At 37.0% G+C, this 288,358-nt stretch overlaps 2 protein-coding genes and 1 long non-coding RNA gene across 7 annotated transcripts; all 3 read left to right on the top strand.

The window, feature by feature from the left end:
- Nucleotides 1–36,507: 36,507 nt before the first annotated feature.
- TEDDM1 (transmembrane epididymal protein 1) lies at nucleotides 36,508–37,404 on the top strand. Its single transcript, XM_074220886.1, has one exon. The coding sequence runs from the start codon at nucleotides 36,508–36,510 to the stop codon at nucleotides 37,402–37,404; it is 897 nt and encodes a 298-aa protein (XP_074076987.1).
- An 11,874-nt stretch (nucleotides 37,405–49,278) lies between these two features.
- GLUL (glutamate-ammonia ligase) lies at nucleotides 49,279–57,639 on the top strand. 3 transcript variants are annotated; one of them, XM_074222186.1, is made up of 7 exons: nucleotides 49,279–49,381; nucleotides 50,648–50,826; nucleotides 51,251–51,412; nucleotides 53,714–53,860; nucleotides 54,218–54,345; nucleotides 54,472–54,671; nucleotides 55,463–57,639. In XM_074222186.1, the coding sequence occupies exons 2-7, from the start codon at nucleotides 50,661–50,663 to the stop codon at nucleotides 55,779–55,781; spliced, it is 1,122 nt and encodes a 373-aa protein (XP_074078287.1). In that variant the 5' UTR covers nucleotides 49,279–49,381; nucleotides 50,648–50,660; the 3' UTR covers nucleotides 55,782–57,639. The 3 variants fall into 3 exon arrangements, with proteins under 3 accessions (XP_074078287.1, XP_074078288.1, XP_074078289.1); XM_074222187.1 differs by lacking the exon at nucleotides 49,279–49,381 and adding an exon at nucleotides 49,768–49,839; XM_074222188.1 differs by lacking the exon at nucleotides 49,279–49,381 and adding an exon at nucleotides 49,915–50,087.
- An 18,363-nt stretch (nucleotides 57,640–76,002) lies between these two features.
- LOC141512865 (uncharacterized) lies at nucleotides 76,003–173,598 on the top strand. Of its 3 annotated transcripts, XR_012475623.1 has the most exons (6): nucleotides 76,003–76,105; nucleotides 113,103–113,133; nucleotides 140,764–140,888; nucleotides 146,365–146,405; nucleotides 148,461–148,562; nucleotides 172,324–173,598. It is a non-coding gene; the product is annotated as an uncharacterized LOC141512865 (long non-coding RNA). The 3 variants fall into 3 exon arrangements; XR_012475622.1 differs by lacking the exon at nucleotides 140,764–140,888; XR_012475624.1 differs by lacking the exons at nucleotides 76,003–76,105; nucleotides 113,103–113,133 and adding an exon at nucleotides 139,123–139,268.
- Nucleotides 173,599–288,358: the final 114,760 nt, after the last annotated feature.

The raw sequence follows: 288,358 nt of genomic DNA, 5'->3' as shown, positions 1-288,358 counted from the left end.
TGGAGGAAAAGTGTAGAGTGCAAACAAGGCTGAACAGGAGAAGGGCACCATGTTGTGGAGGACTTTAAATGACAGTGAACAAGTCTGAACTTGACTAGGCAGTCAATGGGACGATGATAATTTCTGAGTAAAAGAGAAATGTCTCTAGAAACAACCAACAAGCATTAATTGAATGCCTACTTTGCTTCTATCACTGCTCTCAGTGCTCACATTTAGTTTGGGAAAGAAAACATGCAGGTTGCCCAAATTCCAGGAGGATTTTCTTTTCCCAATAGTCCTGAGTCCACCATCTCCCAGGTGAACCTTTCAAGAGGTTCCTTTAAAGAGAGAAAGAAGTCATCACAAGATTTTTGTTACAACGGAAGACCCTGACCAAGTTTTATGATCTCCCTTGCCACCAGGCCCCCATCTCTGGGTCTCATCATATGCTCTGCTCCTGTGCCCAGCAGACCAGCCAGACCTCCTCCCAGTTATGGCCATATCATTGTTACACCCTAAGTAATCCTGAGACTTGCCATCAGCCCTACAGCTGCATCTACCTAGCCTACAATTGAATCCTTTTGTCTAGGTCGCATCCCAGAAAGGAAGCTCTTGGAAAGGAGGATCTAATCTGCATTCAGAGAAAAAACAAAACCAGGAAGTCTGAATGCAGAGCAAAGCATACTCTGTTCACTTTTAAAAACTCCTTTTGTTTTTTCCTTATTTTTTTTATCTCTTTAGTTTTTATTCTTCTTTTACAACTTGACTAATAGGGAAATATGTTTAAAAAAAGATTGTACAAGTATATTTTTTGCTGGATGCCATGGGGAAGGGGGAGGAAAGGGAAGGGGGTAGGAAATGTGTGAAACTTAAAAACTTACAAAAGATGAATGTTGAAAACAACCTATGCCTGTAATTGGAAAAATAAAATAAAATAACATAAGCAGAATGCTTGGAAAATAGTGCCTTATAAATATTTCTCTTTGTGACTTTTTTTTTTTACTGTAGTGAACTCTCTGTGAGGGGATTCCCTCTACCAATGCTGATTAATGATTGTTCTGCAACCAACAGACCCAGATTTGCCTGGGGGAATAGAAAAGTGGTAACTTTCCTAGGGTCATTTAGCTAGCACAAACAACACACACATGTCAAGAGATGAATTTGAACCAGTGTCTCCTCATTCCTAGGCCAGTTCTCTTATGATGCACACTGACTCTATCAAATAAGACAACATAAAGTCACCAAAATTCCATCTCTCCTGCTCCATCTTTTTGGGGATTTTGAAGGGGGAAGGAAGGAGAGGCACAAAAGGCAAACTGAACAAAAGTCGATATCTATGGATATGTGAAACCTGGAAACCTGGAAATACAGAGGTAAGTAAGACAGTCCCTATGCTCCAGAAGCCCATGTTCTAATAGGGGAAATTAAATCTCACAGAACAGGAATACAGCTCAGAACAAGTCAGACTTTTAAGTAAGATCAAAAGGTCTCATTGACCTTGGGGTGCAAAAGCAAAGCTGTTGAGAATGTCCATCCTTTTATCTTTTCCAGAAATAAAAGCAATAGCAGTTTCTGATACTGAACTAGTTTCAGACACTTTCTTTTTTGATTTGTCAGTATCTACAGCTGCAGACACCCCCACCCATACCCCATGCAGTGGTCAAACTGAATTTGCCCATCTGTGAGATGGGGATAATGAGAATATCTACTTCACACTTGCTTCACTTTTGTCAACAAGAAATGAGATCAAGTTCATAAAGTGTTTCAAAAACCTAGAATTCAAGCTAATAAATACAATAACATGATAACTAATTTGGCTTTTCCTTCTTCTGGTTAAATAAGGCAGTGGGCATGAGCCTTCAATATGTATACCAGTGGGGAAAAACATTTTACATTTTACAGTCCAGGAGACTGTGTTTGGGGGAATAAAGGGGAGATGGGGTGGATATCTTAAGGTTCCACTTTTTGGAAAGGGAAGCCCCTGACTTGAACTGCTTTCCCCTCCCACATAATCCTTTGAATGTCCCTGCCTCTTCCATACTCATGACCAGTCACAGGGAAAGTTTTACCTGGCGCTGTGTCCAGCCAGCTGAAAGGGATTTTGATTTTTTCCTCTTCTAGGGACAAAAAGGGTCAACATAGAAGAGTGAATCTTAAAAAAAGCCAAAAGAATTTAGAGGGATTGGCAAAGTACTAGAAGCCTGTGCAATTAGGAGATCAGCCCCCTTTGTGGTTAACAACTAAGTTCATCCCTGAAATATCCCACTAAACTCCTTAATTTGTATTAATGCTCATAATCCTATTACTGAAGGGACCTGTCCACTTTCATTATCATCATCTCCATGATGAGATCTTCACTCTCAGAACTCGATGAACAGAAGAGGCGGCTGACTTCCCAGAAGGGTGCCAATGGATGCCAATGAGCTTAGTGACCTCAGGATCTGTCCCATCTAAACTGATCCAGTGACGCTCAGGACCATGAGCCAGCTAAGGGATATCAGAATAGCCCCTTAGGCATCACAATTTAAATCATTCCTGGGTTCCAGGCACAGATTCAAAGGCACATGTTCTTACCAAAGTGTAACTTGCTCAATTTCTGTGTCAAAGGAAACAAATAGAATGTATCTGGTTGTTCCAGTATGGCTTCTGTAATTCTAAAGTTGTCTTTTCAGGAAACTCATATATTTCTATGTTGTTGGATCCATAATCTTCCTTATTTGTATACTTCTTCCAATTCAGATCAAAACCCATTCATACTGTTCATCTTCTGTGATTCTTGTTATTCTAAAAATTTGAATGGGGAAGCCACCCAATGTGCTGGGGGTCTCCTTCTTTAGTTCTTGTCATTGTTGGATACCAATGGACCATATACCTTGTCAACTGATCAGCCTTTGTCTTCACTACATGACTGGTCCACCATGATTTCCCATCATACTCCATAGTCTACGATATCTTTTATGCTTCTTTTCCTGGGCAAGTTTTCCCTTTGATAATGGCAACCTATTCATGCCCACTCTGTGCTTCTTCAATGCCTATTAGGGGAATTACAACTTTAATTTCTTGGGATCTATGATATTACATGACTCACAGCATCATCAGAAGAATTATATGATAAAAATTGAACCTCTGTTTTAGAAAGGAATTTGAGGTGATTAAAAGAACTATACAGTTTTTCAAAGAAAATGTAGCACATTCTCATAATTTAACTCTGGTCCCACTTTTTGACCATCTACAATATTTCAAGAAAGATGTGCTAGTGAACTAGTCATTTATTTAATAAGAATTTATTAAGCATCCATTATTATGTGTTCTGGACTATGCTAAACCCTGGGGATGTGAGATCACTGTTATTGCTTCTATTCTTTATCCCCAATGATTTTTCCACTGTAGAAAAACTCTTTGAAATGACTTAAAGCCTCATCTAGGTAAGTCTGCATTCTTTTGGGATTTGACATAAACAGCACAATGTCCTTTATACACAGCAGCACCTGGAGAACTCAATCAACCATAAAGATGCCTGCTGCTATTTTTTTTATTCTCTATAGGATTTTCTCCATGGTGATGGCAAACAACCCTGCTAATCTTGTTTGTCCCTGGTTTAGGCTTCACTTGATAATAATAATAATTAGAAAGCTATTGAAAAAAGTTATCTCTGGTGTTAACATTTGTCATTTCTTATATTAATGTACATATCCAAGATAACTTTTTGGAGGACAGCCTTTAAAGTTCTATTTTGTTCTACCAAAACAATTTTTCTAATAGTCAAAAAAATAAGTACAGCAGGATCTGTATTCTACACCTTCCAGTCAATTTCATAGCAATAAGTATTCTGGAATATTTTTTGGGAAAATTTGTCTGTTCCATTCCTCACAGCTTCATGAAGGATGTACTTAATAATAATGATAATAATAATGTGTACATAATTCTCATTAAAATTCTGCAGAGAAGACAGGTGAGTAAGTACATAGATTGGGTGCTACTGACATTTTTTGATCATCTTTTTGGCAATTTAAAAATTTGATAGGTTCTCCTCAGGAGAAACTACTGTTGTGAAAATACTGGCCAGTACACCAGTAGCTGGTGTCAAATTCATGTAGAGCAGTAGTGTCAAATTCAAGTAGAAACAGTCATTAATCATAAAGACCCCACAGGCTTCCCATTGATTTAACTTTAAATATAACATAATTTATTTTTATTTATTTTGTTAAATTTTTCCCCAGCTATAATTTAGTTTGGACCCCACTCACTGCCTGTGGGCCACATGTTTGACACCTCTGGCCTGGAGCATGAACTACTCTTTCTGGTTGCTGTTGTTGCTTTCCTTTCCTTTGTCTCTTGAAGAGGACCGTGACATCAGGAAGATGATACCATGACTTGCAAATGAATTGAAGTGAGAGAGGGCTGTGCAAAGTCGCCAGTCTCATTTTCTCCTCAAAGTCATCTGGATCCAGTGGCCAGATATGAATCAAGAGGACTGGGGGTGGCCTTGGATGTCATGGAAGATCTTGGTATTTTAAAGCAAGGATCTTTCCCAAGTCTCAATATGAGTGTGGCTATACCTATTCAGTGATTAAGGCTAGGTTGGAGATGAGGCAAAGAATGACTTATTTTACCAACTCAAATAAAGACTTGGTGAGCTTGTTTCTGGAAAAACATCATCAATTGGAAAGGTCCTTATCATCAGTTCAGATGCCCTCTTAAGTCTTTGACAAAAGAGGGAATTAATTGGCTGGTGGATACAAAAGGCTTGTTCAGAAGAATCCTTTCTCTCCCTTCTATTGTGAGAGTCTAGAATTGGTGAAGAGATCTCAGGCCCCCTTCCTCATCCACTCACCACATAATGGAATACATATTCTTTCTTCACCTTAGGTGAGTAAGCATCAGAGATGGGATGGAGTGTGCTACAATCTCATCTTAAAATCAGTGAGGATCAGCCCTGAAACATGACTTACTTGACTCAGGCTACCAATGGAGAAAATTAACAACCAAGACACTAGATCCTGAAAGCAAGGGCTTGAGTCATCCATCAGCTAATCCACAACCCAAAGTTTATGGGGAGAATGCTTTGTAGTAGCCATTTTAAATTTGAGGTTACTCACTCTCAAGGACTGGGTGAGTATTTATTAAGGAAGAGAATGTGCCCCAGTTTGGGGGAAGATGTGTATATTATGTCCTTGGGATGCCTTCTCAGGAAATTTTTCTCTAAAACTTGTTGTTTTTATTGCATCATTTGAGTGGTCTGACTTTTCTTGAAACTTTAGATCTTGTAGAATTCTAGGGATAATCTTGAAGGGTTAGATAGATACTATTGTCCAAGAGCCTCCAATCAGTTTTTCTCTCCTAACATCAATGGATTCATTATTATCCACTCAATATATTTGATTTTTTAAATCTCTGCTCAATATCAGCTAACCTATTAGCATCAGTAGTACAGTGGTTAGAGTAGCAGGCTTGAAGTCAGGAAGACTCATTTTCTTTGTGTTTAAATTCAAACTCAGGCATTTATTAGCTGTATGATCCTAGGTAAATCACTTAATCCTGTTTGCCCTCAGTTTCCTCATCTTTAAAATGATCTGGAGAAGGAAATGGCAAATCACTGTAGTATCTTTGCTGAGAAAACCCCAAATGGAGTCACGAAGAGTCAGACCAACTCAAATGACTCAATAACAACAACAATAAAGGTTTTAGAGGAATATTTCTCGAGAAAGCATCCCAAGGACATAATAAAAAAAAAAGATGAAAAGTGGGGACCTCACCTTCTAATGAGAGTGAGAGTCAGGATTGTGAGCCTAGTATTTATGAATTTATACCAGTGTTATCTTTAGCTACCAAATATTTTTGGCAAGAGTTTACTGGCTGAAGTTTATGAAGATTTTGGTTTTTTTTGCTTTCATCACTATTTACACTATTTAAGCTACCTAGAGAAATAAATATTATCTGTATTATTCTTGTATTTATTTTCCACATTTTGGTATCAACAGCTTGTTTAAATAAACCAGATCAGAATTGTTTCAAATGCCTACCAAGATCCTTTTTCTTTCCAATTGGGGTCTTTCTTCCAATTTGATGTTGATTTTTATCTTTGTTCATTCATATCATCTATTTTGATAAAAAAATTGAAACACATCACTTGTAATTGGAAAAAGTAAAATTACAAAAAAAACAACAAAAGTTTTTTTAAAATTTCAATGTGAGCCCAATATGGGAGAGGGAACTGTTAAAGAAAACGGTTTCCTATCTTCTTTACAGAAATGGGAATCATCTGGGCTAACAAATTTTGCTGTGAGATTTGACTTATTGACAGGCCTTACTTGTAGAGCAGCTCATACCCATTAGCAGGGAATGAAGGATTTTCCAGGTATGAGTTTTCTAAGCATCTGAAGCTTACTTCTACCAAAATTCCTTTTATATTTTAACCAGGTTAGAAATATATATGCATATACATATATGCATATGCATATACATGTGAATATTTATATATACATATATATAAAAATGTGTATTTTCTTGAATTATTAAACAAAATAAAATGAATATATTTAATCTTTTCTAGGTGGATTAGGATCATTATTATGTACATCTCTGTTTTGTGTTGAAATATAGTGAGACACTCAGGATCTATTAAAGTTTCTATCCCTTTTACTAAATAGGACCAGACAGCTTTACTTTTTGATATTTTTAGATTTGCCAGTCATGGTTTTTCTATATTTTCTCATGCTGTCAGATCATTAACCTTAATTTCTACATAATATCAATCTATTGTGTTATAATATAATGGTATGTAGTCTTATGAACAAAAATAAAAATGATTATCAAATTGGAAGAAAGAACCGAATTGGAAATCTAGAAAGGTACATATACTGAAACAATTGAAATAGTCTTACAACAAAGAATAACTGCAAAATTGAATATCATCCTCCAGGGTAAAAGAGACTTTTAATGAAATAGAGGATATCTATTTCTCTCCAGAGCTCCAGAGCTCTGAATACTCCAGGGTTGAGTATACAAAGAAGAATCCAAAGATACCAGAAAGTAAATATCTTTGAAAAATTGCAAGGAATACTATGATAATATTGTAAATTCCAATATTCCTCTGCCCCCTCCCCTTTTTGGTTTTGGTAAGAAGGGAGAAAGACTATTTTTTTATCTTGCCTGGGTTGGAAGTGCAGAGGCTATTCATGAACTTGCTCCCATGAAGGATGTTTTGACCTATTCTGATTGTGATCTTGACTGATTCATCCCTCCTTAGGCAATCTGTTGTCCCCCTTATCTCTAGAAATTATCATGGCAGGCTTAGTTCAGACATCCAATTGACTTAATATATCAAAGCTCAGTTCTCCTCAGGAGCAATTGACCTCCATCTCTCCAGTCATGGAGATCCCAGGTATGTGCCATCATGTCCCTAGGTATGTGCCACCATGTCCCTTATGTTAATTGGCTCTAATTTATCCTTGACATAGCATACTTATAGAAAATTGTTTGCATAACATGTCTCCCCTCCCCCATTAGACTATGAGCTCTTTGAGGGCAGGAAGGGACTGTCCTTTGCCTTTGTTTGTATTCCCATAACTTAGCCCTGGCACATGGTGCTGATAAATATCTATTGCCTGATTGACTCATAGCCTACCTATCCTTCAAGTCCAACTACAAATGTAACTTTGTCCATAGATATTGCTCTGATACCCTCAGTCAAAAGTCAATTCTTCCTCCCAGAAATATCACCTCTTGCTCATTACTATCTTATGACCTCATCATAATCCATTTGTGGTATGGTGAGCTAGGCATAGTAGTAGAAAGATCACTGGACCTGGAGACAGGAAAGATGTCAAAGGAAATTCTGCCCCTAACACATATCAAGTGTCTCAATTTTTCTCATTTTAAAAATGATGATTATATCTGTGGTACCTACCTCATAGGATTGGAGTGATATCAAAAGAAATGGCAAAGTAACCCAAAAATCTTAACATAATTTTAAGCTATTAAAACTAAAAACAGAGCTAAGACTTTGAGACACTTTAGATTGGAAGTGATTTGATTATCTAATAATATCATTATATAATCATATAATTCAAATCTTATCCCTCTCATCAGATTGGAACCTCCTTAAGGAACCCCAACCTCTTGCTCCCCTCATAGAAAGGGTCCAATTCTCCCTTGGAGAAGGGTGAAGAGAGGAGACTCTAGAGATACCCATTTGTTCCTCCCTTCCAGCCTTAAACAGACTCAAAACAATATCTGTGCTATCTACTTCACAGAATTGTAGTGGTATTAAAAAGAATGTCCCCAAAGTCTTAGGGTAGCTTTATGCTATTAAAGCTAAAAACTGGAGACTCATACCTTACATGAGTCATACATAAACATACACACATCCTTTACATGAAATGTAATTTAATTCAGTAGACTAAAGTATAGCCTTAAAAGTCATCTTCTAACAGTCTGGAAAAATACCTCCAAGTTATTGCTCAATCAAAGGTCTTGCACCATCTTAGGCACTTAAATATTCTGTCCTCAGACACTTTCCAGATGTTTGATCCTGGGCAAGTCTCCAAACCTCTATTTGCCTCAGTCTCCTCATCTCTAAAATGGTATTAATAAAAGTATCTCCCGCTAAGGGTTATTCTGAGAATCAAATGCAATACTATGTATAAAGTACTTTGCAAACCTTCAGGTGTTATTTAAATGAACTTACTATAAGCTAGTCTGTTGATTCAATGAATGATAGAATGGATGAGCAAATTGCTAGTATCTACTTAGCCAGTTTTGCAAGTGCAAATAAAGAAATAGTTCCTATTCTTGGGACCTGTTTCCTCAGCTCTAAAGTAGTAACAATAACCATACTTCACTGTAAAATATATAAGTGTAAACAAATGCTATTACATAACTGTAATTATAATTATAGTTTTATGCATTTCAATCCCCCAGATCCAAAGAGCCTAATCCAGGCAGTCACATAGACCTGTAGTGAGGAATCATTAAGGCACCTATATGTGTGTATGTATGTATGTATGTATGTATGTATATATATATATATATATATATATATATATATATATTAATGGAGTTAAGTGACTTGCTTAAGGCCACCCAGCTAGGCAATTATTAGGTGTCTGAGGTCAAATTTGAGTCAGGTACTCCTGACTCCAGGGCCAGTGCTCTATCCACTGTGCCACCTAACTGCCCTAGCACATATTTTTTAAAGCAAACAAAACACCTGATGAATACCAGACAAGAAAATGGTACCACTTTTGGCAGAAATAGCTGGCATTGAGATTCAACATCCAAGTCTTTCACCCCAGCTTCTCCCATCTTCCTTCCTCAGGTTCAGTAAAGGCTTGAAACCACATGGAAACAGGTAGAAGAATCAATTGAAATTGAAAGGTGAAAGGGAAAGTTTTCAGATTCAAAAGAGACTTATCCCTAACCTTAGAAAGGGCAGGAGGTGTAAATACTTTATTGTACATAAAGAGGCTTATAAGAAGAGGATGTGCCCGTAGAGCTTAAATTTCACTCACACCTTTGCCTTTACCCATTGGTCCATTAAGATTTGCCAAGAAGTGGGGCGGCTAGGTGTCGCAGTGGATAGAGCACCGGCCCTGGAGTCAGGGGTACCTGGGTTCAAATCCAGTCTCAGACACTTAATAATGACCTAGCTGTGTGGCCTTGGGCAAGCCACTTAACCCCATTTGCCTTGCAAAAAAAAACACGAAAAGTTTTGCAAAGAAGTTTGAAAGGAAAATGATTGAACTGAAACAATCATCCTATGGTTTAAGGAGGAAAGGGACTTCTGAGCTAGGAAGAATTTTTTTTAATTTGAATATTTAATTTTTTCCTAATTACATGTAAAAACAATTTTTAACATTCATTTTTATGAATTTTGAGTTACAAATTATCTTCTTCCCCATCCCTTCCTCCTACTCCCTGAGACTGTAAGCACTTTCATATAGGTTATACATATACAAATATGCAAAGTATTTCCTTATTTATTTTGTTGTGAAAGATCCAAAAAACATGCAAAAAAGTGAGAAATAGTATGCTTCAATATGCAGTCAGACTCCAACATTCTTTCTCTGGGGTGGATAGCATTTTTCATTGTAAGACCTTTAGAATTTTCTTAGATCAGGAGTGGGAAACATTTTTTCTGTCAAGGGCCATTTGGATATTTATTATAACATTTTTAGGCTACATTTGGTTAAACATTTAACTAATTCATCCCTAAAAAGCTGTGAGATTTATTGAATTTCAAGTCCCACCTGCCGTTGCCTTATCACTGCCAGACCAATATGGCCCACAGGTGGATTGTTGTTTTGCTGAGAATAGTGAAGTCATTCACAATTGATCATCATACTATATTGCAGTTACTATATACAATGTTCTCCTGGTTCGGCTCACTTAACTCTGCATCAGTTCATGTAAGTCTTTCTAGATTTTGTTTTTGAGAAAGTTCTGCTCATCATTTCTTTTAGCACAATAATATTTCATTACAATCATACATTGCAACTTGTTCAGTAATTTCCCAATTAACAGATATATATATGTGTGTGTGTGTGTGTGTGTGTGTGTGTGTGTGTGTGTGTGTTACCTCAATTTTTAATTCTTTGAACCGCTGCTATAAATATTTTTTGTACAAGTTAGTCCTTTTCCTCTTTTTTAAATTTCTTTGGGATACAGACCTAATAGTAGTATTGCTGGATCAAAGAATTTGAACAGTTTTTCAGTCTTTTGGGCATAGTTCCAAATTGCTCTCCAGAATGGTTAAATTATTCACAATTCTACCAATAATGCACAAATCTTCCAATTTTCCTACAACTCCTCCAACACTTTTCATTTTCTTTTCTGTTATATTAGTCAATCTTATGGGTGCTCAGAGTTTTTAAATTTATATTTTTCTAATCATTAGTGATTTTAGGGCATTATTATATGACTATAGATAGCATTGGTTTTTTCCTTTTGAAAACTGTTTCTATTCTTTGCTTGATTTATCAATTGGGGAATGACTTGTATTCTTTTAAATTTATATAGTAAACATATGTAAATGAGGCCTTTTTCAGAGAAATTTGCTTTAGGAAATTTAATCCAGCTTTCTTCTTTTCTTCTAATCTTGGTTGCATTGATTTTGTTTGCATAAAACCTTATTAATTTAATATAATCAAAGTTATCTATTTTTACATCTCATAATGCTATTTATCTCTTATTTGGTCATAAATTCTTCTCCATATATCTGACAAATAACTGTTGCTTCCTCTCCTAATTGGTTTATGGTTTCGTTCTTTATGTCTATATCACACATCCATTTTGACTTTCTCTTGGTATATGGTATAAGATGTTTTTTTTACTTAGTTTCTGCCATTCTGTTTTCCAGTTTTCCCAGCAATTTTTTGTAAAACACTAAGTTCTTATTCCAAAAGTTTGTGTCTTTGGGCTTATCAAACACTAAATTGCAATGGTCATTCACATTGTGATTGTGTGTATTATGTTTAATTTTCACTAATCTACCTAGCCAGTACCAGATTATTTTGGTGATTGTTATTTTATAATACAGTTTGAAATATGGCTAGGCTAGATAGACCATTTTGCTTCACATTTTTTTCATTAATTGCTTTAATATTCTTGATTAACTTTTCATTTACCTCCATCCCCCTTCCCCCATTTATCCTTCACACTCTCTTTTTGCCTTGTCTTTTCTCACAAATAGTTTGTTTCTGACTGCAGCCTCCTCCATCTGCTTTCCCTTTTATCACTTCCTCACCCTCTCTTTTCTCCTTCTCCTTATTTCCCATAGGGTAAGATAGATTTCTATACTCAACTGAATATATATTATTCCCTCTTTGAGCCAATTTCTATAAGATAAAGGTTCCTATTTTTTTCCTACCTCTCTTAATTTATTTTTAAATCCTTTTTGAGCCCTTCCAGGAGTTCCTTTGGGCCTAAGATTTTTGACTATATCATAGATCAGCTAGATGGTGCAGTAGATAGAATGTCAGACCACAGTCAGAGACACTCATCTTCCTGAATTCAAATCTAACCTTAGACATTTACTGTGTGACCTTGAGCAAAGCACTAAACTCTATGTACTTCAGTTTCCTCATTTGCAAAATGAGCTGGAGAAGGGAAGGGCAAACCATTTCAATATTTTTGCCCAGAAAATTTCAAATGGGGTCATGAGGAGTCAGACATAATTGAATAAAAACGACAATAACAAGTCTTATCTTCTACTGCAGGTGACAACCTCAGAGGTGATTCAAAGGGTAAAAGGTTCTGGTAGTTATTGCCCCAGCTGACAAAATTTGCTAACACTGCAAATGAAGAAAGCATTGCCACCCTTGCCCTATTGGTAGCTTAAATATGAAAAAAAGAGTATAGCTGACCATAAAAAAGCCAATATGAGGACCCAGTGATACACTTGTGCAACAGAGATACCATGCTGGTATAAGAGCCCAACAACCAGGCAAACTACAGAACTGTGTGATCCCTACAAATCAGTTGACTTCTGTCTGCCTCAGTTTCTTAAATTATAGAAAGGAGATGATAATACTAACTGCTTCTCAGGTTGTTGAGAAATCAAACAGAAATAATATTTATAAATGTTTTAGCACAATGCCTAACAAAATGGCTAATTTCCCTCCTTTCCACTTGCCCCTCTTTCTCTTTTCTGGGCAGTCACACCAAAGATCATTTAAGTTTGACCCTAATACTAGACAGGGCTAGATTTCAGCACTATATAGGACACTAAAGATATATAGACAGAAGCAAACCAGGCCCTGACACCTCAAGGAGCTGACATACTATTGGAGAGGATGATATGCACATATTATAAGCAAATAAAAAAAATCATTTGAAGGGAAAAACAATAGTTGCTGCCAAGAACAAGAAGTTATCATGCAGATAGAGGCATATATATGTATGTATATATGTATTTCTAAAATATATTTGTATATATGTCTGAGTTTATTTATTGATATTTGATCTGACTGGTAATAGGGAGCCTCTGGAATTTACTGAGTAGAGGAGTGACATTTTCAGACCTTCACTCAAGGAAAATCACTTTGGCAGCTGAGTGAGAATAGATTGGAGTGGGTAGAGACCTGAGGAAAGGATATCAATTAGAAAGCAATTGCAATATTCTAGGTTGGATGTGAGGAGGACTTGAATTAAGATTGTGGATGAATGAGTATAATGAAGCAGTTGTTGATTCTCTTCTATGAAAAAGATGTTAGGGGCTAAAAATGAGAAGATTAGTCATAATCTAGAAATATGCCATACGAGAATGAGGAGCCAAGGATGATGGCATAGTTGCTAGTACTCAGAAAAGGGATTAGTTTGAGAGGAAAGATGAGTTCTGCCTTAAACTTAATGAATTTTACATTATCTATGAAACAATCAGTCCAAAATGTCCAGTAAACAGTATAGTACTGGAATTAAGGAGAGATTTGGATTGGATTACATAATTTATCTGGCTATATGATTGTCTATATATAACCATGATAATGGATGGGGAGGGGGCCACTACCAATGTGAGAGAGTATGCAGAGTAAAGAGAAAGTCCTGAATAGAAATGTAAATAATCATAGCTTGAAGGCTATGAGAAGGCAGTTAGTAGAGCTGTGAATGGGGGAAGCTAGGTAGATAGAGCAGATAGAGCCCTGGGCTTCTTTAAGTCAGGAAGACCTATGCAATCCTGAGCAAATTACTTAACTCTGACTCAGTTTCCTCATTTGTAAAATGATCTAGAGGAGAAAATGGCAAACCACTCCAGTATCTTTGCCAAGAAAACCTCACATGGGGTCACAAAGGGTCAGACATGACTAAAAAAATGACTGAACAACCACAGAGCTATGAATGATTTCAGCCATATTGGAAATAATTTAGAATTATGACTCAGGAAAGTTACTAAGTGGTCCATTACATCCTTTAATCCATCGATCTCACATTGGGTCATATACCTTCAAAAAAAGGTTAAAAACAGAACAATCATAAAATATTCCTAAAAGACCTCTTACAATAGCAAATCCCAGAAAACAAATAGAGACTTAGCAAATAAATGATAAGTAGGGAGACAGGGATGGCATCTTTGGTGTAGGGAAATACCCAGGGCATAAACTTCCTTTTCCAGCACATTGCAGCTACCTAATTCTAACTTATCATCTTAATTATCTCTGAATCATCATGAATGAAATGGAATGCTATATCATCATAAGAAACAATGACTATGAGGAAGTGAGAGAAACATGGGAAGATCTGTTTGAACTCATACAAAGTACAATTAGATGAATAGGAGAAATAGTCATCATAGTTACCACAAATTTGAAAAGTCCATTAACTCTGATTAATTGTAAATGACCCATCTCAGAGAACAGTCTCAGAGAACATATATTGAACTATTTTTCTATCTCAGAAATAAAAAGTGGGGGCCACAGATAAGACTGTCAGATATGGTTTCTAGTCAGCATAATTTGTTTGTTTTTTTGTAATAAAGAAGGGTTTAGTGAATGGGAGTGAGAATTTAAGGGGAAATGATAAGACAACAAACAACAAAAAACAAAATTAGGGAAGAATGACCCACTGCAAGACTATGTAAGAATAAAAAAATAAAGTCAACTAAATGAATACTAAAAGAAGCACTACATAAAACAGGAATCAGACACAATTTAAAATTATGTAAAATGTTATTTTGATTAAAAACTTTAATTATATCACTTAGTTTACCTTTTAGATTACAGCTGTTCAGTTGTTTCTGAACTCTTTGTGACCCCATATGGGATTTTCTTGGCAAAGATACCAAAGCAGTTTGCCATTTCCTTCTCCAGGTCATGTTATAGATGGGAAAACTGAGACAGTAAGATTTCATCCCATAGTGCTGCTATCCTCTGAAAATGAAAGTAGAACACCTCTTCTCAGAATGTTTTTATCTGCATAAAATAAAGTGCTTAGCATTATAAATAGATCAATTAACTATAGATAATTACCATTTTTTAAAGTTCATAGACTTCACTATATGAACCCCTAATATACAAACCTCTTCATGCAAATGAAGAGACTGGAATAATCAAAGAAGAGCAAATAGGCAAGTTATCTGACTCTCAATATTTAAAGAGGAAATTAATTACATTGAAACACAGATATCCTCCTTGTATACATTAACAGTTATATTGTGAGATGTTCAACTGTAATGGACATAGCACCAGCAGTTCAGTGATCAAGGGCAATTCTGAAAGATTTGTGATGGAAAATGCCATCCAGAGAAAAACCTATTGAATCTGAATGTAGACCAAAGTATACTATTTTCACTTTTTAAGATTTGTTTTATATTTTTCTCTTTTTCTTGTGTTTTTTCCCTTTACTTCTGATTCTTCTTTCACCACATGACTAATATGGAAATGTTAAAAATGATTGTATATGGATAACCTATATTAGAGTACTAGGGTAAAAAAATGTGGAACGCAGAAACAAACGTACAAAAATATGAATGTTGAAAACTTATCTGCATGTCATTGAAAAAATGAAATAAAATAACATTCAAAAAAAGAAATAGTTATCCAAATATGTAAAAAACAAGCCAGTTATTTGTGAGCCCCTGGTTAAGAGTCTCTGTTTTTAGGACATAGTTTCATAGCATACTTTCAAACGTTGAACTCCTTAAAATAATTCTTTTTGAATCAAAATATGGTTTTCACATCCTGATTCTGACACTAACTAGTTGTGAGTTATTGATAAAAAATGTTACAGAACAATGGGCCCAGCACCCTCCACCCCAGGACCTTCTACTTCTGTCCTGCTTTCAAACTGACATGAAACCATAAATATCTTTTCTGTGAGTCCAGCCTTTCAATTATTTCCAAATCTAGCTTACTTAGCCTATCTCTCTCCATCTTCCCACAAGATTATGTCGAGAAGATTTAAATGTCTTGGAAAGATTCAGAAAAATCCCAAGTATTTCCCTAATATAGTAACCCAGTCAAAAGGGGATATGAGGTTAATCTAGAACTACCTGTTCTTGAAGTCAGTGAAGTCAAATCTAAACATTCATTAAGAACCTACAGTGTGCCAGATACTGTTCAGTCAAAATGACTCTTTGGGATTCTATATTTACCTATAATGTGTGCAGAATAACTAGCTAGCATTTCTAGCAGATTAACTAGTAGCAATTAAGATAAAAAAAATAGCTACTGTAGAGGCTATTTTCACCATTTCACAGATGAGGGATTTAAAACTGAGAGAGCTTAAGTGTTTTCCTATGGATCACACAGCTAGTAAGTGGTTGAGACTAAATATGACCTAAGATCTTCCTGACGCATCCTACACTCTATCCTCTGAGCCATCTAGATGCCTATTCACATCAATGTGAAATATTTTTCAAATGAACGTTTATGAATGCATGAGAAAAAAACACCATTATCACTTTCTACCATATCTAGGATATCTGTAGTACTAAATATTGTTGGGATAGATAATATAATAAATATATCTGAAAAGTTAAATTATTTTTTCAGCTTAAATCAAGGCAAGAGGAATTTTTTAAAGCATTTACATAGTCCAAATGCTAGGAATATATCAATACAAGTAGAGAGAAAAACAATCCGTGCCCTTAAGTATCTTACATTCTACTGGTGGATATAAAATGAGAAAAAAAATATACATATAAGATCTATACAGTGACTTAAGTTTATTCATTTCTAAAATGAAGGAGTTGGATTTGATGATCTCTAACAGCCCTTTTCATCCCAACTCTCCGATTCCACCTCTCATCCCTTCCACTTGACAGAGAAAGTGTGGAGAAAGAATCTTGGGAAAAGCTTTTTGATGAAGACTATATAGAATCTTTTAGTCCTACTCCGTACTTGCTTCCACTTCTAAATCCCCTATCCTCTATGGTTTGATAATCATCAGTAACATGAATACAAAGTGACCAAAGGACATTGAACTCAAAGGAGTCTTTTGTTTAAGCTGATAAGAGAGGGAAGGGTAAAAATGCACTTGATAAATTGGGTTTTTGGGTTTTTTTTTTTTTTTTGGCAAGGCAAATGGGGTTAAGTGGCTTGCCCAAGGCCACACAGCTAGGTAATCATTAGGTCGGATTTGAACTCAGGTACTCCTGACTCTAGGGCTAGTGCTCTATCCACTGCACCACCTAGCTGTCCCTCGATAAGCTATTTGTGAACTCAAGTTTGATTGCTGTTTCTAGACTCTTTTCCCCACACACCCAATTGGTTGAGCAAGTTTTATGTACAGGCTTTGAGATTTAGGGAAAAGAAGACTCTGCTCTCTTTCCAGAGAGCATCTGTCTCCTCTTGGCTAATGCTTCAAAGCTCTGAGCCCCCTTTTGCAGACCTCCTGATTTTTCAATGTTTGATCATTTATGTTGGGACATAAAAAGGGGCAGGACTGAAAACTTCCATGATGTCAGAGACTTCTTTTTGCTCAAAACAAATAGCAGAAAAGAACAACAGGTATGTTAATGTCCAGACCAGGATTTGTTATTGGGTGACTTTATATCTTTAAGTTTGAGCTTATTTATCTGTAAAATTAGGATAATAATTCCCCCCCCATATATCCTCCCCAGGATCCATCTGGGAATTGTGTGAGAGACTGAAGATTTAGTCCCTGTGAAGAGTAAATGTAGAGAGTACTTATAAATGATAAAATACATACAAATATGAGGTTTCATAATGTCTACCTTTAAAACATCTCTCTCTCTCACAGCTATCCCATTTTGATACAATGGAAAGAAAACTTGCTTTGAAGTCAGTAGACTTGGGTTCAAATCCACTCTCTGCTAGGTGATCTTGAGCAATTAATTTAACTGTCCTGTGCCTCAGTTTCCATATCTATAAAATGATGAGGTGGTTGTAATGAATGACCTCTTGAAATTCTTTCTGAATCTAAACTTTTCATCTATTTGTATCACTTTGATCAAAACACAAAACTGACACGAGTTGGTGATAAATTTATGACCTTCAAGATTTAAAAACTTTTTTCAACAATCTTGTAAAGCAAACAATGCATATATTATTTTTCTCACTTCACAGATGAGAAACAGAGATTCCTAGAGATAAGCTGGTTGGTCACATAGCCAGAGGTAGAGGCAGAATTCAAATCCAGGTCTTTCTAGTCTCCAAGTCCACTGTTAGCATGCTTTCCTGACTTTCACAGAAGCAAGTTACAGAAGCAATGGGGGAATGATAGCCATTTGAATATTTCCTGGAAGTCTCTTTTTGCTTCAAAGGTAATTGCTAAAAAGTTCTTGCCCAGCTCCATTATGAATGTCAGATTTCAGAAAAAAAAGAGGAAGCAAGGAATAGAAACTCATAATCTGGATTTACAACCACCAACAAATATTTGATTGATGATTTGGAAGCGAGTGATAAGAATGTTAAGAGAAAAATTTCATATTACCTTGAAAAATCCAATGAAAGAAGGAAAAGTTGGCCATGGTCAGATATAGTTATAAGACATATGCAAAAGAAAAAATCAGAGAGCAAAAAAAGGCATAATTCCATGGACTAATACTTGAAAAGAGATGGCTAGCTCTAAGGCACATCATCCTAATGTTTCTTCTATTTTTTTTCTTTTTGGCTAAACAATGGGGTCAAGTGACTTGCCCAAGACTTCGAAGCTAATGAGTTTGAAGTGTCTGAGACTGGATTTGAACCCAGATCCTCCTGACTCCAAGGCCAGTGCTCTATCCACTGTGTCACATAGCTGCTCCTATCCTAATGTTTCAATCACAGATAATCCCAACAAGAAATAAAAGAAGAAAAAAAAAAGAAAGGAAGGAAGAAAGTATCCTGGTCTCTTCAATTAAGTTTGTGTCTCCACATACCAAGAACCTGAAAGAACTAGAAGATATGGTTGAATCTCTGAGAAATTATGGAGAATAGGAAAAGAGTCAAAACATAGGATCTGGGCAATGTCATTTCCATTTTTGTATGGGAGAAAAAAAAACATTGATTCTAAAAACTACAGACTAGAGAGTATGTTGCATCAACTCAAGGAAAAATTCCAGAACGGATAATTAAATGAATTATGCAAATTCCTTGAGGGCAGAGACTCTGTCATATCTATTCTTGTATTTATTCTCATTAGCCTAGCACACTGTACTGTACACAATAGACATTTAACAAAGGAATGTTGAATGTATGATTAAGTGTTTTTCTTAGTAAGATTACATCAAACTAAGCTCATTTCCTTGCTTTGACTAGATTCCAAAATTATGATGAGAGGAAGGCTATAGGAATTTTTGTCCAAATCACTCCTTCCACTGATACAGCTACATACCTCATCCATAATTTACTATCTTAAATAATTGCATGGGGCAATCTTATAAACTTAAAGAACCTGTCCATGGACAAAGGTTGGACTTGAACCCATTTTTTTTCCTCATTCCAAGGTTGGTCTTTTATCTACTAAACTCTTATCATCTCTTGGCATATATGTAGTATTTTATCATTTTAACCATATCCTTCACAATATTTCTTTTTCTTATGGGGGGAATAATAATAACTAATATTCATATAACACTTTAACTTTTGAAAAGCACTTTGCATATACTCTGTTGCATGAAAGAACAGTTGGTTGGCTCTATAGTGGATGAAAGGAATATGCCAGGTTCCTTTAAAAAGTGTCTTACAGCATTAAATATTTCATTTATGGCATCATCATCTATACTTTACTTCTGTTATTAATATGTACACAAAACTTAGAATCATTCATTCATTCATCTTTTCATCCTTACATCCATCCATCCATCCATCCATCCATCCATCCATCCATCCATTCACTCATTCGTTATTCATCCATAAGTAAAGACCTTGAAGGGACTATCTAGTCCAGTCGCTCATTTTGTAGATGTGAAACCCAGGAAAGTTAAAACATTGGGTAACAAATATGTATTAAGTACCTACTGTGCTAAGCACCAAGGATACAAAAAGAATCAAAAGTTCTTCCCTCAAGTAGCTTACGATTTAATGGAGAGACAATATTTATATAACTATATATACATACAAGATATAAAAAAGAATGATGGCAAGCCAAGTACAGAACTCATTAAGGAAGAAAGAAGGTCTTATGGGTTAAATGACCTGCCAAGGAAGGTCACCTGGATAGTAAGCTTCAGGGATGTAGATCCACAGACTCCAGAGATCTTTTCACTAAATCACACACTTTGCTCCCCAAAGATTACATACTGGAGGCCAAAAAAAATGAAAAAACAATTGCCATGGCACACAAATTTTGATGAATGTGGGGATTGGAGTCAATGGGGAGAGTAGACTTTTTTCTTCTCTGCTCACATAGAAGTCTTCTACCACATGAAAAAGATCTGAAAAATCCTGATCTAAGCAAGATCCACTTCCCGCCAATGACCACTTCTCTTGTCCCTTGTCTCTAGGGGATCCAATGCAATGAGCCTCCTTCTTAGTGACATGGTCAAATCAATCAAGCAATAAGTACATATCTAGATCCTACCAAGTTCTGGGCACTGTGGTAGGCCTAAGAAATTAAGAAGAAAGTGTTAAAAAATCCCTACTTACATGGACCACATGTAGAAAGAAGCAAAAGTATGTTCCCTAAATAAAGGGAGCAACTCAGTGACACTTAGTATTTCTATTGTCACTGTCCAAGGACAGACAGAGAGGGCTATATAACACAAAAGGAAGTCAGGGATAGCTCAAGGATTTGAACAGGTACAGCATTTAGTGACCTAGTGCTGAAACCTTCTGTCCTGTTTTTATTCTTTTTTTTTCTCCCTCAAAGTTGCTGCATCCAGAAATCCTTGGCTTAATGAAATCATTACTTTTGGTCCTTTTAATGTCCTAAATTAACTTTAATGAGCAAATACAGAAAGATCAAGAGGGTTGGCAACAGACTCAGGGGTACTTTGAAGCAGTAGCCAGGATAGGATAGATGCCCTCTGGAAGGAAGCCAGGGTCTGGAAAGGGGCCAGAGTTTGCTTTTAGTAATAGAGCTGACCCTCAGATTTCATTTATCCCAACTGCAAACAAGAAAGGTTGGGACTACTAGTACCTGAAGAGAGGCACATTTCATCTGGCTCCAGGTCCCTCTATCTGGGTCTTTCTTTCATGTCTCTTTGGTGTCTGCCTCCTGTCTGTTTCTATCAAGGTCAATGTGCTTTCCTGGGTCCTATCTCATTGTTTCTGCCTCTTTGGACTGAAAGTCTACTCCTCTTCCTGCATTTCTTTCTCCTATCAATATCAAACATTTAGTAAGTCTCTACTATGCAAAGAGTGCAATATTGGGTGCTTTAGATAAAAAATAGTAATTACCACATGAAACATATCCTAGGAGGGTAATATGATTCTTTTTCTAAATTTTCTTTTGTTTTTTTTTTTCAATTCTGCCCATACCTATAATTTCATCCATGTTGGAAACTCCTCATTTTAATCTTTGATTCTGGTATGTACATTTCCTTGATCAATGCAGATTTGTATTATATTTATATAAATTATGGCCTAAAATGTTACTTGGCAACACTTAGGAGATTAAAGGACTGTGAAAATATTTTTCATGATTTCACATGTATAACATGTACCATATTTCTTGGGAAGAAGTAAAGGGAAAGAGAAAATTTGAAACTGATTAAAAGTAAAAAAAAAAATTTAAATTGTAATGGTAACTAATTGTATCATTTCACTTTTTTATTTATTTGTTTTTCCAACTACATGCATTGGTAGTTTTTAACCAGTCATTTTTTTGGTAAGGTTTTGAGTTTTGCATTTTTCTCCTCCCCTCCCTATCCTTCCCTTTCCTCTGACAGAAAGCAATCTGATATCTGTTCTATATTTATAACCATGTTAAACATAGATCCATATTGATCTGATCATGTTGTGAGAGAAGAATCAGATTCAAACAGAAGAAAGATAACATAAGAGAAAAAAGTATAATACATAAGATAACTTTTAAAAATTGAAGGTAATAATAAGCTTTGGTCTTCATTTAAACTTCACAGTTCCTTCTCTGGCTATGGATGGTATTTTCTATCACAAGGTTTTAAAAATTGTCTTTGAATATTGAACTGTTGAAATGAGCATGTCCATCATAGTTGATCATCATCGCATGTTGTTGATAATGTGTACAATGTTCTTCTGGTTTTGCTCATTTCACTCTGCATCAATTCATGCAAGTCTTTTTGGCTTTTTTGAAATCCCTTCCCTCAGGTTTTTTTTTTTAGAACAATAGTGTTCCATCACATACATTTGCCACAATTTGTTCAACCATTCCCCAAGTTATGGACATCCCCTTAATTTCAAATTCTTTGCCACTACAGAGAAAACTGCTATGAATATTTTTGTACATATAAAGATCATTTTTTTTTAAAAAAGAGGTAAAGGGGTGGCTATGTGGCACAGTGGATAGAGCACCGGTCCTGTAGTCAGGAGTACCTGAGTTCAAATCTGGCCTCAGACACTTAATAATTACCTAGCTGTGTGGCCTTGGGTGAGCCACTTAACCCCACTGCATTGAAAAAACTAAAAACTAAAAATAAAGAGGTAAAGGAGTTTGCCCAAGGACACACATTATTCTGTGTCAGAGACAGTTCTTGAACCTAGGTCTACCTGACTCTAAGCCTGGATCTCTTTCCATCACATTGCTCTTCCTCTCCATGTATTCAGATAGCTATCATACCTACAACATGATCACACAAAAGAATTATAAATGAAAAGAACCCATGATGCATGATTAGATGCTAGCAAAATCCATGGTTCAAAGGTTTAGTATTACCTATATTATTATTCTATTACCTATAGAATATAAAATACCCAAATTGATAGCATACCATAGATATAGGATAGAAATGTCCTCAGATGTCTCTATTTCAATGCTCCATTGTATAGGTAAAGAAACTGAGAATCACAGAGAACAAGTGATGTACCTATGGTTATATAGGTACAAAGTATCATAGGCAGGATTTGAACACATGATTCTGCACTTCAAAAATAGTAATTTTCTCATAGTGATAGAGATCTTAAACAATCCAATCCCCAAAGATAAAACTGAATAATTTATAAAGAACTTACCAAATTGGGGTGGAGTGGAGGGGGGTGGTGGCATTTGAAAGCATGGTGGTAGGATCAAGGTGAGTTAGAACCCAGTTCCAGAAAATTAAGAACATCTGGTGAATTCCATTGAATCTTTAAAGAGCAAATAATAACTTCTACACAAATAATTTTTAATAATTGAGAAATCATGCGTAATGCCAAAATCCTTATATGAGTCAAATATGGTCCTAATACTTAAACCAAGAAAGGTTAAAGTAGAGAAAGAGAATTATAGATCAGTATTACTAATGGATATTAATCCAAAATTTTAAAACAAAGTCCCTGTGAAAAGACAAAAGAAACACAATGGCATTTGATAAATGTATTCAGTGTAAAATAAAATATTATATGTTTCTCTATGGAAAATGTCATTAACAACAAGGTGGTGGTGATAATAATAGTTAAATTAGCACCTATGCTGTGTTAATACTTTATAATTATCATCTAATTTGATTTTACAAAGGTGCTGAGAGGTAGCTGCTATTTTCATCCCTATATTCAGGGAGGAAACTGAGGTAAAAAGCAGTTGAGTAAGTATTATACAGTTAGTAACTGTCTGAGGTCAAATTTGAATTCAAGTCTTCTTAGCTCCAGGCTTGGAGCTACTGAACTACCCCAAAGAGACAGTTTGGCAAAGTGGAAAGACACCTAGATCTATCTTTCTTTTTTTTTTTTTTTTGAGGTGGGGGGAATGTACAAGCAATGAGGTTAAATGAATGTACAAGCAATGAGGTTAAAATGACTGACCCAAAGCCACACAGCTAGGTAAATATTAAGTGCCTGAGGTCAGATTCGAACTCCAGGATCAGTGCTCTATCAACTGAGCCATCTAGCAGCCCCAGACCTAAATTTCCAGGCAAAAGACCTGCTTCAAATTCTATTTCTGATCTTTGTGACTTTGGGCAAATCACTTAGATTTCCTGAGCCTCAGTTTTCTTATTTGTAAAATGAAGGGGATTGGACAAAATAGTCTCTGTAATCCCTTTTCTTTCTATATTGATGATCATGTGACTTGTAAGCCTATGATCTCATGGAAGGTGGTAATGTTAGGTTGTATTTTAAAGTCTGAATAGGAATTTAATGGATAAAAATGGTGAGAGGCATAAGAACACAGGCATAAAAAAAGAATGTAATTCAGGGAACATACAGGTTGTGTTTGATAGATGAAGGATAGTCTAGTTTGACTATCACATAAAATGCCTAGAGTAGAATAACATGTGATAAGCTTGATGCCAGTTTACGAAGGTCCTTGGTTACTGTATGACCTTTATTCAAGAGACATAAGAGAGTCAAAAAATCCAAAGATTTTTTAAGCTGACAAGTTAGTAGAGCAAAAGTATATTTTCATGCTTTGCCATCTTTGAGTGGACTTTGGGGTCCACTCAAACAGATTGTACCTCAAGGCCCCTAAGATTTTGTGAGTTTTAATTAAGTGGTCTGAAGTCTAAAGTGTTATAAGTATTAGGAGGTAGTAGTATTCCATGATCTAGTGATTTCCTTGAAAAAGAAAATCTGAAGAATTAAATAATATATTTTATTTTTTCAGAAAGAATCCTCCTATCATTGTCTTAAATGAGATTTGAAAACCTCAAAAAATGTAGCTCATCCTTCTTTTAAAATTCAATTCAGCAAGTATTCATTAATGGCCTATTTTATTCTAGTTGTTTAGGCACTGTGGGACATAAAGATGTGATATGTCCTGTCTTTACCAAGGGAAAAGAATAAGTCTTTATTCAGTGCCTACTATGTATCAGGTGCCTTCTCAGAAATATTATAGCATTTTATTTTCCCAACAACCATGTGGAGGAAGTTATTGTTATTGTCCTCATTTTACAGTTGAGAAAATTGAGGTAAACAGAAGTGAAAAGATTTGCTCAGGGTCATAAGCTAGGAAGTGTCTGAAGCTGAATTTGAATTCAGTTCTTGCTGGCTCCAGGGTCAGTGTTGCTTGATACCAAAGCTTAACGCCTCTCATATTGTTGTTGTTGTTTATCCTTCATTTTCAAAGAGGACCATGACATCATTGAGTGAAGTCTCTACTCACAAGTGAATTGGATTTAAGTGAGGCAGTGTTGCACAGTCATCAGCCTCACTCTTTCTCAGAGCATCAAAGTCCATTGGTAAGACAAAAGTCAGGACCAGATGGAGTTGACCTGGGATGTAGTGGATGACCTTGGCATCTTCAGTGTCTGACCAAGCTCTAAGTGCTTTACATCACCTGCTTTAGTTGCTTTCATGGCCCTCAGAACATATTTTTCTCCTCTATGCATTCCACTCAGGTAAGTGTTCACATGCTCAGAGTAGCTACCTTTCTAGTTCCCTGATGGTTTTTAGGCCCTTTGGTTACCCTCAAAAGCCTCACCTCTTTTGAAATTTGATTGGATTCCATAAGTTTTTTTCCTCCTGGAGAATTTTGAAATGCTCACCCCAAATTGCCCACCATGTTCTAATACTTCAGAAGAACAATAATTTACTCTGCTTAGAATATTTCCTCTTGAAATGAATCCTGAAATCAATAGTTGATGGTCTTCAAGAGTTGCCAGAGGAGGCATCACCTTAGTGGTCAGTCTAGTGGTGACAAGCCTCTTGGAATGTTACTAATCTAGGCCTATTCTAGGGGCACAGTGGAACCTTACATAGCTCTTTGATTAGTATTGATATTGTAGCCACAGAGAATTCAGGGTTACCTTCATTCCAGGAACACATATTGGAGAAGAATTTTATTAAAAGTCCTAACTGCCACATGTGGCACCAGATGCTTCCTATGATGAATAACAAGGGCCTTCTTTTTCCAAGGTTGAAGTTTCCTTTTGGTTGAAGGTCTTTCTTTCAAGTTTTCTGATAATTTTAAAAGAATTACCAAGGATTATAATGACTAAGTACCAAAAAGCTTGTGGGTCTGAAAGGTCATTTCCATTAAAAATAAGTTAAGGAAGAGCTTCCAGACAAAGTGGCTGCCCTGACACAGACTGATTACTCAACTCCCATATACAAATTCCATTGAAAATCTGAAATTCACACCAGACTGAGCAACAATAAGTAAGAAATTATTGCAAGTGATTTCTTTCATCCCAGAACTCCACAAAATATCAGTCATCAGTCCATAAGCAACAGGAAAGGGAAACCAGAAGTCAATGAATAGCAATAAGCTAGAGACATGTATATCCTATAGGGTTCTACATCCACCAGTAGCAAATACTGAGGGTCCTCCGCAATAGACCCAAAGGAGGTCAGACAGATCCATAAAGAGCTTAGAAAGATTCATAGGTAGGGTCCTTGGAGCACTGGGTAAATGGGAAAATGGAATAGCCATGTTCAGTCTCCAAGGATCCTGGCTTTCTATTCTGAGATCTAACATTCTGCAAACATGGTGGAAGAGGTAGAGATTATAAGCATCAGAGTGCCTATAGTGCAAGAACACAAGACAGGATCAACCAGGACCAAATACTCTCCTTCTTAACCAATTTCACCAGAACCAAACTAGAGGGCAGAGCCTGGTCAATGGACAAAGCTCCAATTCATGAAGAGATGAATAAACCAAAAATAATTATTCTAATCTTAAAAAATTATAGATCTTTAGATGTTTCACAAGTAGAGAATAACATCATAACAATACAAGCAATAATGCAAGGAAAAATGGTTTTATACAAGGAACACATGAACACCTAGAAGAAATAATGCAAAAGATTAAAAAAAATGAAATGCAAGCACCTGAGGGGGCGAAAAATGGAATAAGGCTAAATACCTTAGCACAAAAAGAGGTTAACCTGACCCAAGAACAGATGCTCTGAAAACTGAAATGGAAGAAACAGAAATCAATGACTCCATAAGACAGCAAGAACTATTAAAACAAAATCTAGGTATTGAAAAGTAAGTAGAAGAAAATATAAGCTATTTGATATAAAAATCAACCGACTTGAAAAGTAGATCAAAGAAATATAATTTACAAATTATCAGAAGAGGAAAACATGCCTGAACACTATATTTTAAAGATTGCAAATGGAAACTTCTCAACATCCATTGGAATGAGAGCACAAAGTAAACTAGAATCCATTGATTGTCTGCTGTAAAACAAAAAACCCCGAAGGAAAAAGTCCTAAAAATTTCCTAGTCAAAAAATAGTGTTTCCACATCAAAGTAAAAAATAGTCAGTTGTGCTATACCATAAAATGAGAATTTGTTCCTACTTATTGATATTATGTATTAGGGCATATTCTGAGCATAATTTTTGCATTTTGAACTTATGATTTTTTTCCCTTAGGAAACAGCAAGAAGACAGAAAACTGAATTACTTCACTTATAAAAATAATGGCTAATGTTTACATAGTTTTTAACTATGACCTAGACACTGTGGTAAGTACTTTACAATTATTTTCTTATTTGTTCCAACTCTATTATAATTTCCATTTTACAGAAGAAGAAAGTGAGGTAAGAAGTGGTTAAATCAAGTCCAAGATCATATACAGCATAAGTATCTGGTGTTAGATTTGAACTCAGGTCTTCTTGACTCCAGGTCCAGCCCTCAATCTATTGTGAAATTTAACTTCTTTCACAAACTACAGCCCTTCTGACACCCACTTCTATAAGGCAACTTCAAATCTTTATCCAAGCAAAGTTCTTTATTTCTTCTATATCATCTGGTATAATAGGAAATGTGAGTTTAAAAGGTCCTTACCTCCTTCACCCTGACTCTTTGCCATACCCAGATCTGTCATCATCTCTCATCTGAGACTCAGAGTTGACTTGACTTCTATTTTTCATAGTATTTATATATTTCTTAATTATGTAACACAAATAAAATTGTGCTACCATTTCAAATAAGGTTCCTATCTTTGTGTATGTATGTGTGTCAGTGAGGAAGTTTTTGAGTATTGTGTTCTCAACCTCATTTTCCTTATGGGTTCTGTTTTTCATTGCACAATTTTTACATAGTGTAATGCTTTGAGGAACAGGTCAAATTATAGCAGAACAGCATGTATTACATACATTTAGAAAGAAAAAGTTCTAGTACCAAGGATCATATAAGATATGACATCTTCTACTTTGAATGAAAAGAGATCTTGGGATACAATACTCCCAAAAGACAAAAGAGTCAGGTTTTACAACAGTAATCATACTAGGGAAAATCAACTTTTAAAGAAAGTGGAGGACTTTAAAGCATTTCCATTGAAAAGACCATAATTGATGTGAACTCATCCAACCTTTCTGGAGAGAAATTTGGAATTAAGCCCAAAGGGCAACAAAAATGTGCAAACCCTTTGACCCAGCAATACCACTACTGGGTCTATACCCTGAAGAGATGATGAAAAAGGGTAAAAACATCACTTGTACAAAAATATTCATAGTGGCCCTGTTTGTGGTGGCAAAGAATTGGAAACTGGGTAAATGTCTTTCAATTGGGGAATGGCTTAACAAACTGTGGTATATGTATATCATGGAACACTATTGTTGTATTAGAAACCAGAAGGGATAGGAATTCAGGGAAGCCTGGAAGGATTTGCATGAACTGATGCTGAGCAAGATGAGCAAAACTGGAAAGGCATTGTACATCCTAACAGCAATATGGGAATGATGACCAACCTTGATGAACTTGCTCATTCCATCAGTGCAACAATTAGGGACAATTTTGGGGTATCTGCAGTGGAGAATACCATCTGTATCCAGAGAAAGAACCATGGAGTTTGAACAAAGACCAAAAACTATTACCTTTAATTTTGAAAAAAAAAAGCCCCGATACCCATTATCTTATTATGTAATTCTGCTATGTCTTATACTATATTTTTCTTCCTTAAGGATATGATTTCTCTCTCATCACATTCAACTTAGATTAGTGTATACCATGGAAACATTGTAAAGACTAACAGACTGCCTTCTGTTGGGGGTGGGGAGGGAAGGAAGATTGGGGGAGAAATGGTAAAACTCAAAATAAATAAAATCTTTAAAAAAAAATGAAAAGACCATAGCTGAGTAGGAACTTTGAAATGCAAGCACAAGAATAAAGAGAAACCCAGAAAGTAAATTTATTTGAACAATTGGGAGGGATGTTATGATGATGCAGTACTATCAATCTAATGAAGGAGAAAGACTTAAGTGTCTTTTCAGAGCCTCAGTGTCTTTAAAGGACATTGAGGTAGTTCAATTAGAAGAAAATTACTGAGGACATGGCAGTGGATTGGTTCTATTCTCAAGATTTTAGAAAGGGAAAGAGAATGGGGGGTAAAACGAACAAGTTAATATGGAAAGGTTGAAGAAGGAGATAGAACATGTTATGTCTCAAAACTGAAGTCTATGAGAAATAGATTATGCAAACATGGTAGAAGAGGTAGAGATTATTGGCATCAGATAAACCTCAATCATCTGAAATGGATAAAAAAAGACATTGAACACACAGACATAGAGTTTAGTGTAGAAATACATCAAACTCATCAGGTAAAGAAACAGTGATAAGGAAGGAGTTAGGAAAGAGGGAAGATAATGATAGGGAGGGAATAGTCACAATCTAAACAAACTTTGATCTTAAAGAGTGAAGTAAAAAGAAAAAAAATGAAAAGCAAAGAACTAGGATCTAAGAGGGTGATGCCTATCAACTGAGAAATATATGACCAAATAATGGTATATTAATTTAATTGAATATTATTGTATTGTAAGAAATGACAAAAATTATTTTTAAAAAATCCTGAGTAGTATGAACCAATGAAGATTAACATCAATAGAATCAGGAGAATAATTTATGGTAATAGTAGAAAAAGAGTATATGACAAAAGTATAAAAAATATTCTGACTAATGCAATGATAAATGATGTTTCCAGAGGACCTATGATTAAGCATATGGACTCTAGGCACAGAAAGAGAAATAAAATTATTGGCATGACCAATATTGATAGGAAAAGGAAGGAAAATTAACAATAGTAATGCAAAAAAGGACCATTGAAACATTTTGAATACGTAACATAGAACAATTAGTGTAAAAATTAAACAATATATAATTAATTATAAATAATAATATTAAACTATAAGAAATGACAAAAATTATTTCGGAAAATCACAATGCACAAAAGCACAATGTAAAAACATTGCAGAATGCACAAAAAAGAACAGAAGGATATTCAGAAGGAAGCACAGACAAGAAGAACAGTTTTGAAAGTAATGTGGAATTTAACACTTTTTAAAGTGAATAATACAAAATGGAAATTCAATTTCATATATGATCCTTTTTTCTGAATTTTGCTGTGTATATGGAAATGCTCTTTCTTTGGTGTTTAAGTTCAGAATAAAAATAAGTTTTAAAAAGATAAGTAAAACAAAATTGCATAATCCTTGTGATGTGTGTTTTCCCATTGACTGAACTCCACATTACAAATATTATTAGCAAAGTGGGTTTTAACTTTTGTCATTCTTGTCAATATTGAATGAGTTCATAAAGTTGTATTATGGGAGATAGAAAGATCCTTCTAGCACCTTGGGGCTCTCTTTAGAAGCACCCTCATTTAATATATGTAAAGTTCAATTTTGGTAAAGAATGAAAGGAAAATTTGAGATATTTTTTTTTGTTGATACTGATGAAATATGCTCACAGATTTCAAGACAGCAGTGAATTCTTAAGTGCTTTCAAGCTGGGAGTGAATTCTTAAGTCGTGTTGATGATTCTAGGCTGCTTTCTGTAGGTGACTATGGCCAAACCGTTTCAGGTTTCCTACAGAAAGTTTTTCCTAATGAATAGAACTCAGAGAAATCCTGTCCCTTTTCTGAATGCCCATGTCTATGATATGCCCATGTCTATGATGTGAACAGTATTCTATCATTCTCAAGTCTTTACTGTATGTAAGCCCCTTTCTAGGTCCTGGATAACAAGATAAAAATAAAATAATCCCTGTCCTTACAAGGAAATTACATTCTTCAGGGGATACCCATCCTGGCAACAGACAAATTAACACAAAAAACAAAGAAATTTAAAATAATTTTGAGAAGAGAGGACCAACAAACAGGAACATTAGAAGCTGTTTTGAAGGAAGCTTGAGATTTTAAAGGAAGGACAGACTAAGAAGGAATGCATTCCAAAGCTTCAGAGGCATCTTGTGTTATTCTTTATTTTTATTAGTGAATTTTTATCTAGCCAACTAAACTGGATATTTCCTAAGTTTAAAGACTGTACCATCTTCACAGTTCATATTCATTATTGCATCTACAAAAATACTAAGAATATCATAGGTGCCCAATAACAATTTGTTGCATTCAATTGGCTGGTGCATCTTTTTTTTTCCTGCCTTTCAGATCAGACCTTCCTTTTCTGAAGGTTGTTCAGTTCACTTTGGCAAAAGTGTGGCATCAGCCTTGAGACCCCCCTAACAATGAGTGGGAACTTATCAAATGACTTTTGGAAGGCAAAGGGGAGGTTGACATCACATGGAGCAACCTCCCAGTTCTGCTAGATTTCACCGCTTTGAAGCTGCCTGTGTTGGTAATCATTCACCCTATCTTGGCTTTCCTCACTGCTACTGCTGGGGAGCTAATGGTTGAGATGGGTGATCTCTATCTTCAAAGCAATAGGGTCAGGATAAGTATGCCATATGGGAACAATATGCTTCCTTGAGGCTTTGTCAGGGAAGAAGGACAAATCTCCTCCATGGAGACCTTTCATAGGGCATGCTTGAATTTTATTCTACCTCTGCAGCCCTAGTTTGGATGTCTATCACCATTTCTGGTCCTTTCCTTCCCTCACTGTTGTCATCCTAGTCACATTAGCCACAAGCAACTAGGCTAGCAGAAATGTGTGCTGGCTCTAGAAGAACGTATGCTCCTAAGAATTAAAAAGATTTCTATAAAGTGATGAAGAATGAGGAACATATACAATAATAACAACAGAATATATACAATAACATTATAAAGAAAACAATTTTGAAAGACTTGAGAAGTTTGAATAATCATATTACCAGAGAAGCAACAATGAAGTCTGATGTCCACCTCCTGCCAGAGAAGTGATGAACTCAAGATGTCATTGATATCTCAAACTCAATATGTTCAAAATAAGATCTGATGTATTTACCTAAAATAACCATTTTCTCCTTTGTATTAATCATTTCTCCTTAGGATATCATCATCTTTCTAGTCATTTAGACCTCAGAATCCCATAACCCTCCTGGCCCTCAACACAGGACCTCTTCCCTGAGTAATGCAGGGATAGCTTTGCTTGGTTATGCATATATAAGGATTTTCCTTTTTTTCTTTTTCTTTTTTTTCACTTTTGTTCTGCCCTCAATTGTTTGATCTCCCACCTACCTTCCCAGACATATTTCAATTCCTGCCCTTCAAACAGTTGATATTCCAGTCAAACAGGACACAATTTATAAGCCAGTTCCCACTTTAGTGCCCTGGCACAGATAACCCTCCATGTCTGAAAAGGACTTCCTACTCTTTATTTCCTTCAAAGCTCAGCTTGGGGGCTTCTTCCTAGAAAATCAATGTTTCCTAATTGAAAAATAATTCATTAAAAAAATAAATATATTTACCCATTCCTTCCACCATTAATTTAAAAAAAATGTGAACCCATTCTTTCTACCATATGTCTCCCCAAGCTGTCAGAAGCAATATTTAGAGAGACCAAAACACATCTCTCTAGACCACCTTCTTGCCTATTTCAAGCCTGTGAATACTCAGACTCTTGTTCTAGCACTGTCCTAGCTGGGAGAAGGATGATTTTGCTGCTCTGTACTAACTCCTTCCAAAATCACCATCATCATTATCATTTTTTTTTCATTCTCATGATATATCTTTCAAGAATGTAAACACCTTAAAGGCAAGGACTATACCACCATTTTGCCCAGTCTAGCACAGTACCTAGAATCTATTAGGCATTGAATAAATACTTGGTGATTGATTGATTATCCTAGGATATTTTGAAAAGACAGGTGGATTTGGAGTCAGAAGTACATCTGTGACTTTAGACAATCCACTTAACTCTCTGGGACTCAGTTCCATTAATCATAAAATAAGAGAACTATACCAGAGGAATCCTAAGATCCTTTCCACCTTTCTATTTATGATCCTACCATCCTATCTTTAGTAATAATCATGATTATTATTATTATTATAACAATATTATCTAACATTTCAAACTCCCATCTCCTGACTCCAAGGACAGTGCTCTATTCTTTGTACTATCTATAGCCTCCCTAATGTCATGGTCTTCCTCAAGAACAAAAGACAAACATCATCATCCTTATCATCATCATCATCATCATCATCATCATCATCATCACCATTAACTAGCATTTAAATAAGTACTTCAAAATTTGCAAAATGCTTTACAAACAGGAACTCATTTTATCCTCACAACAGTCTTGGGAAGTAGATGCCATTGTTAGTCCTATTTTTAGACAAGTACATGAAGGTAGGGAAACTAGGGTCACAGCTAGTCAGGAATCTGAGGCAGGATCTGAACTCAAATCTTCCTGATCCAAATCCAGTGCTCTGTCTACCTTGCCTTATAGCTTATAGTCTAGCAAATGGATAAGGTGAACACAGACATGTAAAAGTATTTATGTTCCTAACCTGCATGAGGAGATAACTTAAGTCCAAGGTTCTTTTTATCCTAGAAAAATGGACTTAATAAGAGTCAAAGATCTCCAGTTTAAAAACCTAATTCTTCATCTTTCTAACTTTGTGAGCTTAAGCAAACCAATGTCCATTCAGCCGATATGGATTAAGTGTCTGCTATGTGCTAAAGTGCCTACTATGTGTAAAATTAAATAAACAAAATTTAAAAACCTATCACTATCCCTTATAAAACTTCCATTTCACTAGGAGATGAGTAAATACAAAGCAATTTCAAGAGGTTTGGAAGCATCAGAAAGAAGGGTGGATGGGGGGAATCAGGAGTTTGACATAGAAGGCAACCCCCAAGCTGAACTTTGAAGGAAACTGGAGACTTTAGGTAATAGTAAGAAGGAAGTCCATTCCGGACACGGGGGGTTATCTGTGCCAGGGCACTAATGTGGAAGCTGGCACATAAATTTTGGCTGGTTTGACTGGAATATCAACTGTGTGAAGGGCAGGAATATGAAATATGTCTGAAAGATAGATGGGAGACTAACAATTGAGGATGGACCAAAATGCAAAGTTTGTGGAGAGACAATCGGTATTGGGAGCTAAATTGGGAAGAGACACAACCAGACCAGCATTTAAGAATATTATTTGGCACTTGTATAAAGGATAGTCTGGAGATGGGAGACATTAGAAGTAGGAAGAATTTCTGTAAAAGTCCAGGTAGAGAAAATGATGAATGTTAAAAACTACATTTGCAGGTAATTGGAAAAAATAAAATAAAATTAAAAAGTCTAAGCAGGAGGTGATGAGGTCCTGAATGAGGGTTATGATTCTGAAGTCTAAATGACTAGAAAGATGATGATACCCTAAGAAGAAATTATAAGCACAAAGGAGAGGATGGTTGTTTTAGGGAAATACACCAGATTCTATTTTGGACATAGTGAATTTGAGATGCCAATGATAGTTGCAGGTGGAGAGGTGCAACAGAACATGTGGGGCTAAGACCTTACAGAAAAGGAAACTGTGACTGAAGGAGTTTCAATGAATTAATAATAATTGGGGGTACACAGTTAGTACCTATTGGATATGAGTTTAGAACATAGGTCTTCCTAATTCCAAGGGTAAAATAGAGAACCCATTCACATGTTTATTTTCCACTTGGGTCTCTTGGAAACATGTAGATGAAGGACAGACTGGGCAGGGTACAATTATAACCATGAAACATGCTGTTGGGACTGAATCTTCGAGTATAGCATCATTTTAAGATAATGTACTGTTCCACACTGACATTTTGTATTAAGGAAGACTTGGAAAGATCCAAATATGGTCAATGAACTTAAAGTACTAAAACTATCAGTAGCTGTGACCTCAAAGCTGTGAATTCTGTCCTCTTTGGCTCAGAATTATTTGGGGCAGGGGACTCTTTCTCCGCCCCTTATCACCTGCTGTCTTTATCCTTTCTCTCTGCTCCTGCAAGGCAAATAATCTAAATTTACATTGTTTCTTCCTAAGATATGAAAAGGACGTTGCAGAGATCATCTTGATCATTCCCCTGTCTTCAAGTGGAATTTAGCCAGAGAAAACAGGACCCTAACCTCCAGACTCTTTTGTAGCCTGCTAAAAAGGAAAGATTCTGACTTCTTTGTCTGTGACCTTGTAGGATTCACCTAATTTTCTGATGTCTGAAGAACTTGAGTTTCCTTGATCTAGAAAATGGAATAGTTGGACTTAATTGCCTTCAAGGTTCTTTCTATCTTTGGAAGGAACGAAAAGCATTTACTAATATTTGCTTTACAAAATTTGTCTCACTTAATCCTTACAACAGCCCTGGGAGGTGGGTACTATTATTGTCTTCATTTTTATAGTTGAGGAAACCGAGGCAGAAAATGGTTAAGTGACTTGCCCAGGTACATTCCATCTCACAAAACTTTCTGATGTAAGACCTGAATTTAACTCTTCTGACTTCAGGTTTTCCACTATTCCATAACTGTCTCCTAAAAATAACTAGCCTCTAAGGTCTTTTCCAGTTCTGTTATCTATGAGGTCCCTTTTAGTGCCACATCTCTAATCCTTTCATCCATGACTTTCTCCTCTGTGTGAAGGTGACAACATTCAAAGTTTTCTACCATTTAACCTTGTTCCCTCCTAAAGTTTCTCCTCAAAAACCAAATCTAAATTAATCCATATGCCATGACCAGCTCCTGCTTAAGGACTACAACCATAGAAACTGATAGCAGCAAAGGACCATAATAATCATCCAGTCAAATCACCTCATTTTATCCCTAATCCCTTAAATATAAAATAAAGTTCCTAAAGGCATGAATTTCTAATGGAAAAATTTCTGGTACCTCTACAGAGGGAAATTTGGAGGGGGGTAGATTAGGACATGGATTGAGAGCAAGCAACTTGTCCAACTTCTTCATTTGAGAGCTAAGGAAACTGAGACTGAGAAATAGTGGCATTCCTTCCAACTCTGAGACTCTATGGTGCTGTTTTCTGGCATCTGTACAAAGCTGAAATTTGTCTGTGCTTAGAGAGTATGGTTGCCCCCTCCTCACCTTCCCTAAATACCTTATTCACCTCTTTTCCTCTGTTCTATGGGGGAATGAAGAACTGTGAAAGAAAAATGAATTGGATCAGCATGAATCCCCAAGAAAAGGCACTAAAGGAGGCCTTAGGATGGGTTACAAAGGTAAGGGAGGCATTTTTTTTTCAGCTGAACTCAATGTTCTAGAACACATCTAACAGAGCCCTAGGCTAACCCCCTAAGGAGTCATCTGCCATGTATAATAAGTAGTAGGGGGTAAAGGAGGGCGTAGCCTAGAAAAATAGCCAGCCAGTTCTTCCTTGACTCAGCCTCAGATCCTCTCAGTCCTCTGAGTGAGTGGCCACACCTGAGTTCAGCTCTTCAGTCTTAGAAGAAGCCTCCCTGACCATGGGTGACTTTGGTGGTCATGTGATCCTGGGCCTCGCCATCTTCATCTTTGGGATCTACCAAGGGGTGCTGACATCACTGGCATTGCTTAGGGACCAGTTTTCCATAGACCCTCCCAGGAGCCATGGGAGATGGGGCTGGCTACAACAGCTGCCCCTTGGTGGGCTGCTGAAGGTGCTCTTTGGTGTGGCCTCATTCCTCTATGAGATCTCCAGTTTTCATGCCACTATGATTCTGATAAACTACAATAATCAGGAATTTGGCATCATATTCCCCACAATGTGGCAGCATTTCACCATGTTCAGTGTCTTCATCTTGAGTGGATTTGTGGATCTAGTGAGCCAGACCTTCCTAGTCAAGAGACAGCGGGGTCTGGAGGTGGGGGCCCAGGTCTTGGCAATACTCATGCTCATCCTGCTGATGTCTGGCCATCTCTGTCATATGGAAGGACTGGAGAAACAAAGTCATATACTCCTCCTGTTTTCTATCTCCCTGATCGCCTTGGCAATGACTATAGAGCTCTGGGTTCCCAACCAACCCCAGCTTTGGCTAATCAAGACCTGGCTCTCCCTGGTGACTGGTACATGGTTGATGCATACTGCCTTCATGCTCTTCTATCCACTCGCTACCCATGAATGGCAGTATTATGCCACTGAAAGCATCATGTTCCTCACCACCTTCTTCTGCTGGCACCTAGTAGCAGATGCCTTGGTTCTGGGGGTCATCTATACCTTCTCCATCCTCTGGTACCAGTACTGTGGCCTGCCCTCAGACTCAGGTGGGAATAACAGAAGAATGTGTCACCTGTGCTTTCCTCAACCTTCAGATGAGGAGCTACAAGCAGCAGAGATAGAAGCTTACAGCCAGAGCACTCTGATTTTGCAGAGCCCACCTTAAGACTCAGAAACTTCAGGGCCAAATAGTGACTTGGATTCCCTCATACTTCCTCCCTTTTTTCCTGGCTTCTCTTCACTCTATGGGTTTCTCTCTCTCTCTCTCCTACTGATTCCTCAGTGAAGGTAGCAAACCTTTCTATCTATTATCTGACACCAGCCTGGGGGTGATAGTGGTGGTGATGGCAGCAGCAGCAGTGGTGGTGGTAATAGTGAGGTAGGAGGAGGGAGGAATGTAGGGAAGAAGGCAAATTGGAAGAAGAGAAGTAGGATAAAGGGAAGTAAAGGAAAATTTTACATTGACATTTATGCTCTTCTCTCAAAAAGCGTTTCCTTATGTGTCTCCATTTTTATCCCCTGATGATCCCCTAGGTTTGCATGTCCACACCACATTCAAATTCCTAGATCCTCCCCTGAACTTTTCATATAATACCCTATTTTCCATTTCTTCCCTCTATCAATCCAAATGCATCATGCTCTTCAGGCAAAAATCATTTCCTCTAGGAATTCTTTTCTGATGAGCTTCACCAATAAGGTAATAGGCTCAAGGGAAGGAATTGTCTTTGTTTACCAACAGCACCTTGTAGAGCTTTTAATCCATAGAGTTCAACAATGCTTGTCAGCATTTCCCCATTCTCAGTTTTTCCTGTAGCACTCCCCTCCCAGGGCTGTTGATGGGTAACACCATCCCATGCCTTCACTCTACCCAGGTCTATCAACACCTCAAAGCCTGAGCTTGAGTTCAAATGCAGCCTCAGATATTTTACACTTAACTGTGACTTTGGGCAAGTCACTTAACCCTGATTGCCTCATATCCAGAACCATCTCCAATTGTCTTGATTCCTATCTGGCCAATTCCCAAAGAGAAGGCAAAATTTATCTAAGTGATCATTGTCAATCTTTGTTTTTGGAGGGTCATAAACCCCTTTGTTCCAACTGTGTCCACACTATCACTGATGAATGAAAAAATGAGAATAAAAAAAATGGGACTGATCTAGGTCATGAATCTATAGCACAATAACATTATCCTAGATCATTGCAAACAATGTCTTTGTGCTATCTCCTCAAATATCTGAACTTGGACTCACAAGAAGTCTATGAATAGGACACTCCCTATTTCTCCTAGTTATTTATGCTTTTCTGGCCATCCTGTCTTCATTTTCTCATCTATAAAAGGAAATGAATGATTCTTTTCAGATTTTCCTTAGCATCATAGTGAAAATACAATAAAGTACTGAATGCAAAAGCAATTAAACTATTAATTCAATCTTTTTTATATCTACTTTCTCTATTTTAGTTCTCTTCCTCCATTTGTTACTCCTCATGTTTCTAAGGTGATCAGTAATTTTGCTAAATACCCTAGAATCCCTCATATCAAGACCCCAGTTGGATTTGTCTTTCTCAGAGACACCATGTTTTAAATTTTTCTCACAGCCTCCACTCTATCAAAATTCACTTCTCAGTAGTGAAAGAATGCTGGATGAGGAGTCTGAGGACTGGAGTTTGACTCCTACCTCTTCTATTCCCTACTTTGGGAAAGTGGCTTCATCTCTCTGGGCCTCGGTATCCTCATTTGTAAATTTAAGGAGTTAGACAAGATGAATTTTAAGGTCTCTTCCAACTCTTCTATGCTCCTATCAGTCAGTCATTAAACATTTATGTTCTACTATGTGTTCCAAACTGGGCCAAGCATTAAAGACATAAAAAAAGGCAAAAGGCAGTCCCTGCCCTCAAGGAGCTTCCATTCTAAACAAGGAGACAACTTGCAAACAACTATAGACAAATAAGATATATAGGGGTAGCTAGGTGATGAAATGGGCAGAGCACCATCCCTGGAAGTCAGGAAGACCTGAGTTCAAAGCCGACCCCAAACACTTAATACTTACTTAATTGTTTGACCTTGGGCAAGTCACTTAACCCCATTGCCTTGAAAAAATAAAACAAAAACCAAAAAACCCTAAAACAATAAATATGTTACATATAGGAAAAAGAGGAAATAATTAATAGAGGTAGGGCACTAGGGTTAAGAAGAGTTAGGAAAAATTTCTTGAAAAAAAAAAGTGGGATTTTAGCTGAAATATGAAGAAAACCAAGAGGTGACAGCAAGAGAAAATGCCAAGGGGTCAGCTAGGTGGCACAGTGGATAGAGCACCGGCCCTGAAGTCAGGAGTACCTGAGTTCAAATCCGACCTCAGACATGTAATAATTACCTAGCTGTGTGGCTTTGGGCAAGCCACTTAACCCCCATTGCTTTGCAAAAACTAAAAAAAAAAAAAAACAACAAAAGAGAAAAATGCCAAAAGAAGAAATATTTTACTTAGGGAAACACCATTGTGACCAATGGGCAGCTAGGTGTCACAGTAGGTAGATTGCCTGCCCTAGAGTTAGGAGGACCTGAATTCAAATCCCAAATGAACTCTGTTTAGGACATGTTGAGTTTAAGATGTTTGTCCAGTTTGAGATATCTATTAGGTACCATTGGAGATTCTTGACTGGAGGTCAGCAGCAAAATTAGGGCTGAAAAACTGGATTTGAGAATGATCAAATTCTAGAACTGTGGAGCTAATAGTTTATACCAATAATTGCCTACTAATGGTTCTTGGTCTTTAAAGTATCCTCTAACAGTATCCCTCTCTATAGGATTATATGTTCCATGATTGGAAAGGACCTTCAAAAATCTTCAGGTTTGAACCTCTCCATTTTGTAGATTTGGAAAGTGAGGATCAGGGAGATTATTTATATATGTTTCCTGAGATCACTCAGAAAGTGATAGAAACAGAATAGGATCCCATTTTCTCTGACTTCCAATTTAATGTTCTTCCCACTTTAATACATAGGAGGACCTGAGTTCAAATCCAATCTTACTTAGCTGTGTGACCTTGGGTAAGTCACTTAACCTGGATTGCTTCACTTCCAAGGCTATCTCCAGTTGAACTGATTCATATCTGGACACTGGATTCAGTAGCTCTGGAGGAGAAAGTAAGGCTGGTGACTTAGCCTAGCCTCCCTCACTCAAATCCAAATCGTGTGCTTGTCATGGCACCAGCTCCCTAATGCTGTGGTCTTCAAGAATGAAGGACAAACAACAAAATTTCTTTAGCTAAGAGCATTCCGTGAGAGATTTCCTAGAGTCACAAAATCTTACCTCAAAGGAATGATCACATTAGATAGAAAGAAAAATGATGAGTATGTAGGGGAAGGGAAAGGAGTAAACATTTATTTTATGTAATGTTTATTATGGGTGAGACACTGTGCTAAGTACTTTTTATAAATGTTTCTCACAACAACCCTCACAATGTTTCTCACAACAAGTAGTTGGTGTCATCATCTCCACTTTACAGATGAGAAAACTGAGGTTAAGAGAGATGAAGTGATCAAACTAAAGTCACACTAGCTAAAGTGTCTAAAGTCAAATTTCAACTCAGGTCTTTCTAAGTGCAGACTCAGAGCATTGGATCACCAACTCACATAAAATCTCCTAAATCAGACAATGTTTGACCTTCTTTCTCCAAGAAGACCATGACTTCAGGGAGGTGATGTGATGACAAACAAGTTAATTGGATTTGATGTGAGCCAGGCTGTGCTAAATCACCAGCCTTACTTTCTCCTCTGGTCATCTGGGCCAGATATAAATCAGGATAATTGGAGAAGGTCCTTAACCTCAGGGTTAAGTGACTTGCCCAAGGTGATCCTGCTAGTAAGTGTCACAGAGCACCAGCCTTAGAGGTAGGAGGACCTGAGTTCAAATCCAGACTTAGAAACTTATTAGCTGTATGATTGACTTTAACCCCAAACATCTTTGTTTGTTTGTTTTAGGTTTTTGCAAGGCAATAGGGTTAAGTGGCTTGCCCAAGGTCACACAGCTAGGTAATTAAATCTGAGTTTAGATTTGAACTCAGGTACTCCTGACTATAGGGTGGGTGCTCTATCCACTGCACCGCCCCACAAATGTCTTTTAAGAAAGAAAAAATTAGCATTTCAAGGCCATGGTAATGAGTCTATAGCTTAGTAAATAAGTCTTGGGGAATTTCTTGAAGCTCAATGAAGCAGCAACTGTTAAGCACTTGCTGTATAACAGGTTATACAGTAGACATTTAATAAATGTCCATTGATTGAACAGAAACTGAAAAACAGACAAAAATACCCACCATGAGCCTAAGTGATTTTCCCAGGGGCAAAAAGTAAGTTAAGTCTCAAAGTTGGCATTTGAATGCAGATTGTCCTAACCTCAAATCAGTACAATTCACAACATTCCTGCATTTCTACTGCTTTTTCGGAATAATTGAATTTATTCAGTTGCAAAAAAGGAGCATTTCCACCCAATTCCGCCAGAGGGTGCTGTCTTCACATCAGCATGACCAGCCTTTCCAGTCTTCATAAACAAGTGGGGCCCAACCCAGAGAAATGGGGGAGGGGGAGATAGAGAGGGCCTTGGGCAGCCTTGTGGGAATATCCCGAAAACTTTGGATGGGGCTGTTTCCCATTAAACCTTGGACTGCTCATAGAGAATTCACAGAGATCCAAAACAGTGGAATTCTTAGAAACAGGGAGGGGAAAAATCCGTTCGGAATTTCCTTGGGGAAAAAAAGGAAAAGCAAAGAAATACATCCACAACCCCAGACTTGTTTTTGAATATCTCCAGATTTCTGGCTTTTCTAATGGGTCCTAATAATATTCAGGACAAGCCAGGAGATTCAAAGATATTTATATATCCACATAGCTAAAAAAAAAAAAGGGAAATTTTAATTGCCCATAAAAGCTAGAGGAAAAACACCTTTTTTAATGTCAATAAAATTCTCTTTGACAAGTACTGAGGAACCTTATACAAACCTTGCATGTGAAAATCCAGATAAGCAATGATAAATATATATTTGACATTTAGATGAGTCTTTGAATCTGGGTTTACAAAGAATTTCAAATATATTCCTAATGAATACAAGACCTGGCAATAATGAAATCTTACTAAATACTAGTGGACTCATTGATTACCTCTATTGATTACCTTTATAACCATCAATCAAGCAATGAATATTTATTAAGTACCTACTATTTGCTAAGCATTAAGTTAAATGCTGGAAAATTATCCCTGTTTTACAGATGAGGAAACTGAGGCAGAGATTAAGTGACTTACCCAGGGTCACACAAGCTAGCAAGTGTCTGTGGCAGGATTTATAAAACCAATGTCTTCTTGCCTTCAAATCTAGCACTGTCTATTTGTAGAATATTTAAAAGATGCAGCCTCTGTACTCAAGGAGTATTCATCACAATGTAGGAAGAACCAAAATGACATCTCTGAAGTTGATGAATTGTGTTCTAATTCTCTTAAATAATCTTGTCAAGGAGTCCCCACCCTTGAGGTTAAAGAACTGGAAATGTACTAGACAGAAGTGAGAAACAGAGTGCTGTCACCTCAGGTCTTCCACAAATTCATGCTGTTAATTTTGGACAATTTCTCTGAACCTCAAATTTTCTTAATTAGTTAAAAAAATTCAACTCAGTGGCTAAGTGTTCTGGGATTTTGGGAAAATCATTTAGTAGTAAAAATAACACAACTGCATCATGCTTCAAGGTTTAACTTCAAAGACCTCTAGTTTCCCATATAGGCAGTTAGTTGGCACAGTGGATAGAGGACTGGAAGGATGAACTGCATTGAAATTTATCCTACAACACTTAATAGTTTTTGAAAGCCTGGGAAAATCATTTAAACCTCTTGTTGCCTTAGTTTCCTCATTTGTAAAATAGGGATAATAATGCTTCCTTTCTACCCCCTTCCCCCTCACCCCTAGGGTTATAATTGTGAAAGCCTGGGAAAGTAACTTTAAAAAAAATTAAAAAAAGTTTGCCTCAGTTTCCTCATCAGTAAACTAGGAATAATGATGTCTTTCCTCCACCACTCACGTACTTCCTGAGGCTGTAGCTGTAAAAGCCTAGGAAATTCATTTTTAAAAAAACAAACCTGTTTCCACATATGTAAAAAGGAATAATGACATTCCCCTGCACACCCCCCCGCCAACTTGTACATAGACTTCCTAAAATTGTAGCTGTAAAAGTCTGGGAAAGTCACTTTAAAAAAAAAATCTCAGCTTGCCTCAGTTTCCTCACTTATAAAATAGGGATAATAAGGGTCTCTTCCACTTCTTGGGGTTGTAATGATTAAATGAGATAATATTCCTCATGACTTTAGCAGAGTTTTGGGCACATAAGTTTTATAGAAATGTTTATTCCTTTTCCTCCTTTCTCTAAGGTGTGAACAAAATTCACAAGTTGGATTCCCTAAGGAATATTTTTTTGTTTTTACTTTTGTACTCCCAACATTTAAGCACTTAAATTTGCAATCTGTTAGATTATTTTACCAGATTAGAGCCTTACAGTTGCAATCTCATTAGCTCCTCATAACCACCCTGGGAGTTCACTGCTATTATCTTCATTTTATAGCTGAGGAAACCAAGGCTAAGAAAAATTAAAGTGACTTAACCAGGACTAACTAGTAGGTTTTTGAAGCAGGATTCAAATTCAAGTCTTCCTGATTCCAAGTCCCACACACTCTGTTCATTGAAATACTTAGGGGTGGAAAGGATCTTAGATACTATGTTAGTTCAATCTTCTCATTTTATTGATGAGAAAACTGAGGCATGAGAAGGTTAATGACCTGCTCGAGTCATTGCTCAAGGCAAGATGGCAGAGGTGCTCAGAAGTTCCAACCTCAAAACCATACACTACACAGCTAGATAATCTGCCAGTCTCTATGTTTTTTATAGTATCTTTCCTTCTTTGTGTTTGAGATGAGACTGTTTCCTCTTTGTTTCTTCATGTATTTTGATTCTTGAAGAGGAATTTGGCATTCTCAGTCACCAGCCACCACCAGTATACCTTAACTTGTTGTTGTTTTTGTTTGTTCTGGAAGAGGACTAGGGAGGCAGAGAAGCAATGACATGACACACGAGTGAGTTGGATTTAAGTGAGGAACGGTTGTGCAAAATCACTAGTCTCACTTTTTCCCCTGGAGCCATCTGGTTCCAATGGCCTGACATTATGCTTCTTATGCAAAGAGTATTAGACCTCTATTGAATGCTGCTGTTCATTGTGTTCAAGGAAATATGCTCGAATGGATCACTGGAACTCTTGTATGAAAAATCATTCAATTTGGAGGAAACCCACTTCTCTAGAATAAAATGTATTGACCTTTGGGGAAGAGAGCAGGGTTGGTTTCTAAAAATGAAAAGACCAGTTTTCCTTTGGGGGCAGCTAGGTGGGTGCAGTTGAGTGCAGTTGGATAGAGTGCTAGGCCTGAAGACTCATCCTTGTGAGTTCTAATCCTGTCCCAGACACCTACTAGTGGTATGACCCTAGGCAAGTCACTTAGCCCCATTTTCCTCAGTTTCTTCATCTGAAGCATGAGCTGGAGAAAGAAATAGAAAACCATTAATATTTTTGCTGAGAAAACCCCAATGGAATCCCAAAGAATCAAATATTACTGAATAAAATTACATTGATATTGCTGACACTTAGTCTTTTTCATGTTCTTCAGCCTTAAATTTAATTCTTTTTTTGGGGGGGGGGTTTAAATGGGTTTCATTGGGTGCCCATAAAAATCATTTGAATATTGAAATATGTTCTTGTTAGTGGAGTTTAAAGTAAAGGGACCAGTGTAGCAGTTTATAAGTCATCCTTTCCAACTCCTCACCCCTAGATCTCTCAAAAAACACGAAGAACAAATGACCAAATATTGCCTGAAATTTACCTGGGATAAACTAGGTTTCAGATAAAGACAGCACAGTGTTTGAAGTGAATGGACAACTAGTCTAGCTAGAGTCAGGAAGAGAGGGCTCAAGGTCCAGTTCTCCACATGCTGACTTATGACCCTACAGATATCTCAACCTTCTAGTACTACAGATGACTATGAAAGTGAGGGAGTTTTCTCAACAGAACTTTCTACAAGGATGAAAATCATGGGGGGGGGAGGGGGGGGGAAGGAGAGAGAGAGAGAGAGAGAGAGAGAGAGAGAGAGAGAGAGAGAGAGATACACAGACAGACAGGACAGACAGACAGAGACAGAGACAGAGAAAAAGAAGGAAGGGGCACAGGAAAGAGGGAGGGAAGGAAGGAAAAAAGGAAGGAAAAGGAAGGAAAGAAAAGGAGAGGAAGGAAAGAAGGAGGGAAGGGAGGAAGGAAGGAAGGAAGAAGGAAAGAAGGAAAGGAAGGAAAGAGGAAAAAAGGAAAGGAAGGGGAAAAGAAAAGGAAGGAAAGAAGGAGGGAAGGGAGGAAGGAAGAAGGAAGAAAGGAGGGAAAGGAGGAATGAAGGAAAGGGAAGGAAGAAAGGAAGGTCTGTGAACTCAGTTTTAGAAATATTTTGATAATTATTTCCTTTCTTCCTTGTTTTATCTTTGTTTCCTGTCTTCCTCTCTTCCTTCCTTCCTTCCTTCCTTCCTTCCTTCCTTCCTCCCTTCCTTCCTTCCTCAGGAAGACTTCCTTAGACTACTTGAGACAGAAGGGACCTTGAAGATGAGGTACTCCAACTCCCGCATTTTATAAATATTAAAGTTAGAACCCAGAAAGTTTGACTTGTCCAAGGCCATAATAGGTAAGTAACCATGAGTATCACACTGCTCCTTTTGACTAGTGTACATAGGCAAGAAATCACCAGTTCACAGTCTTTTATTCTTTTATAAATCTACTGTCTTGACAATCTTGACCTGTAACTGAGACATATCTGAACCTCAAGACTCATTCTACCTCTTCCCCTCCCTATTTGAGTTTATATTCTTACAAGCTATGTCCTTGCTAGAGTACAAAAGGGTCATACTCTTACATAATATATTTCCTGTTTATCCCTTTCTCCTCATATTGTAAAATCTTAGAACCAATAGGGTCATAAAAAAATGTTAGCATTTGGCAGTTGGTTGCACAATGGTTAGAGAATTGGGACTGGAATCAGGAAGACCTGTTTTCAAATTTGACTTTTTATAAGAAACTTATTAACTGTGTAACCCTGGGCAAGTCTTTTAACTTCTCTTTTTCCTTAGGTTTCCTCTACTATAAAATGGGAACAATTTATTAACAAAGTTGAATTATTTGTTTACAAAAAGAACCTGGCATTGCTAAGTACTATGTAAATCCTTATTTATGTCCCTGTTCCATCCCAACTTCCTTCATTTATCCAGACTTTCATCTTGTTGGGGAAATGGGCCCAAAATAGTAAAATGACTTGATACAGCATAGGTTTTTATTGAAATGGAAACTGGAACCTGATTTGGGCTCTCTTGTGGTTCCCCACTCTGCTCTAAAGGAAAAAACATGATTTCAAAGCTAGGGCTTTGAGTTACCCTTCTGTGAGGTCACTGGTCCCAGGAGATGCTGGGAAGAATTGAAGGAAACAAGTACCCTCAAGCCCTTTTCAGAGGGGAGAGACAAAGAGAGCAAAGGACATCAGGCCTGCTGTAGGTTAGAGCAGAACTGGGGGAAAATGCTGTCCAACTTTGAGTTTCTCTAATTGCCATGAGAGTTTTGAAGGACAAACCAGTTAAACTTTCTTTCTCCATACAGGAATATACTCTTTAGAATTGGCTTTCTTTAGGATGAGCTGGTTAGATTGTGATGCTCTGGAGGCAAAGGTTAGAGGTTCATTTCTTTTTTTTTTTTTTGCAAGGCAATGGGGTTAAGTGGCTTGCCCAAGGCCACACAGCTAGGTAATTATTAAGTGTCTGAGGCCTCATTTGAACTCAGGTCCTCCTGACTCCAGGGCACCACCTAACCGCCCCTCTAGAAGTTCATTTCTAATAGTATGTTTGCTTTACTCTCAGTTCACTCTATGGTTACAGAATCCAGCCTCAAAGTCTAGGACCCTCTATCATGAATCAAACTGTGGACATAAATGTTAAGTCCACCTTCACTTTCAGGAACCATCCCTCCCCCCAAATAGCAAAAATACCCCAAACCTTTAAGAATATACTAATGGACTGAGTGGGAAATAGTAGTTTTTGTGGTTTGTCCATTCTCAAAGAAGACTGTGACATCAAGGAGATGAGCCATGACATGAAGGTGAACTGTATTTGAGTGGGGAGGAGCTGTGCTAAGTCACCAGCCTCACTTTCTCCTCCAGAGCCATCTGGGTCCAGTGGCCAGATAGGAATCAGTTTGGCAGAAGAGGCAATCAGGGTTTAGTGACTTGCCCAAGGTCACACAGCCAGTAAGTGTGGCTTTGAGGCTGAATTTGAACTCAGGTCCTCTAGTGGTCTATCCAACCTAGGGGAAATATTAGTAGACATCCACTGTAGCATCAGTAGCCTTTCCTGTTCTTTAATCTTTACTGCCTTTTCTTTCCTGATCATGTCCAATTTATCATATATATATACATATATATATATGTATATATATATGATTACTTACCCATAACTTTTTTGTCAGATTAGACTGCTTGAGTTTGAGAACAGGGACTGTCTTTTGCCTTTCTTTGTATCTCTAATAGGTAGTAGTGTCTGTCATACAGCAGATCATAAATGCTTATGAATTAAAGAGCTGATTCTCCTAGTTCTTTTAGTCTCATGAACTATTTAAAACTACCTGATATAGAATAAGTGTTTAAAGAGGGGTAGTGATGATGCCACTGGCTAGATGATGAATTCTGGCATCTAAAAATTCACAATTACAGGCATTCCTGTAATGCTGACTCTGATTATGAGCTTACTTTTATATCAATAGTTTATAAAGTAAGAACCCTATGAATGTAAGCTTCTTAGGGCAGAAACCTTTTCTTTTGTCTTTGAATTTACCTACTAATGCTTAGTATACCAGCTCTGAAAATGGCTGTTGAATGAACAGATAAGAAATGAGAAAGAATGAACCAAAACAAAATAAACTCTTTGACCTCCTCTTTCAAGAACTGGACATTCAAACTTTTTTTCCCTTAGAGTAAAATAAGTGTCATTTTTTTTCTTTACTTTTTAAAAAAATCTCCCTCTTCACAGAAAAATAAAATGTCAGAAGGGAAAGGGTCATTTTAATCCAATCCCTTTATTTCACAGTTGAGGAAACTGGCCTAGAAGAGTTATACGTCTTTCTCAAGGTCACAAGAAGAAAAGAGCCCGGGAGAGACCTGGATGCAGGTCTCTGGACTTGGAGTAGAGACAGCAGCACTTTTCCCTACATCAAGGTCCTTCAAGAGCAACTAAAAATTCTCGGCTCTCGGTTCCGTGTTCCTTCCACCTCTGGTCCCTTGAATTTATTTGCTTTTTCGGAACGTCTCCAGTACGAACAATCCCCGTTTCCAATGTTCACCCACCCGAGGTCGGATGTTAGCCGCCTTTTAGGGAATGGGGACTCTGAGCAGCAGAAAGGTCAAGTATGGGGCCCCTGGAGGAGCTCCACGAAGCAGAACAATGTTTCCCCCTGTTTCCCCTTCGGAATTAAGCAGCCCCGGTATGCTCCTCAAGCTCCCCATGCAGAGGTGCGCAAATGTCTAAAGACTTCCCGGAGATGAAGCGCTCGGAGCGCGGCGTAGCTCGGGCTATTGTGCGGCTCGCCTCGCCCCTGCCTCCCGGTGCCTCTGCGCCCCTCGCCCCCCACAGGCTCCGCCTCCCGGGGCAGCGCGGGGGGCGTCAGCGCGGGCGCCCCGGCACCGCGGGCCCCGCCACGAGGAGGTGCCCCTTCCCCGGGGCCGGGCCGGGCCGGGGGGCGCCGGCCCCCTCCCCGCCCCCGCCCCCGCGGCCGGCGCCGCCCCCCGCCCAATGGCCGGGAAGGGCCCGCCCCGCCTGGGCCGGGCGCCGGGGCGCCGCGCCGCCCGAAGCCAATCAGAGCGGCCGGGGGCCGGGCCCGCGCCCGGGATAAATGCGGCCCGGCGGGCCGGCCGGGCGGGCCGCGCCGAGAATGGGAGCCCGAGCCCGGGCTGGAGCCTCCGCCGCCTGCGCCCCCGCCGCGGCCGCCATCTAGCGCCTCCAGCCCCGCGGCCCGCGCCCCGCCCGCGCCCCGCCCGCCTCCGGGCCCAGGTAAGGCGCCCGCGCCCGGGGAGCGGGGCCCGGCCCGGCCGGCTGCGGCCCGAGACGCGCCTGCGCGGCCCGGGGGGAGGGGAGCCCGCTGTTTTCCCGGCGGCGGTGCGCGCGCACGGGGCCGCGCCTCGGGGCCGCTCCCCCCGGCCCGGCCCGGCCCGGCCCCGCCGCTGACCCAACAATGGGCGCCCGGCCCCGCGGGCCGCCGTTCTGGCCGCGCCCCCTCGCGGCCCTCTGAGCGCGGAGGGGCGGCGGGCGGGGCGCAGGCGGGCGGGGAGGAGCCCCCCGAGACCCCGGCCCCGGCGCGGGATGAGGGCCGCGTCCCGCCGGGCGCTCGGCCGCCTCCCGGCCCCGGCCTGGGCCGCTCGGGCCCGCGGCGGCCAGGCCCAGGCCGGCCACGGCGAGGACGGGCCCGGCCCGAGGCCGGAGCGCGGCGCCTGGCGCGGCCACGGGCCGGGGTGAGCCGGGCCCAGCCCGGGGTCGGGGCGGAGGGGCGCTGGGGCCCGAGAAGCGCCCGAGGGCCGGGCCGGGTGGTTAAGGGGTGGCGTGGTGGCCCCCCCGAGCCCATGCCGCAAGGAGGACCAACCGCCCCGGCCGGCCCCGGTGCCCGGCTTACAGTCTGATCTCACTTCAAGGCCACCCCCATCTTAAAGCGGTGGCACGGCACCAGCACACTGGCCGCGCCAACGTGCGCCGCATTTCAGAGGTTTGGGGCCTTTCCTCGAAGCCTGCCGACCCTAACGGCTTTTTGTTTTCGCCCATCCCCTCCTTTCCGTCCTCACACCTTCAGGCAGTTTGTGACCTTGTTCTCTGCCGAGAAGGGGCACAACAAACTGGCATCAACAGGCATAGGCCGCTATGCAGGAAGCTGCCCTCTGTCCGAAGGCCTCCCTGATGCCCATCCTCGCAGCTGCCAGGAGATTCCTCTGATTCAACTTACCACATAGGTTCCGTTATTCTGTGAACAGGCTTTAGTCCCAGTTAAAAATAAGCAATAAAAAACTGGAGGAGGGACTGTTTTGGTTTTGTCTTTTACGTCCCTAGGACCTACTTTATACCTTCGTGCTTTACTTTGGTAACCTCTCATATATTTGTTAAATAAATAAACGTTAGTTGACCAAAAGCTTGGGAGTCAGTGCTTTGGGTAGGCTTCTCCCTGTCTGGATAAAATCTTTTCTGAGGGATCCTAGCAACGGATCAGACTGGGATCCGTGTTCTCATGGTGTTTTCTTTCTCTTTCTCTCTCCCTGCTTTATAACTGACTAGGACACCTTCAAACATGGCCACCTCAGCCAGTTCTCACTTGAACAAAAATATCAAGCAGATGTACTTAAACTTGCCTCAAGGGAACAAAGTCCTGGCCATGTACATTTGGATCGATGGCACTGGCGAGGGACTGCGCTGTAAGACCCGGACCCTAGACAGTGAACCGAAGAGCATAGACGGTAAGAGTGGAGATCCATCCCTTACAGCTACCCCTTCTTTCCATTTTAGTTTTGGACAGAGCATTTTCCTTGGACTGTTTTTGTATTATGTCAACCTCTACATACAGAGCCTGTGCAACCCTTGGCCTAATTCCTACCAAATTAGTTTTTACTGAATTCCAGTTGGAGACAAAGAATGGGGGCCTCTTTCTCAGTCAAAATCTTTAAGAGAAGAATTGACCCATTCCATTGGCTATTAGTACTAAATTAGAAATTATGTTCCTGGTGCATTGGTTTGATCTTCAGTTTGCTTTCTAGGTAATTCAAGTAATGATAGTTGGTATCTCACAGTGCTTAATAGTTGGGGAAGGTTGGAAATCTAGACTGGAAAACACATGTGCATTGATTGGCTCACTTCAATCTCTTTTCTTCCTATTCCTCCCAGATCTACCTGAATGGAATTTTGATGGCTCCAGCACTTTTCAGTCAGAAGGTTCCAACAGTGATATGTATCTTATTCCCGCTGCTCTGTTCCGAGACCCCTTCCGAAAGGACCCCAACAAACTGGTTCTCTGTGAAGTCTTCAAGTATAACCGAAAGCCTGCAGGTAGGGATAGGTAATTTTCTCTCCTGACAGGGAATGAGGGGAATCTCCTTGCCCTGCCCCCCACCCCCTTTCAAATTCAGATCCCCTCTGGATTGTAGCAAGGTTATGGTGGTTAATGAACTCTTGGCTCTTGGAGGAAGGGAAGAACCAATTAGGAAATTATTGAAGTTGTTCAGGCAAGGAGTCATGAGGTCCTGAAAGTGGGATTCTTGTATAAAAGGATAAATGGGAGGTTCTGCAGTAAGTTAGGAAAGAAAGGAATGGTAATTGGTTTAGCTTGAACTTGGGACAAATTGGAATGGCCTTGGAGGAGAGGATAAGGGAACTCAAAACTTTGTCATGAAGAAGGGTGGAAGAATCTAGAGATTTAGATTGCAATATAGAAGACTTAAGGAAGCATGGCAGTCTGCAAATATTTGAAAAAGGTCTTTATGTAGAAAAGTGATTCTATTTGGGACTAATGGCTCAAAAGTTATGGGAAGATTTTTGGGTCAAATATAAAAAATTGAATCACTGGCTTGAGAATAATGGAGACTCCATTTCCTGCTTTTTGTAAAGACTATCTCTCATTCTCTGGAAATGGTTCTCCCTTCCAAAGTCCAACATGATTTTTTAACATTCATTTTAAAAATTCCTGAATTAGAAATTTTCTCTCCCTCCAGTCCTTCTTCTATCCAATGACAGGGCAAAACATATATGGAGTCATATAAACATTTCCATGTTGGCTATGCTACATAAAAAAAAAAGACAAGAAAAAAAGTAAAAGTGTGCTACCTTTCTTTTAAAGACTCATCTCAAGTACTCTCTAGGAGGCCTTTGTAGGTCTCTCTAGCTACAAGTTAGTGCTTTTCTACTTAAAGATACTCTTTATTATATATCTACTAATCTTTAAAGGCAACTTTTTGTTGTCAGTGGAGGTCTTGAGCCAAGGCTAGCTATGTGATTCATACTTTTGTTTAATATGTAGTTGGGATTCATGATAAGAGTTCAGGGTTGACTAATGTCTATATACTCATTCTGAACAAACTTTTCCTCCTATCTTCTCAGGCCCCATCCACCTACCTTGTTTACTGAGTGACTATTAAGGGTTCACTTTAGACAGTAGGAAGTTTAATCTAGTTTGGCCTTTAACATCTTTTCTCTTTTGGAGGCAATTGGGGTTATGTGACTTACCCAGAATCATACAGCTAGCTAATGTCTGAGGCCCAATGTGGGCTCTGTCCCCCTGATTCCTGGGCTGGTGCTCTTATCTACTGCCCCATTAGCTACTTTGACAATTTCGAAATTGTATTTCAGCCTAATATCTTTTTCTCTGAGCCTTAGTTTACTTTAGGCACTATCTTGAGGAAAGAAGAATAACACAATTTGTATAATGACCTGGAGTTCAAATTTGACCTCAGATACTTCATTGCTCTGTGACCCTTGGGAAGTCACTTTACCCTATTTGCCTCAGTTTCCCTATCTGTAAAGTGTTTTGGAGAAAGAAACGGTAAAGCCAAATCCCCCCGGGGGACATGACATAAAGCCCCTGAATAACAAATGCCAGACAGTATGCTAAGGGGCCTGTCTCTCATAATCACACTGGGTCAATGTTGGTCTAATCAATGCATGAGACATTGGAGGATCTATATAGGGACAGTGTCATGTGGATTAAAGGTAATCAGTGTTCTCACCCAGTGTTGTTTTGGCAGCCAGTCTGGCATTTAGGAGGCAATCCAGTATAGAAGAGATAAAAAAATGTGTAAACTGCTTTCTTCTAAGTCCTTGACCTTCAACTTGAATTGTCATTTCTTTGACAGTTAAAATTTGGTTTGGTATATAGCCTTTTGGGGAAACCTTGTGCTGTCTTGTCTAGTTGTTTCTGTTGTTGGCCATAGATCCATCACATTGACTTCATTAACCATCAATTTAATAGGAAGTAAAAAAAAAAACAGTTAAGTGAAATTTTAAATCACTTGCCTGGAGTCAAATAGCTGGTAATTTAAGAGGGGGCTTAGAATCTAGGCCTCCTTAGTTCCAAAATCCAAAAAGTTTTCTTGTCACACTTCCCCTGGGAAAGAATAAAAACATAGTGCATGTGACAAATCCAAGGTCAGCTTTTCTTCTGTAATTAGAATGGACTTGTCTTTGGCCTTCAAATATGTATAGAACATGAGCTCTGGAACAGATTTGGGAGTTCAGAATGATGATTGGAGCTGGTTCACATAGCTTGTCAAGTTGACAAGTCACCCTTTTTATATTCCACTACCAAATCAGATCTGAGTATGTTCCTAATGATTTTATTTTTCTCTCCTATTCCAGAGACCAATTTGAGGCATACCTGTAAACGGATAATGGATATGGTGACTAACCAGAAACCCTGGTTTGGTATGGAACAAGAGTATACTCTCATGGGAACAGATGGACACCCTTTTGGTTGGCCTTCCAATGGGTTCCCTGGGCCCCAGGGTAAGATCTCCTAACTAGTTCCTTCCCTGAACAGCTAGAACTAATGCTATTGGTATCTCACGTTCATTGAGAATCCCTGACATTTTCCCTGGGGTCCATTCTCCTGGGTCCAGATCTGGTCAGATGCTTGCTACCAAAGATGTTACTTTATAACATGAAAGGAGGATTGATGGGACCTACAGAACCACCCAAGGATTTGGGGGAAGGTGGGGAAGGAAGAGGGATAATCCCTGAACTGGAGGAGTACTAGTCATTCAAGACCTTAAGATCCACACAGGGACTTGGCTTGGAAAGGGTTTGACTTCCCTCTGGGAATTCTGGTTTAAAGTGTTTGCCTCCTGTCTTCTTGTGCCTCAGGTCCATATTACTGTGGCGTGGGAGCTGACAAAGCCTATGGAAGAGATATAGCAGAAGCTCATTATCGTGCTTGTCTATATGCTGGAGTCAAAATTGGGGGGACAAATGCTGAAGTAATGCCAGCTCAGGTAAATACTCCCCTTTTGGACCTTCATTACCAGGGTTTAGGCTGGTCCAGACTGAGGGTTTCTGAGTTGGAGCAAAACAGTGGCAGCTTAATTTGAAAACCAAATGAATCCTGTTGTTCTTTTCAGTGGGAGTTCCAGATAGGACCTTGTGAAGGGATTGAAATGGGAGATCATCTCTGGATTGCCCGCTTCATCCTCCATCGAGTGTGTGAAGATTTTGGAATGATTGTAACATTTGATCCCAAGCCAATTCCCGGAAACTGGAATGGAGCTGGTTGCCATACTAACTTCAGTACCAAGGCCATGAGAGAAGAAAATGGTCTAAAGTAAGAAACTATTAATTTTGCTAATAATTAGTCTTGCCATGGAGGCAGAGGAAGGGCAAATGGAGGTGTGGGAGAAATGAGACTGGGGGGGCAGTTCAGGAAGTCGGGATAGATATGAGGTCTGTCTGTCTTGTCCGTCTGCTTTCCTAGGACACAATCCTGTCATGTTGATTCTTGTGACTGCAAAGAAAATACCCTTTTTGGTTATGGTGGGGATTCTCAGTTTGTGGCAAGGGTAATCAAAGAATGGCACATTTGAGAAAAGTATTCTTTACAAAGGGACAAATTCAGTGACTGGTAATTAAATCCTGGTCAAGGAGGATGTGTTATGCCAGGTGAGAGAGACTAGTGGGTAGTAAAATTGAGGAATAAATTAGTAACAGTATTAAATCCTAGTCAAAAGAAAATTAGTGAGCAACAATTGATATTTAAAGTTTTTATTACTCTTTTCAGTTGCCCCTCCAACTCCCATGTCTTCCCACCTCCCCACACAGAATATAGGGATTTACCTCATCAGCTAAAAGATCGATTATTTCCTTATCTTGAAATTAAATTTCAATGGTCAAATTTGTATTAATACAAACCGATATAAATCATATACTAATGGGAATTTATAGAACTGGTATATGACTAATGAGCACTTTAAGCTTTACAGAGTTTATTTCCAGGGTGGTGAGAAAGGATAGGTACTAGTCCCCTTGTGCAGATGAGACATGTTAGATGCTGGTTAATAAGTGGCTCAGTCCTGGGTCTTCCTCCTCTAACCTCACCATCACCTGTGCTTTCTCAAGGTTTATTGAAGAAGCCATTGAGAGACTAAGCAAACGGCACAAATATCATATCCGAGCCTACGACCCCAAAGGGGGTCTGGACAATGCCCGTCGCCTGACAGGTTTCAATGAAACATCCAACATCAACGAATTCTCCGCTGGTGTGGCCAACCGTGGTGCCAGCATCCGAATTCCCAGGATGGTTGGGCAGGACAAGAAGGGCTACTTTGAAGATCGCCGCCCCTCTGCCAACTGTGACCCTTATGCAGTGACAGAGGCACTTATCCGTACCTGTCTCCTCAACGAGACAGGGGAAGAACCCTTTCAGTATAAAAACTAAGTGGACTAGACTCACAGATACCTCTATCCCTGTCCCGTAACCCTTTTCTCATGGCCTCTTCCGCCTCACCTCTCCCCTCTTCCAAGTTTCCCTACTAGATGTAACCCAGGGCACAAAATACCATTTTTTTTTTTTGTGCCCACAGATAACTCCTTGCCTTTTTTTTGTGGGGGAAGGGGGTGTAGGGTTGGGATGTTTTTAATCTTTTTTCCATCATTGATTTTTTTGAAGACTGAGAAAATAGTATATTAGTGGGGAAAAGGGGTTGGGGAACATAACCACTGCTTCCATCTAATCAAGTTTGTACATCAACATAGACTTGTGGCTTCCAGGGGAAAAAAAAAAAAATAAAAAGAATGAGCATTTGAAACCTCCGGTTGGGGGGGGAGGTGAAAAGTGGGTAGGAGGAATTTAACTGAGTTTTGGGAGGGAGAAGAGTATTAAATTCCTGTGACTGTAATCTACTTTTCTTAAAAGATAAGTAAGGGGCGGTGGGACTCAGCTTACAGGAAAACAAAGCTGTATGGGCCTCTTTATATTTTTCCTGGCTCTAGGAGAATCCCTTGGCCAGAAAATAGTCTGTAGGCCATGTGAACCAACAGCCACTGCTCAGCTTTAGAAGAAGAAGGAACCTTGCCCACTCATCATCCCTTCACCCGAAACAGAGTAGTATTTTTATATTTAAATTTAAAAACAAAAAAACTTTTTAAGGGGCTGGGGGTGGAGAGGCAAAGTCTGTGGGAAGGGATGGTTTGAAAGCAGAGAGCCGCCTGCTAAGGACTGCTAGAAGGGAATCCCAGACAAATGCCCCTTTGGTGGCTGGCCATCTTTTCAGCTCACCCTCTGTGCTGGTCCATGTAGAAGTGGATACAGCTAAAAGGCTGCGGGAACCACCTGGCGGCTGTGATTTTAACACACATTGAGTGAAGCGCACATAAGTGGGAGAGGGTTTTGGGGGGGAGGGGGGAGATGATAAAAAGTGAGTTGACTGGTCAACTTAACCATGTTACTGACAAGATAAGGGGAGGGATTTGGGGTGGTTATTTTCTGGTGGGACTAGCATGTCAAGCAGGCCTTTTGATATATTAAAAAAAACCTTTATAAAAGGCAAAACAATTCTAGATTCTAATGTTTGTAGGGTTTCTATATTGTACAATTTTTCAGAGTTGCATGCATCTGTACCCTAGTTGGCTCAAACTCTTCATGGCATTACTCTTTAGTGTTGAGGTTGGAATTGACAATGCCGGATTTGGACATCTGTGATTTTTCTATCCTGGTCTCAGTACCAGATCTTTTGCCTTGTCAAAAGATTTCTGAAGTTTTCCTTTTATAATAAAAACGGAACAAAAATGCCCTTAATCCACAGCTCTCCCACTGGTTGGTCTCTGGTTTATACCATTACTGCCTTGGTTGGTTTGCATCCCATTGGATAGTGTTGTGTGGATTTCCCAACTGGGGTTCCTCCCGACCCCCCTCCTTAACCTTGCCATGAGGAATTCTCATATCCATGTACAGCATGTTTAGAAATTAATATTGCTGTATTTTAAACAAACTATTTGCTAGTTCAGCCTCAACCTGGTGTTGTAGATTTCTTTTCCATTGATATTCCCATCCAGTTTAGTGTATCTATACAATTCTAATATCTGCCCTTTAAAAAAGAAAAATTAGTCCACCTTGCCTTTTCTTCAAATTAAAAAATATTAAGTACCTTGATGCTGCTTGGGAGCTGTTTTTTGAAAACTAGAGAATTAAATGATTTATCTGAACAAACTGCTTAGGGATCCTATTGTCATTTCAGAGAAAGTCCCATGACCTGTTTTACAAGAAGTTGTATTATTAAATAGTAATTTACTTGAAATGTTCTTGCCTCTGTAATAGATATTTTTGTACTTAACCTCATATCCTGAAAGCTGTAGTTTGTAGAGATTTTGCCTTTCAAAAGCTTCCAAGTCTTGTATGGATGACAAGCTTTCTGATCATTGATGGTGTAACTTCCTTTACTCTTGAGAAACTATTCTCATTGAAATAGTGAATAGAATTCAACTCCCAGTCTCTCATCTAAGTGGGGTGGGGGAATTCAGGGTCAGGATTATATTTGCCTGGCAAGTTATTTCCCATTCCTGACTAATTGTGGGGGATTAGACTAGGCTACCTCAATAACTAAATCTCAGCCTTCAAGAACCCCAAATTTGAAGATCAATTCTTCCTTTCCAATCCCAGTATTTTTACTGCTTTAAAAAGTGTACCAGTTGCATTTACATATGGAGTTGAAAAAGTAACAGAAAACACGAACAAAGATAGTACTAAATTGAAGTTTCACAGGATGTGTTTTCATCCAGTTTGACTTAAGAAATTCTGTTCAATGTTATTGTCAGAAGATGTAGGCTCTGGGTCTAAACTTTAGGCCCAGGATTACTTTTATAGACAGCTTTTACTAAAGATGGATGGGAAGCTGACTAATCTTGCAACCTTAATCTTCTCAGTCAAAACTGATACCTTAAAATAGTGAGGTTAATGTTTGTTGTCCAATATTGTCATGTCTATTTGCTCACCCAATCACCTAGCCATCTCATCTTCTCCCCTCCCCTACTTAGCTTTTAAGTGGACCTTATGTTTATAGGTCATTTCAAAGGTTCTAATTTACCTTCTTGGGGAAAGGATACTAATGCAGTTAACTCCACCCTCACATGGTATTTGCCCTGAGCCTGGATTACCAAACAATTTCTTTGTGTTTCTAAGGTGTGTTTTGTGGTTTGTGGCTCATTTAGCAGACTTTTAAGTTAACTGATAACTTATTTGTGACAAATAGGCATCCAGACCTTCAGTCTCAGAGACAACTGATTGGATCTTCCAGCACAACAGTAATAGTAACTTAAGGAATTCTGCCCACTCCAGATAGCAGTAATGTGTTCCATTGAATTTTCTGGATAAAAGGTAGTTTATTTAACTAACCAAAAGTCTGAGGATGAAATGGTCTGGTAAAGCAGTGGTTGCAAAGAGTAACTTCCTTGGCAACCTGTCTCAGTTTCTAAATGAGTGAAGCTTTGAATGAATGGTTTCATCCCTTTTTATCAGTAGACACTTGGGCTAGTAAAGATCAAAGTCTGAAAAGAAACTTGGGAGTTCACTCACTATGCACCACTATCTTGTGCTAAGCAAGACTTTTGTTGCCAGCTGGCATTAAACTTGACTATTTTTAAGTGGTATCCCAGGACTTCAATTCTCCAGTTGGATTTAGCCAAACCAATTTGTTCCTAGCTTGACTGTTTATTCAAACAAACAAATAAATTAATGCTTACTCTCAAGACTACTAGGATATTGGACTTCCTTTCTGAGCTTGAGTTTATTACTCTGGTTTATAGAATTAACAATAATCAAGAAACTTTGATTAAGTGCCTACTATTTGGCAGATCTAGTGCTAAGAGCTGGAGATACAAATATTTTTTAAAAAGTCCTTGTTGGGGGAAGACACAAAGGAAAACTGAGGGATGGAGGTAGGGGGAGTTTGGAGGAGGAGTTGGGAAGGGATGGTGGAAGGCCTGGAAGAATCAAAGAAATAAAAAAATGAGGGCTGTGATGGAAAATAAGATTCTCTGCAGTCTTACCTTAATGGAAGGTTAAGGAGTGTCACCCTCTGATCAGAGAGTACTACTAAAGGGTTCTGGCTACCACGACTGACTGGATTAATTTCCAAAGATGAGTCAAAGATGTCCAATATGAAACATTGAGAGGAGGATGGGGGAGAAAGGGCCAGAATAATGGGGGAAAGGGGAGTATTTTCACTTTCTTGAACTGTGCTCTTCCTGATGTCATTTGGGGTTTTCTTGGCAAAGACACCAAAATTGATGAGGAAACTGAGGCAAGCAGGATTAAATGATTTGCCTAGCTTCACACAGCTACTAAATGTCTAAGGTCAGGTCTGAACTCAGAAGGATAAATCTTCCTGACTTAAGGCCCAGCTACTAAGTGTCTAAGGGTCGGTCACATTTGAAGTCAGTACTGAATTGTGTCTCCTGCACCCTGATTGTGAATACATACAACTATTTCCATATCCTTAAAGAAAAGGCTAACCTTGATAGAGAAATTGACATGGGATGAGAGTGCTCTTTTAGATAATAAGCATTCACATTTTTTGTTGGAGTTTATTGAACCAAATATGCATCAATCATGATAAGTTTAGGTTTTGTTGTCATATGGCCTAGTTTCAAATTTTAATTCCCTTGTTTTACTACGTGAGTAAAATTGAATAAGTCATGTAACAAGTCTCTGGGTTTCAGTTTCTTCATCTGTAAAATGATCTAGAGCTGGAAACCCCAAAAGACACCAAAGACCAATTTCCTGGGTGAGAATAAACTTGTTGGGGCTCACAAGCGATATATAGCAGTAGGAAAAAAAAACTCCCAGTTCCTGAGGGGTAAGTAATGGCAATTCTCTGTGAACCTAGGCTGTCAATGGAAATGGAAGTTAGGAAAGTAGTTCCAGAGTCTATATGTTATATGTATGTATGTGTATATCTATATATCTATATATCTATATCTATATCTATATCTATATATATATATTCTCATTAAAGGAAAAAACACACAAAAACTATGAGATAGATACTATTATCCCCATTTTGCAAATGAGAGAATTATCAGAGTTGAACTTTGAGTTTTCTTATCTGTGTCAGCAGAAATTAATTTGCTTTCTACTACATCAAATGACCACTTTAGATAATTGGAAATATTTCCTTCTCATCTTCCTAGTAGGGTCTTCAAGCCTCTGCAAATCTTATTGTAAGTCTATCCCAACCCTCACTAACTTTAACTTTTTCATTCAAGTGAAACAGAATTATCACAAAAAAAGGATTGATAAAACTTATTCAGAATCAATTCTGACTCATATAGCAACTTCTACAAAATCTTTATGAGAAGAATCTAATTCATGGGGAAGCCATTCTTGATGAAAGTGTGAGAAGGAAACTGTCTTCTTCAAACCCTAATTATAGAAGACCACAATTTTACCATCATTTATGGTTGAATAAAAGATGAAAGATTTTACTTTATTTAAGAAAAAGTAGACCCACCCAATAAAACAAAAAACACGTTAAGGACAACAATCTATGAACCATCCCAGGCAAATGTCAAAATCACATAATATTCTTTGAAAGATGATGCAACAACAGATAACTTTGCTTCAAAACACTCAATTATAAATATCAAGTGACACCAAACTGGGAGAGGTATAATGCCTCTGTCATTGAGTATGTTCAGCACATATTCCAATGGGAGAGAGATTTCCTATAATTCAATTGATCAACAATAATTTTTTAAGTCTCTATTATGGACCACATATCATCCACAAAGAAAAGAATGAAATCATAATATATATTCTGTTGATAGTAAGGTTCTTCAGAACACATTGTGTATATTTTGCTGATTATGTCAAAACCGAGGACATATCAGACTCCAAAAATGCAATATGTCATCAAGCAAATTAGTTTAGAACAACTAAACAAGTTTAGTATAAATTAAGTAGAGGGGTCAAATCTATTGACTTTTCTGTGATATGTAATTGAAAAGAAACTCTGTAATATGAGTATATCTATTTTGAATTTATGGTACTGATAGTCAGTTGGAATCAAACTCAACTAAGATGAAAGCAGGTTGGCTTGCTTTGGGGCAATTTCTCAGTGCTTTTGATGACACTAAAGGCCTATATTTCTCATCTCAAAAATCTTCCAGTGAGGTTCCATGACTAAAAGTATGCAAGATTGTCAAAGAGCTAAAGTTGAGGTCCCCCAGAGGGCAGTATTCTTGACTACAGTATATTACCAAGGAAGCACTGAGAAATAAGGGTGAAAGAACTCTTAAAGAAAGGTATGATGTAATGAGAAGTTAGTAGTGAGGATTGTGTTGTGAAAGTGAGTTCATATCCATCATCAGTACTCATACAAAGTGGAAGATAGCTCTTCAGTGTACTGAGGGGTCCCAGAGGAGGATTTATCAGAGGACAAAAATAGAAGTCTTGAATGAATGGCAAAAAACATTATTAATTATCATGAGAAGAAGGTAAACTCATGGGGATACCAATACAAAAGAAAGTCTCTGACCTCAAAGAGTTCATAGCCTTATGACTGGAGGTGAAGAATGAGCAAAGAGGGGATATATATCAGCAACTTGGGGTGTTTTGGTGTGGGAAATCAAATAAGATGATGGATGGAACTATAAGGAAACTGATTTTTCTTTCTGGTAACCAAGAAGTATTGATTTGATTACAGTTCAATAAATTAATTAACATATACAAACATTTATTAAGCACCTGCTGTATGAGTGGGTCAGATTAAATCATCTTCAAGGTCCCTTTCAGTCCTTCCATTATATCAATAACACCTTCCTTAATCCATTCCATCTGCATCCTCCTTGAATCTGACACTGGTTCCACTTTCCTCCTTGAGAAAAAGAGAAGGAAGGGAACATTAACTCAAGTATTTTAAAACCAAATCCTAATACTTCATCTGGGTGCTATTAGACCAGTCAATTCATCTCTATGTACATTTCTTAATATGTAAAATAAGAAGATTGAATGCATAGTCTATGAGATCCTTTTGACTTCTAGCATTCTCTGATTAATGACCTAATTCTCATCCATTAAGCCCTTTTTCTTGTGCCAAAGGACCACCGTGGGAAGGAGACAATCACCCAAAGTCCTAAAAATCCTTCCTTTTGGTCCTTGTTGGCTGCCAGAACAAGGACAGATTGTACCAAGGACTTTTGAAGTCTTTCAATAGCCAATGCTACCCTAGAACAATTACTTTCTCATCCTGAAAGCATTTGTTTGGGACTTTTTTATGCACAGCCTCAAAACCTCCAGTAAATATCACTAATCGACTTGTAGGAACTTGTCAAAGGAGCTGCTCTCTTACATGGGTCTCAGTATCAACATGAGAAAAATATGGAGATATCCTATCCCCTTATCTCCTTCTTTATTCATTCTGTTTCATTTTTACTGATTCTGTCTCCTCTTTTTGCCCCTCTCTCTCTTCCTGTCTCTTTTTTTCCTCTCTCTCCTGTCTTTGTCTTTTTCTTTCTTTCATTGTCTTTTTCCCCTGTTTCCTCTGTCCCTCTCTTTTCCTCTCTCATCTGATTCTTTCTGATTTCTTTCTGATTCTCCAAGCCTCTCTTTCTCTACTTCTTTCACTGTCAATGTATCTTTCTCTGATTTTTTTCTGTCATTAACTCTTTGTCTCTGTCTGCCTGTCTATATTTCTCTTTTGTCTATCTTCCTGTCTCCTTTCCTACCCTTCCTTCTCCTTCCTCTTTTCCTCCCTGCCCCACTCCCTCCCTCAGTCTTTGTTGTTTCAGGCCTAAGAACCCCAGTCCCAGTGGTGAGGTTAGATTGTGGAGGAGTTTGGATCCCTCAGATACACATCAGATTCTGGACATCCTTTCCTGCAGCAGCCTTTAGCCAAGTGGGTGTTGTTCTTTTCACTCCGGGCTTTACCCAGGCTGGCAAGCTTGGGGCAATTTTGTTTTCATAGGCCGCATTATGTAACTTATATCTTGAAGCGTGACATTCTGCCAGTTTGGAGGTCACTGCTAGAGGGAAGGAGATGGGAAGAAAAAGAAGAGAAGAAAGAAAAAAAAACATTTAGGGGGAGAGAAGGGTTTAAATCACAAGTTAGTGAAAAGATGGGTTCTTGTCCAGGTTCTCTTCACACTTCCCCATCTAAGGCATTATGCAAAATTCTAGCTAGCCCTAGCTGCAATCTTGTTTGGAAAATGACACAGTGCCTCTTCTTTTATTGTTTTCCTCCTTTTCCTCTTCCTCCTCCTCCCCTCTCCTCCCCGCTCCCTCTCCTAAGTCTTATGCTTCTCCCCCCTCCCCTTCCCTCCTCCTCCCTTTCTCCCCTTCCCTTTTCTAAGTCTCCTATTCCTTCTCTATTCCTTCTCTTCCCCGCCCCATCCTCCTCCTCCTTTTCTCCCTCTTTACCCCTCCCCCTTCCTCCCTCCAAAGCCTGCTCCTCCTCCTCTCCTCTCCTCCTCCTTTTCTCTCTCCCCCTCCTCCTCTTTCTCCTTTTCCTTCCCTTCCTCCCTTCCTCCTCCTCCTTCTTTCCTTTTCTGCCTCTTTACCCTCCCCCCTCCAGAGCCGCTTCCTCCTCTTCTTTCTCCTCCTCCCTCCTTCTCCTTCCTCCTCCTCCTCCTCTACCCAGGGAAGGGAGGGGCAGCCTCTGTGGAGAGCCAGGAGGCAGCAAACTGCCAACAGCCCTTGGGCTAGGCTCCTGTTTCCCCAGATTAAGGAGGCAGCAGCTCAGTAGGAGGAGAGAGGAGCAGCCAACGTGGCACACTATGTTCTCCGGGGAAAACAAACACACTTGACTTTGGTTCTTGGCGTCTATTGGTCTTCACACCTGCAAACTGATTTCACAGCCCAGAGACGTGACTGAGGGGAAAGGCAGTGAGGAGACTGGGGTCTGAAGAATGGAAAAAGTGCTTTTTATCTTCCTGTTTTCTAGGAAGCTGCATGTAGTAGTCCATTGATCTCTAGCACAGGAACCACTATAATTCCTACCTCCCTCTATGTAGTGAGATTACTGCTATCCTGGGTTTGGTTCTTTTTTAGTACTTTTTCTCAATGAATAAAATTCTACTTTCTCTCCCACTGTTTTTCAGTGTTGGTTTGTTTTTTTAATGTGATTCAGTTATAAAATTTGAAGGAACCCTTGAAGCTGAAGTCTTACACAATGCAGGAATCTCCCTTCTTCTCTTCCCTCCTCCCTCCCCCCTCCCCCAATATTCTAACTGATCATCTAGTCTTTCTTCAAACATTTCAAATTGAACTTGGGAAGAGAGAAAGGGGGGGAGATTCACAACATTATAAAGAAGGCATCACATTTTTGAACAGATATAGCAAAAAAGCAAGCTAGATTTGGAGTGAGAGAGTATGGGTTCAAATCCTGGCTTTGGTCCCTTTGCCAAATAACCCTTCTAGATCTCAGTTTTCTCATTTGTAAAAAGAAATAGAACTAGATGATCTCTAAGTTCCTTTCCAGTTTTAAATCTGTCATCTCATGACAATATTGAACCAAAGTCAGACTCACGCTAATTTTTATCCATTCAGCCCTCTGAAGAAACTTAACCCCACCCTATTTATTCTTTATTAATTTTAAAACACTCCTTTTGTGAAATCTTCAGTTTCAAACTCTCTCCTCTTCAACCCCTTTTCCAAAAGGAAACAAATATAGATATCAATTTTTATGTGAAATCATACAAAGGCAAGAAAAATAAGGAAAGTGAAAAAGTTATGCTTCAATCTTTTCTCTGTTCATAGGTAACACTTTTCATCACGTGTTCTTTGGAATTCTCTTGTGTCATTATCTTGTTCAGACTCATTAAGTCTTTTAGTTGATCATTGTTACAATATAGCTTTTACTGTATACAATGTTTTCCTGATTCCCTTCATTTCATTTTGTATCAGTTTATATCATCTTTGTTTTTTCTGAAATCTTCCTCTTCATTCTATCTAGTACTACAACTTGTGCAGGTACTCCCCCAATTGATGAGTGTCCCCTCAATTTCCAATTCTTTTTTGTTTTCTTTTTTTTTTGCAAGGCAGTGGGGTTAAATGACTAGCCCTAAGTCACACAGCTAGGTAATTATTAAGTGTCTGAGGTGGAATTTGAACTCAGATTCTCCTGACTCTGGGGTTGGTGCTCTATCCACCTAACTGCCCTTCAATTTCCAATCCTTAATAAAATTTTAATGTACATGATAACTCTTTTATCCTTTCCTTCCCAACTTAGCTTCACCACACACCAGTGACCTTGGAGATTCAAGTGGACTCTGGGACTCAAGTTTTTAGTTCAGTTGTGTCCAATTCTTTATTTTTTATTTTTTTAGATTTTTCAAGGCAATTGGGTTAAGTGGCTTGCCCAAGGCCACACGGTTAGGCAATTATTAAGTGTCTGAGGTTGGATTTGAACCCAGGTACTCCTGACTCCAAGGCCGGTGCTCTTGTGTCCAATTCTTTGTAACCCTTTTGGGTTTTTCTTTGCAGTAATACTTGCTCCTTCTCCAGTTCATTTTACAAATAAGGAAAGTGAAGTAAGCAGGGTAAAGTGACTTGCCCTGGGTCACATAGCTACATGTCTGGCCAGATTCCAACTCAGATCTTTCTGACTCCAGATTCAGCTTTCTATCTACTGTGCTACATATATAAGACCAATAGCTGTTTTTCAAATAGGATATAAATAGATAGTTCTCAAAAAAAAAAATAGAATCGCAAAATATTAAGAACCACATCAAAGAATGCCCCATATCTTCAAGAATAAGAAAAATGCAAGTCAAAACAATCTTAACATTATATCTCAAAAAATCTTTGCAAATTGGCAAAGATGACAAATGTAGGAAAGCTTCAGTGTTGAAGGGATTATGGATAGATAGACACTTTGGTACATTGTTGGTAGAGCTGAAAATCTGAACAAACACTTTAGAAAGTAAGTTGGAATTTTACTAATAAAATTATATAAATGTCTATGCCTTGGAACCAGAATGTCCATTAGTGGATTTATATCCTAAGGTAAGAATAAGAAAAGATCCCTTATATAAACCATAATATTTATAGCAGCACATTTTGTGATAGCAAAGAACTGGAAACAAAGTTGATGACCATCAACTGGGGAATAACTATAAATCATAGTCCATGAATGGAATGGAATATAATAACCGAAAGAAATGACAAATATGATGAATACTAAGAAGCATAGAATGATCTACCCGATTTGATTCGCAATGAAATAAGCAGATTCAAGAAAACAATATATATAAGGACTTGCTGTTCAGTCATGTCAGCCTCTTTGTGATCCTATAGACCATAGTATGCCAATGCTGTCCATGGAATTTTCTTGGCAAAGATATTAGAGTGGTTTGTCATTTCCTTCTCTATTGGTTAAATGATTTGCTCAGGGTCATAAAGGCATTAAGTATTTGAGGCTGGATTTGAACTCAGATCTTCCTGAATCCAGGTCCAGAGTTCTATCCACTGAGCCACCTAGCTGCCTCATAAACAAAAACTACAACGATATAAATGTAAGAACAATAATACACCAAAAAATTAAAACTGAATGTTGCAAAATTATAAATAATAAGTATGGCCCAAAAAGAGAGATATGAGAAGATACTCCCATCTCAACCCTTTCATAGATAGGAGGTCCATAATTGTTGTATATTGCACTTATTTTCAGTTCTTAGTGAACACGTCTGTTTCTCATTATATTTTATATCACTCTCCAATGTAGTTTACATTGCTGCCAAAATGAACTGTCCTTAGTCTCCTTTGGTTTTTGTTGTTGTATGTATTTCCTTCTCATAGAGGACCAATAACATCAGGAGAGTGATGTCTTGACTTTCAAGTGAATTGGATTTGAGTGAAGCAGAACTGTGATGTCATCAGTCTCATTCTGTCCTCCAGAATATAGGAGTCCAGTGGAGATGCAGTAGGTCAGAATGACTGACAATGGCCTAGGGTTCAGAGGGAGACGACATCCATTCGGTATATAAAGTAAGAATAGAGGCAAAAGATGGTCAATTTTACCTTCACAAAAGACTATTTGGGAGGGGAAGACCCAACAGAACAATTGCCTCAGTTTTCTTACATCTGTGATGGTTCATATAACATAAAAACATGATTTAGAGGTTGAACTAAATTGAGGAGAACCATAAATAATGGATTGGAACTCAACTGAGAACCATGAATACTGGATTGGAAAGGTTGTATTTTATCTTAGAAACAAAGGAAAATTTCTAAAACTTGGAGTATTTCAGTTGAAATGATCAGTTGAAAAAAAGCATTTATAGTGTTTGCTATGTCAATTAATTAAATGGGTGATTAAAAGTTAGTTTGACATTTTGCCCTTTATAACTGGACCCAAGTTTGATCCAGTGACATTGGTATTCTGCTTGTTCCACGAGTAAAACACTTCACTTTTCATCTCTGAACATTTTCACTGGATGTCCACTGTTTCTAGACTGCTCTCTTTTCTCATCTCTACCTCCTGACCTCCCTGCCTTTCTTTAGGTCTCAATTAAAATTCCATCTTCTATCTATAGGACTCCTTCCCCAACTCCTCTTAATGCTGCTGTTAATTTTTTTGTACTATTTCCTAATTGCACATATTTGTTTACTTATTGACTCCCCCATTAGATTGTAAGCTCCTTGAGGTTAGGGACTATCTTTTGCTTCTTTTTGTATTCACCTGGCTTTAATAAATGTCTATTGATTGATTAGCCTCTTCTTAACTCTCCACTCTTCTTAGACTTTTCTCCTTGCCATTCTCTCTACTATCCAGTGACATCAACTTACTATCCTCACATATTATATTCCATCTCTTCCTATAATGGGTATCTTTCACTGGCTGTGCTCCAGGATTCCAATGCTCTCTCACTCATCTCCAACTTAGAGTTTCTCAGGCTTTCTTCAAGATTTGAGGACCCAGTTCCTTAAGAAGGGTCTTCTAGTTTTTACCTTTCATCTCTACCTCAGTCCATTTCCTCTAGAATTACCTTCCATTTATACAATATAGTATATATTTTATATGTATGTAATTCTTATCCCAAGATCATTTATATGGGACTTTGTCTTTATTAGTGATGCAACAGATAGAGTTCTGGGCCTGGAGTAAGAAAGATATGAGTTCAAATTCAGCTTAAAATATCTATTAGTGACATTGGGCAATACACTTAACCCTGTTTGCTTCAGTATCTTCATCTGTGAAGTTAGCTGGAGGAGGAAATGACAAACCACTCCAGTACTTTGCCAAGAAAGCCCCAAATGGGGCTGCAAAGAGTTGGACACTACTGAAATGACTGAACAATAACAGCAAAACTCCTTTTTGGTGGAGATGAATGCTCTGTCTTGAGTGAAAGGTGGGACAGAGGTGGTGAGAGAAGGCAAGCTCCGGCCTTCTTCAGGTTTTCAAGCTTCAAGTCATTTCCAATGCTTCTGACTTCTAACTTTAAGTGGAAAAATGGAAGAGACCAATCCCAAGACCCAGGAAAAGACTGGGAAAACTGAGAGGAATTGCCAGTCTCCATCATGTCCCTATCCATATCTTGCTATACTAGAGTTTTAGGAAGCTTCTCACCCTTGGATAATATCCTGGTTACTTTCTCTTGGTTAAACTGAATTATCTCAATTCCAATAGGAGAGTTCTCTGTGTTTTCTGGCATGTATTCTCATATATATATATATATATATATATATATATATATATATATATATATATATTTGTCTTGCTTGCTGTGATTTAGATAAATGGAATTCTTTGCTACTTGTTCTATGATGTTCATTACTGGTATTTGGTAGGAAAGGGTTCAGACCTTGTATATAAATAAATTTTGGGATCCTAAATCAAATGCAATCATATCCCTAAGATTCAATTTTTAAGGGGCTAGAGAAGTAGAATTAAAGCCAGTTATCCCTTCTCTTTGAGAGCAGAGTGGCTCCTGGCCCCAATCTTCTCCCTTTCCTTTGGAAGGAAGAGTAGGGGGAAAGGAGGTTAGAGATGCCTATTTTATCTCCTTTTGAACCACACAATGACTTTCCTAAGATATAACATGGAGGACAGATCTTGCCACAAATTGGATATCACAACTCATGAGGTTTCATATTATATAAATATGAATTTGCTTGTTGACTTCTCCATTAGACCATAAGTTTTTTGAGATGAGAAAGGGACCGTATTTTTTGCCTTAGCCCAGATACTTAGTCCAGTGTTTAGTACTTAATAATAATATACTTGTTGACTATAGGTCAGGGACACTTAATGACACAAGTACAAAATAAAGCTGAGGCCCACCACAAGAAACATTGGAGAAACATAATTGGAGAAATAATGTATACAATCTAGGGAAATAGAAGCCAGGGAAAAGCACTTTGTTCACAGAGAGTTAAAGGTTTTTCGGTGAATTTAATGGGTGTAGATTGGCACACCCCATTCAGGAACAATAGTAGATTTGGTTTGATCTGGGTTTGTGGTTTCACAACTGAAAGGGGGGAAGGAAGGTAATCAATCAATTAGTGAGCATTTATGAAGATCCAGAAATGAGATAAGGCCAGGAATACAAAAGAAAGGCAAATACATGCATTCAAACACAAGAACTCATATCTTTAATAGAGGAGATAAAATGCAAAAAAGTGTACATGTTATATATATATATATATACACATATACATAGTGTTAATGGAACATAATCTAAAAGAGAAGGCACTAATAATAGAGGAAACATGGGATGGGAGAGGGTCCTGGAAAGGCTCTATATATAATAACCGAGGAAATAATCTGAGTATAAGTGATTTATTAACTAGACAGAAAGGATGGGGTCCAATGGATTTCCCATTAAGTTCAACCACCTTGAATACAGAGTAAAGCAGATTTTTAACCAAATCAATCCAAAAGTCCAATTAATTAAATAATCAGAATATAAAATTAGATAATTTAATTTCTAATTATCTGAAATTTAATTTAGAGGCTTTCTAAGTTGGGAGGGAAAAGAATAAGTTTCAGTCCATTGGAGGGGGATGAATGGATTTTACTTAAAGAACATTTTACTTAATTACATCTTATCTGCATGTATGAAACAATAGATGGCTTATATAATCTAATTTCCCCATGGATAACTAATAGAAAAAGAACAAAATGGAGAATACAACAGGCAGTACAAGATGAAGTCAGAGTTCATAAGACAGAATCTGAATGGTCCTTCTGATTCTTCCACTAAACTAACTGTACTTTTGTACGTAATCTTCATTTTATCTTATCAGATTCTTGTGGAAAGTGGGATTTAAACTGAGTCTTCAAGGAAGCCTAAGGAGACAGGAGTCTTTCCAGGCATGGGGATACTCAGTTAAAAGACACATATTAGAGAGATGGCATATAGTGTTTGAGGAAAAGTAAAAAGTCTAGTGCTGTTGAATTTAGAGCAGGTGGTAAGAAATAAGGTGTAAGAAAACTGGAAAGGAACCAGAAAGAGGCAAGGTTGTGAAAGGTTCTCTCTCTCTCTCTCTCTCTCTCTAATATGTGTGTATGTATATATATATATATACACACATTAAAATTTTCTTTAATATCTCTCCCCTTCCTCTTCCAGAGGATCATGAAATACAAAGTATTGTTGACTGGACTGGAGAGAGAGAGAAAGGTAAAGAGTACCCTCAGGGCAATAATGGATAGACAGGTAGCTGTGGGTCCTGGAACTCCAGGGTGGAAGTTCCTTCTGAATTTAGTATCTGGTGGGAGTAACATGATCAGACCTGTGCCTTAGGAAAATTGCTTTGGTAACTGTATGACATATGGACTAGAGAAGACTATCTGGATCAAGCATGATGCCTATGTGAATGGAGACTTTCAGGAAAGTGAAGGAACATTCAACAGATGACATTAACATATTAGATAATATTGGACAATATGGATAATTTATAGATCATGAAGAGTCAAAGATGATGAATTCCACTGTGAACATGTTGAGTTTGAGAAGCTGACATGACATCCAGGTGGAAAAGATCAATGGATAGTTGAAGATGTGTAGAACTAGACTTCAGGAGAGAGATTAAGGCTCAACTTTCATAGAGGATAATTGAAGCCATCGAAGGTGATGAACTCATTAAAGAAGACAGTGTAGAGACAGAAGATGGCAGAACAGAGCCACTCTTAGGGGATCAGAGAGGGTTGACAAACTAGCAAAAGATATTAATGTTTTGTTATATGGTTAATTGTCTTTGTGTGTATTATTACCAATCTTAAATTGCAAATCCCATGGGGAGGTATCCCTTTCTATGAAATTTGGTCTCTTCCCTCAAGTTTACACAGAGCTCTACACACTAAAGATACTCTTAAAAAATGGTTAGAATGATGCAATGAGTAAATGAATAGCCTTGTATTCTTATTGTTTTTAAACATTCAATTAGGAAATTTATTAAGGGTGACAAACTTATAATGCACCTTTGTGAAATCAGAGAAGTACCAGACTATTAATAGTTTTTCTAGAATCTCTTATTTTCCTGATTTCTCCAAGTTTACTGAATGTAATTCTTCAATCATTGGACAAGTTATTTAAATTGCCAAGGGTATAAGCCTGGAAATATGAACTAATTTCAAACAGGTGCTTATGTACAATAGCCTCACCCATCCTGGGTTTTGCCCCATAACCTTGTTTGTCTACATTTTTCAGTATGTAGGCAATTTTTTATTCTAGATGTGGGAACTTCCTCCGCTGATGAAGTCCATCTATATAACTTAAAGGCTTAAAACAATGCCTGAAGTGTAGGGAGGTTGAACTGATTATTGTTGATTCAGTTAGTAAGTCTCAGCTGTAATTAGAATCTAGGGTCTATTAACTCTATTCATCATATTATTCCAGTTAATATTCTGAACATTTTATTAAAAGGAAAGTTAATAAAGATCTTGAACAGGAAATGGTGATCACAAAGAGCCAACATGGCTTCATCAAAATTGAGTCGTGCTAAGTTAACCTTATTCCTTTTTTTGGGTTCAGTTAAATAAGCTGATCATTCAGGGTATAATAACAGAGAAACCTGGCTTGTCAGATTTAAAGGGAGCATTTATTGTTTGTGCTTTTCTTGTGGAAAAGATGGCAAGATGTGGTCTGATGACAATAGAGCAACCAGATTCAGAATGGATTGAAATTCCAAACCCCAAAAGCAATATTTTCTAGTTTAAAGTCAATTTGGAAGAATGCCTGTCTAACAGAGTATCTTTAGGATTTCTGCTGTTGAACATTTTTATCAGTGATTTTGATGAAGATATAGATAGTATGCTTATCAGATTTACAGATGACATAAAGTTGGGAGACATTGGGCAAGTCAGGTAACCTCTGCCTGTTAAATGTTCAGTACAAGACCTGATATATAATAGATACTACATAAATGCTAGCTATTGCTATTTTTGTTATTATTATTATACTCCACAGCCATAATTTATGAATATCTTGGCAGGCTAGAATGTTGGGTCAAATTTTTTTAAAAATGAAATCATGTAGGGATAAATGTAATATCCTAAGTTTGAGTTGGGAAAAAGAAAATTAAATTCAAAGTTTGGAGAGTCAGGGGAAGAGCCTGGAGAGAAACAAACCAAAAAAAAAATTCCCCCCCAAAACATGACTAGTCTGAGCATTCTCCTTAAAATGGAAGATCTAGGAGGACCCAATCAATCCGTTCATAGGCACATGAAAAATCCAAGGGGGGAGGGAGTGAACTATCTATTGATTCAGAACATCATGTGTTAACATTATTTATGTTCCAGTGGATTTTTGTTTATTTTGTTAAATAATTCCCAGCTATATTTTAATCTAATTTGGATTGTTCTCAGGAGTATTGTCATATGAGGCACGTTTGATACCTCTGTTCTAGACTACCATAAACTATAATAACATACTCATTGGGGGTCAGTGATGTATAAATAGTTAGAGATTTGATTCTGGAGTCAGAGAACCTGGATTAAAATCTTGTCTCTGTAATTAACCATGTAACTGTTGAACCAAGTCACTTAGCCCACCTGTTCCTCAGTTTCCTCATTTGTAAAATGATGAATTTGGATCAGATGGCCTGTGAGATCTCATATAGTTCTAGCTTCAGGATCTCAAGGTTCCTTTCATTTCCACGTCACCAATTTAGTCTAGAATAGCTCTTGCCCTGGCAAATTCAACTTTCTTCCCACTATGACCTTAGCATTTTGCCCAACTTGTTGTGTGTGGTATGTGTGAATTCTGACTGGACCACACTATCTCTGCCTCTGTCCATTCCTATTGACATCTCAATAGTCTTTCCAGGTTCCCAGGCTGATCTCAGGGGATCATAGGATTAATACTAAAAGCTAACTGTTTACATCTGATTTGGTTGTCCCAGAGAACAGGGAAAGGCAATAATAGTTCACTGAATTAAATCATTATAGCAATTACTCAATGTTTTGTTCTATTGTTACAAAGCACTCTCCCATACATTTCCCATTCAGTGCTTACCATATTGTCTATTTGACCTTCAGCTACAAGTCTTGGCTAAATAATGTAGGAAGAATTATCTCCATGCTGGAAAATGTGGAACTAATGAGATTAAGATGTAATTAAGAGTCCAAGTGAAGCAATTGTAAGCAAGCACCTAGATGTTTTTAATGAATTTGTGTTTTCTGGACCATGAGTGAGAAAATATCAATTCAACTTTACTAATTGAGAAATTGAGTCTCAGAGATCTCCAATTACTTGGATAAGGGGATAATCTGGTAAGAGGCAAATTCAAAGGCCCTCTCCCCTAGTTCATACTGCTCTCATGAGATGAGACTTACTAGTTCTAAATCTGTGTCCCTGGCCATGCCCATGGCTTGGACAACTTGGTAAATTCCTTTTTTTTTCCCATTAGTGTTATGGAAATGAGAGCTTATAGCTCTAGATAGTGGCTAGACAACCAGTCTTGGATTCAAGAAATGTAGGTTCAGTCTGTGACTCATATACTAGCCCTGTGACCATGGGCAAGTGACCATTGCACTTGACCTCTCAGTGCCTGGTAACTTTCTAAAACTCTGTTTCAGGTGAGTTGCTGATCTTTATTATTGGAAAGAGTTCCATATTGAGAGTTTATGACAACAAAGAGATTATAGAACTGAACAACATGCACACACACACTGTATGGATGAATAAATGAAAAATATATTTATTAAACCTGCAAAGTACTATGCTAAAATTCTATAGGTACAAACAAACAAGATACAGCATTTTTAAAGGAGTTCAATAAACATAGAAGGTTTCAGGTGCAAATCATATGAAAAAAATCTCTGACTTTTTTTTTTGCAAGGCAAATGGGGTTAAGTGGCTTGTCCAAGGCCACATGGCTAGGTAATTATTAAGTGTCTGAGACCGGATTTGAACCCAGGTACTCCTGACTCCAGGGCCGGTGCTTTATCCACTACGCCACCTAGCCGCGACCCCCCCCCCCAAAAAAAATCTCATGGTCTGTGCTAATAACTCTTTTTAAAAATAATTTCCACTAAAAAGATCTGACACATTTGAGTTTCTAGACCTAGATCTGCTACTAATTAATTCACCATGTGACTCAGGACAAGTCACTTCTCTAGAAGACTTCTTGGTTCCCTTTTTACTCTAACCTTAGAGGATTATGAAAAACTTGCTTGAGGGCATAAAACTGAAGGTTTAGCCTTGGAAGGAACTTTAGGGGCTAAGAGTTCAACCCTTCCATTTTGCAGATGAGGAAACTGAGATGCTGGTAGGTTCACTGACTTTGTCCAAGGCCACACAATTAGTAAGGATCAGAGGTAGCATCAGAGCCAGTGATCTGTATAGTCTACTGTTGTGTGACTGAGACTGAAGCAAATTTATTGAGAATAATAACCCAGGCCCTGGATTTTTCTCCAAGGACCTTATAATAATCTGAAATAAGATGCAGTAGGGAGTAGGTTTTAAATTTTCTTGCAGCAGACTGTGTCTGCTTTAGACTAATTTCTTCCCACACCCTTATCTTTGCTAGATTCTTCTAGATGAGAAAGTTTCATGAAGAATATTGGGAGAGTCAGGACCTTAGGATACAGTCCCTCTCTCCCTCTCACTCCCCCTCCTTATTTCCCTCTCCTTGAGTAGGATATCACAGGTAGATATTTCTGATGTCTGACTGGTTTCAGATAGAAAAATATGCTTATAGCCTCTAAACCTACCAACCTGATTTGTTAATTGGATCTATGCATTAATTGGAGGTGGCTGGGAGGTTAAATGGCTAGAGAACGTTAGGCTAGAACCAGGAAGATCTGAATTCAAATTTATCTCAGATGCTAGCTGTATTACCCAGGGTAAGTTACTTAACCTCTGTTTTGCTTCTGGAAAGCACTTAACCCAATATTTGATACATATTAAGCATTGTATAAATGCTTATCTCCTCCTTTTATATGATTAATAACCTTTGTTTTTTGCTTTTTATGTTTATTTTTTCTGATCCGAGGTGAGAGTATGGGGCTAAGAAGTGATTCTTAGCTTCCAAAGGTCAAGAGAGCCAGACACCAAAAGTCCTGGAGCTGTCCATGTTAGATTTTCTGAACAGCCAAATCCAATATGCATCCAAGCCCTGAGTGACCTAGTTGATTCAGGATAACAGTGCATTGAAAGCAGCCAAAAGGCAGTAATAGCAACTCATCATTGGCTTTATGCCACATTTTGAAAATGAACTTGGTGGAGAGAGTGCTTTGTAGAACCTTTTTTAAAACTGGACATACTCTCCCCAGGGACTGAGGATGTAGCATAGGGAGAGTGTATCCCCAGCTGCTGGCAGAGGTGAGTGAGAAATCTTCTATACTTATTATAAATATATTTTCCAGTAAATATTCCTATGTAAAAGATAATTGTTAGTCATAGATTAAATGATAGTTGGTTCCTAATCTCTGGTGGTTAACAATGGGAAGAGCATACTAGAATGAAGGTTTGATTCAATCATTGGCAATAATAGAGGATGAATGCCCTTCAGGGGTAACCCTAGAACTCTGAAGAGAAAGAATAATCAATCTTGCTTTGGAAAACTGGTCACCTGGTATGAGTTGAAAGAGTAAGTCTAGAACTTCACTATTCCAACAGCATCTTTGTCTCATTCAGAAGCATAGATTATTTCCAATTAGAAATTAAAATAGCTGTTAACTACTTGTTCTCCAAGTTAACAAGTAAAGATTTGTTGTCTATCTTTTTTTCTTAGTGGGTGAAAATATTTTTGTGCTTAACATTTTTTAGATTTTTTTTTACAAAACATTCATTTATTTATATTTCTACCATTTATCAAATGAGATAATATTTATAAAGTGCTTAATACAGTGCTTAACAAATAGTGGGCACTTAAATCCATGTTTCCTTTCCTTTCCCACTCCTACTCATGCCTAAGTGGTCATAGCCTTCTCTAAATAACTTCATTCATATTGCCAGATGACACGTTTTGACAAATATTTTATTCTGTTAGCAGAAAATTAAAGATTTTCTGTTTGAATGAAATACTTGAGGTTTTAGGATATTAAAATAACCATATACCAAAGATTTCAAACATGGGATCAAACACTTTTAAGTACAGTGGTATTCAGATTAAAATGTAATTGGAAAATGTTTAACACAATAAATAAAAACACAATAGATAATGATAATATATGATTTTCCAGGTCAAAATAATCAGCCGAGAACTTTATGTGTTTTTGGTGGTCTCTATTTCTATTTGAGTTTGACAATACTCTTCCTTGTCCTGCTTCCTCCCACCTTCTTTTTTCACAGATAAATGTCTTAGAGTCTTAGGTCCAATTCAGTGGACAGTCAACAAATATCTACTAAAGTCTAGATAGTTCCCTGGAGCATTCTTTATCGGTCAGAATCATGTTCTTACAAGGCAGGCATTTGGCAGGTAGAAGTAATGAATATTATTACATAAAGGGATATTGTAGAAGAGTGAAAAATAAGACTTGACTCAGGCAATTAAGGCCAATTACGCTGTACAGATTTTCTTTAATTTTTATCCCTTGGTCTTTATGTGAAGATACTTGTTCCAAGGCTTTTGAATAATGTTTCCTGAAAGCAGAGATGAGTCAAATTGAGCAGAGCAGGCCTGAAACAGAACTGTTGACATTTCTTTCCTTTGGGAGCCAAGTAGCTATTCCCTTTTAAATCCCCTGGCCCTTCCCTTCCTCAAACATCCCAACCACCTTAATCAAATTTACTTTGAGTTCCAAACCACATATGAAAGTAAAATAACACCCTTCTAGAAGATCCAGAAACTCACAGGAACAGAAGGGTTTTGTTCATGGTACCTTCTTTATTCTTCTACTGCATTCAGAGAAACAGATCCTGTTTTTCCTATATGCTAATTCACAGAATCCCAGAGTCAGAAAGAACCCCAGTGAACATCTAGCCCAATTCATACCTGAAAAAGGATCTATACCATAGAGTATCACAGATCACAGACTGAGAACTGGAAGGGCCATTAGATATATTCTAGTCTATTTTACAGATAAGGAAACTGAAGTCAAGGGAGGATACTATACAGGGAGTAAGCATTAGAAGCAGGAGTTAAACCATAGTTCTCTGGTTCTAGAGGCAGGATTCTTCCCACCATACCATATTGCCTTCAAAATGACTGTTAGTCCTAAAATTTTATGTATCTATGAACATCCTCATGTTACAACTTTCTGAGAAATTGTCAGATCAATGACTTTTAAATTTGGTTCAACAAAATATAAGGCATTATGGTAGGCTCTGAGCTTGAAATGATGAAAAAATAACAGAGTCCATTGTCTCAAGGAGCTTACAATCAAAGAAAGGTAAGTGATCCATATGCAATTAAGTACAATACAGAACAGAATGCAATATGTACATTGAGGTCAAGTGTCCAGTCAGACTTCAGGAATATCTACCTGTGATATCCTAGTCAAGGAGAAGGAGACAAGGAGAGGGAGTGAGAGGGAGAGAGGGACTGGCTCCTAAGATCCTGACTCTCCCAAGGAGGGAGAGATCATTTTCAACAAAGGGGGTTGGAGAAATAGCACAGAAACCCTTCATTTTAAAGATGAAGAAACTGAGACCTAGTGATTTATACAAGGTCCAAAAAAATAGTAAGTGGCAGATGAGAGAGATTCAAATCTGAGTCTTTGCTCCTTGTGCTCCAGCCTTCACCTCCAATATGACTCTCCAAGGTTCTGCCCTAGCATGCTCACCTTCTGATTGATGAAGAACATTCACTGAAATTATCCCTAGACCCACCCTGTTGCTTATATCCATGCTTCTGTGACCTGCTTCAGGGAACCAAAGTGAGCTAGCTCAGTGGAGAGCAGAGCAGGGGAGATTTTGTGAGGAAGCAGGACCTATTGATACCCTTGCCAAACCTCTTATGCCAAGCAACTCATACAGAATACCCACAGAGCTGTGGAGATAAGATTTGGTGAATTCCACACCTTTTCTCCTGCCTTTTTCCCACCCTCTCATTCTCTTGAGGTCAGGGGTTCTTTATCTTTTTGACGTCATGACAATGTTGCAAAGCTGACAGACCCCTTCTCAGAATAATATATTTACATGCATAAAACAAAATATATATAATTACAAAGAAAATCTTTTATATTGAACTATAGTTATCAAAATTAAAAAACAATTAAACACAAATTCATAGACTATAGATTAAGAACTCTTGTTCTAGGCAGTGTTAAGTCCTCTTTGACAATGCTTATGAAGAGCATTTGCTTTCTGTTTTGTCAACTGTCTTAAAGGAAACCAGTTTCTCTAAGACAAAGTGATTGTGTAATAAATGATTAGTTTATTTGTATCCCTAGGGGAAGTGCTGCCCATAGAGGGGGACAAATGGATGGCAAGGATATGGAGGGATAGTTGTCATTAAAGGTATTAATTAAAATATTTTATTAAATTATATTTATTAAAGATTTTAGTATGCTACAGTAAAACTGGGAGTTCAGAGCAATAAGGGAGTTATTATTGATCCCTATTTTATAGCTTTCTAAAAGCAGGGAGACCAAAACCAAGACCCAGCTAAGACTAAGAATGTCCTGGTGGAGAAAAGAGAAGGAAAGTTGATTATTTCTTCTGAGACCCGAGTGCTTCATGATCCCTTTTTTATTTTCTTTTTTCTTCCTACATCAGGTTTGAAAGATGAGGCAGCTAGATGGAAAAGTGAATAGAGCACTAACCCTGGAATCAGGATGCCTTGAATTCAGTGCAGATTCAGACATTTTCTAGCTGTGTGATCTTGGGCAAGTCATTTAACACCAATTGCCTACAAAAAAGAAACCCCTCCCTAAAGGCAGACTGAAAGGGGAAGCTGGGGACCAGTGTGTACTGCTTGCTCAAGGATGGGGACCACATTCACTCTTCAGCTTACTATTATTTCATCTTGCAGAATACTCCTCTAGAAGCATATAATTCCACCATTAGAAAGCACTAGCATAGGATGAACTCAAACTGGAAAGGCAGCTTAGAGGCAGAAGTGAAATCCCTGTGGTTTGCACTTGGTTTGCACAAGGAGCTCCTGATGGTTTTTGAGCAGGGGAACATCAGGGTTAAAGATGCATTATGAAGATTATTTTGGCAACTGTGTAAAGAATGACCAAGATCACACAGTGCAGAAAAACAAAGCCCACTCTAGGAATGGAGCAAGGTAATTATTCTTTTAAAGATGCTCCTTGAGAAGTACCAAATCTTTTTGTACTTTTGAATTTCCCTGTAGTTCAAAGTTTGACATTTTTTTTAATGACTTTTGTCATTGGCTCTCCCTGCTGAGTAAAGATGTCTTCTCCTCTTACATAAGGGGAAAAAACAATAGTTTCAGTTCATGGGCACTCCAGCTTCTGGCTCCTTTAACTAGGTTCAAGAAGGTCTAAATGCAGGACTGAGATGGAATCATGAAATTATCACCTTCTCTAGTCCAAATCTGCTCTGGTAGGCCATGAAAGTATTTGCTAGTAGCATAGATCCTGCAGCTATTTAAGTCAACTGACCTTTCTCTCTCCTGTACTGGGCCCCTGCTATCTTGGGGTGGTACTGGTGGTTATAGGGGGTGTGTCAGGAGGTGGGGCAGGGGGTGGGGTGGAGAAAGGGTAGGCAATGTCCATACCCAGTCTGACCTCCCTGCTCTCGTGAATGAGTTCTGCAGATTTCAAATCTGGCATTAGGGGACCCTGCCAGGCAGACCTGGAATGTGTGAAGAGATAGAAATAGCCAGAGGCCTTTGGCTTTCTTCCTTGTCCTCTACCAGGCCTGGCATCACTCTCAGACAGCTCCAATTTCTTCTGTTGCCCTGTGCTGGCTGCCACCCATGCCTTCCAGGTGGTATAACATATGACCAAGCTTTGGAGGGGTGGGGATGGGAAGGGAAGGAAAGGGGGAAAGAGAGGTAGCAGCAAAAGACTGGTCCTCCCAAAGGAGAAATTCTATTAGACCCCAAACTAGAAACGCTGAGCCTTCCTTCTTCACTAGAGACTTGGTCAATTTTCTTTAACAATTCCTCATTCCCTTATCAGGTATAGGATAAATGTCATATTTTCATCTGTTTGTCTCTGTTATGTCCCTTCCCTAAATATTCTTTGCATCTCCTAAATATGTATTAGATGATTCTCAGGATACACTAAATAATATAAATAGCATGTGCTTTTTTCAATTCATTTCATGTAATGATGCATATGAGAGGGATATGTGGACTTCTCAGAGTCTAGAGATTCTGGGTAGTCAAGATTTGTCACTCAAGAAACATCCTAAATGAGATAAGACTAGGATTTCCATTTTCCTGGGGAAATAGGGATTAGTTTTCTCTTAAAGGGAACAAAGCTTTCCTTTGAACTTGATTAATCCCTGCTTCCTTTGACACAGTTTCTGGGTCCTCCAAGGGAATAAAAAGTACCATCCATATGTGGAGCTCTTCTAATATGGTAGATTCCTGCAGACCACTTGAATCGCTATAGCTTGCCCTACTGACCAGTCCCATATTCATATGGAGATAGAAGCATATGCATAGAAGAATCTCCTAGTCAAATAGTCTTGTAATATTAGACAAAGTAAGCCTCCTTTTGTTTCCACAAAATGAACAGGGTTAGGTCTGATAGAAACATTGAGTCTGTTTCATTTTTATATAAAATGCAGATAGGGAAGTGATCCTACCCTAATTATTTGTATTTCAAAGACTTCTTTAGGGTCTCCCTCATTCCTATTTTGTAGTGATTCCTATTTCCACCTAGCAGTATTCCCCTACTGGTTCTCTGAATGTCCAAGGAACTGGCTTAGCAGCCCCTTTCTTCTTAGGATGATATCCCCATTGCCACCTCCACAGCTGCCATTTTGGTTATAGGTTCTCTGATGTTCATCATTTCTTTTGAACCTCATAAGAACTCTGTAAGGGAGATAGTTACAAGTATTATTTCCATTTTGCAGATGAAAAAAAGTAGTGTCATTAAAGAGGCAAAGTTACTTGTCCAAGTCCACATGGTTTGCAAACAGCAGAGAAACAACTAGGAAGTCCAGTTTTTTTGACTCTTTATCCAAAGATCTTACCACCAATAATAATAATGATGATGATGATGATGATTATAACTAACATTTTTATGAGGATAGCTAGGTGGTGAAGTAGACAGAACTCCGAACTTGGAACCAGGAAGACTCCTCCTGAATTCAAATCTGGCCTCAGACATTTTTAATAGCTGTGTAATCTTTGGTAAGTCATTTAGCCCCATTGCCTTAAATAAATAAAATTTTTTTAAAAAAAGGAAAAAGAAAACCCTCAAATGTGGTCATAAAGAGTTGGATATAGTTAAACAACAAAAACATTTTTATTATAATGATTTAAGTGGAAAGTGCTTTTACAAATATCATCTCACTTCAGTCTCACAGTAATCTTAAAAGATTGGCTATTCAATACTACTATTGGGTCTATATCCTGAAGAGATCAGGAAAAGGGTAGAAACCTTATATATACAAAAATATTCATAAAAGCTGTGTTTATAGTGCCAAGGAATTAGAAATTGAGGGTATACCCATCAGTTTGGGAATGGCCGAACAAATTGGGGTATGTGAATGTGATGGAACATTATTGTTCTATTAGAAGGACTGGAATTTCAGAGAAGCCTGGGAAAACTTGCATGAATTGATGCTCAGTGAGATGAGCAAAACCAGAAGAACACTGTATCACCCTAACAGCAACATGGGAGTGATGATCAACCTTAATGGACTTGCTCACTCCATCAGGGCAATGATCAAGGACAATTTTAGGGGATCATGATAGAGATTACCATCTGTATCCAAAGGAACTATGGAGTTTAAACAAAGACCAAAGATTATTGTCTCCAATTTTTAAAAAGTTGTCTTATGTAGTATATAATTTTGCTTTCTCTAATATTCTTTTCTTCTTTAAGGATATGTTTTTTCCTCTCGACACATTCAATTTTAGGGGTGGCTAGGTGACACAGTGGATGGAGCACAGGTCCTGGAGTCAGGAGTACTTGAGTTAAAATCCAGCCTCAGACACTTAACAACAACCTAGCTGTGTGATCTTGGGCAAGCCACTTAGCCCCATTGCCTAGCAAAGAAAAAAACAAAACCCCTAAAAAAATCATTTCAACACATTCAATTTTGATCTATGCATATCATGAAAACAAATGTAAAGACTATATCAGATTGTCTTCTGTTGGGGGAGGGGAGGGAGGGAGAGAGGGAGAAAATTGTAAAATTCAAAACCTTGCAAAAAAAATGAGTAGTAGGGGGAAAAAAAGAAGATAGGTTATATTATCATTTTCTATAACAGCTGAGGAATTTCAAAATCAGAAAAGTTAAGTGAGTCACACAGTTACTATCTGAGACATAGTTTGACATCAGGTCTTTCTCTAACTCTATTATACAACCCAATTGTCAAATCACAGTATGATACTTATCACCCCCAGAAAAAAGACAGCAGATTGTGATGATGGCAAGGAAGGCTTAAATGCTCTTAAAATTCCTTTAAATTACATTTAAATGATTTATGTTTAGGGTCCTTAAAGGTTCACAGCTGCCAGAAGTTTGAAAAGGGTGTGTCTTGTTATGTCTCTAATTCTAAAATAGCTATCTCACTGTTTATCATATTCCTATTAGCATTTTATTCCCTTGGACTCTTTTCCTATTTAAGAGCAAATACTAAAGGAAAAGTTATAGTCTTCTACTTCCTTAATTATCACAGAGGCCAAGGCTGACTTTCAGGAAACCTAAATTTGAAGGATGAAATAGATTTTGCAAGGATTCCTAAGTCAGATGAGGAAAAAAAAACCCAAACTTTTCCACCTTCACTCCTTTGAATATCATCATGCCTCCAGGACTGCATTCTCCTGGAAAATTACATCAACTAAAGAACTTTTGCCTCATCTGTATCCCTTTCCCTTGAACTCTCTCCCTTTTTCTTAGTGGAAAGAGTGGAGAATGGGCAGTGGAGGGCTCCTTTCCCATCATCTATTTAAGAAAGCTCAAGCATTTTTTTATTTCCCACCCAACTTCAACATCAGTGCCTATCCCACTCTCCCTCTCTTCCTTCTTCCATACCTTGTCCAGTCATCTTGATCCATATCTGGTCACTTGACCCAGATGGCTTAGGAGGAGACAGTGAACTTAACATACCATGCTTGATACATCTTGCTCTTCTTTAAGAATCAAGAATAAAGGACAAACAACAATCTGCTCTACTGTTGACCAGTTGGTCCACTCAGCTCCTTTCTCCTCCTCTCCTCCCACACAGAGTATGACAAAATAATGTAAATTTTGATCCCTGAAACCTGGCAAGATAAATTAGGGTTGACTGACCTCAAATCACTCTGGCTCTCATTGATTGTCCAGCAATAGGTTCCAGGTCTAACTTCACTTGGTCATTGTTCAGGTCCTGATTGTCTTAGAGTCAATATAAATGGCAATTGTTTCTGTTTGGCCAGATTGAATTTTTACTGAATTAGAGGCCAATTTTTACCTAGTTTTAATCACTGAATGGGTGTTGCCTCAGTCAGGCTGAGACCTGTTAAAGACCTTAGCTTATAAAGTGAAGATCTCTAAATGCTACCAGGGTCATATTCAGTCATCCTGATCCATATCTGGCTACTGGAGTCAGATGACTCTGGAGGAGTTAGCAAAGCTGGGGGCTTTACACAGCAATACTTTTCACAGCCCCCCTAAATCTTGTTTTCATGGTATCACCCCCTGATATCATGATTCTCTTTGAGAATGAAGGACAAGCAATAACCTTTCTCTTTTCAACCTTCATGTGTTATCTTCTCCCATTAGGTTGTGACTTTTGTGATGCTAAGGACTGTCATTTGCCTTTCCTTGTACCTTCAGGTTTAGCTTGGCCAGATCCAGATTATACTCTTCATGTATATTTATTAACTGAATGACAGAAGAAGGAATGAGAGTGTGGTAAAATGTAGTTAAAGAAGGATATAGAATAGTACCATAAAGGAATATTTCCTAATGTATAATTTTTCCCAAAGCTGGTTTTATTTTTGTTCTTTAGTTCTGATTTTTCTTTTATAATATGATTAATATGGAAATATGTTAAATATGATTATTCATGTATAATTATTATCAAATTGCTTTGCTATCATGAGGAGGGGGAGTAAAAGGAAGGAGGTATGTGGAATTCAAAAGCTTATAAAAAGATGAATGTTGAAAACTATCTTTGTATGTAATTGAAAAAAATAACTTTCAAAAAATAAAATGGTATAGTAAAACAAAATAAAATGACTAAACACCTGCTATGATATAGAATCATTTTTATAAAAGAGATTTAGGGATCATTCTAGTGTCATTTGAGCTCAGTGTGAGTCAGCAGGGTGATTGATATGGTAACCAAAAAGTGACGAAAACCTAGGCTGTCTCCATAGAAGTGTTGTGTCCAGAATGAGGGGGTTGAGCAGCCCCCTGGCACTCTGCCCAGGACAGACAATTTTTGGAGCATTGTTTTCAGCACTAGCTACCACATATCAGGAGCAACATTGTCAAACCAAAATAAATTGAAAGATCATTTAGATTAGAAGGGAGGACTCTGGAGGGGAGGACTCAGGTTAGAATTATACCACACAAGGAACAGTTGAAAGAAATGTTTTGGATGAAGAAGATTTGTTTTGCTTAATCAGGGAGGGCAAAACCAGGAGAGACAGGACAGGCTGATTCTGAGTCAACATAAGGAAAAATTCCCTGACCTCTAGAATTGTCTCAAAGTGGAATATTGTGTCAGGGTAAAGGAATAGGAGAAAGGGGTAAGAAATGGTGGTTGGTTGTTACTCAGATAGTCCATAAGCATTTAAGTGTCTTCTACATATAAGATATCACCCAAAACTCTAAAATTACAGTGAATTTAGCACACGACCTAGAGTCAGAAGGTCCTGAGTTCAAATCCAGTCTCATATACTTATGAGCTATGTGACCCTGGGTAAGTCACTTAATCTATCTTTCCTTCCTTTTAGCTGTAAAATGAGAATAATAATAGCACCTATCTCCCAGGGTTGCTATGAGGATTAATGAGATATTAGCAAAGCACTTTGCAAACCTCAAAGTGCTGTATAAATGCAAGTTATAATAATAATATAAAGATGAAAATGATAGTTTTTTATAATGAGTTTTAGGGTTTGCCAAGTACAGATTATTATTATTATTACTATGATAATTATAATAATAAAATTATTATTATTCCTATTTATTCCTCATGTATATTGTTTCTCTTATTAGAATGTAAGTTTGATAACTATTAAATTAATAAGCTCTGAGGATACAAGGAAAGACTAAAAATAATCACTGCTTTCAAAGCACTTCCAGTCTGATATGGAAAGCAATATGTGAATAACTAGGTACAAACAAGATGTAAATGAGATAAATTGGAAATAATCAATAGAAGGAAGGCTTTAACATTGAGGATAATGATTCCTGTAAACTATCAGGATTTTGGGGGGATTTTAAATCCATGGAATTTTAAATCCATGGAAGCCAGATGAAGAGAGAAGAGCCTTTCTTGGTATGGAGGACAGTCAATGAAAATGTCTGATGTCCAGAGTTATAGCATCTTGTGCAAGGAACAGATGGACAGCCAAGTGTCACTGGATCACAGGATATATAGAGGCAGCAAGGTGTTAAAAAAAAAACAACTAGAAAGGTTAGAGGGGACTAGATCATGAAGGTCTTTGAATGCCAAACTGAGAATCTGATATTTGATCCTTGGGTAAGCTGCTGGAGTGTATTGAGTGGGGGACTAACATGGTCAGATTTGAACCTTAGGAAGATTACTTGAATGGAGGGAGAACAGGAGTGACCAATAATAAATTCCCTTTCAGCAAGTATCTTCAAGTGGAAAACAACTATGTTTAGGATCATAGAAACTTATAGTTAACTGAAACCTTGGAGGTTATTGAGCCCAACCAATGTCTGAACAAAAATTCTCTCCCCATCCTTGCTAAGGGGTAATTACCTTCTGCTTAAGGACTTCCAGAGAGGGACAGAATCTACTGCCTCCTAAAGTTATCCTTTCCATTTTTGGAATGCACTAGTGGTTAAGACATTTTTCTTTATATGAAGCCTAAATCTGTCTATTTTCAGGCTTCCCTTATCTATTGTTTTCTACCCTCTGGAGGTCAGGTAGAATAAATGGAATACATTTGAAATGTTTGAAAACATAGATCATATCTTCCTCTATGTCTTAATCTTCTTCAACCTATCCATTCCCAATTTCTTTAGCACCTTCTTCACCTATTCTGTCCACCATCCCCCTGGATGTTCTGTTATTTATCAAAGTCTTTCCCAAAATGCCATACCCAGGACTGAACTCAGTATTCCAGAAGTGTCTGACCAGGGCAGAATCCAGTGAGGCTATCATTTCATTCTTTCTGGACACTGTGTTTCTATAAACAAAACAATCTGGGATCAAGTTGTTTCTTTTTTTTTGTTATTTTATTTTGTTTGCAGCTGGTTCATCCTGTATAATAATATTGAGCTTATATTCATTAAACATCCTCACTTCTTTCTTTTTCCATGAGAGCTGTTGGAGGAGCCCTTGTTGGGCAGGTCTGATGACTAGAGCTAAAGACCTACCTTTGAACCTGTATGAAGGGCTAAGTCACCTAACTCCTTTGGGCCACCTTTCATCGTCTATAAAAAGGAGATAGTGCCTTTCTAAGACCTCTCCTAGTTATGAAGCTCATTTTTTTCTCCCCAAAGTTTCTTTCAATGCTGACATTCTATTAAATCATATAATATCAGCTATATGCTAGGAAATGTTAAAACTTACCAACTCTCTTATTTTCTGTCACTTACTTAAAGTTAGTGAATTAACAAAACAATGCATCAAGTCCTGATTTTGTAGTACTTATAAATTTAACAGATAGCTCTTATCAACCTGTACAATTTGGCTCCAGGGTACCCCTGCATATATTCATGGAATTTAGGAAATCAAGGTATTTTAGAGATGACCTAACTCAAATTCTTGGATTTAAATACTGAAATGGCCAGTCCCAGAGAAAAGAAATGACCTTTGGGGCACATAGTCATTAATCCTAAAGTCAATATTAGAATATAGGTTTATTACATAGTATGACAGTTAAACAATTGAGGTAGACTGAGGCACAAACTTATGATCATGATCAATTTATCAATAAATAGGAGTTCAACTTCCCCAGCAAAGCTAAGATCCAGTTATGGAGTTTATAGTCATTTTCATAGTTTTTGGGTAACACAAAAAAACCCCAGTATGTTTAGCACCAAGATTAGAAGAAAATATGATTATATGGAAATAAGGAAGCTTGTTTGAGTCCAAATGTATCTGCAAGGCCAGAGATGGCAAACCAGTTATCCACGAAGGATAGTTTGGTGGTGTAAAGATACTAGATCAGACTCTCTGGTATTTACCTACATCCTTTAATGATAATAGATTTCCTTGACACAAGAATAAAACAGTAATTGATAGAAGGGCTAAATTTTTTAACATAATTTAATTCAAACCAATTCAATTTCTGAATCAAATTCAGAGACAAAGAATTATGATTAGACAATTACAGGAAATCAATCAATCAACTGTAAATAGGATCAATTAAAAAAGACAGAATCAATCTAATTATTTCAATTTTCCCCTCTTCCCCTTTGATTTACACTTATCTATAGGCTAACTTAATAAAACTTTTTAACATAGTCATTTTTAACAGTACATACTGACATCAGTTTTTCTGATACGACTTCCAAACATAGCAATTAATATAAAGTCTAAGACAGTTTCAGGTTGTTTCCCTACAGCAAAGTGACCTGAGAAGAGGGATTCTACCAGGGGTCACCTGTGGAAGGGATTTGCATTTCTGTTATAATTTGTTGGATCTTATGTAGGTTGGTCACAATTTCTACTGACTGGTTAATGTAAGAACAACAAGGTTGATAAATAATAGTATGTTGTAGTAAGAATATCTAAAACCATTGACTAATTTTAGAAGGTGGATTAGCTCACTAATGTAAACAAAAAAAACCTCATCAAACAGTATTCTGAAACAAATAATCAAAGTTATATAATAATGATCATCAACATTAATGAACATCAAGGCTTCTTGTAATCTGGAAACCTACTTCAAATATCCATTTAATCAATAGCCTTTATCTTGGATTTTAGATGTCTCATGCTGGCATCTGATCTCTGGAAACATCTTTTTTTTTTTTGATATTCTGGATTAGATTTCATTCTCAAGGCAGCTCTAAAGGGGACCCCTCTTTAATAGATTCACCTCTTTGGTTCCAATACACTTGTAGAGATTTCAAGGAAATTCTGTTAAAATCTGCCAGTAACAGAATGCAGTACAATTTAGTAGAAACTCTTAAATTTTACTTTTCCAATGACTAGTTTATATGAGATATAAATAAGAATTAGGAATCCATGATTCACTTGAAACTTCAGAGAATTTTTTCCTGTTTTTAATCTTTATCTAAAAACCCTGCATTTGATATAGACACTGCCAATGATGAACTAAAGGAAGAATCTTAAAAACTTTCTACAAAGATCAGAATAGTGAAAGATTTAATATTTACTAAAGAATACATGTAAATTAAGTTTGAGTGCTTTTCTAGATCAGCATTGATTCCATTATCATCTATCGTTTTATGACTGATATCTATATATTTCATTGTTTTAGATTTAAGCTTCATAAAAGGAAAAACATCACTTTTACTATTTATAACTGTCCTGTGAAATAAATGATCAAATTGTTGCATTGAAATATTTAAGTAATGCACATAACTAATCAAAAGCTAAACATTATAGAGTCCCAGTTTGTGCAGAGGGTGAACAAGACAGTTTTATAAATATAAAGATCTGAATCTATTTTTTATAACTTATTATTAATATGTACTTGAGCTTTATATATCCCATTAGAATAATTCTGATCTTGTTACTTTTCCAAATTCCACTCTAGCCCATTCCCTTTTAGGAGGATGGAATACTTGACCCTATTATCAACCCTATTGAGATTAGTGACCTTAAAGGTTACTGGTTTATAAACATCCTGAAGGGGAAAGATTCACTCTGCTTTTGTGGAGGTTCTGGCATAACTGATAAGGCAAAAAGATGCTGGGTTTGGGAGAAGCCATCTCTCCTGCCATGACCTCCTGGACATACCTCTTAGTATGTGTGTCTGATATCTACTCCTATCCTAAATTGAAGGCTACTCCCTTCCTTTGATGATCTAGCCAGAAGTAGCCTTTCAGATCCTACCATCTGATAGTGAAACTATTAAAAAAAACCTTTCAAAACTATTCTCAAGGGTTTGGCTCTCTAATCAGAGAGCTACATATATAGCTATGGAATTAACAAGCTTAGAGAAATATTAATAGATGTGTATGTTAAACTAATTTTGTTTTGCTCTCACTACATCACCTACCACCCCTTGCTCTTTTTTTTTTGAGACTAAATCCTGGGAGTTCACATTTGTCCCTTGTTAGGACAAACTCTGAAGGTTGACACGATTAATTTAATCATTATTTAAAGACAAATTCACAGAAGATTCCTCTCCATTTTCTTGTGCCATGACTCAGATTAGACTAGAATTTTTGGGTACAGACCTCCTTATTTGTCAAGTTGTGATGGATGCTTCCAGGCTATTTACTTAGAATACCAGCTTTGAAAAGAGGGGTCTTTTGAAAAGGAGGACCCTCTCCTCCCAATTCTTTGCTCTAACCTGGAACCAATAGCTGTTTTGGCCATATCCATATTTCTCTAAATTTGCCCTGGAAACAAAGACCTTCAGGCATTTGTCTAAGATTGGTATTATCAGTGTTGGTACAGCTAAAAGTTGGTCCTAAAATATTCAGTGACTGTCTTAATTTGGGTTCATCTCAAAAACAAATTAAATCTATAGACATCTAATTTACAAGATGAATTGCTCCATCGTGCTGCTAAGTTAAGGCAGGATTTTATATATTATATGTATATATATATATATATATATATATATATATATATATATATATATATATATGAATTGTGATTACAAAAATGGATCACATGTTACTGTTTTCCTTTTTATTTTCTCCCATAAACTTTCTCAGCTCTTCCCTCCCCCCCTACTCTTATTATTATTGCTGCGTTGTTGCTGTTGCCCCTCACCTCATTTCCTTTTCTGCACTATCTGCCAGACCAGCCACTGCCCTGCTTGAAATTGTCTAGATTAAAGATAAGAAGGAGAAGTGAATATGATTTTTAATTTGGAATTTGTCAGTTTTTTTCATTTTAATTAGGCAATCAAATCTTTGTAATCTGTTAATGAATTTCAGAGTAGCCTGAAGCCCCCTTGTGTTTCAACGGGAATATAAACCACTGTATGTCTCCAAAAAGCTTTTAGAATCACTAAAAACATCCTAATGGATTGTTTTTTAAGGATTTGTCCCACATGCTTCCTAGATTAGGACTAGGAACACACAATACTAGTTTCTATCTCTTTTTGGGAGAAGGAGAAATTTAGAGTTCTTTGATCTCCTAGAGAATATCTGAATTTTGTAATATGCAGATTAATGAAGAGAATTCCCTAGGTTTGGGAAAGTCTTTAGCAATAGTGTTTGCAGATTGGGATATGATTGAAATGTAAAAAATAGGGTAATCTGAATAATGGATTTAAAAAAATTAGAAAAGAGGAATAAAAAGCTTGAGTGAAAATATAGAAGGCAGAGAAGAAGGTTTGAGGTCAGATATGGGAAAATTCCCTGCACACAGGGTAGAAGTAAGTTCACCAGCTCCAAGCCCCTCCTATCCCTGGAGAATTGCTCTGACTGCCCTTGAGTTAGATTCAGGTGATTTAAGCATGTTGAGAGGGTGCAAGAAAGTTTTGACTTTGTTTTAAGTAGAAAGATTGAGGATGAGAATTTTATAGTTTGATTTGAAAGTCAATAGACAAAGTTATAAATGGTTAGAAGGAATAAAAATGGAGGATGCCACATGTTTCAAGTCCTTTTTGTTATGTGTTATCATTTTGAACTCTTTGGCAGTAGATTATCTAGAAATAGTGAATCCTATAATATGAAATTCTTGAAATAAATAGCCCTTGTGCAAAATATAATGTTAAATAATTGAAATGATAAATTGAGCTTCTATGTAACATTTGGAAAATAGATCCAGGTGTAATTAAATTTATTCTGATTTCATTTTAAGTGGAGCTCTTATGATTTAGATGTTGTTAGATTGAAATTATAAACAGATTTTCAGATAGGGATTGTTCCATCTTGCTGCTACGTAAAGGTAGAAAATCAATATATGAATCATGATTAGGAAGGTAGATCACAAAAGAAATAAAACAAGGGGATTTGAATATAGAACCCATTAGTACAGGCTGATTCTCTTCACATAAATTCAGTCCAAAGTCTGCCTATGAAAAAAGAATATTAAAAACTAAATTATTAGTAAATTCATTAGATATATTCAAAATGAAAGCCAGAATTTTATTTTCACACTGCTGATCACTTGCTTATAATAGCTAAAGTACTGAAATTTTGTTGTTCTGATTTTGTGCTAAGAAATGAGATTTCAGGACAGAAATGTTATGTTTATAAAGAATAATAATTTATGATATATCTTGTTACTCCAATTGGAAATACATATGTAGAAATGTATGCAAAATGTTTGAGTTGCCTAAAGATGTTCTCATTTTTTAAAGGGATTGAGAGAATGGAAATCTATATTTATAACTTAATGTGTTTTACTATAGAAAATGTTTCATAAAATAGCTATATGTCATTTGGAATTATTGTATTTATACAGTCTAAGAGTTTGTTATTAAACATCTTAAAGCAAAATATTTTGTGCAATATTGGCAAGATAAGTTGTGAGTTTACTGTGATTCTCTTGCTGTTGCCAATATAATATTATAGTTATTATTTAGGAAGCTCTAGTTTTGGAAACTTGCTATTGAAAGACATTATGGATCTGTTAATTGATACTGATCTGAGTCTGAAACCAGGTATGATCATTAAGGAATACTATTGAGCCAGTGATCTATGAAACCAGCAATCCTATGGGATTTTACATGTAGGAGGGTTTTTGTGGGAAAGGCTGGGGAATGGCAATCAGCATGAGCTGAGGTAGAAATCTCCTGACTCAATTTTCCTAACCCAGCATTTACAATATTCCACCTGATTGACTTTAACTCTGGCTCAATGCAATTAGCCATCTATACAACATTTGCCTGGAATTAATATCAGAATAAGGAAGTATCTTCCTGTATGTTCCAATTCCTGTACTTCAAAGCAAGCTGTATACATAGGTCTTAATTACAAATTAAATAATAAACCTAAGTAAAATTGAATTTTTTAGGTAACACAAGATAATTCATTTATTGCTTTCCTCTAATATAATTGATTGTTTGGAAATTATTTTCCTTGTGTCCAAACAGAAGATGTTTCTGATTTTAACCTTACTAATTAAAACACTTATATTGCTATCTCACAAATTTTTTTCTCTTTAATTATTCCTATAGCATTCTGAGATGTTTCAAGGAATTCTTCTTTTACTGGAATATATAACTATTAGGAAGGGAATGATGAGTTCAAAAACTACTTTACTTAGTTGTCTGCAAATTCAGATTGAAAACATAAGACCTGACATAATTACATGCAAAGGTACTGGAGTATTGCAACTGATTAAATTTTATCTACATTCAAGTTGCTTCCTTAAATAAACTCTTTTAATAGGTAAGACATTTATAAAAATTTTGATAGCAAGCTGGTTTTGAATTTGGCCCAAACAGGGCTAAATTAAATCATTAGTAAATTCATTAGATATATAGTAAATTAGTAAATTCATTAGATATATAAATATTTCCAATCCCCTTCTCTAACCTGCAGCTGTGTTGTGGAATAGGGAAGGAAGACCTCTTAGACCACTTCCATGGAGTGAGGTGGAGGTTCTTCTCTTCCTTTGTTCTTTCTCTCCTATTCATCTTTGGAGATACTCTTAAGTTTGTCTATATTCTTTTTCTGCCATCTACAGTAGAAAGCAAAAAGATAATAATAACAATTATTATTAATTAATAAAAATTGGAGTTAATAATTTCTGTATCTCATGGTTTTGGTGGATATAGCCCCAAATCTCTCAAAACATTTTAATATAATCCATTACAAAATAGATAGAAATTTCATTTTCTTCTTGACAAGTTATTCAAAATTGACTCTAATTAATAACTTTTACCAAATCAGTGAGTCTGGTATAATTTATACTAAAGTTTCTAATTTCAAAACACACACCAATACAAACATTTCTTTCTTAAGTTTAATTTAAAAAATTCTCAAGAATATAATTAGATCTTTTAGAAAAATTTAGTGCTTCTTGTTTTAAATAAACTTTCTTTTCCAAGAACCATTAAAGAGTAAATAATTGTCAGTTATTTCCCATGCCTCAGCTATTCAAAATGTAAATTGTAATCTATAGATTCCCTTTTATTTTGGAATTTCATTGATACAACTTATAAACTAGCTTCAGTTCCTTTTTCACTAATTAGTGAAATTATCTCTCTCTCCATACTAAGGTACTAAATCTCCCATTCTCCAGGAATAGAAAGATATAAGATCTGTTGTCTCCCTGTAACTTTCACAGATAGTCTTTTATTCTTATAACAAATTCTATAAAGAATCAAAACTCAATAAAACATTTCAGCAAGCATCAAAAATTCAAACTTTAATTTGGAAATTCACAGTAGAAAATTTATATTTTAATCTCTGATTAGTTTATCATGTCATAAATTTCTGCAGATTGGGGGAAAATACATATCCCTCTTATCTGTGTTTCTCTTGTCTATCTCCCTGACTTGGCCAGAGACAGAGAGACAGACTCACTCTTGAGTTTCCTTTCTCTAGAAATTTTTTTTCTTTCTCCTTGGGTGATATGACCCCAGGAAAAAAGTTTGATTTTCAAACATAGATAATACAACAAGACAGACACAAAAGCATTTATTAGCAAGGTTCCTTAAAAAAAATTCAGTTAGCACAAATGAAAGTCTTCTTTTTTTGGTCAAATTCTGGGACCCTTTGAAATTCTTGCATATCTTTCAGACTAATAATTTTGGTTTTCCTTTTTCCAACTAAGAAGAATCCTATGTCAGTTTGCAAGCCACTCACCATGTATGGTTATTTGTGACTCCTAGGGATGCCACTTGCCAAAAATGATTGCACATGAGATGGTGCTTTCTCTCTCTTAAATAGGGGATATCTGTTTCTTTGTAATCCCTTAACTTCAATGAATGGAAGCTGACAAATTCCCTAGGGAGGGTCTCAATGTTATAGTTCTTCCCTAAAGGAATGTCAATAGTTCATGAAACTTCTAGCTAGGATCCAGGAGATCTTTAAGAGGATAGGAAATTTCTTCAAATATCTTAATCCCTAATTCTGATTTCTGTGTTTTATTATTGTCAAATATCATTTAATAGTCACCCAAACAGAAGCAGGACACCAGAATAAACAAGTAAAGTGCATCTTCCCTTATAGTATGGAGCTCTTACCTTAGCCCAGAAAGGCTGAGACTGAGGTGGAGTGAGCCCAGTTCTGGTGCAGCTCTTTTTGTGTGTGGCATAAATATATTTTTATTTAGTATTTCATTTCCCCCAGTTATATGTAAAAACAATATTTACCATTGCTTTTATTTATTTTTATTGAAATTTTTTCTAATTACAAGTAATGGTAGTTTTTCAACATTCATCCATTTGCAAATTTATGAGCTCCACATTTTTTTTACCACCCTCCCTTCCCTCCCTCTACACCATGGCGACAAACAGTCTGGTATAAATTGTGTAGGTACATTTATGTTAAACATATTTACATATTAGTCATATTGTGGAAGAGGAAGTAGAACTAAGGGGAAAGAAAAAATCATAAGAAAGAAAGGAAAAATATAAAACAAGTTTTAAAAAAGTGAACATAGCAATCTTTACTCTGCATTTAGACTCCATAGTTGTTTTCTCTGGGTATGGATGTCATTGTCCATAGCAGGTCTCTTAGGGTCATCCTTGATCTCTGAACTGGGTAGTGGAGCTACATTTATCATGGTTAATCATCTTACAATGTTGCGGTTAATGTGTCCATTGTTCTCTTGGTTCTAACATTTTTTTTGGGGGGGGGCAAAGCCATGGGATTAAGTGACTTACCCAGAGTCAAACAGCTAAATAAATATTAAGTGTCTGAGGTCAAATTGGAACTCAGATCCTCCTGACTCCAGGGCTGGTGCTCTATCCTCTGTGCCACCTAGCTGCCCTTTCTAACATTGTTTTTAAAACTTTGAGTTTCAAATTCTCTCCCTTCTTCTTGTCCCCCTTCTCCCCCTTTAGAAGGCAAGCAATTTGATATGAGTTATAAATGTATAGGCATGCAAAACATTTGATAATTGTTACATTATAGAAGAAAACATAGGACCCCCCAATAAAGAAATCTCAAGAAAAATGAAGTGGAAAAAATGCTAAAAAGTTAAAAAACTCTTTTCTCAGATATTATTATCTCTCTGGGGATGGATAGCATTCTTCAGAATAAGTTCTTCAGAATTGCCTTTTGCCTGAGCACTCTTAAAGAGGAGTTCCACCCAGGAGACTGCCCTGGAGTTCATCTTTCTCCCCTGGTTCTTTAAGGGTTGCTAAGCAGTAGCTGGTAAAAAAATTAAGGCAGACTAAGACACAAAGTTCTAAGCATTATCAATTTAGTGTAAAGTGAGAATTTACTAATAAATAGAACCTCAGCCATCCCAGCAAAGCTATGATCTAGTTATGGGGTCAATAATACTTTTTCTAGTTTGGGAGAGTATAGAACATGGGAAGGCTAGCTTCATGGATTGGAAAAAATATATGATTAGATGGAAATAGAGGAAAAAAAGATAGCAATAACCTCTTTTTTTGCCTTGACTAAGAAATGTTCATTGTTTGAGTCCAAATGCATCTACAAAGACTGGGACAGCAAACCAGACATTTTTTGGTTAACAAATCAGACATCCTTGGAGAATAGCCTTGATGGTATAGATCAGATTTTCTGGTGTCCACCTATATTCAAGAATAAAAGATTTCCTTGCCATAAGAACAGAACAGTGATTGACAGGAAAACTGAATTTCTAAACTTAATTCATTACAAGTCAGATAAATTTCTGATTTAAGTTCAGAGACAAAGAATCATGGCTTAGGCAATTGCAGGACAAAATTAATTTAAATAGGATACATTTTTTTAAAAAAAGACAGAATCAATCTGAATATTTCAATAGGAGCCTTTTACCACCTTTAAATTCTGACATTTTTCCCTCCAGGGTCCTCCATCAGGGGTTTAGATTAATTCTTCACCAACAACAAGCACCAATATTAGGGAGAGCCTTCTTCTAAATCGGAAATATGAACCTTGGGGAATTAGAGAATTATAGGGTTTCAAGAGTACTCATTGTCAGGAGCTCTTAAGAATTGGTCATCTTTCTCCTGTTTGAACACTTTTAATGATAGGGAACTCAAATGCTTATGGATCAACCCATAAGTTGTTCAAATTTTTAGTCTTCTATTCATTGTATAAATTAAAACTATGCCTTTAGATATCACATTTGCAAGTAATATAGAACACTGGAAAGACTATTGAATTCATCTAATCATATATTTTTCCATCCATGAAGCTAACCTTCCTATTTTCCATACTCTCCCAAATCATAAAAAAGTATTATTAATCCCATAACTGGGTCATAACTTTGTTGGGATGGCTGAGCTCCTATTTATTGGTAAATTCTCACTTTCCAATAAATTGATAATGCTCAGTAGATGAGTTGATAATACTCAGTAGAGGTCTAGGTCCTTATCCCATCTCTGACACTTATAAGCTAAATGACTAGGGTACTGTGAACTTCTCTTAGCCTCAGTTTCCTTATTTGTAAAATGGAAAAAATAATTTCTCTGTTAATGTAATGTCAGTTCAGTGCATACCTAGACCACCTAAGATGGTATCCTCCAGTGTCTTTCTCAAGGATTTTGCAACTAACATACAGGGATGCTCTGAAGATCAAATGAGATAATATTTGTAAAGTCCTCTTATAAGCCTTAAAAAGACTTGTAACATCAGCTATCATTTTACTTATAGGTCTTGTTCTCCTCTCTCAAACTTAGAAGAATATGTGTCTCTTCTTCATTATGAAATCCCTTCAAATATTTAAAGGCATCATCTTCCTATGTCCATTGACCATGCAATGTCCTCCTCATTCCACTGTCTGAGTCAGTACCAAAGTATCCAATTGCTCAGGTTTCCCCCTTAACCATTATCTTTGCCTTCTGCGATAAGTAGACCTGGATTTGTAGCTTTACAGTAAGAGTCAAGTGACCATAACTTGGATCCCAGTGATTAGTGATGCTAGTTCTCCACTTTCATACTTTTTCCTTGTTCATGGAAAGGGATTTTCAGTCCTAAGTAGCCACAATTCTGAACTTCCTGCGCAGTTGCTCACTAGATTTTAGAAATAGTCCAAGGGACTCTTGGAGATCAAGCCCTGACCCTTCGTGGCTGGATGTGTCCCAAGGGGTCAGTTTTCACTAAGGGACTGAGTTTCTCTTTGCTTTGTAGCCCATTCAGGAAGGAGTATTATAGCCACTTTGCTTTCTTTTCCAAAGTTAAGTCTCTCAAGATCTGTTTTCTTTCCACCTGAGTTCACAGAGAGTTTAAAGAGTTCCAAGCATGGGAGAAAAATAAAAATGTCTGGATAAGAAAAATGGAAAAAAGGGAGGGTAAGCGAGGGACACAAAGTAGGTACTTTGTTTCCACATAAATGTAAAACAAATGGAAGCTCTAGGAAAATATGTCCTCCTTCTATGCAAGTCCAGATCTGTCCTTTTAGCATCCACATCTGCCACCCATCAGCCAAGACATCTTAGTCACTGGAATGGGAGTTCCAGAATACAATAGTATTTTTAACCTATTACAGTAATAGAACTTAGGATGATCATAATAGCTAACATTTGTATAACACTTTAAAGTTTGCAAAGTGATTTAAATGTTATTATGTTTTTTGGTCATCATGGGAGATAGTATATTTTTCCATTTTATAGATGATGAAACTGAGGTAGACAGAAGTTAAATGATTTGTTCAGGTTCACACTACTATTTAAGGCAGAATTTGAACTCTGGTCTTTCTGACTCCGGGTTCTACAATCTATCCACTATACCTGTTTCTAGAATCACAGTATTTAAAGCTGGAAGGGATATTAGGAATCTTCAAGTTCAGTCTATTTTACAGGGGTTGGCAAGTGAGAGTCAGAAAAGTGTTATCCAGAGTCATCCAGATTCTTAAAGTAATTAGAAAATAGGATCATTGATTTACAACTGGAAAGAAACATTAAAAGTCATTTATCCCAGAAATATCAAACACATAACAGAAGCCAAAACCAAATTAAAATGTATAGAAATAATTAACAAAATGAATAAAAATAAAGTAGATGTATTTGTATGTAGAATATGTAGTTTTTAAAAAATGTCAATATATAGACAGCAGAATTTCTTACATATGATTTAGTGACTCTATTTCTATTTGTGTTTGACATTATTAATCTAACCCAATCCTTCTTATTATATAGTTGAGGAAATGAAAGTTAAGTGACTTAGGCAAGGGTCACTTATTTTATAAGTGCCAGACTAGGGATTCTCTGATTCCATATCATCATCTTAGTCTACCATTCTGTTTTCACTTAGTAAGTAAGTACTGACGGCCTTCCTGGTATATTTGTACTGATTCAAGGTCTAGAACAGAGATTAATGATGATATAATCCAACACCAATACATGATAGACAACAAATCCATGCTGAGAGATAGGTATGGTGACTTTTAAGATGACATAGCAAGTTAGTGAAAAAGCTGGGACTCTATTTCAGATCAAACCAGTGTTTGTTCCATTCCACAACTCTCCTGGACACATACCACACACACAAATACACACACACTATAATATAACATTACATATAAATGGTTATATATGTATATAGGTACATGTATATACAACCATTTAGAATACTCACAAATATTTACTTCAATTTACTTCAACTATATGTCCCTGTAGAGGGTATGATTATAAAATAATAATGATTATTTTCTTTTTCACCAAGGGACATGTACTTTAAAGATATAATAAGAATCTAATACCTTTCTCAACATTATCCCCTATAATGCTGTTTTATCTGGGAAGAATAGACTCAAATGGTATAATTTCTATATGGAATTCACCTCACCAAGTTTACTCCCAAATTCAGAATGCTGATGGATGATCCAGTCCCCATCTACATTCTGTTAATCTGAGTACAGAAGGTCTTTTGGTAGAGCCTCAGTGCTGTGTTGGTTGACTCTAAGCATGGATTATATTCCCAGACCTTCTGGTAATTTATTCTTCAACTTTCATAACTCATATAGATTTTCTGGGTAAAAGTAGGCAAAATAGATATGGAAGATACTCTCAGTTTCAGGTGGTCTCTAAATAAAAGACCGTCGTAGAGCCTTCTCCAACCTGGAGACCCAAAGCAATTCATCCTCCTCCTCCAATGCCAATTCACATGATTAGTTTTCATAAATCATGTAAGACAACTATTATTATTATTAGGCCCATAGTAATAATCTTGTCTATCTTCAAGTAAACCTCAGAATAGAAACCACTTCACTTTTCTCTTTATAGAGGATTCAGCACATAATAAACACTTATTGATTAATTGATAATATAATTTAATGGCATTTAGAGTTACAGAGTCCTTTCAAATGTTGGACCCCATAATAACACTGGCTAATCCCACAACAGTGGGAATATCACCTCTGTTTTACAGATGAAAAAACTGAGACCCAAAGAGATTAAATAATTTTGACAAAGTCACTTAGTGAGTGAGTCACAAAGGTAGACCTTAAATCCAGGTCTTCTGACTATTTTGCAGTAACTATATAAGATTTCAGGTAGTTTGAAGTTGAATATAAACTCCCTGAAGGCAAGAACTGTTTCATTTTTGTGTTTTTAATGCCAGACTCCTAGCACAGTATCTTCTATATACTAAATCATTAATAAATACTTTTTGAATTGAATTGTAATGAAATTACTAGAGATGTTGGGCAATAAAAGTATTTAGGAGTTTTATACAAGTCATCCATCTCCGCCAATTAAATTAATAGTGAGTACTGCAGTGACCTTTCTTAACAATAAGTTACAGTGTTTGCTAGAATAACTTGCTGCCTGAAGTTTCAAAGAGATATATTTACTTTTCTTAAATTAATTTTTATTAAAGATATTATTTGAGTTTTACAATCCCCCCCATCTTACTCCCCCCATCCCCAACGGAAAGCAATCTGTCAGTCTTTACTTTGTTTCCATGTTGTACCTTGAGATATATTTACCAGGACAAAAAGTTACCTCTACTCATAAAGATGTTTAGTGGTAGATATTCAATAGTTCCACTCCATAGAATCTTCCAGAGTTTAATTAAGTTCTCACTTGTATTTAAATGAAATCTCACTTTCAGCCTCTTTTTTTCCTGTTCAATCTGTATGAATATGAAGAATAGTGGATTGTTTTTTAGCACTTAGAAGGGACTTAATAAATACTTATTGTTTGTATGATTGATCAGCAGTCCTCTCAGAAATACTTTTATGATCCATGAAGTTTGCAAGAATGCTGCAGTCCTCTTTTCTATGCTTAATGAACTGTTTCTTTACTCTTATTCCAAAGAATCTATTTTCTCTATCTTTAATTACATTGAAAAGTGTTCAGAAGGAATTAATAAGGAAACAAGTAACAAGGTGGGGGGAACGAATGGACAAAGCCAGTGAAGTGTTAAACTAGGTGCCCTACAATATAAAAGTAAGGCGATCCATTTAAGGAGAGCGTCCCAGTCAGCTATCTCTTTATCTCTCCTGCCCAACTGCGCTCATTTTGGATACCTCTATTATGCCCATTATCCCCTTATATTCTTCAGCTTCCTGTTATGTGTTGTCTTCCTCCATTAGACTGTAAGTTCCTTGAAGGCAGAGACTCTTTTTTTTGTTATTTGTGCCCCCCCATCCTTAACACAGTACTATATAATTGTATATAATATATGCTTAGTAAATATAATTGATTGTATATAAAATAAAAATAATAATCTTGAAGGTTTTCAATGTAGGAGAGAGTCTTGATAAAGTTTTTATAGGACTTGAATAAGAATCACAGAGAGGGAATGTTTACACCAATGATATGCTATTGGGTTCATCAAAGTGTCACCCTACTCAAATCCTTTCCAGTTTCTCCACAGTCTTTTTGGCAATATGGTGAACCAACCCAGATAGAATACTCTAAGGGTCTGATTAACCCAGAATAAAGAGGGAAGATGATAGATCTTCTGTCTTTTTCTGTCATGAGTTTATTTTCTTTATCCTGGAATAAGCCTTATTATGCCTATTATTTCCTAATTTGTAGTGCTGGTTTAGGAAAAATTAGATAATTAATGAGAAATCAATTCGAATTCTTCATGTTGGAACTCAGATCTTTAAAATCAGACAGAGATTGGTCCAGAAGACAACTAAGACATCAATGTCAGAGTAAATTATCTAACCAAAAAACATTTAAACCTTCTTTTTACTTTTCTTTGTAACTTCCTTACCTCATGTAGCTTTCAAATATATTGGGATGGAAGACGAAATTAGAAGAGTAATCTCATTAATCAGGCAAAAATCATTTACTAGTGCCAACTTTAAGGTAGGAACTGTAGTAAGGTCAGGGTATACAAAAAAGGCAAAAATATTTCTACCTTCAAGGAACCACATTCCAATGGAAGAGAATATGTAAATAACTCACTCCTTAGGTATATACAGAGTGTTCTTGTTAAGTCTTTTCAGACTCTTCATGACCTCATTTGGGTTTGTTTTTTTTTTTTTGGCAACAATACTAGAGTAGTTTGCCATTTTCTTCTCCGGCTCATTTTACAGATAAGAGAACTGAGGCAAACAGGATTTAGTTATTTTCCCAGGGTCACACAGTTAGTAAAAGTTTGAGGCAAGATTTGAACTCAGGAAGGTGAGTCTTCCTGACTCCATGTCTGTTAAACTTTAACCATTGTGCCACCTAGTTCCCCCCTTTTCAGATAGCCATTTTCTATAAAAAAATAATATTTTCTAAAGAGGAGGAAAGGAGCAGAAAAGAATGAGCAAAAACAGTCAATATATTAAGAGTCTGAAAATAAATACAGTGTTCCATTCCTGGGGATCTTTCCATCTCTATAAAGGAGTTTTACATTGTAATTTACAACTTTTACTTTGGACAGTTTTATGGTGATTGTTACTTCTGTTTACATTGTTATAGTCATTGTCTGGACTGTTCACTTCTCTGTGTCCTTTTCTGAACTTCCTTCACCCCCACCCTGTGTTTTTCCAATATTTTTGATATTTCATTGTTATTTATTCTTTTCTTTCTTTTGCATCACTAGTTACTAACTACCTACTAATGACCAACCCCTTATCCCAAGCCATATAGTTCTCTGTTTCAATAAGTAAGATAATCAAGCAAAATTTGGTCTCTGAACAAGTCACTGATTGGATTAGTACTCTAGCTGAAGAAATACAACTGCTCTTAAAGAATATGGCTATAGATGGGAGGGTGCAGAGTTACAGTTTTATGGAAAACTATCATGACTAGCTTAAAATCAAAAGTTACTCATCTTTTTCATAACTAATAAATAACACTCACATTACAAACAGAAACTTCAAAATAACACTGAGAATTTAAATAATAAATTATACTAGGAAAAAGACCATGATAGGAACTGTTATAGGGCTTGAATAAGAATCACACAGAGGGAATATTTACACCAATGATATGATATGATAATGAGCCTGTCAAAGTAAGCTAGTTAGTCACTTGTCATTCTACTTGAACCCGTTCCAGGTTCTCCACAGTCTTTTTGGCAATATAGTGACCCAATCTGGACAGAATATTCTAAGGGTCTGATTAACCCAGAATAAAGAGGGAAGATGATGGAACTTCTATCTTTTTTCTGTCATGAGTCTATTTTCTTTATCCTAGAAAAGACCTTGTTATACCTATTCTTTCCTAATTAAACTGTTACCCACAATTTCTTGGGCATAATTATTTAAGAATAAAGTTTTAATAGAAATTATCATTTTAAGTCATAATCTAAGCAATGTGGAAAGAAAAGTTTTCAAATCATGGAGATATAGTAGAATAAATCAGAGGGAACAAAGTGTAATCAGGAAGAGGTAAATATCATTTCCGATGAAGTCTCAGCTATGCTTTTCATGAATTTAAAGAAAATGAGATGTCTTTTGTTATTTGGTCATTTTTAGTTATATCCAACTCTTTGTGACCCCATATGGTGTTTTCATGACAGAGATACTGGAATGGTTTGCCATTACAGATGGGAAATTGAGACAAAGAGGGTTAAGTGACTTGCCTAGATTCACACAGCTAGCAAGTGTCTGAAGTCAGATTTGAACTCAGTAAGATGAATTTTCTTAATTCCGGACCCAGAATTCTATCTACTGTACCACTCAAGCTGCTGAAGATGTGCTTCCTTGCTAATATTTTTGTGCAGTTTTGAAGTGCAACTATTTGATCCACTTATTCAATAGTTTGCAGAACATTAAATACAAAAGGATACTAACAGGATAGTGACATTCTCAGTTAGTTTCTCTCTGAGCTTCTTCCAAAAGATGAGAATGAGATGAATAATTATAATTGATGATGAAAAGATTTCATAATATAAACAACTCATGCAAGATATGTATTGTGAGAACAGGATAATTATCTCCCAGCAGCTCTAACCACATAGCAGAGAAGATATACTTTCCTAGGTGAGTCTAGATTGTATTTCAAGGATCTGACTGCCTCTTCTGCTTTGTGAATTTTTTCTCTCATCTGATTTAAGAATGACTCAAGTTAGTCTCTTGGTAGTTTACTTTAAGTTTTAGAAGAAAATGGGACACTTGTACATTATTTAACATTTAATCAAGAGGAATTCACTTAGCTATTGCAGCAGATTTTCAGCAAGGATTGAGGAATCCTTGAGTTTATTCATCTGAGAGAAGCTTCCTTGATTGTTACCCATCATGATTTAGCAGCCAAGCAACAGAGTGCATCTGGAGTATCTCAGGTAATTAGGAGTGACATCAATAGCCTTAGCCTTAAGTCCCTTGAGACTATTAAATCTCAAGGAAGATCTCAATACTTTTAAAGGAAAAACTAACCTAACTTGCATGGGGAGATGAGCTAGGATATTGCTATTAACCAAACAAGTGATCTTGAGAGATGAACATTTCTAGCCTTTCTAGCTATCTTATAAGTTCAAGAAATCAAATGTTTCCTGAGTTAGGTGCTAAATGACTAGCAGGTGGTGATTTCTGCAACCAACTTCATGGGGGAAATGGCCATCACCATAAGAATGCTGAAGTCAAACAAGAATTTCAAATCATTTTCCCAATGGCTAGGAGATCCAGGCTTATGAATTTTACAGAGTATACAACTCAGAGGCATCCAGGTGATATAAATGATAGATCATTGAACCTGAACTCAGGAAGATATGAGTTCAAATCTAGCCTCAGAGACATTATTAGTTCTATGATCCTGGACAATCACTTAACCCTGTTTGCCTCAGTTTCCTCATCTATAAAATGAACTGGAGAATGAAATGGCAAACCTCTCCAGAATCTCTGTCAAGAAAACCTGCAATGGAATAATAAATAGTTGGACTCTGAAAAATAACTGAACAACAAATGGATATGTGGAATGAGTGTGCATGACACTGGATCTGGAGTCAAATGAAAGAAACTTTGATATTGCTTTCCTTCTCAATGGATAGAGGAGGGGAGGAGATGAGAATTTGGAACTCAAAATTTTAAAAAAATGTTAAAATAAACTTTTAAAAATAATAAAAATGAAGTTATTTTTAATTAAAAATGCTGTTGTTTATATGATCAAGTCCTTTAATGGTTTTGAGTTTGGACCAGATGGTACTAAAATCACCTCTAGGTCCATACTTCCTGTGAATATTTCTAGTACAGTTTGCCTTCTGGATCTCTCCAAAGTACCTCAACAAACTTGAGCTGATGACCAATACAGCTTACACTTCAACAAGATCACTTTTTTGAGTCTTCCCTTCACCAAGGGTACTGAGAAGGAATGGGGTAGAAACTTGACAGAATACCAATACTAGGGCAAATTAAGATGTTACATTAGGAAACCTGTTCTTGCTCCCCCTTGACCAGCTATTCCCATAGTAATATACAGAGCCAGTGTGTGATCTAAGGATCTTTGCTGTTGCATCCTTTTTTTTATTTGCAAGGCAAATGGGGTTAAGTGACTTGTCCAAGGCCACATAGCTAGGTAATTATTAAGTGTCTGAGGCTAGATTTGAACTCAGGTACTCCTGACTCCAGGGCCAGTGCTCTATCCACTGTGCCATCTAGCCTCCCCTGTTGCATCCTTTTTGAACATCTGGGGAGAAAACTATTGGTAGGGAGATTGAGGAGAGGCTTTCCCTTTGGCTAGATTTGTTAACTGGGGAAGGTAGAACTTGTCATCCAAAAAAATTTCCTTTAAACTCTTTCCTTACTCCCATGATATGGAATCTGGAGTTAGAAGACTTGAATTTCAATCTACCCCTGGGACCTTAAGCAAGGCACTTCTTCAGTTGTGCTTCAGTTGCTTCATTTGCAAAATGAGGGGATTAGAATATTTGATCTTTTAGGTTCTTTCTAGCTTCCAATCTGGGACTACCAAGGTTGACCCTTGGCAATATTCTAAAGTAAGTGAATTCTTTTTCCTCCCTTTCCATCTCTTTTTTTTTAAACTCCTCTTATTTGGTTACCTCCTTCCTCAAAAGTGCCCCCCCAAATCCTTCTCAACTTCAGAGATTCCCCAATGAGGAATTCTTTTAAAACTTTTCCTCCAGTCAACCTGAGCTCAAAATAACTACGATGAGTCTTATTTTTTCAGAAACTGCTCTCTCCTAGTTAGTCTGATAAATACATTCTAGCTGAAACCTTAATAGCTGATAAGATATTACCTTGCTTTGATTCTTGTTTTCCTTCCTAGATAATATTGAAACCTTGAAAGAAGCAAATAATATAGGACTAAAATAAACTATAATAAATTTAAGTTTTTGGTTTCTATTTGATAAATTTTTAGCTGAGAAATTTCCAATTCTTTCCTTCAAAAAAGTATTCATGAAATATTGATATGGTACTTCTGTGTACTCTATGATCATTGACCTCTCAATTTTTATTCTCAAACTGTATTTTTCAACATCCTCCCCTCTGATTTCTCCTTTATGTCCCCAAGTGCCTTTGAGATCTTGCATTAAAGTCACTAAATACTGCTGAAATATTTATTAGCAGCATTGTTTTTGTGCAGTGACAAAGAAAGAACCTCAACAACAAACCCAACAACAACAAAAAAAAATTGGAAACAAAGTAGACACCCAGCAAGTAGAGAATGACTAAATATATTGTGGTACATGAATGCAATGGAATAATACAGTGCCATAAGAAATTATAAACATGATGAATAGAGAGAAACATGGGTTTATATGAGCTGTGAGAAATAAAGTAATCGGAGTCATGAGGACATTATGCATGGTTTTAACCACAAAACCAAGATAAATGTTAAGAAATTTTAAACAACAGGCTTGGTCCCAAAGAAGTAATATGAGAATATTACTTTCCTTACTCCTCTGCAGATATGGGAAGTTCCCAGAGCATTGTATAGATAATGAAGATGCACCAGACTTTTTTTAATGTATTGCTTGATTTTACTGATTCTTCTTTTCCTTTTCCTTTTCCTTTTCCATTTCCTTTTCCTCTTCCTTTTCCTTCTCTTCCTCTCCCTCCTTTTTCTCCTTTCCAAGAAAGATTTAAGTTTTTTTTGGGGGGGGAAACCTAGATAAAATCAAAACAAAAGATGTTTTAAAATCTATAAAACCTTTAAAAATCTGCTTCCATGTTCATGAACATTGACATACCCTTCTTTCAATCTCCCTTTCCCTCTACCTTGGAACCCATAATCCCCTTTCCATCCTCCCTGAGATCTCCAAATTCCCCACTCTCCCACTTTGGTTCCCAGACATCACTCCTTTGCTAGTTATATTCCTCTTCTTTCCCCATTTTGACCCCTTGCTAAACCAGTTCAACTCCACATTCCTCTTTTTTTAAAAATTTATTTTTATTAAAGATATTATTTGAATTTTACAATTTTCCCCCCAATCTTACCCCCCCCCCCACGGAAAGCACTCTGTCAGTCTTTACTTTGTTTCGATGTTGTACCTTGATCCAAATTGGGTGTGATGAGACAGAAATCATATCCTTAAAGAAGAGAAGTCTAAGAGGTAACAAGATCAGACAATATGATAGCTGTTTTTTTTCTAAATTAAAAGGAATAGTCCTTGCACTTTGTTCAAACTCCACAGCTCCTTATCTGGATACAGATGACACTCTCCTTTGCAGACAGCCCAAAATTGTCCCTGGTTGTTGCACTGATGGAATGAATGAGTCCTTCAAGGTTGAACATCACCCCCTTGTTGCTGTTAGGATGTACAGTGTTTTTCTGGTTCTGCTCATCTCACTCAGCATCAGTTCATGCAACACATTCCTCTTCTTTAGAATTCCTTTTAGTCTTGTCTAATTAGAATTTTGCCCTACCAAGTCTTAGCCTTGGATTATTCCTTCCATCTCCTGTTTTTGCTCCAACTCACATGCTCCTGAATGTAGCTGGAAAAAAGCCACCAAACTGATGACTGGTGTACTACAAATTTATATTATACAAGTAGAACTGAGCCTTTTTTTGTGATAAGGTAATCCTTCTACACATTCCTGAGATATATACTATCCCACTCACTATCTTTTTCAATCTCAAACCTTCCATGTTTGTATATGTGTATACACAATGCATATTTATAAACAATACAGGCATGTACATATATGTACTATGACCACTCACACATATGTGTAGGCATATATGCATAGGTTTATAAACATACATATATATGCATGCATATATATGTATGCATGCATATGCTCATGTCTATAACAAACATCTATATAACATATGTATTATAGTTGTGCATATATCTGTAGCTATATCTCGTTTGCATGTTGTCTACCCCATTAGAGTGGAAGCTTCTTGAGAGCAGACTGTGTTTTTTTTTTATGTTTTTGCCTTTATTTGTATCTCTAGGACTTGGCACACAGTAGGAGCTTAAACCTAAAGTATGACTTAAACATAAAATCATTGAGTATCAAAGTTTAGACTGATTAAATTTGCAAAGATTTATCTAGAGTTTTGTAGAATTTCTCTGCCTCTTCATACCCTACAGCTGCTGTTGACTCTTAAGAAGTAATTTTTCCATGGGTATTCTTTTTGTAAATATAATGCTTTATGAAAGAATACAGTGTGGTACAATGGAAAGGGGACAGAGAATCTGGGTTTTAAACTAGTTTCTGACTCTTTCTGTGACTTTATTATTATTATTTTTTGAATTATAAAGATTTTATTTGTTTTGAGTTTTACAATTTTCCCCCAATCTTACTTCCCTCTCCCCACCCCACACAGAAGGCAATTTGCCAGTCCACATTGATCCAAATTGAATGTGATATGATAGAAATCATATCCTTAAGGAAGAAACATAACGTATAAGACATAGCTAGATCAAACAATAAGATATCAGGTTTTTTCCCCCCTAAATTAAAGGTAACAGTCAGGTAATAATTGTTCAAACTTCTTTCTCTGGATACAGATGGTATTCTCCATTGCAGAGAGCCCCAAATTGTGCCTGATTGTTGCATTGATGGAATGGAGAGTCCATCAAGGTTGATCATTGCCCCCATGTTGCTGTTAGGGTGTATAATGTTTTTCTGGTTTGCTCATCTCACTCAGCATCAGTTCATGTAAATCCCTCCAGGCTTCCCTGAATTCCCATCCCTCCTGGTTTCTATTAGAACAACAGTGTTCCATGACATACATATACCACTGTTTGCTAAGCCATTCCCCAATTGAAGGACATTTACTTGATTTCCACTTCTTTGCCACCACAAACAGGGCTGCTATGAATATGCTTGTACAAGTGATGCTTTTACCCTTTTTCATGATCTCTTCAGTATTGCTGAATCAAAGGGTATGCACATTTTTGTTGCCCTTTGGGCATAATTCTGAATTGTTGGATGAATTCACAACTCCACCAACAATGTATTACTGTCCCAGATTTTCCACATCCCTTCCACAATGATCATTGTCCTTTCTGGTCATATTGGCCAGTCTGAGAGGTGTGAGGTGGTAACTCAGGGAAGCTTTTTTTAAATTATTTTTTATTTTTTATTTTTTGCAACGCAATGGGCTTAAGTGGCTTGCCCAAGGCCACACAGCTAGGGAATTATTTATTAAGTGTCTGAGGCTGGATTTGAACTCAGGTAATCCTGACTCCAGGGCTGGTGCTCTATCCACTGTGCCACCTAGCCTCCCCAGAGAAGCTTTAATTTGCATTTCTCTAATAGGTAATGATTTAGAGCAATTTTTCATATGACTATGGATTGCTTTGATCTCCTCATCTGTAAATTGCCTTTACATATCCTTTGACCATTTGTTAATTGAGGAATGGCTTTTTAAAAAATTTGACTCAGTTCTCTGTATATTTTAGAAATGAAAATGGTTAGGTGGTGCAGTAGAGCACCAACCCTGGAGTCAGGAGTACCTGAGTTCAAATCCAGCCTCAGATATTTAATAATTACCTAGCTGTGTGGCCTTGGACAAGTCACTTAACCCTATTTGCCTTGCAAAAACCTAAAAAAAATAAAGAAATCAGTCCTTTGTCAGAAGCTCTAGTTGTAAAGATTGTTTTCCAGTTTACTACATTTCTTTTGATCTTGGTTACAGTGTTTTTGTCTGTGCAAAAGCCTTTTAATTTCATGTAATCAAAATCATCTAGTTTGTTTTTGGTGATGTTCTCCATCTCTTCCTTAGTCATAAACTGCTCCCCTTTCCATAGATCTGACAGGTAAACTACTCCTTGATCTTCTAGTTTGCTTATAATATTTTTTTATGTCTAAATCCTGTATCAATTTGGATCTTAACTTGGTATAGAGTGTGAGGTGTTGGTCTGATCTAAGTTTCTTCCACATTAACTTCCAATTTTCCCAGCAGTTTTTATCGAAGAGAGAGTTTTTATCCCAATAGTTGGACTCTTTGGGTTTATCAAACAGCAGATTACCATAACTGTTTCCTGCTATTGTACCTAGTCCATTCCACTGGTCCACCACTCTATTTCTTAGCCAGTACCAGACAGTTTTGATGACTGATGCTTTATAATATAATTTTAGATCTGGTAGGGCTAAATCACCTTCTTTTGCACTTTTTTCCCATTGAATCCCTGGAAATTCTTGACATTTTATTTCTCCATATGAAGTTACAACTTTTTTTCTAACTCATTAAAGTAATTTTTTGGAATTTTGATTGGTAGGGCACTAAACAGGTAGTTTAGTTTTGGTGGAATTGTCATATTATATTAGTTCAACCTATCCATGAGCAAACATCCACGATGATTGCCCAGTTATTTAAATCTGATTTAATTTGTGTGAGAAGTATTTTGTAATTGTTTTCAAAAAGTTTCTGAGTCTGCCTTGGCAAATAGATTCCCAGGTATTTTATATTGTCTGAGGTTACTTTGAATGAGATTTCTCTTTTTAGCTCTTCCTGCTGTATCTTGCTAGTCATATATATAGAAAAGTTGAGGATTTATGAAGATTTATTTTATATCCTGCAATTTTGCTAAAGTTGCTAATTGTTTCCAGTAGTTTTTTGGATGATTTCTTGGGATTCTCTAGGTAGACCATCATGTCATCTGCAAAGAGTGAGAGTTTTGTCTCTTCCTTCCCAATTCTGATTCCTTCAAATTTTTTTTTCTTCTCTAATTGCTGAAGCTAACATTTCTAATACAATATTGAATAGTAGTGGTGATAATGGGCATCCTTGTTTCACCCCTGATCTTATTGGGAATGCCTCTAGCCTCTCCCCATTGAATATGATGCTTGTTGATGGTTTCAGATAGATACTGCTTATTATTCTAAGGAACAAACCATTTATTCTTACACTCTCTAGTGTTTTTAGTAGGAATGGGTGCTGTATTTTGTCAAAAGCTTTTTCAGCATCTATTGATATAATAATATGATTTCTGATAGGTTTGTTGTTGATATAATTAATTATACTAATAGTTTTCCTAATATGGAACCAACCCTGCATTCCTGGGATGAATCCTACTTGGTCAAGATGTATTATCCTAGTGATAACTTGTAATCAGTTTGCTAAGATTTTATTTAAGATTTTTTGCATCTATTTTCATCAGGGATAGGTCTAAAATTTTCTTTCTCTTTTTTACCTCTTCCTGGTTTAGGTATCAGCACCATATTGGTGTCATAGTCTTTCTGTGACTTTAATCAAGTCACTTATCTTCCCCAGCCCTCAGTTTATTAATCTGTAAAATGAAATGACTGGCTTGAACTTCCTTCCAGTTCTAGGTCTATGATTCTGTAATGTGCTCTGACTTTCTATTCTTGCAACATCTCTAACATTTTTTTTTCTTTCTCTGCATTAACATGAACACTATCCTAGTTCAGACACTACTTACCTTTTTACCAGGGCTTTTTCAATAAAAGAATTGATCTTCTCAACTTTCAGGATCTCCCTATTCCAAACCATCTTCACAAACTTATTTAAGTATGAGCTAATTGAGATATTTTTTGTTTTGTTTATTTGCTTTTTCTTTGTATCTCCACTGTCAGCTCATAGAACGAGTTTAATAAATATTTTTTTGATTGATAGACACAGGACAGAGCATAATCCTCCCTTGCATATTAAATTTTAGAGTCTTCCTCTTGCTTCTAACCAAAATACAATCTCTTCTGTTTGGTTTTGAAAGTCCTTTACAGTCTGGCTCCATTCTACTTTTCTAGGCTTATCTCACATCATTTTCTCTCATGTGTTCTCCATTGCAGCCAAATAGTCCACTCATTGGTCCCCATAGATTTGTTTCATCTCCTGGCACTCTGTCTCTGCAGAAATTCTTTATCTGCGATGCTCTCTCTCTTTACCTCTTCCTTTTTCAATCCTTGTCTCTCTTCAAGATTCAGTACATGTTCCACCTACCCAGGATTAGTTCTTCATCTTCTTCCCTTGGTAGCATTTTGCTGAAATTGCTTTGGATTTTCTTTATGGTTACTTATCAGTTTATATATTGTATTATGGAATGTATAGAATGTAGAATGTAAACTGTCTGAAGTAAACTCATTTTTTCTTTTCTTCTCCAGTGACCAAAGAGTCATCAAGCTACTAGAAGAGGTAAGCAAATATCTCATTTTTAGAGAACCAATAGTTGTTAATGATTGTAGATGCTCTAAAAAAGTATATTGGAGAGCAAGTTATTGAAGGAAATGGGGATGTTCAGCATGAAGAGACCCACTGTTTTTAGATATTTAAAATTTCATCACATGGGAAAACAATGACTTTATGTGGCCCAGGAAGGAACATATGAGACAGCAAGGCGGAGCAGGTGAATAGTGGACTTTATCAAGAAGACCCAAGTTCCCATTTAACCTCAGACACCAACTGTCTGACCCTGCCTAAGACACTTTTCCTGTGTCTACCACTATTTCCTCCTCTGTAAAATGGGAAAATAATGCCAACTACCTCCCAAGGTGATTATGAAGATTAAGTGAGAGATAATATTTGAAAAGTACTTTATAAGTCTTAAGGAAAAGATTAGGGGCAATGGAGAAAGCTACAGAGCTAGATTTAGTCTCCATGACAAAAGCTTGCTAATAATTAGAGACACTGTGTTGAATTGATGGTGGATTTCTCTTTGCTAGAGGTCTGGAGGCAGAAGCTAACAGCTATTTTATCATTGGCTACATTGAAGTGATTTATGGCTGGAACTGATGGGACAAGATGATTTCTAACTTCTTTTATAGCTATGAGATTATGTGTTTTTGCAAAATAAGTACTGACGATGATTTGAGAATTATACAAGGAACAAAGGGAAGAAAAGTTGAGATGAAGGCCACTAGAAGAGAGGTTTGTTGTCAAATTTCTAGGGTGGGCTATAAGGGTATGCTTAATATGACCACAACAGAATGTTTCTTTTAAATTGTTCCTCTTCCCTTTTGTTGTTAATGTTGTCAGTAATTCCAGACTCTCATTTATAAATCCTTGCCACATCCTTCATTACCACATCCAATCTCTTGTTTTGGCATGGGGATTGTCTCTCCCTCATTGTTCTTTCTTTTCCATAATCTCTGAAAACATACTAGTTTAGACTTTCATCTCTTTTCATCTAAATATTGTAAAAGCCTTCAAGCTGACCTTCCTGCTTCCATCCTATCTCCTCTCCAAGTCATCTTCATTTCAATACTTGTGCTGCTCACAAACTTCATTCTTTTACTCAAAAACCTATAAAATATAAAATCCTGATTCTATCATTCAATGCCCTGTAAAATCTACTTCTAACCTGACTTTATAACTTTAGTTCATACTAATTCTTTTCCTATTATTCTACATTCTAGTTAAACTGCATTGACTTCCATCCTCCCCCTGTCTGTCTCCGTCTCTGTCTCTGTTTCTGTCTCTCTGTCTCTGTCTCTGTCTCTGTCTGTCTCTGTCTGTCTCTCTCTGTCTCTCTCTGTCTCTGTCTCTGTCTCTGTCTCTCTCTCTCTCTCTCTCTCTCTCTCTCTCTCTCTCTCTCTCTCTCTCGTACCTACATTCCATGCTTCAGTCTTCAGACTTCCCCAGTTTCCTTTTTTGAATGTCATCTTGGGTAGACACATCACACCTAAAGGGTGTTCAATTCTAGGAATCATCTTTTAGAAAATATGAACAATTTAACCCATTTCCAGAACTGGAATAGAGTAAATGGGAATGTTTAACCTGGAAAAGAGAAGAATTGGGAGGCGTGTGACAACAATTTTCAAGTATTTGTCATAGGGAACAAGGATCCTTAGCAGAGGAACAGAGGGCAAGGGAAAGAATAATGGAAAGAGTAATGGCAGATTTAGATTAGCTATAAGGAATCACTTCCTAATAGTTTGAGATGTCCAAAAATGATAGACTCTGCCTCAGAAGGTGGTGAGTTCCCCCTCCCTGATGGTGAACTTGACCAATTTTATTTTCCATACAAGTGGTGGTAATTCTTGTCCTTTATTATCAAAGAAGACCAAAATGACATCACTGTTTGGGACAAATTAGCGTTTCCTACTATGGCTGATCAGACCAATACAGCTTGGAATACTTTACTACAGGTTGGGCACAAATAGTCCTTGTGAACATCTGGGGTGGATGCTCTACAAATGTCATGTTTCCCATTCTGCCTTCCTCATAGAGTGCAGCACCCTCATTGATGAGGGCATGCCATGCTGGGCAGTCTGTGTCTCCCATGCTGAACAATCAATTCTAAAGTTCTTCAGTGAGACCTTCAGGGTGTCTCAGTATTGCTTCTTTTGATTCACCTGTGAGCACTTGTCCTGTGTAAGTTCTCCATAAAATAGTTTTGGTTTTTTTTTTTTTGGCAAGTGTATGTCTGGCATTCTAATGTGTCCAGCCCTTTGCAGCTATGCTCTCTAATGTTGGAATGCTAGGCAGTTTGACTCAAGAAAGGACCTCAGTGTCTGGGATCTTCAGAATCTTCCTAAGACATTTTAAATGGCAGTGAGTCAGTTTCCTGACCTGGCTCTGATAGACTGTCCAGGTTTCACAGGCATCTAGCAATGAGGTCAGCACAATGGCTCTGTAGACCCTTAGTTTGGTAGTTTTTCTAATACCTCTTCTCTCCCATATTTTCTTTTGGAGTCTCCCAAATAGTGAACTAGCTCTAGCAATGTGAGTGTCAACCTCATTGCCAATGTGCACCTCCTTGGAAAGGACACACTGCCAAGGGAAGTGAACTTACCCACTGTACTCAAAACTTCTCCATTTGTGATAACTGATGGTTCCACATATGGATGGTGTGGTGCTGACTGATGGAGCACTTGTGTTTTCTTGATGTTCATTGTTAGACCAATATTAGCACAAGCAGCAGAGAATCTTTGCTGAGTGCATAATTATCTGCAAACAGAAGATCATGCACCAACACTCCTGCTTTGGTCTTGGCCTGTAGCTTTTTCACAATGAAGAATTTGCCATCAGTATAGTAGCTGACCTTGAGGCCATGTTCATCCTTAGTGAGAGCATTTGATAATATGGATGAAAACATCATGCTAAAAAGTATGGGAGCAAGGACACTGTCTTGTTTTACTCCCTTGGTGACTGAGAAATCTCAAAAGCATCGTCCACTATTCAGAACCCAGGCAAGCACACCATCATGAGATCAGTCAATGGCTTCTGCATTGATTGATGATGGTCTGTTAAGAACACTATGCAAGTGTTCACCCCCCTCTTTCTAGGATCATGTCCCTATCGTTAAGTATAATGAGAATGTAGAGGCTACCTCATAGCAAATAAGATTGAATGCTAGGTGTAGAGGAACCTAGGGGAAATCCACACAGGGTAATGCCCTTCCCTTTGCCCCACTCCCACCCCCTGTATTTCCATGATTAAGCTGCCATAGTCAGAATATTGATCTTTTATTCTGCCTAGCTATAAATTCAGATAATAATTAGATTATTATGACTGTTCTTTATTTAATCTCTCTTATTTATTACTTTGAGCTTGCTTAAAACAGTGGGTCCTCCTTACACTTGTGGGTAACTAGCATTGTTATGGTCACTTTAGATGCAGGAACTGTCACCCCATCATGGTACTGACTTGAGTCCACCACATTTATTACAGATCCCCTCTACCTTCCCCACCAAAGGTAGTTTAGGAAACTTTTTTTGTGCACCAAAGTATAAATTAGGACATTAGAAGGGTGATTGATTATATCACTGAATGTGCTCACATGGAGGCCTTTCAGAAGAACTTTATTATTTGATTGTGAAACATGAGAGATGCTGACAGGACCACCAGGCATGGCATGCCAGAAGGCGTTGCACTCTGTGAGCAAAGCAGAATTGCAGTAGCACAAGAGAAGCATGGCATGACAAGAGAAGCATGATCTCCATCCCAAATGTTCAAACAGACTATTTGTGCCCAACCAGTGGAAGCATTCTGAGCCCATATTGGACTGATGAGTCACAGTTGGACACACTGTACTTTGACCCCAACATTGTGATGTTATTGGTCTTCTTCCAGTAGGAAGGAATAACAGAGGATGGGGAAAGGGACTGATGAACAGAATAAAAGTACAGCTGCTTTTAGTTCTTCTGACTATCGGGAGGACAGGGTAATTCTTGGGAGCCTTTCCCTTGGTGCCACTACTAGAGGAGGAGAGGGGAAAGAGGTCCTCTCTGTGAGGGGTTAGTTCACAGTTCTGCATTAACACTGCCACTCATCAGCTAGGTTTTGCTTAAAACTTGTAATCAAATGCCTATTTTCAATATTGTATCCATGCTACTGGTAGTTTTTCTGAAGTCACTGGTTCTTACAAATGCCTCTGGATCCAGACATAGAGGACTCACACTTGCCAGGACGTATTGAAGCAAACCAGACATAGAGGACTCACACTTGCCAGGATGCATTGAAGCAAACCTTATGTCTTCTCTTAGCAAGAAAATCCATTCATTCATTAAAAATTAAGACTTTTTTCATTTTCTACTTTTTCCTTCTTAGAATGGTCTGTGTACCAATCATGGCTACATATGTACATGTAGACAGAGCCTCTGCCATTTTCTTCCCTTAACACCTGTTTCTGTGCATTCTGAGAATTTGAGCTTCCTCAAAAGGTGCTACATAAAGAAAATTAGTTCCATTCATTATGACTTGCCCAAGGTCACAGAGGTGGTGAATTGCAAAGCAGATTTTGAACACAGGTCTGACTCCAAATCTATCACTTTTCCCCAAATACCTTATTATCCTTCAAGGTCTTTAAGAAGAGGTAGGATATATTTGATGGAAATGTTATAAAAGGGATTCTAATGATGGTTGGACTAAATGGCTTCTTAGGTTATTACAACTTGTAGAGGCTGTGATTCTGAGAGTCTACACCAATGATATTGTCATACAATTAGGATTCCTACAGGGGCACAATATCTTAGTTTCAAAATGTAATGCTATCTATATTTTATTACATTTTTATTTATTTTGTTAAAAAATTCCCAATTACATTTTAATTAGATAGCATTTGAGTGTTTTAGTAACTGCAAAGGTTGTTGGCTCCATATTTGACAACTCTGGTCTACTAATAGCCTTCCCTTTCTTGTCATTTCAAATCAGACAATATCTCCACAAAGTCCTTTTGGTTATTTCTTATCTCTAGATAGAACTGCTCTTTTTCTTTCCTTCAGCTTCTCATAATTCATTGTCCCCATCTCTTCTTTGTAATTACTAAGCTCTCCATTGTATCATAATTATTTATAGACATCTTTTCTCTCTCCCCAAAAGGTAAGTGGACTGTGTATGCCCATGGTCAAGTATAATACCTGGATACAGTGGAGGGATAATCTGATCATAGGTCTAGAACTGGAAGGGACCTTTGAGATCATCATCTGGTTCAATTCTTTAATTTTACAGATGAGTTGTTTGAGGTACAAAGAGTTTAAATGACTACTCAAGGTTACACAACTAATAAAGAGCCACTTAATGCATTTTTCTTAATGGTGAAAATACTGTTTATTTTTTGAATATTCTCAGAATAAACAAAAAATAAAGTCAATTTCACATATACTAAAAAGAGTTTCATGAAGTTCATTCTTAATGTATATTTGTTAAATTGAACTGAATTGGAAAAGGGAACCCTCTTTTAAGTTTTTATGGGAAAAGGAATAATTTCCTCTTTCTCAAACTTTCTTTTACACTCTGACCATGTCCTCATATCTAACCCCTCTACCACTACTGTGGTAGACAGACAACTCATTCTACTTTTCAAGAATTCTAAATTGTTAATTTCCTGTGCTGTGCAGAAATCTGCCTTTCTGTGGCATCTACCCATGGTGTTTGTTCTTTTCCTAGAGTAAAGCCTTCTTTCAGGGGTCACCAAACTTTTAGCTTGTGATCTAAATCTAGCCAGCTGTCTGTTTTTGTGTAGTTTGAGCTAAGAATATTTTTAATATTGTAAAATACAATAACACTTTATTAACTAATGTAAAAACCATTTTTAGTCTGTGGGACTATATCAAAACAGACAATCTGATCCTTGTATAATATTTCATATTATCTAGGGATAGTCTTCCCAGGGTCATATTTAGGAGGGATCATATCCTTAATAAAAACCTCTCTTCTCTAAGCTAATCATCATTAATTCCCTCAGTTAATACTCAAGAGGCAAGGTGAATCTTCCTATCAGCCTCTGGCTATATTCCAGCTTGCTAATACTCTTCCTCAAATATGTAACTCTGATTTAGATATAATATTCCAGATGTCTGACTAAGAGAAATCAGGAAGAGTATATCACCTCCATCCTTCTGGATTCCTGTTAATATAACTCAAGTACACATTAATGTTTTGTTGTTGTTTTTGGTTGCTCTGTTATACTCTTGACTCTTGCTGAGTTTGAATTCTGTCCCTAAACAATTTACCTTTTTTTCAGCTGGGATTTCAAAGACAAAAATTCATGTCTAACAGGCCTTGGAGGATGGACCGATCATCTTCTCACCTGCACTTTTATATACACATAGAACTTTTTTTGCTTGATCCAATATTTATTATAAACTTATTACTACACATCAATGTTAATGATAACTTGCTTTACAACTGTTCACATTTAAATAAATAAATTGTAAAGCACAAAATGTTGCAACATTTTAGCACCTCCTATTTCTATTAGGAAGTTTATATTTCTATTTATTCTATTTCTGTTTCTATATTCTATTTCTATTTATTCTTTCCTATTTGCTTTTCCTCTCATGTGGATGCAGTTAGTGTGTCCAATGCTAGTCTTCTCCTTTTTTTACTTTATTACTTAAAGGTCCTTCCAAATATTTTTTAATACTTCTTAAACTTGTCAATCTTATTTCATGCACTATTCCATTACATTAATGCACTACCACTTATTTACCTATTCTCTTGCTGTTAGAAATTTAGGTTTTCCCAACAGGATGATGCAGAAGAAGCAGCACTGCTCTGCCACTCACTATCTGTGTGACCTTGGGCAAGTTACATTACTTCTCTTGGGCTCAATTTTTTTATGTGTAAAAATAAAAATTTTAGATTAGATGACCTTGAAGATCTTTCAGTTCAATTAATACTTCTCTGAGAAATCTTTGAACAGATATCTCTTTTTAATGAGTTTGTTTTCTATAATATTTCCAGATTATATTTCCAACAATGGATTTATTGGAACAAAGGGTAATTAATGATCATAGATTGTGACAAGTATCAATTAATATATTGGACAGTATAGTATGTTTGTTACAATCTTATTCTACCAGAACCTAAGTTCTTTTATGTATGGCCTAATTTTTTCCAGGAGTTGGATGAGTAGGTGATGTGTTAATTACTCATGGTTGATTGAAATCCAAGTTGTAATCTCTCTTGGAATGTTTATAATGTGGTCCACAGGGGTCTAACTTTCCCCTACCATGTGTCACCCTACAATTTCCCTTGGATTACATTCAACTCAATAAACATTTATAGAGAGGTTACTATGCAATAATAATAATGAATAGTAATAATAAATGCTAACATTTATTTATCACTTTAAAGTTTAGGTATATATATATATATATATATATATATATATATATTATCACATTTGATCCTCATCACATCCTTGAGTAGCAGGTGCTATTATGATGATGATTTTGTCCTTCATTCTTGAAGAAGAACACAACATCAGGGAGGTGATGCCATGACATACACAAGAACTGGATTTGAGTGAGGGAGTGCTGGGCCAAGTCACCAGCCTCACTTTCTCCTCCGGCATCATCTGGGTCCCATGGACAGATATGAATCAGGAGGACTGGATGGTTGCAAGGCAATCAGGGTTAAGTGACTTGCCCAAAGTTGCACAGCTAATAAATGGCAAGTTGGAATTCCTGTCCTCCTGTCTCCAAGTCCATGCTCTATCCACTGTACTACCTAGCTGATCCAGGTGCTATTATCATTCCTATTAGATGAATGAGCAATGATTGTCCTAAGGCTTCTCTCCTTCTTCTCTCCCTTCCTCCTTTTTCAGCTGGCTCCCAACAGGAGTAAGCACATGGGATTCATCAGGTTATATAAGCTGCACTATAACCTTGAGGGGTGACTCAGCTTCTTGGCACACCATCCTTTCCCAGTCATAAACAACCCTAACACCAGGTCAGACTCAGTGGGAAGAAGCGCGGCAAATGGGGATGATAAAACAAGGGCTGCTAATTAGATCCAGCTGGAGAGGATTAATTTCAATGCCCATTTATCGGGCTTTGTGGCTCTCCACACAGGAACTGGCAGATGGCTACTCTGAGCTCACCAGTGGAATCGCCTCTTCCATTTTCTGTCTTGGTAGACCTTCAGCTATACCCCACAAGAAAATTCATATTTGACGATCTCTTTGACTTTGAGCCTCTACCTTCACTGTCCTATAAAAGCCCTCGTGTCTCAGCTCTGACTTCCAGAATGTATACTGAGGAGGGAGGGTTTTTTTGTGAAATGTCACATGTTCAGATTTCATAGTAGCAAGGTCACCATTGTATGAACAGAATTCTCAGCTGCCAGATTGATGATCTGAAGTTCCAAAGTGACCCTAGGGGGAAATCAGTTGAAGGGATGTTGATTATGACAGCTGAGGACCTGGAGGCTCCAAACCTGGACAAAGTCTTCTGAGACCCTCATCTTCCTGATGAGTGGAGGGTTATGACTAATGTTGCTCCTCTCCTCAGAGACAGAGTTCTGGTCAGCTTGAGTATGGAGTATAATAGAGCATGGAGCTCTTGGAAGACACATATGAACTGAAGCAGAGTGAAGCAGGTAGAACTTGGACAACAAGTCATACAATAACAACACTGAAAAGACGACTTTGAAAGACGTAAGAATTCTAATCAGCGTAATGACCAACCATGACTCCAGATAGCTAAAAGATGACAGAGAGGTGATGGATTCAAGGTGGAGGATGATATGTGCATTTTTTGAACATGATCAATGACAGAATTCGCTTGGCTTGACTATGAAAATTTGTTACCATGGATTTCTTTTCCTATGAGGAGGAGGGAAATGGGAAGGAGAGAAAATAATTTTTAATAATTGAAAAAAATTAAAATTTTAAAGTTTATTTTTATTTTAGTAAATTTATTTATTTTTCCAACTACATGTAAAGATAGTTTTCAACAATCATTTTTTGGTAAGATTTTAGTTCTACATTTTTCTCCCTCCCTCCTTTCCCTCCCCATCCCCCTGACAGAAAGCAATATAATATAGGTTATACATGTATAATTAAGTTAAACATATTTTCATAAAAAATATTTTTTAAAAGCTCAGAGTTTGGAGCTCTGGGCTCTAGACCACCTTTATCTCCATGATACCATTTACATAATTGCATAAATATGACAAAAATGCTCCAAAACTAGAAAGTTTTCCAAATGTAAAATATTAAAATCACTTGTGATTTATGTGTTGTATATCACCTGTGTCTTTGCCCTATTTTCTCCTAGGAGAGCAGAATGCTGGCACTTCAGAACAAAAAGGCAATTAATTTAGAATCATTTAAGTCACCCTAAATTATCTCTTAAACTAGTCAATTCCATTTTTGGGTAGCTATCATTTTCGTAAGTTTTTCCTTCACTTTGCAACTTCTACCTATTTGTGTTGGTCTGTCCCAAGAGATGAGGCAGTGTCGACTGTCCTAGTCTTTTTCCATATGATAACCCTTCAAATATCCAAAGTTAGCCAGTATGTCATTTCTCACCCTGAAAGCTTTTTTTAAATAGGCTAAACAACCTCAGTTTTTTCCTTAGATCTTCATTTGTCATGATCTGAAAGCCTTCACCAATCTGATTACCCTCCCCTAATCATTTGCCAGTCTGCCAGTATCCTTCCTTGCCAGTCTGCCAGTATCCTTCCTTGTTTGTTAACTCAGAATGGACAGAAGACTTCTGATATGTCCCCACTAGACTAGAGCACCAAACATCTTCCTTGCCTACTAAACTGACTCAATTGTTACCTTTTCTTGATTTCTCATGTCTAGAAAGATGACCTGCATACTCTTTGAAAACAAAACCCCCCAAATTTCACTGGGGACCCTTCTATTCTTATCTGTCTTATATCCTCAACTGCTCCCTAAGGACTGGCCATGGACAGAATATACTATCCTCTGGTCTTCCCAGACCAGAAAATAAAGAAGGAAACTTTTTGTTCTTCATCTGATCAGTTGTCCCAGGCACACTTTGATCAGTTGTTGGCTTCAGCATATTTTATTTGTTGTTTTACTTTTAGGCTAAATCAGATTGGAGTCTGAGCAGGAAGCCAAGTACATTGTATTTGCAAATTGAAGCCATATGTGGCATGGAGCCAGTCCCATGGCCATGAGGACTAGCCCCACTATGGAAACTGGAAAATTTTAAGTGTACATATTCTGACTTTTGGGTGGTTTGTGGAATGGTCATGCTACTCACAACAACAATTCAGTTCACTGAATAAACAACCATTGGACTCTGATTGTGTACTTGGGATTGAGGCTAGATACTCTCTGGGCTCATTCTCTTAAGATCCTTTTATCACTCAAAGAAGCTGTATGGACTCTTGGACACCAAACTACTTAACAAATTCCTGCCTTACTAGGCTAAAACACTTCAGTGGACTTAAAAGCAAGATTAGACAAACTTGATCCAAAGGTCAGCAAATTATAGGGACACCAGGCCAACTGGACTGTGGATGGGTCCTTATTTCTTGGAATAACCTTTCTAAGGATCCATCAAGTCCCTAGAGATGGGGTCTAATATGGGAGCCGAATGAGCACTGAAAGGATAAAGCCCTTCCTAGAAGTTAAACAACACACACACACACACAAAGACAATTCAGCTTCTCAGAATGCCTAGCTCTAACTGGTTTCTAGATGTTATGTAGTTTATATGTGAAAATACTGTGTCATCAAATAACTGAGGGTTAAGAATCTGCAGCTCTAAATACAATGCTCCTGGGATTTAGCACAGAGACTTCAGGGATTATGGAGACCAAATCCGCTCACTTTATAGAGTTGGAAACCAAATCCCAGGGAATTTAGAAGACTTGCTCAAGGTTACACAGATAGTAAATGGGAGATTGCAGTCAAAATTCAAACTCAAGCCTTTTGACTTCAAATCTTTCCAGTTAAAGAATTCATTTCTCGTCTTTTTTTTTGTTGTTGTACTTAGGAAGGGCACCTTTACCAGGCACCATATAGAGTATGATGACTTTCACTGACTTTCAGTATCCTGAGTGTAGCACAAGGCTACTTTATTGATTTTTGTTATCTTCTCAGGGAAATATGATTAAATTGGAGACAAGAGTTACACTACTTATAAACAAACTTGTGAGTGGCCAATTGGAGAGCTCCCCAATGGTTCAAGTTCTAAGAGAGGTTAATATACTGAAGGCAATTCTAACCTTGGCACAGACAGTCCTTTCCTGATGTAAACAGACTCAGTGAGATGAAATTAGAAACTCAGTTGCTGCAGTGTGGCAAAGAGATCTTTAAAAAGGTGACAGTTTTCATTCAATCACAAATTTTAATAATAATTAATAATAATAGCTGATTTAATGATTTATAAAAAAGACTTCATAAATATGCCATTCTGTTTTCACAGTAACCCTGGGGGGTACTGTTATTAAATTTTATAGAGGGGAAAAATGAAGTAGATTGAAATTAAATGACTTTCCAGGGTGTTTCTCAGGCTAGATTTGAACTCAGGAAGTTGAATCTTCCTGACCTTGGATCTGGCACTTTATGCACTGTGCCTCTTAGCTGCCCAATTTCCTCTATTAAGTATCAAGTACTACATTTAGGTAAGAATCATTGACCTCCACTCACATTTTACTCTAATGCCTCATGAAGGCACAAAGACCACCCTGTCTGTTTAAAGGGTATGCTGGTAGAACACTGGTTGAGCATTAGGGATAGGGGTGAGTGAAATTTCCCCTTGTTTTATTTTTAAAATTAAATTCAGTTTTTTTCAAGTAATTACATTCTATTTTCTCTTTATTTATTTATTCATTCATTCATTCATTTATTTATTTATTCATTCATTCATTTATTTATTTATTTACTTATTTGTAGGTTTTTGCAAGGCAAATGGGGTTAAGTGGCTTGCCCAAGGCCACACAACTAGGTAATTATTAAGTATCTGAGGTCAGATTTGAACTCAGGTACTCCTGACTCTGGGGCTGGTGCTCTGTCCACTGTACCACCTAGCCTCCCCTTTTCTCTTCTTTTTAAAAACAGACTTTTTTTGAATAAAACAATGCAAAATAATTTTTTTTGGAAGAATTATGCAGTCAAGTAAAGCAAATTCCCATATTTCCATGTCTACCATATAGAGATTCATTGAATTCAATATTCTGAGTCCATCACTTCTCTGTCAAGAGGTGGGTAACATGGCTCATCATTGGTCTCCTGGCATCATTATCTTTTAGTTTTAGAATAAGGAGGTCCCACAAGTCTGAGTAGCACAAAAGTGAAGAAGAAACTGATGCTTCCTCTTCCATTTCTCAAAGAACTCAGAAATATATCTATAATGCCCCCTGACCTTAGCCATCAGGAAAGATGACAAATTCTTAGAAACTGGGAAAGAATAGGAGCTCATACCCCAGCACTCTTTACTGGAAATTGATATTTAGAAGACAATATCGAGAGCTTGCTCTGACCAGGAGCTATCCAACTTGAATTTCTGAGTGACCATGGAAGTCATTTAAAATCCATGAATTTCAGTTTAGTAATCTGAAAAGTGGAGATTATAAACCTTTCACTTTTACCTTTCAGGATTGTTTTGAGGATCAAAAGAGATAAAGCTCCTAAAGAAGTGATAATTCACTTTATGATGATCAGGTAGCATTGTGCTCCTTCCATTTCCAGAATAACTCCAGGTTCCCAGTTCATGAGTCTTTGAAGAGATACAGATGAGAGATGAAGCTACCATTTGGTGTAGGATATTATGAAAATAGTGTATTCCAAGCTAGGGCAGCTTTCTTTTGATTCCTGGCCATTAGAGTTTCCAGGGGTAACCTTAGTGTTTGACATATAATGGACACAAAAATAAAGAAAGGGAGGGAGGGAGAGAGAAAAACAGAAGGAAGAAAAGAGAAAAGAAAAGAAAGAAGGAAAGAGGACAGGAAGAGAGGGAGAAAATGAAGGAAGAAAAAAGAAGGAAAAGGAAGGGAAGGAGGGGGAAAAAGGAAGGCAGGGAAGAAGGAAAGGAAAGAATGAAGGAAGAAAAGAAGAAAAGAAAGAAAGGAGAGAAAAAGGAAGGCTGGAAAGTAAGAAGAAAAAGGAAGGAAATAAAAAAGAATGGAAAAGAGGAGAGGGAGAGAGAGAGATGGAGGAGGATGACAAAAGGAAGGAAGGACAATCCACTAGGGTTCCCACCTCAATCTAAAGGTCTGGTTGCCTTGGCTGTTGATTAGATGAACTTTTTTTCTTCATCCCCTTATTCTTATTTATTTTCAGCACCAGCCTCTGTATAACATTTGACACACCTCCATTTTTCTAGGCTCTTCATGATTCTATCTGTCCTGCACATTGCTAGAAAATTAATCTTCCTAGACCACTGGTACCATCATTAATACAATATCAACCAATTATAACAATACAATACCTAAGCTCCTTTATCTGGAATTTAATAATGATTGAGGCAGAGTAGATTAGTGGATAAAATGGTGGCCATGGAGTTAGGAATATCTGGGTTTGAATCCTTCTTCAGACTCTTATTAGTTATGCAATTTTAGGAAAATTGCTTAGCCTCTTAGCCTCAAGTCCCACCCATACAATAGAGATAAAATTTAGAATTACCTTCCAGAGGTTTTTTGAAGATGAAAGGACAATAATATTCAAGGCACTTTGCAAACTTTTCTACTATATAAACATCCACTATTGTTATATGACTCTTTGTTGCTCAGTCATTTCAGTTATATCTGACTCTCCATGACCCCATTTGGAGTTTTCTTGGCAAAGATACTGGAGTGCTTTGGCCATTTCTTCTCCAGCTCATCTTACAGATGAGGAAACTGAGGGAAATAAGATTAAGTGACTTGCTCAGGATCACAGGACTACCTGAGACTGGATTTGAATTCAGGTCTTTCTGACTCCAGGTCTAGGACTCTGTCCTCTATGATGCTCCCTACATGTCCCTAGAAGACCCTACCCTCTCTATAACTCTCCACTCAATTCTAGCTGGTTTTCTAGGTGTATTCCTTCCTCATTCCAAATTTTTGCTTATTTTTTTCACCTGCCTAGCATGACCTTCCAGTCCTGCTCCATTTATCAAAACTGTAACCACATCTTCTCTTGCTGTCTGAAGGACCATATCTTACAAGAAACCTTCCATCACACTCCTAGTGCTCAAGGCTCCCTCTTTTGTGTGAACTCATCTTGTAGGTATAATTTTCCATTCACAATTTGGTCTTTACATATTGCCCTGTTCTCATCCTGCTTTCTGTGTTTGTGTGTGTGTGTCTGTGTCTGTGTGTCTCTATGTATGAATGAAGGGTCTTGCATTCTCAACAAATTTAAAACTCTGCATTTTAGGCTTCTTGATGCATCCATCCCTCTTAGCAATGGGCATAAGACAAGGTTTATGGAAGACATTTGACAAAATCTGGTTAATTTGTCTTGTTAATCAACTTGACCTTGAAGATACTACAAATAGGGATACTTGAGAGGAGAGGAAAGACTGAGGGATCTCACTCTTCTTGAAGGAAAAAAATCATATAAGGTAATAATCCTGAAAATTTTCTCTGTGATAAGACAACCCCTTTCTTAGAGAAATACTTGTATGCTCTCTCACTGATCAAATTTCAGAACCTTCCCTTCACCAGGTCTAAGATATTCTCCAGATCAATTTATGAACTTGTTTCATTTTCAAATCAAGTCAACTCAATTATATATGTCTGTAGTTTGTTAACAGTAGCATAGAGAAACCTAATCAAATAATAAACCCCTATCGTTTGACTTTGGAATAATAATAATAGTATAAAGTGTGACTTTTTTTTTCAAGGCAATGGGGTTAAGTGATTGGCCCAAGTCACACAGCTAGGTAATTATTAAGTATCTGAGGTCAGATATGAATTCAGGTCCTTCTGATTCCAGGGCCAGTACTCTATTCACTACACCATCTAGCTATCCTAGTATTAGTATTTAAAAACGTGTTTTCAGGTTTTTCAAAGCTTTTAAAATGTTGCCTTATTTAATTCTTACAATGAGCCTAGGGGTTATTCCCATTTTACAGCTGAGGAAACTAAAACAAACAGAAGTTGAGTGATGGGCCCAGGACACACATTTGGGGAGGATTTGCCAGATCTGCTTGACTCCAAATCTAGATCTCTATCCATGGAACCATCTTGCATAATCCACCTTATATATTTTTTTGTTTTCCCCAAAGATAGACTATATGTATTATTGGTTCACAGGATTGTCTTAGGCTGAACAATGACTACATAAAATAGCAGTGAGACTGATTCTATTAGTGAGGGTACTTTTTTGACTTCCTACTCCTTTAGCAGACAGTTTTCTCAGGTTGCTAAGACTGGTGGCCAGTATTCTGATGAAGAGCTTCTCTCTGCATTTAATCGAGTCAGATTTTAGACAAGAAACACAAAGGCTGTATTTGAATCCTTTCCAGCTTAGATCTGCCAGAACTCATACTCCTAGGGTCACCTTTGTGTTCATGAGGAGGCATCAAAATAGTAGCATGATATTAATAGGGCTACCTTTCTTAAACATTTCTCAACACAAGATGAAAAAGGAAACATTCCATGTAGTAGAGGAAAAATTAGTCTTCAATTAAATTTATTTGGGTGTTTGCTGGTTTTGTGAATAATACATGTGCAAGCAACTAAAAGCTGGACCTTTGTTAAATGTTTCTCCTGCAGGGGAGAGTAATTATTACAAGCCTTTAGTTGTGATAATGAGAATTTATTAGGTGTTTATTATAGGCTAAAGTCCTAGGGACACAGACAAAAAAAGAGAAGAGTTACTGCCCTCAAGGACCTGACATTCCAATGGAAAATATGATAGATTCATATATTATAGATTCAAAATACTTTGCAAAAAGATACAAAATCAGCACATAATAAATGTGCCTTTGAAGATGGATTTAACTAAAAACTTTCCCATATTCACCAAAGGTCAGGCTAGAGGGGAAATTTTTGGCATGTAGAAGATTTGGGAATCTATGGGACCTTGATAAGGGTTCACCTGCCAATAAGAAGCACCAATAACTGAAGAAAAAATTCTTTATTTCCTACTTGTGCCTCTCCAAATGGCATTGACAAGCAAGAAAGCTCTTCCCTTTCCCCACCTCCACCCAACTTCAAACATGACCATGAAGAGATTTATCAAGTATAGTATGGTTATCTACAATGGTGTAAGTCAATCACAGGCTGTCTAATTTTCTTCTAAAAAAGGAAATAACCAACCCTTCTCAGATTCCAGTACCAAAGATTGAAATTGAGAAGAAAGATAATTCCTTTCCTCTTGATTAGAAGAAGCCAACTGCTGCTTTCCCTTGGATTGAAAATGGAAAATACACAGACTAGTCCTCTAGCAATGAAAACTTTAATTCCCAGATGGGAAGGAGGGGAAGCGACCCAACTCGTCCCTTCCCTTCCAGATGTGGAGCTGCCCTGAGGCCTGGAAGCAGCTAGCTGCTGGCTGGGCAGGGAACCTGGTCAGCCCCTGAACAAGATAGTTGGGGGGCTGGGAGGAGAGGGAGGGAGGCCAGGAGGGAGGGAAGGAGGAAGCTCTGGGGGGCTGGCAATAGGCAGCCAGGAAAGAGGCTGTCTATGGAACACACTGAATGGAATTTTCCTCTGGAAATACTTTTGAACTAGGATGAATTTGAACCTCTCACTGCAGGATGTCCAGATCCTCCCTCCAGCCCCTCCTGTTGAGTTATTGGGTTTTCTTTCCTGTAATAATTAACTCCAATGTTTCCAATACTTTTGGTGATAGTTTGTCTCAGCTTTTGGTGATGGGAACAAAGATGAAACCTAACACTTTAGCAAATCCACATTAAAAACCTTTTAAACTAACATCTGAATCAAGTTGCTCTCTGAAGGCAGCATTTGTACAAAATATAAATAAAATAGACTTAGATGAGAAGCCATTTTAAATGGCAACTGGGGGAACCAGAAAAGGACCTCCCATAAGAGTTGGAGTTTGAACTGAGACTTGGAGGAAATCTGGGGTTCTAAGCAATGGACTTGAACCAAATCATTCTAGACAGGATATGGAACCCCATTTCTTACTTTAGTAGAAAGAGTAAAGTTATGGTCACCAAGAGAACTGAGCTAGGATTTGGAAGACATGGTTTCTGATCTGTGGGATAAAAGAATTGAACTCAAGGATCTCAAAGGTCCTATCTTACTCCAACATTATAAACTGGATTTTAAAAAATGTATGATGCAGCTTAAAAGTTGGAATCTGGTGGAAATTCCACCCAAGCAGGGAAAAAGTTTGGAAAGATGCTCTGACATACCTGTTTATTTTAAAAATCACAAAGAATACTGGGCTGGGCAGGGGCGGGGCAGGGGTAGGGGGGGTTGTGGGTGGAGGGGGAGCAGTGTAGTGGTACCTTTTTCAAGGTTTTTTGTTTTTTAAATTTCTGGGGCCTCAAAATTGAAATGGTTTACAGTTTTCCTTTCCAAAGAAACCAAAAATGGATTCTAACAGGCAATATTTCAAAAGATTTGAGGAATGAGAATATAATCCTCCTATCAAAATGTCCACGAGAGACAAGAATTGAACTTCTCTTGATTTTTTTTTGGTCTAGATTTGTGATTTTATCAATAAAGGGACTCTTTACTGTGGAACCTCCTTCCATGGATGCATAGTTACATTTTTTTCCCCCTGTAATTAGCCTTTTTATTTCCTTCTTTGTGGGCAATGAGGTTAAGGGATGCTCAAGGTCACACAGCTAGTAAATATCAAGTGTCTGAGGTTGAATTTGAACTCAGGTCCTCCTGATTTCAGGACTGGTGTTCTATCCACTGGACTATCTACATGCTCCCCTGTAATTTAATCTTAAAGAAGTGCCTGAAACATCCAGGCAGCTGATGGTAAAGTGAATAAAATGGAACCGAGAAGACCTGAGTTTAAATGAGACCACAGACACTAACTGTGTGTCCCTGAGGCAAGTGACTCAACCTCTGTCTGTCTCAATTTCCTTATCTGTAAAATGGGGATAAACATAATCCTTACTCCCCCCACTCTCACCCCAGGTTGTTGTGAGTATCAAATGAGCTTATATTTGCCGATTACCTAGAATGGTATCTAACAGTTCTGTCATCCTATGACCTAGATGAAGTGCTTTCTTCTTTTTCATAAGATCATGTATTTGGGACTGAAAAGATCCTCAGGATCATCTAGTCTCTATCCACTGTACCACCTAGCTGCCCTTCATGGATGCCATTTTTCAGAGTCCTCAATTAAAATCAGTTTAAAAAAAAATCTCATGACCAGGTGAAGGAAAGAGCAATGAAATATTAATGACAAGATTTGGGGAAATTAGGAATATAGTTTTGTGGCAGCTAGACTTTGACATTAAGGGGTCCATGGAAGAATTGAAAGGGATTGAAATCATCTGCCCCAACTCCTCATTTTATACATGATGAGGGTGACCTTGAGGGTTTAATAATAGAATTATAGAATTTAAAGAGGGAATCATAGTTATGATCCAATCTAGCCTCCCTCAATTTATAGTTGAAGCACTAGAGATCCAAGGAAGTCAAGTGACTTGCTCAAGGTCATAGAGCTAGTGAATAACTTGATTCCTGTTTCTATATTCTTTATACTCTACCATGCTGAAGAATCCCTCCATGTCCTAGGACAAGTAATTCCATCTCTCAATCATTCTTAAGTAAATAACCCCTTAAATGATCTATGGCCTACATTCCAACTCGGGGTCTCTAAGAAAAACTATACACCTTCCCTGCCTTACTTCTGAAGGAATATCCTTCCATGTATTTTAGGGTCAGCTTAGAGGCATGACTAGGTCAATATCCAGGAAACCTGTTTCATCATACAACTGAGAAATATCCAAGAATTATTGCATTCCTTTTGAGACCACTGGTCAGAGATTTAGATAGAGGACCCTTGTGAATATATCTTTATCACCCAAACTTAGAGACTTTCTACTGTTATGGAAAATTTTCTGTGCCCCAGAAATATGTTATTAAGTGGCTGACTAAATGTTAACCACATTCTTAAAGATAATATGTGTTGACAGGAGCTGTTTTTTAATTGGCCCTGTGCCTGTTTGAACAAGACTGTTCTTTATTATAGAGTACAGGAGCAGGCAATCGAAAGGAAGGGGGGGGATAGGACAGGTAGGGAAAACAGCAGATAAAAGAAAAAGATTAAATAGGGATTGGATGGAAGCAGAAATTTTTAAAAAGGTCAGAACAGTTCTCGGAAATTTGGGTTGCTATAGAGGAGCAAACCTAAACTGAAACCTAGGCTCTGATGGAATGTTAAATACTTCATCATTACATCCATAATTCTTTCTGGTAGCCATTAAGAGGGAAATAAAAGCATGGCTCTGAATAGGTGAATATTCAAACAGTGATATTTTCAGAATATACTACTGAATCAAATATTAAGCCCTTTTAGAACTCTCTGTTTCAGAGGAAGGAAGGAGTGTGTGGTCTTTGTATATGTGAGTTTACAGCCTCTAAGTGAATCCCAAATCATTGCCCCTCATGCTGACAAGGCTGAAACTTGGCTATTTTCCTGGGCTTTATAGGACACAAAGAGAGACCTGTGTGAAACCTCCCTGCCAGGAATTCTGTATCTATCATCCAGTCTTGAATATTACTAAAAGGGAAGTGAGAGGTTATTACAATTTTAGGACCAGGAGGGACTACCAGATAATGTAGCCTGAAGGTTGCTGAGCCTGGGGTTATTTCTGTCTTAGAAAGACCATCTTCAATAATTGAGATAGGAAGTTACAATTTTTTTTCTAAGAGACCTAGGGAGACTTCTCTGAGCTACCAATTCTAGTTAATAAAGGTATCCACCAAGAAGCTTTAGCAGAGATTTAAAGCAGTCTTATTAGATCCCCATTGAATGATCAGACAAATCTCATTATAACATGAGAGGCAACATGTATGATGTTACCTTGCTATTTGAGTAACCTTGGGTCACATTCAGTAATGCTGGAACTCAATTTCCTCATCCATTTTATAAATGGAAGGGGATGTGTGTGCAGTTTTCAAAGAACTTAGCTATGGAAGTAAGAATTCATAATTCAACAAAAACTACTAGAAAAAAGCAGAAACCAGATATAGACCAACATCTCCTCTCCAGTTTTCCATATGACTTAAACATAAAGTATGTTATCATGATCAAATTCAAAGATCAAGGGAAAAATTCCCTTTCAGATATAGAGAGAAGAGAAGAGTTCATGCTCAGCCAATGAATGGAGAGAATCACAAGACAAAATAGATAACTTTGATTTTATAAAATGTAAAAGTTTTTGCACAAATAAAACTAATGCAGCTAAAATTAGAAAGGAGACAGGTAATGGGAAAAATCATTGTTGAAAGTTTCTCTGATAAGGGTTTTATTTCTCAAACACATAGACACACACACACAGACCATATGAAATTGATTCAAATTCATTCTTCAATTAATAAATAGTCATGGGATATGAACAGGCAGTTTTCAAAGGAAAAATTCATGCCAGGTAATTAGATGTAAAATGCTTCAAATCATTAAGAGCTAGAAAAGTGCAAATTAAAGCAGAACCCTGAGTTTCTACCGCACAATGATCAGATTAACCAAGTTGGGTAAAAAAGAAAAATGACAAATGTTAAAAAGTTGTGAGAAAATAAGCACATTAATACACAATTGGTAGAACTGTGACTTGGCCCAGACATTCTAGAAGGTGATTTGGAACTAGGCCCCCAAAGTTACTAAATTGTTCAGACTCTTCTACTTGGTGATACTATTATTAGGTTGATACTTCAAAGAGATAAAATAAGAGGAAAAAGAGCCAATTATATAGAAATAATTTTTGTAGTTCTTCTTATTATTCCTATTTTGTAGATGAGGAAACTTAAGGCCTTGAGAGGTCAAATGAACTTAACTTTTATTTACTTTAAGACGTGTGCTCTATCCAACTAAACACTTAAATGAGAAAATTGTTTTAGGTGATGAGAATACCATGACCATAAGGAAAGATCCCTTTAAGGCACCAGCATTCTACTTTAGGATCTATTTCAAATATGACCTCCTCTTTGAAGACTTTCTTCATCTCCTCTGTCTTGAAAATGATCATTTCCTCCTCTGAACTCCTTTATCATTTATGGCACTTAATACCTTGTGCTTTATGGTCTAGTTAAATGTGTTGCTGTTGTTATTGGTCTTTTGTTTTCAAAGAGCACTTATGACATCACTAGGTATATCTTGACTTGAGTGTGAATTGGATATGAGAGACAGAGTTATTCAAAGTCTTCAGTCTTATTCTCTCTTCCATAGTCAACAAAGTCTGTTGGCCAGACAAAAGTCAAGATGACTGACAATGACCTTAGTGTCTTCCTGATGTCTGACCAAGCTCTAAGTGCTCCATAGTACATGCTTTAGCTTTCTTCATGGCCATTGGGACAATAGAACAATTGGAATACCTGCCCATTCTGCTGGGGAGAAGTCTTCAACTGCATAGGGTAGTCACTCCCCTAATTCACTTTTGGGTTTGAAGCCTGTTAGTTACCTTCCACTTGGTTTAACTCATCTCTCTGAGATTATTTTACTTGAGTGTGGCCACTGTACATGCTACAGTTTCTTGGGGCCATATGTGAAAATTGGGTGGTAGGTGGACAGCAAAAGTGGATTAGCATCCTTGAAAAGGGTTCATAGAGCCCTCACATCAAAAGACCTAGTTCTCCCTGAATATGCTCAAATATGCTCCAATATGAATATGCTCACCCTATATGTTCCAATTACCTATGTATACTTGTCATCAAATAAGATAACGTATTCAAAGTGCTCTATAAACATTACAGAACTTTATAAATATGATTCCTTTTCTTCTTCTTTTTCCTCTTTCTCTTCACCTTCTTATTCCCTTACTAAATCTAAAGAGATATAAACTATTAAGATGAAGAAACTCCTTCCACCAAAGCAGGTTGGCAACTTCTCTGGAACTTCTAAAGTGTAATTTGCCTAGATCATGAATGATGATGATAATAACAGCTAATATTTACATGATGTATTTACATGGTATGTGCCAGTCACCACAAATATTACCTCACTTTATCTTTACAATAAACCTGGGAGGTTGGTGCTATTGTTATTCTCATTTTATAGTTAAGGAACCTAAGTACTAAAGCTAAGCTAGTCACTGTCTGAAGCCAACTTTTGAAGTCAAATCATCCTGACTCTAGGCATGATCCTAGGACAGGACTTAGAGTCCGGAAAACCTGAGTTCAGATCCAATGCAGACATTTACTAGTTGTATGATCTTTGGCAAGTCAGTTAACATTTATCTGCTTTGGTTTCCTCATTTGTAAAATGGGAATAATTATAACACCTGCCTCCTAGGGCTGTTGTGAGGATTAAATAAGATATAGAATATCTGACATATAGAAGATGCTATAAAGATACTTATTCTCTTCTCTTCCCTAAAACGCTATAGAATTGATAGCTGTTGCCATTGTCATTGCTGTACGAATTGAGAGAAGGAAGAGAGATGTGTTTAGTTGTATCTGGGACAAGAAGTTCAACTGTGAATCATACATTGACTCATTTCATGTAATCTTCATAACTCTCCAAAGTAGATGCTATTATTATTAATGGTTAATAACATTACTATTATGATTATTCCCATTTTATTGAGGTAAACAAAAATTGAGAGACTTGCCCAGGATCCCACAGCTAGTGTGTGCAATGGGATTGGAACTCAGGTCTTCCTGACTCCAGGCTCAGTGCTCTATTCACTGAGTCTCCTAAGTTCTTTTAATAGCCTATAGTAATGACAAATAACAGCAGTGATAATTCACAGTTGATGTGGGACTGAGGAGATAAGAAGATAGACACAAGGAGCAGTTAGGTGGTGCAATGGATAGACCATCAGCCCTGGAGTCAGGAGGACCTGAGTTCAAATCTGACCTCAGACACTGTGTGACCTTGGTCAAATCACTTAACCCATTGCCTTGCAACGCCCCCCCCCCCAAAAAAAAAGATATTGACAAGAGAATGAAAGGGTTAGAGATGGAAAGGAAGCAGCGTTCTTAGAAAATAATGAGTAATTCAATAAGTGAAATAAAGTAGAAAAAATAGCCAAAATGTAAAGGGGTTTTGAATGCCAGAGTGAAGAACTGCGATTTTATCTGGCTAAATAATTGGTAGTCACTGAAAATTTCTGAGCAGAAATGATCTTGTAACTTCGCTTGAAAAAAATTGTTTAAAATTGTGAGACTTTTTTTGTTGTTGTTTTTGCCTAAAGGTTAATTTAAATAATGATCTTCAGTGTAAATCCATTTTCTTGGTCTCCTCAGCAATAATAGGCAATATTTTATTAATATTGGTATAGTATTTGAATTCCTACCCTAACAACCTAACATTCTTCTAAGCTTTTTCACTTCTTTAAAGGCATTACATGTTTTGTTGGTGCTGTTGATTTGTTTCAGTCATTTGGAGTTTTCTTGGCAAAGATATTAGAGTTGTTTGCTATTTCCTTCTCCAGTTCATTTGAGGAAACTGAGGCAAAGAGTATAAAGTGAATTACTCAAGGTCACACATCTAGTAAGTATCTGAGGTCAAATTTGAACCCTCCTGATTCCAAACCCAGAGTTCTGTTCAGTGTGCCATCATTGCTACCCATGGGCTACATTGTGACCTACAACAGTGATACCCAACCAAATTAAAATGTAATTGGCAAATATTTAACAAAATAAATAAAAACATAAAAGAACATAAAGAACATTAATATGTGGTTTTCTAAGCCAATACAAGGCCTGTAGGATCCTTATGAATGACTAGTAGCCTCCTCTTCTCTTTGAGTTTCTTAGCACTCATAAAAAAGGACCATGAATTACCTAGTTTGGCCCTTTCCTGTTACAGAGATCCAGTCAGGGGCAGGTGTCTTATCCAAGATCAAAAGGCTGGTTTGTGGCAAGTCTCCTATCCTAGTCACTCTCCTTCACTTAAATACAATTCATACACAAGTTAAGACCTCATCCCACAATGTAGAGCCTTTTTGTAAGTGAAGGGTTAACAGCAATGCTATTCCTTTTGCTTCTTTCCTTTCAGTGAATTTTGTTGGAAGAGTTGACCCAATTCAAAGTGGGCAAGTAACCCTTTATCTCAGAAGTACAGGAAAGATGGATGGCAGCTAGATGTTCTAGTCTAGATAGGAGAGGCTGGATTTTATCCCCATGCTCAGTAAGCCAAAGTGATTCAACTAAGGGCAATGAAGCAAGAACTACAGAGCAAATGCCATTTTTAAAGGTGTCCTGTTTCATGGGTGAATCAAGGAGGTCCTCTGGAAATGGAGACCTATTAAACAGATTTTCTTACATCACTGTGAGCACTCCATTATTTGCAGGACTCAGGATATGACTTTCAATCCCAGCTTGGCAATGTGTGTTCCAACTCTGGACAGGTACTAGGGTGACCACTAAATTTCTCGTGTAGCTATCCTTGGACTCCAGACTCCAACAAACTGATTATCTACCAATTTAAATTCCCCCAATTTACAAAGAGGAATAGAATAATATTCTTCCTCTTTGCTAGCTCTTAATCTTCCAGTTATAAACTAGAAATCCTACTTGGGGGTGGGTGGGATGTGAGCTTTGACTGAGGAAAGAACATCAAGCATATATTAATCAAGGAAACAAGAAAGCTTAAACATTTATTTTGTATGAGACACTGGATTAGGTCCTGAAGATACACAGACAAAAATTAAATATTCCTTGCCCTCAATGAATTTGTAACCATTTTAATTGATATTTTATTTTATTTTATCTTACAATTACATGCTATGGAAGTTTCTCAACATTCACCCACTTGCATATTTATCAGTTACACATTTTTCTACTACCCTCCCTTTCCCAACCCCCTCCCCTCAACAGCCAACAGTCTGGTAAAACTTATATATGTACATTTGTGTTTAACATATTTTGTGTATGAGGAATTAGGACTAAGGGAAAAAGAAAGAAAACCATGGGGAAGGAAGGAAAAACAGAAGAGAAGCTTTAAAAAAGTGAACATAATATACATTCAGATTCTGTTTTTTTTTTCTGCCCCCACCCCCACCCCTTAGATGTGGATGACACTGACCATAACAAATCTCCCAGGATTATCCTAGATCTCTGGACTGCCAAGAGGAGTTGCATTCATCATAGTTGATCAACTCATAATGTTGTCAATGTGTATAGTGTTCTCTTGGTTCTGCTCCCTTCGTAAGACCTTACATTCTAAAGAGGGTAAGCTTAGACTAGCTAGTTAGAGTCATAGAAAGATTCTTAACTTCTTTTTACTTCTTTGAGAGAATTACAATCCCTGCTCTATCTTCATATTCTCCATGTAAAATTAGACCTGTATGTAACATCTTCTCTCTTCCCTTTAATTTGTTGGTTTCTTAGTTTATCTCTAAGTTTGTCTCTAAGTGCTGTAGGGATTTACTTTTCCTATAATTTGATCCCACCCCATCCCATGACAAAATTCTTGAGTCCTGCACAGGAGAGAAGGGAAATATGAATCTATATGAGCTGCAGTTTTTTGAACCTAAAGTAAGGCTAAGCAAAGAATCTCCCTGCAACTTTCTCTCCCAAATGAGAAACTGGTTGAATTTAGAGATCATTAAGAACTAAAGATTGCTAGTAAATTTTCATGATGTCAAACTTTTCAAAATATATTTTATTATTTGTCTGTTGCTATTTAGAAATCATACCAAGATATTATAAATGCCAATATTATTTGTGGAATGATATATAAAATATAAGTATGGTTCCAGAACTGGAAAGGGAGAACAAAAGGTAGAGCAGTAGTTAAGGAGACAGCTAGGGAGTTAAGTAATATTAATAATTAGACTAATAATAAATAACATTTCTATAGCACTTTAAGGTTTGTAAAGTATTTAACATATATTCTTTTTTTTTTAGGTATTTTTTGCAAGGCAAACAGGGTTAAGTGGCTTACCCAAGGCCACACAGCTAGGTAATTATTAAGTGTCTGAGACCGGATTTGAACCCAGGTACTCCTGAGACTCCAGGTCCGGTGCTTTATCTACTACGCCACCTAGCCAGCCCTAACATATATTCTTAACTGATCCTCATGGCACTATGAGGTAGGTTCTATTATTTTTTATCCCCATTTTGCAGATGAGAAAACAAAATGAGTTTAGGTAAACTACAGTAAGGTGACTTTCTCAAGATCAAAAGCTAGTGATGGAGGCAAAATTCAAACTCAGATCTTCCTCACTCCAAGTCAAACACTCTATACACTTCACCATCAAGTTGCCTTTGAGTTAGTAACAAATATGCTTGAGCTTTTCCCAAATAGTTATTTTGACAAATATTAGATTGAATTATTTGCTGATTATTTTGATGCTTTGATCTGCAATTTCATTAAGGTAGGTATTCTTCATCTACCAGCATTATGTACACATTCTCTTATAGCATTCTTGATGTTGATGTTCAGTCATTCCAGTGATGTCTGACTCTTTGTGACCCCATTTGGGGTTTTCTTGGCAAAGATTCTAGAATAGTTTGCCATTTTTCCATCTCCAGCTCATTTTATAGATGAAGAAACTGAGTTGAAAAGGGATAAATGACTTGCTCAGGGTCATACAGCTAGTATCTGAGGCTGGATTTGAATTCAGGTTTTCCTGTCTCCAGGTCCAGCACTCTATCCACTGAGTCATCTAGCTTGCCCCCATCTTCAGTTTATCTACTGAGAAATGGTGACACTGAGAGATTAAGCTTCCTGTACGAAAATCACACAATTCAGATTTAAAGCTGAGATTGAAACCCAGGTCACTTCAGTTCTGATTTCTTGCCCTTTGTTCACCAGATTAAAACTGACTGCATGGCCTTATTGCACATGTCATCAGCATACTTTTATCATCTGAATGCAGAGGTTTGGGGGTTTGGTTTGGCTGATTTCACTCTGAGCTTTTTGATTTTTCTAAAAATTGACAAAGTCAAGTATTAATTTAGAGAAGTCAAGCAGACACCATCAATTAAATATGAGCTCATGGCTGATGTAGTTATAAAATAATAACACTTTTAAAAGCTGATTCTGTAATAGGCTATGAACTTGGATATCATTGCATGACATGAAAATAGCAATTGATGAGATAAGCTCAAGATGCCTGGGCTAAGTAACTGTAATTGCGTCTGATGGTCTAAGAATCATGAACAATTAGAACTTGAAGGGATGTTAGAAGTCATCTAATGCAACTATGAACTTTCAGTTCACAGAAGAGAAAACAAAGGCCTAGACTTGTCCAAGGTCAAATAGCTCTTAAAAATAGCCTTGGTATTCAAACTCAGTTTTTTTCTCTCCACTAAATCTGGGATTTTTAACTGTTGAATTGTGGGATCTAAGCTACAAAAGACTTAAAAATAGTTTTTTTATTTTTTATTTTATTTTGTTTTTGCAAGGCATGGGGTTAAGTGGCTTGCCCACTTACACAGCTAGGTAATTATTAAGTGTCTGAGGTCGGATTTGAACTCAGGTACTCCTGACTTCAGGGCCAGTGCTCTATCTACTGTGCCACCTGGCTGTCCTAATTTTTTTTTTAGCAAAAAAATTTTTTTCCCTTTCTCCCTATTTGACAGTTTCACCTGGACGACTGCTACGACTTCCCAATTGGTCTTTCTATATCCTGTCCTTTTCCTTTGCTAAGCTGTGACCATACATGATTTCTAATGATGAATACAATTACCCACTGCTTGAGAGAGAGGTAATGTATTTAATATGTAGAATGAGACAAACATTTTGGAACATGCCCAGTGTGGGAATTTGTTTTGCTTGACTTTGAATGTTTGTTGCATGAGTTTTCTTTTTCTTTTTTCTTAATGGGCTGAGTTTGGGTGGAATAGAAAATAATTACTTAACTGGAAAAACATTTTTTTTTAAAAGAAATATCTCTCCTCCATTTAATTTTTAAAAAAGTTTTTATTGATATTTTTCTATATCTTACATTATTGTAATATACCTCTCTTGCTCTCCCTCTTAGAGAGTCATCCCATTATGATAAATAATATTTTGGAGAAGGGAAAAAAGTCAGCATAATTGATCAATACATTATAAAAGTCTTAAATTGCCCATGGGTAAAACCTTTGGACTTAAGCATGGGTTAGGGGATGGGTTATGGATATCTTCTCACATCTCTTCATTAGAGTCCCACTTGATTTTTATAATTTTGTTAATTTACTTTTGAGTTTCGGATGTGCCATTCCTTCCCTTTACATTGTTGTAGTTACTGTGTATATCATTTTCTTGGTTCTACTTCTTCAACTCCACATCAGTTCATATAGATCTTTTTATGCTTCTCTGTATTCATTACATCATTTCTCATATTGCAGTAATATTCTATTACATTCATGTACCGTAATTTACTTAGTCATTCCTCAGTTAATGGACATCTATTTTGCTTCCAGTTCTTAGTTACCACAAAAAGTGATGTTATAAATATTTTGGAATATATGAGAACTTTATCTTATTAATGATTTCCTTGTTTTATAAACCTAGTAATGAAGTCTTTGGATCAAAGGACATGGACCTATTGTCATTTTATATCATGATTCCAAATTATTTTTCAAAATGGTTCTATCATTTAACAGTTCCACTAAAATTAGTGTGCCTACCTATATACAACTTTTCCAGTATTCATTGGCTAATGCCTTTTTTGGTCATTTTTAATTGATTTTCAGCATGTGAAATAAAACCTCAGGATTGTTTGAATTTTAATTTTTCTGACTATTAGCAATTTGGAGCATTCTACCCCCCATTTAGTTTTATATGAAAATCATACTTAGAACTTTCATAGCTCCTGAACCTCAATTTCTTCTTTAATTTTCACCCATCTGAGCCTCTTGTCCCTATTCTTTGACAATTTCTATCTCACCTGAAATATTGTTTCCAATCCCTGGTATCTCCCAGTTCTGGTAGCTGAACCTCTTATCTCATCTTTTGGTAAACCAGAATTCCATGTGATTGTCTCAACATGCCTCATTTTCTATCCTCTTTTCCACCTCCTCTTTCCAAGTCCCCTTCATTTATTTATCTATCTATCTATCTATCTATCTATCTATCTATCTATCTATCTATCTATCTATCTATTTATTTATTTATTTTCCCTATTAGACTGTAAGACCCGTGAGGAAAGGAACTATCTTGAATATTATGACTTGTGATTCTGCTTCTCTGTCTGAGACCCAAGTTTGTTACATTTTGCTCCATCTCCCAAACATCTTTCTTTCCAATCACCTTCTTCTACCTCCAGGATTCCTCTTACCTTAGAAGGATCAGGGAGATCTCTCTCTTCACTTCCATTGGCTCAAATCCAGTGTCATTACCAATATAGAATGTTCAAACTTGGGTCAGTGCCACTGTATCCAGGAATGAGATTCTTCAACATTTTCCAAGTGAGTGACATCATTTTAAGTGGTCTAAGTATGAGATAAACTCCTATTACATCTGTTTGCTTGCCCAGTTCCATTTAATTACTTAGCAATGGATTAGCTTTTAGAAAGGAATTATTTGGAAGATATAGCAAAAACAAATAGAAAACATCTTTTTCAAACTTTGGGGGCATAATCCCTTTATACCATAAGGAGTATGGTTAAGTTCACTCTCACAGTTCCTTTATAGTATTGACCCCACCGAGTTCAAATTAAAAGTACCCTTGAACTGGTAGTATATTTGGATCCTTGCCCCTTAGAGCATTGATGCTGAGCTATTGCAATATGATTCCTGTATTTCATTTTTGGTTGCTTCATGCCCTACACCTATAATGAAAAAGAAAAAGTGAAAAGGGGAAACCCAGGCACAACTCTCAGGGCCATGTGGCCTAAGGACTATTGGGGCAGGGAGAATGAGGAACCTCATGCCTTATTCTTTTATTGCATGGTGTCACCTGCTATGAGTGGAGGTCTCTCCCTGGAAAAAACATCAGGCTATGCTCAGTCATCAGGTAATTTTAAAGATGCGGATAGTTCTGGCTATGCAGCCAATGGACAAAAGCTACTCCCAAACTTGTAGTAGACCAATGCAGAATATCTGAACATGGGCCAGTACTACTCTATCCTGGAATCATGTCCCTTAGCATCGTCAAGTGGGTGACATCATTTTATTTATTTTATTTATTTATATTTTTGCAAGGCAATGGGGTTAAGTGACTTGCTCAAGGCCACACGGCTAGGTAATTATTAAGTGTCTGAGGCAGATTTGAACTCAGGTACTCCTGATTCCAGGGCTGGTGCTCTATCCACTGAACCATGTAGGGGTGACATCATTTTAGTTGGTCTAGGCATGAGCCAAACTTCTTTTATATTTGCTTGCTTATATTTGAATCATCAAAATTTAGTAAATGCTTGATTGAGCTATCTCACATCTCATACTTAGCTATCTACCTATCCATCCATCCATCCATCCATCCATCCATCTAGCCATCTATCTGTCCATCTATCTTATAATTCCAAAGCTGCATTAATTCTGCTCACATATTACAAGCATGTTCTGTGAATATGATGGCAATATTTTACTGCCTGGTAAAATTTTGCTTAACTACTATTTCAACATTGTAAGGCCCTTCTCTCATCATGCTGTGTCCTTGTAGACTCAAATTAAAGAGCTGAGACAAGGTCTAAGGTTGAGAGTTTCCCCATGATTCAAGCTGAGATTTCTTGAGAAAAGAAACAATGAATGGTTAGAGTCAGAGGTTTCTAGAGTATGGAGGAATCAAGTCCAGAGTCAGAAGTTTCTAGAGTATGGAGGAATCAAGTCCAGGGAGATGGGGCAGATTTCAGACCAGAAGCATAATGTTTAATATCAGTACAGACATCAGTGAAGTTCAATGACAAATCAAGTTTAAGGACATATTGGGCATCTAGGCAGAAGAGTATGAATTCTGATACAACAACATTTGAAGCACTCACTTTCTTGTGGGTATGAGTTTATTGCCATGCTTGGGCAGGTGAGGCAGGTTTTACCCTTTTCCCCATTGGATAGCTCCTTACCTCTGTTGGAAGCTTTAGTCAAGGAAAATAGCCTTGGCGTTGGACCACACAGGTCTAAATCTTTATGATTCATTTTGTATGGTGCAAAGAACCAAGAAATGTGTAAACAAACACTTTAAAAATGGTTTTTGTCAATGATGAGTTGATTTGATTTTAAGGACTTGATGACCTCATAGACATGGATGTTTCCTCCATTGGTACATATGAAAAACTATCTACAACTTTTTATCCTGTGCAATTTTATATATAAACTGTCCAAGATAATATATAAATCCCATCATACTAGATAGCATACCCATCCTTTTCTTTTTGGTTCTTTAAATTCTATCTTTTTGTTTTCTGTTTCAGTGTATCCCAAACCCTATTAGGAGATGGGAAACTTTCCATATTATTAGTCCTCTGCAATTATTTTTGATTCATTGCATTAATCAGAATTCTAAAGTTTTCTTTGGGATTTGTAGGAATTTTAGAGTTATTCTCCTCTTCTGAATTTGTGTCTTAGACATCCCTAGCATCACAATAGCCCATCTTTTTTGTTTACTTGTTCTTCCATCAATCTGTTCTGGGCAACTCCATATTGTTAGCCTAGCTCAGAGCTCTAAAAACTGACTCTGTGATCCTGGCTCTTTTCAGAGAGCTTCAAACTGCTATGCTGGGGCTGGGAAAGGGTAGGGGAACTTGGTCTATAGTCTTCTCTAGGCCTCCTGCTCGGGGATCTGGAGGGTGTTAGCCTCCAGGAGACCATTTACTTCTGACCTTGAGAACAGCACTGGATCCAAAATCATCTCTGAGTGTTCCTGCACCACTGGACCCTGACATTGTATTATCACCTTTAGGAAACCCTGAACTGCTAACCTGGTTTGAGGATTGAGTCCAATTTCAGCTTTGAGTATTGCCATGCTTCTGGTTTAACTCTGGGAACTGAGTCTATGAACCTGGCCTATCCTTGATCCTTAGTTCTTACTCTAGTCACTTTACTGTTGGTCAAATTTATTATCTTGAGCTGGGAAGATGATCTGCTATAATTACTTTTTTGGTTTACAAATCTCTACTTGTTGCAGCATTTTCTGAGTGTTAATGGTATAATTATTGGAGAGCTAGGCTCTACTAGTTCCTCCTCCAGCAACAGAGTTGTTGTTTTAAATAAATTCCTGATATATTCTGTGCTTGTCAATTGCCTTTTTGTCTAAATAAGGAGATTATTAAATATTTTTGGTTAGTTTAGGACTTGAGTAATTCAGGTTTATAAAAATCTGTAATTTTTTTTCTCCTAGTGCTAATAAGTACCTCACCTATTTCCCCTTTCAGTGTCTTTTTTCCTGAAAATACACAATAGTAAGCCTCCAAATCCTCCTTCTTCATCTTCTAGAGATGTTCTGATGGTCAAAAAAATAGGCTTACAAAGCTTTTCTAAGTCTTTGCAGGAATACAAGTATCAGTGATTAATATGTTAAAAATTCTCAGGGAGACTGCTGGCAGATAGAGAGGAAGAATCTTTGGTCTGTGATGCTAATGGTAAATTCCTGTCCTGAGGCTTTCCTTCCTACCAAAGTCCTAAAGGAACAGGGTCTGGTAGGAGGTGGGTGGGAGTGTTATTGAAATTGAGAAGGAATTAGGCAAGGCAGTTTTTTGGCTTCCTGCTCCCTTTTGAGAGATACCCAAAGTTGAGAACTGTTAACTGTTCTTCATTCCTTAAGTCACCTGTTTAGAATTAAGAAAAAGACAAAGCAAAATCTAGTATTAACAATAACAAAAAAATAAATCCCCAAAGCTACCCAGATCATTATAGTAAAGCCAAAGAAGGGGCCCTAGGAGCTCAGGGCAGGGAGTCTGGAGTGGTTGTCTCTAGATGGGTGAATGATTTCAGCTACAGGTCACATACCATAGATCTTTCCCTAGGCTGGGAAGGTGACTTAAGCTATTTTTTCCAGAACCATCTTGACATAATCAATAAATCCACTAAACATGGCAGACAGCCTCCAGGATCACCCACCCCCAATCTCAGCTTGTTACACCAAGCTCCAAAAGGTCTGGGCTGGGAAAGCCAATAATGAATCAATTCAATAATCATTCAAGAAATATTTGTTAAGAATACCCTTCATGGGGAACATTGTGCTGGGTGCTTAGAAAGATAAAAAGTTAAAATAAAGCAATTTTCTTGTTCTCATGGAGTTTATTATCTTTTTTTTTTTGCAGGACTAGTGGGTTAAGTGACTTGCCCAAGGACATACAGCTAAGTAAGTATTAAGTGTCTACGGTCAAATTTGAACTCAGGTCCTCCTGACTCTAGGGTCAGCTATCCACTGTACCACCTAGCTGCCCCTGGAGCTTATAATATTATAAGACATTGATACCAATATAATTAGCTATAATATATAGTATCATATGGTGGAGGTTACAAAGGGATGTGCTATGGAAGGTTGGATACAGGGTGAGGGGCAATGTGAAGACAAGTTAGAATTAGAGCCAGAAGGGATTTTTAAGGATCATCTTGCCCAACACTTCTCCTTTTACATATGGTGAAAACGAGACTTGTCCTAGAGCAGTTAGCAGCAAAGCTGGAATTCCACTTCTCTCATTTGAGTTGAACCCCAGTACTCTTTCTATTGCACCATTTTGTCTTTATTACTGATCGAAGGAGGAAGGTGGGAATCTGGTAAGATTTTGTGATAGAGATGTCACTTGATTTGGGCTTTGGAAGATGAGTAAGAATTCATAATAGAACTTCAATAGATGAGAGAAGGTATGATACTTTAGATATAAGATCCTATGTAAACAGTCACATAGTTCAAAAACAGGGCATGTTTGAATGTAAATAACAGAAGAGTGCAGAGTGTGTTCAAGGAAAGCTAGTGCATCTTGGGTGAGGGTTTCAGGGCTACTTTCCACCTTTGATATCCATCTGAGCCACCTACCTCTCACCTGTGCCTCCTAGACATTGTAGCCGGCATAGTGGCCACACCCCAGCAAACCATATCGACAGGTTGAGGGTAACCAAGGAAGTCTCAAACCTGTCAAAAACTTGGGGGAAGTACTAGGGGCAGCCAAGCATGTGAAGTCTTCCACTGGTGAAATGGGCGATTGAGAACAATTTGTTCCAACGGCCAGGAAGGCATCAGAAGCAGGAGATGTAGAGAGTTTAGAGCTTGATTAAACATTGAAGAAGCCAATGTCATCAACTGCATCTAGAGCTATCATCAGTTGTCTTGACTCTATCTTGCCCTCATCAGAAGACATCACTCATACTATTTCTAATGCCAAATGTATGCTTGCCAAAAAAGACAATTTTATGGAGAACTCACATAGGGCAGTGCTCATAGAGGAGTCAAAAGAAGTGATACAGGACACTGTGAAGATCTCTCTTAAGATCTTTGGAATTGATTGTGCAGCCTAGGAGACATTGGCACAGGACTGTCCACCATGGTGTACTCTCATCAGAGAGTGTTGCGCTCTATGATTAAAGCAAAATGGAAACAACTCAAAGGAAATGTAAAATACATTTCCCCAGGTGAGATGCAAACACCCCAGGTGTTCATGTGGACATTTGTGCCCAACCTGTGGTAGAGTATCCCAAGCTCGTATTGGTCTGAATAGCCACAGTCAGACACACTGTAAACTTGTCTCTAACATAATGATGTCATTTTGGTCTTCTTCCATATTGAAGGTCAAGAAACAAACAGTAGTACCATTTGGCTGGAGCAGAAAGTGCATAGAGGATAGTAATAAAAAAAGAATTTTTGAAAGGTGGGCTGATGTCAGGATGTGGTGAACTAGGAAATCACTGAAGGCTTTTGAGCAAAAGATTGGCATAACCAGAAAGTGGAGGAATGGATAGAGTACTATACCTGGAATCAAGAAGACCTGAGTTCAAATCTCTCCTCATATACTTCCTAGCTGTATGGCTCTGGGTGATTTACTCCATATCTGTTTGCCTCAGTTTCCTCATCTGAAAATGGAAATAATAGTAACATCTTATCTCCCAGGGTTGTTGTTAAGATTAAAGTGCTTAGCACAGTAGTGAGTATGTTATAAATGATAACTTTTATTATTATTGTTGTTGTTACTTTAACATATGAAAGAAGAATTGGAGGAGGGAGATGACTATTCATTGGGTAAACCAATGAGTTTCCTACATGCTGGGTACTAGGCATATCAAGACTTATATGTGGCAATTTGTCCTTTATTCTTAAAGAAGGTCATGCTATCAAGGAAGTGGTATCATGGCAAGCACATGAACTGGATTTGAATAATGAGATGCTGTGCTAAATCACCAACCTCATTTTCTCTTCCAGAACCATCTGGTTCCAGTGGTGAGATATGAACCAGGATGACTGGAGATGACTCGGGGTACCAGGCAATCAGGATTAAGTGACTTGCCCAAGATCACAAAGCTAGTAAGTGTCAACTGTCTAAGGCTGGATTTGAACTTCGGTCCTCTAGATTCCAAGGTCAGTGCTCAATCCACTGCACCACCTAGACTTACATCTATCCCATAACATATAAAAATATATATACATATAACCTACATATATACACACATGTATATATGTAAATGTATGCAGACATAAACATATATATATATGTATACATATATATATATACACATATATATATATGTAAAACTACTCCATAGCTCAGAGGTCTCACAATCAATCAGGAGTCCCCATAAGCAACATAGAATATCCCAGGTCTGTTCTATCCTTCAGAGAGCTATCCAGGATCTCCATGGACAGGGATGCTACAAATATAAAGAAAAGAAGTGAGTAATTCACAGAGGAGGCATGGACAGCAAGGGGTATAAGGAAATTCTTATGGAGGAGGTGGCATCTGAATTAAGCTTTGATAAGATTCAAGAGCCTCAGGAAATCTGAGAGATCTTAGGAATTCTAAGAGGTAGCAGTGAGAAGGGTCCACTTTCTAGGCAGAGGTGGGAAATGTTGACATGACATGCAAGTGAATTGGATTTGAGTGCAGGGGGTGCTGTACTAGCTGTACCAGCTTCACTTTCTCCTCCAGAACCATACTGCCTAATTACTCTGAAAAGGTAGGTTGCAGCCAGATTTGAAGGAATTTAAATACCAGAGAATTTTATATTTGATTCCAGAGGTATTAGGAAGTCACTGGAGCTTTTTTGGGCAAGTGACTGATGCAGTCAGACCTGTGCTTTAGGTAAATCAGTTTGGCAATCAGGTGGCAGATGGATTGGAGAAAGGAGACATCCAAAGCACTTTAAACATGATGTATATGGATTTAGGTGAATATCATTCTCTAACTTTCAACTACATTATCCTTTCTTCCGTTTTTTTTTTTTAGTTTTTTTTTCCAAGGCAATGGGGTTAAGTGGCTTGCCCAAGGCTGCACAGCTAGGTAATTATTAAGTGTCTGAGGTCACATTTGAACTCAGGTCCTCCTGACTTCAGGGCCGGTGCTCTATCCACTGTGCCACCTAGCCACCCCTTACCCTTTCTTTCTATGATCTTCCAATTTATTATTGAAATGAGGATAGCAGGAGGGAAGGAAAGAGATACTCTTTGGGGTGGGTTTCTTTACATTTGTTCAAAGGACAAATGATCCTCTCAGTAAGCTCTCCTTTTCAGAACTCAACCCTAATTTACTCCGGTAGGCCTCTACAGAAGATGGGTGTTGTCGGTTCTGTAGCTAGGAAAATTTTGACCCTTGCCCTGTTCCCTTGGAGCTAAGTTGCCTTCCTCATCCCCTGCAGAGATCCCATCCTGCATGTATTTCCTTCTTAAGTGATTAGGAGATTGAAGCAAATACAGAAGGCTGGGCTCCGTAAGCTTGGGGAAAGCTATTCCCGACAAAGCCCCAGAGAAGCAGTAGATTGAGTCTGATGATAAATTGGAGTATTGTACCGCTATGTACAATGAGATTTGATCTAGACAAGATTAGGACAATCTGGACAAAATTTTCCCACTAAGCTTCACAATGGACTGGAAAGGAGTGGGTAGGAATCATGATCCCTGGCTTACAGTTCATTGGATATTAGGACTATAGAGCAGAAAGGGATCTTAGAGACTGACTCCTTCATTTTACAGATGAGCAAACAGAGTCTGAGGCTCAAAGAAGTTAAAAATGATTTGCCTAGTGAATGTCAAGGCTGGTGAGTGTCTCTGGCAAAAAGCTGAACTAAGGATCCCTTACTAGAAGTTATTAGATTCACTTTAGGTGCCTCAGGTGGCAGATCTGTAGTCTAAAGAAGAGGCAATTTATATAAAGTAACTTTCCTTTGAATACAAATATATAATATTTCAGGAGGGAATGGACCTTGAGTTTACTTAATAGTGAAGTATAGTAGACAGAATACTGAATCCAGAGTCAGGAAGACTGGAATTCAGGTCCATCTTCAAACACTTAGAAGTATGACCTTGGAAAAGTCAGTTAACCTCTGTCTGCTTTTTGTTTTCTTATCTGTAAAATGGGGTTAAAAATAGCACCTTCCTCCCTGGGTTATCATGATCAAATAAAATAAATGTAAATATTGCACATAGTAAACACTAATTTTTATTATTCATATTCATTTTTTTCTCAGAATATAATAAAAAAATCTTGCATTCAGATGGCCTCATATTTTTCCAAATACTTTCTATGTCTCATTTTAAATGAGGCTCACAACAATTCTCTACGGGATTGTAACCTTACCAGAACTGACCTAGAATTTTAGGTCTGGATTTTATAGAGAACTGATTAAATCCTAGACTACATGTTTTTGTTTTTGTTTTTTATTGGTCTCAGACCCCCATCAAGAGTTTACTTAAAAATCTTGGAATTTAACTATTCATCTAGGCTTCTATAGAAAAGTTCCCAATGCACACACAAGGGCTAAGGAGCTAGCTAACTATATGCATACATATTACAAAAATATATATAGTTATAGTTATACACTCATATACGTAAACATAATGAAACTAATCTCTCTTCTCCATGATAGTCCTTTAATCATCAGTAGTCACTTGGAGACAAGCCAATTAGTAGTTTATCCAGGATAAACCAATCTGAGACACCTTAGATAAATGAGATAACTTAGATAATGTGCTTTTCAAACCTTCAAGCAGCGTATACATAAAAGATATTATCATCATCATTATTATCCCTATCATATTCAACATTGTCATTAGTATTAAATTATTATATGAGCCTAGTAGGGAAGTATGGGGTGCAAAGGGCATTTTAACATTAAATGATGTGCAAAAAGAATGATTACTGATTGATAGAGTAAAGAGCTCAGGCCATTTTTAAAAAACAGTATTTTATTTTTTCCAGTTCCACGTAAAGACAATTTTTAACATTGATTTTAAAAAAATTGAGTTCCAAATTTTCTTCTTCCTTTCCTCCTCTCCTCCTTTCTAAGACAGTAAGTAGGCAACTTGTTATAGGTTATATATGTACAATCATGTAAAACTTATTTACATATTAGTCATGTTGTGAAAGAATCAAAAGAAAAAAAGGAAAAACTGAACAGAAAAGAGAATGCTTTGATCTGCAGCCAGACTTCTTCAGTTCTTTCTCTGGATGTGGGTGGCAGTTTCCATCATGAGCCCTTTGGCATTGCCTTGGATCATTGTATTGCTGAGAAGAGCTAAGTTGTTCATAGTTGATCATGTTGCAAAGTTGTTATTACTGTGCACAGTGTTCTTGCTTAGGCACATTTAAAGAACTAAAGAAGAGGATTTAGTACCTTACTTAAAAGAACTTCAGTGAACAGGAAGACCCAAGGACAAGATTGGTCTTCACTAGAACATTGGACTGTTTTTGTTGGATACCAAACTGACCCAGGGAAAGACTTGGTTCTAAGTTTCCCCAAGGACTAAGAAAACTTTTACTAACCTATGATTTTTCATTTCCCCAACTGTCTAGTTAACTGTACCTCTCTAGGAACTTAAATACTTTCCTTACACAGAAACAAATACACAAACATTCATCACATACTCCATGAATTCTCTGATACAGGTCAACACTGTCTATATCCATATTTCTCCTATGGGAAAAGTTTGTCTTTTTTCTATCTCACTTAAATTTCTTAATGAAACATCTTGTCTATAAAACACATTACAGAGGATGAAGGATAAAGGAAAAATGTACATTTTATTTATGTTTTATCATAAAGAAAGAATGAAGAAGAGCATCCAAAGGGGAAAAGGAAAATAAAAAGATAATATTCTATCTGATAATAGAGAGAATTATATCAGGGAATTGGAATGAACCACAAAAAATTTTCTTTATGAATTTGCCATATGTCCCAATTTCCTTTGGTCTCTGCACCTGCCCCCACCCAGGAGTCCCTTTCATAGAAATGCTGTCTAGCCTGAAGTCACCAGTTGAAGATAGCTCAAGTGTCCTGGCACCCTGATGATGTCACAAGGGAGGGGGCACTCTTCCAGTCTGGGGCTGCAGTCTGCCTGTTCTGCCCAGCCCCACCCTCCATTCTCTCCATCCCCCTCCATGACCTCACAGGCTAACTACCATGTCCAAGAACAGAGGAGGGAACATCTCCCAGGCAACAGCAGCTGCAAGCCTCTGTGAGAAATAAGCTTAGTTTGTTCATGGTGATGGAATTAAATTGGTGGGGTGGGGGTGTAAAAGGGGAATAAGGCAGGCAGTGGGAGGGAGAGAGAAAAAGAAAAAAAGAAAGACAAAAATTTGACCATATTGGCTAATAAAAAGAATTGGTTTTTATTGGATAGAGCGGGGAAACTGCAACTCCCAGGGCTGACTGGTTCTCCTTTTCCCTTCCCCTAGGCTTTTTTTTTTAATAGTTGTTCTCTCTGAAGTCCCTTGGAAATCTTCCAGTTCCCAATGAAGTTTCAGTTCTTATTAGAAATCCCTTTCCTGGCTCCTTTGCCTACTTTCCCTTCTACTCTCTCCATCCTCATTAAGTTTAACTTTCCAAAGAAAGTGGAAGGGACAGAGGGAAGGTGAACCTTCTTTTCTAGCCCTGCTCTATAAGTCTGGGTCCAACAGAAGCACATAAGACAATTTGAATAGTAATACTTTTAAAATCCTTTTTGCACACTAAACGAATGAGAATGGCAATGTCAAGAAATAAACAACCAAACTCTGGTTTAGGATTTGAAGCCCTTTGCCTTCATATAATAAGCTCCAATTCAGGTTTCCTGAGAAGTTATAAGGCACTCCTACATGCAGTAAATCTTTGAGGTAAAGTAAATTTGTCATTCACTGTCTTCATATTCTCCCTATTCCACCATGCTTTGAGTTTAAGTCTGTTTTGGTAAAAAATGTTTTTTTTTTATGTAACATTTTAAACTCAAGATAGCTCATAGACAAAAAAAGTTCTCCAGGCTTTCATTCATCTCTACAAAAAGTTTATATGGAACAGTCATTCAATCAAATGTTCTTTCCCTTGTTCCCAACATGTTCTCTCCCTTGAAATGTTATCTAGGTTTTTCCAAGAAGACCTCTGGACTGCATGTTGTCTTGGCAGGTTCTCAGAAAGCTCTGTCAGTGATTAGATGGCAGGATAAAACCTTCAGAGTCCTTTCAAAAAGCAGGGGGAAATGAATAGGGTGGGGAAGTCATGCAAACTTATGTTTTCTTTCCCTGTGGCTTGTGGTCTTTTCCTCTGCCTCCTAGGAAACCATCAAGATTCCTTGGTCCTTGCTTCCAAAATCCCCATGACCCCAGAGTCCCTTCTGCCACAATTTTCTTCTTCATCCTCAATATATTCTCTAAAGTCTCCTTCCAATTTAGGCTTGACCCAGACTAGAGTGACTTTGTATCTATCAGTCTCCCTATCTTCTACAACATTCTTGGTTTTTGCATCTTATTCTGGGTTGAAGTCCACAAAACCAAAGCCTTAGGATAATCCCATTTTTCCTTTCTGTGACTTCCCTTGCAACAACAGATCAATAGAACAGATCTTTTAATGTGTTTTCAAACAGAATTATGTATGGCTGACTCCATACTTTAATTGTTTTTCCTTGCTTTAGGCTCAAGATTGATTGATTGCTTTGTCCATGATTTACATTTTTGTTAAAAAGAATCCAAAGGTTCTTTTGCATCTAAAACAGAAAAAAATTTAGTGAATATAGAATCTTTAGGATCTGTAGTGGGTGCTTTGGAGGATGCTAATAGCTGTGCCTTCTCAAACATTTTCTGTGGACTTCAGTAACATTATGGGTCATTCAACACAGATATCTTTGAATCTCTTGAATTTTTCTCGACCTTGATTTTTCTATCTTCTAATCCAGTATACTAGCCCAACCACTACTCTCTTCCTTCTTTCTTTTTTACTTTGTTTTATGACATTTAAAAAAATCTCATTTAATATTTTATTTTCCTCAATTTCATGTAAAAACAATTTTATTTTTTCAAATTTTGCTTTCCAAATTTTTTTTCCTTTACCAAAGAGAAGGTAAACAATTGACATAGGTTATATATGTGTAGTTACACAAAACACATTTCTATGTAAGTCATTTTGTGAAAGAAAACACAAACAAAAACAACTCAAGAAAAATGAAGAAAAAGTATCTTTAATCTACATGAAAACTTTATCAGTTTTTTTTTTTTTTTTTGTTTTTGCAAGGCAAATGGGGTTAAATGGCTTGCCCAAGGCCACACAGCTAGGTAATTATTAAGCGTCTGAGACCAGATTTGAACCCAGGTACTCCTGACTCCAAGGCCGGTGCTTTATCTACTATGCCACCTAGCTGCCCCTATCAGTTCTTTTTATGGAGTGAATAGCACCTTTCATCACAAGTCCTTCAGAATTGTCTCAGATCATTGTATTTCTGAAAATAGTTAAATTATTCTAGTAATCATCCTATGATATTATGTACAATGCTCTACTGGTTCTGCTTGATTCACTTTGTACCAGTTCATGTAAGTCTTCCCAAGTTTTTCTGAGAGCATCCTTTTCATCATTTCTTAAAACACAGTAATATTCCATCACAATCATATACAATAATTTGTTCAGCCATATCCCAATTGATGGACATCTCCTCAATTTCCCATTTCTTTGCCATCTCTAAAAGAGCTGTTATAATGATTTTTGTACATAGAGGTCCCTTACCATTTTGTTTCTTATCTCTGTGGGATACAGATCTAGTAGTAATATTGCTTTGTCAAAGGGTATGCATGGTCTTATAACTATGCCCTCTAGAATGGTTGAATTGGTATACAACTTTGTTAATGGTACATTAGTGTTTTAATTTTCCCACATCCGCTCCAACACTTGCCATTTTCCTTTTCTATTAGCCAATCTGAAAGATAATTTTTGAGGCACTATCTTAGAATACTTCTCTCATTGATAATGATTTAAAGAATTTTTATATGACTCTAGATTGCTTTGATTATTTTGCCTGAAAACTGCCTGTTCATATATTTTGACCATTTATTAATTGAAGAATGATTCTTAAGTCTTTAAATGGACTCAGTTCTTTATATATTTGAAAAATGAAGTCTTTATCAGAGAAATACTATAAAATTTTTTTCATATTAATGACCACCAACCATGTATTTCCCCCCTCCTATTTCTCCCTTATTTATCCTACTCTCTCTTCTTTTACCCTCCATTCTCAAAAGTGCTTTGCTTTTGACTTTTACCTTCCCCAAACTACTCTCCCTTCTATGAGCTCTGCCTCACTTTTCTTTACCCCATTTCCCTCTCTACTGCAAAATCTCTTTCAGGTCTCTTTTATGGAAGATAATTTATCCTATTTTACCTCTACTTTTCCCCCTTCTCCCAGTGTATTCTTTCTTCTTATTTTTTTTTAAGATAAGCATACCATTACATTTAACTTCTATCGCTTACACTTTCTATGTATATGCCTTCTAACTCTCCTAATCATGAGAAAGTTTTTTTGGAGTGATAAAATTAATTTTCCCTTGTAAGAATATAAAGAGTTTAACCTTATTGAATCCCTCTCTTTTCTGTTTGCCATTTTGTGCTTCCTTTGCATCTTAGTATTTGAAATTGAATTCAGCTTTTCATCAAGAATGCTTCAAAGTCCTTTATTTCATTGAATATACATTTTTTTATCCTGAAGGATTATGCTCATTTTTACTGGGTAGGTGATTCTTGGTTGTGATCCTAGCTCTTTTGCCTTCCAGAATATCATATTCTAAGCCCTCAGATCCTTTAATATAGAAGCTGCTAATTCTTGTGTTATCATAACTGTGGCTCCATGATATTTGAATTGTTTCTTTTTGACTACTTGCAATACTTTCCTTTTGATCTGGGAGGTCTGGAATCCCATCAGCTATAGTATTCTTGGGAAGTGATTGGTGGATTCTTTTGACTTCAGTTTTACCCTCTGGTTTTAGAATTTCAGGTCAGTTTTCCTTGGTAATTTCTTGAAAGATGATGTCTAGGCTTTTTTTTTTAAACATGACTTTCAGGTAGTCCAATTATTCAATTATCTCTCATGGATCTGTTTTCCAGGTCAGTTGTTTTTATAGTTTTTGTCTATTCTTTCATTCTTTTGATTTTTTTGTAGTGTTTCATGATGTCTTATAAAATCATTAGCTTCTACTTGCCCAAAGTCCTTTCTCCCTTAGGTGATAAAGAAGTGACATATACAATCCCCTGAACTAAACAAGTATTAAGAAAGATCTCAATACATTTTTTTTAGGTTTTTTGCAAGGCAAATGGAGTTAAGTGGCTTGCCCAAGGCCACACAGCTAGGTAATTATTAAGTGTCTGAGACTAGATTTGAACTCAGGTACTCCTGACTCCAAGGCCAGTGCTTTAATCCACTACGCCACCTAGCCGCCCCTGATCTCAATACCTTTTAAAGAAAAGTTAACCTAATTGAAATGGGAAGAAAGGACACTGTTTCTACAACTGGCGTGACAATTTTTTTTCTTTCCTGGAATAGTTGCAGCCTTCTTACTTTTCTTCAGAAGTTCTACAACTCTTCTCCATTACTGTCTTCAACTTCTGAAATCACCCTATCCTCATTGTCTTCCATCCCTCTTGGGAGGAAGTCATTATCTTTGGCTCACCTTGATTTTTAGAACTTTCCCCTAGCTTCAGTGTAATTGTAATGTTGCTGATAGCATTGATCTATCAAGTAGAGAACCAAGTAACATCATGGAGATTAGACCACTAGTGGCACTCATCTCTGAACACACTTTGGTTGCTGGAGTCTTCCCAACATATTTTAACAGCCTCAATATGGAGTGTAAGGATCAAGAGAATAAGTGAATCTCTCTGAAGGATAGACCACTCTATTGTTGAGAGGGGTTGGTATGAGAAGGGAATGAAAATTTTTGTGTCAAATTATGAGTTGTTTTACAGTAGGGGCCTCTGTTCCATAGAAGAGAATTCATACCTTCTAGAACATTAGCCCAAGTTGACACCTGGGGTCAGGATTATTAGTTGAGAAAATAGATATATAAAGCTTTAAAAAGGCAAAATAAAATATAGCCCTCCTAACCAAATGTTGCAGTAAAAGGAACAAGAGGTTGGACTGGGACTTTCCTCTATTCCTGGAAGTGTTATCCCAACTATTGATTTCCCCTTTTCCACTCCCACCTCTCCCCATCCACTACTCCAACTATCACCTCCCCCCAAACATGACATCATTTCCATATCTGATTTCAACTGGAGGCCAGTTCCAGGACAGAATAGAGCCTGAATTTTTTCATGGAAACAGGAATCAGTAGCAGTCAAAATATAGTTATTGGTCTATAAGGTTACCTTTTCTTACTTCTTGCCTCTCAAAGATCACTGTGATGTTTGAGATCCTATATATGAATGGAGAGAATTATAATCAGGGGTTTCTTGGAGTCATTTGAACCATGATGTTCATGAAGAAATTTATGAGGATGAATTGCTGAATTTTTAATGTGAGCATTTATATCTTTTTTTTGGCAAATGTGCCAATTAAGGTTTGATTTTTTTACTTGTTGAATGTCTAGACTCAAGAAGGTGATGAAGGAAATATGAATAAAGTAGATTAAAATTAAAATATATTATGAATATACACTCATAGATTTTGAGGAAGCTAACTGTTAAATGTTTACCAACTCACCACTAGTTATAATAATCAATATCAGGTACAATAATTACTATTATTAATTATTCAGTTCAACATGAAGTTCCATTGTGTGATAGATGATATGTCAAATTCTGTAGCTTTGTGGGTAGGGGAATGAGGAGAGGAATTGAGGTTTGTCTTAAGGAGAGGAAAGAGAAAGGGGAAGGGAATATGAATTTTAAAAGTTTTATTATAAGCCAGACACTGTGCTATATACTTTATAAGTATTCCTATTTGATCCTCATAAAACCTTGGGAGGCAGATATGTTTTTATCCCCATTTTACAGTTGAGGAAACTGAGGAAGAGAGTGGTTAAGGGATTTGTCCCTATTAACATAGCTAGTAAGCATCTGAAACTTCCTGATCCCAGACCAAGCATTCTATCTACTGCCCCACCTGGCTTTGAAGGAAAAACTTCAGTTAGAGCTGTTCAATCTACTAGGTAATAAGTTACCTCTATGCCTAGAGTGAAGGCTGAATGAATGACCAGTTGTTAAGAATACAGTTGAGGAGCGTTAGACTACATGACTTCTGATATCTTTTCTAGGGTGGGAGATTCTGTGATCTTGATTTTGTAATCCTTGCCCTGTTGGTTCATGCTCTGGATTCCCCAAGGACATCCTTCTCTGTAAAAGAGTACTAGAGAACATTGTAATCAGACTTTCTGACTTCACATCTAAGGTCAAGTGCTTACTATCTGTGTGCCCTTGAGCAAAGACAATCTTATTGAGCTTATCTGTACAAAGACTTGGAAAGTTCCTTCTATTTCTCATATTCTATGATTCTCTGATATATAGCCCAGGGCATTAGCAAACTGCTTGCCAATTGCCAAATTCGACTTAAGATTCTTAGACTGAGGACAGTTCAAAAACATGTAGCCCCAGAATTATCCCAGGGACAGGAGTTTGCTGAACTCTAAACCACCTCAGTCCCCCCTCCCCAAGTAAACAATTTATTAGCCCTGAGGTCCAGCCACCTGAAGAACATGGCTAAGAAGAAGGGTGAAAGTGAGAAGAAGGGGCGGCTAGGTGGCTCAGTGGATAAAGCACTGGCCCTGGAGTCAGGAGTCCCTGGGTTCAAATCCGGTCTCAGACGCTTAATAATTACCTAGCCGTGTGGCCTTGGGCAAACCACTTAACCCCATTGCCTTGCAAAAAAAAAAATAAATAAATAAAAAAAAAGAAAGTGAGAAGAAAAGAAAAAATGAAAAAAAAGGTGAAATGACCCATGCTGGGTTATATAGATGTTATCAATAGAATATAGATATGAACCCAGGACCTGTGACTCCACGTCTAGTATTCTTTTCTTTAGGGGTGTTCTCTTATACTAGCTATATGGTATCTTGAGTAAAGTGATTGCCTCAAAGTCAGGAGGACCTGTGTTCAAATCTGACCTCCTATACATATTAGCTGTGTGACCTTGGGGAAGTCATTTAACCCATTCAGGGCCATCTGCAGTTCGATTCACATCTGGCCACTGGATCCAGATGGTTCTGGAGGAGAAAATAAAACTAATGACTTAACACCAGCACCCCATCACTCAATTTCAATTCACATGCATGTCATAACATCACCTCTCTGATATGATTTTCTTCTAAAAAGGAAGGACAAACATAAGCATCATCATCATATTCTTTATGAACTATGAGGCTGGGTATGGGGTAATTTCTACCAAATACATTCAAATTTCAGATCCATCTTTCAAATCTTGTGTTGGAGGAGTATACAGTCAGAGGCTAAGGGAAATCAAGAGGTGAAGTAACTCACTGAATTTAAAGACAGTAGACTCTCATCGATGATCTCTGTTTCCTTGCATATGTACATTAGCCTCTCTGAGTCTGTTTATTTATAGGTAAAATGGGAATAATTATAATAAAACCTGCCCTCTCCACCAAACATGGTTGTTGTGAATATTGAAAGAGAAATAACCTATGTGGAAATATGGTGGACAATCATGCATAATGGAAATGTATGGTGTTATAATGATTAGGAATAGGGCATAAGGACTAGTTCTGTTGATTTATTGGTATAGGGACCTGATAAGTGGAAGCTCTTTCTACCCATGCAGATCAGCACTTTCTCTTCAACTTAAAGTCTTAGAGAGTTGTCAAAAGCAATGAGAAGTTGAATGACTTGTCCAGGGTCATACAGTCCATATATGTCAGAGATGTAACTTAAACCTGGTTCTTCCTGGTTCTGAGACTGACACTCTATCCACTTTTGCCAGGTTGCCTCTCTAATCTTATTTAAATACCTATTTTCATATATCACCATGTCTAGACTATCAAAGTTCAATACCTAACATTTACTTTATTGGATTACTCAACTAATACAGACTTTTTGACTGCCCCTTATGAGATCTGAATTTAAATGCCTAAGACATTGATGAAATGCCATCATTTCCCCAAACTAAATCAAATAAACACTGTATCAATATTAAATAGGAGCAACTAAATTGTCACTCCTTTGAAATTTTAGAGATAAGGGTTGTTCTTCATTCATTATGCTAGAATCATTAATTATGGTAGAACCTTTAAACAAATATTTTTCAAAAAAAAGAGGGAAAAGAGCTATTTGTACAAAAGATTTATAGCAATTCTTTTTGTGGTAGCTAAGAATTGGAAATTGAAGGGATGTCTATCATTTGGGGAATTACTAAGCAAAATGTGATTGTAATGGAATATTATTTTATTATAAGAAATTACAAACAGAATGATTTCAGAAAAACCTGAAAGATTTATGAATTGATGTAAAGTTAAGTGAGCAGAATCAGGAGAATATTATGCATATACTGTAAAATTAATGTTGGATGATGAAAAACTGTGAATGACTTAGTAATTCTCAGTAATACAATGATTGAATACAATTCCAAAAGAATCATGATGAAACTAAAAAAAAAAAAAAGAAAGAGGGCGGCTAGGTGGCACAATGGATAGAGCACCAGCCCTGGAGTCAGGAGTACCTGAGTTCAAATCTGACCTCAGACACTTAATAATTAAGTAGCTGTGTGGCCTTGGGCAAGCCACTTAACCCCATTGCCTTACAAAAACTTAAAAAAAAAAAGAATCATGATGAAGCATACTAGCACCTCCAGAGAAAAACCTAAAATTGTTTTAATACAGACTGAAGCTTGCCATTTTCACTTTCTTTCTTTCATTTTCTTTGAGTTGTACAAAATGACATTTTTTTGGTACAAAATGACTAACATGGAAATATTTTACATGATTGCACATGAATTACATGAGATTGTTACTGCCTCATGGGAGGGAGGAAATAGAGAATTTAGAATTCAAAACTGGGGGAGGGTGAGTTTTATATATATATATGAATGTGAAAGGATATTTTATTATTTCCCTCCCATCATCTTTTGGTCACATGGCATTGTAGATAGAGAGCTCGTTTTAGAATCAGAATGTTCAGGTCCCACTTCTGATACATACTCACTGTGCAACTCTGGGGTCATCCTCTCAGTGTTTTTCAGCTTAGTGATGTCAAATTCAAATTGAAATAGAGACCACCCATCCATCCATAACAATTCCTGCTAGTTACATATTGACTTAGTTTTACAATGTAATATTATCTATGTTTGATTGTATTTTCATGTATTTTACTAAGCATTTCCAAATTAGATCTCTGATTCAGGCCAAACTGGAGATGGATTTTTATGGGTTGACTCTGGTGTGTTTGCTTCTCTTCTCTTGATAACTTTCTTAAGGCTATAAATGAATAGTAGGGGCAGTGGTGACCTATATTGATAGAGGGAGTTTCCTCATGTGGGAATTCCCTATATTAATGGAATCACAGGTCTATCCCACATGCCTAGCCTTTTGATAATAGAATACAGTTGTGAGGCAATAGCCTGTCTGTGGAGATTAGGTTCTGTAAAAACTCTGTAAGTCACTGAAGTAGATTCAGCAGAAAAGAGGAAATGCTTTCTGTAGCTATCTGAGCCATTTCGAAAAAAGGTTGCATCAAACATTTTGATAAAGAAGCAACCCTGAGTCAGTTGGTATATATAGAAGAGATCTGCTTAGAGATTTATCTTTCTTATGAGTCTCCCCACATTACTGCTATTGGCAGCCCAACACTATGGTAGAAACTTTATTATAATTTAAATGTTTTGGGGCAGAATCTTTTCAGAGTGAAGAAATGGCATGGTTCTAGGCAGGAAAATGTTCAAGAAATGCTACCCAATATAAATAAAATAATCCAAGGGTCTTAAAAGAATGAGATGTGTTCAGCTGTGTATCAAAGGAGCTTCTAGAGAAGGCAAAAAGGGGTCATTCATTTAACTAACATTTGAGGATTTGCCATGTGCTGGGTGGGTTGTATAACGGAGTATATGATAAGGTTCTTGGAAAAGAGCTTTCAATCTAGTTGGAAAAATTTAAAACAATACAACAGCTATCATAAGACAGCACATGACTAATTGCCAGATAAGTTGTGTAAACAATGTCCTATGAACCCAGAAAGGGCAGAATGACTGTGTGTTGGAAGGAGAAACTTGACCTAATTATTGAAAGATGTTGATAGATTTATGAAGGACATATAAAGAGGAGGAAATGGTAGGAGGAAAGACTTCTGCAAACATACAAAGCATGTTTGAGGGACTATGGGTAGAACAACTTGGTTGGAATGATAGGTTCATATAAAAAAGTTATGGAAGATAAAACTTTATCTTTCTTCATATGTCTTTTGTTTTAAATTTGTGTATTTATTATAGTCAAAATGATTTAGTTGCTCAGTTATTCCTAAAACAATATTGCTGTTACTGTTCACAATATTTTCTTGGTCCTGTTCTTTTTGCTCTTCATTCTGTAATCGATGATACCTTCATTGACTATTCCAGGTCACAGTGATCTTTCTCAATTCTTGATGACATTTTTTTGCTGTTTTGTCACATAATTTAGGATTTGATTTTATAATGTATATAATATTATAATATTGTATATTTTTTCTGGATCATATGTATATATCATTAATGATATAGAGTAAATTAAAAATTTCCTTGAGGGGCAGTCAAAAAGTTTGTATTAGTTGAGTAATTAGTAATTAGGCACGTTGTGAGTAGTCAAAAAGACTTGTTGAATTTACATGGTTTGATATAATAAGATAAAGATGCAAGTGTCATGACATAGCAGATAGAGAGTCAGTCTTGAATCCAAGAAGAACTGGGTTCAGGTCCCACCTCTGAAACATATGGCTTTGAGATTCTAGGCAAATCACAACCCCTGAATGTCCTAGGTAATCCTCTCAAGATTCTCTAGAAGGTGGGGCAGCTAGGTGCCATAGTGGATAAAGCACCGACCCTGGAGTCAGGAGTACCTGGGTTCAAGTCTGGTCTCAGACACTTCATAATCACCTAGCTGTGTGGCCTTGGGCAAGCCACTTAACCCCATTTGCCTTGCAAAATCCTAAAAAAAAAAAAGGATTCTCTAGAAGGTGCTGACCTGAGAAAGTAGGAGTTTCCTTACTTAGTAGTTTCCTACACTTATAAAATAACAAGTCCTGTTCCTAATCATTTTCTTTTTTTTCTTTCATTTTTAATTTATGGAATAAGATAACCATTTACATGAAAAAGATGATTGCACCTGAAACTACATATCTATTATCTCTTCCTTTTAAATATATATTGAAGGTATCATGTAAATTTCTTTTGCTTCTTTTTTTCTTACCTCCCCTCACCATTCTACTCTAGAGATAGCTACCATTAGATACAAATATATATACATATATATATATATATATATACTTATATGTAAAGTTACTCTATACATCTATTTATCAGTTTTCTCTGGATGTACATAGCACCTTTCTTCATATGTCCTTTGTTTTAAATTTGTGTATTTATTATAGTCAAAATGATTTAGTTGCTCAGTTATTCCTAAAACAATATTGCTGTTACTGTTCACAATATTTTCTTGGTTCTGTTCTTTTTGCTCTTCACTGACACTTTCTTGAAAAACAGTATATCTAGGAACCAGGGAAGAAGGGAATATATAAAGGAAGTTCCAAGAAATGGGGAAGCTAGTTTTCTTTTGTCCATATAACTAATGGTTAGTGATGATCATTACTCTACTAAACTACCTGGAACTTTATAAATTTTGTTCATCATAACTCCCTTGCAATTACACCTATGAGTCTTACCCCTGTTTTAAGGAACATTGGTATTAGTTATGTTTCATATCCTATGTCTTTCTTCTACTTCATACAGGATCTCTTCAAGTGGCAGGCAGATCGAGAAATGAATTTTTTCCTATTGATGATTCTTAAGAATATCTAGATTTTTATGAATTTCAAATAAAATCAGCCTCTTTGGCTTTCCTGAGAGGATTTGACTGCAAACTTTATTAAGTTCTCAACATTTACTTCCTAGCATTTTCAAGGTCTCTTGGCTCATCCTGCTTATTGGAATTCCCAGTTTTCTATTCCCTACCTAATCCCTGGTAGGAAACTGGGAACTTTGGAAGGTAGGTGACCCAGAACAAGAAAAACACAAAATCAACATTGTTGGTTCTGCTGTTTGCTTTGGTTTAAAGAGTTACTGGCATAATATAATAACCTTTTGTTTTCCTGGGTTTTTCTTTCTTGGTAAATAGCTGGTTTTAACCAAATATTCACCTTGTGACATCCAGCAGAAGCTTAAAATAGAATTGGCTTCCAAATTTCTATATCAGCTGGGGTAGCAGTAAAGGCAAAAGTGTCATAGGCTCAAATCCCATGCTAGAAAAACAACCATCCGATAATGTTCAGATTGCTTAATTGTACTCTGTCCAGGTCTTTCATTCTAGTGACTCCTGGAGTTGGACCTTCAATGACACAAAACCCACTGTCCTACTTCTGCCTCCAAACGTAAGCTTTATTAGAGTTAACTATGCAACATGGAAATCAAAACAGCTTGTGGACTCTTGGGCTGCATTGAAAGGCACAGTGCCTAGAAGACAGGGAGTGACAATCCAGCATACTCTTTCTTGGTCAGACAATGACTGAAAATTGTGTAGCTCTGGATTGAATATTTTCAAAAGGGAACTGGCAAGCTGGAGCATGCTTTGAGGGGTGTGAAATGATGGTTTGAAGGTTGAAGAACATACCTTACAAGTCTTAGCCAGGAAAAGCAAAAACTTAGAGGGAAAGGACACAATCATTGTTTATTAAAATATTTGAAGGGAGATTAAAAAAAGAAGGATTAGGAAAGGAAAAATTAAGTTAAAGAGAGGTAGGTTCAGGTTAGGTTACATGAGAAAATTTTTAAAAATAGAACTAGTCAAAAGTGGAATGGGCTACTTCAAGAGGTAATGGATGACCATCTATCATGTATGCTATAAAGAGCAGGTTTTTTCTTTTGTTATTAAACTAGAAGATCCCTGGCATCTCTTCTTTGTTATGTCCATATAGTACATGACTCTTTTGCTGACCCTGGCTCCATATTCATATAGATTCATGAACTCATCAATTTAGATTTTCCTTCTAATAGCCCAAACTACAACCTAATGTATGTGACCCTTGTCTAAGTTCTCCTGTAAGTCTGCCTGCGAAAGAATATCTTTAATCAAAAAGCTGGAGACTTCCTGTTTTCTGCTGACACCACAGAGATATGCTAGTGGAGACCTCTTATCCATTTGTCATTCCAATTGTTAACTTCTTTAGCTAAACCTTCCTAATCTATTATAAAAGTTTAAGTTTGGATAGTGTTTTATGACTTACAAAAGCACTTTTACAGACATTGACTCATTTGACCCCATAATAAGTCTATGAAGGAGGTGGGGAAATTACCACCATTTTACAGACCAAGAAATAGGCTTAGAGAAGTGAAGTGACTTTTCCCTCCTATGCTACAGAGTTAGAAACTAGCCAAGCAAGGCCTCAAATCTAAATGTTTGATTCCTGGTCCAGTGGACTTTCCATTATCTCATGCCACCTCTTATGACCCACAGTCAATATGGCATGCATGTGAGTTATTTTGCAGCTGCAATAGATTTATGCTGACCCATCAGCACTCTCTTGCCCAGTGTCCCACTATAACCCAGGGCAGCTGGCTGGGGTTAGTAGTTTAGTCTGTGGCCAAGGAAGGAAACAAAACTTGTGGAGGGGGAGGAGGGGGAGAGGGATTCAAAGCCATGGCCATGACCCTATGGGCATGTCACTCTGATCAACCAGGCAGCTTTCTCCAGAAAAACTAAGTTCAGAAACCCACCTTTTCTGGTGAAAATGCTTATCTCATTTACCTACAAATAGCTGTCATTTTTTTTCCTTTTAAATTTTTTTCCAGATTTTTCTCCTTTGTCTTCATTCCCCAGGGCTATCATCCTAGTCCAGACCCTCATCTCTTCATGTCTGAAGGATTTCATTTATCTTGCCCCATTCTAATCCAGACTACAAATTTCTGCCAAACTAATATCCTTCTTTCTCTCTCCCCCTTCCTTCACCTTATCTCCCCTTCTGTCCCACCTTATCCACCTTTCTTTTCTCCTTCTTCCTTCTTCCTTCCCTTCCACCCTCTCTCCCTTCCTCCTTTAAAGTCCTTTGCAACCTCCCTACCTTCCTGCCCTCCTTTCTCCCTCCCTTCCTCCCCCTTCCTTCCTCCCTCCCTCCCTCTCTCCCTCTCTCCCTTCCTTCCTTCCTTCCTTCCTTCCTTCCTTCCTTCCTTCCTTCCTTCCTTCCTTCCTTCCTTCCTGCCTTCCTGCCTTCCTGCCTTCCTTCCTCCCTTCCTTCCTTCCTCTCTCCTTCCTTCCTTCTTTCTTTCCTCCCCTCCCCTTCCTTGTTTCTCTCCCTCCCTCCCTCCCTCCCTCCCTCCCTCCCTTCCTTCCTTCCTTCCTCCCTCCCTCCTCCAAAAATTCATAATCAATTAATCTCTTTCTCCATCATCTACTTCTCTGTCATCACTCTCTCTCTAAATATATATATATGTATATATATATATATATATATATATTTATATGTGTGTGTGTGTTATTCATCTATTTTTAGCATCTCCAAACACAGTACTGAGTCAAATGGTAGGTACTTAATAAATATTGATTAAGTTTTAGCCTTTGTTCAGAAATGGGAAAAAAGGATTTTTAAAAAATGACTACATGGACTGAGCACTGATATGTGACTGTTATGAGTATGTAATATAATAAAAAGATTGTACAAAAATTTGTGTAAAAGATGTCACTCAGAGTTGATGCAATAGTTTTCACTCCCTCCTCCTAGACCAAGAAAACTGCTCCATCTCACCTTAGACTGCTCTATAGAGCAGGATAGTTAACGCCATTCCAGGTAACATGTTTAGGGACTTCTTTTGATCAAGATACTGTGCTACATGCTATATATAGCAAGATGAAAATGAAAAATATTTTCTGCCCTCAAGAGGTTTCTATTTAAGGGTGTGCTGGTAAATGTTTAATAATGTCCTCTCCAAAAAGCATTATATTCTTTTAAGTTTATTCCTCTATTATTAACATTTTCTCTATCATTTAAGTATGGATAATGAGCAAAACAATAAATCAAGCCCTGATTTGTTGCATTTGCCAATTTCTGAAAATATAAACACAGTTTAACAACTGGCTCCGGAGACCTGGTTAGAGCTGGTCCCAGCACACTCCTGTTGATGTGCTCCTGGAGGATACAGCATGTTCCCAAATAAGCAAATACGAGGTAATTTGAGGAGTGAAAGCACTAACAACCACACTGATCGGTGAAGTCTTGACTGAGGAAGTATCACCTCCTTTGAGTCCTAAAATGGAGTAAATGTAAGGAAGCTACAACCAAACAGAAGTCATAGAATGTAAGATATGGGGGGGTGGTGGGAAGAGAGCCCCGATTACCCTGAAGATCCTGAGGGGATGGATTTTTGCATCCAAAAACACCAGAAAGAGGACTCAAGAGTTGAATGAATTTCAAAATAGACTCCACGACCTGACTTGACCCTGAGTTGCCAATTATGCAAGCAGTGGGAAGTACAGAACAGTCATCAGAAAGGCCAAATGAGACCTCCAAGGAAGAAGAGCCAACCCCCCAGCTCTTCCTGGGGAGCAGCCAGATCTTAAGCCATCATGGAGTAAAGTCAGAGAAAGTCCCTGAAAAGAAGCTAAATTTATCTGGGTGTCTGTAATCCTAAAGGGCATGAACTTGAAGAGAAATATATAGAAAGATAGCCTCAACTGGGTGCACTTATCAGGAAGAACTAGGCAAGGTGAAAAGTCCATGCTCAAGACTGGTAAGGAATTATTAATTCCAAGTCATAGGGTTGCTGAAGTACAGACTAAGATTTTTTTTGGAGGTCTTTATCAGAACTGTGAGTTGGAGTGAGTGGAGAGTGGTAGTCTACTTAACTTTTTTTTAGGTTACTTTTAAAAGAAATTATCTCCCCCCCCCATTACATGTAAAAACAATTTTTAACATTTATTTTGTTTTTGTAAGACAAGGGGGTTATGTGACTTGCTAAAGGTCACACAGCTAGTAAATAGCAAGTATCTGCAGTTGGATTTGAACTCAGTTCTTGTGCTTTAGCTGCTTTACCAGCTGCTCCCTAACATTCTTTTTTTTAAAAAAAATTTGAGTTCTAATTTTCTTCCCTCCCTTCTTTCCCTTCCAATTCCTTAGGATGAAAGGAAATTTGATATAGGATACATATATGCAGTCATGCAAAACATATTTCCATATTGATCATGTTGGGAAAGAAAACATACCAAAAACTCACGAAAAATAAAGTGAAAAATAGTATACTTTTATCAATCTGCACTTAGACTCCATCAGTTTTTTCTCTGGAGATGGTTAACATTTTTTATCATGCTGAGACTAGCTATGTCATTCACAGTTGATCATCATATAATATTGCTGTCACTGTGTATGATGTTCTCTTCCCTCTATCATTCTCTTTCACACTCATCACACTCATCCTGTAAGTCCTTTCAAGTTTTTCATCCTGTTCATCATTTCTTATGGTACAATAGCTTTCCATTACAATCCTATTCTACAACTCGTTTAGCCATTCCCCAAATGATGGGTATCCTCTCAATTTCCAATTCTTTTAACTGGAAAAGGAGCTGCTATGAATATTTTTGTTCCAATAGATTCTTTTCCTTTATTTTAAGACTCTTTGGGATATGGACCTAGTAGTGGTATCGTTGGGTCAAAGGGTATGCAAAGATTTAGAACCCTTTAGGCATAGTTCCAAATTGCTCTCTAGAATAGTTGGACCAGTTCACAATTTTACCAGTTTATTTAATTTTTAAAATAGATCAGAAAATAAGAGCCAGAAACTGTGAACTGAAGACAACACCTAGATTTCAATGACAAACAGACATAAAAATAAAGACCAATTTTAAAGCCCTTTGTAACCTTAACTCCAGCCTCAATTGCCAGACCTATTAAACATTACTTCCAGTCATGGACTCACCCATTATAAGAGCTTCTTTCCATTTCTTGCATTTGGACCTTTTCCACAAGAAAATGGTTGGAAATGGTTGGAAAACTCCCTATTTATCTCTGCCTCTGGGAATCCCTAACTACCTTCAAGACTCTGTTCAATTGCCTTTGCTATATCATCCCAGTAAAATATAAGCTTTTTGAGAGCAGAGACTTTCTTTTTTTGCCTTTGCATATCCAGTGATCAGCATTTAGTAGCCCATAAGAAATGATGATCTGAATTGAAGATGTGACATTAGGACCCCTTTGAGTTGACAAGATACTATTGAATAGGTAAATACTTAATTGGTGACTTTTTAAAAAATCAACTTTGCTGTCATGGAACATGAAATCTAGAAGTGAGACACAGTATACCAATGACTGATTCGATTTCATGGGATCATAGATGGTGACATAGAAGGTACTCTAGAGGATATCTAACCTAATATTCTCATTTTATAAATGAGGAAACTGAAGCCCAGAGAGGTTAAGTGGTTTGTCATAGATTCTATAGGTAGCTGATGTGGGTCTTCAACATGAGTCCCTGTCAAATGTGCCACGCCTTCTGTTTTATCATATTTTCATACAAGTTTGACCAACCATGGTCAGTTATCATGGGGAGCACCACTTAGTAAAACTTTCTAAAGACTAGGAAGGACTAGATACTAGTCTAGGATCTAAGGACTAGATAAATCCACATTCCAATTTGCTCAAATATTAGCAAGGGAATCAACTCAGGATTTACTGCATTCCATGTTTTCTATATTTGGATGAGTAGAATGAGAGCCGCTGTCAACCCTGAACATTGATCCCGTTCAATCTGATGGCTAGTTATTGAATACATCTCAGTTTCAGTTCTATTTGGGGAAACAAACATGAATTAGATTCAAAGTCCTTCTGGACCGGGGACTACTGATCATAAGGTCAAATATTACCTGGCCAACTTATCCTTCTCTTCTTTAGAATTCCAAATCTTCCACAAAGACCATTTCTCTGAGAGATTCAGATCCCATTTAGCCATAGATCTTAGTTGCTAACAAGACAGATGAAAGGTATGCAAAAATGTTACTAATTCTCTTTTTATCATGACAGCATATGTGGCACATGTTCCTCTTTCCTCAAGCTTTACCCTTAACCCAGGTAAAGTGTATATTTGTTCAACCTTTAAGCCACATAGCATGGGGTACATGCTATAATTTGGGCTAAGTTCACTCACAGAAGAGCCAGTGGCTGACCACTGACCCGATGAGGGAAACATTGTTTTGCTCCAGGGTTTCTGTGTGGGTGATAGATAACACTGGAATTGAGAAGTATCTTCAAAAAGATCATTACCCTTCTTTTCCAGAATCCCATTAATTTTTTCTGGATTATCCTACAAATAAATGAACCATTCATTCCAAGAGTAGCCATCTTTTGAAACCCAAATCCTGGAGATTCAGAAGTACAGTTCCAGCAACAGTCCTATGACTTATGTCCAGGATATAAGCTAGCTAAGTTTAGCAAAGCTCACCAACTACTACAGGGTTGCCCATCAGGAGATAAAAATATTTAGCTCTAACAACTCAAGAATGAACCTAACAAAGAATAGAGGGCTGGGGATCTGTAATGGGGGAAGGAATAACAATGCAGATGAAAATCAAGAATCTTTGAGCTATCAGGTCATAGACTAATAGGACCAAAGTTTCAGACATGGAGAGAACTTTGGAGGTCTTTTAGTCCATGCTACAGAAATAAATTCATGGATTCTTAGGACCATAAGGTTTAGATCTAGATGGGGACCTTAGAGACCATTGAGTCCAATCCCCACATTTTACAAAGGAAAGGTAGGCCTGGATGAATGGCATGGTCCAGGGTTACATAGTTAATAAGTATCTGAGGTCAGATTTAAGCTCAGGTCTTTTTGATTTCAGGTCTGGTGCCCTTTCCATGGCATCACCTATGTTACTTTATGACATTAGTTAAATGTGCTTTTTATTATCTTTCCAAGGCTTTCACAGCCTTGGTCCAGGCTCAGATCTTTTTCAAGATAGATTATGACTGAAGCAGGTTCCATGAAATTTCATTAATTTTCTTAGCAGCTTAACAGCTAAGAAATTACATTAACTAATTTATAGTCCATATCATGATATTTTTGAATAAAGCCTCATTTTCTACTTGTGAAAAGATGTCAAAATATGGACTATACAATAGCATAATTAAATTGGTTGGATAATGAGAACCAAAGAGCAATTATTAATGAGTCAATGATAACTGGGAAGGAAGTCTCCAGTGTATTGAACCAAGGATCTGTGATTGGTTCTATGATGCTCAACACTTTTATCAATGGATTGGATATAGGCTTAAATGGCATAGTTATGAAATTTACAAGTGACACAAAGTTGGGAAAGCTAACAATTGATGTAGAATGACAGAAGAATTAAAAAAAATCCTGATAGGCTAAACATGGGGCTGAATTAAATAAGATGAAATTTAATAGGGATAAATGTAAAATCCTACACCCAAGGGTAGGGTTCACAATATAAAGCTTCACAAGAACAAAATCGGGACAGACTTTGTTAGAGAGTAAGTTGTCTAAAACTTATGAGTTTTAGTGGGCAGTGAGTTTCATATGATTCAACAGAATTCTATAAGAACCAAGAAACTAATTTGACCTTGGGTTACATAAAGAAAAAGATATGTTTTACAATTAAGAAAGTGATAATACCAATATTTTTCTTGGCTCACATCTGAACTATCATTGTGTTCAGTTCCAGGTATCACTTTTTGGGAAGGATATTGGTAAAGCAGAAGAGTGTCTTGAAGGAAACCTGGATGATGAAGGCCTTCATGTTTGTATCATATGAAGATTGACCAAAGGAACTGGAGAAGAGGAGGCTGGAAAGTGTGAGAAAAGACGCAAGATAGCCATTTTCAAATATTGGAAGGTCCAACATGCAGAAGAAAGATAAATTTTTTTTTATCCAGAAAGATAATTTTCTGTCCAAGGGCAGAGGTAGGAGTGACTGGTATAATTTGCAAAGAGGCAAATGTAGAATTTTCCTAAGTTAAAACTATAGCAAAAAAGAACTAGCTATCTCAAGAGGTGGTGATCTGTCCAGCACTGGAGAGTTTCAGGGAAGAGTTGAAGCTTCTCCCCCGCCCCCCACCACACACACACTAGAAGGGATTCTTTTAGAGGGAGAGGTTGAACTAGATAGCTTCTGAGGTTCTGTCTAATAATCAAATTCTGAAATATTGAGGACAGGAACCATATCTTAGTTATCTTTGCTTTTTCCCTAACCTTTATCCTGTCCTATGGTAGGCACTTAAAAAAGGTGTGTGTAAAAATGATGCTAAATGAATGAACAAACACTGTTGTCAATCTGTTTATAGGCAGTGGAGAAGTGATTCAGAGATAGGTGTGGAATGATTGTTGATGGGGACAGTGAGTAAGTCTATCTGAAAGTAAAAGGAAGTCATGGAAGAAAAAGAGTCTAGCCCTGAGGGAGGGCCTTCAAACTTGGGAAAACTTTCAGGATGAGTATTGGAACAACATGGAGCTTGACAACAACAGTGTTTATGCATGAAATGTTCTTCCTCTTACCACCTCTCCTTTTCACACTCTTTTTTTAGTAATAGTATTTTATTTTTTCCAAATTCAAATATAGTTTTCAAAATTCATTTTTGTAAGATGTTGATATCCAAATTTTTGTTCTCTCCTCCTTTTCTCTCCCCTCCTCAAGACAGCAAGCAATCTGATATAGTACAGTTACATCAAACTTATTTCCATATAAGTCATGCTATGAAAGAAGAATCATAAAAAAGGGGAAAAACACACAATAAAGAAAAAATAAAAACAAATTTTAAAAAGTGAAAATATTATGCTTTATATTATATTATAATGTAATTTTACTATCTCATACTTTATATTTCTTCCTTAAGGATATGATTTCTCTGTGATCACATTTAATTGAGATCAATGTATAACATGGAACCAAATGTAAAGCCTAATAGAATGCCTTCTGTGGGGGCTGGGGGGAGGGAAGTAAGAATGGGGGAAAATTGTAAAACTCAACTAAATAAAATCTTTCTTCAAAAAAGTATGCTTTAATCTGCTTTCAGACTCCATAGTTCTTTCCCTGAATGCCCCATTCCTTTTTCAAGCTGTACCAGGTTTTTTCTTTCTAAGCCTCAAACAGTTCTTGAAAGCCCATCTCCTCTCCAAGTTATTTCCCCAAATCTCAATTTCTGAATCTGAAAGTTTTATGATTCCTTCTTTCATTCCCACTATATAATGTACATTTATGCTTTTTTTCTACTCATCATATGTAAAGTACAGACATACATAATTCCAACAAGAGTTTTTTCCTCCCTAATCTGGCACACAACTAACTATACATACCAGCAAAGAGCTGCTGCATATAGACCTCCTCCTGACAGGTGCAAGCAGGTGGTTAGGAGCAGTGCCTGTGCAATAACACAGCATGTGAGAAGGTCACATCCCATCGACAATACCAAAGACTATATTGAAACTTTAGTGTTTACTGTTTTGGCTTGCTTCCTACTGTTCTACTCTTCAGAACTCTCTTGATTAGACAGACCAGTGGACTTAGCTCCTGGATTCCTCCTGTGATTACCTTCCTCGGGAGTAGCAGTTTTGATGCTGTCTACTTCTGATTCTCCTTTCGGATTTCAATTTGGCTCTCACTCTTCCTTGTGTCTTGTCTGAGTCAGAGAAAGCTCTACTTTTGTTTGAATCACACCATAGTGAATGTATTGAAATTTCACTCTCCATGGACCGTTACATGAGCAAACATGTCAAAAGATATATAGAACAATAAGATTTCAGAGTTAGAAAGGCCAGGATAACCATATAGTCCAAACCTGAATTAAGGAAGAAACCTCACACTAGGAACCTAACAAGTTATCTAAACCCTGCTTAAAGCTCTACAGGGAAGAAGGGTAGGCAGGGACACTGCCTCCTGAAGCAGATCGGTCCACTTTGGGATAGCACAAATTAAATTCAAGTTTTGCTTAATATTCATTCTAATTTGCTTTTTGCTCCTAATTCTGCTCTCCAAGATCAAGCTGAAAAAGTTTTTCAAATATTTCCATCATATCCCCCATCCCCCATGCCTACCCTCAAGTCTTCTCCATGATAAAAATTTCTGGTTCTTTCAACTAATCTTCAATGTCATGGTCTCAAAGCCATTCACCTTTCTGATTGCTTTCCTCTGGATGTACTTCAACTTATCAATGTCCTTCCCAAAAGGTAATGCCCAGAACTGAGCATAAAAAATACACTAGATGTAATTTGACCAGGGCAATAAGTTGATTATTACCCCCTTCTTCGGGGAAGTGATCTCTCTCTTTACAGAGTCCAAGATTTCATAGCTTTCTTGGTTAACATATCAAACTGTTGACTCATCTTGAGTTTTAAGTCCATTATGACACCCCATCATTTTCAGATAAACTATTATCTGACCATTATTTTCTTGACTTCTACTTGTGACAATGGTTCTTTTTAACTGAAGCATAAAACTATAATAATAATAATAATAATAATAATAATAATAATAGTTAAGACAGAGGCAGAGGTTGTGATTTGTTGAAAGATGCTCAACGAGTTGAAGCTAGATTTGAATTTCCTATTTCATCTTAGACTCTGTAGAAAGTCTCAACTTGTCAGAATATTTTTTGGATCCTGATTCTGAACTTGGTCCTATACAGGAAGTGCTTTGTATGCTATGACTTTGATTCTAAAATCTAGTATAAATTAAGAAGGAACTAATGTCTCAAAAAAAAATCTGACATGCAGTTTCCTTCTTGCCCTCTTCTACTATCAATTCTCTTCAGCAATGAGCAGACCCAAACCACTAGGCAATTCAATTACAGTTTGTGTTTCTATTTCACACAGTATTACAGAATTGACTTCTAAATCCATAAAATGACTTATTTTCCCTCCTTATCTTCCTTAGTTCTTACTATTTGAAAATTAAATGTTATTAAAAGGTTTTTCATTAGGCTATCAAGAAACATGTTTTTCTAAAAACAAAACCTAGTTCACTTTAATAAACATATTCAATGTTGAATTTGATTTTATATGACTTTTATAATCTTTTTCTCTCTTAACCATCTTAACATTCAAAGAATTGGAAAAGTGCTTATTTAACTTCTTTTAGTTATCTAGTGATCAAATGATGCATTTTAGCATGATTATATATATTTTTATATAGTAATATGTTAGAAAGACTCAGAGGGAAGTTACATGGAGTAAGGAAAATAGAATTATGTTGGGAACTGGAACACCTAGATTCTACTACTATCTGATTTTACTATTATCTGACTGTATGGTCTTCCACAAAATAGAGAGGAATTTGGATTAGATGAGCTTTAAAGTCCCTTCTCACTCTGAAAGAAAGGTACAGTTTTACTGCAATGTAAAGAGGATGCATCAAAGAAATGTAGATAAATGAAAGAAAATGACAGGTTACGTGACAAGAGCAAGGAATAACTATTAGATGGTTGTCACATGGGTTGATTGCAATCTTCATTACTGGAAGGTATATATATATATATATATATATATATATACATACATACATATATATATATGTATATGTATGTATTTAGCTTTTTGGCAAGGCAAATGGGGTTAAGTGGCTTGCCCAAGGCCACACAGCTAGGTAATTATTAAGTGTCTGAGACCGGATTTGAACCCAGGTACTCCTGACTCCAGGGCTGGTGCTTTATCCACTACACCACCTAGCTGCCCCCAGGAATATACATATTGATGAAATAATAGATTGATTTGTGTTAAAAATTCTGGTACTAATTTCCCTTAACCAATTAGCTAACATATTTATTTATTTATTCATTTATGCTTTTGCAAGGCAATAGGGTTAAGTGGCTTGCCCAAGGCCACACGGCTAGGTCATTATTAAGTGTCTGAGGCCAGATTTGAACTCAGGTACTCCTGACTCTAGGGCTGGTGCTCTATCCACTGCACCACCTAGCCACCCCTAGCTACAATTTTGTTAGAGAAATCCACAAACCAACAAACATTTATCAAGTGCCTACTTTGTGTTGAGCCCTTTACTGGACTCTAAGGATATATAATAAAGGTAAAATAGTACCTTCTCTCAAAAAGCTTGGGATACAAAATATACCTAAATAAAGTATATACAAACTAAGTACAAGGTAATTTATTCTGGAAGAGTAGGGGCAAGGATAGATCTCTTTAATGGATATTGTGATGGTTAAAAAAATGACAAAAGTCAGCAACTAATTGGTTTTGTGAGATAAGAAGATTTAAGCAATATAGGATAATGTCAAGGCAAGAACCTGGGTTATTTAAAAGATGGTGGTGCCCTTGTTGAAATTAGAGATGGGTGCTTCTACCTTATTATTATTATCATAGTTTTTAAACGGGCTAAAAATCATTTTCACAAGTACAATGGAAGAAAATAATGTTTAGATAATAGGGCTATTTGGGGGGGAGAAAGTCAATTTAATTTCAGATATGTGATTGAAATGATTATTGGACCTCCAACTTGATATATCTAAGAGTTAGCTCAGACAGGTAATAAGCTTAGGAGAGAGTAAGGTTTGGAACAGGGATTTGAGAATCATCTGTATAGATATGATAATTAGACCCAATGGAGTTCATTAGATCAGCAAGTGAGAAAGTGTAGAGAGGCAGAAGAGGGTCCAAGACAGATCATTTGGGAACAACTGTTAGAGGGTGGGATATGTGCTAGCAAAGGAGATTGAGAAAGAGTGATCACACAAAAACCCAGAGATGTGAGAATATCCAAAAGGATATGTTAGATAAGAATGACAAATGGTATAGAGAAATCAAAAATGATGAGGAATGAGAAAAGGCATTTGAAAATTAAGAAATCATTAGTAATTTTGAATAGAACAGTTTCGGGTGTATGATGAAGTCAGATGTCAGATTGAAAATCACTGAGAAATGAATGAAAGTAAAGGAAATGAAATATAATGTATTTCCCAGGCAGATTTTATTTTGTTCTTTAGTATCCAATAACTCCTTCTGAGGATGGCCTGCCATCATATCTTTTTATCCCTACCACCAAGCATGAAACTTTGAATTGTTTTGGTCCAGATTTATTTGGTCTCACAAAAAAATAAGTGAAATCAATGCAGATAGGCAAAGGATATTAAATTTAAAATCTTAGAGAGTCTCTCAATGTTTTGAGAGGTTAAGTAATTTATTTGCTCAGAGTCATGAAATAAGAAGTTTGAGCTTGACTACGTCTTTTTTGACTGCACGGTTAAATCTTTTTTTCATTACACCAAATTGCCTCTAGCCTTGCTTGAAAAAAGTGATTAATATTTGTTTAATTGAATATCACCTACTTCTTTTTAGATAATGTTGGAATTTTTCATTTTACAAGTAGAATCTAGACTTTATCCATAATAGATGCATCACTTTTAATATATGTATGTGTGTGTATGTGTGTGTGTGTGTATTATTTCATAGGTTTTTTCTTGTCTTTTTTATTATCCTCTTTTTCCTTTCTGCAATGGAAACACAATAACAAGTGGTCACTAGACCTATCATGGTATATGATTAATTTTCAAATATATATGCATATACACACATTATATATAATATATAGACAGAAATATATATGAATATATGAAATTATTTTATTACATGAGCTAGCTAGGTAGTACAGTGAATAGAGCACTGACATGAAGTTAGGAGGATCAGAGTTCAAATCCAACCATAAACAATACTAGGTAAGGGATCCTGGGCAAATCATTTAAACTTGTTTGCCTCAGTTCTTCAATTATATAATGAATTAACTGCTCCAGTTTTTGCCAAAAAAATACTAAATGGAGTCACGAAGCATGGGGGACTGAAACAACTCAACAGTAACACATTTTATTACCTGCAATAATGTAATTATATATATATATATATATATATATAATATATATTCATATACAACATATGTATATAGACTCACACACACATACATATTAGTTTAGATGTGTGTGTGTTATTTTTGTTCATTCTTCTACTTAAAGAAAATGGTAATGTATTGACTTGCTAATGAATTGGATGTCAGTGAGGCAGAACCACACAAAATCCTCAGCCTTCAGAGTCACTGAAGTCCAGAAGCAAGACAAAAGTAAGGATGACTGGCCCAGGATACAGTGGGTGAACTTGACCTTTCTAAATTATGGTCTTTCCTAAATCTCAATTTGTATATGTGCTGGATAGTATAATATAATATAATATAATATAATATAATATAATATAATATAATATAATATAATATAATATAATATAATATAATATAATATGATTAATATAATATGACATGATATGACATAGCATAACATAAATGATATAATATGATATAATATAATAAAATAGAATTTAAAACCAGAATATGTATGTGTATGTGTCTTGTATATATATGTGTTTATATTTTTATGTGTGTGTGTGTGTGTGTGTGTGTGTGTGTGTGTGTGTGTATTTATATATTCAAGTGAATAGTTTTTGGAGTGAGCTAGGCTCTTATTAAACATTTACACTTATTTTAGTAGTGCTGTCATTAAATAAAATCAGTACTGAGACTCTTCTGTGGAGATCACCCACTAATATTTCTCTGCAAGTGTGATTAATTTATTTCTGTTTCCTGAAAAAGACTTAAATATTTTCATTATAATTTTTAAATGAATTCTTTACCTTTTAAATTTAAATTCATAACAACCTCTCTCATTTCAATCATCTAGATGTTTTTAGTAACAATGGGCAAAATGGTAAAGGATTGATGAGTTAGAGAAAATTATTGGTTTTGCTTTAAGAAGAGGGCCTTGCTCAAAAAAAAATGACTGAAATTAGAAAAGTATTTTTCAGATTAACTGTAAGATGAATATGAATCTCTACTCTTTCATAGACAACTTTTTTCCAAAAGGACTTCCAACTTCTTTTTTCCCCCTTAATACTGCATTTAAGCCTCCTCCTCCTCCCCAGGGTCCAGAACCTTGAAATGGGGGTCAATGAATTGTGATCACAAAAAGTTCAATGCCTTTCCCTCTTTGTTTAGAGAAAAAAAACTACCATTTTTTTTTCCTTTTGGACTTTGAAAAACATTAAAGAGCTCAGATAAGCAGGTATATCTTTCTAGGTCATTTCTAATACTTTCAAGAGCATGTCAGAGCATGACTGTAACACTGACCCAGGGCACCCTCTACTGGGACAGGTAAAAGCAGGAGAAAACTAGGAAAAATTTAGTCTGATTGGGAATGTCATTGGGTTGTTTTATTTACTAGCTGGAAGTAGGATGTTGCAATCTTCCAGGTAGGCTAATGTCAAACCTACAAATCTAAAATTCCATAGTCCCAATAGCCTAGTGTTCTCTGATCTAAACATTTGGCTATTTCTTTTCCTTTACATGGTATCTTTTCTATCATAGTATCTTAAAGAAATTACTCCCTGCCCTGAAATGCTGGTAATGGAACAGGTTAGTTCAGAGAAATCAGAGACACTGCCTCCAGTTGAAGTAAAATGGCTTAATTTGTATACCCTTGTTCTTCAAAAAAAAAAAAAAAAGGAAATGAGGATTTTAAATGGGAAAACACTAGAATTGAATCTCTTTCACTCCAGCCAGGGAATCCTCCCTAAGTATCCCACAAATTTTCATGTCCACTCCTCCTTTCAGTTAATACAAATTTTGCTTGTCTTTCCAAACTCAGTTCAAATATTGGACTCTTCCACAAAGACTTCACTGACTACCCCAGGCTATGCCAAGTTTTTCCTTGTCTGAATTCCTATAGTTCTTGCTGACTTTGCCATTCAATTAATCATCTGCTGCTGAACATTGCTGCCTAAACTGTTTGAAGTCTACCTGTCTTGAGTATTTCCCTGGTGAGGCCTGTACAATTTTTCAGGGCAGAGACCCTATGGGATGATTACTCTATTTCTCATAGCTCCTAGCATTCACCTAGAATAAGCTCTTATCCCAGACAGAGATTTTGTCCGGAAACTCTCTCCAATTTGTAGGTCATTATGCTTCTCCTTATACCACACCCCCCAAAAGAACTCTCCCATCTTTTCTTGAAGTCATTATTGCTGATTCATTTTCCAGTCATGTCCAACTCTTCATTATCCTATTTGGGGTTTTCTTGGCAAAGAAATTGCAGTGGGTTGTCACTTCCTTCTGCATCTCATTTTGCAGATGAGGAAACAGAGGCAAAAGGGTTAAGTGACTTGCTCTGTATTACACAGCTGTTATATATCTGAAGCTGGATTTGAATTCGGGTCTTCCTAACGCCTGGTCTGATGCTCTACCCACTTTGCCATCTTCTTAAAGTCTTGTGCATTTTATAACTGATTGATGCTAGAATAATCAAAAGTAGTGGAATTATAAAAATGTTGATATTTTATATTAAAGTTGGCTGAATAATTAGGCAATAATGTAAGGATAAGTGAATTCCTGATGTGGCAATGGTATTTTTACTGAAAAGGGTAATTGGAAATACTAGATGGTTTACTAGTGAAAGCTCAGATCTTTGAGAAGAGTATGAAGTTTGGGAAGAAGGAAATGGTAGTGGGAAAAGAAGACTGAAGAGACATCAAGAATATGCTCACAGTTTGGGGAATCCAAGCAGAGTGTAGAATTGATCAGAAAAGATAAGATTCCATTAGGAATTTCTATGGAAAAGCTTCAAGGATGCTGAGGCAAGGTTTGGGTAGTTATTTGGAAAGGTTATCTGAAAGAAACTAAGGGAGGATCAGGGGGTCAAAGAGAAAGGAACTCACTTCTTCAGGAACCAAGAGAATTAAGGATAATAGTCTGGCTTGGGGTGGGGGTGTTGGAGATGAAGGAGGCAGGAAGAAGTTGGTGGAAGAATGAGCTAGTAAAGGGGAGGAAGATGACCTGAAAAGATCAGATGGCAGCTGAACTAGCAGAATCACGAAAGAATGACTTAAGGCAAAGAAAACAGAACTAAGTGATGGGAAACTATGTCCTTGTGTCTAACTTATTCTTTAAATAGTCTGTATGCTCCTCCCTCCTAGATTCCTTTGGAATAAGTGATCCTTGATGAATGCTTTATATAGTTTATAAAATATTTTAATACTTTATCTCATTTATTCATTACAAAAACCTTCTCTGGTAGGTGGTACAAATATTACTATCTCCATTCCATATATAAGGAAACCAAAGCCAAGAGAGCTGATGTTTAAGGTCACACAGTTAGTAATTAGTAGAGCCGAGCTCTTTTGAAGTCAAGTTAATGCAACTCCAAGGCAAACTTGGGAAAATAAGTCATTTTACCTCTCTTGACCTTAATTTCCCCATCTATAAGGTGACAAAGTTGAATTGGTGATTACCAAGGTCCTTCTTGCCCTAAGTCTCTGACCTTATCCAATAGCAAAATAGTTTATATACTTTAAGCAGCCTGTTAAAGAGATGGCAAATAAAACACTTTGAGAAATTCATTATCATTTTCTGTTCAGTACCCTGAACTGAAGAAATGAAAGAGAAAGGGAATGAAGTCCCAGAGAGCAGTCTCTAGAGAAGAAATGTCTTCCTCCTAATCTCCTAGGGTTACCATCAGTGAAACTATACTTAAGTAAATTGCATAAGGGGTACCTCCAGTGAGATGCCATCTGGGGCTTGGGAGTGAGGGATTGTTGAATTGATTTGTTCTTGAACCCTTGCCTAGGAAGCCAATAGATTAGGTATCTATTGCCCATTGTTTGTTTCACTCAATGACTGGATCAGTGAGGTCATGTCATTATCCATGAGCAAGCCATCCTCAGCTGACAGAACTCGTGTCCATCATCAATAACATCTAGAAGAATGCTTCATATGTCTCCGATCAGGGGTTCAGACTTGGCTGAGTGTGCTTGGATTACTCACCAGGACACTATCTTTTCCCTTGACACTGTTTTCCTCTTGCACCAGGGTGCAAGGAGGGGAGGATGGGGAATGGCAGGCGGATGACCAAAGGAGAGCATAGCTGTTTGTTTTCCCCCTTATGCTAACAATAAAACATCTGTTCCCTAGCCTGGCAGCTGGAGGAAAGTGAAATGATGAGAACATTCGTTGCCCTCTGGGACTGTGGGTGGGGGAGTTAAGGGGGGGAAATGAGGGAAGAGTAGAGGGAAAGGGGGATGGGGGAACAGAGGGAGACTGGGATAAAGATGGAAGCTTCCCTGAACAATAACAAATAAAAGACAACAAAAACAGCTCAAATATCTTTAACTTCATTTGGCAGACAGACTGGTTAAACCCACAAAGCTGGGTAAACAGCTGTTCCAATGCAGTTAATGTACCATAATGCCATCTATGTGTATTTTGAAGAGCCACATCCATTTTAGAAGTAAATATCCATGACTATATATAATAAAAATGGTCTACCCCATCCCTTGTGTCCCTTAATATAAAATCATACTTCCTCAAGAGTAAAATTAGGAAAGGAAGAAAGAAAATGAGAGGAAAAAGAAATTTCAGGAGAGGAATTCCTCTGATATTTGTGTCTGGGCAGCCAAACTGTAGATATGGGCTTATCTTATGAACTTTTGGTCAACTCTACAATAATATTTATAGTGTTTTATGGTGGCATAGTGAATAGAAGTTCAGGCCTCAGATACTTACTAGCTGTGAGACCCTTTTTTAACCTCTTTGCCTCAGTTTCCTTACTATAAAATGAACTGGAGAAGGAAATGGCAAAACCCTTCAGTGACTTTGCCTAGCAAAATCCCAAAAGAGGTCACGAAAAGTTGGACACAAATAAACAACTAGATGGGATCAGGGTTTGAATCCTAGTTCTGCTAGTAAATACCTCCATGACCTTGGGCTAAGTCTTTTCACTTGTCTGGTCTTGTTTTTTCATCTGTAAAAATCAATGTTGAATTGGATGATTTCCAGAACTCTTTCTAACTCTAAACTTGTGATTTTGATGATGCTATGGTTCCTGGCTAATTGGGGATAAGGGTTTTCTCCTGAGGGAGATAGAAAGGATAAAATGAAATGAATCCTTTTTTAATGAGAAAATGCAAAATGATGAGAATTGGCATTTGTTTTACACATTTTAAAGAGCTCAGTCTATTTCCTGGACATTTTCTCCTACAATCACATGTAGCCCTTGGGAAATGTGGAGACCTTTCTTAAGGCTTTTCCCAAAATTTTTAAGTAGCATCAGTTTCTCTTTCTTCAATGACCAAAGCTATTGAGGATAATCGGAGGAAAAACTGGAGGAACCAAAGTCTCCTTGACCCTGAGCTAGTCAAAGATAACTTCCTCAACTCTTTGATTAGAACTGACAAAGTGAGGCCTGGGAAAGACCTTAACTTAAAAAGGTCAAGATCTTCCACTGCATCCAGGGTTATTTCTAGTCATCCTGATCCATATCTGGACCTAGATGACCGTGGAGGAGAGAGTAAGGTTGGTGACTTTGCACAGCTCTGTCTTAATTAGATTCAATTTACTTGCAAGTCACATCACCTACCTGATGTCATGGTCCTCTTCAAGAATGAGGTTCGAACAAAGATCAGAACAGCAAGAATCACCACTTTGGGCTAGAGTCATGTACTCCAGCTTTGTCTCCGATAGAAGCACTAGAGTCTTTCTTCTTGAAATCATCTTCAAAGGTGAAAGTAGTGCTTTCTCTTGGGATGCTAATATTACGATCTTTAGGGGAAGTCCATATTTATCCAATATAGACCTCCTACAATTTTACCATCCTGACCCCAGTCTTTTTTAGCTTGTCTTTGTATAAGCAGCCAAATCTGTCCCAGTTCCTTGGTAGTCTGACTGATCTTCTTGGGAGTTTTTTTTTATTCATTTAATAAACACTTATTAAGTGCTTTCTATGTACAAGTCCTAGGGTAGCTAGGTGGCACAGTGAGTAGAGACCCGGACCTGGAATCAGGAAGACAACTTACTTAGTTTAAATCCAGTCTCTGACACTGTCTGTGTGACCTTGGGTACTTCACTTCACCCTCTTTGCTTTAGTTTCTTCATCTGTCAAATGAGCTAGAGAAGGAAATGGCAAACCATTTGAGTATCTTTGCCAAGAAAACCCCAAATGAGAGGCAAACACAACTGGAAAACAACTAAATAGCAACAATGAAAAATGTAAAATTCAATGTACTTGCTTGGGGATACAATATCTAAAAATAAAACTTTCCTTGCCCTTAAGTAGTTTACATTGTTGGGGAGGTGAGAGGGGAGGGCAGTGTGCAAAGGGAAGAAGAGATAAGACAAATATAGATAATTAAATACATAAACACAAAATATTTTAGAAGGAGGGTGGGGAATGGATGAAGAACCAACAATTGGTAGGGGCAAGAGGAGGGGCAGGGGAAACAAAAATCAGGAAAACCTCATTTAGGAACTAAGGTTTTGAAGGGAATTAGAAATTCAAAGAGCTAGAGATGAGGAAGAATAGCAGCCCAGACATGAGGATCTGCTTGTAGAAAGGTATAACTGTGGCACAGAATACCTGAGGGAGAATCATATAAAAAACTGTAAAAATGAGAGACCTCCAGACTATTAAAGGATATAAATGTCTCACAGTTTACTACTAGTATTCCTTGAGGTACAGAAATTGGAATTATTTGCAATATTACAAGGGTGGGTGTAGCATGATCTGTAGCTAGAGAATGATTTCTGGCAGGGTTCTTTTTTTCTTTTTGCAAGGCCATGGGGTTTAAATGACTTGCTCAAGGTCACACAACTAGTAAATATTAAGTGTCTGAGGCTGAATTTGAACTCAGGTCTTCCTGACTCAGGGTTGGTGCTCTATCCACTGCAACACCCAACTGCTAAAACCCATTTGATGCTGGGTCAATGTTTGTTATATAATTATGTCTAACATAATGTTGACCATTTTAGCTACAATCAAAAATGAACCTTGTAAACAGTATTGGATTTTAAATATTTACCATTACTACTTCATCTTTTTATCTTGATTGTTACTTTCCAAAATCCTTCCAGTCACCCAGGTTCAAAATCTCAGAATCATCTTTGGTTCTTCACTCTCTATCACCCCATATATTGCACCAGTTGCCATGTCTCATCAATGTTACCTTTCTCAACTCAAATGGATACTCTCCTAGCTCAGACCCTAATCATTTCTCATCTGGATGGTGGCAATCATCTCCTATTGGATGGAATCCACAAATTAAATTTGTTTTTTTTCCAACCCATCTTTTACCTAGATACCAGAGTAGTTTTCCTAAAGCACCGATCTGATCATATCATCACCCTCTTTAATAAACTCTAGTGGCTCTTCATTGCCCCTAGGATCAAATATCCTTTTTTGGTATTTAAAATCCTTCATACTCTGACTTAAATGTCTTTTCAAACCTTTCTTTATACATTCCTTCTCTTCTCATACTCTTTTGTTCAATTAAATTGGTCTTCTTGTTGTTTCTCCTATCCAACACTCCACCTCCTATACTCATAACTTTTTTTTTTTGCATTAACCCCATTTGGGGTTAAGTGGCTTGCCCAAGGCCACACAGCTAGGTAATTATTAAGTGTCTGAGACCAGATTTGAACCCAGGTACTCCTGACTCCAGGGTCTGTGCTTTATCCACTATACCACATAATGTTTTTTTTTTTCTAAATTGAAGGTAATAGTCTTTGGTCTTTGTTCGAACCCCACAATTCTTTCTCTGGATACAGATGGTATTCTCCATCACAGATAGCCCAAAATTGTCCCTGATTGTTGCACTGATGCTTATACTTTATTTTTCTTCCTTAAGGATATGACTTCCTCTTTCATCACATTCAACTTAGATTTGTGCATATCATGGAAACAATGTAAAGACTAACAGACTGCCTTCTATGGGGGTAGGGAGAGGGAAAAAAGAATAGGGGTAAATTTGTAAAACTCAAAATAAAATCTTTCATTGGAAAAAATTAAAAGAAATAAAAAATGAAAAAAAAAAAGCTTTTCCCAATTCCCCCCAGGTACCTCCCCCTACCCCAGTTACAATTATTTTGTTTATATATGTTCATGTACCTCCAGTGGAATTTCAGCCCTTTAGGACTCCTTGAGAACTTTTTCATTTTTGTCTTTTTGTCCTAAGCTAAACATGGAGCCCACCACACTGTAGTAAATGTCTGTTTGATGTATAGATTCAGATTGTAATCTCTGTATCTGTTAATAGATATTCTCCTGAGTTTCCTTAACTAAAGTCATTCATCTCCCTTTTGCTTCACTCCAACCTTTCACTACCTACCCTGGGGTCATCTTACCTGGGACATGCCTCTCTTAACTTAATAAGGTATGGTTTGGGAGAAGAGACAAATGATACCTGATCTGGTCCTTGCAAACAGTTGACCCAGTTTTGTAGGACATAACAGTGGCATAACCTTTGAGAGTTTAATAAATGTTTATTAAGCACCTACACTATGCTTACTTAGCACCAGGCAACTAAGTGCTGGGGGCCCAAAAGAAGCAAAAGACAGACCCTGCCCTCAAGGAGCTTACAATCTGATGGGGAAGACAACATGAGAGCCCCAAAGGCAAAGCAAGATACCTACAGAATAAATAGGAAATAATAAATGGAAGGAAGGTTCTAGAATTAAGAAAGCTGGGGGAAAAGATAGGATTTTATTGGGGACTTAAAGAAAACCAGGGGGTCATTAGATAGAATGAAGGAGGGAGAGCATTTCAGACATGGGTGACAATCAAAGAAAATGCTTGGAATTGAGAGAAATGGAGTATTTTTGTATGGAACAGCGAAGAGGGTAGGGACATTAAATAAAAGGATATACATTGGAGAATAAGCTATAAGAAGACTGTAGAAGTATGAGGGGGCTAAGTTATGAGGGACTTTGAATACCTAAAAGCATTTTTATTTGATCTGAGTGGAAGGAATTTTTATGTCAACGAATGAATAAATTATAGTATAGCACATTTTCACATAAAAAAAAACTATACTTTTCCTTGTTATTTTATAATTGTTGCTAATTCTTATAGCTTCATATTAGCAAAGGACTCTATAATTGCTCTTCATGACTAATCTTAATAGCAACCTGAGTCAGATAAATATGCCATTAACTTTGCCTTCTGCTTACATTACTCTTTCATGACAGGATCCAATTCATTTTCCTTTGTTTCCATAGCTTGAATAGAAAAAGGAATTGGAATATTTTTTCACACTCATCAGAGCAAGTATTTCATATTTTCTTCCTAATTAAATCCAAAATCCAAATCCAAAATGTTGCCAGGGCATCTCAGTACATTGTCACTTGGTGGAGGGCTCCGTGATGCCTTATATTCCTGAGGGGGAAAAAAAATCTCATTGGTAGAACCTTCTTATAAACAAGAACTCATTTATTTATTTATTCATTCATTCATTCATTTATTTTTTTTTTTATAGATTTTTGCAAGGCAAATGGGGTTAAGTGGCTTGCCCAAGGCCACACACAGCTAAGTCATTATTAAGTGTCTGAGACCAGACTTGAACCCAGGTACTCCTGACTCCAAGGCAGGTGCTTTATCCACTATGCCACCTAGCTGCCCCAAGAATTTATTTTCAAAGAAATGCCTGGTCTAGTTCATTTTGGAGACTACTTTGAACTTATAGTCCTGTTATGATTCAATAGGTTCATTCCTGCTTAGACCACTTTACTAAATCAGTGTTTGAAACTTTATAAACTCCATGGCCTGATTTAGGATAAGAGATATATAGATAATAGTCACAACTGGAAAATGACTAAACAATAATGAAAAAACTAGAATTGGACAAGAGGAATCAAATCATATTATAATACTCCAAGAAATAACAAAATTAGAAAAAATGGGAGAGAATATGAAAAAATCTCATTAGAATAACAATTGATCTGAAGAATTAAGATGGAAGAAAGACAATATAAGAATTGTTATGATTTTAAAAAAGAATCTGGGTACAATATTACAAGAAATTATTGAGGGAAATTGCTATGAAGTTTCAGAACAGAAGGGTAAAGTACAAATTGGAAAAAAAAATCTATCATTAATCATCTAAAAGAGATCCTGGGTGGGGGAACTAACAGGAATGTTGTAGCCAAGTTTCAAAACTCCCAGGTTAAGGAGAAAATATTGCACACAGCAACAATAATGGAAAAAAAAATTTAAATACTAAGAATTGCAGAAGACCTAGCAGCCTTTACTCTAAAAAGACTGCAAGTCTTAGAACATTATGTTTCAAGGAGAAAAAGAACTGGGGATGGTGACCAAGAATAACTTATCCAGCAAAATTGAGTAAAATCCTGAATGAAAAAAATGGACATTTGATGAACTAAAAGTTTTTTGGGTATTTGTGACAAAAGACCAGAATTCAATAGAAAATTTAATATAAAGGACCCAGAAGAAGTACTATATTTCTCTATGTATAAGACACACCTTAATTTGGGGGTCCAAAATTTGAAAAAATATATTACATAAAGCTATTGAATTCAGGTTTTAGTCATCATGAAATTTAAGGACCTTCTGCTCATAGCTTTCAGGCATCTTTTGGGCAAGTTTGCTGTGTGGATGCATGCTTAGTCCATTCCATTTCATGAACCTGAAGCATATTACTTATTAGACTTATGGATAAGTGAAAAATTTATGAATAAACATGTGAGATATAAAATGAACAATAAATAAAATAAAACAAATGCAGCCAAGATCAGAAGGAAAGCAGAAAAGCTGAGAAAAAGAATTTTAGATAGTTTCTTAGATAAAGGTCTCATATCTCCAATATATAAAGTACTTTGTCAAATTCATAAGCACTCAAATGGACTGTCAGCAAGGATGGAATGGGAGAGGGGAGACATTTCCATATAGTTTCTTCCTAAATTCCAATTATTGCCATCTTATCCAACTTTCAAAGTTCAGCTCAAATACTACCTTCTCTATGAAGCTGATTCCTCCCCTTTCCTAAATGAAAATGATGATCCTCTTTCAATTTTGATCTCAGAACACTTTCTCTTTCTATTATTTATTTACCAGAGACTTTCATTCCCAGTTATTTGTCTCTGTATCTTATCAACCTTGCTTCTGTAGTCTCCCTGGGGGCAGGGATTACAATTTATTTATTTCTGTGTGTTCTCTGATATCCAACATCATGCTTTCCACATAATTCATACTTACTGAATTTTTACTGAATGATTGATAGCATGACTCTCTAGCATAAATCTCTAACCTAGTGAATTTGTTAGTCCTCTGCCTGCTTTCATCTAACTCTTATTTGCTGTTTCTTTTCTTTCTGGAGGAAAGCTATTACAATCAACAAAATCTTATCCACTCTGCTCTTAATTAAAAAAAAACAGTTCAGTGGAAATTTTAATTTTTTTAAGGAAATAAGTTAAGCCAATCTTTTATTTACTAGCTTGTGGGTTCTTTCTATATCGGGGTCATTTTTCTGTGGGTCAGTAGACTTAAAGAGATAAAATGTTGTCCATTCCTAGTCTTGCTAAACCACAAGTGTTGTAAACAAGTTCAAAGGGAGGACATTTATAATATTTAATAGCACAAGAGGTTTTTCAAGTATTTATTTGCATGTGATTTGTTATTTGTAAAACATGTGATTTGTTATTTGTAAATAAATTGAAAAGCCCTCTGTTTGGACTCTGAATTTGTACTCCTGGTTACTACTGAAATGACTTTGGGTAAGTTGCTTGATCTCCCTGAGTCTCAGTTTCTTCCTCTGTAAAGTGAGAAGGTGGGACTAGAGGACACATCAAGATCCTTTCCCATTCTTGGTATTTGATTCTCTAATCATGTGATCCATATCAATTTATTAGACATCTACTAGAATCTTTTTCATATAATACTCATTTTTTCCCCATTTGAGTAGATCCCAGATACTGTTCTTGGATCTTTATTGTCTCTTGAGAAAGTGAATTTTTTGGTAAAGTGTGAAATTGCTCATCTTTGGAACTTGTTGGGCTTTTGACACCAGACTGAGATATGTATACTTCTTATATCTAAAGTACACCTCAGAGGATTAGATTTTTAAAGGTAGTCTGGAGATGTAAAGTCAGTCAGTTAGTAAACATTTCTTAAGAACCTACTAATGTGTTCAATCAAATAATATGCTAAGGACCAAGGATACAAATGGAAAGACAGCTCCTGCTCTCAAGGACCTTACATTCTAAATCAGAAAGACAATACAAGTCTTAACATCTGGTGTAATAGAAGATATCTACATTTTCCTATCTACTGCATTTAATCTTTTCTAATATATGACATTGGTTGAAGTACATGAAGAAAATTCACTCTATCACAGATACGTAATTGGAAAAGAGAGTGTTTTAATAGTAAATAACAATTTAATCTTGTTTCAAAAATAGTTTGGGACCTCAAGAACCCCCTATCACCATGACTCTCAAGGTTCCATGGATCTCACTTTGAGAACAAATACTCTAGAAATGGGGATCAATAAACAATATTTAAGGATCCCTTTTTATCACATATTGACTTGGAAAACCATTAACTATCCATTTTCATGTGTATTGTTTACCTCAGAAATCAGCAAACATTATAAATCAATTGATTTATTATTTATAATTTTAAATTATTTATCATTTTTGTCTAGACTTAAGAAAATGATAGAAAGGGGCAGCTAGGTGGTGCAGTGGATAGAGCATGAGTCCTTCAGTCAGGAGAACCAAAGGTCAAATCTAACCTCTGACACTTGATATTGTCTGACTGTGTGACCTTGAGCAAGTCACTTAACCTCAATTGCCTCACCAAAAAAAACCTCAAACAAAAACAAGAAATTGTTAGAGGAAATATTAATAATGCAAATTAAATTTAAATATGAATCATATGTTTTCCAGAGAACCAGATGTAAACATTTACCAACAAACTCTAGGGTATAATTCACATAAGTAAAAGATCTTTCAGAGTCCCCAATAATTTTTAAAATTGCAAAAAGCATCCTCAATAATTTTTAAGTCTTTAAAGGAGTCCTGAGACTGATAAATTTGAAAACTTCTCTTCCAGATTATAATATATATTCTCTTGAGAAATAGGACTCAATAGAGAGGGGGATAGCTGTTTAAGTCATTACAGTGTGAGTTCTTTGGTTTCTATGTGGTTTTGTTAAATAAAGTCTGACCTATATTAAATTTGCTAAGTTTAAATATTTCTTTGGAAGCTCAAGGACCTTTTCTTTTTGGTGTAGAAACCTACATACAAGCCAATTTCTGATATCCCCAGGGAAATATATGAAAAAGGACATGGAGAAGTCCTAGAGAAGTCCTCAAGACTGAGTCTGTTCTATACACTCAAAACTTTGTTTCTAAGTCATAGATTACATATTTGAAAGGAATAAAATTTTATTTTTCCTCTAAGTACTCTGTAGAATTAGTATTTTACCATTTAGGACTGGCTATATTTCATTCCTTAGTTATTCCAAATCTATAAAGTTTCACAACTTACAATCTATTGGCCTAATGCTTCTCTCCCACTTCCTTCGATCAGAGTTTTTTTCTGATTTCAAACTCTACATGGATTTTTTCACACACCAGATTTGAAAACAGTTTGTATATGGACCGATATTATTGTTTAGTCATTTTTCAGTTGCGTCCAACTCTTTGTGACCCCATTGGAGGTTTTCTTGGCAAAGATACTGAGTGGTTTGCCATTTCCTTCTTGAGTTCATTTTACAGATGAAGAAATGAAGGTAAACAGAGTTAAGAGATTTGTCCAGGGTCACACAGCTAGCAAGTGTCTGAGGCCAAATTTGGACTTGGGAAGATGAGTCTTCTTACTTCAAGGTCAGTACTCTATACACTGCATTACCTAGCTGCCCTATTGGACCCATAGCTTACAAGAATTTGTTAGATTATATTTGGACCGATAGATTACAAGAAATTATTTAGTCAGTGGTGACTAGTATTCTTTGCATATACTGAAATTAAGAGGGAATAGAATTTGATTACAATTAGAGGTCAGAGAGAAGGAAGAGTTTGATAATGATTAGTTATGAATTCTTTGAAGGAAGAAACAATATCTTTTCTGGAGACTTTTAAGAAAGATTCCCATCTGTCCCAAGGCAACCTGTCCTGGATGATCTCCAAAGATCAGAATTCAAGACTTAGAGCTGAAAGGGACCTTAGGAATCATCTAATTATCACTCCCTCATTTTATATATGAAGACACTAATGCACAGAGGGTGAATGAATGACCCAAGGTAATATAGTTGGGACAGAACTAAGTCAGAATTTGAACCAAAGCCTGCAGACTCCAGATTCAGTGCCTTTTCTGAGGTATTGTGCTGCCTTTGTTTTCTCAGTTCACTTTCTGGAGCAGTAACAGATTCTAATTTAATCCAACTGAACCAAAATCAGTTAAATCTAGGGATAGCTATCAAAGATGACAGTCCCTGCTTATATTTATTGTTGTGGTACAGCATGAATACCAATGAATAAATACAGCATTTCTACAAAGTTATACAAGTTAATTTTAAAAGAGCAAAAGCACTAGCTACTGGTAAAGATTCAAGGAGGGGTTGGATGAGGAAAGATCTGAGATAAGAGGCATCATCTGCCATAGAACCACTGGATTCCTCCAGGGCTTTACCTGGGAAACAGCTTGTGGAATATAGAAATGGGAGAGGTGTCTGTAAGTCCAAGGACCTTGACTCCTTTTTTCTAAATTGATTAGATTCACCCAGTTTCAATCTCCAAATGCAATCAAAAGAATATGGGCCATTGTACAAGTTTCAATAAGGCAGGAAGTTGATCACCATGAGATTATTTTCCCTGTTCAAAGTAATCAGTTTGCTGATCTAGGAACAATTTAATCCACATGTGAATTAATTAAAAGAATTTTTTTTGGCTGTTGTAGTGGTGTTGTATTTTGGTTTGCTTTTTTGTTTACTTTTCTATTTTCCTTTCCTGTAGGCCTTGAGATTGTGAGATACTAAAAGGTATTTGATTGTCTTGATTGAAATTCTTGCCACAGTTTGTGACTTTCAGTCACAGACCAAGGAGAAACCCTACAAATATAGGAAGAGAAGAGGGTGTATGGTTGGAGGCTTAAATGAGCTTGGTCTGGTGTTGACTGCAAAGAAATGGTATACTAAAGAAGTTTCTCTCTTGGGCATCCATATGAATGCTCTTTAAGATTCTTTGATGCTTCTCCCACCCTCTTCTTGTGTTCCATATCTATTATCTAGAGTAACTAATTTTCACAGTGGATAGAAGGCCAGGCCTAGAGTCAGGAAGTCATCAAATCTGGTCTCAGACTTAGCAGTTGTGTGATCTTAAGTAACTGAGACATGTTTGCCTCAGTTTTCTCATCTGTAGAATGAGCTGAAGAAATAAAGGACCAATATCTTTACCACAAAACCCCATTAAGAGTATGAAGCAGCTGAATAATAAACTAGCTATTATTTTCTCTTTGTGAAAATGGGGAGAGGTGGAAGGAGGTGCCATGGTTTCCCTTAAGGACTATCTTCTACAATGGTCTATCTGACTATTTGGTTGTCTGAATATTCTAGGGGGGGGTGTGAAGGGAGGGGAAGAGTTAATCTAGCAGACACATTTAAACAGCTGGTGGCCTTGGACAACTGTAATACAGAGAAAAGAACAATATTGTGTCTGAATCAGAAGACCATTATAATGAGAGAGTCTCAGAACTGGAAGGAGTTTCAGAAGTTATAGGATTATATGCTGACAAAGACTAGTCAAGAATTCCATCTATAATATTCAACTCCAACTTAACAAAAATGTATTAACTCTTCACTATGTGGTCAGCTGTGATGGTACATATTTGTAACTCATGCCATTAGAGAAACAGAACTGTTGAGTTTGGAAGTTCTACACCAATGAGTTTGGCATTCTTCAATGAGCTCTTGGGGGTTGGGTTGCAGGATACCAGGTTGACTAAAGGGGGAGATGTGAACCAACCCAAGTCGGAAATGGAGCAGAACCCGACTCCTGTGTTCAGTGAGATCAAGTATATGATGGTTGTTTCACTTCCTTCCATCCTTGATGAGACAGGAGACCCAGTCTTTTGAAAAACAAGAAAAAAAATCATGTTAATTCTCTCTCTCCATAGCTAGGGCACTGTGCTATGCTTTTTCAAGAAGTGGGTCTTTACTCAGAAAGTTCTCGCTTCTTTAATGTTGAAAAGGAGGAACCTGCGTAAACTAGGAGGCAGAGATGAAGAGGGAGAGGATTCCAAGACATGGAATAAGGGAGAAGTCTGGGAAAATGCCTACAGTTAAGAGATGGAATATTGAGGAACAACAAAGAAGCCAGTCACTGAATTGAAGATGGTTGTGGTGGGGAGTAAAGGGTAAGAAGACTGGGAAGACAGGAATAGACCAGCTTATAAAAAAAAGGCTTTGAATGCCAGAGAATTTTGTATTTGATCCTGCAGGTGATAGGGAGCCCCTGGGGTTGCTTAGGTATGACTTGGACTACATGTGCTCTGATGTCCCATCCAACTCAAAGATTCTGTGATTTCATGAAATATTTCCATGCAAGAGGTCAGCCAGCTTTCCATAAAACCACAGCAGCAGGGATAACATCCCAGTTTATTCTGCACCTTTGATACTGGCAAACCCCACACTGAGAGGGGTTTGGTTTTTCAAGTTTAAAAAAACAAACAAACAAAAAGTGTGGCATATATTTCTTTTTTCCCCCTTGTTTATTATTTTCTTTTTTTGTCCATTCTGCATATCTGGCTTCTGGCCATAACTGGCAGCAGAAGTGCTGACCTATCATGAAGAAGGTTTTTCTATGGGTTTGCCTGGCCTGCCTAGCACCAGCAGGAAGTACAGGAAATCTCTTGAGACAGTTTGTTCTTGAACATGTGCCAAACCAATTTTTGCAGACTCATGAGGTTAAGAGAAACATTCAAGTTTATGGGGGAGCTCATGGGAACAGAGCCCCAAATTTCAACTGTTTGAGGTCTAACCACAACTGGCAAAAGAACCACAGGGCACAGCTAACAATTAGAGGCTTCCTAGCCTGGAACTAGAAATACAAACATCTTCTAGTGTTTTGGACCCAAACATGGGATGAATCGTAGAACCCTCTTACAAACCTGCCAGAGGAAGGCTGTTACAGAAGGCTTCCGTAACAGCCTTGCCCCCAAAGACCTGTACTGTGCTGTCAAATTGACAAGGGAAGATGTTGCTGTTGCAGACCCACTGGGAGGTTATTTACCCAAGTAGAGGGGCTGGATGAGCCCTGCATCATCCATACTCTTATCTGGTTTGCTTTGTGACATGGTTTTGTAAGACAAAGAAGGTTGCCTGTGACAGTAACTTGAACAAACTGCACCAGGACAGACAGAGAATGAATCCCATGGCTTTTGGTTATCTTTCATAGATTGAGCTAATGGCCCCATGAACTATTTCATCTATGATAATAGTTTTCTTTCCTCCCTTTCCTTCCTTCCCTTTTCCTCCCTCCCTCTCTCCTTCCTTCCTTCCTTCCTTCCTTCCTTCCTTCCTTCCTTCCTTCCTTCCTTCCTTCCTTCCTTCCTTCCTTCCTTCCTTCCTTCCTTCCTCCTTTTTCCTTTTTTCCTGATCAGTCATACAGTTACTGTAGGATCATCCAGTACGGAAGCTTCTGCCAGTGCTACAGTTGAGCATCTTTTCTGAAACTGAAGTCTTAAAGTATTTCCGGCATGTGATGAGTAGTTCATTGACTTGCCCACAATCAGACAGCTAATAGGTATGAGAGGCAAGACTTGAACTCATGTCTCCCTGACTCAAAGGTCAACCTTCTTTATATATTCTCATACAAAAGTAAGTCAATCAGCAAACATTTTAAAAGACCATTCCAAGCACCATGCTAAGACCCTCAGTTGCAAAGAAAGATATCTATGTTCATATATGATATCTTCCTCAATACAGCCCATTTTTGCCCCATTTTACAGGTAAAAAAGACATGATCATGCAATTAGTAAGAGCTAGGGTCAGTTTTTAACCATCTCCTAAACTTGTCTTTCTACCACATCCTGCTGTCCATAAGGGGTAAGGTCCTAGATCCCAAGTTATATTTCTTCTGGTAAACATTAATAAGTTTTATTCATTCAATTATTAACATACCCCCAAAAGAAATCTCTTTTGTCACACCTCTAGAAAACTTGTTTTCTAGGGATGTAAAATACTTTTTCTAAAAATTGTTTCATCCCCTTAATAACATCAAGAAAGAGGGACAAATTTTTGGATCACCTGGGAAATGGCATAAAACTGGCATGATAAGTCCCCAGGAAGTTCTTCTCCTGCCCTGATGGGAACTGAAAGTCTTCTTACTCTTAAAGCCAACCCTGCCTCCTCCCTCCTCCTCTCCCCATACACAAAGAACAAAGCAGCGTATTGTAAGGCACAGGGGAGATTATAGGGTTATATCACTGGGCTGACAGTCAGGAGACCTGGGCTCCAAGCCCAGTATTCTGGGGGCCCCTGCTCTATCATCTGACTTAGTTTCTCTCTCTGCAAAATAAGAACTCAGAGTCCCTGTCCATCCTGAAGCTGTCTAGATTTTTATAAGTAACACAACTGCTTTTATTATGTCTGACTTTTTAAAAAAGAAAACAAAATTAATTTAATGCTTTTTTGCTCTCATTTCAACTGATCTGTTACAAACCTTCCTGCATTGAGGCTTTTTTTTTCTCCCTTTAATATATATTGCTTTCCTTATTAAGAAGGTTGCCTGGAATTTCTTTAATGGAAATTTACTCTAAATGACTCCAATTCTATGGAAAACTCTTCAATCTAAGACTGGTGACTTCCACTTATTGAATGAATGGGTATTCTACAGATGTCTTATATGTAATCCATTTTAATCCCTGTAATTAGCTGAGGGTGAATGTAACTGTGTTTCTGTTTCTTGGAAAACTGGACATGACTAGAAAACACATAGTTTATAGGAACATGGCTTTTTGCATGTGAACTTTTGGAGGGGCTTATAGAAGTCACCCATTATCTGTCATTTCCTTGTTTACATAGTTAGCCTAGCAAGGTCTTTAAAATTCTCACACTCCCTTAGGCAACGTATGTTTTCACACAATTTCTTTGGGCAGTCTTTCCTGATGTCTCAGGCAAATTTTGCAACAAATGGCCTGCTTTTGAAAATACTATCTCTGTTTCATTCTTACAACCCAGCAGCCTCCCTGAATGTGAGAGGATCTCTTGAATTTAGAGCATGCCCATTATTTGCCAAAAGTCCCTTATAAAATGTACAAACAATCTGTTCTCTGCTTTCTAAGAGTTTACATTCTAGGTGGTTGTATTATATATATATATTATATATATTATACCCTGAATATAGTATATATGTCAGAGCAAAAATAACTTACCCACCACACTCCAATCACACCATTCTGTTGGCATTTACTCAATGAAGATGATATAAGGCTTTGTGCTTTTCTTTAATGGTATTAGCTAAGAAAAATACAGATGTTCAGAGAACCACATGGAAAGCAAATTCAGGGTCCCCCTTTTATCAGCCCAATTGAGTTTTGGAGAGGTTCACTGTTTATTTGCCAAAAGGTGAGCTAAGTTAAATCTCCCTGACAGTAATTTATGTTCATGAAAAAATCAGTCTGAGCTTTTCCAAGAAGTGGATCTTTATTGTTGAAAGAAAGATTGGCCAAGAAAAACAGTACTGTATAATAAAAAAGGAGTGCTGTTCTAAGATCTGGGAGCCCTGGATTTGTCTTGTGGCTCAGCTCCCAGTTGTGTGACCTTGTACAACTTAATTCACTTCTCTGCTATAAGTTTCCTTGCCTATTGGTTGGGGTTGAATTAAGTGATTTTTAAAATACTTTTCCTGACATTTTCTGATTCCATGAAAAAACTTGAGACTTTTTTTCCTTCCATTATTCTCAACATTAAAGAAACACACAGGCTCTAGAAATAGTGACCAAAGGGTTCAAGGGTTCAAGGGGGTCTTGGAGATAATATGACTAAAAGTAACAATAATTTAAACTTCAAGATTGTTGATACATTCCAAGAAGATTTTTCTCTACAATCTTTGATTGCAATGTTCTTTGACCAATAATCTTGAGTAGTCAGAATGAAGTGAAAAGAGCTAAATTGAACCTCATCCTTACTTTTGTGTAGCCTGATATCTTTCCAGTGGTCTTTTGCAAATCTGCGAAATCCTCAAAGTAAAATTAATTAAAAAATACTTAATATATTTAATATGACAAAGTACTTTTAGGAAGAGAGTGATGACACAAAATTCAATTGGAAATAATATGGAGGTTTGGGAAAGGTTGAAGTAAAATGCAAAATTATTATTATTTGGCCCATGTCTTCCATTCTAACTCTACAGAAATTGACCTTCTACTTTCAATTTGATCTGAACTATCAATATTAAAACAAATAAGACTTTGATATTTCAAATTATTTGAGGTCCCACAAAATCAAAATCCATTCATTTCTCTCTCATCTTGGACACTTATTGAGGGTATTTCAATAATGCAAATCAAAATTCATTCATTCCTTTCTCATTTTGGGTAATACTTATCTATTTTTGAGGATAAAATTTCCCAGAGAATGCATCTAATGTATTAGAGGATTTTCTCTGGTCTCTTGACATTGCAGGGATACCAGTGGAGTTCCTGGAATTCCTAATGTTTATCCTTCATTTTTGCTGTAAACCAGCCCACACTTATCTCTTGGCATATATCTTTCTGAATGAACAATGCATACACATTTCTTAAGCACCTACCATATGCCGATAATAGTGCTAAGCTAAGCACTAGGGATATAAATATAATAATAAAGTATTTCCTACCTTCAATGATTTTACTTAGTTTCAGGGGAAACAGTGCTCATTTTATATAAGGCAAGAGTTGGCAAGAGTTTGAAAGGAGAGATATCTTGGTTTTCTTGTTTTCTACTTTAAAGGAGAATATATGCAGTTCCAGGTTCTTTTCAGAGCCTTGAAAGGAGAGAAAGACTTTGGGAAGAAGCCATTGTGTGTGAAAAAGCCAACTCCTTGATCAGTTTTCTATCCCTAGCTAACAATACTGAATAATTTGAGAGTATTTGCTTTTGGATGAATTCTGAGACCTCTCTCTTGATTGAACTGAAATATCTTGCTTCAAATAGGGAACCTCAATCACTCTGTTTATTGTCTGGTATATTCTCATCCATATACTTTCCCTGATTTCTGTTTGCCACCAGCTCAGATCAATAGGTTTATTTGTGATTTTATAAATATTTTCTTTCTGAAACTGGCAACTGGTAAGAAGAGTCTGTGTATTATGGATGTATGTTTCTGTATCTCTCTCTCTCTCTCTCTCTCTCTCTCTCTCTCTCTCTCTCTCTCTCTCTCTCTCCTTCCCTGTTTGTGATCAAGAACTCAACTTGAATCTTAAAATAATCTCCTCTTTGCTAACAATATATAGGGGAGAAGAGAGATATAATTCTAGCCTGATACCCTTTCTCTAAGAAAAGCAAAGTGGCTGGTCTCTGACACCAATCTCATACTTCTCTTCTCCCTGGGAGGACCACTACTTAGGGGAGAATCAGTCCTCTTTTTTCCTACCTCATGACTACTTAATTCTTTCCTGATCTTAGACAAATATGTGTCTAAACCAAAGATACCAGGAGGTCTATTGGAATCATTTGAGAGTTCCTATAGAAAATAACAATGGAATCGAGGACCAATTGAGGTAGTAAGCAACCTAGACAGTCTGATACCTTAGAACTTTGGGAAAAAGAGAGAAAAAGACTCCTAGAATAAAGGAACCATAAGGTACTCCCCATCCCAACATGTTCTCTACATATGTGCTTCAATAGCATGGCACTTTCAGCTTGAGTTCATTTTCTCTAGGTTCTATGTCCTTTACAATCTTTACAACCCTCCCCACCTTTCCAGTCTTCTTATACATCTCTTTCTTACACATCTTCTCCCCCACTGTGTCTTTTCACTGGCTGTCACCCATCACTGGAACACTACCTCCTCTCTCTTCCACCTCCTGACTTTTTCAAGATTCAGATTCAGATTAAATCCTGCCATTGGCTAAAAAAAAAATCTTTTTCTCACTTTCCTCCTGCAATGCAAGTGCTCTTCCTATCAGATTACTTTCCATTTAAATTATATCTTTCAGGGCAGCTAGGTGGCACAGTGGATAGAGCACTGGCCCTGGAGTCAGGAGTACCTGAGTTCAAATCCGCCTTCAGACACTTAATAATTACTTATCTATGTGGCCTTGGGCAAGTCACTTAACCCCATTGCCTTGCAAAAACCCCCCCAAAATAAATTATATCTTTCTAGACATATTTTTGGCAATCATTGTCTTCCTTAAGAGATGATGTGCTTGAGGAAAGGACTATGTTTTTGCTCTTCTTTGTATCTTCAGTGTTTAATACAAAGACTGGCATAGAGTACCCACTTATTGACTGATCATCCCCTTTTTATTGGTGAATTTCAGTCTCTTCTTAGCTACTAGCTCTTTCCCTCCTGTTGCTGGTGATCATGTCCACATCTCTTCCATTATTATTGTTTCTTATATATTTGATCCTATTTTCCTCTCAATTATGATTTTCTGTCTCTGTAGTTTCCTTTGAAAGTTTACTCTTCAATCTTTTATTGCATGAAAAGATTGGGTCTCCATAGAGTAATGTCCACATCTCCCCCCGAGGACTCTAGGAATAACACTGTGGGGTCGGGGATAGTTTTCTCACACCAATCTGCCAAACTTAATTATTTTTTACTAATACAGTATAAGAAGAATAGTTGATACAAAAACACTCCACTCCCCTCTTCATTTTTATCCCCTCTCTCAAAACCTCCCATGACACAATTCAGATTTCAGAACAGAATTGAATGTTCTTCACCCCCCCACACACACCCAAACTCTTTATCATCTGATTCCTAAGGAGAATAGAAGTTCAATGCAATTTCTTCAGCATTCATCCCCACCAATTTCATTTCCAATGAGTGTTGAGCCAATGAGCATGGTCATTGGATGGATTAGTCATCATCTCTATTGACACTAGATGATCTGGATAGGCCACTCATTGCCTAGCTTCTGAAAAATCTCTTCCCAGATCTTAGAGTGTATAATCTGGGTGCTCAGATTCCTGACCTCTCTAAACTCACATGCTCATAGCCATTTCCCACATCCCTCAGCTAAAACTGGCTAGTACAGATTCAAAGAAGCAATGAACAGAAGTTTATATTTATGGGCCATGTGTCAGACAGTGATGGACAAGGCCCAAGGCCACTTCCTAAGGCAGTGCCTCTCTCTTACTGTAACACAGACAGGAAAAAAAAGATTGTCCAACAGCTGGGTCCTGGCTGACTAATGACTTCTAGATGCAGGTAGCCAATCAAAAGTCCTTTTCTTTATCTTGTGGTTAGCAGATCAGAACCAGTTTTGCTCATGCTCCAAGACAGGGAACAGATCACTTCTGTTATACATCATTATTCTTTTCTGGAAATGGACTTCTCAACCTCTTCTATAAGAGAGATTGCATCAACCCTCCTCCCTCTGTCCTCCCCCCCCCACCTAATTCTCATGCCTCAAGCAACATTTATACAAAAGAGGTCAAAGAATTGCTCAGAAGCCACAAAAGTTCTTACAATAATATATCTGATCTTCAACTTTTTCTTGAAAAAAGAAAATTAGAAATTTCTTATTTTTCAATAAAGTGAGGCTCCATTTTACCTAAGAAACATAACTTTTCCCCTCATGAAACCTCTGTAAACAGGATTATGGAAGAGGTCAATTAGGCACCCAATGTAGGGATGGGGTTGAGCAAGGAGAGTAGCTGGGGTTAGAGTAAGGCAATTTTCTGCTTTTCCATTCTACTAGAAGCAAGTCTCTAAGGCAGACTATTTTTTCCCCCCATCTATGAATGTTCTGAGCTAAGGATCATATGGGTCCTATGGAAATTTCCTGAAAAGAACTCGCCCCCCCCCAACAATTCTGTCTATCTTTTCCTAAGCCTAAAAATGGATTTACTTCCTCAGGGAACTAGAATCAATTTTTTGTTATTATTATTATTTTTTTTTTAGGTTTTTGCAAGGTATTAGAGTTAAGTGGCTTGCCCAAGGCCACACAGCGAGGTAATTATTAAGTGTCTGAGGCTGGATTTGAACTCAGGTACTCCTGACTCCAGGGCCCGTGCTCTATCCACTGCAGCACCTAGCCACCCCAACTAGGATCAATTTTAAGAGCTAGAGTCTTCCGTTAGGATCTGATGACTTCAAATGGAAATCAAGAGTGACTGTGGTAGTCCAACAACCTGAGCAGACCCAAAGAACTGTACCCTAGCTCTAGGAGATTGTTTCCATGACGACTTATCTCCATTTAACTTCATTTGTATTTCAGTGACACATAACCACTTTGAGGGCTCAGAATATTTTTTTTCTTTTGTTTTTGTGTTTCTAGAACCAACTTGCAATGCCTTACACACAAGCTTAATAAATGTTTGCTGCGTAGTAACCACAACCAGAATCATATACACCATTAATAAATATTTATTTAGAAATTGTATTAGTTACATGGGGATGCAAATAAAAGCAAAAATATGTCTTTGCCTTCATTCTCTAATGGGTTTGGATTATTGAAATTTGGAATTGGAATTGCAACATGCAAACAACTATTCAGGTCATGTGAATTGTATAAAGTATTAAGAATTATTTCTTCTTAGATAGTCTTTCCCTACTAGAGGTCTAGTGATTTTGATTTTCTGATTCAGTAGTGGAAAGAGAGAGTATACTAAAAGGAAAAGACCTTTACCTTCTCTAAGGAAACAGTCAAATCAACCTCAGGTCTCTTCCCTTTCCCTTTGTCATTCACATTCTCCTAATTCCTCATCCACAATCTGGGGATCTTTCCTTCTGGAAGTCTTTGCTAATTAATTCTGACCCCAAACCAGTCCACCTCAGGGCAAACTAGGGCCTCACCTAAACAGGAAGGGTGACAAGGATTGGGGATCACAAGGTGACCATGCCAGGTGGTTTCAGCTTTCACCAGACTGCCCTTCTATCTCAGTAGCTGATCTAGAATACTTTATCAGATTGGGTTCCCATATCCCTCCCAATCCACAGGCAAGGGTGAAAGTTTTTCTCAGTCCCTTCTTAATGTGTTAACTTGCAAGCTTCTTTCCCTCCTGAGTGGATTGGTGGCTGGCTTCCCTACCATTGTTTCATCCTTCTTGGGAACAATTTGTTTTCATGAAAAAGACTGGATGGAGGGGCAGTTTCCCAAAGGGAATGAACAGAGTGTTCTTTGTGGAACTAACTATTGTAAGGGGGAGAGGAGACTTAGTTATTAGGGTGCATCATTTTTCTCACTCTCTATGGAGAACAAAGGCACCCCATGACTTCACCAAAGGCAATTAGAGACTTTGGAGAGTAGAGATCTAATTTCCCATCAGAAAAAAGTCTGCCTCTCACAGTGAACCAAATTTGTCTTTTATCCTGAGAGGAAGGCAAACCTTACCCTATTATTTCAAGGGTCTGTGAGGCCCCAGTGAAGGAACCATGCTTCTGAGGAGGGTTTTTTTTTTTTTTTTTTTTTTGGTATTACTGATCAGCAACATTTGTTTATGGATATCATTGAAGTGTCTGTGTGTGTGTGTGTGTGTGTGTGTGTGTGTGTGTTGGGTAGGGGGCTAAGGAGGGAGGAGAAGAAGAGAAAAGTGAAGTGGGAAGAAAGAGAAGAATTGGAAGTGAAAGATGTGGGGAAGTAATGATAAAAGAAGGGGAGTTTAACTGTCAGTGACTTGTCATAACCCTGAGCATATCAAACCATAATTTTTTTTCTATTGAAATTTGCATATGTTGGGTTTAGGAGGTTTATTATTGTTCCTCACTGTATCCTGGGTTGTCTTCTGGAAAACTCTTAGCTTAATTCTAGAACAGAATTTCTTACCTTGGAAAATCAGTTGTAGTCTGACTAACCAAATACAAATATTATTAACTTTATTTTTCAGAAGAAGAAGCTCAGAGAAATTAAGTTATAAGTTCAAACAGCTGGTATGTGGATTACCTGAAATTATGGGTCTTTATTCTTTTTTTCTTTTTTTTTTTTTTGCAAGGCAATAGGGTTAAGTGGCTTGCCCAAGGCCACACTGCTAGGTAATTATTAAGTGTTTGAGGTGGGATTTGAACTCAGGTACTCCTGACTCCAGAACTGGTGCTCTATCCACTGCGCCAACTAGCTGCCCCTGTGGGTCTTTATTCTAATTCTCTACTATATCATATTGCTTTTTCATCCTTTTTTGTTTTTATTCAGTCATTCAGACAAGTCTGACTGAGACCCTCCCTATATGATATTTTTGTTTGTTTTTTGTTTTTTGGCAAAGACACTAGTGTGGTTTGCCATTTCCTTCTCCAGCGGATTAAGGCAAAGAGAAGTGAATTAACTTGTCCAGAATCAAACAGCTAGTGAGGATTTTTTAGACTCAGGTCTTCCTGACTCCAAGTCCAGGGCTCTATCTATGGAACCATCTAGCATATCAGTATACTTTTCATATTATTAAATAATAATTAATAATAACATCATATAGCTAAATTTGTAATAAATTCACATAATTAAATAATCATTATCCTCCTTTAAAGAAATACTTCCTTTTTATGGATTGCAGCAATCTTTAAGGTCTTTCCAAGTGTTAACAAAAATAGAAGTTAGAATTTATACACCACTTTAAAGTTTACAAAATGCTTTACATATGTTAATTTATTTGATTCTCACAACAATCCTATGAGGTAGGTACTATTATTACCTGCATTTTTGCACATGAAGAAACTGAGTCTGGAAGAGTTTAAATGCTACCCAAAATCACGTGACTAGCAATGGTCCAAAATAGGATTTAAACTCAGGTCTTCCTGAGTCCAAACTAGTGTTTAATCTTCCTAGTTGTCTGCAATACTTAACTAGTGCGGGCAGGAGGTGTGGTATGGTTGAAAGACTAGGAGAGAGATCAGTATTCTAGTCCTGATGCTAACTATTTGATATTGCTCTGGGTTAAATAAGGATCAATACTGTCCTCCCCCTCCTGTCTTCCCAATACATACTCTTTGGAGGACTCCACTTATCATAGGCAGAAAAAAATTGTGAGGTAAGCTCTTATGATGTAAATCAGTTTCCTGGAATATCTGATGGAGAGTGTTGGGAATAGCCTGGAGAATCAGTGGATGACTCACTTTTTAACTGTCTCTGGTTATGCACTTGACTTTGTTATTATTATATCTGTATACTTATCAGCAATATAGCTGTCATAGACTGATTCTGTTATTTATGAGTAAGGTGGCACAATGGAAACCTGGATTATAATAGTTTCCTGTATGGTCACTAAAGTGTTAATAGGGTTCCTAGACATGCCATATTTTATTAAATTACTTCTCTATTCAAGACCATTTTCTGAAAATATTTGTCTTGGGTCATGAAAATGCCCCATACTTTAAAGGTGTGAAATTTGGAGCTCAGAAATCTAGTCATTTTGATTTTCTGTTTCAAAAGTAGGAAGCAGTATGCTAAAAATATTACTTTGCAAAAGGAACTTAGGATTTCAATCTTGTTTGTGTTCATTCTTCAATGTAATTTTATCTTAGAATTTTTTTAAAAATAAATAATTTTGTATTTGTACCTTGAGTCCCTGAAAATATGAGTGTCATTATGGTGCTTCAAGAGGACGTAACATGTGAAAATTCATATGAAAACCTCGTCGAACATACTAATTAACCACTGATTAATAATATAACCTAGACCAGTGGTGCTAAACTCTCATCTTGTCATCATTGTTGTTCTTATTGTTCTTGAGTCATGTTCCACTGTCTATGTGCTTTAGATAAGACTCGGAAGTAAATCAAATTTGCTTAATTCCTTGCTGTAGAACAATCATGATTCTGGCAAACCACTGCCAGAGGGTCAATATGATCTTTCTTGTTTGTATGGAGAGCCCAATTAATAATGGTTTTTACATTAAAAAAACAATAAAGCTTTATTTAATATTGTAAAGAGCATTTTTTTTTTGGCTTTCTTGGCTGCACAAAAACTGCCAGAATTGATTTAGCCTATAGGTAGTAATTTTGTCCCTTGGAGAGGATCAAAAGTAAAGTTTTGATATGAACAGAACAAGTATTTTTGTTTAATCCTTTAAAACTTTCCTGGGCCTCATTTATTGAACTCACTTAAAAATATGAGTGAGAACATTGACTGTGCTGTCCTCAGTTTACAGACTGAGAAACTGAAGCTCAGAGAGGTGAAATGATGTGCTTAAGATCTAATTACTAACAAGTGGCAGTGCTTGGTCTCTATACAACTCAGGATTTGACTCCAAGACAGGAATGCATCTGAAAAAGAATAGAAAGGAAGAAAGAAAGAATGAAAGGAAGAAAGAATGAAAGAATGAAAGAAAAAGAAAGAAAGGAAAGAAAGAAAGAAAGAAAGAAAGAAAGAAAGAAAGAAAGAGAAAGAAAGAAAGAAAAGAAAAGAAAGGAAGGAAGGAAGAAAGAAGAAAAGAAAGAAGGAAGGAAAGAAGGAAGGAAGGAAGGAAGAAGGAAGGAAGGAAGAGAAAGGAAGAAAGGAAGAAAAGGAAGGAAGGAAAGAGAAAAAGGAAGGGAGAGAGAGAAAGAGAGAGAAGGAAAGGGACAGAGAGAAAAAAGAGAGAGAAAAGAGTGAAGGAGGAAGGGAGGAAGAGGAAGAAAAAGAAAAAAGAAGGAAGAAAAAGAAAGGAAGGAAAATGAGAGAGAAAGGAAAAGAAGGAAGGAAGGAAGAAAAGAAAGAAAGACAATGAAAGAGAAAGCAATGGAAGGGGAAAAGAAGGGATGGAAGAAAATAAAAAAGAAAGAAAAGTACAAAGTTTTTGTACTAATTGCACCATTTTCTTACCTCCACATCACTTCTCAACCCCTTTCAATCTGATCTCTCCCCACCACTCACCTAAAACTCCTCTCCCCAAGTCACTTATTATGTCTTTATTACTAAGTGCCTATCTCCCAATCTCAATGGAAAGCATACGTTGAAAATGAGCACCTCTTTACAAGATTTGTCTCTATAGGCCACCTCCTTCAGGAGTCTTTCTTTCTTCCTTGGCTTTTCATCATACCCTTACTCCATCATGCCTTTCCTCTGATCTTTTTGGGAGAGCCTTTTTAATCTCCTTAGTGGAATCATCAACCATGTCCTTACCCCTAATTGAGGGGTGTACCCTATTACTGTGCCTGGGTCTATCTGATTAATTCAATGATTTGTATCAGCTCCCATAGTTCCAACTATAGTATCTATTCAGGTGATTTCAAACTGTCTAAATACTCTACTCTCTTCTCTTTCCAGAGTTCCAGTCACTTATCTCCAAGTAGCTGCCAGTCATTAATTGATACTTGGGCACATAACAGGTATCACAGATACAACCTATCTAAAATTGAACTAATTCCCTCCCCCCCCAAAAAAACCTATCCCTCCCCCAAGTTCTCTATTCCTACTGAAAGCACCACCATCCTTGCAATCTTACAGACCTGCAACATGGGAGTCAGTCATTCTTCACTCTTCACTGCTGCTCACTACATCCTCCTCCACAGGCTGCCTGCTGACACCCCAGACAGTCAATCACTTGCCATGTTTTGTGGATTCTACTTTTACAGAAATCACTTGAAGTCATCCCCTTCCCATCACTCACAGCAGCATAGCACCCTTGTTCAGGTCTTCTCATGGACCATAGCAATGACTCCTATTTAGTGTCCAGTAACTCAGCTTCTCTTCTTTTCAATCCATCCTTCACACATTTGATAAACTGATATTCCTAAAGCACAGTTTCGACCATATGTATAACTCTCCTGTTCACCCAGTTTCAGTGACTCCCTATTGCCTCTAGAATGCATTCTTAGCTCAACCTACCACATAGTTGGAATTTAAATGTTTATACAATACAAACTTTTCTGCTTGATATTTCAAATCCTGTATAATCTAGTCCCAAACTAGTTTTCCAGGCTAATGACATATCTCTCCCACTCATGGACTCTGCCAGCTAAACTGAACTTTTTATTGTTCCCCCATATCCAACATTCTATTTCCTAGCTTTTGCTTCTGCACAGACTCTAGAGTAGAATACCCTCTTCCTCAGTTGTACCTCTTAGATCTTCCTAGTTTCTTTTAGGACTCAACTGAAGTAACTCCTCTGAGTTCTATTTTGATTCCCCATTTTTAGTGATCCTTAAAATTTCTATTTATATTTAATTTACATCTTTCCCTCATGAGGATCTGTAGGGATTCTCAGTATAGGCAGTCTTTGCTGTGAATTTAACTGAACTATATAACCAATTACATCAGGAGACAGAATCCTTTGAGATGACCAAGATCCTAAAGGATCATGAAACCTGGGTGGCTCAGTTTCATATAAAGACAAGTTACTGGTATTATTTTTCTTGTTACCAAGATTCCTTCAACCAGTTCTTGCAAGAATAGAGGAAATATATTTTCTCCTGGAAACAACAATCACTTAAATTTCAAAATGTTTTAAAGTTTCCAAAGTAATTCATTTACTTCAACCCTATTAGGAAAGTAATGTTAATATCAATATTCCCATTTTTCAGATAAGGAGACTGAAGCTTAAAGGGATTAAGTGACATGTGAAAGTTACATAGTAAATTCTAGAGTTAGAACTTGACCCCAGGTCTTCTGACAGTGGCCCTTAGAAGTCTTAGAATACTCATTTGATCCAGAGAAGTCAAAAAAAGTAGTTTTGCAGGTAACCTTTGCCTAATGTCCCAGAGATAGTCATGCTCTATGACTGGCCTATATCAAATAATTTTTATTCAATCTATTTTATTACTTAAGTCTTGCTTACAAATGATGATAGTTTAAAAACAAAATACATTAAAAAAAGATTTTCTATTTGCAAAGTTAGAACAAAGATCCTATGAGAAAATTGCTGAGATTCATTTAGAAAATTCACATGAGTTAATTAATCAAATTAATCAACAAATATTTAAAGAATGTCTAGGACAGCCAGTGGACCAAGAGATCCTGAACTCAGAGAACAGATCAAAGCTGATAATTCTAAAGTGTCACAGGCAAGGCAATCTAGAGACCAATGAACCAATGAGTTTTGTAAAGGCCATAGGAGACTGGCAGTTAGTTTACAAATGGAAAAAAAAATCAGTTATACCAAATTACACCCATCAGACTAGCTAGGATGACAGAAAATGAAAATGACAAACCCTGGAGGGATGTGGGAAAAGAGCCACACTAATGTACCATTGGTGGAGCTGTGAACTGGTCCAACCATTCTGAAAAACATTCTAATTGACTATAAAATTGTAAAGTCTATTTAATCCAACAACACTACTATTAGATCTGTAACCCAAAGAGATTAAAGAAAAGAGGAAAAGAGGTATTTGCACAAAAAATATTTTTAGCAATTCTTTTGTGGTGGAAAAAAAGGAACCTGAAAGTGGCAGTGCAAATGCTAAAATGACATTTCTTTTTTGGATAAAATGAAGAAATTATCTTCAGATTTTTTTACAAGGTAATGTTAAGTGACTTGCCCAAGGTCACACAGTTAAGTCAGTATTACATGTCTGAGATTAGATTTGAACTCAGGTCCTCCTGACTCCAGTGCTAGTGCTCTATCCATTGTGCCACTTAGCTGTCTCCCTATCTTCAGATATTTTAAAAATTAAAACTAGAAATTGAGGGGATGTCCATCAATTGGGTAATGACTGGACAAGTTGTAGAATATGATTGTGATGAAATATTTTTGTGCCATAAGCAATGATGAGCAGGATGGTTATAGAAAAACCTGAACTGATGCAAAGTGAGGTAGGCAGAACCAGGAGACACTGTACACAGTAAAAGTAATATTATAGGATGATCAACTTTGGAAGACTTAGCAATACTCTAATCAAGACAATGATTCAAAACAATTCCGAAGATCCATGATAAAAATGCTCTTCACCTCCAGAGTGGCAGAATTCTGAGTACAGTTTGAAGCATACTTTTTTAAATTTTGTTTTCTCCCCTCTCTGTGTGTATCTTCTTTTGCAACATGACTAACATGGAAATATGCTTTAAGTGACTTCACATGGATAATTGATATCATATTACTTAATTTCTTGAGGAGTAGGGAAGGGGTAGGAAAGAGAGAATTTGTAACTCAAAATATAAAAAAAATTAATTTAAAAAACCTTGAAAAATGCAATGAAATGAAATAAATAAATTTAATGAAATAAATAAAAATATTTTTAAAAGGAAAAGAAATCATATGTACAAAAATATTTATAATCCTTTTATGGTGGCAAAGAACTGGAAGCTAAGAGATATTAATCAATTGAAGAATAACTGAATCAATTATGTCATATGAATATAATATTGTACTATAGTATTGTAAGAAATGAAGGGGAAGGTTTCAGAAAAACCTGGAAAGACTAATATGAACATATGAACCGATGCAAATGAAGTGAGCAGAACCAGGAGAATATTATACATAACAATAATATTGTAACGATCATCAATTGTGAAAGATTTAGCTACTCTTATCAATACAATAATCCATGATAATTCCAAAGATCTCATTATGAAAAACGAAATCCATTTCCAGCTTGAGAATTCATAGTTTGAGCAAAGATTGAAGACTATTTTTTTGTCTTTCTTATTTTTCTTACTTTTTCCCTCACAACATGGCTAATATGGAAATGTGTTTTGTATGACTTCATATACATAATGGATATTGTATTTCATCCTTTCTCAGGGGGTGAGGATTAGGTGAAGGAATATAGAGAATTTGGAACTGAGAATAAAAATAAAAATAAATTAAAGCAAAAAACAGAGCTAACCCTAGCTGGAACAGAGCTGATGGTTCATAGTTCTGTTCCAAGGCATCTGCTTTTAAACACTCTTGCCTACACAAGGCCTATGCTAGGGGATATATCCTGCCCAGCAACTGGAATCTTACAATTCTTCTAATGAGCATATGGGATTGAATTCATTGACTTTCTAGGCACAACACCATGCCCAAACTGTTTGAGACAAGAAAGGAGAAAATAATTCAACTCCTTTAACTAAAATGAGATTTCCAGTGGGGTGTGGGGTGGGATATGGTGGAGAGTCTTGGAGTTAGAAACCTGAGGGTCGAGCCCTAATTCTGATTTTTACTAATTTCATGAGAATGAACAAGTCATTTAATCTCTAGAAACCTCATTTTCCTCACTTGTAAGATGAGTATAATAATGCTGCCCACTTCTCAGGGTTGTTGTAAGGAAAGCAGCTTAAAGAATTTTTTTTAAAAATGTGAACTCTTCTTGTTTTTCTTCAGTTGAGTTAATCTGATGCATAAGCCATCCATCACATAGGTGGGTGAGTGGAAGAGTGAATAGAATGTTGGACCTGAAGTCTAGAAGACCTGAGATCAACTCCAGCTTTAAGATACTTCTTAACTGGAAGGCCATCTCCAGTCATCTTGATTCATATCTGGCCACTGGTCCCAAATGGCTCTGGAGGAGAAAGTAAAACTGTTGACCTAGCACAGCACTCCCTCACTCAAATCCAATTCATGTGCTTGTCATGGCATCACCTCCCTGGTATCATGGTCTTCCTCAAGGACAAAGGACAAACATCAGCTGGAAGTCAATCTGTCTGCCTCAGTTTCTTAACTATAAAATAGAAATAATAATGAAAACCTACCCCCCCACCAGGGTTATTGATAGAATAAAAATGAAATAATATTTGTAAAGACTTTTCAAACTTTAAAATACTACATTATCATAATCAATTATAATTTACACTGTTATTGTTCTCAGTATCCCTTTCTGCATTTCAGTTTTCTTACTGAATTGTTCTGGGAAAAATGAAATGTTTGGGAATTGTTCTGAGCACTACAATATCAGACACAATGCTTAAATCTAGGACTTTTATGCTATCGGAGGAAGTAGAGCTGTAACTAGGGTGAGGCAATTATACCTTTGTTCCAGAGCTCATTATGGGATATAATGAACCTTAGTGGTAAGCTACTAGTATTAAGAGAAATTTAGAAAGAATTCTTGTAGAAGGAAGAATTTTAACTGGGACTTAAAGAAAGGAATAAGATAGTGAAGAGGAAGAGAGACATTCTAGGTATGGGGGTCAACCAGGGAAATAAACATACTATCCACCTCTCAGGGTTGTTGTGAAGAGAGCAACTTTAAAGTATTTTTTTTTAATGTGAGCTCTTCTTTGTTTATCTTCAGATGTCAGGGGATATAGTGTGTTGTAACAGGAAGAGAAAGGAAGACAGTACCACTGGATCAAAGAATATGTGGAGGAGTATAAGATGTGAAAAGTCTGGAACAATTGGAAGGGGTCAGGTTATGAAGGTCTTTCAAAAACAGAAAATTTTGTAGTTGATCCTGAAGGCTATAGGGAGTTTATTGAATAGAGGAGGGGTGTGATATGATCAGACCTGCTCTTTAGAAAAATCAATTTGACAGTTAAATGGAGGATGGACTGGAAGTAGGGAAAGACTTGAAAGAGGAAGACCAACCAGAAGATTATTACAATAGTCTATATGTGAGGTGGAAGGCCTGCATTAGGGTGGTCCCCCCAGTTCTAAATGCTGTAATCTACAGTGTAACTTTAAATCAGACTGATGGCTTATTCAGCCCAGAATTCTGTCATGATGATAAAGATACCAGAGCAGATATTGGGGATAATTTAGTAGTTCTCTTAATTACCACATTCCTAGTGATAATATCATTGTATAGTGGAAAAGAAGCAAGATAGGTTCTAGTCTTAGCTCTACTATTAATTTGCTAAGTGATTTTTGGGCAAGTCACAATTTTTCTGAGTCTCAATTTTCTCACCTTCCTATGAAGTTGGAAGTTGAAATAGGTGATTTACTTGTCTTTTTGCATTTTTTACATTCTGTGACTCTATAGCTTCCTGGTCTTTAAAGAAAGTAAATGGACCACTCTTTATACAATAAACATGATCCTGGAAAGTTTTGGGCTAATATTTTATAAATGAAATAACCTATAAACACTGGGAATTTCCATTTTTAGATGGATATGGAGACCCTTCCAAATGTGAACCCCTTGAAAATTACATCCAGGTTTGTGACTTGGATCAGTCTCTATTCTTGAACCCCTACAGATGTTTTTCTCTTTTGCCAGATCAAATCAGAGGAGACATTAATTCGCTGCAAATGCCATTTAATTAAACACAGAAAAGTAAAATGAGCAAAATTTCTCATAGACACTTAAAGACACTTCCATAGCTCTTTACATTACTGGTTGGAGAGGAAATGTGTGTAGTTGGTCAACCCACATGAAAGGGGCAACATTTATAGTCAGGACAACTCTTGCTTCTAGGACTGTGACCCAGCTGGAACGCTTTTCTGCCTTGGAAACTTCTTTAAGGAGATGTTGATGTAATTTATTGATTTGATGATGTCATCTTCTGGGCTGCTTTCTACATGGGGCCATTTGCTGACTGCTGAACAACTACTACCACCTGCTGGTTATGTATTGAATTGAAGCTGCTGTGTAGCTACATCTTTTATATTTCTTTTTGTAACCTTAGGGTTATTTTAGTTCTTTTGTGAGTCATACCCATTGCCAGTATCTGGATAGTTGGCAAAATCCTAACTTCAATCCTGGTAGGGATTTTGTTTGTTTGTTTGTTTTACTTTGCTTCCTCCCCCTCCCCCCATCTCTAATTCCATCAGACCTGTATATTTGAATTAGGGTTAGAAAACTCCAAGTTCATTATGCCCCTGACTTCTAGCACTAATTCCATACAAATTATTCTGGAACTTAATATGACTGAGGAAGAGAAGAATTAGTGATTTTTCTCCTGTATTCTTATTCATCCCTAAATCACTATTGTCTCTATAAAGAGAATGAACTTGTTGTAATGAAGATCAACATCCATCTTAATTACCTTGTAAATTGGATTTTTTGTATAACAAGTCTTGTATATCAACTCTAAGTTTCCATTACAGGCATAGAAAGCATAGTAAAGAATAGTGAGCTGTTCCTAATGTTCCATAAAGATTTTTCCAGAGTGTCAAAGACAGATCTGGACTTACCTGTTAGTCAGCCAATAAAGACTTATTAAGGAGCTGAACTTAGGAACATCTCCAGTTGTCCTGATTCCTATCTGGCCACTGAACCCAGCTGACTCCAGAGATGAAAGTGAGGCTGGTGACTTAGAACAGCTCCCCCTCACTCAAATCCAATTCACTGGCATGGTCTCCCTGATATCATGAGCTTTTTTCGAGAACAAAGAACAAACATCATCATTATCATCATCATTGTCATTAATCCTCACTTTTCAGCAAACCTTATGGCCAAGTACTGGGGATGTATAAATAGCTCTTTCCCTCAAAGAGTTTACAATTTAATGATGGGAACAACAAGCAAAGATATTCAAACAAGCTATAACAGGGATAAATAAGAAATAATTAACAAAAGAAATTAAGAGGGATTGGGAAAGACTTCCTAAAGAAGATTTTTTTTTGTTTGAACTTTTTGAGGAAGCCTGGGGATGAAGGAGTTACATATGAGGAAAGAGAGCATTCTGGGTTTGGAGGATAGCCAGAAAAAAATATTTGGAGCTGAGAGATGGAGGGTCTTAATCATGTAGCTGTAAAGAAGTCAGTTTCACTGAAATGAGGAGGACATGGGCACAGAGTGCCCATAAGAAGACTGAAAAGCTAGGAAGAGATTAATTTATAAAGGGCTCTGGATGCTAAACAGAGAATTTTGTATTTGATCCTAGAGGTGATGAGAACCACCTGAATTTATTGAGTAGAGGGAAATGATATGATTAATCTAAATATAATATAATATAATAATATAAATTAATGTTTAGGAAAATCACTTGCTGAATGGAGGATGGACTGGAGTGGGAAGAGACTTGAGGTAGGCAGGCCTACCATAAAGCTATTGCAATTATCCATAATCCATAATGAGGTGATAGGCACCTACACTAGAGTCGGAGAAGAGAAGAAGACATATTTGAGACATGTTGCAAAGGTGAAATGAATAGACCTTAGATTAAAAAGTGGTAGTTAGTTCTCCTATGTTGTGAACTTGAAGGATTGGGTGGATGATGTTGCTCTCTCCAGCAATGAGGAAGAAAGGAGATTGAGTAGGTTTATCTGAATCCTTGAAGACTGCAACCTTCAAACTATGACTAGATGTCTTCAACTATCTAAAATTATTCATTACTGGTTCTATCACATACTTATTCTTCCACGATGTCCTTCAGACTTTGGTCCATAATGACAACCATTATTTTTAACTTCTAGGTCTTTCCCACTAACACAATGATAGAATTAGAGTAGTATGGATCTCAGAGACCACCCACCTCCTCCTCTACCCAACTCTCTTCTGTAACATTTTGCTTTTTGTCTTCCCTCACATTCTAAGTGAGCTCCTCCAGGTCAGGGATCTATTTTTACCCTTCTTTGTATTTCCTATGTTTAGCACAATGCCTAGGACAGAGTAAGTCTTTAATAAGTGCTTATTGACTGACTAACTGAAATTCTAACTTATTTGTTTCTTTGAACTTCTGTGATAGAGAACTCATTTACTGTCTCTGAAAACAAATCATTCCACCTTTAGAAGACTCCAATTACTGAAAATCCTTCCCAAAGATGAAATATAAGCTACCTCTTTGTAAGATCTAGTGAGTCTAATCCTGTCCTGTAGGAGAAGAAAGAGAAAAAAAAATCTCAATTTCTTTCCATGTTGAAATTCTGCAAATATTAGAGCACATCTTATTCTTCTTACTAGAGAGATGGTGGATCATAGGACAGAATGCAACATTCTCATCAGTTGACCCAATAGAGACCATTTTGGTGATTTTGTCTAACTGTGTATAAGGGGAATTTTTTTGCTTTTGATTGTTTTAAATAAGGCAGGGTACACTTTCTGTGTGTGTGTGTGTGTGTGTGTGTGTGTGTGTGTGTGTGTGTGTGTGTGTGTGTGTGTGTGTGTGTGTGTGTGCAGTAGAATAATTCAGAAAGAATCGTAGCATAAAAACTGAAGTACATCAATGAAATATATTTTAAGAGAGTCATTGTGCCGCACTTCAATCTTCTCTCATGAAAACCTTCTTACACCATCTTCATTATCAAACTCAACTTCTGAAGACACTAGACCAAAGTAATGAGCACTCCCTCACTGCTACTCTGAATTATGTTGTTTGACACATGCAGTTCAAAAATATACAAGGACAGAGCCCCATAGACAAGACTAGAGAATCGGTGGAGAGACAACTGTGGAGAGACCTTGGACTTCCCAGAAAAAAGGATTTGGGAAGGGAGCTCATGGAGTGAGTGTGTGTGTGTGTGTGTGTGTGTGTGTGTGTGTGTGTGTGTGTGTGTGTTGATGAGAGAGTGCGGTTGGCAGCCTCTATCAGTGGACAGGCATGGCAGGGTTGACAGAGACAAGATGGTTGAGTCAGAAGCAAGGGCTAAATTCAGAATGGGGGTGGGGGGTGTTGAGAAAGGGGGGTCTATCAGCTGCTAGTGGACAGTTGAGACAGCTGATGAACACATTTGGCCAGTATATTTTTTGAATGTTAAGTACAAACTCTTTAAGTAACTGTAAATGAGTACTACTTTGAATGTATTTGTATTTTTTCCCCTTTTATTTTTTTTTGTAGACACTTAGATATGCGCTTGTCTTTTCTATTAGAATTTATCTCAGAATAAAGGAGGGTCTTTTTTGGGGGTGTTATCATAAGAAGTTATTTAAAGGACAGAGTACATCATGGTCTTCTTTGGTGTAGCAGTATAAGCCATCTGTATGCATTTTTGTATCCCTTTCCTCCCCATACTTTGTAAAATCAACACATATAAATATGAGGATTTTCCAAAATAAAGCTGCTATTAATTTAAATCAGAAAAAAATTCAACAATACAGAATGCAAACTCCTTGTGAGAAGGGATTATCACCACCTTCCACACAGAAGTTTTTTAATATATGCTTACTGGTGAATAAATTGGTTGATGGCCAGCACGTGTATATCCTGGTGATTCTCATTTCATGTGTAGGGGTCTTTCCTGGGAAAACAACAGTTGTACGCACTGTGTTCCCTGAACAGACAGTCCTCATAGGCTCTATCTAGTATTTAGAGGACAGGAATGTTTATGAGCTGGCTTGAACAGCCACTATGTGATTGCATGGGTGTGTGATGCCAGTAAGTCCTGCCAGGGAAGGGTTATCAGCGGGGTGAGGTCTCAGAGGCAGCTCCTATCTATCACAGGTGCCAGTGCTTGGTTTCACAATGGCCGTGTCCTTCCTACCCCTCTTCCCTCTAGGATTAAAATTTTATTCACATTAAAAAATATTATGGAACTCAACATCTACTCTTGTTATTTTTTCCCATCTTTAAGAAAAGGAAACAAAACATGGCATCTGAATGGAGTCAAAGGAGCCTTGGTGTTCTTTCCTTTCCACCCCTACCTTTCTGGTGTGTTCCCAAGGCTAGTCTCATAAAAAATAGTCACTCCTTCCTCCTAGATGTAAGAGGGCTCCCTGCCTGCAAGCTTAATTTCTTTTTCCTTTTTCCAAAATTTCTGTGACCAGTTGAACACCCCCTAACTTCAAGATACTGCCATAGAGTCTGGCTTCCAATTCCCAGTCTTCCATCTCCCCCCTCCATAGGTTGGGAGAGGGTCAGAGTCCCACAGCCTCTTCAGAGACCAATAGAGACTATTTCATACCAGGACAAGAATCCCTTCTCAAACATAGTAGGATGGCAAATAGTCATTCAGGCTTTGTTTGAAAATTTCCAGTGATGGGGGGAGTCCACAACTGCCAGGCACAGCCCATTTGCAGAGTCAAATGGTGTCGTGATGATGGAGTATGGGACCTAGAGATAGGAAGTTGTTGTTCTTTGTGACCCCATTTAAGGTTTCCTTGACAGAGTTACTGGAATGATTTGCCATTTCCTTCTCCAGTTCATTTCACAGATGAGGAAACTGAGGCAAACAGAGGTTAAGTGACTTGCCCAGGGTCACACAACTAGGAAGTATCTGAGGCAGGATTTGAACTCAGAGATTCCTGGTTTCTTCCTGCTTTATCCACTTGGCCACCTAGCGGGAGTCAGGAAAACTTGAGTTCAAATTCAGACTCAGATAATTATTAAATGAATATTTGTTTGGAAAAAACCCAATCACAGTATCTGGCAGGATATAAATTGTTCATTTTCTTTCTGCTTTTGAATTAGTAGGACAATTTTTCTTGTCACCACTCCTCCATCAACTTCATCCATTATTTTTGGTTCTTTTTTCTTTTTTTAAACATTTTTATTTTAAGACAATGGGGTTAAGTCACACAACCAGGCAATTATTAAATGTCTGAGGCCAGATTTGAACTCAGGTCCTCCTGACTCCAGGGCCAGTGATCTATCCTCTGTGCTACCTAGCTGTCCCCTGGGTCTATTTTCAATAGTCAAACACAAATGGAATCATGAAAGCATCCTAATCTTGTGGAAAGGGCACTAACCCTAGTGTCAGGGGACCTGGATTCTAATCTCTCTCTCTCTCTCTCTCTCTCTCTCTCTCTCTCCTCTCTCTCTCTCTCTCTCTCTCTCTCTCCCTCTCTCCTCTCTCTCTCTCCTCTCTCTCTCTCTCTCCTCTCTCTCTCTCTCTCTCTCCTCTCTCTCTCCCCTCTCTCTCTCCCTCTCTCTCTCTCTCCTCTCTCTCTCTCCCTCTCTCTCTCTCTCTCTCTCTCTCTCTCTCTCTCTCTCTCTCTCTCTCTCTCTTAGGGCACCTAGGTGGCACAGTGAATAAAACAGCAAATCTGGAATCAGGAAGACCTGAGTTCAAATCTAGCCTCAGACACTTCCAAGCTGTATGACCCTGGCCAAGACACTTGATTGTTTCTTCATCTGAAAAAATGAGTTGGAGGCAAACTATACCTTTGTCGAGAAAAGCCTAAATGGGATCATGAAGAGTCAAGCACAACTGAAAAACACAACAAAACCCCTCCCCTCATATGCTTATTGGTAATTTGACTTTGGACCAATAATATTACCTTTCTGGGGCTCATCTATAAAAATGAGAGGGTTGGGATGATGGCAGGGGTGTCCTTCCATCTCTAGGTCACACATAAGATCTGTGAACCCTCTTCCTCTTTATAGTTCTTCAAATACTTTGAAATAACTCTCATGTCCTGTTCACATCCTGCCCTTCACAGGTTCAGTTCTTGTCCCTGTCCCCTGTTCCTAAATTACTTGCAACCTCTGTTGTAGCCTTTTTTAGAGAGTTGTGCATTTAAAGCAGAGCCCTGCTCTAGATAACTTGGAGTATTTACATGAGTACATTCCCATGTGGAAATTGCATAAAGTAGGCTTAAATCAATGTTTATTAAACCAAATGGAACTGATCTCTGGAACAGAGCAGAGTCTTTAAGGCTGGATGCTTCCAGTTTGTGTTTTCAGCCCCAGGATGTGGGAGCAGAAATTCTTTTTTTCATTTCTCCTCCCCACCAATGATAATTACCCATTGATCCAAGCCTTGCGGCAGGTCACAGGATGGTTACCCTTAGAAAGCAAGTAGACTGTAGTGGAAAACTAATTTTGTGCTGACTGAATGGTTCAACCATTTTTCCTTCTGAAAATCTCAAGCAGATGCATTCTTATTTGTCAAAAAATATCTTCCTTTGCCTTTGCCTAATTCTTATTCTCCTCCTGAGGTTCAGATGTTGGATGGTCACTGAGATAGCTAGGTGACATAGTGGATAGAATGTGGTCATGAGGACCTTGGGGTAAGCCACTTAACTCAATCTCAGTTTCTTTATCTTTAAAAGGGGATAATAATGATACCTACCTAACAGTGATGTTTTGAGTGACCAAAGAAATAGTACAAAAACGTTTTGCCAATCCTAAATATCCACATGAATGCTAACTTTTTCAGAATTGCGTTTCATTTTTGCTTGTTTTTTTTTCCCCTTCTAATGAATGCTTAATGGGTTAGATTGTCTTTATTTGTATATATTCATCTTTGTACCTGCTGTCTTCCCTCTAGTAGAATATAGTGCCATGAGGGCAAGCACTGTTGTGTCTTAGGAATCCGGCTCCCCCATGGCATCCCCAGAACTTAGTAGTTCTCAACAAGAGTTTGTTGTTTTTGTCATAGGACCATAAATCTAGAACTGGAAGGACCCTTAGAGGTGACTTGTTCTCAGTCAGATAGTGAATAGAAGAGCTAGATTTGAAGGTGGATCTTCTGAATGCCACTCTAGTCATCTTTCTACCACATTGAATAGAATTGTCTGAGGACTGAAACCGTGGTTTAGGAATTCTAGTTGAAAAGTTCACAGTCCACTTTTAGAAGACTTGAAACTACCAAAAAAAAGACTGTTTCTAAAAAAAAGGTTTGATAAGTGGAAAAGCTAGCTTTTCAATATGCTATTAAGATTGACCTGAAAGGGGGCAGCTAGGTGGCATAGTGAATAAAGCACCGGCCTTGGAGTCAGGAGTACCTGGGTTCAAATCCGGTTTCAGACACTTAATAATTACCTAGCTGTGTGGCCTTGGGCAAGCCACTTAACCCCGTTTGCCTTGCAAAAACCTAAAAGAAAAAAAGATTGACCTGAAAGAGTTTTTCCCCCTAGACAGAAGATAGGTCTAGGGAATCAGCTACAAACAGTTCTAACTTACTCCATGTTAAGGAGAGCCAATTATCATCATAAAATTTGTCTCTGTCTCTCTCAGTCTCTCTCTGCCTCTGTTTCTCTCTCCCTCCCCTAATTTCAAACTCCATCCTGGAAGAACTTTTTTTGTTTTGGTCACAATCACTGGTGCCCAATTGATTCCTCTCTTTTACTTTTTTCTTCTCCTCCTTATGATGGAGGTCAAGAATAGGAAAATGATCCCAAAGAAAGAAGCTCCTAAGGATGGGAACTTCCAGATCTGGTCACCAGCCTTATTCCTGTTTCTGCTTAACCTATTCCTTCTTAGTGCTAAAGTCCCTCATTTCTGAGTTTCAGATCTCACCTCCTTGAGGATATTTATAAGTAATTTAATCCTTGATCACATTTGCAAACTCAATTTCCCACCCCTAGGACACTGTCCCTTCTTCCTCCCTTTCCTTCCCAACATTTAAACCCTAACTATCCTGTTCACAAATTCTGTTTGGTCCAGGCTTCTGAATTGGGAGAGACTTTGGACACCCAGGCTACTCTTGGATATCACTAAAAGAGGTGATATCACTAAAAAAGAAAAAAAAATCTTACATTAGGTTGGACCTCACAAAAGCTCAAGGAAAGGTGATGTACTGTAGGCAGACTTTCAAGCATAAATTTGAACCAGCATCTTCTGTGCTTTGTTGTACCACATGAGGTATACAGTGGAAATAACAATGAATGTTTAACCCAAGGATCTGGGCTTGAATTCTGCCCCTGTCATTTATATCTTGCAGGCTCTTAGATGCTCTGTGCCTCAGTTTCCTCATCTGTAAAATGAAGTGCTTGGGGTAGACCCCCTATGAGGTTCCCAATTCATGGTAACAACCTACATGATTCTAAGGACTCAAAAATGGGAGTTCCCAGGACAATGACCATTCATCATAATCTGGGCCCGTAGACCTGCTTGTGGTCTTGGATGACAATGACATCCTATCCACAATACCCGGAAAATGGATTCAAAGGTATTCTCTGAAGTGGGGAGCAAGGGCCTAGATGTTTGATGAATATAAAAAAAAGAGGGGCTAGGTAGTACATAGACAGAGAGATAATGTTTTAAAATTACTTTGTAAACCTTAAAGTGCTAAATAAATTTGCTACTATTACTACTACTACTACTACTACTACTACTACTACTACTACTACTACTACTACTACTACTACCACCACCACTGTTACCATTGTTCTTCTTGCTACCTATTACTTTCCTGCTGCTCCCACAGTTACTACTACTGCTAACACTACTATTCCTACTATTCCTACTATTGCTGCTGCTGCTGCTGCTACTATTTTACATGAAATCAGGGAGATCTGAGTGCAACACTAGGCAAGTCAGGAAACTTTTTTTCAACCTCAATTTCCTCATTTTTAAAAATGGGAATAGTAACAGCAGCTACCTCCCAGGTTGTGAGGATAAAAATGGAATAAAATTTGTAAATAACTTCTAAAAGCCTTAAAGTGCTATTTAAATGCTGGTTATTATAATTATAATAGTTGTTATAATTATAATTATTATCATTACACTGTAAAGCTATGACTTTGTGGGTAGAAAAAGCTCCTTGGTATGGAGACACCCCTTACAGATGGGTCCCTGTTCTGAATTGTACAGTCTTGGAGAGTTGTTAGGGGCATTGGGAGGTTAAGTCATACAGTCAATATCAATTAGAGACCAGATGAACCCAGCCTTGAACTGACTTGGAATAACTTGCACTATACTGCCTCTCATCCCCCAAACTCATAGGATCATAGATGTAGACCTAAAAGGGACCTCAGAGAAAAAAACATTTTTGCCGATGGAGACTAAAGGTTTTGAGGAATTAGAGGCAAGCTATGGGCCCCTATCCTTTTGGTCTGGATCCCCAGCCCCCTTTTCTTCTCTACTCCCTCTCAAATTAAGATGAGATCATTCCTATGATTCCTGGTCATTGGGTGGAGTGTCTAGAGAAGATATTTCATTGTTACTCATTCGCTTTCCAAACATCATTCCCCAATGGCCTTTTTGATCCATATTTAGTGAGATGAGAGAGCTCATTTTCAGACTGTTGGCAGCCCAGGCAAGTCAGATTCAGTTTGACTTCCTCTTTGGCTTTGCTCTCAGGCCTTGCTGGCTCTTTAGAGTGATGTATTTTATTTTGTTTTCTTTTCTTTTTTGCTTATAGGTCCAATGTATCAGCTGTTGGTACAGTGGAAGCAGATCCCCACAGGGCAGAAACAAATCAGACCTCCCAGCCCTGGCCAACAGTCAGGAGAAAATGAAAATCAATAGAAAGAATTGGGTGTATTTAGCTTGGAAAAGAGTAAGTTTGGAGGAGGGATTGGAAGTGTTTTGATTGATCCTAACTAGAGCTATCTAAAAGTGAAATGGAGGGAGTGCCTCCCATCCCCCAGGTCTTTCAGCGGAGACTAGACTACCTTTTGTCAGATAGGCTACTTTGGGGTGTGAGTTGCCTTAGATGATGACCCTGGAGATTTATTCAAGCTCTCAAATTCTGAGATTTTGAAACATGAACATGCTCCCTTCTCCATGACCTTAAAAATATTTTCACCTTTGTCATTTTCTTTTTCTTTGGCAAGGGTGAGAATCAATTGATATTTCATTTTTAGTGATGAGAAATTATAGACAGTTATCTTGTATTATGTCTTGCATTATGGGCTCAGCTAAGCATTGGTTCTGAATACAGCAATACTGCAGATAGTATCAAGGTTTCTTCTGCCAAGATTTTTCTGCACTTACCCTTGTATGATGCAATTCTATTGTTATCATAGACTAAATTTTTGAAAAAGTTTGTTTTGTTTAGTAAAAATGGTTAATTTTCTCTGAAAAAGTCATTGAAAAAAAAGTAGATTTATTGAGGTTGGAGTTGTAATAAAAATATCCAGAAATTATGACCACTGCTTCATAACTCCCTGAAAGAGTCTCCCATTCCTTCAAAAGGGTTACAACACTCTGTCTGGGGAACTTTGAAATAAGAAGTTTGCATTTTAGATTATAAGGGATTGTCCTCTTATTGCACAGACATTCTATTAGCCAAAAATGGAAGGAAAAAGCTACTTATGTGAGGCAAGCAGCCTGCAGAAAAACAGACAGTTCTGAGAGGACCTGAGAGAAAATTAGGTTCTCAGATCAAAATGCTTGATGAGAGAGAGACCCACACAGACAGTGCTACAAGGACCCAGGTGCAAAGTACTGAAGGCAAAAATGGCTGCAGTATATTTTTCCCCTAGCAGCTAATTTATATATGACTTTAAAAAAGTCTGTGAGTATTTTTATTAGGAAATTCTAATTCAAGGAACTGGTTGGCAAAGTACAATTATGAGAAAATTGTTTATTGACCATTTGTGTCATATCTAACAGAAATGTATATTTAATGTTTCACAGCCTAAGTAAGAGGTGTGCCACTGGCTTTGATTTGAGGCATGATAGTCAGAAAACTGGAGGATGAGAAGGTAGAAGTTAAAAAGAAAAGTCCCTTACAAAAGCTAAGACATCAGAATACATAGCTGACTGAACAGAGAATCCAACAAAAGTATTGCCTACCTGAGACTGGCTACCTAAAGGCAACAGGTCCTACAGTTGACATGGAGAACTGATCTGATTAGAGGAAATCTCTGATGCTGAGGGTTGATTGGAAAAAGCAGAAATCTTTACCTCTTAAAAACCTGATTTGGGAAAAGAACCTTGTTTGGTTCTCTAGTCCCATCAACAGACAGCTCCTCAGAGGTTTCTCTACTTGGTGCAGTGGATAGAACACCAACCTTGGAATTAGAAGGACTTGAGTTCAAATCCAGCTTCAAATACTTGCCACTTATTAGCTATGTGACCTTGGGAAAGTTACTTAATTCTGATTGTCTTACATCCACAGCCATCTCCAGTTATGCTGAATCATAGGGGATCATTGGGCCTCTCTGGAGGAGAAAGTGAGGCTGATGACTTGGCACCCCTCTCACTCAGATCCACTTCATGTGCTTGTCATGGCATCATTCCCTGACATTATTGTCTTCTTTGAGAAGGAAGGACAAACATCAACATCATCATCAATTTCTAGAGGATTTTCTCTGTAAAGCCCCATAAAATAGATCCCCAAAGCCATATAGATTCTAAGTTTAATGCTACAGTTTGCTAAAAAAATTTAAAAAATTAAAAAGAGTTTAAATTGTCTAAGAATAACACAGAGTTGATTTATATCCAGTAGGAGAACAAAGAGTTTCCTAGAAGTCCTACCAATCAAGTGGATATATGGCATAGACTATTCCCTAAAGAGAAAAAGAACACTAAGTTTTGGATTCCAGAGTGTGAATTGTATATGGATTTTCCTACTTAAGTGGTTCATGGTTAGGGTGGACACCACATATATTGGCGAGAGAATGTGACTCAGGTTTATGGATAGATGTGCTATGCCATAATTATCACTTTGCCTTCTACTGGTAAATGTTTGTTGTTTCTGAGTTATTGCTGGCATTTTACCACCATGTTTGAATAGTAGACATATAATAATGGACTCAGATTTTCTCTACAAGAATCATTCCTAAGATCCTGAGATTCAGTTGTAGACAGATAGGTCCTCCTTTGAGGGAGACTTACCAATGTGAGTGGAGGGAGGCTAGCCTTAGCCCAGGCTTTCAAGTCTGCAAAGAGTTATGGAGCAAGTCCATGCCTTGACCTAAACTATCTCATACTAGTTGTAATTCTTTCCTCGGTTTTTATTGATCCTTAATTCTGGAAGGATATCAGGAATGTAATACCATGATTTAAAAGTGAATTGGATTTAAGTGAGGGAAAGCAATCTTTGGTCTCTGTAGATGACTGGCACTTTAGCTATGAGCTCAATCTATTCTTCATTTCTGAATAGTATATTGAAGGAAATTAGCATAGGCTTGTCATAGTGTCTTACAATCACCAAATTGCCTTTTTAATCTCTAAAAGTACACTTTCCAGGAGATTTCAAATTTTGCAGTCTTTATCCTTTGCATAATTCCAATCACTATACCTTAAGAATTTCTAAAATCTATTTTTTCTCTCCAGGTGCTTACTACAGTTGTAGAACTTTGGCCCCAGTTCTGACTTAAATATTTCCTTGGGGAGACTAAACTTTCTCTGAAAAAACTCAAAACTAGGACTGTGGATTCACTGTGATATAATATTATATTCTATGTAGTCAAGAAATCTATTTTCAGCTTTTCTCTACCAGGTTAATTCTATTAATTTATATCCATTCTATATAAAATGTGATATATGATGTGTATATAATATATAATAAAAAATAAGCATCATTTTAAACCTATCCTTGCTTTCTTTATTGAGAGACATAATTGAGAGACAATCTCAATTATTTTATTAAATCTCTGTCTTATTAGGAATTTTAGAAGGGGATAATATCCTTATGCAATTTATAGAAAAAGAGATAAAATTATATCCCTAAATTATTAGTAGCATTTTAAAAATATATGCACTATCTTTATTCTTAAGTTACATTACATCCCTTTACTGAGTTCTCCATGCAAATCTATCCATATTTCTAAACACCAGAATTCTAGGGATATATCTATATTTTTTTAGGATGCCCTTCACACTTAGGATGAGGCACAGAAAATCAATGTATATAATTGCATAAATATTCAGTCTCTCAAAATGATCTCACAGAAGTTGATTTAACTTCTGAAGAAAAACACATCAGAAAGTTGATACTTTAAAAATATTTAAAACAGTTTTCTCTGTGGCAGATCCAAATAAAACTAAGATAGCCAAGAAATCCCAGGTGGATAATATCACCAGTGGGTACAACAGAGTACTCCAATAAATATTAAACAAGTCTGTGCATTGTAGCCTTGTGAAATGTGTCATCGTCTTTCCAAATCTCTCCTTGTTTATACTGTTGTTTTGTCATTTTCAATAGGGTCTGATTCTTCATGATCCCATTTGGGTTTTCTTGGCAGAAATCCTGGAGTAGTTTGCCATTTCCTTCTCCAACTCATTTTAGAGATGAGGAAGCTGAGACAAACAAGGTTAAGTGACTTGCCCAGAGCCATACAGAGTCTAAAGTTAGAATTGAACTTGGGACTTCCTGATTCTATCTAGTGAACCATCTAAATGGTTCCAGATTTATTAGTGGTATGTTGTATATATGTGCCTAAATAAGACCTTGTCATTTTTATGTGTGGGCATGCCCTACATATGTAGGGTCCCTTTCTCAGTCCTGTACATTGTTCCTACCCCTTCTAATCCTCTCTGATATTTGGCTTCCTCACACTTTCTATTTTCCACCAACTCAGATCCAAAAGTCACATGTGAAAACCTGCACTTGTATAGGCAGGTCATAAAAATGAAGGTTCCACCCAGGGTTGCCTTACAATCCTCCCAGAGAACAGATTTGAGTGTAAATCTAAGTTGTTGAAAGAATGGGCAAACTCATCCTGGGAAAAAGTATCCCCATGACTGGGGCAACATGCCAATATGCCCCAGTTTGGCCATGTTCCATCTGTCAACAAAACTGTGTTAACTGTTTCTTGTTGCTAGGTTTGACTTCCCCTGTGCTCATAAATGTGAAAGTCTGACCTTATGCTGGAAAGCATTAAAACATACACCCCTGGAAGAGCTGGCAGCTGAATGCATGGCCCCAAGTAGAACATCACAAAGAGAAATGGTGCCAAGACCAATTATTTCCTCAGCAGTCCTAAAGGCAGGCTTCCTCTCTGCCATCCATCAGCACCACTGCCCTAAGTGTTCTTTCCAACAGTTAAGACATAGGGAAAGTTACATTTTTATTGTTGTTTCCAACACTAGATGATGGGAAAAGTGCAAAAGTGAGGTCAGGGATCTGTGTCGACCACTCACAGGTTGTGTCTCATTGATTCAACGTTCAATAAACATCAGCATTGCCATCTTCAAAGTGCTTTTCATCCCTTATGTCTTTGGAGTCTTACCTGGTTTCACAAAAATTTTTGAGGATAAGTATTTACCTTCTGAGACAAAAATAGATTTAAAATTATGGTGAGCTGGAAAATGGTAGGATTGTAATAATTGAAATCTTAGTTTTTGAAGAGTTTTATTGATTTACATTATCTTATTGGAGTAACAACATTGTAATGTAGATATAAGACCACTGTTTCCATTTTTCAGATGGAGAAATTGAGGGTCTGAAAAAATTAAGTGATTTTTTTCAATGATTGTACAACTAGTTAATGTCAAAGGCAGGATTTAAATCCAAGTCTAGTAATCTCACCATTGTGACATTGGATTGGCAATTGAATTGGGTTAAGTATGGTTATGGGTTAATATGGGTTAAGTATTTAAACTTTGCAAAGTTTAGATAAGCCACCTTCCCTGTCGACACAGAATTTACAGACCTGCAGTTCAGACCATAGTCTGGGAGTGGAGAGAGTTGCTGAGCTTCTTTTTACTCCCCCAACAATAGAATTTTGGTAAATTTTCTTTCCATTTGCAAAAGTTCAGTACTAGTCCCCTTTCTAATACAATTCAGAAAGTAATCAAAACATAGCTAGACATAGGTAGATTGGAACTAGAAATGATCTCAATTGGGTCAATAATTATTAATAATTAATACTAAAATAAGAACAATTTTTTCATTACAGAAATAACTTTGGATCAAGAAATTGCTTTCCCTGGAAGGGGTGTGTTTGTGGGGGGGGAGGGGAAGATAAGAAAAAGCATTACTGTGGTCTTTAGAGAGTCTTTCTGGTTCTTGTGAGCAGGAACCAGAGCAGTGGCAATGCTAACAGCCACCCTCAGCACTGTCTCTGTCTCTATGCTCCCTAAAAACATGAGCCTGAAGCATTTTTCTCTAGCCCTGTGCCAACTTCCCTGATGGACACTAGGAAGCGAAATGGAAGATTAGCCCAATGGTTGGCCAACCCCACTTTCTGCTCAAATCACTCTCTTGCTTCCTGTATTCCTTTTCTGTCTATTTTTTCCCTCTTATCATCTCCCTCAAATCAACTACCCAGCATCTTTTTTTCGGTGTCTCTTTGCATAGCTTCTCCTCTAAAGGAAGGGAAGCACAGCTTTGTCCCTCAAAAAGAATCCCCTTTTAGCCTCTGGATCACAACAGACTGCAGAATTCCTATCCTGATCATTCTCAACCTTTTGCTGTCTCCTTGGCAGAGAGAAGAACAGGGACCTCCTGTATGGAAATCTAGGGCTCCTGGGACAAGTCTTTTATCTTCCTGAGTTTTAGTTTCTCCAACTTCAAACTGGGAAAAATGAATTGAAGGTTCTCCAATGTTTCTTTCAGTTTTAGCATTCTATGATTCTATGATAATTTCAGAACTGGATCACACCCTATTGATACAAAACTTCCCTTTTTGTACTGACATGTCTTCCCACATGAAGGTTTCTCAACTTCTCCCATGAGGCAAAGATATGTGGGTGGCAAGCCTCAAAAGCTTTTGAGTAATTCAATTTGAAAATGGGTCAGAGGGGCTGTAATTTTCTTGTGTCATACATGGAGATGACAAAACTCACATTGTAAATTTCAAAACCTAGGAGGTCTTTGGAGAAGCAGTCTCTCATCTCTTCTGCCATTCTTCTCCATTCTGTATCCCCTCCTTTTTAGTTAACAGATGCTTTCAATTTCCTCAGACTTGGGTTTGAAGACTTTGTTTTAATCTGCAGACCATTTTGCCTCTCTCTCAAAAGGAATAGAAATGTTATGGGTTCCGCTACCGTTGCTGTAGAATAACCTATGTTGTATACTACCACCAGGTAAATGCTCTTTAAATGCTGCTTTCTATAGTTTCTTCCTTGCCCAATCACTGTCATCTAACAGACCATCCACTGACAATATTCCTTAGTTCATTCATAATATCCCTGTCAAATGACTGTTCAGCCTCTACTTGAACAGTGCCAGTGATGGGGAACTAAGTTCTTTTTTTTAATAGTTTTTTTAGGTTTTTGCAAGGCAAATGGGGTTAAGTGGCTTGCCCAAGGCCACACAGCTAGGTAATTATTAAGTGTCTGAGACCGGATTTGAACCCAGGTCCTCCTGACTCCAAGGCTGGTGCTTTATCCACTATGCCACCTAGCCAGATGGGGAACTAAGTTCTAAAGAAACTGGTTCCTTTCCTTCTCCAGCTCATTTTACAGATGAGAAGACCAGCGCAAACAGGGCTAAGTGACTTGACCAGAGTCATACAACTAATAAGGCCAGGTTTGAAGTTAGGAAGATGAGTCTTCCTGATTCCAGTTCCAGCACTCTAAACCATCTAGCTGATCAGGTTCCATTGCTAGATAGCTTTAATTGTTAAAAAGTTCTTCCTTACATTATTTGAAATTTATTTATTTATAAATTATATTCAATATTTCCTATTGCTTTGTAGTATATGGAGTACCCTCTCAAACATATACCAGAAAAGCTATCCTGGGTTCAAGATAATTCAGAGTACTCTGTGGGTCTGCATTGTCTTTAAAAATTAGTTTATGAGCCACATTAAATGTATTTTCTTCTTAATACTCAGTCACAAGACAAAATTAGTGTTTTTAAAGGTATTTATTGAAATGGTGAATTTACAAAAAAAGGGGGAATAATAGAATCTTTCCCCCCACTGAGAGGCAGAATCTCTCACAAAAATAGCTACCCTCACTAAGAGGAAGGGGCATGCCTTGCAAGCCTGTATGTGCAGATTGAATAAATGGAGAGATTATTCTGTTAATGCCTCTGACATTAGAAGACCACAGAGAGTTCTGGCAATGTCATAATATTTCTTCAGCTGGATATGCTCCATGTTTAGTCTTCTCTCTTTCTCTCTCTCTCTCTCTCTCTCTCTCTCTCTCTCTCTCTCTCTCCTCTCTTTCTGTTTATAAAATTATTTTGTGATTTTAAATTTATTTTATTTCTAATTTATGGACTAAAACAAGCATCTTCATAAACAGTATAATAAAAATGATTGCACATGAAGCTGTAAATCTACTGTGTACAACTTGCTATTCCTTTTAAATATACAAAGTTATTATGTACATTTTCCCTTTTTATTTTTGTCCCTCCTATTCCTCCCAGAGATGGCTACCATTAAACAAAAATAGATATATTTATATAAAATTTTTCTATACATATTTCTATTTATCAGTTCTTCCTCTGCATGCGGATAGTGTTTTTCTTCACATGACATTTATTGTTAATTTGGGTATTTATAATAATCAGACTTAAAATAATATTGCTGTTATTATATAATGTTCTCTTGGTTCTTCTCATTTCATTCTTCATTATTATGTGCAAATCTTTCCATGTTTTTCTAAGGTCATCACTTCTCATTAGCATAGTAGTATTCCATCACAACCATTTACCTCAACTTGTTCAGCTATTCCCCAGTTAATGGGGTTCCTTGCAATTTCCAATTCTTTGACACTACAAAGTGAACTGCTATAAAGATTTTAGACCATATAAATTCTTTTCTTTTATCCCTAATCATCTTTAGAAATAGGCCAAGTAATGGTATTGCAGGATCAAAGGGTATAAGTAACTCTTTCAGCATAATTCCAAATTGCCCTCCATATATATTCTTTACTGAGTGGTACTCTGCTGACTGGTCCCATGGTCACTGCTCCTCTAGGCACCAAGGTTGTGGGACTTCTTGCTTTCAGTTTCTGGATTGATGTGTTCCCTCTTCTGATAAGAAGAATGGTCCCTAGCACCTGTCTTTTGGATTCATGCCCAAAGACTTAAGTTTGAACTCTTTTTTGATGAAGGAAGCAGCCTCTTCATATACCCCAAGGTCAGACTGGGGAAAAGCCCTTCAATTATTTTTTCTCCAGAGGGAGAGTGATAATTCATTTCATTCATTCTTAAACATAATGACAAGCAGTGGTGAAGGTTTAACCCAGGCCTTGTCAAAATTATCTAAACTTTACTAGCTCATCTGAAACAAACAACTTGGCCTCAACTGAGATTAAAATTAGTAAACTCTAAGTCTTTCAAAGAGCAAATGAGCCTTAATCAGGAATGCACTGGTAAATATTTAACAACTGGCTCTCCAAAGAGAAAAAATATCTGCAAGATACACAAATTTAATCTGTATTATTGACATTTTCTCTCCATTACCTTGTTAAAGTCTAGACAATCAACATTTGTATTTCCTGAATGATCACAATATTAGCTGCTTCTAATACCATTAAGACATCATATATATTAAGGTTAAGAATGTGAATGAGTTTGTTTGAGCTGGCTCCATCACACTCTTAATCTTAATATATATTATTTATGTCCCTATTTAGACTAAATGTTTCTAAAAGTTCAGACAGTTGTCTTAATGGTATTAGAAGCAGTTAAGAAGTACAGTGGATAGAATGCAGGTCTGGAAGAAATGAGTTCAAATCCAACCTCAGATACTTACTAGTTATGTGACTCTGGGCAAGCCACTTTAACCTCTGTATGCCTCAGTTTGCTCATCTGTAAAATGAAATTTCTATCTCTGTTGCAGACAATGTCTGCAAAGAGCTTTGCAAACCTTAAAGCACTTAATGTACTAGTTATTATTGCTGTTATTATGAGAGAAAGAGATTTAGATCGGGAAGTTTTAGCTTTTAATTTTATCTCTGACATTAATTATGGGACTTTGATTGTAGTTCACCTCTTTGGCTCATAGCTTCCTCACCTGTAAATGAAGAGATTGAACTAAATGATCTCTTTCTTTTTAAATTTTTTTAAAAAAATTATTTATTTAAGGCAATGGGGTTAAGTGACTTGCCCAATGCTACACAGCTAGGCAGCCCAATTGTCCTCTAAATGATCTCTTAAGATGTCTTTCTGTTCTCAAGCTTGAGTCTTGAGTTCTGGCTGTCTCTTCCCAGCTTGATGGCACCTCCTTCAGTTTCTCTGAAAGTCACTTCCTCATGTATAAAATGGAGAGAATAGCCATTGTGTGTATGTTTCTCAGGAATGTTGGGAGAATCAAATGGGATGAAGCCCAGAAGAACGAAATCCTTGCATCTTGAAAGAATCGGTAGAGTCACTGTCGGTGATAATTGAATGATCAAGGAAAACAGGAGAGATATCACAAGACCGGAGAAGAGTTTAAAAAAAAGGTTCAGAAGAGAGTCTACATACTATAGCCCTGTGAACTTGATCCCTAGGAAGATTCTAGAATATCAAAAACTGGTCATGCTTGATTAATATTTCCTTTTTTGACAAGATTAGTAAACTAGTAGACAAGGAGAACTCTGTGGATGGAATTCACCAAGATTTTAACAAAGCTTTGGACAAAGTATCTCCTACTTTTCTTGTGGAGATTGCAGAGAGATATGCCTTACATTAGTAGTATCATACTCAAATAGAATTGGGTTGAGACTCAGAAAGTCTAGTCTTCTACCTAGTTTAATGAAGTCTAATCCAAACATAAACAGTTCTGTAGACTGCATTTTGATTTAGTTTTTAAAATGTAATATAATCTAAATTTTATTTTATTTTTGTTTATTTGGTCATGTTCTCAATGACATTTTAATATGGTTTGGGCTGCACTCAAGTGAGTTCTGGGTCCTATGTTTAACACCGCTGACTTAGATGAGAGCACAAACATAGATGCACAAATGGTTGAACAGCTGGTTACCAGGAGTTATTAATGGTTTATTTACAGAAAATATAAAGGCTACTCAGAATACAGGGATTCTAAAAATTTCATTTAAAAATTTCTTTTTTTTTATCAAGGGGGTAGCTAGGTAGCTCAGTGGAAAGAGTGCTGGGCCTAGAGTCAGGAAGACCTGAGTTCAAATCCAGCATCAGACACTCACTAGCTATGTGACCTTGGGCAAGTCACTTAATCTTTATTTGCCTTAATCCACTGAAGAAGTAAATGACAAACCACTCCAGTATTTTTACCAAGAAAACCTTGTAAATCATCAAGAAGAATCAGACAAGGGGCAGTGGAGCACTGGGCCTGGATTCAGGAGGACCTGAGTTCAAATATAGCATCAAACAATAATTACCTAATTGTGTGACTTTGGGCAAGTCAGTTTAACCCCATTTGCCTTACAAAAAGCAAAAAAGAAAAAGAAAGAGTCAGACATGATTGAACAACAATAACAAATTTTTCTCAAGGAGACCAACATCTTTCCAATCAGCCAGGATAATATTTATCCAATCTGAAAAGTTCTGCAAATTATACTTTTCAAAAATCACTCCCTTAATTCAGACAATTGCCATATCATTATCATTGCCTCTTTGTCTGATGTCCTTTCTGATCTAATTTGTGGTCCATTTAGAGGTCAAAGGAATTTCCTTAAAGTAGAATTCTGATCGGGTCTCTCTACTACTTATAAATTCTGATGGCCCCCTAATAATGATAGAATCAAATGTCTTTGCCATTTAAAAATCTTTGCAATCTAGCTCCAACCTCTATTTTAAGTCCTAATATTTATTACTACCTTTTACGTGTTCTTTGATCCAGCCTGGCCTTTTTGCTGCTTCTCACACCTGATATTCCATCTTCTTTTCCCAAACTTGTATATAAAGTTGACTTTCCTTCCAGCCTGGAATGACCCCCCCACTCCCTACTCCCTTCCACTCCCCCTTCTTACTTTTGCTTTTTTAGAATCCCTAGTTTCCTTCATGGAATCTTTCTTGTTCTGCTCCAGCTCCTAATGCATCAATTCTTAACCTGGGACTCGTGGACTTGTTTTAAAAATATTTTGTAAGTTTATTTCAGTATATAGAAATTTTATATAGAAATTTTATAATCACATTTTTTTGTTTTATGCATTTTGAGACAACATTCTGAAATGTCCATAGGCTTTATCAGTCTGCTAAAAGAGTCCATGATACAAGAAAAGTTAGGAACTCCTGTTCTACTTTTTCTCCTCACCAATTATTTTGTATTTATTTATATTGTGCATATACTTATATAGTTATACTTTATCTTCCTTAAGGACCCAGACAGTTTAATATTTTTGTGACCTCAGTGTCTGGAATATTATAGACACATTAATAAGAGCTTATTGAGTTATTGTTTGGGGTCAGTCTTTAGGTAGAGTGGATAAAGTGCTTGACCTGAAGTCAGGAAGGCTCATTTTCCATAGTTCAAATCTGGCCTCAGACACTTGCTAGCTATGTAACCCTGGGCAAGTCACTTAACCCTATTTGCCTTGGTTTCCTCATCTGTAAAATGAGCTGGAAAAGGAAACAGCAAACCACTTTGGTATCTTTGTCAAGAAAACCCCAAAATGAGGTCCCAGAGAGTCAGATATGGCAAATTGAATGAAGAACAACAAGAAGGAACTCTGGTCCTGGCACTTCTTACCAAAAATGAATCTCACTCAGGTTAGATGAAGAAGAGCTGTTCTAGTGGTTGGCAGAGACCTTTATCTATTTGCATACCTTGGAGCAGGGTGAATAGTGGCTGACCCTGGAAGGGAAACCAGGTACTGACACCCTGGTGATTTGTGTTTCTCTGAATTATACTCTGTAAGTCTGCAATTTCTCTTTTCTTGGACTATTACATCAATCACTTTCTGTGACTGTATTACATTATAATTAGATGCTCCAGGAGGAGAATGATGTCATACTGCTTTTGTCCCTTTGGCTCTTTTGCCAAACTTTTCCAGAGCTTGTTAGAGAAGTATGGGTAGGTATTTAATGGGCCACTCCATTATTCCCAATACAGGAATAAATTATTTTCCCTTTAGCACTAAGGAACTTGGAAACTCAGTTTAAATAACTTGCCCAGAGTCATTCAGCTTAAAATTTACAAATGTCTATTTAATTATTATTTTTAACTAGACTGCAATTTTCAGGAGTTTAGTATTCTTTTATTCCCTTTAGAAGAAATTTCTAAGTAGCTGTTATGAAAGTGAGATAATATATAATCATAAATGATAAAAAATCATCTTCTAAAATCTACTATAAATGATTTTATTGAAATATAAGTTCCTTACGGCCGGGGCTTTTTTTCTTTTTGTTTTTATTATCTCTAGTACCTAGTAAATGTGGTTCACCTAGCAGAGGCTTAATAAAAGCATTTTTGGGGAAAAATCATAGACATAGAGGTGATGGAATCTGTAAAATTCATCACATTTAACCCCCTCATTTTACAGATGAAAAGGTAAATAAGATAGAGAAGTTAGCTGAAATTGCAAAGCCGTTATTTGAGCAAAGGTTCTCTGACGTCAAGTAAAAACTCTGACCACTTTGACAAAACATGTTGGATTCAATTGACTTGATTTAGACTAGCTTTGTGCTAACTTCACTCTCCCTCCCTCAACACATAATTATCATGTCTGGTTAGGAAAGATAAGGCAGGGTAGTAACATACATGACTTAGGAGACTGGAACACAAAAACTTTCCTGCTAACAAAGGCATTGATGAAATATTTTATAGGTCAAAATAATGAGAACTGAATCAATCAGGACTCAATTGATGATGGATTGATGGATTGATTGATGTTTGTCCTTTGTTCTTAAAGAAGACCACGACAGCAGGGAGGTGATGTCATAACAAGCAAGTGAATTGGACTTGAGTGAGGGGGTGCTGTGTTAAGTTACCAACCACACTTTCTTCTCTGGAGCTATCTGGTCCAGTGACCAAACATGAATCAGGATGACTAGAGATGGCCCTTGATGTGAGGCAGTCAGGGTTAGGTGACTTGACCAAAGTCACAGAGCTAGTAAGTGGTAAGTGTCTGAGACTAGATTTGAATTTAGAAGTCAATAGACACTTAAAATAAAAAGACAGATAGTCCTTTCCTGTGAAGAGGTAACAATCCAAAAGGGAAGACAGTACACAAAAGAAAACTGACAATTGGAGGAAGAGGTGGGGGTCAGCTTGGGCTATGCCCTGTGGGAGCATGATGTTTCTGGGGTAGAAACCAAGCACAGTAGCAATTAATAAATGAAGATTTATTTGAATAGTTCATAGTAGTCTTTGGGAAGAGCTACTTGCCCCAGTTCTCCTTTACAGTAAGGAGAGTGTTGAGGTTCTGAGAAGGTGCTGAAGAGGTGTCAAATAAAGTTGAGACAATATGAAGGATGATGAAATTTTGATGATGATGAATATGATGTTTTTCCTTCATTCTGAAGGATACCATGACATCAGGGAAGTGATGCCTTGATAAGCACATGAATTGGATTTAAGTGAGGAGGTGCTGTACTAAGTCACCAGCCTTACTTCTCCTCTAGGTCCATCTGCATCTAGTGGCCAGATATGAATCAGGACAACTGAAGATGACCCTAGATGTGAAGCAATCAAGATTAAGTGATTTGCCCTCTTGCCCAAGGTCACACTGCAAGTGTCAAGTATCTGAGACTGGATTCAAACTCCTGTCCTCCTGACTCCAAGGTCAGAGTTCCACCTAGCTACCCTGATAAGATTTTATGCAAAATATGAAGATCATACCTCCTGGCAGGGCAGAACTGTTTATGGGATGGAAGAAAAAAATTCTCATGCCTATAATCACTAACTAACTCCTTTCTAAATCACTTGCCTGGGCTCAGACCAATATAGGCTTCTGTTCCTAGGAATAAAACTCTCCTATTTTATAACCAACAGAAAACAGAACATTCTCTAAGATGGTAGGATTCCCTTCATGATATTCTTATTTTCAAGAAGCATGTAGACCACTGATTCAATCTTGCAAAGGTAATAAGGAAACAGATGTGATATAGAAAAAAAGTTTGCAGAAGAAAAATTTTAGTACTCCACATTTTAGATTTGGATGTCAGGAATTTCATATGTACATACACACATAAATATTAATTTAAATATAATACTATTAAATTATAAATTAAAGATGTATTATGTGACACTATACACACACATATATACTTGCTAATTGAAACATTGAATCTCTAGGTCTTAAAGTTTTCAGAAACAAAGACAAAAATCCCATAGTTAAGACTAACAAGGTTTCAGTTTAATTCTCTAATTTACCAGCAGAATAATAGTAATTTAAAATGTCAGTGTACCCTGAAGAATATTTTTCCTGAAACTATTGAATTCTTCTTTTACCACTCTCTCTAAATGACTCCTATTTCAACCAGGTCAAAGATGAACTCAATACTTCTTTTTTAAAGATTTGAGCAAAAATTTCTTCCTTCTCTTAAGGCAAGTGTTACTCCTTCTCTTTCTTTCTAGGCTAATCAGGTTTTGGATAAGAATACCATAAAAAGATTTCAGTGACAGCCCCAGTTTCAGAATTGATAAAGACTCTCATTACACTCTGACAGTCTTTAATCACAAGATGCTAAGCACCTTGTCTAATGGGGGCATCATAAGCTGCAAGGACCTGAATCAGTGTCTCTGTAACTTAACAATCATTTTTAAAGTTCTCAGGTGAGACCTCCAGAGCCTCCCAGTGCTTAGAGATCTTCAAGCTACTTTCAGTTCATTAGATCAGGGCACTTCACTTAACAAGGGGTTAAGTACCTTGAGTGGGAGGTGGGGAGGTAAAGTGGGAAAGAAGATGGACCAGGGGCAATGGACATAAATAGTTCATGAAATGGTATGACTTTGGAGGATGCTTTGGCTTTTGAAGAGGATTGTGTGTATTTGAATGATATTTGAAAAGGGGGTAAGGTAAAAATGATTATAATTAAAATCTGATGCAGTTTGAGTCAATGCTGATTATCAAACAATCAAGTAAACAATCTGTGATGATATTGTGATAACAATAGGAGCTTATTAAGCATATTAGAGCACAAGGGAAGAGGCAGAAGGATTTATAATTTTAGAGGGAAAGAAGAGAGAATCTGAATGATGTGTAAATTCTCCTCAACAGATTTAGCTCAGTGAGGAAATAAGATACATTCCCACTTGGGTTTAAAATCTAACTTAATCTACAGGGGTGAGGGAGGAGACTGGGAAAGGAGTAGATAAGGGAAGAAGGGACTGATAAAAGGGAAGGGAAGGTATAAGTGAAAATAAACTGAAATTTAAATTTTTAAAAGATAAAACAAAGGGGAAAGGTAGTAAAATTTTGGTGAGGAGGAATAAGAGAAAAGGAAAGATAAATATAAATGGAGAAAGATAGCATAGAGGGAAATACAAAATTAATAATCTTAACTGTAAATGTAAATGGGATGAATTGTCCCATAAAATGGAAAGGGATAACTGAATAGATTAAAAACCAGAATCCTACAATATGTTGTTTACAAGAAACACATCTGAAGCAGAGAGATACATACAAGGTAAAGGTAAAAGGTTGGAGCAAAATATAATGTACCTCAGTTGAAGTAAAAAAAATATGGGGTAGCAATTCTAATCTCAGACAAAGTAAAAGCAAAAATCAATCTCATTAAAAGGCATAAGGAAGGAAACTACATCTTCTTAAAAGTCATCATTGGAAATGAAGCTATATCACTACTAAACATGTATATACCTAGTGGGATAGCTTCCAGATTCCTAGAGGAAAAGTTGAGTGAATTACAAGGAGAAATATCCAGCAAAACTTTGACAATGGGAGACCTCAACCTCCCTCTCTCAGAACCAAATAAATTTAACAACAAAATAAACAAGAAGGAAGTTAAGAAGATGAATGAAATCTTAGAAAACTTAGATATGATAGACCTCTGGGGAAAACTTAATGGGGACAGAAAAGAATATACCTACCATACATGGCACCTTCACCAAAACTGATCATGAATTAGAGCACAAAAACCTTAAAATCGAATGCATAAAGGCAGAAATAATAAATACACACTTCTCTGATCATGATGCGATAAAAATTACATGTAATAAAGGGTCAGGAAAAGATAAACCAAGAACTAATTGGAAATTATATAATTTTATCTTAAATACTGGGTGGATCAAACAGCAAATAATAGAAATAATAATTATATCCAAGAAAATGATAATAATGAGACATCATACCAGAATTTATAGGATGCAGCCAAGGCAGTTTTGAGGGGAAATTTTACATCTCTAACTGCCTATATGAATACCATAGAGAAAGAGGAGATCAGTGAATTGGGTATGCAACTAAAAAAGCTAGAAAAAGAACAAATTAAATATCCCTAATGAAATATGAAACTAGAAATTCTGAAACTCAAGGGAGAGATTAATAAATAGAAAGCAAAAAAGCCATTATCTCATAAATAAATCCAAGAGTTGATTTTATGAAAAATCCAATAAAATAGACAAACCTCTGGTTAATCTGATAAAACAAAAAAGAAAATAATCAAATTACCAATATAAAAAATGAAAAGGGTGAACTAACCACCAATGAGGAGGAAATTGAAGAGGAGCTACTTTGTCAAACTGTATGCCAATAAATTGGACAACTTAAATGAAATGGATGAATATTTACAAAAATACAAAGTTCCCAGATTAACAGAAGAGGAAATAAATTACTTAACCCCATTTCAGAAAAAGAAATTGAAGAAACCATCAATAAATTCCCTAAGAAAAAGTCCCCAGGTCCAGATGGATTTACAAGTGAATTCTACCAAACATTTAAGGAACAATTAATTCCTATTCTACATAAAGTATTTTAAAAAATAGGAGAGGAAGGAGTTCTATCTACCAAACTCCTTTTATGATGCCAATATGGTGCTGATACCTAAACTAGGAAGAACCAAAACAGAGAAAGAAAATTATAGATCAATCTCCTTAATGAATATTGATGCAAAAATCTTAAATAAAATTTTAGCAATGAGACTACAGTACCAGGATAATACACCATGATTAAATTGGAAACACTCAACATAATTAAACATATCAACAATAAAACCAACAGAAACCATATAATTATTTCAATAGATGCTGGAAAAGCCTTTGATAAAATACAGCATCCATTCCTATTAAAAACACCAGAAAGTGGGGCAGCTAGGTGGCACAGTGGTGAGAGCACTGGCCCTGGAGTCAGGAGTACCTGGGTTCAAATCTGGCCTGATACTTAATAATTACCTAGCTGTGTGGCCTTGGGCAAGTCACTTAACCCCATTTGCCTTGTAAAAATCTAAAAAAACCACTAGAAAGTATAGGAATAAATGGAGTTTTCCTTAAAAATAATAAATAATATTTATCTAAAAACCATCAATAAATATTATATTTAATAGAAATGAACTTGGAGCATTTCCAATAAATTCAGAGGTGGAAACAAGGATGCCCACTATCCCATTACTAAATGCTAGCAGTAGCAATAAGAGAAGAAAAAGAAATTGAAGGAATCAGAATAGGCATTGAGGAAGCAAAATTTTCACTCTTTGCAGATAATACGATAGAATACCTAGAGAACCTGAGAAAATCATCTTAAAAACTCCTTGAAACAATTAACAAATTCAGCAAAGTAGGAGGATATAAAATAAACTCACATAAATAATAAGCATTTCTATATACGAACAACAAAATCCAAGAACAAGAGATAGAAAGGGAATTTCCATTTAAAATAACTGTTGATAACATTAAATGTTTGGCAATCTACCTCCCAAGACAAAATCAGAAATTATATGAACATAATTGTAAAACTCTCCTCACTCAAATAAAGTCAGTTCTAAATAATTGGAAAAATGTCAAATGCTCATGGTTAGGTTGAGTTAATATAATAAAAATGACAATTCTATCCAAATTAAATTACTTATTCATTGCCATACCAATCAAATTACCAAATAAATACTTTACTGAGCTAGAAATACAGTAACAAAATTCATCTGGAGTAACAAAAGCACAAGAATAGCAAGGGAATTGATGGAAACAAAAAGTAAAGGAAGATGCCCTAGCTCTACCAGGTCTAAAACATATAATGTAGGAGTCATCAAAACTGCCTGGTACTGGTTAAGAAATGGAGTAATGGATTAATGGAATAGGATAGGTTCAAAAGAAAATGCAGTAAGCAACTACAGCAATCTACTATTTGACAAACCCAAAGACATCAGCCTCTAGTAGAAGAACTCACTATTTGACAAAAATTGTTGGGAAAACTGGAAAATAGGATAGAAAAACTAGGCATAGGTCCACATCTCACACCCTATACCAAAATAAGGTCAAAAAGCAATACCATAGACAAATTAATAGACCAAAAATTATTCTATCTGAATCTATGGAAAAGTGATAAATTTATGACCAAACAAAAATTAGAGCACATTATAAACTACAAAATGAATGATTTTGACTATATTAAATTTAAGATTTTTTGCACTTATTAAATCAATGTTGCCAAAATTAGAAGAAAAACAGAAAGCTGGGAAACAATCTTCACAACCAGGAGTTCTTGTAAAAGTCTCATTTCTAAAATATATAGAGAATTGCCTCAAATTTATAAGGTCACAAGTCATTTCCCAATTGATAAATGGTCAAAGGATATGAACAGACAGTTTTCAAATGAAGAAATTAAAGCTCTCTCTCTCTATATATATGCATATAAAAATGCTTCAAATCACTATTGATTAGAGAAATGCAAATTAAAACAACAGGGAAGTATCTCACACCTATTAGATTAGCCCAGATGAGAAAAAGGGAAGATGTTGGAGAGGCTGTGGGAGGATAGGGACATTGATGCATTACTGGTTGTGTTGTGAATGGATCCAACCTTTTTGGAGAGCAATATGAAACTATGCCCAAAGAGCAATAAAACTGTTTATACCCTTTGACCCAGCAGTTCCAATTCTAGGACTATATCCAGAAGAAATTGTAAAAAAAAAAAAAAATGGAAAAAGTCCTGCACGGTCCAAAATATTCATAGCTGCCCTTTTTGTAGTGGCAAAGAATTGGAAATTGAGGGGATGCTCCTTGATTGGGGAATGGCTAAAGAAGTAATGGTACATGAATACTATGGAATATTATTGTTCTACAAGAAACAATAAATGGTAGGACTCTAGAGAAGCACTGAATGACTTAAAGAATCTGATGCTGAATGAAGGGAGTAGAGCCAAGAAAACAATTTACACATTGACATTATGAGATGAACTACCTTGATGAAAGCAATCCCTCTTGGCAGTTCAGAGAGCTTGGACAATTGTATTTTACAGATTATAGATTATATTATCCCCAACAAGAGGAAGAAAAACAAAACAAAACAAAACACACAGAAAAAAAAACACCCCTACTGAATCTGATGAACATTTTATAATAATTATCTTTCATGTATCTCTTTCTCTTAATTCAAATTCCTTGTGCCAAAAATTACTAATTTGTAAATATATTTAACAAAATGGGGAGAGGGTGGGGTGGGAAAGGAGGGTGGAGGGAAACTTTGTAACTTGAAAATATACGTGTACAAATGGATGAAAATAAATAAATTAAATAAAAAATAAATTAAAAAAAAAGACTGATGAGATTCCTCATTTATGTGGGACCCAAAGACATAAGCCTAAAGCCCCTTTCTTGTATTATTCTGTAATCCTAAAGAGTTTATATGAGCTTACTTCCACAGGGTAGAACTGTTAACAGATTTTGTTCATGAACAGATTTTGTCCATAGAAGTACAGATGTGGTGGCTGATTTCTGCAATGCCTAAAGCCTGTGCTGATTTCTTTCACTATGACCTTTCCCTTCCCCAACCCACTACCAGGGGACTATGTAATTCTCATGGCTGTGCTATGCCTCTGGAATAACCAGTTCATGTTAAAATGATCTTTGTCCAAATACATGTAGTGGTCATAATGCCACTGTGTCAAATGTTTTACATATTCTTTGGTTATTGGGCTTGGGGCATGGAGATTGAGTAGGTCATATGCACACTTTGCTGGTGCCATTGTGAGAACAGGATCTTCGCCCTAAAAGAAATGAGGAAAGGTCAGAATACACATGGGTTGGCTGCCAATATTGCATTGTACATGGAAGAAAAATTAGGCATATTCTTGATTATGGTGGGTAGGATTTAGACCAATTTGTGGAAGCCATTGTCTGTACTGTGGAACCTGATACTAATCAGACACCCTTTCTCTAAAATCGAGGGTCAAAATAAATTTATCTGGACCATTTGTCATTTTTCAGGAATGTTATGTGAGCCCTCTGAAACTAAAGTGCAGTACAGGGTGAAAGAGCATTGAATCTGGACAAATTGAATCTGAATCTCAATTCAGATCCTGGCTTTTTTCAGTGACCTAGGGCAAGACACTTAAATTCTCTTGACCTCATTTTCTTCATCTATTAAAATTAGAGAGTCGGATAGATGACCTTTAAGATACTAACTAGTTCAAAATATATTATTATCTGATTTTATAGTACAGTTATCATGAATACCTTCCATCCACCACAATCAAAACAAAAGGAAAGATGCACCTAGGAACCCCAACAACATGGGTACTTTTTTATTTGCTATAATAGACAAGGCCTGTCTCAGGTTTGTCTGGCAACTTAGATTTTCTTTTAGAACAAAATGATAACCTTGTAGAAAATTTGAGCTGGGCATCTATGTAGCGTAGTTTGGATAAGAGTTTGGGGCCAGCTAGGTGGCTCAGTGGATAGAGCACCAGCCCTGGAGTCAGGAAGACCTAAGTTCAAATCCAGCCTCAGACACTTAATAATTACCTAGCTTTGTGGTCTTGGGCAAGTCACTTAACCCCATTGCCTTGCAAAAAAAAAAATCCTTAAAAATCCCTAAAACAAAAAACACAAACAAAAAAGAATTTTGGACTCAATTTCCCAAACTCAAGTCTTGCCTCAGATATTTACTGTATGACCATAGGCAATTATTTAACTCTGTTTCCCTCAGTTTCCTCATCTGTTAAATGAGTTGCAGAAGGAAATGGTAAACCAGTCTATTATCTCTGAGAAGAAATCTCCAAATAAGGTCATGAAGAGTCAGACATGACTGAAATAACTCAAAAACAGCAGAATATTTGAAAGTTAGCAAAAGTAGGCTTACTAATTTTACAAGAAAAGGATATTTAGAGCAGAGAAAGGATATTCAGCAAGGATAAAGAATTGATCTGGTCACTTCCTTTTTTCTTTGTTGCCCTTGTTGCTCCTTTGATCAGAATCTCAATAAGGAAATGGGTAACTTCTCATGCCTTGATTATTTGGTACTAGGGCCATCTGGAGGACATGACAACCATCCAGGTCTTTGTACAGTTCCCTAAGCCAATTAAGTCTTGAGGATAGTTTGAGGAAACTTTAAGGAAACTTTAGCTTAAACTGTGTAGATTGTTCCTACCATATTTCACCTCTTCATGACCTTAGTATTTCTGGAGAAATTCCACAACTTCAATGACTTTATGCTTGTTACTAGACAACCTTGACCAGGGATATGAGAAGGCTAGTAGAACAGCACTAGAGATAGTAAAGGAAAAATTAATACAGAAAGATGGAAAAAACAAAACAAACTAAGAGACAATAAGCAACAGAAGGACCACACCCTCCTTCTCTCCCCTACCTATCTCCCTCTGTCCCCCAAGGTGTAAACAAATATAGAGGAGAGTAGAGATTGGAAATGACTGTCTTCACTTTTCTACTTTGAAAGGATTGAATTTCCAGGTGTTACAATCTGATCTATGTGTGTGGTGGGGATAATGCCAGGTCTTTTAGTTCATAATGGGTTTACAAATGTGAAGTGTCCAGTGATGAGTAGGAGCAATGCAGGGAATATCAGGGTGACAATCATACTGATTTAAAAATTGTTAAATTTTTGTTTCATATATATATGTATATATATATATATACATATATATATATATGTATAGTAGAAACAGACAAATGCTGCAAATAGGGGCTTGACTTAGTATTTTATTGTTTGTCTAGATTTTAAAAAAGAGAGAAAATGTAAAGAAAACAAATTAAACTTAAAAATATTTTGTATGTATCTTCCCCTACCCCAATTTGATTATGAAACATTTCTTTAGCAGAACCCTGGTTATGGTACAGATGGTGACAATTCCTACACAGTCACTGGTCCTCATCAAAAACCAGAATCACTTATAGTATGGTACCTAATAGGTTATCTACTGCTCTATCAAATACAGAATTGATACCAAGAATCCCCTTGTTCACCAACTCATTAACAATAACTTTCCCTTCCTTGAACTCTCCATAGAGAAATAGGGGATTAAATAAGAAATTTTTTGCCTCTGTAGAAGGCCTTTGCTGCGGGGCTACTGTTCTTCTACAGTGTCTGGAATTTATAACTTTGTCTCCCTTGTTATCTCCCAATAGCATCATTCCTTTCTTCCTTTAAGGTTCCTACCCCTCCTAAGAAGAAATTATCCAAGAATTGCTCTATTGTTGCTGGGGTTTGATTTTTTGCCCCCCCCCACCTGATTTCATCAATTTGGGTGTTCCATCCATGAGTACAGATTACAACTCAGACATATCTTCACAGTCTGTTATTTTTGTCCATATCCTTTCATAATAGATGATTGACCCGATGGATTGTGTACCTATTCATGGATAGAAATGTATCACATAGGTTGCTCATTTGTCGTACTTTATTTTTCCATTACATGATAGGGTCAATTCTCCTTCTTCTTCTAGTATATTTTTTTTTCTGGAAACTGTGCTAAGCCTGGGTCATTACTCCCTCCTCCCAGTTACACTGGATAATACCTTTGACTCTTTTTGCTATACATTCACCCTATAACTCTGCCTGTATTTCTGAGGCCAGGGAAGAAGGCAGTTGCCAAGTTTAGTTTTTAACTAAAAAGGTCAGAAGGGATGTAATATAACTCTTGGCCAATGAAAAATTGAACTTAAGGATCAAGGGCAGGAGAATGGGTGTCAGCCAGCAAGATGGCAAGTAGAACAAAGGGAACTTATGAATTTGTTTTGATTTTCTCTGTTTCATGAATAGTCAACTAACTGAGGTGTGGACACCAAATGGAAAAGCACAGTCTGTCAAGAAGTTTCAATTCCTACCCAAATGTCAGTCTGTGTCCTGTGCTTTGAGGAGAATTCAGGACTTAGTTTAGAATTCTTGAGTATTCATCTATGACTGGCTCTACTGGAAATATTAAGTAAACACAATAATGACTAGCATTTACATTTAAGGTTTATAAAGGATTTTACATATATTATTTCATTTTATCATCACAATATCTCTTAGAGGTGGGTATTATTCTTATTCTTATATGAGGAAACTGTATTTCAGAGGGTTTAAGTGGCTGACCCAGGATCACTCAGTGAGACAGGATTTGACTTTACATCTTCCTGACTCTAGGTTCTACATTTGACCCAATCTATTAATCTAAGTCCTTTGTCCTTCCATAGGTTTGATGGATATGGAGAACTAAAACAAACTTAACAATATTTGACCTAGAATTTCAGGATTCTATCTGTGTACTATGTGAGGAAGCCCTGGGTCCAGAAAATATTGTTAACATACAAGCTCAGGGTAGATGTTTTATTACTTTTGTTTGTCCTATTCCAAGGAAATCTCTATAACATGCATGTTCTTTCTGTGATGCTATTATTCCAAAGTTCTATAAATAGGATTCTATGAAATATTAATTTGCCAATAGGATCAGGAACTGATAGAGAGGAGAGAGAGGAAGAACCAGATTTCACTCAGGGAAAAATTCTCCAAAGTCTCAAGTATGGTAGTATAGGAATAAGGACATGAGCAAGGCAAGATTCCTTTTCATGTTGGCTTCTTCCCAGAGTCTCTATCTCTATCTCTCTGAGTCTCTCTTTCTCCTTCTTTTTGGACTGCTCCTTGAAGAGAGGCTGATAAACTTTTATATTTTCTCTCCATTCCAGAAGACAGAAGAACCGAGGATCTTTCCTTATTCCAAGCCATTATCAATTCTACCTTTATGCAGGCCTAGAGCACTGAGGAATCATTCTCCAGGAGTCTTATGCAAATAGAATTGAATCTCAGGTTACACTTGGAAAGCTTAGTTTCTTTAGAGTAAAATGGAACTTCATAACCAGAAGGTTAAAAGTATGGGTCTTGTGCAATGTCTGATTTTTCCTTTTGAAGATTAGTGACTATAAGTGCTTTTGGGTGCTTCCATGTCCATTAATCATTGGTGATTCATCATAGAGCCTGTGCTTTTTATTCCTTTAACTCTCTCATGGTCCCAACCTAATGCCATGCCTGTCCAAAATCTCACATACCCTTGAAGAAATAGCTGAAATGTCACATATTCCATGAAACCTCAGATTCTTTTGGCTAGAAATAATCTTTTCTCTTGGAACTACTGAAGAGAATACCAATAATATTTTTGTGCATGGCAGCCTCTCAAATATCTCTCTATCTTATACTCTATTTATTTGTATACATGACTTCTCTCATGTGTTCAATTGCAATCTCAATAAGAGTAGGAATCATGAATTACTCATCTTTATATCTCCCCCAAAGTGCATATCACAGTGTCTTGCACAGACTTAATGAAATTCTGATGAATGAATGAATGAATGAATGAAACGATTCATTCTTTTCTAGGCCTATGGGGACTTGGAGTTGAATTTGTGATATCAGTGAGAAAAGAACAATAAACTAATTCATTGAACTTTTTTCCCTTGCTCCCTATAAAGAAAGCTTTTGGTTTAAACTCAGCATTTTAAAATAAAACATTTACCAAGTCTCTCATTTTCTCCAGAAATCTTCATTATCAATCATCTTTTTCTTGTTCTTGTGGTTCTTCTTCTTCCTCTTCTTTTCTTCTTCTTCTTCTTCTTCTTCTTCTTCTTCTTCTTCTTCTTCTCCTCCTTCTCCTTCTCCTCCTCCTCCTCCTCCTCCTCCTTCTCCTTCTCCTCCTCCTCCTCCTTCTTTTTCTTCTTCTTTTCTTCTTCTTCTTTCTGTTTTTATCTTCTACTTCTTCCTGTTAGAGAAGTCAAATCTGGGGAAAAACTCTCCTTTCATGCAAATGCAAGGTTGTATAAGGGATTATTGGTTGGCTTCACAATAGAGATGATTTAGCACCAGTTCCTCTCTATCCCAATTCTTTGAGGAGAGGACAGGTGGGAGCCTGTTCACAGGTACAGAATCTTTGGCAGACACCACTGAGGTTCAGCAGAAAGCTTGGGTGTAACTCCATGGGAAGGGCTGCTAAAACCAGGATTCAATATTAGCAGCATCATTTCTATCCCCTCCTGAATCTGAATTATCAATGGGTTCTGCCAAGGCCTGACTTGAACCTGTAGGCATGTAAATCATCTTAATTACAGGTGATATATTCTATCAAATTCTTCTAAGAGAGAATAGTAGGTGCTTAATAAACATTTGTTGTTCAACAGACTGCTTTCTCTGGGTCTCTGTTTCCTTGTCTGTAAAATAAAGGGGTTGGACTAATGGAATATTATCAGTTCTAAAATTCTGGTCATAATAAAAGAAGAGATAAAAATAAAAGGGAAAGGAAGGGAAAGGAAAAAGAAGAGCCCCCCCTCTTCTTTTTCCTTTCCCTTCCTTTCCCTTTTATTTTGAAGGAAGAAGATAGAGAGGAGGGGAGGGAAGGAGAAGAGGAAGACGAAAGGAGAAGAGGATAGAAGAGAAGAAAGATTATATTATTGCATTTAAAGGTAAAGGAAATCAGAAGCAGAAAGGCTTGAGTATCCTGGTTTATGTGAGTACAAACATTATCTTGAAAAGAAATCAAGAAGTATCAATTCAAAAGAACTTCCACTAAATCATGGAGGAAGGAGAGAAAGTCCTTGCTTGTTGCATGTTTTGAAGAGCTAAGAAGAGAAGATTTTGGTTTGGATTTGGATGAAAAAAACAGGGTGGAATTAGAACAAGAAACGAAATTTTTATAGACTTTTTTCAATACTGAGTGTGGCATGAGAAAGATTTGGGCTGATAAGGACTAGGCTTCAGGTACTGACTAGTGAAAAACCAGTGTATGAAAGTCTTAGAAATAACTTTGTAATTGTACCATGGCTATGGAACTGGTGTTTCTGCTTCTAATTTGTACCCTTAAAACAATTCATAGGGGTGGCTAGGTGGCATAGTGGATAAAGCACTGGCCTTGGAGTCAGGAGTACCTGGGTTCAAATCTGGTCTCAGACACTTAATAATTACCTAGCCGTGTGGCCTTGGGCAAGCCACTTAACCCCATTTGCCTTGCAAAAGCCTAAAAAAAAAAATTTCATACAGCAAGGAAAACATTTGTTGCTCTCCAAGTAACTTTCATTTCAGTCATTTTTCTGTTGTGTTTAACATTTCAAGTCATCCCAGTTGGGGTTTTCTTGGTGACGATACCAGAGTGGTTTGTCATTTTCCTCTCTAGTTCATTTTACAAATGAGAAAACTGAGACAAAAAGTGTAAAGTAATTTGCCCAGGGTCACATGGCTAGTAAATTTCTGAGATAAGATTTGAACTCAGGAAAATGTATGTTCCAGACTTCTTATCCATCATTGTGTGCATTTCGATGCCTCCTAATTGTTCCTCTAAGCAACTAGTGAAGAGTCAAACAGGAGTGTCCTGAAGCTGACTGAAAGTCCTCATTTTACAAATGAGAAAACTGAACCCCAAAGTGGTAAAGTCACTTGCCTCAGGTCATGCAGATTTGGGAAGAGATGAGATTTGAGCTCAAGGAATGAAATGAATGTTACCCAAAGATGAATCAGAGATAGATATGGAAGGGAATTTCAGAGCTCATCTCATCTAAACTCTTCTCTCTTTCTTCTTTCTTCTGCTCTGAGATCCCTTTTGTTAGAACCAGATCTAATGATCTCTGAGAACAAAGTGATTTTCCATAATACTTTCTCCCTATTTTGAACTTAATTTTTCTCTTGCTGATAACTTTTACTCAAAGAATTGAATAGTGTGAGATAGTATAGTGGATTGAGTACTTGACTGGAAGTCAGAAAGTTTTGGGTTCAAATCCTATTTCTGAGCCCTACTAGTTTGGGGATCAAGAGAGAATCACTAAGACTTTCTGAGTCTCAGTTTTCTCACTTGTAAGATATGGATGATAATGACTATGTATTTATCTCACAAAGTTGATATAAAACTTTGCTAAGCAGTTAGATGGTGCCACAGTACATAAAGCATGGGACCTAAAGCCAGGAAGACGGTTCAAAATCCAGCTTCAGACAGCTACTAGCTGTGACCCTGGATAAGCTTCTTGACCTCTGTCTGCATCAATTTTCTCATCTGTAAAATGCAGATAATAATAACACCTACTTCTAGGGTGTTGTGAAGATCAAATGGAATAAATCTGTTAAATGTTTAATATAGTGTCTGGCTCATAATGGGTACTATATAAACATTAGTTACTATTGTTAATGCAAGTAAAATGCTTTGCAAACTTCAAGGTACTATGTAAATGTCAGTGATTATTATTCTGGTCCTCTCCTAACCCCTAATTATCCTAACCCTAATTAGATTTGAAAAGGTTAATCCTAGATCTCCCCAGGTCATTCTGATCCACCCACTACATTGCTTTCTAAGGCTCTATTACCTGGGGCATTGTGGGGGGACTATCACTCATCCAGTTGCAAAATTGTTCCCTTTCCCCTCCCCCATTCCAGGTTTCTAAATTCTGCCTTTGGGCCCATTTCAAAACCTATAATTGGAATGGTTGGAAAGCTGGACCCATTCTGATCATAGGATCTGGGAGTGTGCATCAGGGATACCATTTTTAGCCTTTCTGGGAAGAAACCACTTCAGAGATCATTTTGTGTTTCAAAAATCCTCCACATTGCTCATTTCAAAACCATGTCAGCAATCCCCTCTGAAAATGACAACCTATTTCAAAATCATCTCAAAAGAGCAAATCCAAATCACAAAGTATATTCTGAAGGTATCCTCCAGTACAATAAACAAATAAATAAATGTGAAATCTCAATTTAAAGCTTTCACATAAGTTTTCCCCTTGCATAATATATCATTTTGGAATTTTGAACTTTCTATAGAACTTTCTTCTGAGTTGGGATGGGGAGAGTGGAGAGGACTAGGGTATTTGCCCAAGATTCTGTGCCTACACATAAGCATCCTACCTGTTCTCTCCCCAAAGGTCCTCATTTTATGTATTGGATCTGATTTGTCTTCCCTGACCCCAGTTATTTCATATTATACATTACTGGGAATATCTGTCAGCTCTCTGAGGGCTTAGAAGACCAGTGGACTCTAGAGAAATCCAATGGTAGCCAATATGTGAATGAGTATGGAAGCAGTTGCTAGGAATAATGACCATTTTGGAAATATGCTACCCAGTAATATAAATTTATAGTTAGGGATAAATTGTAGTATATTAGACAGGGACTAGATTCAGAGATCCAGGATCATAGGACATTTAGGTCCAAATCCTAAGCTCTTGACCATCATTAGTGAATTTGTGATTTTGGTCAATTCTTCACCTGTAAAATTTGGATGAGTTGACCTCTGAGAGTACTTTAAGTTTGAAATCTCTGCGATATTTATACAGTGCTATTTGGATAGAATAGTGAACAATCTGTGTGCAAAATGAAAGATCTTCGATGAGATCAGTTAGTAAAGGCTATTAGAACTTCATGATTTTCTTCCCACTTGAGTTAGGTGTCAATATTGGTCTTACAATCAGTCTGCCGCCCATTCACCTCCAAAAACCAGGTGAGACCCTGGAATATTTATTCATTATTCATTCATTCAACAAACCTTTAATAAGTTGCAAAGGGTCTACTAAATGCTGAGGAACAGCAGTGGGCAGCAACTAGCATGGTAACTTGGTGCCCCTTCGAGGACACTCAAGCCTCTGAAGTCCAAATTATCTGTCCTGAGATACCAAAGAAGATCCTGTAGATCTAGCGCTCAGAACTTCAGAACCCCATTATAGGGGAGATCAGGATAGGAACCTAGGGAACCCAGAACAAGATAGAGCAGGACAAACTACCCTACCCAAAAGCAAAGCAGGCTTTTGGAGAGACAAAGGGAAGAATGTGGGAGAGTTAGATCAGAAGGAAGAACAAGTTTAAGGGTGGGGAGGACAAAACATAAATTTCAGTTTGTAGGGTTGAGTTTGCTGTATTAATGAAATATAGAGGGTGAGAAGTCCTATAGACAGTTAGAAATATGAATCTAGAATGGAGACTAGAAATCATGACTCATGGACTTGGGAGTCATTTGCACAGGGGTTGTAGTGGAAATCATGGGCATGAATGAGATTGCCCAGAGAGAAAGCATAAGGGAAAAAAAGAGAAGAGAGCCAAGCCTAGATCCATGAGAAATACTCATATTAGGGATTTGGAAAGACAAAGAGGGCCTGGTTGTGGGTGACAGCCACAAGACAGTTAACAGAGGCTGAAGGAGAATCAAGATAGTGTGCTGTCTCTAAGTCCATGGGAAGAAAACCAGGGATACTTCTATAAGATTAGAAGCTACAACAAGATCATAAAAAAATGAGGATTGAAAAAAGACCAGAAAGTACATAAGGAACCCTAAACTTTAAAAGTGATTGTTATTCAGTCATTTCAGATATACCCAAATCTTTGTGACCCCATTTGGAGTTTTGTTGGCAAGGATATCGCAGTAGTTTGCCGTTTCCTTTTCCAACTCATTTTAGAGATGAGGAAACTGAGGCAAACTGGGTTAAGTGATTTGTCCAGGATCATACAGCTAGTAAATGTCTGAGGCCAGATTTGAGTTCAGGAAGATGAATATTCCTTACTTTAGGTCTGGCATTCTATACATTGTATTTCCTAACTGCCTTTTATTTGTAGTATCTCATACTTATAGATCTCAAACTCTGCAAAATAGAAGGAAAGAGGACCCTTCTCTTCCCTTTTTTTAGGCCTAGTATGACTATTATAATATTGGAGTATTCAGTTTTTATTGAGGTCATTGTTAATGTTTCCATTGATATTGCTGAGGTCATTGTGCATATAGAATTTCTTGGATTTGCTTATTTTACTTAATATCAATGCATATCAGTCATTTGCTACTTTTTTTTTTACTATTTCCTTCTTTTCTTACAACACAGCCTTATTGCACTGTGTTTATATCTCTCTGTTTTTATAGTCATTCCTTAATCAATGGGCATTGATTTTATTTCCAGTTCTTTGTTATTATAAAAAGTGCTGCTAACCGGGTTTTCCACATGTAATTTTCCTTTCAGGCTGACCCTAAATCACCTGCCTTAGTTTCTGTACTGTTTACTGGATTCATCCAGTGAAAACTGATGAGGTTTTTGGACTCTGGCTACCATTTACCTTCTCTCCTGTTTAGTTGAACTCTAGCTCCTATCAGTTACTTGGTCTTTCACGTATCTCACTGCTGCTCAAGCTATGATGAGAGATTAGATTTGTCAGTTGTCTGAAACAATGACCAGTTACAAATGAGGAAGGGTCATTGCTAAAAAAGGACAGGTCATATGTTAAGAATGAGCTCATTAGAATTAGAAGTTGGCCATTTCTAAGGGTGGATCAGCCTAGTTTATAAAAAGTGACCAGTTATGAAGGAGGTCATGGGTGTAACTCTGAAAAGACTACTAGTAGCTTTTGAAATGCTGTCCCAAATTGTGGATGAATCACATTCCATTGTAGGAGAGAAATAATCCAGTTTACATTGGATAGACATGGCTTAAGAGAAGGTTTTATACAATCTGGGGTCACAGGTTGAAAAACTAGAAGGCAGATCATCTATAATCTATTTTACAAATAAGAAAACTGAGACCCTTAGATCTAGGATACAATCCTTGGATTTCTGACTCTGTATCTTTCTATTTTCTCTCTCTTTAAAAAAAAAAAAGGAGTAACTGTCCTTTAGCCTTCCCTTTTTTTTTCAGATTTAGTTGTCCAGAAAACTGGAGCATAACCATTGTATGAGTAAAAGCTTACCATAAATAGGGCTGGGCATTTTCTGAATGAGACGGATTAATTGGAGTGAACCCACCAAAGTAGCTCATAGAACTTACTTAGGTCACTTACCATAATAGTAGAGATGTCATCTGGTTTTCATACGTAATTTAAAAAATTTACTAACTCCAAAATAGGGGTGTGGCTATTCTGGGGTGAGAGGGAAAGGGTGGAGGCATGACAACAGTAAATAAGACCAAAGGTGATTAAAGGAATGGACCATTCAGTCATAGCAAAGATCATTCTATAAGGGAGATTTTGGCTGTAAGAAGGGGAAGTCATAGTGGTTAGACAATTGGGTCAGTTTTTGAGAATGATATAATAGAATTTGGGTGGAGGGTGGGTAGGAGAAAAGACTTGTGATTTCAGCAGTGTGGATTTCATCTTCCTGTGAAAACAGTTCAGTATATATTGGCATCTGAGCTGGTAAACTGAAATATTAGCAAAGGTTTCTTCTTGTCTCCTGGTCCCCTTTGTTTCTCTGGGGAAACATATGGCCTCTATCTCAGAAAAATGTCTTTAAATGAATAAAATATATTATATAGAGTCACAAAGGAGAGCAATTGTATCCAATCATTCAGTCAGTCAACAGACATTTATTAGGTGGCTACCACTGTGCTTAAAAGTTTGGGATGTAAAAAAAAAAACCCCATGAAAAATTAGTTCTTTTCCTCAAGGATCTTGCTGGAGTGGGGGATAGAATGTGCAAATAACTATGGACAAACAAGATAGATATAGATTGGACAGAAAATAATATGCAATTTGAGAAAATAGACAATTGGAAATAACAAAGATAATCTCTGTTACTAAGGGTAATCAGGGAAGGCTTCTCGTAAAAGGAAAGATTAAATAGGGACTTGAAGGAGACAAGCCAGTGACAGTGCTCAGTCAGATGATGGAATCTCTTATTTGAGAAACAGCAAACCATTGAATGTCATTGGATCATGGTGTGGGGAGAAGAAGGCGTTGGAAGACTGGAGAGGTAAAAGGGAAAGAATGGAGCAATGTGGAATAGACATGGTTAGAACAGAAGAAGAGGTAGGATAGGTGAGGCTTAAAATAAAATCACTTTTTTGAATAATGCATTAGTAAGGTAGTTTGGTACCGAAAGTACCATTCCAACTTTATAGATGAAGAAATTGAATCTCAGAGAGCTTAAATCTCTTGGATAAGGTGACATCTAGTAGGAACAGAACAGAGCCAAAACTCAAATCTCAAGTCCTTTTCCATTCGTCCATGTCACCTCTTGGGAAATGAGACTGCTGATTCTGTATCTGCCGCTGTGCATGTTTATGACCAGGGCAAATTAGGGTCAGGATTGGAGGTTGTCTCTACCAGGGTCTGAGGAGAAGTAGTGGTCAATAGAGGTGGCAATTGTAGTGGGGATATATTTAATTTATCTGGCCCAAGCCATGTCCTGTATTTTTCCCTCAGTTTTCCTGCTGTAAAACATGTGAACAAATAAATATAAGATAATTTAAGGAGGGAGACGGCAATAAAAAAATATAAGGAATCAAGATAGAATTCCTCAAAGAGGTGGTAATGAACTGGGCCTTGAAGGCAACTAAGGATTCTAAGAAGGAAGAGGAGCGATATTCCAAACATAGGGCAAAAAATCTATGCAAGGGTTAGCTAAATAGCACAACAGATAGAAACCAGCCCTGGGGTCAGAAGGACCTGAGTCCAAATCTGACCTCAGATGCTTAATAATTATCTAGTTGTGTGACCTTGGACAAGTCACTTAACCTCATTGCCTTGCAAAAACAAAAACAAAAAAAGTCTATGCAAGGAAACAGATGTAGGGATGAAATATCAAGTTTATGGAAAAGATCAATAGAGTAGATATAAAGATAGAGATATGAATAAATAGGTAGAGACAGAAAGTGATAAAGATAGATATACTCACATATCTATATGTATGTATATGTATATATTTTCCCCCTGAACTTGATATGCACATACATGTGTCTACACACACACACACACACACACACACACACACACACACACACACACATATACACTTAAATTTAAGATTTCATGAGATTGGAGAAGACCTTTGGTTGTATCTATCTACCACACCTAATCTCAGTTCAAGTAGGTAGAAACACAGGGAAAGCAATCCACAACCCTCCTCTGTAAGCCCCAGAGCTTGTCTTCATCTTTCAGTTAAAATCCCCTTGGTTGGTGTTCATATCAGTCCCTGTGGACTGATAGTCAATCTATTGGTGTAGATTAGGAGGAGAGGAAGGAAGTTGATTTCAGTTATTGAATGGGTGTTTGAGCCAGAACAATGAAACCCTTACTACCTGGTCACCCTGACCTTCATCTACAGTAAAGTCAGAAGAAAAATGAACTCAATGATGGTTTTGCTCAGTTCATGGGACATTTGTATTTCCCAGACTTTTTCCCCCTTTACCTCTTTGCAGAAAGGTTGAAGTTAGTTTAGGTCTTGGGGCAGGAAAGGGTGTGGCAGGTTGAGTGGTTCTGCTAAGTCCCAAGAAATGTCCTAAAGAAAGCCTATCATCTTCCTTACAGATTTGTATGTGAATCTGTTGATGGAACTCAAGACCTGCTGGAAATAAATATGTGTTTTGGATCACTCTGCCTGCCTCAGAGGTATGTTTGCCAGTTTGAAGTATTCTTTTTAGACCCCACCCTTAGTCTGTCTTCTATTTAAAAAGATTTAAAAAAATCAGTATAGGCATGATCTAAAGTATGTCCATCCCATACCCTCTTTGTTTACTGGAACATTGGGTCATTGAGTACAGCAGGAATAGAGTCTCCAAGCACTTCACAGAGGCTGAGGCACGCTCTAAAGCATTTTGCCATCAAAGACTAGTCCCTACCCTCCTACTGGGTTTTCTTGGAAATTCCAAGACAAGTCTCAGTGTGCAACTCCATGTAAAAATTCCATAGCCCCGGCTGCTCACAACTCAGCCAAACCCATACTTCTGCTGTTTCTTAAATACAGGTGTGCCAAGAGGTTAGATTTTAATAACCTAGTCAAGGTTGGAGGAAAACACAGGGAGGTAAGGCAGGCATCCAGGATCCATTCCTGGGTCTTCTACTAGAACCCAAGTGGCACATGCTTCCTAACCTCAATTTCCTTTTCTAATGAAATGGGGGGGGGGAAGTTAAATACTATGTGTAATGTGTTTGGATGAATGGCTTCAAGGGTGTCACCAGCTTCATGCTATTTATATTCCCCTTTAATCTGTCATTTGCCTCCTTCCTCTCTTCCTTTGCTCCTTTGGTCTCTTTTCTGACCATAACCATCCCTATCATTCAACCTCTCACAAAAAGATCCCACTGAAGGAGGCAAGAAAATAAATGATCCAAATTCCTTCAATCAGTCAATAAGCATTCATATTATAAGTCTTCATTGTGCTAAGCACTGGGTTGCTTAAAGTATTCTGATAAAAACATAGTTTGCTTTTTATGCTTAAAAAATGCCTTCTGGCTTTGTTATCGATCATGTCAGGAAAGATTTTGATTTTCTTTTATTTGTCAATAGCAACTATTCACCTTCTTTTTCTTTGTCCAGGGGGATTTAACTGCTGTTGATTGTTGGTCAAATAGGGATTCTGATCAAATAGGCATGTAGTGCTAGGAGATTTAAATAGAATGTGAGAAGAACATGTGAGAGAAGTTAATGGTTATAGGAGGAGGCTTGCCAACATTAAGGGGAGTTTTAGTTTTCTCCATGAAGCTCACGATCGACATATCAGCTACATGGCTCAGTGGCTAGAGTATGAGACCTGGAATTAGGAAGACCTAAATTCAAATCTAACCTCACCTACTTACTAGATGTATGACCCTAGGCATGTCACTTAACCTCTGTCTACCTCAATTTCTTCAACTGCAAAATGAACATAATAATAATAATAATAATAATAATATTAATAATACCTATTCCTATGAGAATTAAATGAGATGATATTTGTAAAGTGCTTAGCATAACTCCTGGTATAGAAAAGGTACTTAATAAAGGTTTTTTACTTCTTTTTTCTGAGTCTTTTTTGTTCACTTACTTTTGCTATGATATAAGTTTTAAGTAATTGATAATAGCTGGAGCTAAATGGAAAGAGCCTCCATTGGACAGAAACTAATTCAAAGAAATTATCTGGAATTTGAGTCCTGAGTAGACTCCCAGAGAATAACAGGGGAAGATATCTAGGGATCATTGATGGAGAGGGATTGTACACATCAATATTTTACTGTGGAGTCTCTACCTTGGATCATTTTAAATTTAAAATTATTATCATTATTGTTATTATTATTATTATTATTAGTGTGTTTGAGAGAGAAGGAGAAGGAGGAGGGGAAGAAGGAGGAGGGAGGAGAAGGGGTAGAAGGGGAGGAGGGAGAGAAGGAGAAGGGGAGGGGAAAGAGGAGGAAGAAGGAGGCAGAAGGAAAGGTGAAGGAGGAGGAGGAGGAGAGAAAGGAGGGGAGGAGGGAAAGAGGAGGAGGGGAGAAGAAAGGGAAGGAGGAGGGGGAGGAAAGGGGATGAGGAGAGGGGAAGAGGGAGGAGAGGAAAAGAAAGAGAAAGAGGAAGAAGAAGAAGAAAAGAAGCATCAGCAATGGAATTAAGAGTCAGAAAGACCTGAATTCAACTCTTGCCTAAGATATTTCTGGTTGTGTGATCCTGGCCAAGTCATTTATCTCTTTTCAGTCTCAGTTTTTTAATATGTAAAATGAGGCAAATAGAAACACTTAACCTCATTCCAACCTCAACCTCAACAGCAGCATAGTTAGGAGGATCATACGAGACAGCATAAATAAAGCATTTTGTAAAACACTATATGAAATAATAGCTATCTTTAGTCTTCTTACTTATCATTTAACATTCCTGTACTCTAGTCAATGAAGAATATAAATTGTAGAAAAGGTGACCTGCATTGGCACAGGGAGTTTCTTCTGTCAGAAATTCCCTTTGCCAATGAAATCATAGATTTAGTCACTATCTTATCTCCAGAGCTCCTTCCATGACCTTGATCTCTGAAGTATCTCTCCCTAGCCATAACCCTGTCCCTCTCTTTCCCTCTCTCTCTCTCTTTAAATCTGTTTCTGTTCTTACAGTGACCTCTTGTCACTCTCTCCACAGTCTAAATTGCATAATTTCTTGGTTCAAGTGTACCCCATTGTCCACCTTTGACTCTTGCTCTATCATCTTTCACACTTTCTTAATCTTCAATGGTGGATCACTCAGACCATCTGCCATCACTGTTCCTACTCTCCTGAATGTCCCTGGTGGAAGTCATGTGCCCAAGTTGATTAGAGCCACCTGCTATAATTCTTTTGTCCTCCACTGTTACACAATCTTTTTATTTATCCTTGATTAATGCTTCTGCATCATCATCCCCACAAAGGCAATGCAAAGTGTTCCTTATTTCCAAAGTACCCAGCACTACTCTGTTCTTTCTGTCTCAGAAGTCGATCTTACTTCCTACTTTGTTCAGAAAATTGAAATCTTTTATCATGATATCCTTTATCTTACCTACTTCATAACTCAAAACCTCATTGCATCTTCATTCATTGTTTCTTCCTTTGCTCCTGTCTCTGAAGAATAATTGGAATTTCTTGTTTTATCCAACTCTTTCTTATGTACTTACAAAAGACATAGATCCTAAGGCCACTGCTGGGGAAGTGTCCACATGGGGTTAAGCTGAGCAGGACAGAGCAGAAGAGTTTCCTATTTTTTTATTATTTTTGCTAACTATAGATTGGATTAGAAGGAGGTTGAGGTTCAACTTTTAATTTCTGTGATTCTGTGAAAGCAAGTACTTCCAAAGTGCTCGTAATTAAGCACCCTTTCAACTCAGCACCCTTGAGATAACAGCCTGGTAGCCCCATTTTAGTTATTGACCTGTCTGGAAGGGATGCTAGGATTATAGATTTCAAAATGCAAGGGGACTTTGAGTTAGTCTAACACTCTCATTTTACTGAAATGAAATCAAGACACACAGAGGTGAAATATGACTTAGCAACAGTCACACAGATAACAAACAGTCAAGATTCAAATCCAGGCTTTGTCACTCCAGATTCATCTCCTTTATCGACTCAGGAAATGAACTGACACTAGCTGCTCCAGCCTTGGTTGTCTCTAGGGGAGTCAGTTTAAAGTGGAAGTTTCAAGTTAGTTCTAGGGTAGGGGTTTGTCTGTGTACTCATTTGCTTGGGGGGGAAGAAACTATGTCAATATAATTGGTTTCCTTTGTAATACTTTTTAAAAATTTATACTTTTGGAAACATTATTTATGAGAATTATAGACTTCCCCAGATGCCCTAAAAGGCTCATGACAGAAAAAGGGTTGAGACCCCGTTTTAGGGGGAAATAGAATCATGTGCAGGGTGTGAGGGAGAAATGGAAAACTTTTAACTTGTAAATCATATTATATAGGAGCTGTCTGTACTCCTTTGGGGCCAGACCTGGCCTCCAGTCTCTCTACCAGTCAGCTTTTTATAAAGATGTGATTTTCCAGAACATCCTATACTTTCCAGGAAATATGGCTATATGGCTTCCTACATCTGGGGAGCACTGGACCCTTGATCATTCTTGCCTTTCTGGATGACAAGGTTTTTTTTTTTTAAATTTAGAAGGAATGTCTTTGTTCCCGTGGCATTAAAACAAAACAAAGCAACTATGCTTCACCAGTATGGTGAACTTGCAAAGAGAAAACTTTATCAACATAAGTCAACATCTTTTTTTGTAACTGAGTCTTTTTCAAAAGAATCAAATGATATTTTTTCCCCAATTGACAAACATTTATTTTCACTCTCTTTTACCTTTCACCTTAGTGGGAAATGAAGGTGGGGAAAGAAAAAACAAACAAAACCCTTATAATAAATATTCATGATCAAACAAAACAAATTTCCATGTTGACAAAAATTTGGCATTATTAAGTCATTATATACCACCTAGATACTAATCTTATTCCTCAGAGATCAAAGAAAGAGGCAAAAGGCCCAAATGGACACACACACGCACACACACACACACACACACACACACACACACACACACACAGACACATATCTTTTTGTGATGGCAAAGAATTGGAAATCAAGGAATTGGGGAATGACTGACCAAATTATGGCCTATAAGTGTATTGGAATCTTATTGTACTATAAGAATTGATGAAAGAGATGCTTTCAGAGGAACCTGGGGAGACCTGTTTGAGTTGATAATGAACAGATTATGTTAAGTGAATATAATGCAATTTTTAATCTTAGAGAGTTGCCTGAGACACTATGGTAAAAGAATTACCTAGAATACTATTTGATTCAGGACTTGAACCTAGATTTTTCTGACTTTGTCCATCAACCAATGCTGCCTTCCACATTTCATTATTAAATCTGATATAACTTAAAAACTCATTAATTTCAATACTTTGGGCATACATCATTTTATCATCTTTCATATTCCCTCCATTAATGATCAATTGTTGATTATTATTATAATGATCATTAATTCTTTAGTGACTGTGGCAAAGAGAAATCACTATTTGGTGGGCTAGAGCATCTTTCTGCTGATGAGTTCCTTTATAGAACTCAGGGTGTGAGAGGCACACAATTTTTCGGTAGGTACTTAGAAGCTTCCAAGTATACAGGAGCTCAGGTAGAACTCCATTGTCATAACCTTCCAGTGGCTAATATCCCCTCCATGCCCTGAAGTGGTATTGAAATAGTTCTTTGGTAGGGGAGTTTTATTGTAAAGGGTTTAATTCATTTTGTTTCTGAAACATTTCAGAAGACTTCCCATTTTTTTTTCAATCTATTAAAAGGTAATAAGAACAAAAGGTCAATAGGGCTGGAGAAGAACAATTTCCCAAATGTCCCTGGGGCTGACCCATGAATGTTATTCCATCATTTCCTTACAGCTCACTGTCAAGGACTGGGAGTGGGGAAGAAAAAACTGGGAAAGAGAGCCTCTTATGCTAAGCAAGAATCCTAGGCTCATCATGACTCTTTGCTAATACATTCTTTGCTACATTCTTTGCTAATATATCAGCACCTTCCTTAGACCTCTCTTTCTATCCAAAGTATTTAGATAGTCAGTATGTAGAATTCTTCTAAGGCAGAGCCTCTTACCCTAGAGTTCATGTATAGATTTCAGGTCATGACTTTATATGGGGAAAATGTTACCTCTTTATTTTCACTGGTATCTAACTGAAATTTCACATTTCCTTCAAATATTTAAAAACATTATTTTTAAACTGTCCACAGACAGTCACAAAAAAATTAAGAACTCCTTTAAGGGTCTTGAAAGATTTTGTTGGAAAAGTAACTTGTTCAAATGAGCAAATTTTTTTATACCACTCTTAAGTCTTCTATTTGTAGTTTTCAGAGACAGTTCAAATTGAACTTGTACCAATTATATGACTAAAGTTAGCATTTAGTTTATCTGAGTTTAAATTTTTTCAACAGTCAAAATGAAGATGATGATGATGATGATAATAATAATAATAATAATAATACCAGCAGTATCTATTTCCATGGCAGTGGTAAGGATTGGGGAAAAGAATTGAATCCATAATTTTATCAACATAGAGAATTGTTGGATGAAAAAAACTGCCTTTTTCAGCACAGATCAGCACCTTCTCTACAGATTATGTTTAGTCTTAGAGAATTCCTAGAGCTTCATGAAGTAAAAATTACATGACCAAAGTCAAACCACAAGCATTTTTCAGAGAATGAACTTGGATCTAGTTCTTCCTGGCTTCCAAGGCTAGCTTCTCTATCCATCATCCTCATCCTTGTCATCATCGTCATTATCTTCAAATACTTTACAAATATTATTTCAAATATTTCACAATAACCCAGTGAGGTAAGTATTATTATTATCTCCATTTTTCAATTGAGAAAACTGAGATAGACAAAGGTTAAAGGGATTGCTCAAATTCAAACAGCTATTAAATATCTGAGGCAAGATTTGAATTCAGGTCTTCCTAATTCCAAATCTTCTAACTATGTTAAAGTCTGCACACTTGGTAAGAGACATTGAAGGAAATACAAAAATAAATAAGGAATAATCCCTATTCTCAGGGAATTTCCTGTGTACTAGTTTAGCAAACTAGTGGCTTATTGACACCATCTGAAACCTGGCTAACAATGAGACAGACATAAATTATTATAGTAATAATGAATGAGGTCATTTGCACCTACTAAGTCACAACACCAGAAGAAGATATGACCCTCATTGTTCACAAATATTTATGTTGAACTTTTTTCTTTCACAAGCATCAATCATATTAATCCTAAATAATCAAGTTCAGAGAATCTTAACTTGAACTCTAGAAACTGTCTTGTCTAACCTTCCCCTCAATGGAATAGTATCCAGGGTTTTAACTTGGTCTGTGAACATTTTTTAAAGTTGGGGAAACTGAGAGACAAAGGTAAAGTAACTTGCCAGGGTCACATATTTAACAACTGTCTGGGGCAAGGTCTTTCTGACTTCTGTGCCACTTCATTGCCTCTACCATATCATAAAAAGATTAAGAACCTCATGCCTTAGACATCTCTAACAGATAGTCATCTTTCCTCTTTGGAAACTAAAGACAAGGAAATCACTACTCTGCAAGACAGTCCAGTCCATGGTATTATTGAATAGATCTAAGTGTTAGAAAGTCTAACTAATCCTACTGACAAAAAAAAAAAAATGTGCCTCCCATTGGCCTTACCTCTGCCCTTGAGAGCTAGTCAAAACTCGTCTAATCCCATTTCAATATAACACATTTAAATATTTGAACATAGCCATCTTGTTCCTTACTCCTTCTTTTGTTCCCTAAATATTCTCTTTTCCAGGCTAAATATATACAGCTCCTTCATCCAAATGTGTTTTGTCATTGAATACAGGACTTTTTACCATCTTAGTCATTCTCTAGGTTTTCAACGTCAATCTTAAAATTTGGTAGGTAGAACTTCAAAGGTGGTCTGGCCAGGAAAAAAAATACAGTAATAATATTGCCTCCCTCAGACTGGATGCTCTAGTTTTGTCAGTCTAGCCTAAAAGTACATTAGTGTTTTGTTTTGTTTTGTTTTGTTTGTTAACTATTGGTTCATCATGAGTCTATGATAAATTAAAACCCTCAGGTCTTTTTAAATGACCTACTCTGATCTTGCAAAATTTAATTTTTAAATCTAATTGCATTGATTTTGGAGCACTGATTCATTTTTCAACAAACTTCTTGAAACTTCTTACAACCCTGTAATAGGGTGACTCACAGCTCTTTCTTTCAGATTCATATTATCCATGAATTTGATAAGCATTCCTTCTAAGTCATCATCCAAGCCATTTATCAAAATTCTGGGATAGAGCAGAGTGGAGGACAAAGCCCCTTGGCAACCAAATGGAAATCAGTATAAATTGACACTGATTCACTGATGACTTTTTGGAGCTTGTTAAATTATTTTCAAATCCATACTACTATAGTCTCACCCAACCCACATTTATTAGAATTGTCCACAAAATTCTTGCTGAAATTAAAATACATTATGTCTATAGCATTTCTTCTCTTCCCTCTCCCTCATCTACCAGACTGATTAAAAAAAATTGTTAGTTTGTATGTCAAAGGGAAATCAAATAAGATACAATTGTGGAAATGCCAGAAAAAGATCAAGAAATGTCTAGCTCTGGAATGGAAACTAATGGAGAATAATGAGAATCATCATTCATGAATAAAGCTAGCCTCTTTTAGAGATATGACCTCAATTCTAGAGATCCCAGGCATAGTTCATGTGCTTGGACTCTGACTTACCTACTGGCATCTCCTCCCTAGAAGTGGACAACTTCCCTAGACTACTTTTCTTCCACAGCCCAAGAATCCATTGTCTGTTTTTTCCACTTATGGTCCCCAAAAGATCAACCTCCAGTCAGTAGGGAGAACTTGGAATAGGGGATGCTGATTCTTCTTTCAGCCAGTCATTTTTCATGACTCTCTGATTTGTTACCTCCTCCTCAGAACCTCCAGTCCTGAACTATGATTGCTTCCTGGCATGGTTTTTAAATTGACTAGACATCAACCTCTTCACAGTTTGTGTCACTAGGAGAGAAGACAAAAGCTAGTTGTGACACAGACAGAATTTCCTATCACTTCTCCTTCACTCCTCTAAAGCTTGATTTGTATTGTCTGTAACTTCTGACCTAGGTTGGTTTATCCTTTTCATATTGTCTGTCCTTTATAACCAATCGGAGACATGGGGCTCATAGGGAATCAGCACTACTTCTGATACCCAATGCATTAAAGCAATGCATTTACTTGTATCCATGGAATAGCCTCCTGGTAAATAATAAGCTTTTGGGGGACAGGAACTGCTTTTTCGTTGAATCTTTGCATCCTTGGCACCTAGCAGAGTGCCTTGATGAGAACAAATGCTTAGAAAATGTTTGTTATCTTATATTGGGGATAGCTAGGTGGCACAGTGTATAGAATGCAAAGTCTGAAGTCAGGAAGTCTCCTCATCACAAATTCAAATCTATCTTTAGAGATTTACTAGCTGTGTGACCCATGGCAAGTCATTTAATCCTATTTGTCTCAGTTTCCTCCTCTGTAAAATGAGCTAGAGAAAGAAATGACAAGCCACTCCAGTATCTTTGCCCAGAAAGCTCCAAAAGGGTTCACAAAAGAATTTATATGACTAAATAATAAAAACAACAAATTGAACCGAATCCAGATAAACAAAGCCTAGGAAGGAGACAAGAGAATGTTTTCAGAGTACAAATGCATGGAACTACAAATAAAGTTGTTTATATATTCCATTAAAAACAAAGGCATGTAAAGACTCAAAAAACATACTGTGGTTCTATGCTGGAGATCCCTGCAAAGACAAAACATGCTTAAACTAATCACAGTTGAGTCAGCTTTAAAAAAAGAAAAAGAAAAACAACAAACAAACAAAAGCTTTGCCCTCTCAGCAAGTCTTCGGTCTAGGTGAGGCCCTCCAAAAGTGTGAATTCCTCAGAATTATTTCTTGGCCACAGATCCTACCCTTGGAATCTTCAAGTTGACTGTTCACTGTTCCAATCAATAAGCAAAGAATGAGAGTGATAGCCACAGGCGCTATCTTTATGGTAACCCTGTGCAAAGCTTCAGTCCATAAAGATCTCCATCAGCTTGCCAAACTCCCTGCAAGTAATCGCAGTCCTTTTTCCAGGTACTACCCTCATATTTATTACCTCATGATAAAAATAACTGATATGTGGTAGATAAGCTGAGTGTGAGAGGTTAAGCCACCTGGGTGTGATCACCCCGTGAGTTGGGGTTAAGGCAGAATCTGATTGGATTCCAAAGTTAGCATGCTCTTGGCTGTACTATATTCACCCAATAGCCAAGTCCTTGGGAAGACTGGTATGTGACCTCCCTCCACCTATTTCTACATTGTCCTTTTTACTGATATTTATTGTCTGGTGCATATGGCTTTAGAGAACAGGGAGACAGTCTAGGTGTAGGCAAAGGTGTGGTCATAATCTGCAGGATTAGGCATCCATGTTGGGTAGGAATAGTTGCTGTTTTCATCTAAGTGCAGATGTTTTTTCTTCTTTTATAGTGAGTTTTGACTCTTTAGCTTTCTGTTCTTTTCATTCATTCTTCTCCACTGAAAGTGCTTAGCCATCAAATGATTTGGCATCCCTTATCTGTTTTTAAATTTTTTTATGATTTTAGAAGAATTTCAGAGTTTGGAACTTCCTCTACTTTGGGGACTGTAGGAGCTGGGATTTTAACTCCTCCTCTCACCACTCCCATAAGAAAGCAAACATGATGGGCATTCAAACCTTAAACCCAATATTATCCTGACTTCAAAGTAGCAGGACCCTAGGAATTTAAGGTTTAGTACTCGATTAGCTGATTACTGCAAAAACTGCTCAGTCTTGAAGTTTTGCTGCTTTGGTTCCTTCCTTTAACCTTTCCATAGTATCAGTTTATGGACTTTTGTTTTGGCCTCCTTTGGTTTCCTAAGCACTATCATCTTCTAAGGCAGGAATTTGTGGGCTTATCAGATCCAGAGTAAAACTTTGCTTGTTGGATGATCCCAGTGGAGTCAGTTTCATCCTTATCACCAAAGTTTTGATATTTAAAGTTGCATCTGATGCACTGTTTTTGGTATACTCATTTATTTGGGACCAGAAATCAGCTATCAAATTATACTTGGAACCAAATAAGACATAGAGGTCAGGCTACATTTGCTGAAGAATGACATAGGGCATCAAAATAGAGACCAAAGAGCTGATAAAATGCAGAATTGGGACTTGTTACAAAGATAGATAATGATGGAACCATACTGATACAATATGCTAATAAAATAAATGCAATATGATATGATATAATATAAAACCATATCACATATACATAATAACCTACATATTATATAATGTAGCAAATATCATAATACAGTATTATAATACAATGTAATATAGTATAGCATAAGGTAATATAATGAGAATGAGAAGGGGAAGGAGAAAAGAGAGAAAAGGGGAGATATATATGTATATATATATATATATATATATATATTATATATATATATATATATACACGGGGGGGGGGACAAAGAAAAGAGATACAAGGAGGGAGAAGAAGGGGAAGGGAGGAGAAGAGAGAAAGAGAAGAGAAAAGTACTTTTCTTTCTTACCAAGAAAGGCAACATAGAAGAGTGATAAGAATCAGAGCTAGATCTAAAATTTAAGTCCAACACTCTTACCACAAACACAATCTACTTTTCCTTCAAAACAGAAGAAATTCTCAAGTAGCTGCATGCAGATTGTAGAATAATGTAAACAAAAATTTCACTTATATAAACACTTTAGTTTTAAGATCATCATAGTATTTCACATACATATCTTTGCTTCCTGTTGAACCTTATGTTTTATAAATGAATTTAAAATTACTGATGAATTCACATGAACTATTTTTGATCTTAATAAATTATTTGATGTTGTTTTGTCTATTCAGTCCTCTCCAACTCAACACGAACCATTTTGGGTTTTTCTTTGCAGACATACTGGAATAGTTTGCTATTTCCTTCTCCAGTCTATTTTTACAGATGATAAACTGAGGCAAACTGGGTAAAATGACTTATCCAGCATCACACAACTATGGGTCTGAGATAGATTTGAATGTAGGAAGCAGAGTTTTCATGACTGTATTAACTGTACCACATTCTAGTTTTCAATAATTCTATTATAATTTTCATTTCTAGAAAACACAAAGTAAATGAGAATATGAATGCTTTAACAATAATCACAAAGCAACAATGAAAATGAATAACTTCACAATTCTCTCCCCTGACTTCCACTCCAATCCATTCTCTTCCTTAGTTGAAACTCACTTGATTGCCTTGTAACATTACTTTATGAGACAACTACACAAGATAATTTATTCTCTTTTTCTTTTTTAACCTCTTCTTTTAAAATATTGTATCATTTTATTTGCTGTTACCTTTTTGCTTTTACATAATATTTATTTGTGAATATATCCCTTCTCTCACCTCTACCCAGCAACCAATCCCTATAACAAAGATTAAGAAAGACCGGAAAAGATCAATTAAAACTAACCAATACCAGGAAATTCTATAGAATATATTCAATAATGGACACATTCCTCTATTTTCTACTATTTCTCTTGCCTTAACTTCACTTAGTAATACCCCATTGATAGTCCCTAACTAGTTATTAGCAGCAAGCTAACCCCAGAAGCTTTCTCTTCCTGAATATCTCCTGTGGGCTCTCCTAAATATCTTTTCATTGTTTGTTTTTATGTAAGGTATGTGCTCCCATGTAAGATATGAGCAAGGGTGTGCTGATAAATGTTTTAACAACCAACTTGCCCAAAATAATATAATCATGATGTTTTTACATTTTATCTTCATTATTAAAATTTTTTCCACCATTTTATTAAGTGCAGAAAATCAACAAAACAATAAATCAAAGTCTGTTGTATAGCACTTGCCAATTTTCAAGTGAAAATGCTCCCACTGAAAATTTAGCTGTTAATTCTCATGAGCCAGTATGAACTTGGTCAAGTAAACCCCTGGCTCTCTGAGTCTACATGGATTATCTAAATGTATACAGCATAACTCACTTGAGGATAGCATGAGCATATATCTCTAGAATCTGGTCCAGCCCTCTCCAAGGGTGATTGTGATGTTTGCTTTGAGGGGAGCAGGAGAGGAGCCATGGCTAGGTGCTTATTCATTTCCTAGTCTATCTCCAAGAACATCAGGCTACATCCATATTTATGTGACCTCTCAAATATTGCTGGTCTAAGAATATGATTGGAGTTGAAGAATTTAAAACAAAAGCTACTTCCTTGATTGGTTCTAAAGGATAAGGAGGTAATCTTTTGGTTTAAATTCGCTACCTCAACTCTTAACTCTTAACAATTTAATCTTTGTTGTTTTTCCTTCATTCGCAAAGAAGACTATGACTTCAGGGAGATGAATCCATGACATGCAAGTGAATGGGATTTAAGTAATGGGGTGAGTTGAAGAGCTGTGCAGTCCCTAGCCTCACCTTCTCCAAGGCCCTCTGTGTCCAAAGGACAGATTTGGATCAGGGCTCTGGAGATGGCCCTGGGAGATCTAGCCTTTTAAAGCTAAGGTCTTTTCAGGTCACAGTTTGAGCCAATGCCCATTCAGTGACTAAAGTGGTTAGATATTCTTGGCCTCTTCACCTCATCTCTCTCACCCTGTCAAATAATGATTACACAAAAGACCATCACAAATAGAGAATAGCAAGTAAACCCATTTAATTGAAGAAAAGAGCAAACGAATCAGAGAACATATATAGAGTATACCAGAGAATATATGGGAGAGAATGAGTTCTTTCCTGAAAGTAAGAAAAGATGTCAACTCAAGCCAGTAGAAAGAAGTCAGTCTCTCCCAAGGAGCTTCATCTTTCAGGGTCTAGAGAGGCATTATATCTCTGATTTTAAAATCAGAGACATATTAAAGAGCTGCCTTCTCTGACATATTTGCAGCTTCTGAAGTCTTTCCATGTATGTCTCTTCCAAAGAGACTGGCACCAGCTCTGCCACCTTAGCATCCATAACTTCCATTAGCCACCATAGTTAGATCCATTGCACCACTCTCTCCATCATTAGGAGTCTTGTATCTATCCACAAATGTAGCAGCATGCAAAATGCCCCAGGTTTTGTTGGACGTCTAGCCCTTCCTAATCTGCCCACTCCTTACCAATACTTCCCGCCCTTTCCAGGCCCCAAATCCCCTAGATTATTTAGGAAAAACTGTCAGATGAAGTGATGATAACTAACAATATATAGCATTCCACACCTGTAGTTTACTACCTCCCAACAGAGATGAAAAAAATTCTATTTCAGCATCAGTTGTCTAGAATCAGTAATGAATATTTCACTTTCTTTGAATTATTATCTTTCAGTGTTGTCTTCATTCATGTGGTTGAAGTCATTGCATGTGATTTCTCTCATTCTATTTTCTTTTTTTTTTCATTCTGACAATTCATACAAGTTTTCCAAGATTTTTCTGAATTCCTTGATCTTCAAGGTTCATAGAATACCATAAGCTTAGCCATTCCCTAACTAAAGGAGCATATTTTCTGTTTTGCTCTTGTAAAGCTGCTGTTAGGAATACTTTTACATGTGTAGAATCTCCTATCACTGATATCCTTGGGGTATATACATTCACTAGTGGGGTTACTGGCCAAAGGGAATATAAATTTTATGAAATTTCATTTCTGGGTTACTCTACCAATCCATACATTGGAAGACCATGGTCCTAGAGGCTCCTCAGGGCTCTAGGGTTAACATTAAAAAATTAGGGAAGATCTTTTTAATGCTATAAATTAACCACCCCCCCTCCCCATCCCACCATGATTATCAGTTGATATCCATTAGTTTTTAGAATGATATATTTATTAGGAGATAGTGATAACTGATATAAAGTATCCTCCCAGAATATTCACAGTTCAGGGAAAAATGAGTTCAAGCTTAGAGAGCATAGTGGCAAAGACGTAACTCACAGTTTCTAGAAATCCTTTTCCTGGAGTTTTCAAGATGTTCTCCAAAAGCTTTGCCACTTCATTCGTTATAGACCTATCTTTTCTCATTTTGCTTCGTCTGTCTTTGGCATTCATTATAGAGACTATCCTCAACCATTGTGTCCTCCTGAGTATTCTACCAAGGATGATGATGAAAAAAATCTAAATTCTCCAATCCTCAAGAGTTTACAAGATCCTCCTATGGCTAAAGGAGAGTAGGATTGAGGAGGCTGAGACCCAGGCCCAGACTGAAACACTCCCTTGCCTCTTGCTGTGATCAATTCCTTCTTAGATGGTTGCAGAAGACTTCTATCAACCAGATGCTCTTAACTATGATTTGATGATAACTGCAGGTTTCACAGAAGCCTCATAGTATGTGAACAAGTTTCTCCTCCAATTCATATACACTTTCTATCATACCTAGTTGAAATTCTGGAGATGTTCAAGCCTGACTTATAAGTATTTCATACTTTTGATTGATTGATTCAATTAATATAACTTTATCATGGATAGGTGGACTAGGAATATTTTGATGCACTCATAATTTCTAAATTGTTCTCCAGATTGACTGGGACAATTCACAACTCTACTAATAGTGTATAAAACTTGCTGTCTTCCTAGATCAAAATCGATTATTTTTATTTTATTATCTTTATCATTATTAATACTTCAAAATTTTTTGATTATTTACTATCACAAGTATGGGTAGTCATAACATAGAATAAATTCAATAGTCCTATGATTATAAGATCATAAATTTAGAACTAGAAGGAACTTTAAATTTATTTTGGGGTGGTTTTTTTTGGCCAGGCAATGGGGTTAAGTGACTTGCTCAAGGTCACACAGCTAGGTAATTATTAAGTGTCTGAAGTCAAATTTGAACTCAGGTCTGCCTGACATCCACTGTGCCACCTAGCTGCCCCTAGAAGGAACTTTAGATGTCATTAAGTTCAATCCCCTTCATGTTACAGATAAAGAAATTGAGACCCAGTGAAGTTGTGTTGTGTCCAAGATTATAAAGGTAGTGAGTTTCTGAAGTAAAATCTGAACTCAGAACTTCCTGACTCCATTATGCTATATACTCTATCACAATGCTCTTATTGTTGATTCATTTCTTTTATTATTAGATTTGGAACATTTTTTCATATGACTATTGATAATTTGAATTTCTTCTTTTGAAATTATTCATTCAAATTCTTTGACCATTTATCAATTGAAGAATTGTTCTTAGTTTTATATAATTGTGGTAATTCTCTTTATATTTTGGATGTTAAATATAAATAATGCTATATATGAATATTTTTTTAATCCATAACTTTTCTTTTTAGTCTAGTGGCACCGATTTTGTCCAAGCAAAAACTTTTCGATATTATATATAATTACAATTATTTAGTTTTGTGCAATCTCTTCCATTCTCATTTTGTTATGGTCTCCCTCACCATAGTAGTGAAAGATACAATTTTCAATCTTCCTTTTTCTTCTAATATCTTTATAATGTGATCTCTAATATTTAGAATGCTTATTCATCTGAAGCATATTGTGGCAGGTTGAGTAGTTTTCTAGATAGAGTTCTAGAGTTGGAGTCAGGAAAAACTGAGTCTGAATTTTACCTTAACATATATTAGCTGTATAACCCTGGGCGAGTCCCTTAACTTCTCGGTTTTGGCTTTAAAATGAAGATAATAATAAAGTTTACTACATAGCATTGTTGTGAGAAATAAATAGGATAATATATGTAAAATTCTTCACAAACCTTTAAATTCTATATAGATGTTAACTATAGTTATTATGGTGATATTATAGTATATAGTATAAGATGTCAATTTAAATTTATTTTCTATCAAAGTCCTTTCCAGTATTCCCAATAATATTTATCAAATAGGAAGTTGTTTCCTTAGTATCTTGTACTAGAATGTATTGAATACTCAACCACTGTGTTGTTTTGTTTTTTGCTTATGAGTCTTGCTTATCTTACTTATACATTAATGTATTTTTAATGATTCCTGCTTTATAATATAATTTGGAGTCTCAAAATGCTAGACCTCTCATTTTGACTTTTTTTTCATTGTTTCTCTCTAGTTATAGATGTTTCATCCTTTAAATAATTAAAAAATTATTTTTGTGTAGCAACATAAATCCTTTTGGTAATTTAATTATTATTGTGGTATAACTGTAAATTTTTAGGTTGTATTATAACCTTTTTTTATTTTGGAACTAACTAACTAACTAACTCAGCCATGAATGTTGAATAGTTTTCTAATTTGGGTGTCTCTCCTTTGTTTCAATTTCATAGTTTTATTTATATAGGTCCTATGTATGTGTTGTTGGTATGTGCCAATTATTTTATGCATATTTTAGTTTGAATGTAATTCCTCTTATAATTTTTATTTCTTTTTTGATGACTTATATGAATTTATTTTGTATCCTGATATTTTGCTGAAGCCATTAATCACATTCATTAGATTTTCTAGGCTGATTCTCTAAGCTTTTCTAAGTAAACCATTATATCTTCTGTGAATAGAAATAATTGTGTCTCCTAATTAGTGATATTTATCCCTTTAATTTTTTCTCTTGTCTCATAACTACAGCTAACTTCTTTAGTACTATATCAAATAAATGGGGCAAATCATAGAAGCGTAGCTCTATTCCTGAACTTATTTGGAAAGCTTCCAGTGTTTTTCCACTGCAAATAAGGTTACTTCTTGCTATTAGATAGAAAAGAAGAATAATTCCTTGCCTATCCTTTTTTATGATTTTTAAATGAATTAAATATTTTATTAAGGGCATATTCTGTATTTGCATAATCATGTTTTCCTTATTTACATCAATGAATCAACAAATTGTATATTGATCGTCAACTATATGATTAATTGTACTAAAGGTTTTATTAATGTTGAAACTATCTTTGACATAAATGAAACTGGTAATGTTGGTGATATTTTAGATATATTGATGTTGTCTTTAAAATTTCTAAATCTGCTAAATTTCATTTGCAATTTTATGCATCAATATTTATTAATGATATTTGTCTACATGCCTATTTCTCTGCTTTGCCACTTCCTAGCTTAACTGACAAGGCTATATTTGTCTCAAAAAAAGAATTTTGATAGAATATCTACTTTTCCTATTATTAAGATTAAGTGGGGTGGCTAGGTGGCATAGTGGATAAAGCACTGGCCCTGGAGTCAGGAGTACCTGGGTTCAAATCCGGTCTCAGACACTTAATAATTACCTAACTGTGTGGCCTTGGGCAAGCCACTTAACCCCCATTTGCCTTGCAAAAACCTAAAAAAAAAGACTAGGTAATAGTTATTCAGCCTAAATGTGTGTTAGAATCTGTGTGTGTGTGTGTGTGTGTGTGTGTGTGTGTGTGTGTGTGTGTGTGTGTGTATGTGCTGTATGTCTGTCTTTCTATCTTTCCCTGTCTTTTCTTCTCTCTGTGTTCTTGACTCTGTGTATCAAACATGAAACTTGAACCTGATTATGAGGCCAACTCTCTGTCCAGGTCCATGATATAATGCTTTATTTCAGAGGTAATGGCAACTATCAGTGGAGTCCCAAATCAATTTTATGAGTGCCCAAGTCAACTTATTAGTATCATAGGAGCTTTGTTAGAAGAATATCTTCCATGGGGTTATAGTTATACACTAGACTTTATTGAGAATTCTTCTGACTGGTTCTTAATGAATGGGACTTGCTACCAAGATACTTTACATCTGAGAGTCAAGAGATAGAACTTCATCAGATGAATCATTGTATTTTAAATTTGTTGCTTATTCTATTAAATATTTGCCAATTTTATGGAAATTTTAGCAATCTTATTTTTTTGAAATTTTGAGTTCCAATGCGTTTCCCTCCCTCCCATTTCTCCACTGTTCTTGTGAAGGCAAATACAGATTATACTTATGAAATACTAATTTTCCATATTAGCCATGTTGAAAAAGAAAATATGAACAAAATAATATAATACAAGATAATTTAAAAATATGCTTCAATCTGCATTCTTATCAGTTCTCTTTCTCTGGAAGTGAATAGAATTCTTCATCATGAGTCCTTTGGAATGGTGTTGAAATATTATTTTGAGCATAGTAGTTAAGCCTTTCAGAGTTGTTCAACCTTACAATATTGCTCTTCTATGCACAATTTTCTCCTGGTTCTGCTAACTTCACTCTGAGTGAGTTCATATAAACCTTAATAGGTTTTTTGAAACCATCTTAATCAGCATTTCTTATAGCATATTATATTACATTATATTGCAGCATTCCATAACAATCATCTACTACAATTTGCTTGGCCAGTCCTCAATTGATGGACATTCTTTCTAGTTCCAATTCTTTGCCACCATTTTACTTTGATCTCTTTGGGACATAAAATGCAGTTTTATAGCCCTTTGGGAAGAGTTCCAAATTGTTCTCCAGAAAGGAGAACTAGTTCACAGCTCTACCAAAAATGCATTAGTGTACTTATTTTTTCCCATCCCCTCCAGCATTTATCATTTTCCTTTTCTGTTATGTTAGCAATCTAATAGGAGTAAGGTGTTACCTCAGAGTTTATTTCCATTATTATTTCTCTAATCAGTCAGATTTAGGTTATTTTTATATGACTATTGATAGATTCGATTTCTTTTTCTGAAAACTGTTTATTGATGTCCTTTGACCATTTATCAACTGGGGAATAACTTCTATTTTTATAAATTTGACTCAGTTCTCTATGTATTTGGGAGATGAGGCCTTTGTCAGAGAAATTTACTAGAAAGTTTCCCCCAGTTTCCTGTTTTCCTTTTAATTTTGGTTGCATCAGTCTTGTTTGTATAAAAGTTTTTAATTTCATGTAACCAAAATCATCTATTTTACTTTCCAAAATCTTTTTCCTCTACCTTTTGTGTAGTAACCAAGTCTTCCTTTATCTAAAGGTCTGACAGAGGTACATTTTTTTCTATCCTCCCCTAATTAACTTATGTATCACCTTTTATGTTTAAATCATTTATTCATTTTTATCTTGTTTTGGTATAAGGTCTGAGTTGTAGAGCTATGTCTGATTTCTGCCAAACTGCTTTCCAAATTTCCTAGCAAATTTTGTTAAATATTGAGTTCTTGTCCCAAAAGCTTAGATTTTTAGGTTTATCAAATGTTAGATTACTATGGTCATTTACTTCTGTGTAGCATACGCCTAAATCTATTTCACTGATCTGCTACTCGATTTCTTAGTCAGTACACCTATTGTTTTGATGATTACAGCTTTGTCATATAGTTTGGAATATGAAATGGCATTGTTTCTTCATAGACTTTAGTAGAGTGACTGGTCATACTATTCATTCCTTTTCTTTTAAACCTTTTCCTTACACTTTTAGATGGTGCAGTAATGCAGCAAGAGAGAAGACTTTCTTATTGGTCCTTTTTGTTTGTTTTCACAAGGCAGTGGAGTTAAGTGACTTGCCCAAGGTCACATTAGGTAATTATTAAGTGTCTGAAGTCAGATTTGAACTTGGGTCCTCCTGACTTCAGGGTCAATGCTCTATCTACTGTGCTATCTAATTGCCCCAAGGAAAGATTTTTCTTTTCCCCACTCTAGCCCAGGAACAAAAATGATGAGCTGTTGGAGAAGTACATTATCAAGTTGCCTATGCTTACCCAAGAGATCTGACAGGATAGATGATGTTTCTTAGATGCCTTTTATCTTTATGTTTCCTTTTCTGAAGGTCAATTAGAGATTCTATTCCTGAAATTGATTTAATATGCATGTTTGAGGATTACCAAGAGAATCAGAATTTCTGAGTTTTAAAGTTTAGACACAAACATCCTAGAAGATTTTTCTTAAAATAGCAAGAAGGACTATTTCTGTGACGCAGTGGATAGAGTGTTGGACTGGATTCAGGAAGACTCTGTTTGCCTCAGTTTCTTCATCTGTAAAATGAGTTGGAGAAGGAAATGGAAACCACTTTTTGCCAGGAAAACCCCAAATGGGGTCACAGAGTCAGACACAACTGATATGACTCAAAACTAACAGCAATTAGAGAAGAGGAAAAAGAGCTGTAGCCGAAGGACCAAAGTTCTGTCAAAATTTGGAAAGCAGTTTGACAGAAATCAGGCATAGGTCTACACCTCAGACCTTATACTAAAACAAGATCAAAAATGAATAAATGATTGGAACTTTGCTTACTCTGCTGTTTCCATGATTTGCTTGAACAGTGAAGATCCAAGGTAAATAAGCAATACTTATGTAGCAGCCTAAAAGTGTCTTTACTTTCTGGGGGCAGTGCAATGAAAATTTTTCCCACCATATTTGTTCATTATATCTTAGACATTTATTTGTTGGGTGAAACAAAGCCAATACAATACTAGTTACTAGTTATATAATGAATGAATTTGGAGGAATCAGAGACCCTGTTTGACACATGAGACAGTTGGCATGGGTCCTTTGTGTTAGGTGAGTATGTGGTAGTGCTGCTAAAGTGATCAACATCTCTCCTGATACAGGGATTTTATAGTGAATTTTGTTTATATTTGTAGCCAGAATTACACACATTTACCTCTCATTCAGCTTAGCTGTCTAACACAGAATGAATTAGCTTTGTCTTCCCAGAAATGAGCACAAAGTCTTATTCATAATATCTACTTAATGAACTCATGGATTCTTAATTTCATAGAGTTAAAGGAAACTGAAAAATGGGGGTGGGGTGGGGAAAGGAATCAATGTTCCTGAAGAGGTTATGGGGGAAGGGAGGGAGAAGAAGGTACCCAGCTCTGAGGTATGGCAAAGTCCATGGATTCAATTCCATGGATTCAAATTCCAGTGTTTATATTTTCTTCCTGTATTGGGTGAGCTTGGGCAAGTTTCTTGTTCTCTGAAATCATTACTTTCCTTATCTGTAAAATAAAGACTTCATATTAGATGACTACAAAGATCCTTTTGAGATCTAAAGCTATAAAACTGTGACCTGAGTATAAACCAACATTTTCACTCAGAGACAATTCTGGAGATATGAGGAATCTATGATACCTATTAGCATTTACTTCAATATTATATTTCTACAGACCTGTTGCCTAACAGCCAGATAAAACTAGCACCAACTCTGGAGAAGAAGGTAAGCAGTAATAAATAGCAAGGAGGTCTCATCCCTTTTGAGAGTAAAAGAGCAACAACTAATGGGGAGCTCTTTGTGAAAGAGCAACCTAGCAACAAAGACAGGTGGGGAACTACTAGAAAAAGATACCTGGACACAGAACCTCCACAGGAAGCAATATCCCTTCTTCCTCTTGCTTAAGTCCAACACTTCAGTAGAACATGAAACCAGAGAGACCATAAAAAAAATCCCTGATTTGGAGAGGAGGAGGGAAGAAAAGGATGACACACTGGAAAACAAAGTCCCCACTCTCTGACTCAGATTCTATCCTCTTTTTGTACTTTTCTGCATGAATAAAGCCACTCTATTTTGGACCCTTTTGTGAACCTGAGGATTTGTAAGAGGAACTGATGACCACTCTTGGGGCAGTGACAGATAATGGAGTTCTCAGCTCTTACCTAGATGGGGAAACAAGTCAGATAATTGAAAGATCCCTACAGTACACCTAGATCCATCATGTCAGGAAGAAACCTCTGACTTATGTAATATGTAACAAGAGTTACATATTAATGATGTCTTTGCTCGATTTACATCTCTAAAATATATATAAAAATAATACTTATATCTCCCCATCTCACAGACTTGCAATATAGTAGAAAGAGTCCTCTATGTGTAGTCAAGAAGAGTTAGGTTCTAGTTTAGTTCTCTGTGATCTTGAGCAAGCTATTCATCTTTCCAATGTCTAAGATTTCTAGTTTTTAATGAGAGGAGTATTTCATCTTTAAGATTCTTCCATATTATAAATCCTATTATCAAAAAATTTTTAAAAATGCTTTATGGCATATGCCTATATTGCTGTATTCTATTGTACATGATTCTGGAATTATTTTCCAGGAAATATGATTGTTTTAAAAGTTGACCCTTTGGATTGATATGTCTAGAGGGGCGGCTAGGTGGCACAGTGGATAGAGCACCAGCCCTGGAGTCAGGAGTATCTGAGTTCAAATCAGGCCTCAGACACTTAGCTGTGTGGCCTTGGGCAAGCCACTTAACCCAATTTGCCTTGCAAAAACCTTAAAAAAAAAGAAAAGAATAAATTGGTCACTAGAAGGGAATCTTAAAGGCTATTGAATCTAACTCCCTCATTTTATATATGAGGAAACTGAAGCACAGAGAAATTAAGTGCCTTTTTTTTAAAGGTTACACCACTAGTAAATGAAGCAAAATTTGAATCCAGGTCTTCCAGATTTTTAAAATCAATACCTACCCATTAAACCATTCTTTTATTGAAATTAGGGTGGCATAGAAAAATAGACATCTTGGAGCCAGGCAGACCTGAGTCAAATCCAGTCCCAGACACCTGCTGACTCTTCATTTCCAACCTGGCTGCATATCTATGGACTTCACCATGCCTCAGAGCTGAGTACTTTCTTCTCCCTTTCCTCCCCTATAACCTCTTCAGGAACGTTGATTCCTTTTCCTACCCATCCCCATTTTCATCTTCCTTTATTTTTTTTCTCCATTAGAAAGTAAGCTCCTTGAGGGCAGGGACTGTTTTACTTTGGGTAGTTCTGTATTCTGTATTCTGGGCTGCTGGGTAAAATCACTTAACCTCTCAGTTTCTAGCAAGTAACACTAAGCTTAAAGATGCCAACCTATGATGGTAACAATAGAAATTTCCTCATTCCAGAGTTCTCTATTTCAATAAAACCACAAGTCTTGTTTTTGTCCTTCCAAATCCTTATATTTAATTTCACCCTTTGAATTTTCTAGCACTTAAAACACCTTTCTCCTATTTTATCTGAGACTCATGCCACCATTTCTGACAAGTGGTAATTAAAACAAGGTTTTCTGATCATGGAAGCCATCACCTTCTACATTTCCTTCCATAAAGACAAAATATGACTAAACATGGTGCTTACAAATTGATTCAAATTGCTTTCCACACCTTACTATATTTTTCAAAATTCAAAGTGTCTTGTAAGATGATTTTTTTTTAAAAGCACTATTTTCTGAAAAATTCACCATTGCTATGGGCTCACTGTTGCCTCTATAACAATTTGGCTTTGTTCAATGCTTTTTTGTTTGATGTTGAGAGTGCTAAAGTCAATAAATATTTTTGATGTTGGAAGTGCTTGGTCAATAAATATTTATAACGTATCTGCTTTGTGACAGGCAATGTGATGGACCTCTGATGTTACTAGAACAAAAGCAAAGCAGTTCTTTGCTCAGTTAGCTTACACTGTAGTGGGAGGGGCACACAAAATATAGGTAGATAAGTATAATTCAGGGTAGGAAGTGAAGACAGTGGAATGTCCTGGCAGAGAATAATAGAAATATTTGAGGAGGGAGGGATAATTGGGGAGACCTATTGATAGAGATTACCTGAGGTCAACCTGGAAGGAAAAAGAAGATGCTAAGAATCACAGATGAAGTGAGCTTGTTTTCTAGCCCCGTGGGAAGGACTGCTGTGATAAATGCAGTTTAAAAACTTCATGGAGAAGGTGAGTTTTGCATACTGATTCCTTTTAACCTATCCACTCACCATTTCTTCCCCCTCCTCCAAGTTTTAGTTGGGGTGACCAATGAAGTTTGAGGCACTGAAAAAATCAAAGAGAAAAATGAGGACATTCAAGCTTTAAGTAATAAATGTTAAGACTTTTACCAAGATGCTTCCTTGTCAGAATTAATTTCTTTGGGGACTATTTTATATTGAGAAAGAGAGAGAGAGAGAGAGAGAGAGAGATTAATCTTAATCTGACCCTGGAGGAAGAAATGAGTTAGGCAAACCTCAACTCAGAGGAAGTCATATTTTCTTGACTACTGTCTAAAAGTGGAAAGGAGATGTTCTGAAAGTTATTGAGTCAATTGTAAGTTCCTTGAGGGCAGGGACTGTCTTTTGCCTCTTTTTAAAAATTTTGTTTGTTTCTTCCTCAGGGCCTGACATATAGCTGCTTAATGTTTATTGATAGTGATAAAAACAATAATTCACATTTACCCAATAGAGGAGAGTTTACAAAAGAAGTATTGGATGTGGTAAAGTAGAGACTGGATAACCATTTATAGGAATACTGAATATAGGATTTGTGCTTAGGCCTAGAAGACCTCTGTGATGCTGTGATTCTATGACAATAAATAATTTGCCTAACTTCTATATTCACTTTTTTGGGCCCACTAAATATAGTTGAGCTTTTACCTTGGATAATATTGCTTATTGCCAGGAGATGATCACCGCGCCCCCCCCCCCCACATGCACCAACAAAGATATCAGATAATACATATGAAACCATTTTGAAAAATTACTTATGACCATATCTATATGTGTGCATAAGAGTATATGTATATATTTTTCTGTTATAAAATATTGCTTATTTGTTTAAATTCCTTTCATCTTAGAATATATTAGTAGAATGGGAGTGGCAAAGCACAGGTAGATGAAGAAAACTCAGAATTACAACAGAAATTTTTCTTGTATTTTGAGCTATTGGGGATGGGGAGGAAGAAGAAGATCAAAGCAAAGGGTAAAGGGACTGTTAAAATGGGTGAGTGGAATGTTAACTGTTAGTGGATAGGTCAAGCTTCTTAATTTTTATTTTTTGTCTGTTTTCTTCACAAAAGGCAAAATAACTGTTAGATTAATTTCAATTTCATGCAAAATTTGAAATTCTTTTATTGTAAAATTGTTCTAATTCATTTTATTTTTAATTTTAGAAATAAAATAGGCATTTTCATAACAGTAGAATAAAAAGGTGCTTGTATATGAAACTATACATCCATTATATGTAATTTTTTCTTTCTCCCTTAGAGAGATGGCTGCCATTAGACACAAATGTGTATATGTGTGTGTATTTGTGTGTATATATATATATATATATATATATATATATATGTAAAATAATTCTATACCTACTTCTGTTCATTAGTTCTTTCTCTGTATGTCCTTTGTAATTAATTTGGGTATTTATAATAGTCAAAATGACTTATTTGCTCAGAGTGGTTCTTTAAAAAATATTGTTATTACTCTCTTAGTTCTGCTCATCTTGTTCTTCATTTTTTGTGCAAATATATCCACATTTTTCTCAGATTCTTTAATTAAAGAGATGGTTAGTGAATGTTTAGAAGATGAAATTGTGATCATAGAGTCAGCTGACTTCATCAAGAATAGGTCAAGTAACAAATAGGAAGCTGAGAACACATTCTCTGATTAGTTTTTTGATTGTTTTTTAAATTTTATAATTTCTCCCCTAATCTTGCTTCCCTCTCTGATTAGTTTAAGGAGCCTTTGTTTGGGACTTTTGAAAATACCCACCTCCTATGTGGAAATGCCTATTGGTAGTTTATAGAAAGAACGTCTTTAGTGATTGGGGTATCCCCTGAGAGAAATTAATTGGTTAAAATAGACTCAGTACAAGATGAGTTTCATGGAAGTGACCTGCTTCCAATAAGAATGGATTGACTTAGCCTCTTGGGAGTAGCCACACTGATGTGTTGGCAAGCTCAGATCATATTTTGTCTTTTTTTTTCATTTTTTCATCCATTATTTAGAGAGAACCTAAGAAGGAAAAAAGTAGATTGGGTTAAATAACCTAAAAGTGGATTTCTAAGTGAAAAAGTTGCCCCTTAGGATTTCTGATCGAAAATATCAAAGTACAAGGAACAAGTCAGACTTATTCTATGATACAGTAAGAATCAGCAACTTAATGTGTGTTTCTGATTATATGACCCCAACCAGACATGGTGGCCATACAGATAGCCAGGATCCTGAGTAATAATTATCTTTTTTTCCCAAATAGGATAATGTTTATAAAGTGCTTAGAATAATAGTGACTGTTACATCATAGACATTTCATAAATCCTTGATTCCTCCCTTCCTTCCTTTATAATCAGTTACAGGTACCATTTATTTATGACTTTAAGATTTGTAGAGTACTTTAGATAAATCATCTCATTTGATCCTCACAATAGCCTTCTAAAGTAGGGACTACAAATATCCACATTTTACAGATGAGGCATTTTTAAATGCCTGGATTGGGGTCATACAATTGAGGCAGGATTTTTAAACATTCAATTTTATTTTCTTTTTAGTTCCAAATTCAATCCTTTCCTCTTTTCCCTCACCCACCTATCATCTCCTTGATTCCTAGTCTATTGGCTATTCAGTCTGTTAGTGGCAGCTCAATGTGTTAAGGAATATTGATTAAGTGCCTGTTAAATGTCCTATACTGAGCTAGGTTCTAGGGCTACAAATCATTATTCCTATGGTTGCCAATGGAAAAACCAGCTGCTACCCTTCAAGTGACATCATCTCACAGAAATCAGCTCAAGATTTCAAATGGGACACCCCATATATTTAAGGTGCCATGGACAACTGCAAGGTTGGCAAGGAATCTCAGAAGTCAATGACATTTTCTTAAACAAGATTTGCTGAAAGTAAACCAGAATTTTGATGTAATAAATCCTCCCCTCACATCTCCAGCAGCTGGGAATACTCAGGTGGGAGCTCAATACTGCCAAATCCACACCTCCCAATGGCTTTCTGGCCCCAGAAGTTCTCACTCCTCCTTGTTGACTAAACTTTGGTGTCACAGATTTGGGATGGAGATGTATACACTATTCAATCAACATCTTCTACACCATAAACTATTCAAACTGAGTGGGACTTTGGAGGTCCTCCATTCCAAACCCCTATTGAGGTGGTTGGTGGCATGGTAGATAGAGGGCTAGAATTAACATTAGGAAGATCTAAGTTCAAATTCAACCTGAGATACTTATTTACTATATGACTAGGTAAATTGCCTTAGTTTTCTCATCTGTAAAATTGTGAAAGTTATAGTACCCACCTCCCAGAATGAGAGTGAGGATAAAATGAGACCTTTTGCAAATCACTTTGCAAACCTTAAAGGGCTATGTAAATGCTAGCTATTATTTTATAGATGGAAAACAGCCCCAAAGAAGAATCATGACTTGCTCATGGTCACACAGATAATGACAGATTGAGAACAGCACCCAGTATTTTGACTCTCCCTCCAATTCTTTTTCTACTGTATTCTAATTCTTACTGATTTAAGAATACATTAGCAAGATAACTTGATGATGATATTTGTCCTTCATTCTCAAAGAAGGCCATGACAAACTGGTGACCTGGATTTGAATGAGAGTGTGTGCCTATGGAGGAGATGTCACCATCCTCAGCCTCACTTTCTCCTTCAGTGATCAGGACTATTGGAAACAGCACTGAATGTGAGGCAGTCAGGGTTAAGTGACTCACCCAAGCTCACACAGCTGGTAAGTGTCTGTGATTGGATTTGAACTCAGGTCCTTCTGACTTCAGGACCAGCATTCTACCCACTGCACTACCTAGCTGCCCTTAGTGAGATAACTTATAAAAAGATAACAATATTAATTAATGAGATTAGAGAGATTAATGGATCCAGTGAAATGCATTCAAATGTGTACTATTGGAAATTCCAATTATGAAACATGTAATTAATTGGTTCTAGCCCAATGGAGTCATGCAATGAAAATTCCAGGAATGTGACCAATTCTCAGGATTCATTATTCATTATTTACCTTATTTGGAACCCAGCTGTACAATGTACAATGCAGAGATTTCCTAAGATCAATTCATCAAGTGTTTATTTGATTCTTCTAAGCAGTATGCTTGGGGAGAAAAGGGATTTGAAAATGGGGCTAAAATGGGAAAGAGTTGAAGAAATATCACATATATCCTTGATCTTGTAAAAGAAAGCTTCAAAGTAGTTGGGAGAAATATATAGGAAATATCTCGAAAACAAAATGCAGTGAAGTCCTGACTATTGGTGAAATAGGAGTCTAGGGAATAATTGAAATTCAAACTTGAAGGGTACTTCAGTGATTGCCTTGTCCCTTACATGAATAAGAACCCAACAGGTTGCATTCTTGCTAAAGTGGAGGCTGAAGCTGGTGAATCCCTTGAGATAAATTTTGGAATGCAGAACAGCAGCACGTTAAAGAAGGTTGAGTGTCCATGCTAGGTTGATCACCAGTCCTGTAAGCTTCCTGAAAGGGAAGTATAGTTCACCAGATCATGGTGTCTAAGGATGGAGCTCATCTGCCTAGAATCAAAATGAAGTATGTCAAAGTACCCATGCTGCTTAGCAGTAGAAAGGGGGCCATGAGTGATTATTACACTTCTAGCTTGGGTAAAATAGGGAAATCTAGTCTCAAAAAGTAAAAAAAAAATTCCTCCACAACCTTACTGATAAGTAGTCATTTGACTTTTGCTTGACCTTAAGTATAGGGGAACACATTACCTTCCCAAGGCAACTCATTTGACTTATGGACAGCCTAATAATTAAAAAATATTTCTTTTCATCAAACCTAAATCTTCCCCTCTGCAATTTTCACTAGTTGTTTTTCATTGTTCTCTCTGGGGCCAAGCACATGTCTGATCTCTCTTACACAAGAGCTTTTACTACAATTAAAGTTAGTTATTGTATAATACCCTTTCTAAGGTTTCTTTTCTTCTCGAGGTTTAAACTTTCCTTTACCTCCATTAGTTGATTCTTATGTGGCATGAACTTGAGGCCCTTCATGTACTCCATTGCCCTTTTCTGAATAATCTCAAACTTAATCATAACAGTTGGCATTTTTATAACACAAGTTTCAAAGAATTTTATGAATTAAAGAGGTGACTTAGCTTCCTCTCACCCTGACCTTATACCAAGTTGAAAGTGCATGGAAAACGTAAGAGGGGACTGGTGAGTGAACCCAGTTCTTATGGACATGCTCTGAGACCTCTGATGTAATCTTCCAAGTGGGAGAAGTTGGAAGATTTGCTTCTGGAGGTGTGGCGATATATAATGGAAATGCTTCGGAGGGACTCTGGAGCATGTGTAGACATTCTGGAACTGTCTCTGAACCACTCATCACAAATGAAGAAAGGGCTATTGATTAGCTGCAAAGGCAAAAATAGAGTGGGGAAGGGGGCATTCAAAAGGCACTGATTGGCCTCATTCCCTTCTGGTTCGATTTCTTCCTGTCTGGAAGCATTAGAGTGAGCAATAACACTGAAGAGAGCATCCCATATTCATCCAAGGAATATCCTTCAAGACCCAACCCACTAGTAGATGAGATAAGTTAAATATTCATCCAGCAGGGATGTTACATAGGGATATGAATTGGTAAAAAGAATGTTATGTAGATACCATGTTAAGTTTGAGTCCTCTCTCTACAATGAAGGGGAAGAAAAGAGAGTATGCCCCAGACCTTGTTGTTGCTGCTGCTGCTGCTGCTGCTGCTGGTGGTGGTGGTGTGGGAAATGTTTGTATTTTTGACCTTGCTGAATCTTTAAAGTAAAAATTCCACTGTAAAATCTAATTTATGTTAATGGGTTAAATAGAACTGAGCAGCTAATTACTGAAAATAATGGGGGAGAGGTACAACAAACTTAAAATGGGGGCTTGAGTCAGTGGCATTAGAGGAGAGACACCAGTCCACTGAGGGAGCCACGAACCCTAATGGGGGCACATAGTAGGCTCATTCTGGGAAAATGAAACCAGAGTAAAATTCACTACACATATTATTGCATTTAAGCTTCTCAAGAACCCAGTGAATTGAATATTATAGATTCCATATTTTATGCAGAAAGGGACTGAGGTGCAGGGAAATTAAATGATTTTCTTTCCCTCTCTCCCTCCCTTGCTTATTTGCTTCCTTTCTTCCTCCTTCCTTTCCTTTCCTTCCTTCCTTCCTTCCTTGCTTGTTTCCTTCCTTTCTTCCTTCCTTCCTTTCTTCTTTTTTCCCTCCTTTCTTTCTTTCCTTCTTCCTTCCTTCCTTCCTTCCTTCCTTCCTTCCTTCCTTCCTTCCTTCCTTCCTGTCCTGGTGGGGAGAGTTTCATGGAAGACTTTTTAAGGAGTTGACATTTATGCTAGACTAGGGCTTTAACAGCATTCCAGGAAGAATGAATGGCATGAACAGAGGTATAAAAGTTTATTGTGTATTCTAGAGGCTAAGAATTGTCTGGGTTGGTTGGAATGAAGAGAGTATGGAGTAGGCTATAAGCTAAGAAAGAGAATGGTCCTAAGAATATAGAGGACATTGAATGTTAGAGGAGCTTGAACTTTAAACACAGGCAAAAGGGAGACCATGAAGATTCTTGATTTATACCTAAGAAAGATTATTATGGCAGGAGAGAATTGATTTTAGTGGGGAGAGAATGAAGGCAGGAAGACCTTTTAGGAAGTTTACATGTTGTATATGTTTACATATTGTATTCCTTGGTTAGAACATGAGTTCCTTGAGAGAAAAGACTATTTTGTTCTACAAGTCTAGACTCTGGTGATGAGGTACTATAGCAAACTGATGGTGGTGATAACAAGGAAGAAGAGACAGATGGAAAAGATGTAGGAGAGGTGAAATTGGTATAGCTTAGTAACTGACTGGATATAAAAAGTGGGGTAGACATTCAGTTATGCAACTTGTGTGTGTCTTCAATTCTGAACCCACTAAAAGCTTCACCAGTTCAAGGTACCTTAGGTCAACATCCACTCAAAATCACATCCACATCCATCAAAGAACA

Source organism: Macrotis lagotis, chromosome 2 (genome assembly GCF_037893015.1).
Source record: "Macrotis lagotis isolate mMagLag1 chromosome 2, bilby.v1.9.chrom.fasta, whole genome shotgun sequence".
Classification (NCBI taxonomy): Eukaryota; Metazoa; Chordata; class Mammalia; order Peramelemorphia; family Peramelidae; genus Macrotis; species Macrotis lagotis.
This window is presented reverse-complemented; position numbering and strand designations above follow the sequence as displayed.

Coding starts and splice junctions, on each gene's coding strand:
- TEDDM1 (XM_074220886.1), top strand. CDS start 36,508: ATGGGTGACTTTGGTGGTCATGTGATCCTGGGCCTCGCCATCTTCATC.
- GLUL (XM_074222186.1), top strand. CDS start 50,661: ATGGCCACCTCAGCCAGTTCTCACTTGAACAAAAATATCAAGCAGATG. Junction 51,413..53,713: donor GTATAACCGAAAGCCTGCAG/GTAGGGATAGGT, acceptor CTCCTATTCCAG/AGACCAATTTGAGGCATACC. Junction 54,672..55,462: donor AGAGAAGAAAATGGTCTAAA/GTAAGAAACTAT, acceptor TGCTTTCTCAAG/GTTTATTGAAGAAGCCATTG.